Source organism: Phoenix dactylifera, chromosome 8 (genome assembly GCF_009389715.1).
Source record: "Phoenix dactylifera cultivar Barhee BC4 chromosome 8, palm_55x_up_171113_PBpolish2nd_filt_p, whole genome shotgun sequence".
Taxonomy (NCBI): Eukaryota; Viridiplantae; Streptophyta; class Magnoliopsida; order Arecales; family Arecaceae; genus Phoenix; species Phoenix dactylifera.
Window position 1 is genome coordinate 1,998,191 of NC_052399.1, and position 285,852 is coordinate 2,284,042.

The 285,852-nt window shown below is 39.7% G+C and overlaps 22 protein-coding genes and 1 pseudogene across 30 annotated transcripts in view; 14 read left to right on the plus strand and 9 right to left on the minus strand.

Annotated features, from left to right (window-relative positions):
- Window positions 1-7,000: 7,000 nt before the first annotated feature.
- On the minus strand, window positions 7,001-8,284 carry LOC120111767 (protein NEGATIVE REGULATOR OF RESISTANCE-like). The gene has a single exon (XM_039129663.1). The coding sequence runs from the start codon at window positions 7,693-7,695 to the stop codon at window positions 7,243-7,245; it is 453 nt and encodes a 150-aa protein (XP_038985591.1). The 5' UTR covers window positions 7,696-8,284; the 3' UTR covers window positions 7,001-7,242.
- Window positions 8,285-23,801: 15,517 nt separating this feature from the next.
- Window positions 23,802-29,058, plus strand: LOC103712910 (alpha-xylosidase 1). Its single transcript, XM_008799619.4, has 3 exons — window positions 23,802-24,156; window positions 25,109-25,770; window positions 26,935-29,058. Exons 1-3 carry the CDS (start codon window positions 23,933-23,935, stop codon window positions 28,815-28,817), a joined length of 2,769 nt encoding a protein of 922 aa, XP_008797841.2. The 5' UTR covers window positions 23,802-23,932; the 3' UTR covers window positions 28,818-29,058.
- A 9,367-nt stretch (window positions 29,059-38,425) lies between these two features.
- On the plus strand, window positions 38,426-39,580 carry LOC103712912. Its single transcript, XM_008799620.3, has one exon. The coding sequence runs from the start codon at window positions 38,501-38,503 to the stop codon at window positions 38,942-38,944; it is 444 nt and encodes a 147-aa protein (XP_008797842.2). The 5' UTR covers window positions 38,426-38,500; the 3' UTR covers window positions 38,945-39,580.
- Window positions 39,581-58,125: 18,545 nt separating this feature from the next.
- Window positions 58,126-64,034, plus strand: LOC120111457. The gene has a single exon (XM_039128503.1). It carries the CDS (start codon window positions 60,348-60,350, stop codon window positions 64,032-64,034), a length of 3,687 nt encoding a protein of 1,228 aa, XP_038984431.1. The 5' UTR covers window positions 58,126-60,347.
- Window positions 64,035-74,824: 10,790 nt separating this feature from the next.
- On the plus strand, window positions 74,825-75,853 carry LOC103712879. The gene has a single exon (XM_008799568.4). It carries the CDS (start codon window positions 74,978-74,980, stop codon window positions 75,614-75,616), a length of 639 nt encoding a protein of 212 aa, XP_008797790.1. The 5' UTR covers window positions 74,825-74,977; the 3' UTR covers window positions 75,617-75,853.
- A 14,349-nt stretch (window positions 75,854-90,202) lies between these two features.
- LOC103712913 (ethylene-responsive transcription factor CRF2) lies at window positions 90,203-92,136 on the plus strand. Its single transcript, XM_008799621.3, has 2 exons — window positions 90,203-90,550; window positions 90,654-92,136. Exon 2 carries the CDS (start codon window positions 90,823-90,825, stop codon window positions 91,729-91,731), a length of 909 nt encoding a protein of 302 aa, XP_008797843.2. The 5' UTR covers window positions 90,203-90,550; window positions 90,654-90,822; the 3' UTR covers window positions 91,732-92,136.
- Window positions 92,137-99,352: 7,216 nt separating this feature from the next.
- LOC103712914 (carbon catabolite repressor protein 4 homolog 5) lies at window positions 99,353-112,541 on the minus strand. 2 transcript variants are annotated; one of them, XR_005512670.1, is made up of 15 exons: window positions 112,150-112,541; window positions 110,447-110,610; window positions 108,552-108,617; window positions 108,422-108,474; window positions 107,361-107,442; window positions 106,089-106,147; window positions 105,699-105,780; window positions 105,055-105,147; window positions 104,880-104,912; window positions 104,697-104,791; window positions 104,429-104,561; window positions 103,044-103,129; window positions 102,874-102,968; window positions 100,240-100,339; window positions 99,353-99,761 (listed from the first exon to the last, which is right to left on the minus strand). XR_005512670.1 is itself a non-coding variant. In XM_008799625.4 (15 exons), exons 1-14 carry the CDS (start codon window positions 112,403-112,405, stop codon window positions 100,250-100,252), a joined length of 1,377 nt encoding a protein of 458 aa, XP_008797847.2. In that variant the 5' UTR covers window positions 112,406-112,538; the 3' UTR covers window positions 99,353-99,761; window positions 100,240-100,249. The 2 variants fall into 2 exon arrangements, 1 of the variants encoding a protein (XP_008797847.2); XM_008799625.4 differs by having other exon boundaries at window positions 102,874-102,958; window positions 112,150-112,538.
- A 5,147-nt stretch (window positions 112,542-117,688) lies between these two features.
- On the plus strand, window positions 117,689-127,548 carry LOC103712915 (signal peptidase complex subunit 3A-like). Its single transcript, XM_008799626.3, has 6 exons — window positions 117,689-118,027; window positions 119,385-119,432; window positions 124,077-124,139; window positions 125,774-125,827; window positions 126,831-126,917; window positions 127,171-127,548. Exons 1-6 carry the CDS (start codon window positions 117,902-117,904, stop codon window positions 127,294-127,296), a joined length of 504 nt encoding a protein of 167 aa, XP_008797848.2. The 5' UTR covers window positions 117,689-117,901; the 3' UTR covers window positions 127,297-127,548.
- A 1,871-nt stretch (window positions 127,549-129,419) lies between these two features.
- On the minus strand, window positions 129,420-131,544 carry LOC103712916 (tetraketide alpha-pyrone reductase 2). Its single transcript, XM_008799627.4, has 6 exons — window positions 131,329-131,544; window positions 131,074-131,246; window positions 130,569-130,757; window positions 130,132-130,294; window positions 129,807-129,996; window positions 129,420-129,714 (listed from the first exon to the last, which is right to left on the minus strand). Exons 1-6 carry the CDS (start codon window positions 131,432-131,434, stop codon window positions 129,573-129,575), a joined length of 963 nt encoding a protein of 320 aa, XP_008797849.2. The 5' UTR covers window positions 131,435-131,544; the 3' UTR covers window positions 129,420-129,572.
- A 3,050-nt stretch (window positions 131,545-134,594) lies between these two features.
- On the minus strand, window positions 134,595-137,070 carry LOC103712917 (MYB-like transcription factor 4). Its single transcript, XM_008799628.3, has 3 exons — window positions 136,856-137,070; window positions 136,651-136,780; window positions 134,595-135,347 (listed from the first exon to the last, which is right to left on the minus strand). The coding sequence occupies exons 1-3, from the start codon at window positions 136,983-136,985 to the stop codon at window positions 134,921-134,923; spliced, it is 687 nt and encodes a 228-aa protein (XP_008797850.2). The 5' UTR covers window positions 136,986-137,070; the 3' UTR covers window positions 134,595-134,920.
- Window positions 137,071-140,019: 2,949 nt separating this feature from the next.
- Window positions 140,020-147,820, minus strand: LOC103712931 (uncharacterized lipoprotein syc1174_c-like). 2 transcript variants are annotated; one of them, XR_005512671.1, is made up of 9 exons: window positions 147,613-147,820; window positions 147,396-147,530; window positions 146,642-146,758; window positions 146,160-146,288; window positions 145,105-145,281; window positions 144,459-144,599; window positions 140,874-141,062; window positions 140,475-140,569; window positions 140,020-140,397 (listed from the first exon to the last, which is right to left on the minus strand). XR_005512671.1 is itself a non-coding variant. In XM_039128621.1 (9 exons), the coding sequence occupies exons 1-9, from the start codon at window positions 147,748-147,750 to the stop codon at window positions 140,218-140,220; spliced, it is 1,278 nt and encodes a 425-aa protein (XP_038984549.1). In that variant the 5' UTR covers window positions 147,751-147,819; the 3' UTR covers window positions 140,020-140,217. The 2 variants fall into 2 exon arrangements, 1 of the variants encoding a protein (XP_038984549.1); XM_039128621.1 differs by having other exon boundaries at window positions 140,475-140,546; window positions 147,613-147,819.
- A 4,529-nt stretch (window positions 147,821-152,349) lies between these two features.
- On the plus strand, window positions 152,350-173,927 carry LOC103712918 (pyridoxal kinase). 2 transcript variants are annotated; one of them, XM_039128622.1, is made up of 13 exons: window positions 152,350-152,477; window positions 152,582-152,696; window positions 155,865-155,958; window positions 156,115-156,219; window positions 158,018-158,101; window positions 160,055-160,128; window positions 163,858-163,922; window positions 165,679-165,742; window positions 166,191-166,256; window positions 169,738-169,794; window positions 171,037-171,081; window positions 171,157-171,237; window positions 173,519-173,927. In XM_039128622.1, the coding sequence occupies exons 1-13, from the start codon at window positions 152,401-152,403 to the stop codon at window positions 173,657-173,659; spliced, it is 1,068 nt and encodes a 355-aa protein (XP_038984550.1). In that variant the 5' UTR covers window positions 152,350-152,400; the 3' UTR covers window positions 173,660-173,927. The 2 variants fall into 2 exon arrangements, with proteins under 2 accessions (XP_038984550.1, XP_008797851.2); XM_008799629.4 differs by having other exon boundaries at window positions 152,355-152,477; window positions 171,184-171,237.
- A 3,963-nt stretch (window positions 173,928-177,890) lies between these two features.
- LOC120111458 lies at window positions 177,891-178,865 on the plus strand (annotated as a pseudogene).
- Window positions 178,866-180,843: 1,978 nt separating this feature from the next.
- Window positions 180,844-185,773, plus strand: LOC120111768 (multicopper oxidase LPR1 homolog 4-like). Its single transcript, XM_039129664.1, is given in 6 exon segments — window positions 180,844-180,904; window positions 182,045-182,292; window positions 183,155-183,619; window positions 183,621-184,481; window positions 184,483-184,626; window positions 185,379-185,773. Coding segments are annotated over 5 exon segments (1,752 nt in total). The 5' UTR covers window positions 180,844-180,904; window positions 182,045-182,064; the 3' UTR covers window positions 185,433-185,773.
- A 2,523-nt stretch (window positions 185,774-188,296) lies between these two features.
- On the minus strand, window positions 188,297-193,249 carry LOC103696945 (multicopper oxidase LPR1 homolog 1-like). The gene is made up of 4 exons (XM_026801067.2): window positions 193,179-193,249; window positions 192,310-192,547; window positions 190,061-191,515; window positions 188,297-188,604 (listed from the first exon to the last, which is right to left on the minus strand). Exons 2-4 carry the CDS (start codon window positions 192,532-192,534, stop codon window positions 188,551-188,553), a joined length of 1,734 nt encoding a protein of 577 aa, XP_026656868.2. The 5' UTR covers window positions 192,535-192,547; window positions 193,179-193,249; the 3' UTR covers window positions 188,297-188,550.
- A 16,957-nt stretch (window positions 193,250-210,206) lies between these two features.
- LOC103696946 (actin-interacting protein 1-2-like) lies at window positions 210,207-222,136 on the plus strand. The gene is made up of 6 exons (XM_008778675.4): window positions 210,207-210,648; window positions 214,306-214,467; window positions 215,310-215,496; window positions 217,895-218,320; window positions 218,993-219,400; window positions 221,407-222,136. Exons 1-6 carry the CDS (start codon window positions 210,257-210,259, stop codon window positions 221,662-221,664), a joined length of 1,833 nt encoding a protein of 610 aa, XP_008776897.2. The 5' UTR covers window positions 210,207-210,256; the 3' UTR covers window positions 221,665-222,136.
- Window positions 222,137-223,129: 993 nt separating this feature from the next.
- On the plus strand, window positions 223,130-227,095 carry LOC103696947. 3 transcript variants are annotated; one of them, XR_602484.4, is made up of 5 exons: window positions 223,130-223,575; window positions 223,648-223,727; window positions 224,614-225,413; window positions 226,479-226,661; window positions 226,733-227,095. XR_602484.4 is itself a non-coding variant. In XM_008778676.3 (3 exons), the coding sequence occupies exons 1-3, from the start codon at window positions 223,487-223,489 to the stop codon at window positions 225,405-225,407; spliced, it is 963 nt and encodes a 320-aa protein (XP_008776898.1). In that variant the 5' UTR covers window positions 223,130-223,486; the 3' UTR covers window positions 225,408-225,583. The 3 variants fall into 3 exon arrangements, 1 of the variants encoding a protein (XP_008776898.1); XR_003383425.2 differs by having other exon boundaries at window positions 226,757-227,095; XM_008778676.3 differs by lacking the exons at window positions 226,479-226,661; window positions 226,733-227,095 and having other exon boundaries at window positions 224,614-225,583.
- Window positions 227,096-230,824: 3,729 nt separating this feature from the next.
- Window positions 230,825-233,836, minus strand: LOC103696948 (heavy metal-associated isoprenylated plant protein 37-like). Of its 4 annotated transcripts, XM_039128623.1 has the most exons (6): window positions 233,496-233,835; window positions 233,267-233,329; window positions 233,078-233,140; window positions 232,911-232,973; window positions 232,728-232,803; window positions 230,825-232,144 (listed from the first exon to the last, which is right to left on the minus strand). In XM_039128623.1, the coding sequence occupies exons 1-6, from the start codon at window positions 233,523-233,525 to the stop codon at window positions 231,006-231,008; spliced, it is 1,434 nt and encodes a 477-aa protein (XP_038984551.1). In that variant the 5' UTR covers window positions 233,526-233,835; the 3' UTR covers window positions 230,825-231,005. The 4 variants fall into 4 exon arrangements, with proteins under 4 accessions (XP_038984551.1, XP_038984552.1, XP_038984553.1 ...); XM_039128624.1 differs by having other exon boundaries at window positions 233,078-233,176; window positions 233,267-233,833; XM_039128625.1 differs by lacking the exons at window positions 232,911-232,973; window positions 233,078-233,140 and having other exon boundaries at window positions 233,496-233,836.
- Window positions 233,837-239,379: 5,543 nt separating this feature from the next.
- Window positions 239,380-244,816, plus strand: LOC103722979 (beta-glucosidase 1-like). The gene is made up of 11 exons (XM_039129665.1): window positions 239,380-239,648; window positions 239,770-239,828; window positions 240,717-240,792; window positions 240,908-240,979; window positions 241,073-241,160; window positions 241,764-242,001; window positions 242,581-242,696; window positions 242,797-243,014; window positions 243,114-243,145; window positions 244,099-244,201; window positions 244,277-244,816. Exons 1-11 carry the CDS (start codon window positions 239,423-239,425, stop codon window positions 244,561-244,563), a joined length of 1,515 nt encoding a protein of 504 aa, XP_038985593.1. The 5' UTR covers window positions 239,380-239,422; the 3' UTR covers window positions 244,564-244,816.
- An 8,929-nt stretch (window positions 244,817-253,745) lies between these two features.
- Window positions 253,746-254,464, minus strand: LOC120111459 (heavy metal-associated isoprenylated plant protein 21-like). Its single transcript, XM_039128504.1, has 2 exons — window positions 254,401-254,464; window positions 253,746-254,035 (listed from the first exon to the last, which is right to left on the minus strand). The coding sequence occupies exons 1-2, from the start codon at window positions 254,462-254,464 to the stop codon at window positions 253,746-253,748; spliced, it is 354 nt and encodes a 117-aa protein (XP_038984432.1).
- A 3,180-nt stretch (window positions 254,465-257,644) lies between these two features.
- On the plus strand, window positions 257,645-263,185 carry LOC120111507 (beta-glucosidase 1-like). Its single transcript, XM_039128627.1, has 11 exons — window positions 257,645-257,915; window positions 258,037-258,095; window positions 259,077-259,152; window positions 259,268-259,339; window positions 259,433-259,520; window positions 260,128-260,371; window positions 260,948-261,063; window positions 261,164-261,381; window positions 261,481-261,512; window positions 262,463-262,565; window positions 262,641-263,185. Exons 1-11 carry the CDS (start codon window positions 257,690-257,692, stop codon window positions 262,922-262,924), a joined length of 1,518 nt encoding a protein of 505 aa, XP_038984555.1. The 5' UTR covers window positions 257,645-257,689; the 3' UTR covers window positions 262,925-263,185.
- A 12,765-nt stretch (window positions 263,186-275,950) lies between these two features.
- LOC120111769 (beta-glucosidase 1-like) lies at window positions 275,951-281,120 on the plus strand. Its single transcript, XM_039129666.1, has 11 exons — window positions 275,951-276,225; window positions 276,347-276,405; window positions 277,388-277,463; window positions 277,579-277,650; window positions 277,744-277,831; window positions 278,439-278,682; window positions 279,262-279,377; window positions 279,561-279,778; window positions 279,878-279,909; window positions 280,640-280,742; window positions 280,818-281,120. The coding sequence occupies exons 1-11, from the start codon at window positions 276,003-276,005 to the stop codon at window positions 281,099-281,101; spliced, it is 1,515 nt and encodes a 504-aa protein (XP_038985594.1). The 5' UTR covers window positions 275,951-276,002; the 3' UTR covers window positions 281,102-281,120.
- Window positions 281,121-284,322: 3,202 nt separating this feature from the next.
- Window positions 284,323-285,852, minus strand: part of LOC103722977 (heavy metal-associated isoprenylated plant protein 21-like) — a 2,257-nt gene continuing 727 nt past the window's right edge. Inside the window, exon 3 of the mRNA XM_008813742.4 lies at window positions 284,323-284,817. Within this exon, the coding sequence (XP_008811964.2) occupies window positions 284,525-284,817 (293 nt within the window). The 3' untranslated portion in view covers window positions 284,323-284,524. The remainder of the gene's footprint in view (window positions 284,818-285,852) is intronic.

A 285,852-nucleotide genomic window follows, 5' to 3' on the forward strand; every position in this document is an offset into this window, starting at 1 on the left:
AAGTATACTTTCACTAGGTAAAGGTTCAAAGCCGCCAGCTACCTTTATTGAAGTTGCAACATGAAAAGCCCGGTATGACTATTTTTATAAAATTTTGAAAATATTTTAATCAGGTGGAGGATTGTTGTATTTATTAATGATTAAATGTTTTATTTTATCACAATCCTTTGGTGGTACGATTAGTTTGTGTGTGGTTTGTTCTCACAAGGTTGTGAGTTCGAGTCCTTCTTCCCGGACAGTGCAAGCCTTGCACGAACGTAAAAGCAAGTGCTTTTACGACCGTGCAAAAGGGGGGCGTGTTCTTAAGGGACGCGAACTCGCGTCCACGCGAAGGATCGCGACCGCGAGAACGCGTCCACGCAAAGAGTCGCGCCCCACAGGCATAAGTTCCATCGAGGTATATAAATAGACGACCTCTATTAAATTTTAATTTTTAGACAAAAAACAAAGGATTCCTAATTCCTTTTCTTTCTCTACTCTCTTCCTACCAGTTAAAATATTTCTTTCAAAATTGTTTAACGAGCTTGCTGCATATTGATTCTGGGTTCAAAGCCTTCCTTGATCTGTGCAAATCATCGAGGCAGAAGAAACGAGAGGCTGTTGTATCTCAGGAGTAGAACGCCTTCCAAGCCTAGTGCACTGTAAGGCGGCGAAATCTACTTCAAGGAAAGTGACCAACATACCACGCCTCAGCAACTCGGATTCCATTTTTCTACTTTTATTTTTTTTTAATTTTTGTTTTAGCCTATTACTTTCTATTATTTATTGAAGTAGAATAGTTTAGTTTTATTTTTGCTTCAAATTTATTATCAACATTTAAATATATAATTAAATAAAAATATATGAGAGATGTTAGTTGTCGTGATGAAAAATAAGAATTAATTTAAATGAGAGTTTAAGTCAACAAATTAGAAAAGATATTGAGAATAGAGAAGAAGAAAGTTTATATGATTGAAGTTCTTAGATTGGTTCATGTCAAGTTTGCATCAGGTCAGACCTCTTTTTTGATACAATTAGACCTATATAGTATATAAATCGGATTAGATTAGGTCAGATTAAAAAATATAAGATTTAGAGACGATTCAAAATTTAGGTTGGGTTCAATTTTTGAATCAAACCCAACTAACATGTTTTTTGAATGCTGATCAGATCAAGTTTTATCAAATTGGGATTATTGTTAAAATCCTTGCGTAATTGGTGGTTGGCTATCGTTGAAATTGTGGCATACCTTGAATGTTAGAATTAGATGTTGGTGATGGGGGAAATCTTGACATCTTAACCCCGACTTAAATCGACCCTCTTGACTTCGGTCTAAATCGAGGTGCCACTTTGCTTGAGGAAATAAAAATTAGAAGTTACGACAACATTACCGTTAATGCATGATCGATGTGATTGCCGTCGTGCGCTATTCGCGCGGGATGGCAGCTACATTGTTAACGGGTAGCCGACCATTACCATATAGTTAAGGCACATTGTGTCTAATCAGGTAATGGATTCGTATTCTACTCTATACAAAGGGCTAGCCCGGAGGATCCCAAAGTAAGCTCATTTTCGAGATTCCACTCTACAAATTTTCACCCTTTGACATTGTTGCTCTAGTATTCTGAGTTAAGCATCAGAGAGTCCCCTACCAGAAACTTTTTGGCAGACAGACTGCTTACAGATTGGATTCTTGGCGACGAGTTTTTACTCACCTTAGTCTCGCCTGATTTCACCTCTTTTCAATTCTCACCGATCTCAAAGCATGTTAAAAAGCTTTCCGACCTCGGCTCAGAATTTAGTGATAATAGATTAGCGCTAGAGGAAGGGTATTTACACCAACATCTGAAGGAGGGAAAAATCATTATCATGAGGTCACGAAGGAGCCACAAAACTATGCTCCAATTGAGCCGATGAGCTCAAACCAGCTTGAGTCGAGGTAGCTGCCTCAGATGAGGATGAACAAGGGGTCGAAGCAGCGGCTGATGACTAACCAAGGATGATCCCCTCCGGACGAGTTGACCTGACAGGTGATAGAATTTCGACCTTAAGATCAGGCTTCGCTCCTTCTGCCTAAGGTTCCAACACATCAGGTGTAGAAGCCTCGATTTTTGCATTAAGAGGCACTGAGCTGGATCCTCCCTTCATCCTCTTCTTCTAAGGAGCTATAACCCCAAACACTGCTGCAGCTCTCTTGTGCATGACTTCTCGGATCAACGCCAAGACTGTCTTTATGGCTACAATAGCTAAATGATCAAAGTGGATGTTAGAAAATTTAACCTTGTGGCGAGGTAAAAAAATAAAAATTTTAAAGAATTTTATCCTAAAGGTCGGCTAAGCTCGGACCAACATTGATCATTGTCTTCTTGGACAATAGTTTTTGCATCGGAGGAATTTTCAAATTAAGAAAAGTGTCCAAGGATCCTTAATTGTCACCGAACAATCGTAGAGGTCGGTTCAAAGACCTCCAAGGTGTTCTCTATAGGGTCTCAAACTGCCATGGCTTCTTGAAAGAAGCAAAGAAAAATCTTCTCTTCCATTCGTGAGTATAACAGGGAGCATCTCAGATCAATTGGAGGCCTTTCCGAGGAGAAATATACCACCAATTGCTTTTCCGAGGATGCCTTTTTAGAGTACGGCATCCTCAAAAACTGAGGCTCAAAATTGTGAAGAAAGCAAAGGGTAAAAAAACCTACGAGGACCTACCAGAAGTTTGGAATATATTGGGTCGAGATGAGGTTATAAACCCTAATCAACTGGACAAGGAAAGGATGGAGAGGTATTAAAGCCCGTCCCTGAAAGTTTCTTCGTACGGGCCAAGTTGAGAAGGAAAAGGTTTTGTCGCCCAATCCTCGAGATAGGCGAGCTCAAAAGTGACCTCGGTATGGACAAAGTATTGAGCTCAGAGCATGTCCATCTCCTCTTTGGTCAGGACCGACTATTCGTATTCTAGGCTGATGTGAACTTCGGGCCCAACCTCACTTGGAGGTGAGGAGTGTCGAGCTCAAGGACATTGGCTGGACGACCAACTCTCCGATGAGACCTCGATCTCAACCTCGCCCATGGTAGAGAAAATAGAAAAATTGAAGGGGAAAAAGGAAAGAAAAAATCTAACTAGCCAAATAGGGAAACCCATCGGTTATCGTCGAAAGAAAGTGGGGAGGACGTCGGAAGGAGTGCAAAGAAGAACTTTGCCGAAGAAGCGACAAGAAGAAAGCTCAAGTTGATGGAAAGATTTGCAAAAGAAGCAAGAAGTGCGATATAAAGGAAGGAGTTATCCTCATAAAAGGGTACGAACAACTCTGATTAAAGCAATAGTTCGACTTCTCGAGTTAATTCAACCACATGTCACCTCAGGATGTGGTGTGAACAATTTTTCCTACATTGTATTTTTCCTCACCTTCTCTTTTAAGCTCCGCATATTCATTTTTAAAACTAGATTTCTTCAAATATAGCTGATCAGTGACCGGACAAAAATAAGAAAGATTTTTTAAGAACAATTTTTTTCTAATCTTAGGCGGAGGCAAGAATGATCGTGCAAATAGTATTTGAGCAAGTATTCAGGGGGAGCCGTCCGCAGACTGCGACATTTTCATTGATTTCCCCAACTACCACGTGCCGTTCTCACGTGATTTTGTGGGAAAGGTTCGCGCGGAAGAAACCATTCCCACAAAAATTCTGTTTGCTGTTTGAGTCAGAACAGGCAGGTTTCACCTCGATTCGGTGGCTCGCCGGCTAGCGACTCTCGCCGAGAAAACCCATCCGCGACGAGAAGTGTGAACCGGGTGACGTGCGACTGATCCGCGGACGCCGTCACGATGACGCCGATGAGAGACGCCACTCGACAGGTGGGCCCCGCATTAGAACTCACCCGAAACACACCTTGGGCCACGAGGACGGTCGGTCAAGGCCTCATTAAAATAGCCCACCCCACCAAACGCCAATCGTCAAAAAAAAAACAGACATACTCTGTTACAATGACCACCGGGGCCCAACCTGAAGCGGTTGGCCTGTTGGAGTCGGTGGTGTCGGCCCCACGAAATTGCTTGCATCCGTTGTGGTGGGCCCTCAAGACAAATCCACGCGTCGCATCTCGAACGGCTCATGCAGATCTGAGTGCATATCATCGAGTGCACGTACGGTAGATTATCTTCTACACTGTCGGAAAGAATAATGGCATCATACTTCTCTGTTTATTAATTATATGCTTTATTTTCCATTGTAATATTCGGCCGCTAGGCGACGTTACACGCACCATCTCTGGGACCTTTAATTATTCGCCGTACTTACAAATGCTAGTTTTTTTTATTGTACAGCCTCCTTGGACTCTTGGAGGTACTTCCCATTGGCCTCTCCATTATTTTGAATAATAATTTGCAATTAGATATAAAAAATTATTATTCATTTGAGCATTGCAGTTGTGGGACGGGCATGTTCGTTGCTTCGCTATTAGGTAGTACGTCATCGATGAATTGCCCCTCTAATCTATTCAATCAACTGGGTCTCAGATTATGAGCTAAGAGTTATAAGATACTAGGATAATCTATGAGGTTTACCAAAATTTCTGTTAAAACTTGTTAGTGACGCTCCCAATTAATTTCCGTTAAAATCTTTATTTTGTAATGGCCAAACTGTCTTCTGATGTTTGAGAACCCTACCAATTTGCGCTGTCCATGTGTACGACCCCACCAGTACGCACAAAATTCAACGTGATGGTTGCTGCAACAGCACATCTTGACCCTTATCTAAATAAGCTATAGATATTGGAAATTATATAACTCATAGCTCATTTGGATATTTATATTGGTCTGCTTAGCCCCCATCTCTTTAAGATCTGCATAAGCCCAACTTAAATCCTGACTTATGGATCTGTTGGTCTGCAAGAAAAGCAAAAATAAAAGAGCATGGTGGTCCTTTTTTTTTCCCCTTTTTACATGATTTTTGTGGAGAAATTTTGAGTTGATATAAGCCATAGTTATATAGGTGGCCCAATCCATGAGTTTGGTAAGAAATTCAGTCTAATCTTGCCAGATTAGCAAGATAGGCCTCTAATACTCATAATTTTTGGTTCCAGCATTGAATAGTGTCTTCAATTCTAATTTTGTAATATTCTTTCTGATCCATGCTGTTATCACCCAGATTTTTTGCCAATTTTTCTCTGAAGTGATCCTAGTCAAATATCTCTCACCCCCACAAAACTAAATTCTATCTAAATACTCTTCAATTCAACCAGTTCAATAACCCTTGATCCTTTGCTCGGACTATTTTTTATACTTAATATTTAACATATTTTTATTTTATAATTTAGTCAAATTATCCTATATTCAAATTTTATAACAGCCACATGCATTTTCATTTGCATTCTAACTAGTTGTCATGAAATATACATATCCTGATAAGCTATTTACATATCATAATAGTTTTTCAATATTGAAGAAGGGAGCAAGTTTTACATTTATTATTTATGATTATGAGATTTAATCAAAATTTTTAAAAATGGCAATCAAAAATTATTGTTTTCTCACCATAATTGTATGTTAAATTTTAGAAATACATTTATAAAACAAGGTGTCAAAATCAACACGATGTATTGCAGTAGAATCATGAAAGACAACACATAATACATCATATACGAATTATATGTATTGATATCATATTGCTTGTGCCACTGGGGCTGCTTTATCCAAATTAAGGATTATTTAGCAATATTCAGATTAATGATCCAAAGAAAATATTCTAATGATCATCGATGCCTTCCAAAAGCAAAGCAAATGAATACTTGGAGCTATAGTTGTGAATACTTGTAGCTATACATGTTGATTCATCTGCTTCTAACTTCAGAGATAGCTGCAATTTTTATTTATGGATTTATTCTCCTGAGGTGCTGAACAAAACGAGGGAATTTAGATATGAGTATTGAAACTCCCTGCGACCTTTGGGATGGATGAAGAAACAAAAACTGTCGCTTTTGAAGAAGCTAAAGCTCTTACCAAGAAAAGAAAGAAGCTAACATTGACCCGTACGTATAATGCCACAGAGGCGTAACATGGCTCACCACCACGCTGAAAACACCTGTATCTCAAGTAGAACAACGGTGTGCCGGCTGAAACCGGCGAACATATTATATGCTTGAATTAAAAGTAACTTTTTTTAGCAATTCAATGAATGTATCTAATGTGCGCCCCAATCACCACCTCCAGTTTCCACCTCTACTTTGTTTCCACTTGCACAGTGGTCAAAAGGTCAGAAGACTTTTTTGTCACTTTAAGTTCCAATGAAATAAACATCTATAATGAAGACTACGATGCAAAATGTGGTCAAATAATAATGTCAAACTGTCATAAAAATATTATAAAATAAAAAATGGTACGTAGGCTTGTTGTTCATAGAATGCAAGCCAATTATGCTTGTCCAACTGGTCATATCCCTCGATTTAACAATCGAGGATTTTGGAATTTGAATTTTAAAGGGAGCATTCTCAAGTATTTAGATCCAGATAATTATAATCGAGAACATCTTTGCTCTTTTTTTCTCTCTGGAAATAGGAAATACAGGAAGAAGAATGTAAGTGAATCAGAAAAGGTATAATGGAAGCAATTTAAGATTGTAGCTGGTCATAAGTAAAATGTTTGACGGCTTATACCTTATTGCATGTGATCTGACCTCATTAATTATAAATTGAGATATTTTCTAAAGAGAATATGTAAGAGAAATCGAGTAGTTGGAAAAATTGGAATCTATAAATCTAAAAATATCAAGATTTTCAACGAACTTATTCAAACATTTCTTAAATTACTTAAAACATCAGCCATATTCTACTTCATTCGGCACATAAATGTACTCCAACTCTTTTGCTGGTTAATTAAGTCAGATAGAGCTCTATGGTGATTTTAACTCGTCCTACGTTTCGACAGTCCCATGCCATTAAGATGTTGAACGTGAAGAACCTGGAATCAATGTAACATACGTCACTTGAATTAGGTTAAATAAAACGAAATTAAACGTTTACAACTTTATGTAATTCAAAACAACAGCCAATTACCAGCAAAAATGTTAAAAACAAAAGATATCAACAACGGTCCAATTTTTTTCTGCAAACATGCTGCAGACTCCAAGCGCTTCCATCTACCATGAACACTCTTTAAAACAGAGGTGGAAAAAGAAAAAGCGAAAAAATAAAAAACTGATTTTTACGCATCCGCGATGGCGGTCAAAGTACCACCTGTCGCACACCGCATCGAGTCCACACGTCAACGAGATGATCTAAGACGCGACGTGCGCGGTAGCATCACCGGTTGGGCTCGCGAGATCCAGCCCTTCGGGTGCCGGGTCGGCGTTCAGATCGAGGCGCCCCGGGATCGCGTTCTCCGCGACCCTTTCCTCGGCCGTTGCCTCCCCACCGGTTGCCAGCTCCTCCGCTCCCCTCCTCCTCCGGTCATCCCTAAAGTTGCTCCCAACCTCGAAGTCCTCTCTCTCGAACCTTGGCCGCCACCTCGACTGCCCCTCCGCCGCTACCCTCCGCCGGATGCCAGCGCCGCCGCTACCCTCCCTAACGGGGAAGCACCTCGCCGCCTCCCGCACCCGTCGAAGGATGGCGTAGAACTCCTCCACCTCGTCGTCGGTCACCGACCGATCCCTCTCGTCCTCCGCTCGCGCCCGAGTCCTCCTCTTCTCCTCTTCGCCGTCTCCGGGCCGTTTCCTCGTCGCCGTCTCCATTTTAGTCGGTGCCGTTAGTTCACGGCGTACGCTCCTTCTCTCCAATTTCTGGGTCTCCTGCTGCAAGGTTGATCTTCGGCTTCGGGTGGGTCGGGCCAGAAATACCCAACAGCGACGGTGCGGACAACAACAGGCCACCGTGATGACGTCGGCTGCTGGGGGAGGGATGACGTTGTCTCATGACGTCAGGCCCTCAATGATGGCACCCATTGGATTGGGACCCCAGTTTCCTTTCCCGTTGCTTCCTGCTTTTGGTGCTGGATCTGGTTGGCGCGAGATCTCTCCACCGGCGATATAACATCTGGGCCGTTGATTGGTGTTTGTTGAATCAAAATGCTGTCCGTTTGATTGGTGGATCGTGAATCAGTCACCGGGAAGAGATATGACGATATATTCTAATGACATCAAGTGTGCCATCATGGCGTACTGCTTTGCTATCCCCTCCGTCTACACCTGCCACGTGGTCCACCAGCGTAGCATCAATTTCCTGATTATGTCAAAGGATTGGAAGGTGAATAAACGATGTTTGAATTATGAGTTTTGCGTGTTATAATGGGTTACTTTGACAAGGCGTAACATCTTCCGTGCCTCCCTCTGGGAAAGCATGCAGTAGTAAACTGCGTGAAGTTCATAGAAATATCAGGAATCCACGATTATTGATGCAATTCCACCATCCTAATGAATTACATGCGTGCTTCCTGATTTGCATTCAAATGCAAGTCTGAAGGCAAACGTGGTGAAATTTTTGATAGACTTTATACCCTTTTAACACCTCTCTACCATTGGAATCTACCAAGTGTTAGGTTCAGTGAAAGAGAGGGAGAGCATCTCTACCCATTGGAATCTTTTGAATGTTTGAAATCTACCAAATGTTAGGTTTGCATAGAAAAAGAGAGAATGCGCCAAATGTTAGGTTTGCATAGAGAAAGAGAAAGAGAGAGAGAGTAAGAAAGAGATAGATGGGGGGGGGGGGTGGGAGAGAATGCGCCAAATGTCAGATTTGCGCATAGAGAGAGGAGGGGGTGGGAAAGACTGCGCCAGCTTTTTGAATTTAGAACTAGTAATTAGATCTAACCGGATAAGATATGAATACGATCGGATATATGATAGATGAAAAAATATCAAACCGAACATATCATATTTATTAAACGGTCAAAAATCCAAATTCAAAATATACTATCCGATTAAACAATAATCTAACTCGATCTACAATAAATTGAAATAAGTTAAACAATTAAATATTGTCACTCCTATTTTTGGTCCCTCAATCTTAATTTTGATGTGTGAACATTATCCATTTTGGGGGTAAATTACCCATCATCATCATCGTATAAATACACTAGGTGGATGTGGTGCCCCGGGGGGGGGGGTGTGCGGCCATCTTCGGCGCGTCAGCTCAACCATGGGGAGCAGTCTTTGTGTGGGAATTTGGAGGACTTCAATGCGAAGCCTATGGGCTAAAGAACCTAGGATTCCATTGCAAGGTCCCGGATATTTCCCGAAGGATGCTTCTCCCCGAAGCATTATCTTCTCCTGTCCCCCACTATACCTTACCGACTAATTCCATCATTGTCATCAATAAATTTTTCACGTCACAGCAGGTTCCAGACTTCGCCCATTACCAAAGTTGATACATCAGTGCCCCCCGTTTGATGGGTATTGGGTGTCGACTATCAAGTCCACTCACCGTATTTATTTATTGATTTATTTTGTATATCTTGAAGGACTTCAATATATTTGAAGTCAAATCAAGAAGAGTTTTCTAGATTGCTTTGGATATAATTCAATAGATGATCACTCCAAAGGCAAATCAAGATAACTTTGGTTATTGTTTTGCCTAGAAAAGGAGGGAGGTGGACGAAGAGGAGGTTCACTTTGCTACGGATCAAAGTGCGTTACATGCAAGCTAGCCTCGATGATATATATAATTTAGTAGATGACTGTAATGAAGCCAGCTACGTACATGCGTCGTTCGATTTGATGTTATGGAAGTACTTTAGATTGTCTCCTTTGGTGATAAGCGGCTGACAGCATGTGGCCGGCTGTTGGATCGATGTAGACACAATAATATGGCCTCGACTATTTCCCTCCTTCGAGAGAGCGTCTCATGCAGATTTTTCATGAAATTTATAAAAGTATAAAATTTCTAATATGATGATGTGATATTTACGAACCACAAAATGCCTTCAATGCGTGTGACAAGTTAAACTAATTTCTCATTTTATTTTTCTTAAATAAAAGTGAAGTTTTCATGTGGCAATGAACTTAAACCCAATCCAAAGAATATGTGCAACGTACCATAACATCAGAAATCTAACTTAGAGAATCACGCAGCCATTGGAGCCTTCCCGTTGCTCCTTTTGGATTGACACCATGCAATGTGACCAAGAAAGGAAAGTTAAGAAAGTTCAATCACAGCTGCGTGATTTTTGGGTAAGATTATTAGGTTACAAAACTATTGTCATCTGAAAATATGACAAACTCATCACAATATATAGTCCAAAATTACCATTTTAAATGATGATTCATACGTACCTGTATAGTATTTGTGGACCAGAAACTAATCAAGTAAATTGATTTTTTGTCAGGGTGGAGCATACATTCTAACCATCTAAGTACGTAACAAAATGCATTTCTTAGGTTCCTATCTTCTTGGACAAGGTATAGGTACTGGCATACCATACAATGAACTACCCACAATCCCTTCTTTTGATACCTAAATCCTGCTTGACCATGTTTTAATGATTTGGAGGCATGGAGGGCGCCAATCAATCCGCTTGGTCCACAATAGTAAAACATGGAGCTCCAATCTGCTATGGAGAGTTGTGGATATGCACACAAAGAAAAGAGATTGATCCTGGCTCCGGTCGGGCCTTCTTCGATGCTTAAGTCAAACAGGCCTGAGAATTACAATGAAAAATAGTAAGAGAAGAAAAAGCATTAGAGTAGAGTGATCTCTCTAGATTGTTAGGCTTTGAGTGCTTAGCTTGAATTACTCAACCTAAAGTGCTCCGCATGGGAGCTCGGCCTGGAGAGTTTGGTCTAAAATGTTCGGCCTAAAAGCTCGACCTAGAGTGCTCACCCTATAAGCTTAGCTTGGAGTTTTTGACCTAGGAGATCGACATGGAGTGCTCGGCCAGAAAGCTCAGCGTGGAATACTCGGCCAGAAAGCTCGGCCTAGTGCTCATTTTAAGAGCTCAACCTAAGGTGCTCGATTTGGGGGCTCGACCTAAGGTGCTCGGCTTAAGAACTCAGCCTGGAGCGCGGCATGGAAGCTTGGCCTGGAGTGTCTGGCCAGAGTGCTTGGCCTAAGAACTCGACTTGGGAGCTCAATCCAGAGTGCTCAACCTAGGAGCTCGGTCTAGAGTGCTCAATGTGGGAGTTCGATATTGAAGCTTGGCTTGGAATGCTTGGCTTGAAGTGCTCGCTCTGGAGTCCTTGGCATGAGAGCTTGGCCTGGAGTGCTCAACATGAGAGCTCGACCTAAAGTGCTCGGCATTGAAGCTCAGCCTGGAGTGCTCGGCATTGAAGCTCAGTTTGGAGTGCTCAGCTTGAGAGCTTGGCTTGGTGGACGACGGTTGGTATGGAAGGGCGGCTTCCAAGGACTCATGTCCTGATCTCCAAAGACGCGGATCTTGTATACATAGTGCTTGGATCTCGGGTGGCACGGAAAGGCGGCCTCACAAGACATGCATCCTAGTCTCCAAGAATGTGCATTTTGTCTGAAGAGGAGATTGCATGGAAGGATGACCGTGGAAGAGCAGTTGAGCTCAGAGATAGCCATAAGAGCTTGAGAGCCTCTTCTTGGGTGCTTCTGGCCATCTATGATTGGACCTTTTGGTCGTTCCTCCCTCCTTTTGGAGTTTCTTGATGTTGTTGACATAGATAAGGGAGCATGGATCTATTATACTTTAGAGGTAAGAATCAAGGGATTGTCGTAACTACCTTTCTTATCTGTATTCAAATTTATTATAATCTCCTTCCTTGTTTGAACTTCAGCAAGAATTCATTTTTTTTTTTGAATTCAAATCTTTTCAAAATAGTTGCAAAGAGATAAGCGATTAGATTTAGGCCACATCACCTTTCATAGAGATAAGCAACATCCCATAGCACTCATGGGCCAAGCCAGATTGTTAAGCAACAAGGTGACTCCAAAAACTCAAACTTATAGGAAAAATTTTAGGATGATAGAAAAATTAGAGGTAATTAAATAAATAATTAAACTACAAGGATTCAAAACCTCCAACAAATTCTTTGATACTAAAAATTTAAGCTTATAGAAAAATGATCCACTACAGACTTAATAGCTCCATCTAGCCCATGCTACAGTCATGGAGTCTAATTGGCCTTGCAAGCGAACCGGTTCCATTAAAAAAAAGAAGAAGAAAGAGAGCATCCGTAGCAATATTGGTACTTTGAACTTAATATTGAGATTGGAGTTAAGGAGGTTACCCGTGTGCTTGAAATGGATTGCTGCCTGTTGGACTTCTTCCATCACCGGAGACCTGGTCAAGATAGCTCCCTCAGCTAATGAAACAGTCTGAACCCGGCTCATTCCTGTGCCTGGATAACAGCTTGTACGGGCTACATTACAATTCGATGTTTATAAGGTCAAATAGTGGAGAAGTTTCAAGTCCATTCAGGGCCATTATTTCTGCAAGAACTTGGTTTATCCATTAGAAGTATAGTCCAGTCGTTTAGTGTAACAATCTACAACCTCGTCCAAAAATATTAGCCAAAATAATATTATATGAATTCTTTGACCCTATATAAGGTCCAAAATCTACCTAATGCATAGCCAATGTGGAACTAAATACATGCTCATCCTCCATTTAAGCCCAGGCGTCCTCACCAGGTTAAGAGTCTAAAACTGTTCAAATGTTAGCCCTCCAGTTTAAACCTTGGCGTCCTCATTAAGCTAAGAATCTAAATCTATTCAAATCCAATCATAAATAGTATGATCAACATGTAGTTAGTCCTAATGAACCAATGTTGCAGTATTCCCTATCTACATGGCTTTAGGTTGGATGCTCTAATTCTATTTTATATAATTCTGAAGGATCTCATTCAAAAATACTAGTCAAAAAATATTATTTAATTTTTTTTAATTATATATAAATATTTAAAATATATTTCGTGCATAGCTAGTACATCATGACATGCAAAAGCAATCTATACAGAGAAATTTTCGTACGTCAACTAACTCAGATTTTAGAAGCTAAATTTTAGTTCGATAGAGACTCCGTAGCAAACACGATAAGTCACCGTTTGAGCGCAAGACGCCGACGGTTGCAAGCATTGGAAAGCGTCAAGCCCCAATGTTCTCATAAGTACTACTGCTTTGTCTTCTTCTTGGATAATTTTCTGACTCATTCTCATGTAAATAAAATACTAGATATTTCAAGAAAAATAATGTCTTGCAAATATAAATATTTTATGGTATCGTTATGAGAAAATCCTATTTACTGTTCCTGTAGGTGGTGTTTTAACTATTTCTTTCGGTTTCAGCCTTTTACATCTTTATTTGTGTATGAATAAATACCCACATATTAATCACCTTTAATTCCCAATTTTTATTATTTGCATATGAACAAATTTCTCTGTATTTTATATACCAGAATTCCAGATCTTCGTACTTAGTTGAAATTAGTTTGATGGTTGGACTTGTGATTATGGTGTTAGGAATCTTGATGACAACAAGCTACAACCAAATTTTATACCTGATTTTAGTTCTATCTCTTGGCATGGATTTAACTCATCCGGAAAAGTTTTTGGTAATAATTTTGAAAGCGAGATGTTTTTACTTTTGGCAAAAAGCACGATGCGCATCGTGATAAAAAAAACATTTTATCTGCCACGACCAACCTTTGACAAGATTTAGAATATAATAAAATACACTTGACAAATGCCCTGAAGGCTCTAGCTATTTGCTAATAAATATCTTTAGTGGAGGAAAAAAAGAGAGATAAAAATGGATTTGGACTTTTCTCTCCTTCCTTGATTGGACTGGATAGGATGCCTATTAGGCTCAATCACAGCCATTGTGCCATACATAGATGGATGTAATTGATAAATCGGCTCTCTCCAATCCAACCAGGTTTGGGGTGGATCCCAACTCCCAGCACAGGAATACCCTCAGCTTACCAGTCTCATGAACCTTCTCATTGTGGCCTAGTGGTTGCCTTCATAAGGCCAAAACCGCACCATTTAGTCTCGTGGCCAACTTTCCTTGTAGATGCAGGTGGGGAGGTATTAAAAAAGAATTTTCTACAGTAATTGTGGGGAAATGAATTATCAAATTGAATTTCTTTCAAAAAGAAAAATAGAATTGTATTAATAATGAATGGGGAGGTATTCCTGAATATATTTATTATTCACATACCATTTTAGAAGAGCAATAACAAGAAAGTAGAATTAAATTATGTATAGAAGGGCCTATGCCACACCTTCGTCGCGAAGAGAATCATGTCTTTGATGGGGTCCCTTAAATTTATGAGATCTCTCCTTTCTCGTCAAATATCTGAATTCTTTCCTCCTCCTTTGAAATTCAAAAACTTAAAAATTTGTTTCATTCATAGTCTGAGAAGACCGATTATATGGTTCTTTCTTCCTTGGGGCATGGGTTTATGTGCTTTTAGAGACAATTTGTGGATGACGACGAGTGCCAGGAGATAAACTTTGGTAGCTGAGAACCTACGAATGAAATGAAGGCCCATCATAGAGAGAAGACTCCTATTTACAAGCCCATCCCTCAGAATCTGGACTTCGAGCCCATGACAGACAAAAGATTCATAGATGTGAGATGAGAGCAAATTTATCGAAGTCATGAATCCTGATGAAGGTAGGACTTGAATCCACGTCTTCGGTATCTATATCAAAAGTGTTTCATAACATAACCAGCTAGTTATAATTTAAGTCCCTGAATGGCAGATGTCATCAGCTGAACTTATGTATCCTGAATTTGGAGCAAGCAGCGAATGCTTTTTGCCATTTTGGAATGTAATTTCTCGTGGCTGTTCACCAGACTGCTCAAAAAGAAAAAATAATCAACAGTCGGTTCAGAGAAATTTTGATGCTCGTTGGATTGTTTCAATCCAAGATATGGTACTATCTCTTGCCCACATTATTTAATTTCCCCAATTACACGAGCAATAGCAATATAAACATGGATTCCTTTCAGCTAGACTCAAAAAGTTGATCAATTCATAAAGCTGTTTCTGCCATTAATACCTGCCTTGCTACAGTCATGATACTTACTTTGATGGTTTTGCTTGATTTCATGTTAGACCATAAATTCTCAGATTTTAACTCGATTCTCAGGGCTCATAGGGAGTGTTTGCTATGACGGGAGAATATAGCTGACATCTAAACTACTTAAAGATATTTCGCGAAAACTACATCTACACTAGTTGAGTTTCTCCCGTACTCCCATCTATTATGGTTGTTTTATAAATCTAGTTTGCCTTTTTTTTTGTTGTGACGATATTCACCAAGGCAGGCATGTGAAGTCACGGATCTTGATACATGGCCAATAGTTGATCAAAACCAGGTTAGTTTTCAACTTATCATGGGTATTCTACAACCTCTCTCAGTTCATAGAGTTAGAAGAATCGACACATTTACTTCTGTTCTCTGCTGCCGCATATTAAGTGTCTGGAGATGCAGTGATTTCTTTCTAGCTTTGATGAACTTCCTACAACCATAGGCATGCGCTGCAGGTGACCTTAATTTCTCTTGAAAGGCTTTCACCGCTGACACAGGAAACTCATGGCCTCTTTTTTTTTTTCAATAGGTCAAACAGATCGTACACTTTTGAAATGAATGTATCTAATAAACAATAAAAATAAGAGATGGTTCAGGAGTGGAGGAATGGTCTCATAGCTGTTCCAAAAAAAACCGAGCATCAAAGGATACAACCCAATCAGTAGCTCTATTTATCTTCATGTATGCATGAGCTGCCCGAAATATTGTGCAATTCTTTATCAACTTGAAGATGTCCAGTAGTAACGAATGCCTACAGTCCTTCCTGGCTTGACCCTAGATCCATCCAATAACTGTAACAGAATTCCCTTCAAGTCGAATACACCCCGCCCTTGAAATGAGCCTTGCAAAGGTAACGCCTTTTTATTTAGCCCTCAGCTTCGCACCAAGCACGAAAATGTCGAAAATGCAAGTACCTCCTACCGCACCAATCCAGAATTAGGACCTCTGATCGCAAAGCTAACTCCGCCTCCACTACCGCCATCCGATACACTACCATTGAAGTTAACTTTGATAAAATTCGGATGTGGGGGCTCCCAACAGATGAAAATCATCTGAATCGTTGCAAGAGCTGAACGAAGTCTTAGATATCCCTTGCTATCACGGTATCTCCAGTGGTGGGATACTGATTAATCTCGGTAGCATGAAGTAGGGCTCTCTCGGCAATAACCCTCGATTGTTGGCATCTCCTTTTTCAGTGTAACAGCCCTGCAGCTTTTAAGGCATTAGCTTGGCTACAAGTGAATTAGATTAACATAATTTTGGTCCAAAATGAATGTTCTATATTTGATTAAGAACTAACCTTCAAGATTTTCAATTATGCACTTAGACACACGCACCCAAGTTTTTTCAAAAAAAATGGAGGAGGAGGGGGGATTCAGTTTTTATTGTTGATGATATATTATTTACCATTTTTAATAAATCTTCTATGGAATATATCATGGAAAATACATTTTGATTGTTATATTAGAAAGAATAGAAGAATTTGGAGAAAGAATAGAAAATTTTGGAAATAAAAATAGAGGTTGCACATTGCCACCATTGTGTTGTATTGTATTTATAGATGCATGCTTACATACAAATACTGATGGAAATAGATACATACTTACGTAAGAATACAAATGAGAAGTTTGATCCAATAGATTTGGGTTTAAATATAAATTTCAAATTCAAATTTAAAATACAACAGAAATGATAATTTTGCATCACCCAAGATTGAGGGAAGATGATTACATGGCTGATGTTTAAAATTCAAATTTAAATTTGCAATGCACTAGAAATGATAATCATGTTAGCATATCTCGTAATTGCGTGTATCAAGTCTGTTATCAATGGCTAATGTTTGAAATTTAAAATCAAATTTAAAATGTATATTGGTATATCTCATAATTGAGGCTGGCATGAATCAAATCTGCTATCAATATTCTTACATAACATATTTAAATATAATTAGCTTACAATTCATATGTAGTTCTTATAATTTACGTTTGTCCTATTTTTGACATATTTCGATCTAGGAAATCTAATGCATCAATAGAATGAGTTATAAAACTGAAGTAAATCGAGATGAATGAATCCAAAATATTATCCTAATAAAAATACAAAGAGGAAGTGAAAATGCTTAATGAGAATTTTGACAATTCCATTCTTCAAATGGTTATCATTTTATGTTTAGTTGTTACACACTTAGCATTTAATATTTAGTCCAACACACACCTATTATAATGCTTGCATGTATTTATGCATGTTTAACATATATTTTTTATGTGCATCATTTTTTCTGTAAAAAAATGGATTTATTAAACCAATCTAGTAAAAATACATCCACGAAAATCAAAAAATAAAATATACAAAAAATCTAAAAAAAAATTTGACGCAACAGTCCAAAAGGTAATTCCTATATGATTAGCACCTTATAAGACAAAAGAGAAGCAGCCATCCTCTAACAATCGAGTAATAATTAAAGGGCTGAAAATGGTCTCGAGCCAGCCCAACTTCAGGCCGGGCTTCGAGCTAAGCCCGAAAAAAATTCAGGCCGAGTTTGGGCTTAAATATAGAGTCCATTTGTTTCTCTGGCCGGGCTCAAATATGTCACGGCCTGGCCCGAGTCTAAGCCCGAACAAGGCCTGAACTGAAGCCCAAATTTAGGCAAAAATTAATTTTTATATATATTATTATTTAGAGAGAATAATGAAAAAGTAAATGACAAATTAAAATAGATTTAGCTGAAAATTATGTATTATGTATCAGTTACTTGTATTATACGAGAGAGCCTAAAATTTAATTAGCTCATTTAGTTACGAAGCAATATTATGAATATTAAACTTCAATTGGGTTTTGGCCCAAATGGCTAATTCAGGCTAGCCCAATCAGGTTTGGGCCGCGTTTGGGTTGGGCTCGGTCTTAGATTATCCAAAAAAATTTGAGTTTAAACCTAGCTCGACCAACTTCTAGCCCTAAATGATTAATGGGAACTAATTTCAATTGACTGGAAGGCACTCTAATCACAGTCAACGAGTCACCTTCAAATAAAATCACCACAAGCTTTAGTCCTTTCCGCAACTCAGCCATTGGTTCTGCCATCTAAAACAATCGGGCTTCCACAACTGCTCCACCATAATCATCCTTATTCAGAACACTGTCATGCGAGGAAATAGAAAGTGGTGGGCTCCTAAAGGCCTGTTTGGGGGAGCTTTTGAAGGGCCAAAAAGCACTTTCTGGCCCTCCAAATATACTTTTAGGTAAAAAAGAGTGTTTGGTAAAATTTGGAAAAACTGTTTCAGCTTTTGCGGAAAGCTGAAAACAGCTTTTTGGCATGGCTGCTGCCTCTTCGGCAAGGGCGGCCATGGCTGCCGCCTCTCCGGCAGGCGCCGCGGCCCGCCGTCCCGGCCCCTTCCCAAGGCCCCCCCTCCCTCGCGGTCGCCGCGGCCTGCCGTCCCGGCCCCCTCCCCCCGCGGTCGCCGCGGCCCGCCGTCCCAGCCTCCTCCCGAGCCTCCCTCCCCCCGCGGTCGCCGCGGCCTGCCGTCCCGGCCTCCTCCCGAGCCCCCCTCCCCCCGCTGTCATCGGGGCCCGCCGTCCCACTCCCCTCCCGAGCCCCCCTCCTGCGGCCCGGCCCCCTTCCGACGCCACCGGCCTCGCAGGAGAAGAAGGAAAGAGAGGAAGGAATGAGAAGAAGGGAAGAAAAAAAAAGGAAAGAAAAAAGAAGAAAAAGAAAAGAAAAAAAAGGGAAGAAAAAAAAAGGAAAGAAAAAGAAAATAAAGAAAATAAATAAATAAATATGTATATAAATGAACGAATAAATAAATAAATAAATAAATAAATAAAAATATTAGTAATTATTTAACTAATTTTTTCATCTAGCTAGAAAATTTGTTAGAGAAATAAATGGTCATCAAAAGAGTGAAAAAATAATTTATACTAATAATTAAAATATTTTATACATTTATTATTGTATTATACTATAAATATAATATAATATAATATAATGTTATGTTAAATAATTTAATATTATATTAATTATTATCCTATAGTATACAATGTTATAGTACTATATTATAATAATATTATATTATATTATATTACATTAATATTATACTATATCATATATTTATGTATTAATATATATTATATATTATTATGTACTATTGTATAATACTAGTAATGTCCTTTATGATCATTTTGTCATACAAAAGTACTTTCTCAGTTTGTTTACCAAACAAATGTTAAAGCGCCACAGCACTTTAGAAATGTAGTTACCAAACAGTAAACAACTTTTTATAAAAGCTCTACTTCGAACATCTCTACTTCGAACAGCTCTACTTCCAACAGCTTTCCAAACAGAGCCTAAGAAAAATAATCATGCGAGGAGATCCGGAATTTGCGACACTATGTACACTGTTCTAAGCGCAGATCTACATGTACGGGCATACAAGTACAAAGACTAAACAAATAAACATTATAAACAACTATCGAAATCAAGTGGTGAGAATTTAACTTTCGGTCAGGGAAAGATTAATTGTAAAACTGCTGTCAAACAAATGATTTTGTTATCAATCACCCTTTGGCTGTCCAATCTAACCTAACCCATTTGCAGCTGGCTAGTTGCTGCTATTTAGTTTGAGTCGAGCAACCTGGTCTTTTTAAGAATTATCTAGCAAGTACAAGTGCAAGTAGATATTCTTTCATAAAAAAGAAGAAGAGGAAGGTGTTGCCAGATATCAAAATATCTATTTTATAGTTTATTTATAGACTAGCTATCAAAGTCATAGTTCTCGCAGAACATTCTTGCAAGCGTGTATTCCTTATTAAATAGTAGGCTTTCATCCGAATCCTTAGGATAGTGGGTTGAGTGCTGGCGTGGCAATTTATTTCTCCATGGCAAACACCGATGTTCGGATTGTTGCCAACAAAAGCGCCCTTATTTCACATTTTCGGTGTTCAAATTTTTCAAGGAAATTTAGCGCAATCTCGGCACCATGCGGCAGTCACGCAAACTTTATTTGACCAATATAATTGCATCGCTGCCTACCCACACTACTTGCTTAAAGCGACCAAGCAGTGGCATGTACCATGTACTTACGGCGAACGATTTGTCTTGACCTAGAGTTGTATCTTTCTGGCGAAAGAATGGATTCACTATGTACCATTTGATCATCCACCACATACATGTGAAAGCACTCCGAAATCTATCATTGATCTATCTGTACATATCTCAAAGCAAGTAGTGGATAATTTACCGTGAATTCATACTAAAGAAAGGGTAAATCATTCTCTTATGCGAATGGCACAACCCAAGATTGACCAAAAATACTCTTCAGCAGGACCAACACAACTAAATCCTCCTTTACGATTCCAGCACTATAGTTTGCTAAAAAAAAATTTACTGAAATATTTTTCTGCGATGCTGATACATGGATATATGATGTCAAGAAATGTAATTTTTGCATGTTTGCTTGATTAAGAAAAAAATGACATGTTTTAGAGTGGTTTGTATTTAGTTAAGCATTTACTTCTCTAAGAAAGTTGCGTAAAATATTTGTAATATTTTCAATAAATTTTTTTTTATTCTCCTTTATCTAAAAACTTAAAGTTATATTTGGGAAAAAAATAATTTTTAGTCAATAAAAATTAGTTTTTTCATATCGCATATCAATTATTTTTTACAAAATATTAAATTTTTATTTCTATAAAAAATTATTTTTATATTTTTTTTTAAAAAAAAAGTATAAGATTTTTTTTCCCGCTTGCCACACCTTCCACCATTCCCATCCCACGAGCCGAACGGCTCCCAAGTCCTCAGTGGCCTTCAGCTTTTAACTCGGACCCATCCACAGCAAAGCGAAGGGTCCCTTTTCCTTTGCCGTGGTCCTTCTTGTTTGTCCACTAAGTCCCTTTTAAATTTTAATCAGTACAACATCCCCACCGAAAGCGCGCTCTACAGTGTCGACAAACCCCTCGTTGTCCTTCCCTAATCATATCATAATCTTTTAATAATCACCCTCATATAAGCTAAACTGTCCAAACTAATCCACATCGAAATCATCCAGATCCTATGAAAACTAATTAAAAAATAGAAAAGTACACCTCGAGTCGCGCCTTCCCAGGACCAAACGGACGGTCGGGATAAAAAATGTTCGCCGTCTCAGGGTGGGGACACGTACTGAGTGGATCACGTGGCAGGGATTAATAAAGATAAAGCATAGGCTGAGGGATTGGAGCAGGAGATTCCACACGTGTCCCATGAGCAATGGAGAACAACGCCGTCGCTTCCCAATAGAGATGTGCACGGTTCTGATCGGCTCAATTGAAAATTATTCTTAAAGTTGAACCAACCTAAATTAATTTTCTAAAACCTAGAGCGAAACCAAACCGATTTTATACAAAATCTATTTCAAACCGATTCAAAAAATTTAATTCAGTTTAAATTGGTTTATCGAATCTCTTGCAACATCATGATCTACTCAAAAAATGGAGCTTCCCCTCTGACAAGATGAAAAGGGCCGGGGGGAGATAAAGAAAGGATGTCACACTCAAACATCTATCATCAATAAAAATCGAATCTTTTATTAAATAGATGCCATACTCATACAAAATAAAATGAGGATCTACGAAATATCCAATAGAGAACAAAGAATAAAAAGTGGATCCAATGCTATCCTAAAAAAACACTTACATCAAAATAATAACTGAATCTTCAATCAAAGATTCAAAAAAAATAATTCGATATTCACCTTAAAACCAAGGAAGTCAACCTCTGACGTGAGATCACTCGATTGTAAAGAGCATCTACAAAATAGTTTCTTTTCTACTTCTCGTTCCACATCCTTTTCAGCTCTTCTGGATCATACTCTCCGTCACCCTCCTGAGCCAGTGCTGCTCATTTGGTCATGCACTGGATCATGGGATTGAGAGAAAGGCAAGCGCATGGAAAGGGGCGGTTGGGGTTTTTTCCTTTGACGAAAAAGGGGCAGCTAACGTTAAAATGAAGTGGACAACTGGTGGTAGGATATAAAAGAGCTGTTGATGTTTCTTAAGAACTTGTTTGTTCCGTAAAAAAAAATTTTTTTATTGAAATGTTTTTTCTAAGAATATAATTTTTGAAAATATGATGTCTTGAAAAATAATTTTGATATATGTATTTGATTATGAAAAAGTGGTATATTCCAAAGTAGTTTATATTTGATTAAGCATCTACTTTCCAAAGAAAATTATATAAAATATCTATTATGCTCATAATAAAGAGAAAGATCTTACTCATGGATTTTGATGGCTTGAAAAAAAAAAAGAACCCCAATTGCCAGCCATTGAGAAAGTAGCTTTTTTTATGTCCTCTATGGATTAATTTGGTTTGAAGCCGACTTTTTGTAGGAACATGAACTGAAACCGAGCTGATTTTTTTTAGATCTAATAGATTCAAACCCATAACAAATTGAATGTAGAAAAATCTGAACCAAATCAAACTAAAATAATCAGTTTGGAGCGGCTTTGCAGTTTGATTGGTTTTCTTGCACACCCCTGTTTCCAAGAGAGTCGTGGCTTCTTTCTTCTTTAGGTAGTAACAGCTGGGTACGTTCATAACAAGATGCATCTAATAGAAAAGTGCAGCCTAATACGGGCCAAACGTAAAGCTCATAAAGGCTTTTACTAGGTTAGGACCAGTTGAATGATGGACCACTTAGATCCAATATCTTATCTACTAGGTTAGGACCATGCAAGGCTTGCTCGGTTTAGTGTATGGGACAAATCGATTTCTCGTGTCACGTAAAGCTTGTTTCCCAAGAAGAGTGAAACATTTACGCAAGGGACAGATATTGGACTATCACAATACTATGAGAAATTGCCCCAACGCCTGCAATTAGGATGCTGTTCCCTTTTCTCCTGCGCATCATCCGGGCGTTTTTAAGTTTCTCGGCACGATTGATGGTAATTCATGCGAGAGAAAAAGTAGATGACAAGCTCATGTATATAAAATCACAATTTGTTGAGTCATTATTTTCGATTCTATCATTCACAATATATTGCGAAGCAAATTACAACCATGTTTGTCTTTATGGTAAATCTAAAATATTACTAGTTTCCCCAAACGAAACAGAATTATGTGACAAGAAAATGTTATTTTAGACTCTTATCAATAATATGATTGTGTAGATATGCTAGCAAAACAACTTTCTTTTCCTCCTTCTTGCTTGCTATGAAATAAAGTTTTAAGCAAAAAAAATGCTTAATGTGAAGGTCCTGTTTGGGTATCCCTCGAAAGATACTGGGTTGATTGATGGAGTAACGAATTCTTATCTTTTAAAGATAATTAATTACTTTTGAGAAATAATTTACCTAACTGCGGCCGTCGCATCTCCTCCAACGGTCGACCTTCTCCGAAGAATGTGCAGCGTCCAAACAGACTTGCACGCTTTTAGACTTGGAAATTGGTCTACGAAGAACCAGAAACCAACCAAAATCTATCGAAAATCATGCATCTGGAATCACTTCACTATCATAAGAACTCAAAACGAGCCTTGATTGAAGGCATTTCTTTCATTTTATTAATGAAGGTGAGTTGAGGCTATAAAGCCATAATTCAAGGCAGGAATATATAACGCTCCTTTCCTTCTTCCATCAGTCATAAATTCTTGGCTCGATGCATCCCAAAGGCCCTTTAGAAATGGTTTTTTGTTTGCTAGCCTTTTTCTGTCTGCTAATTTGGATGTGATGGACCCTCGATCCTCCAAGATACACTAGGAGGGGTTCCTTCTCTTCAAGCGGGGCCCCATGGAACACCATCACATGCAAAGGCTTCACATGCGACGGATGAGGCGAAGCAGACATCTCAGAGAGCGGCATATGCCCGTTTGAGCCTCTATATCTGCTGCACTTCCCACTGCTCCCTCCCCACCACCTAACACTTATTACAGTGCCCAAACCCCTCTAGTACTCTCGCGCATCCCTCACTACCTCTCTGTACTCAGGAAGGAAGGGGAGGATGCTTCCTTCCTTCGCCGCTCTCCATCACCTCTGGCTATGCTATTTCACCTTCCTCTCCCTTCATCTCTGTGCTAGAGCCCTCCCTCAACAGGTTGGGCATGGCTACCGTTTGGTCTCCATAGAAGAGAACCCCAGCGGAGGAGGGCTGGTAGGATATCTCCAAGTGAAGCAGAGCACCACAACTTATGGCCCTGATATCCCCCATCTGAGGCTCTTTGTCAAGTAAGCAAAAAAAAAGAAGGAAAATGAACTCTATATTCTTGAAAAAGTGAACAAAAGATTGTATTCTTGTTCGGTAGATATGGTATCCCAGTAAGTTTATGTTAAGTATAATATATGAACTTTTTATTATTCTGCTGGCTTTTTTTGGGATAAAAGCTTGTTGGCTTTTTTTTTTTTGGGAGGATGCTCATTTTATAAGAATGCTGCTGGTAATGGATTTTCTTTACATTATCAGTTGTCTACTATATTTTAGAAGAAACCCTTTGTTTCCTATGGGGGCTTTTAATAAACTCCAGGTTTATTTACTGGCATATATTTTAATGGCTACGGTTCTTTTCTCCAGCTATTGATTCTGGCAAGTTTATATGAGGAAGCCATGATTACATTCTTTCTTAAAATACCTAAAATACATTCTATTTTAAATGGGGTTTGAAAAACTCTGAGTCTGCTATTTCTTCAGAAGAGCACGGATGTGTATTTTTTTTTTCTTTTTTGTATGAAATTCGTATTAGATTGCTATTTGGTTTCTTTCTAACAAATGGATTTGCTGTAGCTTCTATTCAATTGCAAAAGCTTTTTTTTCTTTATCTAATGCATGGATTTCGGATACATCTAAAGGTTAGAGCTATTCTGCCTTTATGGGCGTGCTATACTTATGACCTAAAATTTTTATTACTGTCTTTCCCCTTTTCGATTGGAAGACGACCATGATAAATATTTGTGTAATCAAGAAAAGCCCATGGGTTTTGAAAAATTTCAGATATATTACCAATAAAAGTCTAATTTCTCCCCCTGGTTTCATAGAAAAAAGGGGAAAAAAATTAAGAATGCAGAGGGATCTTTGATTTGCTATTTGTTCCAAGTTCCAGGGTATGTTATGTGTTCTGTTCTAAAAAAATTATATGAATTTACACTCATGAAGCTTCTTTGGTCCTTTGTTGATAACTTATAGGCATGAAACCCAAGATCGCTTGAGAGTTCATATAACTGATGCAGAAAAGGAAAGATGGGAAGTCCCATACAACTTGCTCCCAAGGGAGCAACCCCCAGCTTCAGGGAGTTCCTATGGGAAATCTTCAAGCAGTCCCTTCACAGCTTCAGAGTATGCGGGCGATGAATTAGTCTTCTGTTACACAGCTGACCCATTTGTTTTTGCAGTAAGGAGAAAATCCAATGGGCAATCCCTCTTTAATTCAAGCTATGGGACTATGGTATTCAAGGACCAATACCTTGAGATCTCCACTCAATTGCCGAAGACTGCTGCTCTCTATGGTCTTGGTGAAAACACTCAGCCTGGCGGGATCCGGCTGCGGCCGAAAGACCCCTACACCCTATACACGACTGATATATCAGCCATTAATCTTAATACTGACCTCTATGGATCTCACCCTGTCTATATGGACTTGAGGAACGAAGGAGAAGCCTCTGCTCATGCCGTGTTGTTGCTCAACAGCAATGGAATGGATGTTTTCTATCGAGGGGCCTCTCTCACATACAAGGTCATTGGAGGAGTATTTGATTTCTACTTCTTCGCAGGACCGACGCCTTTGGCAGTTGTGGAGCAATACACTTCATTGATCGGTCGCCCTGCTCCCATGCCCTATTGGGCACTAGGTAAATTTCTTTCTTCACCCATTTTTCTTCCATCCTTTGAACCAAGCTTTTCATTTGTGTTGCTACATTATTCTTATTGCTCAAGTAGATACATCTAATGAGATATTAGAAAGCTTGTTGGTAATGGTAATTGGTCGATCCATTCACTATTTCATTTTTTTCAGCTTTACAAGCACAAGGGGTATTATGATTAGTGAGTTGTTGGCACTCACTAAGGTAGCTGTTGGCATTTATTTTTAACAACATATAGGTCACTTCACTACCAATGTAAGTTAGGGGATTGGCATGCTTCCTGTGAAACTAGTGTTTTTTTTTTTTTTGAATTGAAATGGAGGAAGGGAAATGCTTCTCCCAACTTTTGTGTGAAATTAGTGGTGATGATTTTTCTGGTGTTTGAGCTAGTGATGGTTAAGTTCATACCAATGCTTCTTGTAAAATGTTAATGAAGGAATTAATCTTGGGACTGCAGGTTTTTTTAGTAATAATTTTGTTGTTTTTCTTTAAAAAATGTTGAGATACCTTTCTGCTAAACCCTATTCCATTTAACCCATCCTGGAAGTTCCCACTTCTTTATTCCTATTAATTGCAGTTGGTTACTATGGGTAAGATGGAAATAGAAGTATTTTATTCCTAGATCCATAGCCACTGTCTTTTTACCTTGGAACCAAGTTCCTTTCCATTCCCCTTTAAATAGCCACCATTATTTAAAAGAAAAGAAGAAAAAGAGTCCTACCTTATATGCAAATAAGATAGATCCAGTCAATTATACACTCCCATTGGTCTTGTTTTTAGTCTTGTTTTTTTGTCCTGGACTCCTATATATAAACAAAATTAAGGGACCAGGTTACTCATTATATACTTGATGTTTCATTTTATCATTAATCCGTTAAACAATCATTTTTGTAATTAAGAAGCTATCATTTAGTTTCTTTAATGGCTTCTTAGGCTCAGAACAAGCATCATTGGTTGATGCTTGAAAAAGTATACCAAAAGGGATCATGATGTTTAGGGATTACCAAGCAAAGACTATTTAACTAAGTTCGCTCACAACTGAGTGTTGCCCAACTAGCTTTAGTGGAGGTTCATAAATAAGAAAAGGAGCTATAGTGCAGCTAATGATGAGGGTCGGTAATGGTTGGTAATGTTGCTTCCTCTACTTTGCAGGATTCCACCAATGCAGGTGGGGCTATCACAACCTCTCTGTCGTGGAAGCGGTCGTGGAGGGCTACAAAAATGCCCACATACCGCTTGATGTGATCTGGAATGATGATGATCATATGGATGCAGCTAAGGATTTCACACTGGACCCTGTCAACTACCCTCGTCCTAAGCTCCTGGCCTTCCTCGACAAAATCCACTCTCAAGGCATGAAGTACATAGTCCTGATCGACCCTGGAATTGCTGTAAACTCCACTTATGGTGTCTTTCAGAGGGGAATGGCCAAGGATATCTTCATCAAGTATGAAGCCGAGCCCTACCTAGCACAAGTTTGGCCTGGGCCTGTCTACTTCCCTGATTTCCTGTACTCAGGAACAGTCTCCTGGTGGGTTGATGAGATTGCACGGTTCCACAAGCTTGTGCCTGTCGATGGCCTCTGGATCGATATGAATGAAGCTTCAAACTTCTGCACTGGAAAATGTGAGATCCCAAAAGATCATTTGTGCCCTGTTCCAGACTCCACGACACCTTGGGAATGTTGCTTAGACTGTAAGAACATAACAAATACCAGATGGGATGACCCACCTTACAAGATCAATGCATCAGGGATGCAAGCCCCATTGGGCTACAAGACTATAGCAGCAAGTGCAATGCATCATGATGGCATACTGGAGTATAATGCACACAGCATCTATGGTTTCTCCCAAGCCGTTGCTACTCACGAGGCGCTTCAAGGCCTCGAGGGGAAGCGCCCCTTCATACTCTCACGCTCTTCCTTTGTGGGATCGGGAGCCTATGCTGCGCATTGGACAGGTGATAACAAAGGCACATGGGATGATCTCCGATATTCAATATCAACCATGTTAAATTTTGGTATCTTCGGTATGCCGATGGTTGGCTCAGACATTTGCGGGTTCTACCCGCAGCCTACGGAGGAACTCTGCAATCGATGGATCGAGCTGGGTGCATTTTATCCCTTCTCAAGGGACCATGCCAACTTTGCCTCACCCCGGCAAGAGCTCTACCAGTGGGACTCAGTCGCCAAGTCTGCTAGAAATGCCTTGGGACTAAGGTACAAGCTGCTTCCATATCTCTACACATTGAACTACGAAGCTCACGTCAGTGGCGCCCCGATTGCAAGGCCGGTCTTTTTCTCATTCCTTAATTTCACTGCGAGCTATGGCCTGAGCACTCAGTTCTTGCTAGGGAGCAGTGTCATGGTGTCCCCCGTCCTGAAGCAGGGAGCATCGTCAGTTGAAGCGTTGTTCCCCCCTGGTACTTGGTATAGTTTGTTCGACTTCACCAAGGCCGTGGTGTCGCAGGACGAGCGTTACGTAACGCTCGATGCGCCGCTGAACGAGGTTAACGTGCATGTCTACCAGAACACCATACTTCCCATGCAGCGTGGAGGAATGATCTCCAAGGAGGCGAGGACCACCCCATTTACTCTAGTGGTTACCTTCCCTCTTGGAGCCACCCAAGGTGATTCAAAGGGAAATGTCTACGTGGATGACGATGAGCGCCCGGAGATGAAACTTGTGGAGGGCGAGGCAACATATGTCGATTTCTATGCCAGCGTCCGTGAGAAGAGAGTGACAGTGTGGTCTGAGGTGAAGATGGGGAAATTTAGTTTGGAGAAGGGGTTGATGATTGAAAAGGTGAGCGTATTGGGACTACAGGGAGGCACCGGAAAGGGGCTGGCGATTGAGGTGGATGGGCAACCTCTCAATGATATCTCTAATGTTTATTTCAGGGAGTCTCCTGCAGTGCATGTGGAGAAGCTGGAGGTTGGGAATAAGAGGAACAGTATGATGGTTGAGATTGGGGGGCTGGCATTGCCGCTGGGGAAAAAGTTCTCCATGTCCTGGGTAATGGGGATCGAGGGATGAGTTTAGGATTTCACGAGACTTGTTTCATGGTAATTTTTATGCTGCTCTCTTTCCTTTCAATTCTCTTATTTCCTTTTGTTTTCTGAGATTAAGTGAAGGATAATCCACTAAAGAGCCGAGAAAAATCTCTCGTTGCTGCTTTATTCTAAATTTGCTGAAAACAATCCTCCAACTTTCTGATGTTAAACTTTGGGTTTAGTTGCTGCCTTTTCATGTCTACGAAGAGATAGCTTTAATTTTATCAATCCCGACAAATTGCATCTTTTTGAGCCTGATCCGCTGCATGTGTCGGTAATGCAGTTGTTCATTCCACTTTGATGAGGCAGATCCAGTCCTCGTCTAACAAAATAATTTACTTTGTCCTTTTACTAAGATTCTCCTACAGAGAAGCAATTGTAGACACAAACTCTTATGCAGGACAATGAGCAGCCGGGGCGGATGGCATCTATATAATTGTGCACCACTACAGCAAGCTTCCTGTAAATCTGACTTCTTGCTGCGCCCACCCTTACCCTTGCATGGCACTCAGTTAACCATGGGAATGGGTGTTGAAAATTATTGAAAATTGATGACATAGAATCCAACAATATCCGTCCCGAGCTCTACAAGGATCTTTATCCATGATAAAGAGTCCTTCGGACATCTTTTTAGAGTGTATCAGCTTGCACCTAGCGCAGAAGCTTTTATTTAGAAACTGGATCACTTCTGAAGAAAATGCTCCACTTTGCAAAGTAAAGGAAAAATAAAATAGTTTTTTCTGCGCGAAATCATCATAGGTTTTTAATGTTTTAAGCATCCTTCTTGAAATTTCTATCCAGACTTTACTAGAATGTTTAAATGTTCTCTTGATGGTCAGATGATGCATGATGCGTCTAGATGTACGGTTTGTGTTGCTATTCTTATAATTTGGAGAAATACAACTAAGTTTTCAGAAATGGATGGTAACAAATTGATGACAGCAACTTTTTTTTTTCTTTTTAGAGGAATGATCGCAGCAATCTAATTTTTGTACTTGAATGAACAAGATGTGGATATGAAGGTATGTCCTCATTTCAGATATTCCATTATGAACCTTGACACGAATATAAACAGACAACAAAAAAGCCATCTGGATATGCACCTACAAAGAAGAGCAAACGCCCAACAAAGAACCCTCCCAGGTATATCCAAGCTTCTACGTATCCTCCTTTGCCACAGGGCTTGGGCTAAGAGCTCCGTCCTGTAGTAAACAAAGCCTAACTTCTTATGTATAGACCTCCTAGTTCTGTTTATTGCACCACTTGGCCATCAATCATGACACCAAGCACATACTCTTCTTCTTTTTTTACTTGGAGATAAAATTCGCATGCCACCAAACCCAGTCAACTGAACTAAGCCCGGTTTATTAAGACTTCTAAAATACTCACGGGCAAAATCTGGTTATGTAATCATCTATGCCTTCTAATATAGGCTCTATTTGGAGGAGCTGTTGGCAGTAGAGCTTTTGAAAGTAGAACTATTGTAAGTAGAGCTTTCTGAAGTAGAGCTTTTATAAAAAGCTGTTTATTGTTTGGTAATTACATTTCTAAAGTGTTGTGGTACTTTAACGTGTATGTGGTAAACAAACTGAGAAAGTACTTTTGTACGACAAAATTACAATAAAGGACATTATATAGAATTATACAATAGAGCATAATAAAATATAACATATATTATTATATAAATATATGATATAATATAATATTACTGTAATATAATATAATATTATTATAATATAGTAATATAACATTGTATACTATAGCATAATAGTTTAATATAATATTAAATTATTTAGTATAACATATCAATATATTATGATATAATATAATATAATATTATATTTATAGTATAATATAATGTTAAAAACCTTCTTATTGTATTAAAAACATGGGTTTGTAAAACCAAAAAAAATGCAATTTAGTGTAGCAAACCTTTGAGAGATGATGACAAATTTTATCGGCAAAAGAAGAGGGTTTGTCATCATCTCTCAAAGGTTTGCTACACTAAATTGCATTTCCTTTGGTTTTACAAATCCATGTTTCAGTTTCTTGTAAAACATTTCTTGTAAGTCCCCACATACCATGTCTGGAAAAGAAAAATATCTCAAATGACTGTTTCGAACCTTCCTCTTTACAAATCAAATTAACCAAAAAGTTCTTTGAAAAAATATCTTCAACCAACTGAGATTAAGAAAAAATGAATCTTTAACATGACAACAATCTGGATGCACAAAATACTATTTATGAATTTTACGATATTCCTGTTAATGCAATTCATGCCGAGTACTTCATGAGCTAGCTTTCTGCAGTAAATTCCCTGATAGTGATGACCATGAAACGACAAGCAGTAAATATCCCATTCCAGCACTATGTTGTAGTAATTCTCCCCCCTGACCCTCAACTGCAGCATTAAGTCCTCTGCGAATTTATTCCAGCTCTGACAAGTACGCGTGGGTCTTCGGTTGAAGCTCTGGAATTGAGTAAATGCGAAGGGCACGACTCCTTGGTGCCGTGAATCTCGCATCAAAAGTTAGCAGGCTTGTACATTTATGCAAACAGCTACCTTGTGGTACAAAGCTCGTAATTATCTCTTGCATGGTTGGATCACCGGAAACCTGGCATGCAAGATCGTCCTTAAATTGGAGCGGGCCAAATTCGGTGGTTTGGACTTTGGACTGTCTCGTTTTGCAGCTTTATTTTCGATCTTTCCTTGACTAAGGAATATCAAACCACAATGTCTTTGTAAATGCTTCTCTCCAATTTGGAGTTGAATTGGAGAATCCAACCTTCCATCACCATGATCTATGTATGATGTGACAATCACGACTATTTGAGTCATGGAGTCTTATACAGCATGTCCACTCAATTATAACAGCCACACAATAAATGAATAGTCATGGTTAAGGGACTTAATCTTGTCCAATTCAATTCCAAATTGAAAAAGGAGCTTGACTCATTTATAAAACATTTAAGTTTTTGTAATGCATGCCTAATGTTTTCTGAATGTTATGGATAAAGTTTTTCCTTGTGCTATTCACAAACCAAGCCAAATAAAGCTACTTTTATTTGCAAAAACCCTGCATGTTTTTGGTTGCTATGTCTGTTGAACAAAATAACTCTATACACAAATAATCTTCATGGGTTTATAATGTAGGGGCTAGAGTTGGGTTAGGTTGGATCAGGGTATGCTTGTCCCAGACCCAACACGGTTCAATGCTTTAGTCTTGATTTTAGTAGACTTGGACCTAATCTATTGGTTGACTAGTTTTGGACCATGGAACATATTTTAAACCCCATGGGTCTATATTCAAATTCTGGTCGCGACCTAGTTGGGTCCATATTTGAAGTCTAACATTAACCATTATCGTATAGCTAAAGTATATCAATTAATAATAAAATCATTGAAATTTTTAGGTAAAACTAAAAAGCCAACTTAAACATAAATTTTGATTAAAAACTATTTTAATTTGATCCAAACAAACAAACATACCTATGGAACAAGTCTACAAACTATGATGTAATATATAGACACACACCCTTATACTTGAGAAGAACATTGTAAATATGAATCTTCTAAAACAAATAATAAATATTTAAGTATGATTATGTGAAAGTAGGTGAGAGGAGATGGGGTTGTAGACATAAATAATGAAGGATTGATTTAGATAAGGTTCATTGCATGAATTGAAATATAATTAGGGTGAGAAATAAGGGGTCATATATATTTTGAATTTTAGGGTTTGGTTATATCGGGTTTGAATCTAGTCGGGCTTGGTTTTGTTGACCCAAATTAGACTCAGGTATTCTATGAGGCAAATCAAATTACATCAGAAAAATAAAACTCAAACCTAGTCCAATTTCCAAATTAGATCCAACTAGTAATCATGACTCACCCACAAGTCTTCAAAAATGAATGGAGTCTGATCTAATTGCATTAGAACTAGGTCGAGTCATAGGCTGACCTGATCTATTTGCAAACTTGTATTTTTGTGAACTAGAATACCTAACAGATTTTCATGACTCATCCATCAGCATATCTTACTTAGTTGTAAGTAATACAAACTTTGAGAACGTTTTTCACCCAGAGCTCCACTCCATGTCGGAAACAATGAGTGCTCTCCATTCTTGGGCATAGCAACTTTGAGAAATTATATCGAGTAATGCATGCACCATATGGCCGTGCATTATACCAATTAGATCGTCTCATTCTTATAGGCTTCATTCATCGTAGTTGTTGGCCCATAGTGCGACGCCACATTGATGCATCCGGTGCAGGGTAGGATATAATTTTGCCAGCAACTTCACGTTCTATTTTGCGCTTCTCAAGCTCGGGTGGTACGAAGTCCAGCTTCCTACGGTCACATTTTTTATCTTCTCGCGGTAGGCAACGGCCAAGCCCATGTACGCAGCAGCACATTACGTCCAAGCCCAGAAAGAATACGTAGAATAGTTACCAGGCCACAGGGTCCAGTTGAGCTCAACTTGGAGACCCAACTCCAATCTAGTCCGTTCGATGACCCAAACCGGACGAGCTGGATCATAGAATCCACCAATCAAACACATTCGCCTGTGCGAAAATCAAATTTGAGATAATAGTTGAAGCAACGCACGCCAGCTTCCAAGTCGCAATTTCTTTGGGCCCCAACCAGCAAATTTATCTGAAATCAATTATTTTTCTCTTCTGACGTTCTCCACCTTTCTACTTTGTGCTCCAGCTGGAATGACAAGGGGTGATACCATATATTTATTCATAGATGATTATGCAATTATGTGTCAACAACATATGAAGTTAAGCTTATAATAGATAAAGCGAGTGCGTTTATTCGTGATGGTGTTAAAGCTGAAAGATATCCTTTGGATCAGAAAGCATTTCTCAGCCCAGGCTAGGATCAAAGCTCCAAGGTTTGTGAACCGGAATGTCGCCAGCACTCAGCAGCAATGGAATTGATTGAGCTCGAGAACCATGGATCCACAGCTCGCTCTATAAGAACTCCGAAGTTTGAACCGAAAGCCTCATGCTTCTAATAATGTCATCAAGACTCCACAATGTAGCAGCCATAGGTTTTACCACCATCACTCAAATGAAATCAGAGATTAAATTAAGGTTTTGGAGTCAAAGGTACAAGCATACGTTCCACTAGGTTGATCCACCTGCAAATATTCCTTTTTTTTTTCGACAACCCGGATCGCACATGGTTGGTACGGCAACTTGGCTCAGTCCTAGCTGGGTTCCAGCTATTTTTTTATTTTTTTTTTACAGCGCGTCCCGGTGGAAACAATTAACCTGGCCTCCACTGGGTTCCAAATTCCAAAACCCTCGGCGCCAACCATGCCGCAGGCCCCACTTGTACCATCCCGAAACCGCGCAAGCTTTAACTTCCCGGGGGCTCCTCCTCCACGCCTCCAGTGCCGTGCGGGCCACGCCAGTTGGTTTCAATAGCTCGAGGCTCGTGGGCCCCACGTACCCCACGCCTGTCCTCCACGTACCTTTCTTTTCTTGTCAGCTTTGCCAAAGAAAACCAACGCTTAAATGGATGGGTCACGGTTTTTCCGTGAGCCTCCCCCTCTCTCTCTCTCTCTCTCTCTCTCTCTCTCTCTCTCAATCTTTTCCTCGGGTTATGCGTGATCTACTCACCGCCGAGTTGGTTTACCGCCCGCTCGATCCGCGCTCCGCGCACCATTTGTTAATCTTACCTTCTCTCGGTCTGCCAATTTCTGAGAGAGTTTTTTTTTTTTTTCATGAAAACCTCGGAAAAATTTAAGTTTTTATAAATATCTTTTTAAAACTTTTATATTTATTTTTATATTTTTATAAAATATTTTTTTTACAAATATTTTTAATATAACCGTTTTATTAATATTTTTAATAAAAATTATATTTATTTTAATTAAAAATAAAATAAAATTTTAAAATTATTTTTTTATCCTTGATCAATTGCACGATGAAATTGAAGTTATGGAAGTCTTGGTCCTGCAATATTTTAGTTTCGATCAATTGCATGATGAAAATAACGGATAACATTGTCTATTGCTCTCTGAGGAAGAAATGAGAGGTCCAATCGTCGCTTTTCTTTTCCATTTTTTTTTGTTTTAAAAAGAGCACCATAAACTCGGTGCATCCCAGTTATCATTGACGCTAGGAAGGTTGTGATTTCTGACGCCAGCGTCTCTTGAAGCATATATCAAAATCATCATCTAAGGTGATATATATTTACCATGCATTAATGGGAGTAGGAAAAGTATTGTTTGGTTGCTAGCAGCAGCCAAGTTGACGCGACCTAGTTTCTCTCACTTTTTAGCAAATTTGTGGATGTTGATGAGTTTTCCCAATAAATTCTGTCTCTAGAGTCAAATAGATTTATTTACATGACTCATAATCTAAAAAAAACAAAAAAACAAAAAATATCAAGAAAACAAAATAAAAATTTGTTCATACCCATGGAGTAAAAGCCTAATAATGGTATCAGGTAGAATTTTACTAGTTTGTCCCAAGATCATGGGGGAAAAAAATCCTTGCCGGCAGATTTGTTTCCAATCATCAAGACAATGTTTCTTTCAAGTAACTCATAATTTGTTTATAAAATATGGGATCCGATATATTGAAAGGCAAGCTTTCTTTTGATTTGTAATAGCAGAATTTGTTGATAGGATAAATGTAGCAATTTAGCACTTTGACATGAGATGGATGTCAGATCATTGTCAAGCACAAACCATATCTTCCTCAAAGAAGAAAAATACTCTATTGATGATATTTTGAGAACAGTCAATAATCTAGACCTAAGGGAACACAATACCTAGCGCACAATGAAGTCAAGATGTTGTTAGCCCGTATGCTTGTGTGTTTCCACATAATTCATTTCTTGAAATTACATAAACAAACTAATATTATTTTAGATTTAACATAAGAAAAAAATGTTTTTTAGATAAAGAACCTTCAGACCGTACAATGAGAAAATTGTTTTTTTTAAAACAAATATCCTAACAACTTTTGTCCAAGTATCCTAAATTTCTAAATTCAGTCATTTGTTACAGCTACAAAAATTTCAGCAGCTTTGTAGACCGTCACCATCAGGTACCCAATAACTCAATAAACAATATTATTCCGATAATAATATTTGATTTACAAAAATGACTAATGATTTCATAAAATATAACTATATTATGTTGCAAAATTGATTTTGAAGAGTTCAACATATTTAAAAGTAAAATCTTAAAATGACTCGCAAGATTGAGCAGTCTAGTCGACAAGCAAACTAGCTGATCGGCATGAGCAAGTTGGGTAGCAAAAGTTTTAGAAAGGTACCAGCTTGAATCATTTTTTTTTTTTTTGTGCTGAAACAAAAATATCATACATAATATGTGCGGATACGATCAAAAAAATCAAAAAGTAATATATTCCGACTTTTCTATCCATAGGTAATCTTCCAAGTGATTGGCAATAAAAGAAGTCATCCAATCTACATCTTTATTGGTCTTTCCAAACACATGCTTCACTTGAATTATCAACTCATTACAGCCTATGCCTATTGACCTTTCTACCCTTCGCTTTCATAAGGTTATCATCGAGTGGTCTTGCTGTGCTGCAAACAAGGCGGACTCTACAATCACCCATCTGTCACGACGTTCCATGTTGCCCGTTACGTGTATCCAATAGAATTCAACTCCACGAGGAGTCGCCGCAAAACATCCACTCGCGCATCCAACCAAGAAGGCCACCACTACTTCTCATCCACCTTGTCGTGCCGACATATCTTCCTTCTTTTTTTATGGCCCATGAATAATGGACGTATCCACTAATTATAGATGCTCTTTTCTATAGATCAATCATTAAAATGAGTGCTTGATGGATGAAGCACGCATTAACATCATGTTCCGATCTCATCATGAATATATGAAAGACTTATCTTAATAAGGAAAAGAGGGTTTATAGCATCATTATAATAATTAAAAAGACTTTGAAACACCTAAGAACATACTTAACCCACTCAAATGCCTTAGTCTTAGATTAGATCTATCTCATGTCCCTCGCGTCTCGTGCTCCGCTTTTGACGGCATGGATTCGGTAAAAGCCAACGGAGGACAGGAGAGGATCTGCCTGTCTTCGCTAACCGGTTGGGCGAAAAAAACATGAAGGGGGACTAGCTGGCGGCGTGGTGCACGTCCCATGTCGGCAAGAGGTTTCTGGCCGTCAGATGTCTGGTACTGGTCCACGATTGATTTGATTTGATGTTCCCCCTGACCTTGCCGTGGAGGATTGGAATGTTCCTCTGGCCTCGTTGTATGCTCCCCCCATCGTTATCACCAGCCAGCGGTCGATGGACGGCCTTTGATGTGACTTGGAAATATCAGATAAGCATTACTGGTGTTCGTTTTCTCGGCCGGGAGGACTGGAAAAGTATGGCGAGCCCCTCGGGCCAACTTTGATGCTGGTCGCCTACTTGATTGATCTAATTTTCGCATCATCGTCCCTTCGATAGTTGCATCCAATTAACTTCATTTTGTCCCACGGATGGACCACGGCGTTGGACATGATTGGTGTGGTTGCGTGCATCACGGGACTACAAAAAGTTAGGGAAATTTGCATGGTTGGATGCCAGCACATACATTAAATTCGGCCATGCGCCAGGACAAACTTGGACAATGACATGCACAAGTGCGTGTATTATTTACTGGAAGAAAAAGAAGATTGAATAGTGAAGCAAAAAAAAAAAAAAGATTGAATATTACTTGCCAAATGGAGCCGTGGATTTTATTAAATAGTACAAGAATGGAATTAAAATAATACTTTATTCCAAATAATACTTTATTCCAAATAATACTTTTTCGGTAGTTGAAGTAGGGACTCGTCGCTTGTTTTCACGACGGACTTGGAGCAATTAAAGTCTAGGTACCGACACTGGCAGGTTGCGTGCTACTTGCCCGCTAACTAACTGGGACGTCACCTTCTGTCGTTAGCTTACCGATTGATTGCGACATATATCCAATTAACACTGTGCAAATTTTAACTTCTTTACTCCTAATGTATCTTATTTTACATAATCATTCTTAATTTGTCGCTCACATTCCATAACAATCGCATTCGCATATATCACTTGATTACAACAATATATACAAAAGGAAAAACAACTGCACCGGAAAATGTTCAAGATAAAAGAATAAAAAAAATTTATTTTGCTTTGAGATCTATGTAAATAAATATGTAACAGAGTTTTAAGTATTTTAAAATTTGTAGGGTATGTGATCAAATGATTCAAATTTGACTCTACATAATTCGTCGTCAATATATCGTAGAAAAAAAATCATGTTTCTTTCAACAAAATATCTAAGGAAGAATCATCTCATGACCAAAATAAATATAAATCTATGCAACCAAGTTTCACCCCCCCCCCCCCCCCCCCAAAAAAAAAAAAAAAAAAAAAAAGGAATTTATGTAAATGATTTTTTAACTTAAACCATAATATTCCAAAACGCAAGCTTCTACTTTAATTTAACTAGACCCATAAATTAAAATGGCTGGTTCAGCATAAGCAAACATTTGCGGAGATACAACGGAAACATGGTCCTGTAGCTATAAAAGACACCGAACACCTTCCCTCCTCTATCTACTCTGTCCCATTCCAAACTTCTTCCTCCTGGAATCCTCCGCTCCTCCTGTTTTGGAACGGGATGAAACGAAACAGGGCAGAGCTCGCGCCCTCCAAAACCGCCGAAACCCCTGCGAAAACCCAGCGCCGCTCAAAGGATCCGATCCCGAAGGGGATGGGCACAATGAGGGCGAGGGCTGGGGCGGCGCCACCGGAGAAGCCCCGCAAGGGCAGCGGACCAGAGAAGAGGCCGTCCACCCCCGCAGCCACCGCCGTGTACTCCTCTCCCAGCAGCACGGCGATGGCGCAGGAAGGGGAGGAGGAGAGGCCTCTTGGATGGGACGAGTTCGGGGGATGGTGGTGGTGGGGCGTGGAGGAGGAGATGCTCCTGGGATGGTTCCCCTTCGTGGAGGAGGACTTCCTCTGCTCCGAGAACAGGGGAGGATCAGGGCTTTTCTGGGAGGAGGAGGACCACGATATCTGGCAGCTTCAAGACATTCACGAGATCCCCAACCAAGCCAAATGAGACAAGAAAGATGGTGGTTTGGAAGGAAAAAGAGAGAGAAAGAGAGAGAAATACCAAGAATGGCGAAGTTTTAGAGAGTAGGAGAAAGCATAGAAACAAGGGATAAAGGTCGTAGTTTTGTTTATTTTCTTCTTTCATTTGTTTTCTTTGTGCAAAGGCAGAACCTTCTGAGTAGAATACACTGAGAAATGTTTCAAACTTAGTTTAAGTAAGTTAATCTTCATTTTGAAAGGCTTGATGAAGAAGGCAACACATCGAGTTCAGCTCTCTTATCTCTCCCTCTGCGCTGATATGCTGGTATTTCTTGAGCCTTTGTTTATTCTTGGGTTCCAATTTGTGATCTCTGGTTATATGCTTGCTACTGCTTTTCTTATTTCCCTCTTTCTTGGATTGAGCAGCCATTTATTCCAAGGAAAAAGGAGGCCCATATAATTTATTAGATGACGAAATTATGTTCAAGTGGAAAAGAGGTGGGGTACAAAATGTAAGAATGTGGTCAAGAGGAAGAGCAATGCGCAAGAGGCGCAAGGCTATTCCACAGCGTCATATGGTTGGCTTTCAATCGACTTCCTGTCAGATAGTGGCTTGCAAGAGTAAAATTTTGCTAGGTTGAATAGATAGAAGAATTCTTTGGCATTTCTTTCTCGTCATATCTTTCAATATAAGGCTGATCCCCAGCCCTCCCTAACGATTGATGTTATTTTTTCCACCACCTTTGATGGGCTAGCCTCGTAGGATCAGCTGGATTTTGATGGTGCTCCTTAGGCCGCATGCAAAAGGGCATTTAATTAATAGGTTCCATTTAGTTGCCATTTAATCCGAAGGATTATTACAATGTCGCTCGGAAGGAGATGAGTGCTACCATTCTTCGTTTCCTCTCTTGGCTAGGGTTACGTATGGCCGCTATTGATTCCACTTTTTGTTGCGAAAGTTAAACTCTAGTTTGTTAGGAGGGCTCTCAAGCTTTTGAATGGAGGTAATTCTGGATGAATTGCTGTGCGTGATGGTCGTGGTTTGGTAACTATATTTTGTTCCTCTATCCCCACTCCGATCGATAGGCCATATTGTTATGTTACCTTTGCTCATCTTATACCTAGGTTTTCTCAAGTCGCATTCGTCTCTCTTTTGTCGACTCTTCTTATGCCCTTAGAAAAAGGGCCATCTTGGATGATATTAGACACATCCGTGTGGTTGCCTTAGTTGGATTTGGATTGTTATGGCATTGTCTTTCAACTATTTGATCGATATAATTCGTTACTCGACCTACGATCCACATTATCAAAGGATTTTTTCCACTCTTTGTAGGTGTCAAGATGACAATGAGATTAAGCAACCATGTTTTCTCCCTTTGAAGTTTGGACACGTTAGTATAATCTCAAAATTAGGCAATCTTGTCAGATTTAGGGCCTAAAGAATCCTTGTGTGGGATTAGATTAAAGGCCTCTGCCTCATTCGCTACCCAACATTGGTAGAAAAATTTTTCCTGCTTCGAATAGTTGTATGGTTGCATGGAAGTCCATCTGAAGCATGATCTGGTGGTAAGTTGTGTATGACCTTTCTTTCCACGTTTTTGGATGTTCTTTGTGTTTAGACCAACATCATAGCCTTTTGTATAGACAAAATAAAAAATAAAATCCTCTCTCTCTCTCTCTCTCTCTCTCTCTCTCTCTCTCTCTCTCTCTCTCTCTCTCTGTGTGTGAGAAATTGTCAAATGTGAACATTTTGACGACAAAAAATTGTTTTCGTGAGCATAAATTATTGAAGTGTTGAGAGCCAACAGGCAAGAAACTGATCAGTTGTCGTACCTGAGCAATTTTGTTTGAAATCTATTTCGTTTGATTCAAGGGGAAAAGAAAGAACTATTAGTAAGATGTACCAAACATTAATTTTATCATTTAGTACGCAAGGGCTAGTCTCGAAGCTTGATAGCTGCTAGAATTATAAAGTTATCCTGTTTTTGTTGAGAACTACCGAATAAAGCAAAATGAGACCTCGTCGAACACGTATTCTCTAAAAATGCCTAGAGTTGCCCGTTTTTACCTTTTATCCCATGTTATTTAGTGAAGATATCAAAATGTTCCTTTATTAGCAAAAAGTAAGCTCAAAATAAATGTGTTTATCGTTGTCCATTGAAAGGCAAAAGGTTCTGTTGCTAGGATACTCAACTATTACTGGAAACTGAATCTGGGGGTGACCACTGACTGAGAAGCAGGAGCTCCGGCGGGTGGTGCGTCGGCAGGCTACATCCTCCGGAGGACCTGCAAGAAGCCGGTGGCCGGAATTTCCAGCGCCGACCCTTCGATGCTTAAGTTCGAGGAGGCTTTTGTGGAGAAGGAGAAAGTTTGTATGTAAAGTTCAAAGTCAGAAGTCAAAAAAATCTCCTCTTGAGGGGAAGAAGTTCTCCTTTTTATAGGAGAGGTATCAAGGTTACCTACGATGTGACTGGGCGAATTTATGGGTTACCGTCATGATTGGGCGTGATCGTATGAATTAATGAGTTGCCATGGGTGACTGGATGGGATTGAGTGAGTCAACGAGTTGCCGTGGATGGCCTGAGATTTTGGGTTGGTTCGAGGTCCGTAGAGATCGTACGCATTTAATTGTTGACAGTCGCTCAGACGAAGATCGTAGGATTGAACCTCGGATGATGAGGAGAGGAACTTGATTCCCGGTGGAGTGGAGAGGTTTGCTTCATCCTTTGACTAAGTCTTCTTCGGACTTAAGGTCGATCGGGCTCAGCTTAGCCGAGATCAAGGCTGCAAGGTTGTAAGCTCTGAGGTCGGGCGCGCTGAGGTCGGGCGCCTTGAGGGTTGCTGCCGTTGCGCCTGTCATCACGTGCCGGCGATGGATCCACGTGTTTTGGGGCAATCCATTTCCCCCCCCAACACTACCCCCGACTTCCGAGTTCGAGCCGATTACGAGCTCGGGCGAAGGAAGTAAGTGTCTTTATCACGTTGGTGGGACCAGGTAGCTTTAAATTGCTCCGCCGTTCCGCATGCTTCGGGACATCTTTAATGAGGGCACGAGGCAGTTTTGAGCCGCAGGTTCATGATGAGGCTCTGGGATGCGACGGGACGCCGCCTCGATTCTACTTTTAAAGCATCGATCTCGGTTGATACGCCGCTTCAATTTTCTGGGCCGATACGTGGCACGATCTAGATAGAAGGCGGGATCCGGCTCTATTGATCTGGGCCGTCAGGGGGGATCTATATAAACTTTGATCTGGCCCTAAAAATTCTCATTTGGCCGCCGCAGCTGTTGCCTTCCTCCTTTTTCATTTTCTTCCCCCTTTTTCTTCCAGTCGTTGCTCAGTCTTTTCCGGCGGTGCCCCAAGGTGTTTCCTCTGTTGGTGTGAGCTCGGGCTCGGGATCATCAGGCAGAGTGCACTCTACAATAAAGTCAGCGAGCACTTGAACCATGACTGCCAGCCTCGGGTGATATTTCAGGTCGAATTTGCTGAGCTCGACCGCCCACTTTGCGATCCTCCCCGCACGATCCGACCATTGCATGACTTGCTTTATAGGCTAGTCGGTTAATATGGCCATGGTATGGGTCTGGAAACTCCTCGGCTACTGCTCGTTGTCATTCCGGTACGAAACTCCGTTTCTTCTGCCTTACGGGCTTGTAGGTTGGTCTCACCTGGAGTCGGTGGAATATTACCTCGAAATCTATTCCCGACATATCCGTGGGCGATCAGGCGAAGACATCAATGTTGGACTGGAGGAACTAGATCAATCGGCCCCGCTCGCGAGAGCTCGGGCCGGAGCCAATCTGCACGGTTAGCTCTGGGCGGTCTCTTCTCCAGGAGATTTGGGTGAGGAGCTCACCAGGTTCTGCCCGTTCCCTCCGAGGCTTGTCCTGCACTTTCAGGGTTTCAATGGGTAGCGCCTGGTCCGAAGCTTGAGCTGGCATCTCGATTGATTGTTCTGCTCGGCTCGGTGCTTTGGCCGGTTGCTTTGCTTTAAGGATCGCCATGTAACATTGCTTGGCCATCATCTGGTCCGCACGAATCTCGCCTACTCCTTGCTCGGTAGGGAACCGCATGAGCAGATGGTACGTCGAGACCACGGCTCGGAGAGCATTGAGCCCTAGTTGTCTAAGAATGGCGTAGTGAACCGAAGGCAGGCGAACCATAAAAAAGTCCGTCCTCAAGGTGCTCTTCCGAGGGGCGATCCCGATCGTGACAAGCAGGCTGATCACACCTTCAACCGGGACTGAGTCTCCAGTGAATCCAACCAGTGGAGCATTCATTCTCCATAGTTGGTTTTCTGTCATCCCCATTTTTTGGAAGGCAACATAATACAAAATATTTGCCGAGCTTCCATTATCAACCAAAACACGCTTTACATCAAACTTGTTCATGACCATGGAGATAACCACAGTATCATCATGAGGAGTCTCAACTCCTTTTAAATCCTCATCCGAGAACGAGATGGCTTCAGAGGTGCGTTGACGCTTCGAAGGGTTCCTTCTCCCGATCAGTTCTCCAACCGAGCTTTCTTCGGCCGGGCCTCTTACTATAGTGTTGATGGTGCCAGCGATGGGCCTGTTATTATTTGGATCTCCGAGCGGCGCAACATTTTCTACCGGCCTCCTTTCATCATGCCAGTTTTGCACGAATCAGTTGAGCACCTCACGACGAATGAGTGCCTCGATCTCGTCTCGGAGTTGAAAGCCCTCCTCAGTGTCGTGGTCGTGGTCTCGGTGGAAGCGACAGTACTTTCTGGAGTGGCGGGGATCTCGGTCGAGGCTGCGCCCGCTGTTGAGATGAACTCCTCAAACAAGGAAGGTTCTTCTGTTGACGGAGAGACCGACTTCTCGGGCGGCCGCACTCCTCGCGGCGCCTTCTCTGCTTTTTTAAGGCCTGCTCGGCCGCGCCCCACCTGGAGGCGATGGCCTCCTCGGCCTTTGCATACTTCCGAGCTCGGGCCAGCATCTCGGTAAAGTCAGCGGAAAAATTCTTCTCAATGGAGAAGAGGAACCTGTAGGACCGATCTCCTGTCTTCAGCGCGGACATAGCAATCGACTGATCGAGCTCGCGGACCTCCTAGGTTACAGCAGTGAAACGGTTGATGTTGTCTTTAAGGGACTCTCCCTCATTTTTCTTGACGTCGGCTGGCAACAAAGTTGGTGGCGAACTGCCTGCCGAGCTGTTCAAAGGAGGACACAGTGCTAGGCTTCCTTCCGGAGAACCAAAGCTGGGCCGTTCCTTAGAGTGTTGCAGGGAAGGCCTTGCAGAGCACTGCCTCCGAGGACCCTTGCAGTGCCATGAAGGCCCGGTAGCTCTCCAAGTGGTCAAGGAGGTCGCTAGTCCCATTGTAGGGCTCTACTTGGGGCATTTTGAACCTTGGTGGGACCAGTTCATTCTCGATCTGGCGGGAGAAAGGTGACTTGGTGGTGAACTCAAAGCTACACTCGCGTCTTGCCTTTTGGCTGTAGAACGCCTCAATTTGCTGCTCGAGTTTCACGATCTTCCTGTCAAGTTCCCCGCCCTGGAGGACTGCCACGGTGGTCTGCTCCGGTGCTGGTTGACCTGGGGCTGACTCGGCCTTCGAGGGATGTGGCCGTCTGCCCTGATTCCTTCCTACCGGCTCTCTCAGGAAAGACGCCCGGGTTGAATCCTAGTAGCCGCGTCATTCTCCATTGTTGACCCTCGCGGAGTCATGGGGATTTTGGCTTTGGAGAACCAGTTCGTTCTGAGGGAGCACCGATTGGATCTGAACCTGTGGAGGCGGCATAGGAGGGGCCTCCACGCGTTGCAGGCCTTGGACTGCCGCAGCCAAAGCTTGAACTTGCTACACCAGGGTGTTGTGTAGTTCCAGTTGGACTTAAGGGACTGAATCCGCCGGAGGCCTTGGTGGTGAGTTCTAGACTGAGTGTCCAGGACTTGATGCGCGATGCCAGAAGGCGTTAGAGGCTCCTTTGCTCCTTAGTTTCATAGTCACGACTCGGGCCCTTCCTCTAGCACCAACTGTTGCTCGAAACTGGACCCGGAGGCGACCACTAGCTGAGAAGGAGGAGCTCTGGCGGGTGGTGCGTCGGCGGGCTGCGTCCTCCGGGAGACCTGCAAGAAGCCGATGGCCGGAGTTTTCGGCGCCAGCCCTCCAATGCTTAAGTTAGAGGGGGGTTTTGTGGAGAAAGAGAGAGTTTGTATGTAAAGTTCCAAGTCAGAAGTCAAAAAAATCTCCCCTTGAGAGGAAGAAGTTTCCCTTTTTATAGGAGGGGTACCAGGGTTACCTGCGATGTGACTGGGGGAATTTATGGGTTACCGTCATGATTGGGCGTAATCGTATGAATTAATGAGTTGTCGTAGGTGACTGAACGGGATAGAGTGAGTCAACGAGTTGCCGTAGATGGCCTGAGATTTTGGGCTGGCTGGAGGTCCGTGGAAATCGTGCGCATTTAATTATTGACAGTCGCTTAGGCGGAGATCGCGGGATTGGACCCTGGATGAGGGGGAGAGGGGCTTGATTCCCGGTGGAGTGGAGAGGTTTGCTTCATCCTTTGACTGGGTCTTCTTCGGACTTAAGGTCGATCGGGCTCAGCTTAGCTGAGATCAAGGCTGCAAGGCTGTGAGGGGCCTTGTTCAGGTCGGGCGCGCTGAGGTCGAGCGCCTTGAGGGTTGGTGCCATTGCGCCCATCATCACGTGCCGGCAATGCATCCATGTGTTTTGGGGCAATCCATTTTTTCCCCAAGTGATTCCATACCGAGCGAGGAGTAGGCGAGGTTCGTGGGGACCAGATGATGGCCAAGCAATGTTACATGGCGACCCTTAAAGCAAAGCAACCGACTAAAGCACCGAGCCGAGCAGAATAATCAATCGAGATGCCAACTCAAGCTTCGGACCAGGCGCTACCTATTGAAACCCTGGAAGTGCGGGACAAGCCTCGGAAGGAACGGGCAGAACCTGGTCAGCTCCTCATCCAAATCCCCTCGAGTAGAGACCGCCCAGAGCTAACTGTGCAGATTGGCTCCGGCCTGAGCTCTCGTGAGTGGGGCCGATTGATCCAGTTCCTCCAGTCCAACATGGATATCTTCGCCTGGTCGCCCACGGATATGCCGGAAATAGATTCCGAGGTCATGGTTCACCGACTCCATGTGAGATCAACCTACAAGCCCGTAAGGCAGAAGAAACGGAGTTCCGCACCGAAACGACATCGAGCAGCAGCCGAGGAGATCGACAAGCTTTTTGAGGCTGGCTTCATCCGAGAAGTCTCCTACTCAGATTGGCTCGCCAACGTAGTCCTCGTGAAGAAAACTAATGGAAAGTGGCGCATGTGCATCAACTACACCGACCTGAACAAGGCCTGCCCAAAGGACAGTTTTTTCTTTCCCAAGATCGACCAGCTTGTCGACTCCACCTTGAGACACCAGCTGCTGACCCTAATGGACGCCTTCTCGGGGTACAATCAGATCCGAATGACACCTGAGGATGAAGAGAAGACAACCTTCATCACCGACAAGAGCCTCTACTGCTATAAAGTGATGCCGTTCGGGTTGAATAATGCCGGAGCGACATATCAAAGGCTGGTCAGCCTGGTCTTTAAAGACCAAATAGGCCGAAACATGGATGTCTATATAGACGACATGCTGGTGAAGAGCCCGACGGCAGAACACCACATCATCGATCTTGATGAAGCATTCTCCATCCTCAGGAAGTACCAAATGAAGCTCAACCCCACCAAGCATTGAGAGCCAATAGGCAAGAAATGGACCAGCTGTCATACCTGAGCAATTTTGTTTGAAATCTATTTCGTTTGAAATCTATTTCGTTTGATTCAAAGGGAAAAGAAAGAACTATTAGTAAGATGTACCAAACATTAATTTTATCATTTAGTACGCAAGGGCTAGTCTGGAGGCTTGATAGCTGTTAGAATTATAAAGTTATACCGTTTTTGTTAAGAACTACCGAATAAAGCAAAATGAGACATCGTCGATCACGTATTCTCTAAAATGCCTAGAGTTCCCCATTTTTACCTTTTATCCCATGTTATTTAGTGAAGATATCGAAATGTTCCTTTATTAGCAAAAAGTAAGCTTAAAATAAATGTGTTTATCGTTGTCCATGGGAAGGCAAAAGGTTCTGTCGCTAGGATACTCAACAATAATAAAAATATTTATCTCACTTTATCCTATCCTATTCTGAAATTAAATACATATCAGGGATAACAATGATTTATCCTAGGATTGTTCCATCTTATGTTCCAACCAGCCCTACAGCTATCTATATACTTCAATACATGCTGAATACGAAATGTGAACTTTGCGATATTGGACCTCTGAGGTTATTCCTTCTTCAAAGGCACTCAGAGGAAAATATTAAGACTGAGAGTATGTTTGGGTATTTTTATAAAATTAGGCCGAAAATTCTATAAAATTCATGGATTCAGCTGTCCATTTAAATAGAGCCTCGCATTAACTAAAAACCTTCTAACTCAAATCCTGTGAGAAGAAAAGATGTCTTTTTTTTTCTTCATAGAGCCCAAAGGCTAAGGCGTTTGGACAAACTTTTAGACTAATTTCATAGAAATATCTAAATAGGCTCGGATTGCGATATGCTCTCTGAGTCTTTTGAGTAGTATTGTTAATCTCAAGATTTTGCTCTAAATACAGGTAAGATATCGCCCGAGTACTGAAAAATCCTGAGTTTGAGTCTCGCCACAGCTTTCTTTCGGAAAAAAAGGGGGCGAAAAGAAAATCTCGTGCTATTCTAGGTAAGATATAAATGGGCATGACTCGGTCCTAGTCTTGTAAAGGAGGAAGAAGACCGTGCAAGGCTGATTGCGCGGCAGTTTCATCCATCCGGCGCTAGCCAAGGGATGCTTTATACGGATAGACTTTTACGCTGCCGTGCCATGCAGTGAGATCTTTGACGCCAACTCACTAGAAACTTCCAGAAGGCAATAATCACGGCTTGCTCGATCGCTAGGTGGAAATCGGAATGGGCCGGCAGCAAGCTGCAACCCGCGACTGTCTCAGATTCAAGCTTTTGATATGAGAGAGCATTAGATGGGTAACAATTTCAAGGATTCCACTTCTGCAGGGAAAAAGTATTCCATCGAAGTAGAGCCTCGACATCAGCAGCAGCAGCACATAAAGAAGGTTGGAGGCAAACCCTCAAAAGAAGGAAACTCGAACACCATGTGCCACATCTTTTCATGCAGCAACAATTCCTCCCGAGGAACCAGAGAGCTAAACCAGTTAGAATGACGAGCCGTCCCTGCCTCTCCCTACAACAACCAATCATAAATCCTAATCAAACGAAGTATATAGGGCCTTATTATTATTATTTTTTTTTAGAGAGAGATGTTTCAGGCCCTATTTAGAGGGGCTACTGGTGGTAGAGTTTTTGAAAATAGAATCGTTGAAAGTAAAAATTTTATAAAAAGCTGTTTGTTGTTTGGTAACTACATTTTTAAAGTGTTGTGGTACTTTAATATTTATTTGGTAAATAAACTAAGAAATTACTCTTGTATGACAAAATTATCATAAAGAATATTGCATGGTATTATATAACATAGCATAATAAAATATAGCATATATTAATACATAAATATATAATATAGTATAATATTACTATAATGTAATATAATATTATTATAATATAGTAACATAACATTGTATACTATAGTATAATAATTTAATATAATATTAAATTATTTAACATAACATATCAATGTATTATGATATAATGTAATATAATATTATATTTATAGTATAATATAATAATAAATATACAAAATATTTTAATTATTAGCCTATATTAATTTTTTATAATATAATATAATGTTAAATTATTTAACATAATATATTAACAAGAATACCGTTTCTTGCACGTATGGGAGATCTATGGCTAGGATTCTTTGTTAGAGCTCCAGCAGATTTTTAGATTTATAAAGAGACAAAGTATATAATTATTATAATTTATTATGGATATTTTGGTCAGAAAAATAACTTTCCGATAAAGCTCAAAACAGCTTTTCGGAAAGCTCCAAAATAGAGCTTCTTCCAAAAAGTTGTTTTTAGCTTTCTAGAAAAGCTAAAACAACTTTGCGAAATTTTTACCAAACATTATTTTTCATCCAAAAATACTTTTGGAGGATCAGAAAGTACTTTTTAGTCCTTTATAAGCTCCTCCAAATGGGGCCTTAAGCCAGTAAGCTAAGGTGATAGTTTTTGAATCTCACTTTGTTATTTTTTTTTTCCTTCCTCTCATAAGCAGTTTCACTTAAAACCTAAGTATAGAGGGGGCCTTAAGTCAGTAAGCTAAGGTGATGGTTTTTGAATCTCACCATGTTATTTTTTTTTTCCTCCTCTCATAAGCAGTTTCACTCAAAACCTAAGTATAGAGGCGAGGGGGCAGAACGGTGCCTTCAAACTCAGCACTCTGTTTTGGGTTTTTTCGTTTACCCCCTGCATTTCTCCCGCAAGTGCTATAAATATAAAAGAATGGGCTTACAAGTTAAGCAGTTTCACTCGGAGCTTTTGAAGGCAAGGCCGCAAGGACACCCTCGACACAGCACATCAAGTTCACGGTCATCCACGTCGGGTGTTTACATCCATCTTGGCCGTAGTGCTCTTGCTATTCAGGTGCTTGTCTTTATGGTTTGATATGGCAACCTTTCCTAGGTATCTTCATTCTTTGTAAGCCTTGGCTAAACCCATAATGAATTCTGCATTTCTAAAAGCTTCATTCTGACCTACTGCTCATCTGATTCGGCTTTTCCATTCCGAAGCTTGCTTGGTGTCGTCCGTCCCATGCGACAATTTCTTCTGCTTGTGGTTTTCGAGCTTGAGAGCAAAAAATAGGAAATCTATTAATTAGGATCACTTGAGTTAAATATTTGTATATCTGGTGCAACTATTTGACTATGGCCTATACATGTGATTCTCTTTTGTGTAAATTGTTGGTTTGAATAACGAAATGGAAAGATCTTTTCCTTTTTTTCCCTTCGGTGAAGTAGCAGTTTGTGCTATTTCTGTTATAATCCTGTAGATCATTATTAAGAATCCGTCCAAAAGTGGGGGGCCACTGGTTGTGCTGGTCCCGGCTAATGTTGGTTTTCCGGCGCATGTTTCTGAATAACTTAGGAAGAATTATTCGGTGGACCAGATTTATCATAGACTTGGAATGAAATCATCATGATGAGAGTTGCTTTCGATATAAAAATAAGAAAGTGGAGGTAAAAGAAATTAAATTCATCCTAGGTCCATCTAATAATTTCTCATGGGGTATGTTTGATTTCTTGAAAAAGCTCAACAAAAACTGAGAAATTTTAGAAAATTGAGTTTTTTTTTCCTTGCTTCCTACGCTAGTTTGTTGTGTAGCCAAGCATGCCCTTAGCAAGTTGTTCACTAAATAATAATAATAATAATAATAATAAAAGTCTTAACAGGTCTATCCAAGCCCACTTAAGCCTAATCTTACGAGTCCACCCCCAGCCCTCCCCACAAATTGAAGGACCATTCCTAGCCCGATCTTTCTAATGTTGGTGTCCAATAGCGGTTACAGTCAAAAAATTAAAAAAAGTACAGTAACAGCTATATTGCCAAACCAAATAAGATTAAGCATCCTTGTCGCCTGGAAAGAACTCTAACGAGACTGCATGTATATGGCAATGGAGAACCTAAGTTTTCACCCAAAAAAAAAAAATGTTGAAGAACCTAAGCGAAGCAAAATGTTTCAAGGGTTTAAAGTTTGACTCCGAATCCGACCTTTGTGTGGACCGAGCCAAGTGGAAGCCCATCTTAAAGTAGACCTCCCTCCCTGGCCCATTAGGCCGTGATAGTTACTTTGGCAACTGGTGCAATAGATGAACTGCTCTGCTTTATTGAGTTTTTGCGGATTGCTGCACTGTATTTAATTAATCATCCATATCAAACATTTGCTCTAAAGACCGTTCCTAGATGTATCTTAATGTGCGAACGACCATTCATCGTCAATCTTCCATAGAGATTGAACAGACAACCACACTCCGTCCTCAAAGGAAAGCTATCTAATTTGATTGGAAGCATTGGTGCCCAACTTTCTGGGCTCAGACTGGTTGAACGTGTCCACCCTTAAAGCCATGTACTTTGGCCAAACATCAGAAACCATCTTTTCTCCTGGGCACCATTTTCCACTGTCCCATCCTGGAAGGCAGGAACCGTTCTGACACGACAACCTGGGCATATGTCCCAAGCTTGGAGGTCTCTATTCATGGCCCACCAATCTCTCTCCCTCTCTCTAAGTCATGGGCATTGCCATGATGCAGATGGTGTGGAAATTCCAATGGCTGAAACAAAGTATGCACTTCTTCTGAGGCCAAGGAATGGCCACACATATTCTAGCTTGATATGGCTTGGTCGCCCCTCCGGCTGGTGCTGGAGATAAAGCTCCAAAAAAAAAAAGTTCGCGGAGATTTTTTAATCTCTGCACGCAATGTCAGCGGCCAACGGCCAATGCATATGAATCACTCCTTGAAAGTGTACAAGAGAACATTATTATCCAAGGGAAAAGTAGAGGTGCATGATTCCAATTCATATGCATGAAGGAAGGGAGAATTGCCTGCAGATGCCAACATCATGAGATAGATTTTGTTTTTTTTTTTGGATTGTAGGGGAGGCTGCAAGCCACCCAAGATTCTTGGATGGAGGTGTGTTTTCCCCACGAAAAAAATCGCCGTTTTCCTGCCCCGTCTGTGATTTGGAGAGTAATATCGTGAGATAGATGAACGCAAGCAAGAGGCCCACGTAATTGTTGGATATTTTCAAAATAATAAAGGAAATAACGTTTTGTTTAAATCCCAACCAATCATCCGTTGGTTGGCTGGCCCTTCTCCCAGAGGGCATGAGTTCAAGGCTTTTCGGATTTTGAAACAGTTTATGAAAAAAAATCAAATAAAATGATTTAAATTTTGAAACTCAAATTTCTTAGTATTTTTAACATTTTTTAATAAAAAATATCTATGTGCCGTATTCGAGAAGAAAATGTTCATTGGGATGTCATAGATGGAGAAAGGCTGATCTGTAAATAGCTAATTAAATCTCCATATCAGAAGACAACAAATACATCATTATTATCAGATAAACCTTTTTTGTAGATAATGGTGAATGCTCATTAGTTTGACCCATTAGTGCAAAATATGATCAAATATTGGGCTTCATTATATCCTAAAAGATTGTTGCATAGCCATATGCATAAGTGATTGATTGGGACAAATAAAGCCTTAAAAAAAGTAGCAGTGCTATACGCCTTGAAAATATTCATTTCTTAAGCTTTCCATTTTTCTTCCCCCTTTGCCTTGACCAATAGTAATGCATGAAAATTTAATTTTGATATTCCATCAAAAGTTTTCTAGCCAGAGCGTTCTGGTAAGATTCATAATTTCATGAACTTGCTTATCTTAAAATTTTGAATTATATTAAGAAAATAATATAATATTTTTGCCTGGCTCAAAATTATTGAGACCCGAACGTTAGACCAAGTGCAATTTCGTGCACCAACCTCTTTTTTTCTAGTGTCACTCTCAATAATAATGCGAAGCCAACATTATATTTAGCTTCCAAATATATCTCAAATATAATAGAACCAATAAGAATCCAATTTTATCATCCATTAAATGCAACCAATACTAGTTCAGTACATCTAAATCTAAACATAAATACCAAATGCATAATCTTCAATATTCAAAAAGACATTGATAACAAATTCATAATCAATTTAAAATATTAAAATTCTTCTACAAAATCGCTTTACTAATCCTATTCGTCTAGAAAGAGAAAAATAAAAATAGAGGTATATGAGTAACATAGCTCAGTAAGTAAACTTTTCACTACCTTACTAGATCAAGTATTAAATTTTTGCATGTCAATGCATCATTAAAGAAAAAACAAATATTACAAAATAAAGCATTTCATAGTATATTATATTAAAACAAGACATAAGGCCAATCATGCATACATAAATTATTCGTATTTTATAAACATGGTTTCTGGTGTATAGCATAAATAAAATTATAAATTATTTATTATTTAACCATATCATTGATCAAATTACTACTCTTAGACTAAATGCTAAGGTCACTATTATACATGTGACAAGGTTGTAATCGACAAACACTAACTACTATTACCCGCTGGTAGAGTCGTATGCCAACTACTATTATCTGCTGGTAAGGTTGTATGAAACTGAATATCGATCTACCCCACTTTTACCGATCCTACATAGCTATCTGAGAGCCTTTTTACCATAGTTCTTAAGATAATTTTTCTTAAGTTATACTTCATGAATCATATTTTCTTAAATCATATAAATAAAACACTAAATGGTTTTATAGAGTTCATGTCCCAATAAAATAAACATTTAATAGTAGAATAATTATGAAATTATTCTATTCATAACAAAAATACAAATTTCATAAATATAGAGTTCATAGTTCATAAATAGTGCTTGACGGTAAAATAATCATGTAACCATTATTTCGTAATAAATCATGACTTTCACAATGTTGTATGCTTGATCTTTGATTTTAAAAAAACATGATATCATCAATATTTAATATTATTTTTATATTTTCATAATTTCTACTTATCTCTTTTGTCTTAGACCTTCAAACTTTACTAGGCAATTTAGTTAACCTTATTAAAAATAATAAAATAAAATTAATTTTTGTTTGATAATTTTAATCGAATAATAAGAAACAAGGATGATTAGTCGGATGATAACGCTCGACAATTTTGGATGGATCAGGCCTGAGTGATTCGATCAATAAATCATAGGGTATGGACTCAATCAGGGCTAAAATTAGTCAACATGGTTCATAAATAAAGATTTCAAGGACATTCAATAGAGCCGAAGTGACCAATCAAATAGACGGTCCAAGCACCAAGGCAGTTTAGGAACTCTTTCCGGGGGTCAACTTGGGTTTATAAATCAGGTCGACATGACTCTATACTGGGATCCATAGATCTTCTAGAGATAGAAAGTAGAGAGAGGAGAGGGAAAGAGAGAAGACTCTCTTCTTCCTTCTTAAATCAGGGGAGATCCTATTTGTCCCTCTCCTCTTTGGATCAGAGGGTGTGGCAGCCATGGTGGCCAACCCCAATGATGGTGGCCATGGGCGACCCGTTGGCCGCTGCCTCACCGGTAATGGTGGCTGGCTAACATGAGGAAGAAGGGAAGATTCCAAATAAAATGGAAGATGATCTATGGCAACTCGGCTTGAACCATGGCTAGGGGTCCTAGACGGTGGCAAAACCCGGCTGAATCCAGCGGCAGGTGGCGGCGGAACTTGGTAGAAGGACGTCGAAATAGGGAACCCATGTTTCGAAAGGTATTCTGGCGATTTTCTGGGTTAAATCAACGTTAATGAAAGCCAAGACGGCGAAGAAGAAGGAGAAGAGGATGAAAAATTCTTACCTTGGCCCGGTGAAGCATCCGATGGCTCTTTCTGGTGAGGAATCGAGGAAGAAAGCCCGGGAAGAGGGCTCAGAGTCGGAGGCTATTCTTGACGATTCCAGTGGAGGAAATCTAAGGAGGAGAAGAATTATATAGCCAAGTTTTTAGAGTTCGAGTCAAACTCGAATTGTCTTAGATAACTCTGATTGCCGCCAGAATCAGAGAAGGAAGGAGACTCCGATCGGGAGTCTTCTCCTCCATCCATCACAACAAGAGGGCTCGCTCCAATTGGACCTAGCGTCTTCGGGCCGGCCCACAGGTCCAAATCAAGTGCGGGCTGGTCAGTAGATCAAGCCCTCACATCTAGTAAACCGGATTCCTTGAACTAGTCAAGAGTAGATACATCCGTATGAATCAGAAAATAAAATATCTAACAATTGAGAAGCAATATCTATCAGATTTCACGTGATCGGCAATATATATCACCACTCAATCTGCAATATTATTAGCTTCCTTATAGGTTTTCATTCAGCTCCTTTGAGCATTAGAACGGCTTTTGACATCTTGGCCTGCGGCTGCTACCAGCTCATGCATCAACAGACCTACTCTTTTTTTTATTGCTTGGGATAGATATTTTTATCCCAAATGTATAGCAATCGCAGATGGTCTCCCTCTCTCACACACCCACATACGCACAATAGGATGGGGGGAGGGCTACCAAATGCACGAAATACTTTAAACACTGCATGAAGATCCAAGCAATCACAAACACGTCAATTTTTTTTTTTTTTTTTTGCTAAAGCAAAAGGGGTAGAGGGGAGGAAGGGACAAGCCCACCCCCGCGTAGCAGCCCCCACTGGGCCCCCGCCCCGCCAGGAGAATGTTCGATGCGGGCAGAAATGGCCGTGTGTTGGGCACCCCGACCGATTTTACTCATACCCTCCCCACCCGTGGGCCCGGCTCAGCTACTCCTCTGAGCTCTGGCTCGAGTCCTACGTGTGAGTACGTCACACCCGGCACCACCCCGGCTACTAGCGGTTCAAGAGCGGTCCTACACCACAAGTCCAAGCAGTAGCCAAAGTAGTGAGCTCCGGTCCACAATTTAATCGTCGCCGCAGCGATTCGAACTTGAGACCTTGTGGTTAGAATTGCTGCCCAGTACCACTAGGCTACCACCTTGGTGGCACAAACACGTCATTCAGTGTCTAAAAACGAAGCTAAGTTGTGTATCATTCTATGTAGGTAATACATTATTTTTCATATATAAATGACTATAATGACCAAATTTACAATTTATATTAGATTCATATTAGATAGTATCGTACGTGATGACACTACATTAATTTATTAATATCAAATTATTTTTGTATGACACATTTTTTTATCATGCGTTAATTACACATCATATGATTTAACTTTCTGCCTCACTAATGCATGCCTAGAGCAACAGTTTTTTTTTTTTTTTTTTTTTGACCCACACAAGAAGGTGTTATGTCATTTTCATCGTGTCAGGGGATTCCAATAATTTTCATAGCAAAAGAAGGGAGAAGTGGAACGGGTGGCCCACCAGCTGCACCGCCAACCCCCATTTTGCTGAGCTAGATATGATATGATTCTTATAAATTAAGCACCCCACACAAAAGCAGAATTCGGAGGCAATCAGATTGTTTGTTTTCAATTATATAGTTCTCGTGGCGTGTACTTAATTTCTTCCATGATATTGATTTATATCCAATCAGGAAAATATATATCTATTGGTTTGCAGGTCAAGTAAGAAATATTTCATCCCCGGCAAAACATAGACAGGGCATAATTTGAGTTCTCTCGATCGCTAAAAGTTTCCTCAATGCCCCACATACTCTTGCTCTAAGGATTCATATGAGTGTGTGTTTAGTCCTATAACAATTATTCGTTGGATAGATATTGAGTAATTATATAGGATCAAAGAACCACATAATATTTTTCGGCGAGCCATTTTGGCTAAGGTACTGGGTTGTTAAAATGGTATCAGAGCGGATCTGACTCATAACCATATATGGACTATGGGACATTGTACAACAGATCTATTGGGGCTAACTACGGGCTGATCATGGTACTTGCGATTAGATTTGAATGAATTTAAACCTTTAGTCTGACGAGAATATCAGTGCTTAAATGGAAGAGTATGTAAGAACCCGTGCAGATGTGTATTTAATCTCACAATAGTTATTTATTGCATAGATTTTGGATACTTACATAGGATTAAAAAATACAAACAAATATCTTTCGGCTATTGTTTTTAGATGGGCTTCTCGGTTGTTATACTTGCACTGTATTTAATTTGTCCACAAGCTATTCAACTATTGAATTACGAAATGCTTCGTGAACGTTGTTCCTGCTCTTCTATATTGTTGTTCTTTTCTCTCTAATATTTTTTGCCTTTTTCTTTTTTTAATATTCACTTGCATGCAAGTAATTAGGTCAACAACAATATTTATGGGGAAAGATCGAGTACATGAAGCAATTCGATCATTTCTAGGATCATATGCCAAAATATCATGTTTACTTATAATATTTATTTATTTTGTTAAAATATCAAAATTTGTTATATGAAGTTTGCCGAGTTTTTTTTTTTTATGAATGCTTCCTGATGGGAAAAAAAGTGAACCACCCCAAAAAATACAATTAAAGCACATGAATCTTACGGCAGGCATAATCCTGATAAGCACGGCCCCAACAAGCATTACATCGACAAGCATAACCTCGACAGGCAAGACCTCAACAGGAACTACCTCGACAGGAATGATCTCGGCATGCATGGTCTCGACTGAGCAAAGCCTGATTGACCTCGAGCCGACCCCGACTCCACCAACAGTCAAGCTGGTCAGCCTAAAGAAAGGACCACCAAATCCTCTATATTCGAGATCCAATCACGTAATCTCCGCCACAACGGCTGTCAATATTTGATTCTGCACAATCTCAACCGACGCCAGCTAACTCGAAATCTCGGGCCATCTAAGATAATTCATTTAAACCAAGATTTGCGCAATCACGTCCGATTGCGTGTAACCGCTACACCCCCTCCTATAAAAGGGGGGAAGACTCTAGGGAGATTATCTTCTTTCCGGGCCAGAAAACACCACTCCATTAAAAAATATCTCCAAAGTCCCTCTCTGACTTAAGCATCGGAGGGCTTTCGCCAGATCCCCGACCAAAGGCTTTTTGCAGGTCCGCCGGAGACAGCCGTCCGCCACCGCGCCTGCAGCAGAAGCTCCTCCTCCTCGATTTGCGGTCACCCCCGGATCTATTTTCCAACAACACTTCTTTTATTTTAATTTTTTGGATTTTCTTCCTGATGATTATTCTCGATAATGACAGTGAACAGGGAATCATTTTTTTTTATGAAAATTAATGGTGCGGACACGAATACTGGACTGATTATTTTGCGGGATTATGGTCGTCGCAGGAAGACGGTCCAGCCACTTTCATTGTGGCTGGATTGATTGATGTTTTTCTTTTATTATTATTTATTTTGATAGGATTAGTTTGCATATTGTCTTGTGAGGACCTCTTTCGAATTGTTTTTATTATTGGGACTTATTTGTTATTTGGTGGCCCTATATATATATAGGGCATGCATTTGTTATTTTTTTTAATGAATTATTGCATGAAAATTAATCTTCTTCTTCCTCATCTCCTCTCCTCTTCCTCTTCTTCTTCCCCTCTTTCTCTCCTCTTTCTCTCTGCATTCCAATCCCTACATCCGTCCTGCGTCAGCTTTGGTATCAGAGCAGGGCTGACTTTGCTTCTGTTGCTGAAGTCGAAGGATCCAGTTTATGGACGGACCCCCGCCGATTCTTTTTCGGCCTTTTCCTCACCTGTACTTTGCTAGTTCATTTGCACCGCGAACGCCGGAACGCACGGAAGGTCGTCGCACGGCACGTACTCCGAAGAAGAAGGGTCGTTCCCTTTCTTCATTAGTTTCTTCCCTGTTCATCACCTCACCCACCGAGAAGAAAGAGAAAAACAAAACCCCCCGTCGGTCGACTGTCTTCCGGCGTCAATCCACAGATCGCCTTCGCAAGACGCCGTCGCCGCCCTCTCTTCCCACCGCCGCTGCCGCCGACGCTCTCGCCCTTTCTTTCCCTCCTTCTCTCGGATCTCATGCAGTGAAGAAAGCCACTGTCGCCGGAAAACCCCAAGGCAGCCCGGGAGGCAAATAAGCCGGCCTCCTCGTCAATTTCTCCTCCGATAGTCACTGTGCAAGCATCACCCACCGCATCCGCTTCGCCGCGCCGCCGATTCGCCCTCGGTCGCCGCCGTGCTTCAGCTTGCTGCCACCGACCGTGGCCGGACCAAGTGAAGGTCGTCGCCGCCCGTTCACTGCCGCACCAGCACCCCGCTCCACCGGCGCAACGCCTCCCCGCAACCACCGCCGCGAAATCAGGCGCGACCGTCGGAATCGTCGAGCGCGACCGTCGGATTCGTCGAAGGTGGAAGAAGATCCACAGTGCGGGTAAGGTTTCGACCCGTTAACCCGATATCCATTAACCCGAGTTATTTCAAAAAAAAATATATATATATATAAAAAAAAATTTTGCGGGTCGGACTGTCCTAGTGGGTTGGGTCCGTTAACCCGACAACCCGGCAACCCGACTTGATTCAAAAAAAAAAAAAAAAAAAAGAAAAAAAAAAGAAAAGAAAAGAAGCTGCACGTGACGCGTAAGTCACGCACGTGCTCTTCCCTTTCCCCTTTCTTTATTCTCCCGAACTTCTTCTTCATCTCCGATCACCGCCTCTCGCCGCCTCCGCCTCTCGTCCCACCACCAACGTTCCCGCGGCCTTCCACTGCTCTCTGCGCCACCGCCTTGCCCCACCGCCGCCGCCATCTCCGCTGCTTGCACCACCGCGCCGCGCGCCGCTCACGCCTCCTCCGTACCGCCGCTTGCCGCTGCTATTTACTGCCGCACCGCCGCGCCGTCGGGCTGCTCCCACCGCCGCGCCGCCGCGTTGCCGTTGCCGCAGACCGCCGCCGTCGGGTTCTGACAGCCATCACCGCAGACCGCCCCTGTCGCTTCCCCTGCCAACAGTTGCTCCCAGCCGCTGCTATTTACTGCTGCACCGCCGCGCCGTCGGGCTGCTCCCACCGCCGCGCCGCCGCGTTGCCGTTGCCGCAGACCGCCACCGTCGGGTTCTGACAGCCATCGCCGCAGACCGCCACTGTCGCTTCCCCTGCCAACAGTGCTCCCACCTCCACCCCCGTATCCCGCCCTCCCACCACCGCAACTTTCTGCCTCCCACTGCTGACAGCGCTCCCCGCTCGCTCCCCACCGCCGCTGCCTCGCCTGCTGCTGCACCACAGCGCTGCGCGCCGCCCCTGCCCTTCTTTACTGCCGCTCGCCGCTGCTAAGTCGCCGCCGCGCCGCTGCTACAACTTGCCATCGCCGGTCACCGCGCCATCAGCCATCACGAACTGTCCCGACCAAAGCCGCCATCAGTTTCTCTGATCACCTTTCAAGGAGGTCTCAGTGACCCCTTCTCTGCCACCGGTCGTCATCGAGCTTCTGTTCTACATCTCTGTAGACCACGTCTCTTCTGCGCGCACGAGTCTCTCTCCAGACCAGGTCAGCGCTGTTCTCCCATTTCCTGCAGATTCAATTTGCTCAATTAAGTTGGCATTAATTTTCTTAATTTGTGCGTGGTACTGCGTCTACAAATCCAAAATACACGCGTTCACACACGTTCACAAGACAAACAGAAACCCTAGTAGCAGCACTTTTAATATTAACTGTGGAGCTAGATCAATTCGGGGAAACATACGTGGCTCCGTACCATCTTGCATAGTCCGAAAACCTAGTACTACTGGACTGCATTACTTGTTGGCCTGCGCTTCATAGTAATTTACAGTTTGCTATGACTATTTGCTAGGGAGTAGTTTTAGTTTATATTGAGCATCTACTTTGCAATTGTGAATTCATTTCATGCATTAGGTCTACTTAGGAACCTTTATAGTTGGTCGGCTACTACATTTTGTCATTCATTTTATGCATCTACGTAGTGGTCGTGTCGCATCTTATCTTGAGTTTCCCCTAGACATGGATTCCAAAATTGAAGCCCTTTTAAAAGCTATCCATGACACTAATATTCAAGTCCAAAATACGAATGCCCAAGTCCAAGCAAACAACGCCCAAATTCATGACCTAACCACAATGTCCACCCAGGTTAATGCTCGACTCGATTCAATTGAGGCTTCAATTCAAAGGGTTATTGAATCCCAAAAGGTTAGTACTCCCCATTTACCGGGTCTTGATGAGGATGATACCCTAGAACAAATCCTAGAACAACAAGGTTCGGTTCGGCAGGGCAACTTTGATCATAGGTCTGTTCCAGGTCCCCATTATGCCTACCCTCGCCCTAGAGGACCTGGTCCCATTCCTCCTGTTGATAGAGTTCACCGACATACCGTAGACTCTAGAGAGCCTCGTGACCCTGATGAAGATGTAATGCGAGGCATTAGGGTTGAAGCCCCCACTTTCGATGGTCGTCTTGATCCGAAGGTCTTCTCCGATTGGCTACACGAAATGGATCACTTCTTTGAGTGGTACAATCTGTCGGAGGAGAAAAAGGTCCGATTCGCTAGAATGAAACTCCTTGGTCGAGCCAAGTTGTTTTGGCAAAACACCGAACAACTGTTAACCAGGAGACATCAACCCGCTATTACCGATTGGGTAGAGATGAAAGAAAAATTAAAAGAAAAATACCTTCCATTAAGTTATCAATCTGACCTCTTAGATCGATGGAACAATTTAAGACAAGGTAGTCGCACAGCTAATGAATACATCGCCCAATTTGATGAATTTATGATGCGTAGTAATGTAGCTGAAGATGAACGTATGATCTTGAGCCGATTTCGACGAGGCCTAAATGACGAGCTTCGGAAAGAACTTGTCCTTCGTGAAGTGTCCACCTTAGACCAAGCCTATACATTTGTGCAAAATTATGAACAATTCTCCAAATCTATGTTTGCTAGGCGCCCTGACACCAGGCGGGTCCCCACTAGTGCCCAACCATCTGGACCCAGACCCCCAGTCGGTTCTGTCCCTCCTAAACCCTTTTCTTCTCCACCTATCCAAAACCGAGATAATAAAGGCAAAGGAATTTTAGGTGAACCTCCAAAACCAAGCTCACGAATTCAGTGCTTTAAATGCCAAGGGTTTGGTCACGTTGCCTCCCAATGTGCAAATCCGACCCTAGTTATTGACACACATGAACAGCAGGATGACATAGATAATTTGGAGGAACAAATTTATGAGCCTAATTTAGATGATATTCACGATGTCGAAGACGAAACTGAGGAAGAATCACACACTTTAGGTTGTATCCGACCTACTCCCCAGATAATTGCCCACGAACCTGACCGATCCACTGTGAATGTAGTAAGGTGTGCAATTACCCAGCCTAAAGAGACTGATGACTGGAGACGAACCTCAATTTTCCACACTTACATTAAATGCGGCGAAAAAGACTGTAAAGTTATTATTGATAGCGGGAGCTGCATTAATGCGATATCTTCCAGCATTGTCGCCCGCTTGGGTCTGACCCCTGTGTCCCAACCTCACTCTTATAAGGTCTCCTGGATCGACACGTCGTCCATTCACATTAAGGAACGGTGTCTTGTACCTATTCAAATCCTCTCTTATAAAGACACTGTCTGGTGTGACGTACTCCCAATGGACGTAGGTCATCTGATATTAGGTAGGCCTTGGTTGTTCGATCTCGATGTCACCATCTACGGTCGAACTAACTCTTGCTCCTTTGTATTCCAGGGTAAAAAGATTAAGCTTAATCCTTTACGGCCCAAAACGCTCAATAAGAGTACAGACAAGAGTAAATCAAAGGGGAAGGAACTGCATATCCTTAACCCCACGGAATTTGAGAGGAACATCTTTAAGGACTCTCCGGTGTTTGCCCTGCTAGTTAAAGAACTTCAGCCACATCTTAAAAGCACATTATCGGCTGAATCCCTCGCTATTCTCGAGGAGTTCAAAGAAGTTTTTCCGGAAGACCTTCCAGATCATTTACCCCCTTTGCGTGATATTCAGCACGCCATTGACCTAGTCCCGGGAGCTACCCTTCCTAACCTGCCCCATTATCGGATGAACCCTTCTGATCATGCAGAGCTCCTAAAGCAAATTAACGAGCTTTTACAAAAGGGATTTATTCGAGAGAGTCTAAGTCCTTGTGCCGTACCTGCCCTTCTTACTCCAAAAAAAGATGGGACTTGGCGAATGTGTGTAGACAGTCGGGCTATTAATAGAATCACGGTCAAATACCGTTTTCCTATTCCCCGGCTCGACGATATGCTGGATATGATGGCAGGTGCCTCGATTTTCTCCAAGATTGACTTAAAAAGTGGCTACCATCAAATCCGGATTCGTCCGGGAGATGAATGGAAGACAGCCTTCAAGACAAAAGATGGCCTCTATGAGTGGCTGGTAATGCCTTTCGGCCTCTCAAACGCTCCAAGTACATTTATGCGAGTGATGACTCAAGTACTCCGACCTTTTATGGGCAAATTTTTAGTCGTGTACTTTGATGATATCCTTATTTATAGTCACACTAAGGAGCAACATTTAGGCCATTTAAGGCAAGTTTGTACGACTTTACGCAACGAGAGCCTCTATGCTAACCTTAAGAAGTGTTCATTTTTCACTACTCACGTAAACTTCTTAGGGTATATCGTCTCCTCTGAAGGTTTATCTGCTGATCCTGCGAAAATCACCGCAATTGTTGAATGGCCTGAACCTAAGAATATTACTGACATCCGTAGTTTTCACGGCCTGGCCACATTTTACCGTCGTTTCATTAAGGGCTTCAGTACACTTATGTCACCTATCACTGATTGTCTTAAACGAGGTGATTTTCAGTGGACACGCGCAGCCGCTAAAGCATTTAATGACATTAAGACAAAAATGACGGAAGCGCCAGTTATGCGACTCCCTGATTTTAACAAAGTTTTTGAGGTGGAATGTGATGCATCTGGCTTAGGAATAGGTGGTGTGCTTAGTCAAGAACGTCATCCTATAGCCTATTTTAGTGAAAAGCTGAATGAGGCTAGACAACGATATTCCACCTATGACAAGGAATTTTATGCCATAGTCCAGGCCCTACGGTATTGGCGACATTATCTCCTTCCTAATGAATTTGTTCTCTATTCTGACCATGAAGCACTTCGTTTTCTTAATTCCCAGAAAAAACTTAATCATCGACATGCCAAGTGGGTTCAGTTCCTCCAGGATTACACTTTTGTCCTCAAGCATATGTCCGGTGCTGCGAACAAAGCTGCTGATGCGTTAAGTCGTCGAGTAACTCTGTTGTCCGCCATGTCTGTTTCCATCACCGGTTTTGATAGACTTAAGCTCGATTACTTGTCTTGTCCAGATTTTGGCCAACTCTATAATGCCCTTGCTGATGGACAAGGACCTTTGATTGATGGTGTTTATCTACAAGACGGGTACTTGATCAAAGCTTCCAAGCTCTGCATTCCGCGCACTTCCGTGCGCGATTTCTTGATCTGGGAAGTACATGCCGGTGGTCTCTCTGGACATTTTGGCCGTGATAAGACCATAGAAGAAGTTGAACGTCAATTTTTTTGGCCAAGTTTGAAACGGGATGTTGCTAAAATTGTGGGACAGTGTCGCACGTGTCAACTGGCTAAGCACAAAAAATAAAATACTGGCCTATACACCCCGTTACCTGTCCCAGATCGCCCTTGGCTTGATCTTAGTATCGACTTCGTACTCGGCCTTCCTCGCACATTTCGGAAACATGACTCCATTTTTGTGGTTGTGGATCGTTTTTCTAAAATGGCCCACTTCCTTCCTTGTTCCAAAACTTCTGATGCCTCTCGAGTAGCCAAGATATTTTTTGCTGAGATTGTTAAGTTATACGGTTTACCAAAAACCATTGTCTCCGATAGGGATGTCCGTTTCATGAGCTATTTTTGGAAAACCTTGTGGCATCTGGTTGGCACCAAACTTAAATTTTCTACGGCTTATCATCCTCAAACTGATGGCCAAACCGAAGTCGTCAACCGAAGTCTAGGTAACCTTCTGCGTAGTCTAGTTGGGGATCACAATCGTAACTGGGATTCTATTCTGCCTGTCGCCCAATTTGCATATAATTCATCAGTCAATAGATCTATCGGGATGAGTCCATTCGAAGTGGTCCATGGGTATAAAGCTCGCAAACCTGTAGATCTCCTACCTATGTCCCCCCATATTCGCATTTCTGAGTCTGCACATGCATTTGCACAGCACATTCATAATCTGCATCAGGAAATTAGCAAACGCATTCATATGAGTAATGCTCAATATAAGCTACAAGCTGATTCTCATAAGCGAGATAAATCATTTCAAACTGGGGATTATGTGATGATACGTATTCGGCCTGAGCGGTTTCCATCTGGAACCGTCAAGAAACTGCAGGCTCGTAGTGCTGGGCCCTTTCGGGTATTACAACGCGTGGGTACTAATGCTTACGTTCTTGATCTTCCCTCTGATTTTGGTATTAGCTCCACTTTTAATATTGAGGATTTGGTTGCTTACAAGGGCCCCCTTTCTATTCCTACTGATCCTTTCGCTCCGCCATCACTTGAGCTTGATGATACTCCTCTTCTTGATTCCACCCCATCCCCGACCAATCTAGCTTTACCACCAGCACAAAAAGAACATATTGATGCCATTTTAGATGAGCAGACTGTTTCTACCAGTGATGGGGGTGTTCAGCGTTTTCTGGTTCGTTGGCGAGGACGCCCGGAGTCTGATACTACATGGATTACCCGTGCGGAGTTACAGCGCATTGACCCAGATCTTTTGGAGTACTACCAGAGTCATTCGTCGGGGTCGACTTCTTCTTACCCGGGGGGAGTTGGTGCGGACACGAATACTGGACTGATTATTTTGCGGGATTATGGTCGTCGCAGGAAGACGGTCCAGCCACTTTCATTGTGGCTGGATTGATTGATGTTTTTCTTTTATTATTATTTATTTTGATAGGATTAGTTTGCATATTGTCTTGTGAGGACCTCTTTCGAATTGTTTTTATTATTGGGACTTATTTGTTATTTGGTGGCCCTATATATATATAGGGCATGCATTTGTTATTTTTTTTAATGAATTATTGCATGAAAATTAATCTTCTTCTTCCTCATCTCCTCTCCTCTTCCTCTTCTTCTTCCCCTCTTTCTCTCCTCTTTCTCTCTGCATTCCAATCCCTACATCCGTCCTGCGTCAATTAAGCTATGGTCCAAGTAAGCGAGTTGCCCTTCAAAGTGAAGTCCTAGACAAAAAAGCAAGCATATGCTTCATCTCTCAAAGAGAATCCAATCCGATGGTGGACAAGCAAGAGACATGCCATGTAAAGCAAAAACCTAGTCCTCTTTAGTCTCCTTTTCATCCAAAAAAAAAAAAGAAAAACGACAAAACAAAACAAAACTAGGCCCAGGGGAAAAGGCAGCACTAGGGCTTCACGAGAATAAACAGCAGCAAGGAAATGAGAATCCAAGTCATCATAGGTTGTTTCCGGGCTTTTGCTTTTGTCAACAGGCGGGTTATCTTCAAAGATGATCGATGAGCATCCCTTTCTCGTGGAATGCTTTTATATATATATATATATAAAAGTTATATTAGCTTTTGTTTACTATCCTACTGGTTAGGTCAATATCTTCATAGTGGGTAGCACTGTCATCACGTTTATATTGAGAGAAATGGCGAGAGGAGGATTGAAATAAAGAGAGAGAGCTCAATTTGGTCCTTTACTGTGGGGTAATCTCGTCCCATTTCTCCCAAATGCCAGTTTCTTTCTTTGATGCGATTTGCCGGTATGAGTTGATTTATTATTTTTGATTGATGTATATGTGATCTTTTTATTCTTTTCACCTATCATATTAATTGTGGATAAAGAAAGAATAAGTGAATTCGAAACATTATGTACATCTGCGCAGAAAGTAGAATAGAATTTTTAACACATTGTTTCACGTTTGATGGCCTACTTACCATATAATGCTCTTTCAACATATGTCATGATACATAAAAGAGACTTTTGCGTATATATTTAAGCAAACAGGAGTTATTTACCTCTTCAAAATCATTAAGTGTATGCATGCCACTCATACCACTCATGCATTATGAATTCTTCGAGCTATAGGAAATGATTGTCTTGTAGCATTTAATAAAGTTTGAGACATCCTTGGTTTTTATTGGCCAAATGATTCCCGTAATATTATTCTTCGTGACTAAAAAAAAAAACTTATGATGCGATTCATTGCCCTTGTAAATGGCACATGTTCTGCAACAAGTTTATGGTCATGGTCTTTCTCATGCTTATATTTGTGGTCTTGGCCTTTCTCATTAAGTGCATACATACCCCTCATACCACTCATACATTATGAATTCTTTGAGCTAAAGGAAATGATTGTCTTGTAGGATTTAATAAAGTTTTGAGACATCCTTGGTTTTTATTAGCCAAACGATTCCCCGTAATATTATTCTTCGTGACTAAAAGAAAAACTTATGATGCGATTCATTGCTCTTGTAAATGACAATTGTTCTGCAACAAGTTACATAAATACATTGGATAAGTGGTTACATAAGTATATTCTTAACATTATGTTATCTATTGACTCTTATTTATTTTTTTAAGAAAATTATAATTCCTAGTCAAGAACAAATATAAATTGACAGTCAACCCGGGGGTAGACCTTAATCTCCCTGTTTTGACAGCATTTTCCAAGGCAAGAGAACAAATATAAAAAATAAAAAGAAAGGTATGCAATGAGTAGAAGTCAATGCATTCCAGTCTTTGCAAGTGGGGCTAGTTCATGGATAGAATTCCATGAAGAAGAAATGTTTGATATGATTAGATTTGGATTTGTTTCTGTTTCTTTTTCCGATTCGATCCATGGTATGTCCTCAGCCTTTCATGTCAAAACAGGGGTCTGGAATGTGTCCTCTTCTGGTGGGACTTCACACGCACCAAAAGCTACCATTATTGCAACGAAATTGCTCACCCCATGCGTGTTTGTTGCGAAGACTGAAGACCCAACCTAATGCTTGATTCATTGTTTGGAAGGAGCTTGGAAGAAAGCAAAACGACGAAAGATATTTTCCCGGCTTGAACACGACCCAAGCAATCAAGATACATTACCTCCATCATCATCTAACTTGGTAGTTGGTACCTTCGCGTTTACATTAAACCTAGTCTAAGAATCAAATTGACCTACGAGGTCTGCAATGTTTCAACTAATTTTAGAATATTAAATGTAGTAATGCCTGAACGAATTACATTTCTATGGGAGTAAAGGTTGGTGAAAAGTTAATCCAACGTTAACTCGTTAGAAATCAAATAGAATGAGCATTACAAGAAAATTCTCATGAGGATATAGTGTATTTGTGCTCAACATATCGTAAACGTGACATCATTAGCATAGCACAAATCTTACCTATTCATTTGTTTATCTAGAAAGTTTCAAAATTAGAAATTAGCTATACATTAGCAGGTAACCTTTCTCCAAACTTGCAGTGGAGTTTTCCAAATGACCCTTAGCAAAACATCAATATCGTCCAATATTAAAATAGACCAGAAGGTATGACCTCTAGAGTGGAGTTAGGAGTGTATGTTGGCCATTTACATCAAAGGGGCTTGATATCTCAAAGGAGGGTAGAGAATTGTACAAGAAGTGCTCAAGAATCATATAGTTGCCCACAAAGACTTATTTTTTTCTTCTCAAAGAAAAGAGAAGAAAAGAAAGGTGGCACCTACTAATTGTAGAAATGATCATAAGCTAAGTAACTTGGAGAGGTGGAGGTCATGCGCTTGAGCAGCCACCCCTCGGTAAGTAACATCGAAGATGCTAATCGTTTCTTCGAAATTTCTTTTAGCACTAAAATCTTTTTTTTTCTTTTTCTTTTGAATTCCATTAGGAGCTTCGTTTTTGTCAAGAGGATGTACGAAATCTCAACCATTTTGATGGGCTCGGCAAACCTATAACCTTCAAAGCACCAAATATATAAGAAAGAATAAACGAGAAACAGAAAAAGAACACCTAATCATGAATATGGCCAACAAAGCAAAGTTAGGTTTGTATTTGCTAGATTTCATGGCTTCATCCATTTGTAGCCCTAAGAGTAAAATAATGGAAACTTCACTTTGTTAAAAATTCTCTTTGTCCACTTGGATGCATGGTGGACTGCAAGCTTAATAGAAACACCTCAGACAGTATCTTTAGCCGAGATTAGATCATATATAATATGATTTCCGATCAATGCGCCCATTGGTATTAAAGGCTGTTCGTGCTACATCATATTGTTTATTTAAAGAAGATCACATATTTTAAAGTCATAATATGGATGCAAGTCCACTCGACCGTTCAAAAGCACATTGCATTTTTTTATTGATATTTATTTAATAACATATCCTTTATAATTCTAGTTTGAGGATTCTTAAGTAATCTATCTTGCAATCCTACCAAGTGCCTTCGAATTTGTGGTTGAACAATTTCAACCAGTTTTTGGTCTTCTTCTGGAGCCCACATAATGAGGAAAATGAGGTTATTCTACATTGATTAATCAATACGCCATCCATGTTTAACATTAGTTGCGATAGTTGCATATCTATTCCAAACAAGGATTTGGGCCTTTACCAAACCCATTAGCTTGATAATTTCAGATTGAGGGGGATAAACTTTTAGTTGGTTTTGGATTAGTTCTGACTCCAAAAGCCACGCCAGCCAACCTCATGTTTTGATCTGTTTCTACCCTTATGCCGTGGGTCAGGATAGTTGAGCATGAGCTGTCCTATCTTGACATTAAACATGGGACTAATCATAATACCATTCAAATTTTCTATCAAACTACCCTCTTTGCGAGCAATTACTGTATCACTTGATTTTAATCATGCTGATGTTGGATGATCGCAGACTCATGGGTCCTCTTTGTATTCTCACTTGTATACATCGAGGTGCCACCAGAACTCAAAACACTGCATAAAATGTAAATGCTGACGTGGCCCGAATTCGTCGATTGAGTTGCCGATTAGAGTAGCCAATCGGGCCATTGACCAAAACAGTCGACTGAGCTGCTGACCAAAGCAGCTAACTAGGCTGCTGAACAAAGTATCCATCCATACCGACCAACCAGCAGCAGTAAGCTACGTGTCTCCAATTTAAAGCATATTTGAAACGGTTAAAATATCTTAATAGGATGGTTATAACTTCGTATATTTATAAGGCATATTGTGGGACAATTGCAACTCGTCTCACAGCATTTGGCAATTATTACACGACCATGTAGTTACTGCACGTTCGACAATTATGATGTGCCCGACCATTTCGGATAGCCATCCTACGTCTTTATCCCTATATATAAAACCCTGGGGACCTCTAGGTATGCACACGCTATACTGCTATTGCTTACTCCAGTTAATGCTCTCTCAAATCTCTACTATTCCTTAAAATCTGGCCATCGGAGGGTTTCTCGTCGAATATGTTTCTGCAACCCTAATTGTCTTTTTTATTTTTATGCCGGATTCTTCTATCTCCATGTTGGTCCTTAAACTTCAAGCAAGACAATGTGTCCGAGTAGAACCAAACGCTATTCATGTCCCAAGTAAAAATTATCCAATCTTGTCAGGCTAGATTTTGGTGGCAACAAATAGCTTTGCTCAAGTATAGCCTGGTTCCAAGTAAATTACAAGGTCTTCTTTATGTATAAGCCTACTCCTAATATCATCACAATTTATTCCACGAGATTAGGGTGGATTAACCTTTACAATTGGCTACGCAAGCTATATCATATCTTTTTTCTTGAGGGAACAAATCGGGATCCCCATCGTTTCCCATCCGAAAAGCAAGCTCCGCCAACAGTTCGTCGGTCCCTAGAAATGCGTCTGTCCACGTTTCCCAACCGTTTCCCGGAGAATCGTGCGGTCCACAACGTGGACGTCGGCTCCTCGACGAGTGCGGGCCCCGCACCGTCTATCTGCGCCCTTCTCGTTCGGGACCACTTCACGTGATCCGCCCGTTTTCGATCTCGAAATGCCCCTGGTCCTCTTTCCCTTGCTTTCTTTTACCCCCCTAATCGGACGACCCATTAAAGACGCTTCCATGTCCCCCCCCCCCGGTTCACTTCAACGATTCACGTGGAGCGTGCCCACTGTACGGCAAAAGATTTAATAATTATAACACCTATTTTCGAAAAAGAAAATTAGTCTAGTATTCTGCGATATTCTCGGGATACGTTATTTTGTGCCGTCTGATAGATGTTCACGTGATCATATATTTGGAGAAGCGAAACAGGATAAAGCCGTTCGAGAATATCGCCCGATGACAAAAATGTCCTTAAAGTAGGGCCGGACACGTTCACAAATCACATGTGATTATGGGAGTTCTGAGGGATAGTTTCGTCAACAGAAAAAAAAAATTTGAACGTAGTAGGGACCAACGGTTAACTTCGACCTGATTCTAGATTAAAGCGTTTCTCCTCGTGGGTGCTACACCCGGCGGCGATGCAAATGCACAACAGCACAACTTTGAAGAATCCATGGAACTCTATTTTTTTCAGGAAAAAAACGTGCCCTCACTCCGGTTTATATAAGCGAACGATGACCGCAATCTTCCACACGAAGATTTCAGAATTCAAATCTGGAATGGAGGAAGATTGATGCCGTTGTCCGGTGAGGATACTTTCCTTGTAGAACCGTCCAAATTTTTGTGGAGAAAAAAAAAGGGGAAGACAAAAATAGACTTGAGCTCACTGAACGGTGATGGGATTCGAACGAGTCGGAGAGGGAGAGAGATTACGAGAGCCGACAAAGGACTGGAGGGAAGAGGGAAAAAAAAAAAGGGGGGGGGGGGGGGGGGGGGGGGGGGAGGGAAGAGGGAAAAAAAAAAAGGGGGGGGGGGGGGGGGGGGGGTTAAAATAAAAGAAATATTAATATTTAACGGGTACAGCCTGTCCCGTGCGGTGGGGCCCACACTCTATCAATAATTTTGCCGGTCGGTCACGTCTCTAACGAGGGCCCCACGCATCGCGCGCTTCCCCACCAAAGAGAGCGTGATCCCCGCTATCCCACCACCACTGCCCTCACGTGACCTGACTACCGGCCCGCGCCCATTCGGTCGTCCCAACCGCGGGCCAAGCGGTCAAATCCCACCGGTCAGCCGGTGGGAGCCGAGAAGCGGACGAAGCGGGGCGCACTTTCCACGCGTCGCAACGGACGACGGGAACCGCTCGCGGCGCAAGGTTAAAACAGAGGAAGGGCGCTGTGCCCCCAACTTTCGACACGTGTCGTCCGAGTACTTTCGAAAGCGGCTCTGCTTGGCTCGGCGCGGCTTGGACGCCAACGGGTGGTTCGGGTGCGCCTTTGAGCGGGTCGCCATCGCTTAAATTTTTGCTGGTCACGGGTTCGATGCCGCACGCTAGCAGATAAGCATGGATACCTAACCCACGCCCGCTGCCAGCTACGGTTAGCTCTTTTTCCATGCCCAGCGGACAGCGGTTTCCACGTTTCTGGAACTGACGCGTGCAACCGACGGTGTTCTAGATCCTACTGCGTTAGAGGCAGGGAAGGCGCGATGCCACGGAGTGTTACGAAGAAGTTTCCACACACAGCATGAAGCATGGCGTATAACGAGACATACAAAACAATATTATTCTAGATTTTAAAAGGCATCTTTGTCATAGCGTTGCTCTCCTATCGGTGTTCTTGTGTTATTCAGACTAGGTGGGTGCATATGGACCACATCCTATTATGGAGTCATAGTTTCGTGTTGTTTACGTGAGATAATTTTTTGCGTCAAGAGGAGCTTGGAAGTAAATACATTGAGTGATTTTAGTCAAGTTCTTTCTTCGCTAATTTTATGTTTACAAATTTAGCTTTTATTTTGTAAGAGATAAAATAATTCTGAAAACACTTTTGTGCAATAGGGCATCAAGCAGTCATTACCGTTTCTAATGAAAAAAAAATTGTATTAAATTAAATGAAGTACGGCACCATGGGTCCATCTCCAAGACAGACCCATTTATTGTACCAACAACCGATTGGATCGCATCGATTTGCTTGACCTTACAAGGCATTTCCTTCGTTGCTAAGTTTTGGAATTCTTGATATTGATACCAAGATAATCAAATATAGTGTTCTATATATATATAATCCACTAATATGATCATATGTCAAAGTGGTGTGGGATTCAATATGTGTGACAGTACTTGTATTTTAAGGAAATCTGATCTAAAATCATGTGAATGCTTCATGTCTATGCTACTTTTGAGGAAGCAAATGATCTTAAAGCATGCAACTGTGTCAAATTGTCATTCTCTATGCTATAATTCACTTGTTTGAATGAAAAAAAAAAAAAGAACCGTAATAGAAACGGAAGCCAGATTTAGATCCCAATCATAAAGAAATCGACATGATTCTATTATAGATAATCAAAATAATAGGTCAGCTGCCTACCTGATTGCTTATCCTGTAGAAGGGTTGGAAACGTCTTTATAAATGTAGATTGTATCCGAGGACTTGTCATCTTTGCAAGGAGTAGGCTAAGTTTTGATTGTTACAAGTGATGGTGACATAGAGCTATGCATCAGGAATTGGTGATGCACATGTTGTTATGCCTTTTGTTTCATGTAGTAAATTTTTTCCATTCAACAAGAACTCTTTTGTTTCTCCATAAAACAAAAGAGAACTCTTTTAAGCTTAATATGGTTTAGAATTATCGATACCGTTAACATTACTTTGATTTTTAAATTAAGTTTGGGACAATTTTTATGCATTACAAACACATAACATACAGGCACCACACAGAAATAAAAATGGCCATTATATCTGTTGCTGGTGGTCCAAACCGAGAACGATTGGCACAGCGGTGTGAACGGGGTTCCCTTGGAGTTGGGTTGATTGCGCTCCACCTTCCACCGGAAAACCTGCAGGCAAGCCTCGCACCACCACTGGGGTAGTGGGGGCCCTCCGACGATCAAGTTAGGGGAGATTGAAGGAGAAGGAGAGATAGTAGTAACGGATAAGAGAATACTCTGGAAAACCTTTGCTTACCCTCCCCCTTCCCCCCCCAGCCTCATATATATCAGGCTGGGGGGCTTTTTCGGGGATTCGTCATCGTGTGGCACGATGGGGCTGCCACTGACATGGCCGTTACAGGGCGTCGTGGGGCAGCGCTGGGTACGGCCCTGGCAGGGCATAGTGGAGCTCCGCTTTGTACGGCTGTTACAGGGGATCGTGGGGCAGCGCCGGATACGGCCGTTGCAGGGAGTAGTGGAGCAGGGGGCCGCGGCGTGCCTCAGAGGAACAGTTTGTTGTTGTCGAGAGATTGCTGACTCGGGGTCGGATGACTGGATCAGGGGGCAGCCGACTCGGGGTCGGGCTGCGGAGCCGAAGATATCCGACTCGGGGTCGGATTGCTGGATCAAGGGGCAGCCGACTCGGGGTCGGGCTGCGGAGCCGAAGATATCCGACTCGGGGTCGGATTGCTGGATCAAGGGACTGCCGTAGTCTTCCTGGGCGCGCGTGCCGGTCACGTGGGGCATGGTGGCTAAATTCTCCGTAACAATATCTAAAACGTTTTAAAATACATATATAAATTATCGAGTATGCATTTATATTGTTACAATGCCATAACATATAAATTTGGTGTCATCATTGCCATATAGCTTATTGATACATGTCTTACAAACCGGTTTCTAGTCGGTATACTATAGTAACGAATATGTATCTTGATATAATTTTCTAAGAAACAAGATCGTCGAACCGAGATTGTGTCGATTTATGCATACTCTCAATTGTGTTTCGGACCCGAACCTTTTTTTAGGGGGGGGGTAAAATTGAGGTTCGGCATGGGCTCTCACTAGTGATCCAATCCATGTTAAATAGAAACTACTACATTTTGAATCCAGGTCAGAAGGTCGAACGGAATTTACAGCTCAAGATGACATCGAAACGCCATCTTTAGTTTCTCCCCACTTGGAAGGTAACCTTGAAAGAGATATCATCAAAGGACACAGTCAAACTGAGAGGATATTTCGGTAATTCTCGTCTCCCATTGGAAAGTGGGTCAGATCCCCTTCTCCCATCCATCCAGAAGGAAAAAACCGCAAGAAACCCCTCCCACCGTCCGAAGGCAACTCCCCACCCCCACGGGATAAAAAAAAGAGAAGAGGCCAGTTTAGCCGACCGCTAAGCCGAGCCGCTGACGCGGTCGGTGGTCCCGGACTCCAAATCAGGAATTCAAATCCAGTTAATATCGGAGAAAATAAATAAAACCATATTCGTAAAAAAGAGCAACGCGCCCGTGATGGATGTCCCCCAAAATCCCGATCGCCACGCGCCTGCTCTCCGCCTTTCCCGTTACCCTTTTCCTTATTTAATTGAATTATTCGCATTACCTTTTTTTTTCCATCAATAAAAAAATAAAAAAAATCCGCTCCCAAACCCTCCCTCCCTATATAATCCGCAACGCAACCCTCGCCACCTCCCCAAAACGCCCCCGCTCGTTTTCTCTTCCCGCTCTACCCCCACTTCCGTCACTCTGTATACTCTGTATATTTTTTTCCCCTTTCCTTTATACCCAACAAACTGTTCTCTCTCCTCCTTCCCTTTTATCATGGAGGAGTCCGGCACTAAGAGAAGCCGGGAGGAGTCCGAGGAATCACCGGAGGCCAAGCGCCTCCGTGCCGACCTATTTTTTGACATCCTCGACGACGACTCCGATGCGGACGAACGGGATCCGGCCACCCAAGACCTGGCCTCGGTGATGAAAATATTCGAAGAGGAGATCGCCCACCCGCCGCCTCCGCGGCCACCGGTGGCTCCGGACGCTGCGGATCCGTCCTTGCCGGCGGCCGATTTTGAAAATCCCCGCCAGCCTGAACTTGGGTACCTGCTCGAGGCCTCCGATGACGAGCTCGGCCTCCCCCCGACTGTCCCGTCGTCGTCCGACGAAGGCGGTGACGCCGGGGAGCCGGAGGTCCCCAGCAGCAAGGTGGAGGTGGCTGTGGAGGTGGAGGCCGAGGCCGAGGACGTTGGGTTCGGGCAGATCTGGGCGTTCGACGATGAGATTTCTGGTTGCTACGATGGGCTGGAGTTTGTGGCCCGGCAGCAGGATGATAGGGAGGCTGCAGTGGCGGCGGCCGACGAGGCCGTGTTTTTCGATGGTGGGCTCTTTGACTACCCGGACGTTCTCTGCGGGCCGTCCGATTTTGCCGATGTATCGTGGCGGTCGGAATCTCTGCCGGCCATCTGATGACGCTTTCAGGTGGCCCTCTTGTTAGCTACTTCTAAATTTTTTTTTTCTCTTTCTGAACAGGAGTTTGTAGAGTTTAGAAAAATGGAACAAAGGAGAAACGAAAGGCAGAAGAAAAAAATGGTTCAGATGTTAGCATCGTATTCCGCTTGTATTTCTGGATGAACCCTTTTTTTTCTCGCTCTTTGGTCTTATCATTCGTTGGAGATCAGACAGTCGAAGCACTAAACCTCTTTCCTTTGTCTGCCTCTGAAATAGTTATTTCTCTAGCCCTCAGAGTTTAGAAAGTTGAAGAACACATTTAAATCAAAAAAAAAAATCAAAATCAAAACTTAATTGTGAAAGAAATTAACTAAATGAGGATGGTACGATTAATTTTAGACCGACGATATGGGCTGTCGATCTGGTGGTCCATGTTCAATGAGGCTGATCGTTTTGACAGATTTTTCGGCCGTCGTAAGATTCGTGCCAAGAAATCATCTAGTACGTGACGATTGGCTTGCTTCTCTTATTTTTATTCTTTTCTTGGCGAACGGTTCCCTCCGAACTCGCGATACGAAACGAGAAGTTGGGTGAGGAAAATTTGGTGGCGGCCGTCGCGATGGGCACGTGGGTTTGGTGGTGCGTCGACAGAGTTCGGCTGCTCGTCGCGATTAAGGTGGCAGGATATGTGATTTGGTTCAGGGTGGGTTTTTTTTAACTTATTACAATGAGAGGAAAGGGTAAATGGAGACATATACACGTGTGTCGGTTTTGTCTGCACGTGTGGTTCTTTTGTATGGAGCTGGACCACGAAAGAGTTTACTGTTTACGGCTTACGGATGCTAGGGAGGTCTCTCTTGCTGCACGGGTTGCATCTCGACCGTTCAAGACACGTGCGAATCTTATGCTGGCAGAGCTGTGCTTGGCAATCACACGTGATATTGTCTGTTTTTTGCAATAAATCATCCGTGGTTTCATCTTTGTACTATGCTACTTTCTCAAGGGAAAAAAGGGGAAAAAAAAAAATACTAGTATAAGAGGTGATTCTTATAATTAGACATGACCTGCAAACTTTAAAGAGCACCAAGTATTCGGCATGGCTCCCTTAAAACCAAAATGCACGAACAAAGCTAAATTTGGTGGCCAAGTTGATGCTGTCATATTTAAAACTCGATGAAGATGCAATCGCTCCATATCTTATCCTATTTAATTTGGACTTCGACATTAAGAATCTTGCAGGCCTCCTTTATGACCAAAATACATCCACTTGTTTACGTTATTCGACTGAGATCTATAGAATGTTCATAGCCTCATGCGCATGACTTTTACTAGATCCTCGACTTTTACAAGGAAACTCAAATGGTTGCTTAAAGACAGATTGTGATAGACACTAAAATGTTTCTCTTTTTTTTTTTTTTTTGGGGGGGGGGGGGGGGGGGTTGCCCTCTTTTTAACTTAAGCAATAAGTTGGAAATATTAAAAGCAGAATTCAAGGGAGTCTTTATTCCATTATTTCCATGATGTCGAAACCATCGAGGACCGCAGATTGGTTGGGACAGAGAGGCAATAGAGTTGTGGCCACGGAGGATCCACAGTTGGTATCAGTGAATGGATACGTGGTTATAGCGATGCCCAATGGTATTCAATAGAGCTGGCATTTCCTAGCTCAGTGTAGTTTGAGCACTTTTGTTATATATATATATATATATATATATATATATATATATATATATATATATATATATATATAGATAGATAGATTAAGCTCATCCCAGCTTTTCTATCCTTATTCCCGCTTCATTTCTTTGACCCCAGCATGTTTCGTGGAGTTTCCGAAAATCTTCATCGAGCAAGAGATATGACAAAAACAATTCACCTCACATCTGAACAGTCCCTGATTTTTCTTTTTTCCTGCAAGGATTTATTTCTGAATTTTTTTGAGCTAATCAATCTTTTGGGTTATTTATTATGATTTCTGCTATCACTGTTTGCTGTCATCCCGTTTCTCGTCTATAACCGTGCAGATAAGGAATGCAAATATATCTAGGGATCCACCTATACATCAGAGGAGAGAGCATCGACATAAGCTTTCTGTAACAGAACTGAAAATGGGTCAGGATGGGCCGCGCCGCATCTCTACCCAAGCTGGCCCAGAAATTTTTGAGCTTCGGGCTAGGCATAGGCCCGAAAATTTTTGAAAAATACCGGCCCGAGCCCAAGCTCGAGCTCGACCGGAATTAGATTGGCCCAACCCAAATATATGGAGTGCACTGCGGTCCATTGAATCACAAACGGCTTTATCGTTGATAATTTAGATCATTTTAAGATATCTTGAATCGCATCCAACTATTATGCCTTCGGAAGATTTTGCAAAAGCTTGAAAATAATAATATTCAACAGTTGTGAGCCCAAAGATTTAAGGAAGGATTAGGAATGGTTTGAGTCTTGTTTGGGCCTGAATTCGGCCTTCGTTTCAAGCTTTGTCTAAGCTCGAGCTTGGGGTCAAACCCGAGCGAAGCCAATGATATATCCAAGTTTGCCCCAGATAATAAATTGGCTTTATTTTTAAGCTCAAACCTAGCCTAAAATCTTTCAGGCCTAGCCTATAGCTATACCCAAAATTGCCCGGCCTGATGGGCCTCGAGCTGGCCCAAGGTTATTTTTAGCCCTATTTGTGACCATCCAACCACTCGATTGGATAGATATTTTCCTAGAGCTTAGAAGTATGGAGCATTTTGTGGAGCACTGAATAAGTAGTTGATTTTCTTTTGAGGAAGATACAAGAATTTCTCTCACGCCATATCTTCCAGCAGAACGCAATATTTTCAAATTGTAGGCTGAATTTTCTTGATTCCCCATGATGTCTAAAAAGATTCAAGGCTGGTTGGCCATCTCTAAATTTGAGGTAGGCTTTTAGAGAGTACCAAATACCTTCTGCGAAGGGATACTTGAATAAATGAGTTGTATTCTCCATCCGCCCTCCATATAATGGACATTCTGTGCTAGCTACCCAATCCTTTCTTGCTAATACTTCTGTGCATAACTTGGTATTCAAAAGTAGCCACATGAAGATCTTAGCTTTTCCAAATAGAATCGTAGAATGGACAAAGGATGCCTCCATTGCCGATCAATTTATAGTACAATTTGACTATAAAAACTCCATTTTTTTGTTGAGCTTCCAAGCCGGGTTGTCATCGAAGGCCTTGCGGGCATTTTTGCGTAAGGGGACCCCGCTCCTTTATGTTCCACTGCCTGAGAATAAGGATTAATGCTTGGCCTGATCTTAACTGAGTTTAGCTTCAGTCTGAAAGGTATATTTGAAATTGTGATCGAGACAATTTGAGGCTTCCCAATATACTTCAATGCCTGCTTTAGAATAGCATAGTTCATAGAATGGCTCACTGAATCTCGGTTTAGTTACTACTAGCCTGCTAACTTGCAAAATAGCCCATAAATTCGGGAGAAGAGGTGCCTTCTCATGCAAGGGTCTGCAGTGATCAGGCACGGGCTTTACCAAAATCACAGATCTCCGCAAGATGTGGATTCACTGAAGTTGGATATAGACCACTAAGCACAATGCATTCATCCATTTTTTTCACTTGATATGGTGTACCTTGCAAACGCTTTTGGGATCGTTCATCCAAGCAAAGCTAATAGAATCTAACTGTTGCTCTGCCCTAGTTATCTCCAAGTCCACCGTCAAAAGATTGCCCTTTCCTTGCAAAATGGAGGTGTTGGAAGTTGTGCCTAAAGTTGATCATCTCACCCTGGATGTTGGTGAATGGCAGATCGACCTGCTACATTAATGCATCCCGGATGCCATAGCGAAGTTGGAGTCGAGCTAAAGGGATGATTACTAATCTCCACTCGAGTTGATGACACTCATCTAGATGGAATTTTCTTACACTTAAGAGCCAATTTGGAATTTTCTATAAGATCGGATCGAAAATTCTATAAAATTTATAGATTAGACCAGTACAACCAACAAGATCACAAGCTATACATTAAATTAGATAAAATATTCTAAAATAGATTTGGAGTGGACCGGCCAAAATCCTAGCCTACATGATTCCGGCCAGTCTACTCTAAAGTTATTTTTGGATATCTTATAAATATATGTTTGTAACTTGTTTGTTGGGCTAGTTCAATTCGCGAATTCTACAAAATTTATATTTTAATTCTGTAAAAAAATTCAAGCAAGCCCTAGGTCTCGTTGCATATTCAATCGAATCATTATGCTTGGATGCTTTTAAAAAAGAAGTCTACTTTTTAGAAATTGATGCCATTCATGTGGACGACAGTCAAGCCGCATGTATTGCAAGAGCACCCACCAAGAAACTCTTTTACACGTGGAATATTGCTGATGTTTGTTTCTCGAGCATGCTGCACAAGCTAAATTATTTTCAAGTAGCTTTCTGAAAATATAAAAGTAAAACGCTTTATCCTTTCATGCTTAGCTTCTCACACCTCTCAAAACTTTTGTAGGAAATAATCAAATAGCTTTTTTTTTTTTTTTTTTTGATGCAAGGGAGATTGGAAAAACATCCAGTCATCCAAATTTATCAAAGATGAAAAGGTATTAACAAGAGAAATAGAAGATTTTACTGGTTGGTTAGAGAGGAGAGGCTACAACCAGTAAAAAGAGAAGAGGGAGCTTTCTACTAGTATTATAGTTTGCATAGGCCAAGGAATGAATTAGTAAAGGAAATAAGATGCATTTGCTGACCAGAAATGGACTGTTCTAATATTCTATTTTGAAACGAAGAATCTTTTCTAGAACAGAAGTTCAATTTACTTTCGTGTGCGGCTTAGTTTTGTTGTTCAAAGATACTTGAAATCAGATCAAACGATGATTGAGTTTCTTATTTTTCTGTGTGGCCCTGACCTTGTTTCATCTTGTCTTTCTCGCTCGTATATAATAGATATATCGATGTTGCATGAATTTATATTAAACAAAGGTTGATTTTGTTTTGCTCATGCTTTTGGTGTATCTCTTACTTTTTTCATTTCCTTTTACTCCCTTGGCAATACAAAGATCTGAGACATGAAAAAGAACCAAGCAACCTATTTGTTGGTCCAACCCAAGATGGATTATGAGAAAAATATTAAAATATAAAAACAATGGCATGACTTATCTTGTCTTTTATATGTTGGCTGATGGTCTACTCTTTAGTCATGATGGAGTTGGCACATGACATCATACTTCTGGTAGTGTAGAAAACGTCCGGAGTTATGATTATGTTGAGAAAGAGAGAGAGCATAAATTTATTTAAAAATGGAGTTACTAAGAGTAGGCTTGTATTCTCTGGTATTCTATTCTGTACGTGGAGTTCAAGTGAAGGTGGAGATGATTTTCCAGAATTCCCATAGCACTGTGACAGAGATATATTGTTGGGAAAAAAGAAAAAAGAACTTGGATAGCATCTGTTAAAGAACAAATTTCAAAACTATTGTCGCCCTTCCTCGGCCTTAACCAACAAGAGATTCTCAAGCTCCGCCAAAGCTCAATTTTAACGTAAGAAAAGTTAGGCATTTCAACTAATAGCCTGAACGTATACATTTGCAAATTAAACTTTTCCGACCTTAAAAATGTGGTTATGTCACTAATGATTTTTTTTCCTTAAAAAAATGGCCTTAGAATTTGGTAATATCCATGACGGCAGGTATCCTAATTTACCCATGCAATTGTTGTACAAGGTTGCTGAAATAAGTGGACTAGAAGCAAAATATGGTGAGGAGGAACAAGCTACTTAAATTGCTGAATCAGTAATCACGACAAATTGTCTAGTTTATCCCACATATTATCTCAAATATAAGTAAAGTATAAAGATTTTATATAGGTTCGTCTCACGAAAAACTAAAATATTGCATAATCTACGTTATTGTTTTTAATGAACCGAAAATATTTTTATTGGCAAGCCTTATTTGTAAGTTAAAGACTAAATCGAGGTTGGACCTTGTCCATTCGGCCGGCCCACTATAATTGGGCTTGCCTTCCCTGTTACGGGCAAATGCCTACAAAAATGAATCATCCAGCGGGGCAAATCATTAGAAAAAACAGGAGGAAGAGATATATAAGCCAGCATATCCCAGTCTTCCTATTGTTAGATCCATCAGGCATTGAACAACAATTCTCGTCTCAGGTCAATGGAATATGACACGATTTAAATTTCAGCGTAGTAGACCAACTGGGCTTTGACTCAATGGTTGGGCCTCCCATTAGTATCTTTGCATACAATAGACTTTTGGAAATTTCCTTTCTTTCCCTGTTGTGTATGATGTTCCTATTTGGGACCATAGAAATTTTCGAAGTAATCATTTTACGGCTGATTTAAGTCATTTTGATGTTCTATCTTATGGACAGTTTAAAATTTTCTCTACCCTCCCTTTTATTCCTCCCACACCTCCCTGCAAAATAATAATAATAATAATCAATTCTCAAGCAGCCCTTAAGCGTGGCTCAGAATTCAGTTTATTTGGGCTTGGTCAACTATCAAACAAGCCGCATGCTAGAGTTATTGTTGGCTCCTTGGCTCTATTAAGTTGTGTGCGCTGTCTTGTTTCAACTTTGAATTTTAAAACTTATGCATTTTTTTGTTGATTTATAATCTACCAACATAATTTACATGCAAAATGAACATATGTTCCTAAAGCTGAAATACAATCTCAATGCTTGATTTGAAATTAATTTTGAACTTGACTTTCAAGGTTTAGTTTGATTTTTAACCACTATTTAAAGCTTAATGATCCGGATAACAAGTCTAATAGAAAAGATTAATAATTCCAAGGTTAGCTAAAAATAATTCAAATTTTGAATCGGCTCGATTCAAGAATGTATTAATATTTAATTGCTTCGAAGAATAAACTAAATGCACAAGTTAGAACCTTTCAAGCTCCCGCGATTTATTTGCTATGTAATATACAATAATGGTTTTGTGGACATGAACCAACTTAAAATCTTCGTCATTATCAACATCATTATCGTCATTATAGTTGAAGTAGAAATTAATTTTGTATTCCTAATCTACTGATCTATGGCAAATTCAAAGATTCATGACACGTCATGGTAACTTTTTAATGTGCCAATGATAACGATCATATAACATGGTGGTAACTCAGATCTCAGTTGATATCAGATCCATACTGCATCCATATAGCAGAAATAAAAAATGCTAAAGGTCAACACACACACACACACGCGCACACAACTTAAAATTTCTTGTTCTCATTAGGATCGAATGAAATTATGCAATACATGGTAGACTTGGGCGTGGAGATGCTCGAGATCGCCATCTTACAATTTTCATTACAATCAGCCATCAATTTGGCACGTAGAAGGCGCCCATCTTTTATCCGTTGGACAAAAGTCTCTTGAAGCTCCCGTCGGCCAAACAAATTCCCCCGCGTGTCAAACGATAAAAGAACTCGAGGGCACCCATCAGCCTGCGGCGTTGATCCGCTCGACAAGGCAATGATCTCGGTCCAGGATCCGGTCAAAAGATGCTGCTGCGGGATCCATATTCAGAGGTACATCTAGAATGCCAGCCGTCTTGAACCGGTCGTACAGATAGACCGGTTCACATCCTGGTCCTGCGGTCCCGGGATCCAAATTCTTAGGTGGGTCCCGCGGACTAATTCGCACGGGCTGTCGTTTGTCGTGGGGACCACAGCGATGTTGGGTGGAAAACCGTGCAACGTTTCCGGTCGAGGCCATTTCCATCGCGCCGCTTCGAGCGTCCCGCTCCTGAGTCCTGCGGTCGCCAAGGACGGCAGTTTTGGCGGGAGAAGATTTCTCGCCGGCTTTTCTGTTTCGAGATCCGCGCCTTTTGGCGCGGAACGGAGCTTCGCCATCTCCAGCTAGTTTCCATCTTCCGGTACGGGAGAACGGCACCGCAAGGTGAGCATAAAGGGAAGGGAGGGGCAATATGGACACGTGTCCTTTCAAATTTTTCAGTGTTGCTGTTTAATGGCTCTCTCTTCATGGGACTCGTATAAAATAAGGAGCTAAGGATAGGTATCTATTTTTCTTGGAGGAAGGAAGAGTTCGGCTCGCATTTGCTTGACATTTATTGAATTTATGTCTTGTCCATCTCAAATCATGGATATCCGGCAAGTTTGGTCAGGAGTGTGATTTAGATCCGCTGTACAGTGGGAATAATGTCTGGTTGCTATTCTTACATGCTGTGGGTCCCGTATTTATTTCGATATCGTTTTGAAAAGATCCACGTGTCGGAGCCAGAATTTGCCATCTGGCCCATCAGAGCAAGTGCGTTTCATGATATTGCATCCAAGCACTGGCAAAGATGTTTAAAATTAGAGATGTTGATGTTTAAAAGGCACCTTTTTGATTGCTTCTTTACAAGGCAGTGGTAGACTGACATGCACAATACGGTCATACAGAGTTGATAGAAAGCTTGATTGATTAAGGATATACAAAATCCCATTTTTGCAAGATTTATTGGAAAATAAGGATCATGATCTGCCATATTATAAGACTGTCGGATACTATAAGGTATTAACACGGTATTAAGATTCAATTCAGTAAATAAACTTCACCAATTAGTATAGATTTGAACCTACATAGCTGCTCAATTAATATTGGTCGGTACAAACCCATACTGTTTTTTTTAAGACTATACCATAGCTTGAAGGCGAAACAAAAATGTGGAAAACTTACCTTAGCATGAGAGATATATCATGGCACACCAGCGATTTCATATTAAATCAGTAATATATCAATACAAGTTTTTAGTACTAATTTTATATTTTTTATTAAAATATATTAGAATATATACAATATATATAACGGACCTGCCGCACGCAATTCACCTACTTGACGCTAATTAGCTCTGATGCATCACTGTAGGGAGAGAAAGGAAAGAAGGAGAGAGGAGAAATAGGAAAGAAGGAGAGAGGAGCTCTAATTAGCTCTGACGCTAATTAGCTCTGAAGTTTGAATCAAGCTTCTCACCTACTTCCACTTAGGGTTTCACATGCCAGAGCTCAAAGAAAGAGAATCAATTTTTATTCATCATGGCATAATCCTAAACAATGTATAGACTCACATATATATAGGATCACAAAATAACAAAAAAATCTCTACAAATAAAAATAATTCTATAAAATTCCTAAAATGATAATATACAAATAAGCCCAATCGACATAAAAATAAAATAATATAAAAACAATCCAAAATAAAATCAAACTAGTTAGACTAGCTAAACTAGCTGGATCCGTTGAACTGGCTGAACCTTATAGTGCCTATCGATTCGAATGATGACTGATCTGGCACTGGTGTCCACACCAAACTTCTTTTCTTGAGCCAAAAAATGGGTTCGGATTGTGTCTCTCACCCGAAGGAGTGATTAATCTTTTTCCACAACATCAACCTGAATCATTTTTGCACGGACCTGAAAGCACTTCAAATTATTTTCGAAATCCGCTGTTGTGGGGGCATTAGTGGTCCAGTGAGAGGCCTATATTCATTTTAAACACCGCCTCATTTGTTGTTGTCATTCGGGCTCTACTATATTATTTTTTAAATGGTACTGTAGTACGGTATTTTAAATGGACGTTGTTGTCATTCGGGCTCTACTATGTTTTTTTTTTTAATGATTATTTGGACTGTATTTATACGCAAGCTGCATGCGATAAGATGTGCCTCCAAAACGGCACCTACTCTTCGGCATCTTAATAGCACGTCGTCCTTTGCCAAGCCGCGAGACGCTGTGAACTGACGCGGTGGCCGTAAACATTTTTAGCGTGCCCGGCGCTGGATACAGTTGGTCGCTGCACAACCTTTTCATTGCCACAATGACACACTGTAGCTAGCCGTGTGGCCTCACACATCAGTGAGTCCCAAGTTGGGTCCCTTGGGGAGTTGGTGCATCAATTAATGCACCATGGAAGATGGAATAAAAAAAGAACTGGTACGGGAGCTGCTGATTCGTTGAAGACAAGGTCACGAGAAGATGCATGCTCCCTTTAATGAGGTCTTTGGGGTGGCATTAAATAACCCGTACAGGGGACAGATATCTTCTGTTTCTCATTTTCTTGGTCAGGCCGGCAAGTGGTCCGCGTGCGTTCCAAGGACCTCAGCAATGCCGGGATAATAGCCTCCTTTTTCCCAATTGAAATTGTACCTCTCCCTCGACGGTCGTTACCTGATCGGAGATGAAAAGAGAGGCAATGGGAAACATCAACGACTCGTTTGATTCTCGATTTTTTTTAATCTTATTAAAATATATTAAAAAAAGCTTATTACTAAATATATATAATATATAAAAAATAGTTTCTGCATATTTTTTAAAAAATTTATATTTAGTTGTGCGTCTGTATTCAAAAAAAAAAAATCTATTATGTTCTTAATAAAATTATACAAAATACATATAAAATATCATATGCATAATTTTTAATAGCTATTTTTAAATATTTTTAGATGTAAAAAATTTTTAATTTTTAAATATTTAAAAAAATAGGTGTTAAAAATATTTATTGGGTTGGGTTTTAGAGTTTTAATAATTTTTAATAGTTAGATAACTATTTTATGTTGTGATAATTTTTAATAGTTATTAATATATATTTTATTAAAATTGCTATAACTATTTTATATTGTGGTAATTTTTAATAACATATTTTTACTAGTTTAAGTTTAATTATTAAAAATAGTTATTAAAAATATCATTATGGTTTAAGAATATTTTTGGTAAAATAATTACCATAATTCGTAGCCTAGGAAAAAATGGTTTTCTCATTCCCACATGAATTTTTATTTCTCATGAAATACAAAAAAAATATTTTTAAAAAAGGTGAGTTTTTTTTTTTTTTTTAAGCCCTGCCAACGGAAAGCATCGTTAACAAGTGCCCCTTCAGTTTTGCATGTGTAGTCGCGAATAAGCTTAAATCCTCGCTATTGGAGATCAATAGGCAAGTATGAGGACCATACTAAGTAAAAAGAAGTTGAAGACACCTCAGTAAAAGAAAGCATAGTTGCTGATGAAGAAGAAAAAAAAAAAAAAAGGGAAAAAAGAGAGAGCTCGTAGTTGCCTACAAAAGGATCTTCATCTCATATGGACATTTACATGTCACTGTTCACATGTATAGCTATCCAAATTACAAAAATACAAGCACAAACATCAGTAAAACATTAAATGCAGATACTTGCTTCATTTTAAAGGCTAATTTTATAGTAGATTAATCAGGCGAAAAATAAAAGGAAGTGCTAATTTTAGCTACATAAACCAACACAGAGGTCTCAGGGATCATGCGCCTTAGTAAATAATTATTTCCACAGGATCTTTTCATGCTTAATTAAAATATAAAAGGGAAGCACTCTTTTCCTCTCTTTTCATTATTTTCCATTGGTAAAATGAGCAGTGGCCATGCCCCAACACTTTTCTCAGAAACAAAAGACGATACAAAAATTAAGGATTTCAACTACGAGATCTTAATGAGCCTTCAATTATTTATGTTCAATAACCCTAGGCGTTAATTCATACTTAGGGACTAGTAGTTCTATATCTTTTTGTTGATTTGGCCACTTTGGGGCACAGAGATATTGCCGCATGCCATTCATGCATCATATGTAAACTTTTTTTCTTCTCGACAAGAGGCTACTCTAATCTCATTCCATTAGGAAACAAGCTGAACTCAAAGCCTCATTTTAAGGCATAGCTTATAGGCTAGCCATATAAGTCTCAACCTCATGTAAATTAACCAAAGCTCATTCAATCAGCAAACAAACTATTACAAACACCGAATAACCTAAATTTTGACTCAAGCTAGGGTCAGCTCTTTTGTTGTGCTAAATTTTAACCCACAAGACATACTTAATTTCTGAGCATGTTCACGGACCAAGTGAATCTTTTGTCCAACCGAACATGAAATCAATAAGCAGATCAGCCAAGGATTTGCAACTTAGAAGAGAAGCAAGAGGCAGAGAGGTCTATCCCATCCTCGCAACTTCGGGAGAACAGGACAAGGACTTCCCAAGCTTTAAAAAAGCGCCGCCCGCCCGCACCACGGCTCTTCCGCGTCCCTGGTCTTTCTAAACCAAATACCTTCAGGTCATTTGGGGAAGTCTCAAGAATTGGTGAGGGAATATTCATGAACTCAAGCTTAGTAAGGTAATAATGAACACAGGCAACTGAACAAATACACCCCCCTTTTCTCATATGGGTCAAACAAAGCTACAAGGGATCATGGCGAGTGGATCCATCCAAACATTAAGTATGTTTATATTTGTCTTAACTGTTACCTGGCGTTCTTTCTCTGATTCTCTCTAACAAATAAAATACGGTGGAATATCAAACCTAGAGAACTTGCCCGTCCAATTGGGCCAGAGTTGTATCTTGCTCGTGAAAGAAGATTCACCTTGACATGAATCCATATTTGGATCATTCAGCAGTCACTTTGACATCTATGCACGCGGATGAATGGAGTTCTGATCAAGATCTGTGTAGCGAGTAATCGAACGGTGGATTTACGTGGATGAAGGTGAATCGGTCTTTTTATGCAAAACATACAATCTCGATCCTCTTCAATTAGACCGTGTTCAGCCATGTCCCTACCCAAGCCTTGCTCCAAGTTTTTGCTAGCTTTGGGCCATGCTTATGCAAGACGGAGGTAGGGAAGGAGAGACAGAGAGGAAGAGGAGAAGAAGAGGAGGAAGGAGAAGAGAAGGGAGGAGGAGGAAGAAGAAAGAAGGCTGATTTTCATTCTTGGTTTATTAACCCTAAACAAATGCGTGGCCCCATATATATAGGGTCACAACATAACAAATAAGTCCCTACAAAGAAAACAATCCGAAAAGAATCTTCAAATAACAATATGCAAATAAGACCAACCAACATAAAATAAAATAATATAAATCAATCCAGCCACAACGAAAGTGGCTGGACCGTCCTTCTGCGATGACCGTGATCCTGCAAAACAATTAGTCTTGTACTAGTGTCCGCAACACATGCTTAGGTTCAAAATTTTTTAAAAACTATAGACCCAAGAAGGATCCGAGCCTAAGCTCAGGCTCGATCCAAACTCGATCGAGCTAGCCTAAACAACATATTTGGGCCAAAAAAAAATAGGTAACAACCATACCTCCCGACATCAGCATCCATGGCCTATAAGAATGCAATTTGGGCATCCATAGCCCTCTTCCGTATGGGAGCATTCGAATCCACCACCATTTTCTTAAAGAACAATGCTAACCGCAACAACAAAAACTAGAAACTTCTACCTCCGATTCGGTGAGCAGCTAAAACACAAAAAATCTAAGTTAAGATAGACATTCCTATCCTAAAATCGATATTCCTTGGTCCAATCTGAGGATCAAAGGATGGTTTGTCGAGGAAAAGAGGGAAGGAATAGAGTTTGGATTGGATCAGGAGTGTGTAAGTTGCAGAGGTGAGGAACCTTAGGATTAGAGATGGACCTGCATATGACGACAGGGTCAATGTTGGTGTTGTTCCGAACCTTCTAGTTCTTATGAAGGAGCCCCACCTCCCATGGGAGCTTCTTGGCTTCCTTCAACAACTTCTCATCCTCCATCACCATGTTTGCCACTCTCCCCGATGGTGAATGTGGATGGGATCTTGCCTTTGCTTGCTTGAACTGAAGACTGGATTGGTGGAGGCATGGAGCCAGAAAGGTGGATATTCGAAGAAGTTAGGAGAAAAACCTAGCTAATTGAAGATCTTTAAGGGATTGGAATTATTCAGGACTTCGAGAGAATTAGAATAAGAGCCCCGCGAACCCAAAAGCAGGCAAATCCAAACTATATTAATTATGCAAACCATATACCAAACCAGCTCTAGGCTCGAGCTTGGGCCAAGCTTCTGCCGAAGCACAAAACCATTCGTGCTCGGCTCGAAAAATATATCAGCTCTAATTTTTGAGCCCATATACGATCCAAACTAAATCAGGCCTCGCTCGGAACATGACCTAAATTAGTCCAAACCCTAATGGACTGCCGGCAAGCCCGGGCCACTCTCTGCCCTATATTCAATTTTATTTTAACTTGCTATATATTATTAGTTATCGAGGGAATAAACGTAATTGCAGCTAATTAATTACATCCCCCTCGTTGGTTAAAAACCAGCCAACCCCAGCTGGACCAGCTGTAACATAGCAGCAGGGATAAATTACGCCATATATATAAAAAATATTTATTATTTACCTTTTATTGCCATAAAGAGTGCAGCCCGCACCGCTGCACCAAATCCCAAGAATAACAAATTCGCACCGCAACGTACCACGGCACATAAGCAGTGTTGTTGGTGGGTCCCAGCAACCAAAAATCCCAGTCATTTTTGGAGTGCAACTCCGATGTCCCGGTTAAGCTAAAGTAACTGCACAGGCCCATCCGTCCATCTTATCCGTCCATTCTATGCGGCCAAATATCTTCTGATTGCGTCCGGATCGGCGTCTTTTCTGCTCCTTTTCCTTATATATTAATTTAATATTATATTACTTAGATATATTAGAATATTAAATATCCTGTCGTGGTAGAAGAGGGGTCTATTTCACGCCACCGGGGGCACGAACAGGGTGACAGCGATTGGGGCCCGGGGGACTAATCACAGCCATTCGATCACCGTCGCGGCCTCACCTTTCAATCCGGCTCACCGTCGCTTTAAGTATGCTCAACTCTATCTCGAGACTCCTTTTTCGCCTCCGTCTGGGGTTTTAGGAGCCGAGAGGGAAGAGAGAGAGAGCGAGCGAAGGCATCGACGACGAAGACGAGAGGAGACGTCAAGGATTTATGTCGTCTGGTTTTCTCGACTCAGCGTTCCTCTCTTCGTTGTTCTCAGAAAGCCGAGCTCGACCTCTTGGGATCTCTCCTCTCCTTTGTTCGTTGCTTAGCCTCGCTGTTCTTTTCTCCTTCTCCTCCCCCTCCCGTATGCGACGGAGGCCGGAGGGATCGAAGACGGCTTCGATGCGATTTCGATTTCCTCGGTATCGATCAACTCCCAGTTTACCGTTTCCCCCATATTTTCCATCATTGATTAAACCCTACTAAGATTTTATTTTTTTCTTTTTTTTATTCTTGGGCTCGCAGTGTTCGGTTTGGAGTGAAATATCTTGGATTCCAACATATAGAAAATTTTCTCTTCATCTTCTTGAGAGGCTGCCTCACTTGACAAAGTTAATCGTGTTTTGTTTCCAATTTTTCGTTTTTTTTTCGATTTTGTTTCGTTTTCGGAGAGAAAATAGAGAGGAGAAAAAAAATGCCAGGGCCTCAAAGGCATCTCATGAATCAAGAACGAATGGTGAAGAGAAAAGAGGGGAAGAGGAGGACTAGCCAGAGATCCGAGCTCCGTCCTCTCACATATGAACCCAAACCGAAACTGGTGAGAAAAATCCGGATCCATTTTGACGATCCGGAAGCCACCGAGTCCAGCGAAAGCGAGGAGGAGGAGGAGAGAGCGATGAAGTCGAGTAGGAGACGGGTGATCCAGGAGTTCTCCATCCACCCGTTCGGTCCATTTTCGTTCTCTGCCGATGCTTCGTCCCAAGAGAGCGGCAAGCGAAACTTTAGGACTCCTAAATGTTCCCAGAGGAAGGCCAAGGACCCCGGCTCGACGAGCTCGTCATCCACCACCACGTCGTCGAGGCACAAGGGTGTTCGCCAGCGGCCGTGGGGGAAATGGGCGGCCGAGATCCGCGATCCCATCCGAGGGACTCGCGTCTGGCTGGGCACCTACGACACCGCCGAGGAGGCTGCCCTCGCCTATGACGCCGCCGCCAAGCGCCTGCAAGCCGAGAAGAGCGGCCTCTCCGCCGCCTCCGCCACCACAACCACCGCGTCCGCCACCGTCTCCAACTCCTCGTGCCTCTCCGTTGGCTGCTCCGAGGCGGCGTCGCCCTCCTCGGTTCTCGATGTCTCGGTCAGCCAGGCCCCGCCGGCGAAGGAGTCGACGGTGGAGGAGGAGCCGTCCATCGCGGAGCTCTTCGCGGAGCAACCGCTGCTGCTACCGGGCCTGATGGAACTGGACTTGGGTTTCGGATCCGACCCGTTCCTCCCGGTGACCGACTTCGGCTCGGTCGACGACTTTCTGGCGCTCGGGGACCTTCCCCACCAGATCGACGGCGGTGATTTCGCAAGCATAGACGCCTGGATGGACCTGGATCTCTAAGAGCGTGGGAATTTTTGCAGTTCAGTTAATATTTAATAATATCATTATTGTTATAAAATAGGCGTGCTTAGTTTGAGATGTCGCGAGAGGAGGAGGGTCTAAAGTGGTTTGAGGAGAGGTGTTCCTTTTGTTTATTTCGGTGTATTCTGAGGAGAAGAAAAGGTATGATGGGTTTTGTTGTGTTATGGGTGTGGGAGAAAATTTCTTGGGTTTTTCCGAGCTACAAGAGCCGCCCCTAAGGAATTTTTGGTCTGCACTTCCACACCTAAGCATGGCTGTTGTCTTCTCTCTATTTATCTTTTTTTTTCTTCTGTTGTTTTCTTTTTCTCCATGTCTTCTTTGCTTCATTTGCTGTTATGCACTATCTTTCGGACAGTATAATGGAAGAGGCTTGTCTTTATATCATGATGGTTTTGAATTGTGATGCTTTTACGTTTTTTTTTTTTTAATCTTTTGGGAAAGGAAGGAAGAAAGGCTGTTGATGAGCTCGCTTTGTGCTGTTCTTATCCGTTGTTTGGAGTAAGCTTGCGCTCAAAGATGCGTGGGTTTACTGGGTCTTTCTGAGATTAATAAAATGCTAGAGGAAGTGGTTCTTCCCCTAGTGGTGATTGAGGTCTCTTTCCCATGTACGCCAGCAAGTTAATGGGCTGCAGGCTGATGCAGTGAGCTCTTGGCATGGGATGGTGGTGAGCAGCAGGTGGGGTACTGTTCAACTTTGACTATGAACGGCTAGTGAAGTCTACTTTGCTTATTTAAAAAGCCTGTATCTTGTGACATCTAATGGAGTGCCTGATATTTTATTTTTGGATATGCCATGGTTCTCGAGCTTCCATTTGGACTGTATCTATTGTCATAGGTCTACAGTATCTGCAAAGATTCCTCCTTGATGACTGCCCTGCAAATAGGACTGGGATTGGTCGGGCCGGGGTTGGCCTGGCGAAGCTTCAATTTAATGGAAACAATTGCCTCGAGATCTATGAAATTACTTGCAAATGGTGAAGAAGTGCAACGGTGTTTGGGACTCTGGTGACCAAGGTGCAGGCTTTCAATGCCCCCTCTGGGATTTTACAGGCCTTTTCTCGTATGTACAGAGGTAATTCTGCAAAAATATGCCTTAAGCATTTGGATATATGGAATATCAGAGCAATGGTTGATAGGCGAGGTTCCAAGCTAGAGTGACAAAACTGTTCTTCTCATTGACAACAGATTTGAGAGCCTATTAGTTTGAATGGCTCTGATAGAAGAGGTCTATAATTTCAAGGCAGGTCTGAATGGGGTCTTTGATTAAGATGCCGAACATTAAATAAGAAAGAAGCTTGACAAGAACCTGAAATGTTATTTTCCGGCCATTATGTTAACCTAATATTTTTTCCCCTGAAAAGTTAGGTACTCCAATTTGCTGCAATGAAGATAGCAAGTGGTACAGCATCATCTGTGTTAGTATCGAGAATTAAACTATAAGAAGATCAGTATTTCTCATGTTATGCCATGAAATGTTGTCGAGAGTCATCACCACTTGGGAGCATGAGACCCTGGTTTACAAGGGAACAAAGCCTGGCAAGGAGGAATTTAAATTTTTATCAACTCTTCTATGTAAAATGGCGTTCCTTGTCTCCAATTACCAAAGGCTGATCTAACCTTGGTTTGACCCGGACACTGAACAAATATGCCATCATGAGATTCCATTTAACCACCGGGCCTGAAGCTTTTTCGGTGCCAGGTTTGGATAATGGGATAGAAACTGGATCCGTTCATGTCCCTTTCAAACCGCTTAAACTTGCCATCCACCCAGAAGCTAAGATTGAGACGGGCTTTGCAGGAAGGCAACATGGAATAATGGGAGAGCACTGTTTAGCTTTGACCGTATTAAGCTTGTTCTCAAACATAAAGCTTTGGATGTCAGCCAAGGCTACCCGAATTCTTAAAGGCCGTACCCTCCAGCGTTCTTGACTTATTTGTTGACTGCGCATGCTTGTTATGTTGTGGACTTATTTATCTCTATCCGCTGTCTATTGTTTCCAAATATTCTTACAGACAAGGGCCCCTTAAGGGATAACATTAGACAGGATTGGGTACTGATGGGAGGCAAAATGGATCGTCCTACTCCGGCATGGAGTCACCCAATTTCGGCCGAGCAGGCCTCAGAGCCAAGCACGCCAGATCTTGGTCTCGCCAAGAGCCATGCCGACCTTGGACCCTGCCGATGGCCGAGCCGACCTCAGCCAGAGGCTAGGCTGACCTCGGACCCCATTAAAGACCGAACCGACCACGACCCTGTCAACCTTGATCCCATCGAAGATCCTGCGGATCCCATGCCCAAGCGGCCGAGCGGCCAGATCGTGCTATGTAGCAGACCCAGAAGTTCCCTCAGCAGATTTTCCTGGATCGTGGTATTAAAGACCGGTCATTATGATGGCTGCCTCAGGGGGCAGGGCATTGATGACTGGCCCCTCGCATACCACCCGGTAACTCCTCGGAGTGAATGCGCACACAACGCTTTAAAGAGCTCCCTCGACCACTTCCGCTTGGAATAACATGGCAGACCCTCAGAACAAATCCGGAAAGATATCTTCCGAATTCTCTGTCTGCAGGATTGATCTCTGTGCTATACGCTGCCTCCAATTGATGGCCAGCCGATCACGAATCGACTCGAAGTTTTAGGTAACGGCCGAGACCTTCACCCTATAAAAAGGAGGTAGGAAAAGGCCTTCGGTAAGTCATTATAAGATATTACAAGTACTTTTAAATCATAACAGGTCATCTAAGGCATTCAGAAACCTTTCCAAAAGCTCGGCTAATTTAGTCATCAGAGGGCCTTCGCCGGAATCTCCGGCTAAGGCTTTGTGCAGGTATCCAGGAGCGCAGAAGGTGGTCCTCTTTCTCCGTCCCGGCCGGCGTCTTCTCGGCTTCTTCCAGCATGGTCACCCTCAAGCCAAATTTCAACCACAACAGGCACGTTGAGGCAAATTAAGACCATTGCCTCTGGATGAATGAGTTTCCACATGAGGGCTAATTGACATACATACTTATACCATGTGGCCACATAGTGATGCAATATTGCTCAATCTTTGATTCAAGCTCACTGAAGAAGTTTGTTGAGAATTCTGTCTTGCCTGAGCTTGAGCTTGATCCAAGTTCCTTTATGGTTGTTCATGCTTGGCACATTAAACACTCGAAGAGCTGATTCATGAGCCGAACTCTATAAATATACTTGTTGATGTGAAGAAGAGAGCTGTCAGGGTCGGCTTGTTTTCTAATTTAGAAGTCTAGAATGAACTGGTTAGTGAACAGTGCTTTAGCTGTTAATGAAAGGCTCGGTGAATTGGCTGCCTTAAAATAGGAGTACCAAGTGTTTCATTTTTGTGAGAAGGGTGCTGGTGGAATAGAAATTATCGTCAGATAAATGGGTCCGGCCATTCTGATAGTTTTGTCTCAATATTGATGAGAGGAGAATATGTTTCCTCTTTCCTCTCCCAGTAAAGACCTCGTTGCTGACTAAAGCATGACAGTAGTTGCCGTTGATGGGGACATGGCTTTCATGGGTCCAAAATGTGCAACTCGGGAGTTCAGAAATTTTCAGCAGAGTGGTTGGGACGCAGTTTTCATAGCTCGAGCTTGAAGTGGTTTCCGGCTCTATTAGCAGTTGGGCTTAGAAGTTAGAACAAGTTGCGTAGAATAATGTTAGGTTTGGTCTTGTTGAGGTTCTCAGGCTAGGTCCAACAGGCCTATGTCATGTTCAGGAGCCTGGTGGTGACTGGTAGCTCATGGAGATGTTATCCTAATATTTCGAGGGTGTGCTTGGTTTGCGACTGGAATCAAAATCAAAAGCAGTGTCAGAATGGAGATCGGAATGGCTATATTCTCCAACATATTTGGTTCGTGACTCGAATCGAAATTAGAATCATATTTGAATGCTAGGAGAGAGTCTCGAAATTAGATTTTGGAGATTAAGGTATTTTCATTCTCTACTAGAACTGAGATAGAAATAGAATTCCATTCCAGAGCCCAACTTTCCTCAACCAAACATGCCCTAAAAGGATCGGGATGCGAGAAATTAAGTGGGGCAGATGACTTTGGCTCAAAATTGGCCACCTATCTATGCCCTTTTCTTTATAGAAACGCATCACAATTTTTTTCGGAACAAGATAAACATCTAACATGTCAAGACTCTAATTATCATTATTGTGTAAGTAGCAAGCACAGCCAAAACCCACTTATGATGCGCCTTCAACTAATGAAGTGGAATTAACCTGTATATAAAGTGCATGTTTCATGGTAGTTTGATGTAGACTTCTAGCTCATCTGAGTTACTTGTTTTATTTATTTTAGGCTTTCTATGCTAGCAGTTTAAATTTAGCAAAGCCGCTCCCTAAAGTTGGGAGAATTTCTCCATCATCATGGCATCACTGTCAAGCCACATTGCCAAGTCTATAATAGACCATCTTCAACTCAAGGATGCATTGAACCTCCATCAGGAACAAGGATTAAGGCCTGCTGTTTATGTTTTTAATATTAAATTTGTTTTGATTGCTAGCTGACTATTTAACATGACATAAGTGCATTAACTTAGATTATTTTAGTCAAAGAGATGTCGTAAAATATTTACAACTTGATCATTGATCCCTAATTTTTGTTAAAAATCATTATCCCAATTCAAACTACAGGAAAGAAAAGAAACTGAGAAAGACACCTAGTTGCACTCTATTCTATTTCCCTCTTCTGTTATTTACTTTTGGTTTAGACTTTATCTCCTTCATTTTACCCACAAAGAAAACTGAAAGAGACGGGTGACCCACATAGAAGCTAACAAGCCGGCTTATCATAGAAAAGGACGCAAAAGGATAAGATGGAGATAACAACAAGAGAACGAGCGGGTGGGTGTAGCCAAAGCAAAGGCAAGGTTCTCGTGATTGGAAGGGAGGGAGAATAGTTTCAGAAAAGACCGACCCATATACCAAGTACTTTCACATGAAACGCTCTTCCTGCATCGCCATATCAACACTACCTTGTGACCCATGACTAATAATGTCGCTCAATCTGTGAACAGTAGTAAAGAAACAAATGAGTGAATTAATAGATTAAAAGAAAAAGATCGCCATGTAATATGGTAACTTACTTTTAATGAAAATAGAAATTTTAAGTAGCACAAGAAATGAATTGGCATGTATCAAGGACCTTGAAGCTCCTCCTCCATTGCTGCTACCACTGCGACCTTATTCGTTAATTGGATGTTCGTAGCTTCGAAGACCGGTATTTGTTGAGAAGAAGCACCCCTGTAATTGTGAATTCCAATATTAATAAATTTTTGGTTAGAAATTATGATCTTTCCCAATTTAAATTGATCATCTTGCTAATAATACAGGTAAGATAACCAAATGCACCATTTTTTTTTGCATATCTTGACACGAAGCACTAACATATAGAAGGTGAAGTCATGTACTGAGAGACTGGGAATCGCCTCGAGGAAATGATGCCAATGATTTCCCACATGCGCCTCTAGGTGTCTCAGAATCATTGGAGAAAACTAGATATCCATCAGCCGTTATCCCTAAGAACAAGGTAACCCTACCATCTTGGTCCTATCCAATGTATGTGAAATAGGTCAATGGTGCTGCTCCATGAAAACTATATACATAGTTGTTTTTCTCTCATCTCCCGTTATGCTTACGGATGCGATGAAAATGCTGGACGTGGACTTGTCAAAGATGATGAAGGCAAAATTGCCAACAAGGTGTGAGAGGATGTGGTTGGTAGAATAAGGAGCTCAATCCCTTGGAGCTCGATATGCCTCTTCTCCATTGCCAAAGCAACTTCCTTCGTGTTCTTCCCTAGCCGATATTGTCTGTCGCCTTAGGCTCGCGAGGTTCTCTGAAGCCCCCTCAAGATCACATCCTTCACAGCAAATGACCTGTGCCAATTAATTATCATAGGATCTTACCATGAGAGATACATATAATCGATTACACTTGCCTCAGTTGCATGAATGATTCGGTTTCATGCGTGTGTGAAATTCGCGCGCGAGAGGGTCGATGTTAGCTGTAATGGTAGAAGAGAACTTTCAGACAGAGGTGTCGAAGAGTTTGTTCTCCGACTTCTGCAGTGTGGGGGTGCGGTTGCTGTCTTGGACGAGCTCTTCGGGCGCCCTTACGACTGCACCACTGAAAATGGCGAGTATCTTTGCTTAGAGGGGAAGCGAACAAGGATAAATGGCACCTCGCAAAATGTAGAGGAATGACACGACGAACCAGATCCAAAGATGGACATCAAGCTTATATAAGCATTGATGGTCACCATACAATCTCCGATCCCCCTTCTCTTCAAGGTGGAGAAAGCGACAAGGAGATATGGAAAAGGAAGTCATCTAGAGACAATTCTCGGGAGAGATGAGGGGTTCTCGTCGTGGGCGGGGCGGGGGACTCAGTGGGGCCATGTGGCAGGTCTATAACTAACGTTACGTCGGAGGGAGGGGCTTCGTTATATATATATATATTCGTTTTCATTTTTGTTTAGTCCCATATAATTTTCATAAATTTTAAAAGGAATTAACATCATTACATTATCAATTTTCTTTTCGTAAAATGATATGTTTAACTCAATGGTTTGCATTATCAAAAGCTCGTGTGCAGGCAGCGGAGCTCCGTCTTATCATATTTATCAAAGGGACCTTGACAGATCGAAATATCCGGGGTTTCCATTCTGCTTCGGTAGCATTTCATAAAGTATTTTTCATCTGGAAGCCCCCCACCTTCGAGTTTTCTTAAGGTCAACTTCGATAGATCTGTCTTAAACGGAGGTACGAGAGGTGGCGCAAGTTTTGTTATTCGAAACCTATCTGTCAGGGTTGTAGCTGTAGAGACAGTTAACTCTTCGACATATCAATTTCGAGTGCCAAGCTGAGGGCCGCTTGAGCGGACGTTCGTCATGCTAATGTGTTTTATGGGCCAATTCCATCGTCCTAGATAGAAACTCGGCCACGGTCATCAGTAGGATCCGGAGGGACCAAAGAATAATGATTGTATCCACTTTTTACTCTGAAATATCTAGACAATGGTGAAGGTTGGAGAGACCTTTCAAGTCAAGTATGTTTTTCGTGAAGCTAATGAGACTACGGACTAGATAGCTGCTTATATAGTCAGTCACGCTGGTAGTACGGGCGTTGTTTTATGTACAATCATTTATATATTTTAGAAGAATTACACAAAAGTTGATAGATATACTTAATTTAAATTAATAAAAAATGATGAAAGAATATTCTCAGTACAGAATTTATAATCTCACTCACATACACAGATATATATATATATATATATACATATATAATTTGAATATTTGAAGTTGTTGACAATAAATATAGATGCAAGTCTTAGGACTTTGCCCTCTACAGGCTCTGCCTGGATACTTGCCAAAAAAAAAAATGGTCCCGGGTCAACTAGATCTGATGCCCACTTGTTGTAGATGAAATTTATTGTTCTCAGCCAACTGCCATACCCACTTTATTGATATGGTACACGGGCCCAGAACTGTTTGCAGAACTGGTCCGTAAGCCGCTTTTCAGCATAAAACTCTCCCTAGGTACCCAGGAAAACTACTTTTTAATCCCAAAAGAGGAGTGAGAACATGGTGCCATAAATTTCGACCTTGGAATTCACCCTAGGAATCATCATTAGAAACTGTAACATTTATTGTGACCAGAGTAATGATGAGAAAGTCACCCACTTAGCAGGCCATCAATATGGCACTACGGCAGCAGAATGGCAAAAAAAATTCAGATTTCATACAATTTTCACATGGGGTATTTTTGCTGATGAAATAGAAACATGAGGTGGGCCTCTACAATGTAATGTCCGCGAGGTTTCTCAGATCAAGCACTATTGAGGGTTCAAGGTTTAGAGTTTAGGGTTCGAGCCAGACTGTCCATTAAATATCTTCACTCTGGGTTGAGTCCGCGGACTTTGTCCAGATCACTCAGCCTGGGGTGCCCGATGTTCGTCAGTGGTGCTGTAAGCTGGACTTCCCATAGAGCTTGATGGCTGAGCAACAGAGAAACACAGAGAGAGAGAAAAAAAAAAGGATCAAGATAATGAATGAGACATCCCTATGTAGTTGACTTACCTAAAATATCTAGACAACCAGAATCTAAAAATCCTACAACGGCAATTTATCTCAATTAATTTCATCCATAAGATTCAGGATATCCATTAAAGATAACCGACCATGAAACTCCTGATGCTCTTTCACACTAAGCCTACAAAAAATGTAAAAAACCAAGAAAATCATACTCGATGCAAAATATAAAGTTCTGGGAATTCTATAGATCTCGCTGAGATTTCTTTTTTTTTTAAGAAATAAGTTAGAAATATGTTCCATGGGTTCAGAATGTAGACACGATAGAAATGAAATGCCAGAAAGCATGCAAATGCTCCTGCAAATAGTTCATTTTCATTATGATCGCCTAAAATAGCAAGATCATCGCAACAAACCACTCTTTGCAGAAAAGAAAATCTTTACCTGTTCATGCTTATTCCGAATCATGTAGGGTATTACTGCAGTTGGCATCATCAACAAAGGCAAATTTACAAACCAAAGCAAGATGATCACTACCCCACTTCTGCAAAACGACAAATATTCATCTTGAAAATTTGAAGGAAAACAAAAAGGAAAACGAAATGCTAAACATGCATTGATGATTCGAGACAAAGGCATAAGTAAGGAATATCTTTTATTCAAATTAAGGTCATGAGGCACAATCCATTGCACAAATAAGAAAACAAAGAACAGCACAAAGAAAGAAGACAAAATGACATCCAACTCGAGAAATCACTGTTGACATGATGAGCAAGTATGGTACACATCAAATAGCAAGAACTTATCCAATTTTTTGATTGTAAAATATAAATATCGGCGAAGTTGTAGCAATGGAATACTGACATGACTTTTTTTCAGATCCACACAAGCATCAATAGTTTACTAGCAGGGAGATTTAAATTACATTTCAATATTTGAGGTAAGGAATGAAACTATAAAATGATCAGCCAATAATAGGTTAGCACTTAATAAAAATGGAGTACATTGCCAATTTTATATAGAAGACAAGACATCTTAATATATTAAACTTTTAATATTTAAATTCTACAATATTAAAAATTAGTACAAATAGAACAAACTAACCTTAGTTTTTTTTTTTTTTTTACTTTGCTCTCTACATAATGTTCTTATTTGTATTCCATATATCACAACAAAGGTAGGCCCAATATTTAGGCTGGATACTTATGGCTATAATTAGTGATTAATATTAAATATTGTCCTCAACTCCTTGTTTTTTCTATGTAATAATCCAGGGTAGCAACAGTAATGGCTCTAGATGTCTGTTGCTGATCAACATTATGGACTCAATAGCATTCTCATTCCCACCTGACTTGCAATCTATGTTCTCTTTCAATTTAATCATTTTCAGACCCTTATCCTCCAAAATTTAAGAGTCAATGTAAGAATTCAGTCATATCCTCATTTAATACAGAGCATATCGTACCATATCGGTTCGGTACCGATATCTAGTACGGATGACGTACTGATACTCCGTATGCCAAAAAAAACTCCATACCGTACAATACCAACACTGTGCTAGTGTGGCACAGATACGGAATCTAGTATCGAGACGGCGAACCTTACTACAGATCCTCCTACACACTAGAAATCATTTCATTTAAGTTGACCATTGTTTAAGAACTTAAAGTGCTTACTGGAATCACTTACACTAGCTAGTACCCATAAATATTACATGTCCTTGATGTTTATGTTCTTCAACAAACTTCTTCCCACATGCCCACCAAAGTGCCTCTCATAGTACCTTATCTATGCTAGCTCCAAGTCAATAAGAAAAAAATCTTAGTTCTCCTTTCGTGTAATTGGCCATACGTAGTGTTGATTAGCCGATAACAATCATGTACTCAAGTTAAAAAGCCAAGTTAGTTTTCAAAGATACTTGCAACTGTTATGGTGTAAAGGCATTGTCATTTTTTCATGATTTTTATCCCTTAGCTGTACTGCTAATAACCCATGTTACCTGGGCACTTGCGTTGAGCTCCAAAAATATGTGTTAGCTGCATATGGGAGTCGGATACATATGAAGTACTTTGGTAGCCACTTTTTAAGATTAGAAGAGAGTTAAACTCTTCCAACAATCCTCCATTTTAATTTTAGGAGTATTTGTTCTTTTTAGAGAATTGGTCAATGAAGAAACTATTGAAAATACATTTTCCTAAGTTAATTGGAAGGTCTGAAATAGATATATATTAAAATATCTTAACAAACAATATCTCTTTAATATTTTAAACAATGTTTAAAAGGATAAATATATAGCTTAGTTAAAATTATATTTTATGCTACGTATCCCTGTATCTCCCCTTTTTCCTCTTGCTGAGTCACGCACTTGGATACACATCCAAATCCGATTCTTTTATCCATGTCATGCAATCCAAGCATTTGACATTTTTTTCATTTCAAGATCTTATTACTCCTTAAGGAACTAAATCTTTCCCACATATTCCTACTGCTTCATTAGTGTTAATTTAAAACTGAAACCTTATCCTCTTCTTTAGTTGAATAAAACATATAAAGAATAGAATGGTGAAACACGTGCATCCTACCAAAAGGCCATTGTCATTAAGGACATGCTCTACTACTATAGTTCTGTCAAATTTCAGTACTATCTTCTCCCACCATATTCAATGAAAAACCTTAATACCAACACTCTAAATGCATTTAGTACAATTACTCTAACCCTTCTATGCCCCTTTTCTGCAGGATCATAAGACTTCATTGTCCAATTACTGAATTTAGTAAGCATTTTATAGTCAACTACTGTCATCACATTTTGCAAGTGAATATGGAAATGTTATAGTATGAGTACAAATCATACTATCAGTTTGCATAGAAAAACAAGCATAATTTGGAATGTGTTCAAGACATCACATTTATATCTTTTTTTTTCGCAGCGCAGGATGGGGGTGGGGGGGGTGGGGGCACAGAATCTCTTATAACTAAGAATGCAAGAAAAATACAGGGCCTAATACATATACATTACAAAATATTAGATGTCAGAATGAAGATGTGGACTAGACAAAAACAGAAGAGATGATGTACCTCACTAGGTAGACCTCCCAATCTTTTTAAAACATTGATTGGCAAGGTTTCAACAACCCCTACAGGAACAAGTGCAGAAGAATGCCTGAACAAACCTGAAAAAACGTCAGGTAAAAGACATCCTGAAAATGAACAAACAAAAACTTTCACTTAGGACAAAATCGTACTACCAGATATAGTCGACAGTTCCCATAAACTTGGAATGATAGGAAGTTGCCAAAGGCTCACCATTACCATCTCTGGTATTGTCATGTCCCTGGTTCATTATCTCAGAAAAAAAAACATTATGAATAATGAAATGTGAATTGTGTTTCAATGCTGAAATAAAAGAATGATAAATATAGAGTGAGGTTGTTGGAATTGCTATCATGAAGCCATTAAACAAATATAGGAAGTTTTGGTGCGAAATGATTACTGCCTAATGCTTCTAACTCTATATAAATAGATACTCGTGCAAGCAATAAATAGAACCCAGCAAGCAATAAATAGTTTAAGCAGGTCTTGCATGCACAGTTGATACCCGTGCAATTTGCCCATCTTGCACAAAATGTCATAAAGGGTAGCCACTTTAACCATTAGTCAAGAAATTTCAGCATTTCTGAAAATGATCAACAAGAAGTCCAACCACAGGTTGGAGCGATCCATGACAACTTAAGAAAATTTTCCGACTGTCGATCTGGAATTAACCTTACTAAATAATGCCAAATTGTTAAAAAAAATCACTCATTAATACCCCTCACAAACTATTTTTAGGGCATATATCTACAAAGTAAGAAAGCAGGTAATAAAGAAGAATAGGAAAAAAGATTTTTTAAAATAATGACTGTTGAGCTGAACGTTCCCTTCCCCTCCCTGTTAAACATTTTGGTGTATTATTTTGGAGCTTTTAGCTTCTAAAACTAACGGCTTAATTTCAGATTCTTAACTTGTAGACAATTATAGGCCATTATAGATCTAATGGAAATTATCACATTCCCTTTACCAATTCAGAAATCAAAGAACTCATATTTTTTGTTATATTTAGTAAAGAAATTGTATAAGTTTTTTGTTCAAAATTAGAAATCAACAGCAAAAAAAAAAGCATTGCCTTCCTTGGATTTATATGCAAAAGGGCCTTTAATGGCTGACTAAAGCTTCTAGGGTTTCACTTACATGCTTTAGTGGGCAGTGGGCACTTATAAGTTGTCTAACTTCTTTGACAACATTGTTTGCCATTAACTACAAGTTTTACTTATAAATGAATATGCTAACACAACTCTTAGAACACCCTTCAGACTATGTGAGGTGATCATAGCCAACAAGGCTTATCAGAGAGTATTTAAAATAAAAAAAAGGCTCCTTAGTTCTCGTGCAACATAATCAAATATCCTGTCGCTTGAAATAGAAAGCAAATATATACTGCAATAAAAGACCAGAAGCCGTTTAATATAAAATTTTGGGAGTTATCATTAGCGTTCCTAGTCAAATAAGTGCTTCATATAGCACAGAAACAGGTGAAGACAAATATCATAGAATAGAGAAAAAGAAATGAAGAGGCAACATAAAGAAAAATTACAGGAATTCCTTGATATGCACTGCAGAGTTTTAGAGGGTTCTGAAGACGGGTGCATCCTCTGCTTCCAGCTGCAAGATGTATCTCTTCTTCACTCCATTTATATTTCATCCTATATGAGATGCACTTTGGTGTCCTGCAGCTCAAATATGAAGCCTTTGCTCGATTAAGTAAGTTAGATATGCTGCTGTAATGCAATTACATACAAAGAATAATTTCTACAAAAGAATAATTTCTTAAACAATAAAAAAATGACTGCAAGAATAAGGACCTCAAGGCATCATTCCGAGCAATAAAGGGCATCTGTCTTACTGGAAATTCTATCTGACCAGAAATTTTCTTGCGATCATAAGCGAGAATATCTAACTGCAGCAATCACATGCCAACAGATATAAGACTATCGTGGCTAAGGATTTCCATGAGTTGATTTTAATTTAAAAAGCAAAATACTCACCTCGGATGAAGTAAAAAACTGGTAAATTGCACTCTGGGTCATCAAGAGAGATGCATAGCTCTTGTCAGCAAGACATAATGAAAGATTTCCAGTGTATAATTTTCTTTTTTATGTAAGAACCAATGTAAGGTAATTTGGAAAATATATTAACGTTAGAAGATATCAAGATAACCACCTGAGGCATGCTATTTAAATCACCAGAAATCACAACTGGAGTGTTGCCATACTCTTGTGATAATGTATTTGCTCTCTGTAGTAGCACGCGGACCTAGAAAAGCAAGAAAAAGAATAGAACTATAAACCATGTCATTTAAACATAAATAGAACAAGTCAAGGAGATAATATAAAATTATAAATAATATGTCAATAATCTGTGATATCCATCATGTCTTGTCCATCTATTTGGGGTCAGATGGCATGTTAATCAAATCAATTCAAAGAAATCAGAATGCCAATATCAGAATAAAAGAAATGGTTACAGCTAGAGGCTGTGAGACAGAAGACAACTACTGTAGTCCCCCTCAGGAATCACCATGTATGTGATGATTTAAAGAATTCCATCATATATATCTGAAATGTCAACTGGATAATGTTAACATGTTCTTAATCATGTGGGGCACACACATGGCATAAGAGTGCACACCCCTGTAATGTGCTGGTAACTTGCCAGCATGGTATATAATGCATGATATAGATGGTTACTTTATTAGCACTGACAAAAACATTCAGGAGATCCATAACCAGAATTCTTGCATAGCATAAGCAACTATCCAATATTTGAGGAATGAGAATTGTAAGGCGGAAATAGAATCAGTGTACCTGCCCCAACTTGATATCTCCTCGCTTAGGGTTGAACAACACGTGGATGTTGCCAATAAGTAAAGTCTGACAGGGCCTAGGCCTATAGACATTCAACTATGTTAGCCTCCAAATTTAGGAGCGTAGCTAAATTGCAATAACTGCTTTAAGGCATTCAAGAGAATTAATTTCAACTGCTCAGTCAAATATCAGCCACAACCCCAAATCCAAAACAATTGAAATTAGAAGTCGTGTAGTACAATGTGCATAAATAAATAGCAGATTAACTCTAGTACAATGTGCATAAATTAATAGCAGATTGACTCTACATTTGCATTCTATAGATCATAAGCAAGTCTTGCTCCAACATAAACACCGCATTCACAATACAACAGGTGTGGAAAATCTTACGCAGCTATCTGACAACTTGCATCTTTATTTTTCGACATGTTTGAATGGTTATGAGAGACCTGCACAAAGTAATTTGTAAAAAAGGATCTTAGAGAATATTAACTAGGCAGAAGCATTTTTTCCAATCAGCGGAGGAAGCTGCAAACATTTTCTTTAATCTTTGGCATAGGATAAGACCTTGCAGGATGCTACCTTGCCATTCTGAATAAATTATGTACAGCTCAAACAAAACTCAATTAATACATGAAAATCTTGGGCATAAGTGTCAAAGAGGCCAAATTATTTAACTACTGCAGAGCCATACAATGTTTAATATTGAACCCCAAAAATAAATCCTAATCCAAAGAAAACTCCATAAGTATTTAGCTTTGATTTGGATTTGGATCCAAGTAAGGATCTCTTATCCTTTATTAGATTGGAGATATTGGATCCAGCATGAAACTCTCCTAAGTCCCCTCATTCAAAACTGCTGTTTCAGCATAGCACAAATTACCTAGAAGAATTATTGCAAATTTGATGCTGCTATTTGATGTAACTTAGAAAAATTGAATTCCCCAAAACTCTATTAGACATGTAAGATATAGATTCTAGTCTTGGGAGACAGCTCCAATAAACAGGACTTATTAATTTAACTCTTGAAAGAGCCGCATGCATGGACCAAACGAATGATGTCAGATGTGCAATACAGACACTTTCCACCAAGGTTCGCCGTCTTGATACCGGACGCTATACTGGTGCCACACTAGCACAGTATTGGTACGGTACGGTATGAAATTTTTTTGGTATACTAAGTGTCGGTACGCCACCCATACTGGGTACCGGTACCGAATCAATATGGTACGGTACGTTCTGTACCGCCTGATTTGGACCAGTACTGCATACCATGCTTTGCACTAAAGCCACCAGATATCAGTCCAAGTAGGAGAGTTCGCACCTAAACAGATAATATGAGAATATCACATGCTATGGCATCCAGTGTATAAATAACAATATATAAGAACATAAGAACTGTAAATACAACAAACAAGCGAAGATAAACAATATAGCAACTCAGAATAAAGGAACTAAACAAGTCAGCTTCACTTTGAAGCATGTGTAGTAATAGTTTTTCTTTGTGGCAAACACAAGCATCCCTTTTCAATTCATATTAGGAGCTTGATAAGACTTTATGCCTTCCAAGAAGTCCAAAAAAGAACTCAATCCAAAGTCCAAAAGCATTAAAATTAAAATCAAGATTAAATCCACATAAGTATGGTCAAGTATCTTCTCTACCTTGAAAAGGCAAAGTTGGGCAACATTGTCTCGAAGACCAAACTTCCGAAATTCTATATCTTCATGATGTAAAAGAGTAAATCTGCTTTAAGAAAAAGAAGAAATAGAGAGAAAAAGAGAGAGGTTATTAAGTTCCAATTTACAGAGTAATACATGAATATTGTCACAACAAAATCTAGAAAAATTAACAAAATTAAATCTAGTGATCATATATTAGAAAAGAAAAAATTGTCAACTATCTATGCCTCTGCATGCTTGCATGTATGCATGTGTAACCATTCAATTATTTCAAAGGAAAGAATTCAAAGTAGAAAATCAAAAGAAAGGTAGTTTGTAGCTAACAGTCAGATTATCCACGAATCATCTTTGCCCAATTTCAAAATAGCGACTCAAAAGAAGCATGAGACATTCCCTTGCGTTATTCTGTAGATTGCCTCAGTAATTAGACAGTCATAGCAGTAGGCCAGAGCATGAAGGTTCACTCTCCTTTCTGGAGATTGTAAAAAAAAAATTCTTTGGGGTTAGGTTAACAAGTATTTCTCATCAGAAGGTTCACTTCTTGCTGTTGATGATTACATGATTCAAGAGGGATAGGAAACAATGTGTATTTTAGGCATCATATTTTGTTCACTTTTCACAACCATTCACATGATTGCATACTGTCCTAATTCATAAAAAGATATTGCATCACCAATAAAAGATTAAGAGGATCATATCATGTCAAAACTAGCATTTTTGTTAAAAGTAAGATTGGAAACATAACTACATGGTCAAAATCTATGGTCATGTCACCACCTCCTCAAAGTTACACAAAGTCACTAGCTGATCCTGTATGACGCACATCTCCTCAAAGTTACACAAAGTTACTAATTGATCCTAGTTATGAGGCACATTGATACTTTAAGAAACCCATGGACAAGCAGATTAACCAGAATAGGTGTTTTTCTCATGCACACAGGTCTTTGTCATAGAACGTCTTAACTGTAACTTCCAAGTGAAGTTCTAAAATTATCATACTCCTTTTATTACATAATTTTCTTGTAGAGTTACAAAAAACTTACTCTTCCTCTTTCCAGAATATAGCACATCCATCACTTGCTTGTCCTGTGCGTCCCTAAAACACCAAAACAGAAGTTTTACTGAAAACCATACAAATACCTTAAAATTGACCGTTAAAAGCCAAAATAATACCTTATAAACACCAACAAAACCATCTTTTTGAAGAAGATTGGCCAAATCGTTAAATCTGTCAACTTCCTGCTAACAAATGATAGTTGTCAAATACAAGAGTTATTCAATACCAGCTGTAATTAGGTTGTTTCCAAGCCTGTCCAGTAGCTGGCTAAATAAATGAATGGTTAAAATTAAGTAATATATGGTGTCACTTGTACAGGTATGATGGAATAAATTAATGGCAATGCACGAGCAGATCCCAGTAAAGTTGTCAAGTGAATGTAAATGGTGCCCAATTTGGCATGGTGAGGCTGGTCCTCATATGAACAAAAATATCATCGCGTAGATTGAAAAGCAAAATGGAAGTGTTACTTGATTTGCAGAACTCACCAAGATCATATGAAGAACTTCTTAACTAGGAGGCAAACTCTAGCTGTTGGCTCACAAACAACTTTATTTATGAGATAAGAACCAAAATTTAAGGTACTCTCCAAACTGGAGAAGTATGGCTTAGTACATACTATGCTAGCCAAGGAACAGGACATGGCACCCCGAAGGGACAGTTCCACAGACGAACTGATCCACACCTCTTTTCTTTTGCTCATTTGAATTGACCCCATATCAGCCTGTGCTGATCTCTTATTGTGGCACATACTGTACCAACAATAAGCTACACAGGTTCATATCTTGATTTTTAAATCCTCGAACGTTGGTAAGAACTTTAATTTTCTTTCTGTCATTAGGAAAAAATAATGCAACAAAACTGAATATATGAAATATAAATCACATATAATTATTTTTACACGTTAGCAAAACATTATTGTCATTCACATACTACAGATGCTGTAAGGCAATCCACCTCCAGGTACTATCTCATGCACTCTGCATTATCATGATGGTTATAAACAATTAAACACAAGTGTAAATAGGGTTGCAGGTGGATTGGATTGACCCACCCACTTAAAAATAACCCAGTCCAATCTGTACAACATATATTTGGATCAGGCTTGGATTAGAAAAGACAACCTGTCACGATTGTAATATTAGCTATGTATTAGCTATATGAAACATAACATGCCTGCACTGCAACTCTAACTTTTCATATATTTAGTCTTCACAGATAGCCAAACCATCCATGTTCAAAGTAAAAATGACATTGTGATCTCAAGCCATCAAAATCAGTATGACTTCCTTTTTTTATCATTTAAAAACCCAAGAATGAAGCTTCAGTAATCAGTCTTCAGAAATGTCTTAACCTCAATTGATCCATGGCCATGCCACCTTAATCAGAACTCATGATCAGATAGCTTATATTGTCAGCAACTATACTGTTTTGGATGTCCTTTATATTTCAGAAGTTAAATCTGTATGACATGATGACCTCAAAATACACTAAGCTGGGCCAATAACATGACAATCCAAAACCATGACCCTACTCATCCACCTTATACTAGTTATACTAGACATAGAAATCCATCTTCTGCATCTGCTATAAAATAGAGATGAGGTAAAGTTTATTGTTCAACATAGCCTTGGTCACCTAAGTCTCACTTCCATGTATAAATATCTGCATAAATTCATACAATACACAAGAGGGTATTTCTTGAGCACATCTACATAAACATTATCTACGCTAACCTAAGCCTGAATGAGGAGAAAAAGTTTAAATTGTATGATAGCCAACTTTGAAAAGACAAAGAAGAGGCAAAACAGCATATATACTTCGCAAGCACATATAACCACATTGAAATGCATGTTAGCAAGATAAAAAAGAAGTTATCAGCACATTGAAATAGGCATGACTAACAAACAATAAAACAATTAAACCTCTATGTGCATACATGTGCATCAATATCAAAATGAACATATATTTGGTCAGCAAAAAAGAAGTTATCAGGTAATGCTTCACTTACCTGGAAGCATAAAATGCTTGGATTATAGCAACTTAACTCCTTGTGTATCTGCCTCTTCCGTGTGTCCCAACTTAGATGTTGTGGATTAATTTTGTCATATAGATCTACATGTTCTGAAGCATTTTCAACACCCAATATGTTATATGAGACGATTACGAAGCTATCTGCAAAATTCAAGGCTTTCTTTAGCTTGACTGACAAATCAGAAAGGACTATTCAGTAAAATAGCATGAGACAAATCCACCTATTTATATAAGTCACATTGGAAAACATATAGAAATATTGGTATGTCTACCATAGTATTAAAAACATCACTCTAAGAGCCATCAGTGGGCATCCTCTCCAAAACAAATAAATATGATGTCATAAAATGAAAATAAGTAATAGCAATTTAACCGTATGCTTGATTAAGTAACTACCACGACTTATAACCATAATCATAACCATATAGCCTTTTCCAAACCATTTGGGGTTGGCTTTATGGATCCTCATTGCAAATTCAATCCACTAAATAGTCATTGACATACTATAGTTGGGTGTCAACCTTATATCAACCCTCCACCTTTCTCATCGGGGCTAGGGACTAGCCACCATGGTGTCTCCTGTGACAAAGGTCAAAATGGCTAGTAAAAGGATGTAAAAATAAATCTCATATTCATGTTCTAAAAAACTTCAACCTTAAGTTATTCTAACTAGATGGATTTTGTAATATACCCATTAGTTTTTACGCATTTAAATCCGGTAGATTTTTGATGGGTAAATCTCCACAAAGAAAGGATACATCATGTAACAAATATTTGCCATTTACGTAGCTTAAGAGAAATTTTGGTAAATGTCCAAAACAATCATGACCAAAATTGTGGATGTGAAAAGGTAGTTTAGTAATTTCTTCGATGTACAAAATAAAACTGTGTAATATCCACAAAACAAGGGATTCAGAATGGCAGTATTATTTCTTTCAAATTCAAGTGTCTGAATGCGACAAGACATTGACAATAACGCAAATTTTAGCACCAGTCTTAATAGTAAAACTGTAGTGTAAGTAAAGTTTAGAAAAAAATAGTAAATGACTATGAAAATTGAATGCTTGTTTATCAAGCTTGTGCTTTTTTGTCATGACATAATTAACTGAGAACCTATAATAGGAATTACTATTTCACATGTTTATATGGGGTGAGTTTTACAGTAACAACAGATACATGGTAAAATTACAGAATTTGTGGCACAATTAATTCAAATATATAATAATCTTTAGAATCTACAATTTCCAGCATGTTCGGAAGCACAGAATTACATGTTATACCTCGTGTGATACCACAACCATAACAAAAATCATCAAGCCTCGTCTACTTCATCAATCCTCATTCAACAATCATTCCTATTAAGTGTTGCCTCTAGCATCATTGCAAACATTTCCCAATCCTCCGACGAAGCTCTCCTTGCTGGAGTTTCCTTATATTTAGTTGGATGTTTCTTTTCAATGGAATTCTATTTCTCAACGATTTTTTCTAAAGGATTCCAAGGCTTAAAGATTCCAGATATTATCAGTGAGAAAACCAAAAGGAAAATACTGCCGAATAATTAACCTAAAAAACTCAGGTATAAAATCAGAAATATTTTCACAAAATTCATATTTCTGTGAATGCTAGAGAGGGTAGTGGAGGAAGAGAACAACAAACCCTAGAATAAGGGTAACCTCTTACCCCTAAAAGAAGAAAGATCGCGAGGAGAGAAGACCCATTGGCGACTCCCATAAACGTCTCTCCCTCCTTCGCCTCGGGTTCTCCTCCGCTTGGCTCTGCGAGGCGGGTCCTCGCGGCTGCCGGCAGCAGGAAGACGGGAGTCCGGTTCGCGCTTCCACTTCCGGTGATCGGAATTAGAGCGCTTGGAGACGAGAGAGCAATCGCGCTTCCGCTTGTGGGTCAAGCGCGAGGACTCTTCGGAGCCCGCCGTTCTCATGGCGACGAGAAGTTTCGAACGCCGGCGAGCCACCGTGACGTGACTTCGATGAACCAGAGGCGCGATGTTGCGCTTCACAGTTTGGTGTCTGTTCACTTTTCGGAAATCGGGCGGAGTGTTCGAGCCGTGAAATTTTGGCCGGGCACGGCCTTGTCAGGCCCAAGTGCTGCTTTTTTTTTTCCAGAAAGTCTTTTTTAAAAATCATAGTTATTTATTTTTTAAAAAAAATAATAGATTCTCTAAAAAAATATTTTTTTAAACATTATAACAAAATTTTTTAAGCAACGCCAAATGCATCCAATATATGAAAATTGCTATAGCATATAGTTATGCAACAAACTTTTTCTCATAAAGAATATTGCTTTTTGTTCCAAGAAATAATGTTTAATATAAACTATCTAATTTTTGACTATTTGATGCTTAAGTGATGTATAGGGTAGGAATGTTCTGATCAGATGGTAAATAGTTTAAAGATGGTAGATTATTTTCTTTAGCTTGGTTTACCGATATCGATCTACCATTCGTTAGTCGGTATTAATCTTATTTGGATTATTATATAGATGCTCATATATTAGCTCCACTATATTTCATTGCAGATTTTCTATCTAAGTTGATGGAGAAGATAAAACAATCACCTCTCTACCATACTCCAAAGAGGAAAAAATACTTGAATATAAAGAGTTAGGCAATCTTGGATTAGGGACAAATGAAGTGCAACCCTGTTCAACCTAAGATTAACACTAAAATGCATTAGGCTACCGGTCAAGATAAGTTAGATCAACCATCTGTTTAACGCAGCTCTAGACCGTAAATTAGTAAAACTTTATACCTAAGAGACCATAAATAAAGAAAATAACCAATTTAGATCTCCAATAATATAACACAATAAATAATATTTGTAATATAACATTATATTATTGTATTATATGGAAAATAATATTATAATATTAAACATTGCGTAATAATTAAAATAATTAAAATAATACTATAATTTTATTATAACATTATATTGTATAATCTAATATTATATTTAAAAAAATAAAGCTTTAAGGTTAAATTGATATAATTTCATAACAATTACACTTTTCATCCACTTGTTTCGGAGTAACATCCAAACATTCCAAACACAGCTTTAGAGTTAACTTGATTAAATACAAGCAGGAAAGGGATCCAAGAGTGGAAGGGATCTATGGACTATAAAGGTTTGGCTTGTTCTATATATAAAAGCAGTATGGAATCAGATTAGATATTCTCGGTGAATCAATTTTTTTTTTGTAAAATAGATAAATTAAATCAATCGAGCATAACTATTTAACAATGAACTAGAAAGATTTGTCATATAATCCCGTAATATAATTATAGTTTAATTAGTCATATAAGACATCATTCAATCAGCGGCACTAATATCCGATGTTCGTTCGCATGCTGGACAGTTGGATCTCACCCTCCTTTTATTTTGAGATAGGTGCAAATGAAGAAGCAGAGAGGAGTCTTTCTCTATACCAAATTCTTAATAAATATTAATTTTATTGGACACCCTAGAAGCCCTCTCCTCTTCTTTGTTTTTTTTTCTACCATCGCTGATTATGGGCGCATCAAATTTTAGATAGGTCCGGCCGGAAGCCCAACTAGTAATGAATCTAATTTTAAGCTTCGAGGCTTGGAACATCAGCTTGGACTCTCCGTCACCCGTACCACCTGAAATTCTGTACAAACTCCAAATCTACAACGTGCGTCGGCCACCCACATTTGTACCACTGCTGCAGCCTTGTTGATGTAGTTGTAGCTCCCGGTAGCGAGCTCGCCGGAGATCAGCAATCATGCCTTGTAGATCTCGGTACTGTACCTCGCCCTCCTCAATCACACCATCACCATCCATTGGAACGCCAACCCATTTTTGAACACCTCCGCCATCCTGACCATGTCCACAGGGATTTGAACGAGAGGTGGGAGGGCAGTGAGGGACTAGAGATCGGATCCAACATGATGGGAGAGAGAAGGGACGTGGTTGAATTACGGATGGAGAGGAGGGATTTCTCAAACGTCGAAGAATTTTGTTAATGGTTGGGTATGGGTCTAAGCTAGTAGTACTCATTTGATTCGCGAAAAGTATTTTTTATCATAGAAATATAATTTCTACAAAGCAGATTCCTGAAAAAATAATGCCTGAGAAAGTACTTTTGGTATATTTGGTTGACCATAAGAAGTGATAGATTTCCAGAGTGCTTATGTTTGGTTGACCATCCATTTTTCTAGGAAAGTTATGTGTAATTCATATTATACTAGGTCTTTAATGCTTTTGATCAAATGAGGATAACTAAAGGACTTTTTTGAAAAAAAATAAAAATATTTTGATTTACGGCTCATAGAAAAATAACTTTCTAAAGTTTCCGATGGAAAAGACTTTTTCATGAAATGTGGAAATCATATTCCCACGGAAATATAACTTTTATGTCTCTCTCCTTTCAGGGCCCGTTTGGTTCGCGGGAAAAGAATGAGAAAAATGTGGTCAATAGGAAAGTAAAGAGATGCCTCTTGTTTGGTTGGAGTTTTCAAATGAGAGAGATAGAAAAGTTGTATTCCCGTGGAAATATAATTCTCACGTTTCATGAGAAAGTCTTTTCCATGAGAAACATAGGGCTTGTTTGGTTCGCGGAAAAAGAAGGGAGGAAAATGTGGTCAACAGGAAAGTAATAAGATGTCTCTTGTTTGGTTGGAGTTTTCATAGGAGAGAGACGGGAAAGTTGTATTTCCATGGAAATATGATTCTCATGTTTCATGGAAAAATCTTTTCTATGAGAAACATGGAAAAATTACTTTTCTGTGAGCCGGAAATCACTACATTTTTATTATTTTCTAAAAAAGCCCTTCAGCATTAAAGAGGCATTAAAAATCTAATTTTTATTAAGGGTATAATAGGAATTACTCATAACTTTTTCAGAAAAGTGGATGGTCAACCAAGCATAAGCACTTTGAAAATCTATCACTTTTCTATTGTCAACCAAATATGTCAAAAGTACTTTTTTAGATATCATTTTTCCAGAAATTTACTTTCCAAGAATCATATTTATAGAAGGAAAAATGTTTTCCGCCAACCAAACGAGTCCTGAAAACTCCAACCAAACAAGAGACATCTCTTTATTTTCCTGTTGATCACACTTTTTTCCTTTTTTTTCGCGAACCAAACGAGCTCGTAAGGAAAGACTCCTTCTGCACATTCTCACGTCTCTTAAAGCAAGAGAGGGGGTGAGATCCCATGGCCAACCACATGGATTTTTTTTTTTTGCTCGAAAGACCTAACTTAGGTGAAATTTTTAGTTGGACGGGATCCACCGCCAACGCCAAGTCAGTGGATCAATTTTTCCTTTTTCCTTTTCTTTCTTTTTTTTTTTTTTTGCTAAAACGGGGTATCATACCCGACGGGAACAGATACACCCAATAAGGTCAAAAAATAGGATACCTCGAAGTGCCAAAGGCAACTCCCCATCATCAATCCATAAGGTGCCTCCGGAATGACAAGCTACATATGCAGCTACCCAATCTGCGGCACCGTTACCTTCACGGTAAATATGCCTGGCCTGAAAGGCCCATCCATCCCTCGCCATAGCCCAAATGTCACGAAGCAAAGGATGATCACTGCCGCCACCCCTTGGACCCCTCTGGATCCAACTGATGACAGTGGCTGAGTCACTCTCCAGTATGATGGACCTAGCCTGTAAGACACACCGAGCATGGCGAATACCCGCCCAGGCTGCTCTCAGCTCCGCACACGGAACCGAAGTGTCAAATAACTGACTGCCACCGGCAGCCACAACCCTGGCAGACGGGTCCCGAATAACAAAACCCGCGCCACCCCGTGTGCCACTATCCAGAACAGACCCATCAAAGTTGACCTTGAGGAAACTCGGGGGTGGGGGCTCCCAGGTGAAAACCACCGTACGGAAAACTGCCGAAGCAGAATGGGAACCCCAGATGTCCCGAGCTATCAAGGTCCCTTCAATAGGGATGGTGTAACACAGCTCTGCCGCCTGAACGCGTGCCTTTTCGACCACAAATCGCTGCGACATACGTCGTTCGCCGAAAGTGCGAGCATTCCTAGCCAGCCAGATCTGGTAGGCAGTGCAGCTCGCTCGAACAATCTCCTGACGAAGCACCGGGGACTCCGAGCCCTGACGCATGGCCTGTAAGAACAGGTCCCTACAGTGCCATACCTCCTGTGGGACCCCTGCCAGACACCAAGTACTCCTAGCCCATGAGCACCGAAACAGGGCATGGTCCACCGTCTCGGCCACGCCACAATCCTCACACACCAATGGGATCCTCATACCTCGACCTCCAAGTACAGCTCTCGTAGGAAGACGGTCCCAGACCACCTTCCAAAGGAACAACGCTACCCTCGGGTGAAGCTTCAATCGCCAGATTCAGACAAAATCTGGGCCAGGCTCATACTCCCGTCTAATGATGCGGGAGAGGTCGCCCATCCTGACCCTGGATCTGGACGAGGACCTCCACACACATACGTCAGGTCCACCACTCTGTGGGAAAGAGAGTGAGCGGACCCGCTCCGCCAAATGCTGCCCGAAGTGACGGGCCAACCGAATCTCATCCCAGCCAACCGCCCCGGGAGTCATGAGATCACAGACCAGTAGACCCTCCCTAGCCTCGACACTAACCATAGTCGGCCAAAGCCGCAGAGGAAGGCCATCGACCCATGGGTCCCCGGCCACGTCGATGCTACGCCCGTCACCTATCAGCCATCGGGGGTGACTTGACACCAATGGCAAGTACATCGCTATCTCACGCCATAGAAAGGAGCATCTCCGCCCTCCTCGGGCCCAGCCCTCAGGACCTGCCCCCCATAACGGATAGTCATGATCCGGCTCCAAAACCCCTGCGACTCCAGGATGAAACGGGAGGCATGCCGGGCAAGGAGCTGCTCTCGTCTCTCCAGGAGAGACACCACCCCAGGACCTTTTCTTTCTTCTCAACCCGTGTTTGGCCATCTCCATCAGCTCAATGATGGATCTGTAGCCCGAAACTACGGAGGAGCATTTGAGTACGTGCGTCGCTTGACGACTTCGAAGCTCGGTCCATACGACCATTCAAGATCTGGGCCGGGGATAGTCCGCCAACAGTTTATGGTAACCGCAGGCTGTAGATTCCCCAAACCGGGTTCGGATCCTCTTCAGTGCTTAATCGCACTGGAGAGCCCAATACATGGTTGGATGGTTGCCACGTAAAAAGGTCTTGAATCGGATGGTTCTTCTTACCCCAACTTGATGGAGCGGCCAAGAAATTGAACCAGTGGGTCTCTCCCGTTTCCGTTACCCCGTCCCGTTCTTCCTTCCGTTCCTCCCCGGGGCGCGCAAATCGTGGCTCGAAGAGAGGATCCGACGAATCCCGTGCGGGTTGGATATCAAGTACCACAGTCGGGTCGAAAGCTTGTTTTCCGACTTCTTCCGATTTGCCGCAAAGGGGAAGGGGCGAGGGAGACCGATGCATTCGTACGTGTACCGGTTAAACACCCTGGTCACCTTTGCCGCCGTCCTCCTCGCGGTGCTGTGCTGCGCCGCCTCCTTCCTCGACGCGTTCAACTCCCCCTCCGTCCGCGCCCATGCCGAGGTCACCATCTAATCCTTTCTCTATGCCCGTTTCAGTTTTTCTTTTCTTAGCTACAACCCTAGAGTTTGATTCCAACTCCAAGGTGAAATACTTTCTTACGTTTTTTTTGTACGAGTGGAAAGAGGAGTGCTATATATTTGCTGCCTCTCGTGTTTTTCTATGGCAAGGATTTTTTAGTCTATGATGGGTTGTGAAATTTCTGGTTTGGTTGTTCATGTAGATTCCCTTCATACGTGTTGGAATATCATAATATCTTGTTATTTTATATATTTTTTTTAAAAATGAAACACATGCTTTTTCTCTCTGCAACTAGGCGTTTTTTATTAGATAGCAAAAATTTTCAAAATCCAAGAAGTCATGGGATTGGAACTCTAATATATCATGCTCTTTTCCCTGTCATTTCCGCCCCTTTTTTTGGGTATCTTTGAACTTTCTTAAGTTAACAAGAACACAAAGCGTGAAGTGGAAACTAAAATCATTCAAAAATAGCCACTAATAGTTTTAAAGACTTGTATTTTTTTTTTGTCGCACTAGTGCGATGTAGGTTTGCTCTACTTTGAAGCAGAAAGGAGAGTTACCCCATAAATCTTAACAGAATACTCTTAGACTTCAGGATTAAGGGCATCAATTCAATACAGATAGGAGGGAACTATTGAAGAAGTCCCACTGAACTCATGGTGCTATCATAGATCCTCATAAATGGGTGTGTTGCATCCATTCCCATAGAAAATTACCTATTTCACCGGCCTATTTTAGCTTACATGAATTATTGCAAGGATGATTAATTTGGTTCCTTGGAAGTTGTTTAGATTATGGGTGTAATTTTGGATGCCTAACAACACCATATGTTGTTTCTTGCTCATGGGTGCAAGCCATGGTCCTTTGGTTTAATTGAGGGGTGGTTGCAGAGGAAATAAATAGCATGGAGGATGGGGGACGCCACTGATTCTGCAGTCTCAAGATTTTTGGTATACTGCACGTCGTCACCTTGTTTGAATGGATTGTCATATCCCGTGAGTGGAGAAGAGAGGGCATGACTGAGAGGAGATAAATGAGAGTGAAAGAGTGGATCTATCATGGCCTGAATGGATTTGTGCAGTCCGCATATTTAAGTGCACCAATCATTGCCCAATCACAGTAATCCCTGATATCGTCGATCCTTAATCGCATTTAGCAAGTGTATTCTTGAATCTGCCAAACCTTTGGTAATTCTTTTATGGTTCTTGTATGCAGTGTTTTGTCATTTTTCTCTTTGAACAATTACTTCTCTGGAGGACAAGTGCTCTTCAGTTTAGATTACAAAGATCCTAAATCCTACCATTCATGAGTATATAATCATCTCTTGTTTCTCTTTCAGGTCATCAAGGTTAATCGATTTCGAAAACAGTTGAGTGGAAATGATGAGGTTAGGCTGTTTTTTCATTTGATGTGCTATTGCTATCTCTTTCATTGAATAAACCAGAAAACATATCTTTCATCTGAAATTACATTCTCTTTAACTGAATAACAAGCTAATTGCATATTTTATCTGCATTTTTTGTCATTGGAAGGGTACAGAAGATCGTAGCATCTATTACCTATTTATCTAGTATATTCTGTTCTCTGTCTTTATTTGTCTAATATGCTCTCACAAGAATATGCTTGCTCATCTGGAACCTTTTGATGATCATATTGCTCATACATGCATGCATGCGTACATACATACATAGGTCCAAGTTGATATTGTTGACGATACTTAGTACTTCAGAACACGGTTTCCTGTATTTTCTGAAAGTAATTTGCGATAAATATGCATTAAATAATTTTTTTTTCATGGTTGTGTGTAGTCTGATGATCCATTTGCCTACTTTGACTGCAAGATTCTCATCTTTCTTCTGTCATAGACACTCCTTTCATTTCCCTTGTATTGGTCTATTTAACTTAACATTTAAAATTTACTCTTGGCAAAGTGAAAATTTCACACTTCTTTTGCTTAATATATCCTTGGCCTGTAATACTTTCAGCCAACTCCTCTGATGTTCTGCATGCACTCTTGTTTTCTCTTAAATAATGTTGAACTTCATTTTCTCCAAGAAAACTTTAGGCATACATCATGATGCGTATTCTTTTGTACCTCTGCTGTCCTAATTCTTCTTTGCTTGAAAATAACACTGCAAAAGAAAGAAGTAAAAGTGAAGAAGTAATAGACAATAAATAATAAATGAATGCATAAACGAATAAGTAAATAAATGATTTCAAGTTTTCAACCATGATATTGATAGAGAGGCTGGGGAAAAGAATCCTATCAAACTTGTCTTGCCCATTGTTTTAAAATATGTTGCACGAGGCTGCATATTTATACTCAGTCTCCTAACCACACTGGATTCGATATATGTAGCTGATATATGTTATTGAGCTGCATAAGGGTCAAAAAGATGGTTCACTTATGGAAGCATATGTAGTACGATTAAGTGTTATGCGGTTGCATATGTAGCCTGCTAATTATTGCATGGTCAATGTATGTGGCCCTTTTATCATTGTGCAACACATAGTTGGCCATCTCTTATACTGGCCCATGCAAAACAGGGCATGTTGATGATTGGGTTAGATGTGGGTTTCAAATAGATCAAGTATGTCTATAATAATAGTGTCAATATGTTAATTATGCCACAAATATAACTTAACTAATAAGCACTAAATTCTAGATGTTAGTGTTACCTAGCATTGCTATTATTTATACACAATATTGATGCAAATGTTTTTAATTTAATATAGTTTTTATTTTTAAATATTTCAAATACTAGTCTCGTGCACTTGGATATGAAGCCTGTGTAATGCATATGCGCTATGCAGTCTCTTGACTGCTCATATATTGTAGCCACCTTGTGAAACATTGGATTTGCCAAGGAAATAGTGGTTTACCTCCAAAAATAACTCTTAAATGATGCAAGTATAGATGTGAACAAGCCAAGCTCAAGTTAGCCCCACCATGCCTAACCTCCACTTGTATTATAACTAAGTCAAGATTAAGCTTTGCTCATCTAATTTTTTGATGTGAACTTGGGTATTCACTGGCGGCTTCTTTTGGTGATTTTTGAAAGCTCAAAGTTTCATATTTGTTCGTTATATTTGACTAGAGGATACATATTCTTACATAAGATAAGTTTGTATCTAATAAGTAAATTTAGAAATTAGATTTTTATTTATAAATAACTAAAATATATAAATATTTGTTTGGTGTTTGAATTGTATTGCAAGGTTAAACATGAACATGCTAGTTGAGATTGACTGACTTGTTTGATGATAGTCGATGCAGGATCAAGGTTTTGTAAAGAAAAGAGGCACAAGGTGGGCAGCTAGGGGCTCAGTGCCTAGGTCCTAGATGGGCGCCTATGTGGCTGCCCGACCATAGAACTTATTACAACCAATGGTCATAGTAGCAGCCAAGTAGTGATAATGTCTGCTAGTGCTTCTAGTAGTCCTAGAAGCAACAGAGTGCAACAACCCCTCCATAACTAGTCTACTGGTAGGCTAGTGACCAAGAGAGAAAGAAAAAGAGTGAAAGAAGAAGAAGACAGAAAGAAGAACCAAAAAAAAAAAAATCACCCCAGTTGGCTTCCCCATCGCTGCTGCCTGTCATCAACCAATGGCCACCACCAACTAGACCACCATTAGCCCTAGGGCTTAGGGGAGGAGCTAAGGGACAACTTTCTCCATCTTCGTTTGCCACCTACATCTCCAAGAGTGGCTCCTCTGACCAGGTAAGCACTAGCCCTAATATTTAGTGAAGGAGATAATTGATGGGTGGGTGGAAGTAATTGACAGAGGGAAGGGGCAAAAGTTGAAAGAGGTGAGGGAAAGTAATTGGATCAATTTACAAATAGGGGCATATCACCCATTTTCCACCCAAACCCACTTCACCTGCTCCCAATCGCTCGCCTAAAGCTCACAGTTTAGCGTGAACGTGTGCCCAAGGGCCTGCCTATCACCAACCGCTTTCTTGGGCGGACTGGGCTCAGTTGGAGCATGAGGAGTCCAACCTGCTTGAAGCGGGTGCCTAGATGGCTGCCTAGCTTGCTTTCTAAAACATTGCATGGGTAAACAATTTTTTTATGCTTTGGCCTTCTTACCACTGGCTCCTTAACTTGCTTTTGTTTCTTGTACCTATTTCAGTAACCACTATAAGAATAAAACCTAAATCCTTCACCATGATGCATATCGTTTAAGTCCTTTTTTTTGGCCATCTCTTTTAAAAACCACTCCGAGAATAGAACCTAAATTCTTCAGAATGATGTATATTTGTTCTTGTCCTTCTGCAAACTCTCTTGAGGCTAACTTTGGAAATGTGAGTTCAATAGTATTCATATTTAGTTTTGAACTAATTGAAAAATGCTGATTGAGATTGAAGGATCATTTAAATCAATACAAAATGATCAACAATCTAGCCAATGTTCACCAAATAATTGACGGGTTGTCACCTTGGAGAAATTTTGGCTTGCTATATCTTCCTTAAAATCTACTCTTTTTTCACCAAATATCTTACAAAGACTTGCCACAATCCAGGAGCCATCTATTGGTACTATCCCACCTAGTTGTTTGTTTTAGTTTAGCGGGAGGGACATCCTTAGGCATATTGTCACAAAATGAAACATGCTCAAACATGGATATATGTCTAGCTTACCTTTCTAGTCCATATTTTTGGAGCTTTCAGTCTGCGTCTTCCAAAAATTTTAGCCAGAAAGTTCCTGACAATTTAACTGCCATCAACATTAAAATACATGCATAGATCACATTATTAGGATGTCTAAATGCAAAGATAACGTACAAGATCAAGAAGATATAAAATTTTAATTGTCAACAAAGTAGTCTCTTTGTTCATCAAGGAATGGACTTCAAATCATGAATTTCTTTTCCAAAGAAAAAAAGGAAAACATCTTTACTTTGTGATGGAAAAAATAGAAAACAATTAATTGCGTTATGCCTCCTTGTGTTTAGACTGTATCTAGCGAGTTTGGATGTCATCTCTTGGGCTTTGGGGGGATTATCCAGATGCATCCCATCTCATGTTTTCTACAATAAGTGCCCACCTACCTATATATTTCATCACGGAAACATCTAATACGTTGGGAACATGTCCTTTGGGAACATATTGCCGTTTTGCTGATTTCCTAATGCTTACATGTATCATGAGAACAAGTGAATTACCTACCATTTCCAAGGTGGTCTATAACAAGTTTCTCCCTGATCTTTAGGTGAAGCGCTGCACCCATGGGCATTAGATGATGGTGAAGCTTGATGGATATGTTTTTCATAATGGGCCAAGGAACAGCATTATACATTAACAAGATATCAAATACCTAACAAAAGTAAAGAATGTTATAATCAAAAAATAAAAAGTGATATTGTCACTATCTTATTCTAACAAGTAGAGGGAGGGCCTTGGCATAACGGTAAGGCTGCTCTACTATGACCTAAGTGTCACGGGTCTAAAACATAGGAAAAAGCCTCTCCATACATGGAGGTAAGGTTGGTATATCTGACCCTCTCCAGCCCCTGCAACGGTGGGAGCCTCGTGCATGGGATGCACTTTTTTATCTTATTCTAACCAGTACAATGTTTTCATAGTGTGCATTCTATTTTTCTATATGATTTAAATGTCTATGCGTGTTGGTTGCATATGGTTAGTGTCTAGTTGTGCCCCTTCTGAATTGTATGCGGTCATGTAGTAGTTTATCTACTAAAATTAAAGGCCATGATTGGCCCAATATGTGAATCCATGACTTCTTTGCATGATTGGCCTTATTGTATTCTGTCATGGAAATGCTGAGATTATTTAATAAATCAGGCTTGACCTTGAACATACATTTTGGAAGTTTCTTTCTCTCTCTCTCTCTCTCTCTCTCTCTCTCTCTCTCTCTCTCTCTCTCTCTCTCTCTGTGCGCGCGCGCGTAATTCTAATATTGTGTTGCCTTATCTTGTGCCTTATCTTCGCTATTATTCATTCAGATACTATAGATATGAATATGAGATGCACAGGAAGCAGTATACTGATAAGGTTACTATCTGGCAGGTCAGCTTGACCTTGAACATTTCTATGGACTTGAGATCATTGTTTACATGGAATACAAAGCAGGTATCTTGCAAGTTGTTCTTACAGTTTCACTGTTTCTGTATAATATAGATTCAAGACTCATCATCTAATACTGAATTTAATATTTATAGATATTGGTATAGATACGTTTTATAATGTTCTTCTGCTGGTCCACACCATTGTTGTGTATAAACAGATATGACTTAAAAGTTCTGGCTGCTTGGCTACTGCATGTGTTATTTTCCATGGCCATAAGCATTGTGTGTCCCTTCATTCCTGTAATAGTAGGATGACTTTGCTCTCTTATCTTTATGCCTTTACTTGATGGTAGTACTTAGTCCATTGTTAGCTCTGAAATCAATTTTGCTATGCTGAAATTTGCTTTTGTTAAAAGCTATAAATTGCTATATATGTGCCATCATCATTGCTTAATCTTCTTCTTGAGGCTCCAAGGTTTGAATCTCCTTCAATTTGAGAACAGTGTTTGGATTTTTATGCATTTTTCCTTTAAAGATCTGCCTCACTTTAAAAAGCTACATGTAGATAACTTCAACGTCACAATTAGCTAATGGGTTATCATTTTTTTTGGAGGGCTGTAGCTTGAAGAGTAAGTATTAGAAAGACATAATGATGCAGTTTTCTACTGACTATAGCCACAATATACAACTACAATTGTCAATCTGGTCATACCCATATCTCAATGTTTGGGTCTGGTGGCGTACATACAATACAGTTGTTTCATGCTGTTCGTGTTTGTCAAATGGAAGTTGTAGTAGACATTAGAATTATGAGGTAGTATGGCTGTTCATGATAAAGGGTACAAGCAATAGTTTGTGTATAAAGAAAGCAATCAAGTATTTGATTGTTATATTGAAGCAGTACCAGCTGATCATTCTGTGCTTTGCTCTCAAAAATCTTAGTTATTTGCCATTTGTATGACATTCCAATAAGCAAACAGGAGAATGATGGGAGTAGCATATGCGATAGACTTGAAGATAGAGAGGCTTATGGTATGAGAAGAAAGGGTGTGTTGCAATACATATTCCATTGACAGGGAGAGTAATGCAGCTTTCTAGAGCAAAGGTGCATTCTATAGTGAGAGTGCCAATTAAGTTATGCAGCTTGAACAGTTGATTAGATGATATGTCGAGACTATTGATGTTAACAATATTCAATCCTATATAATCATGATTTAACCATGTTTAGTTTCTTAGCTGATTTTTGTTAGGCTTCATACAATGACACCGATCTTTTAGACTAATTTTACGTGGCGAACATATTATCGTGGCTGGAAAAACTGTAGGTATTGTGGTCATTTCAGCCATCTGTTAGTGTTTGCCCTGATAAGACATGAATAGGACACAAGAGCTGCATGACTGAAGACATCAGAGCACCAGACATCTGCTTTTCTTCTTTGCCATTTCCTCTTCATTCTTCTATTACATAACTGTTCTTACTTTCTTTCTGTTTTGTTCTTTCAGTCTTTTGAGTTTTGAGAATGATGTTCTTGCTTATTACTTCATGGTTGTCCATGCTGTGATCAAAGCCTTCTTGAACATTTAACCTCATTCTAGTTTAAGCTATACCAAGTTGTTAACCATATGGTTCTTATAGAGTTCTGCAGTAGGCTGGTTCTACAGTAGTTTGATCACCTATTGATTTTGATTTATATGCAGGTTTTTGTCTTTCTGGCTGCTGAGTATGAAACTTCAAAAAATTCCCTGAATCAGGTAGACTGTTAATTACTGCTCTTGCAGCAATTGCTGTCCACATTAATATTGTTGTCGAGTTCACTTTATGGTTTGCTTGTCAATCTTTAATATGCCAGAAAATTTATAATGTCAATGTACTTAGAGGAGCGTATGGCCATACCAGATATTGATAATTATACATGAGGACCATAGTTTGAAAATATTTCTCTTTTATAAGGAGTTTTTTGGACTCTGTACGTACATATTAGTTTGCTTCTGTCCCCAATTGGACTGCTACCTCCCCTCCATTTGCAAAAAGCATGGCACAAGGGCTTTTAGAGTTGTGATTGGAATTCTAGAATTGTTCCTGGCTTGATTACTAGAATCCATGGAGCAGTAATTGTATTGTCAACTTGGCATGTTTTATTGAACCAGCCAGTGTTTTCTGTTTGTTCTTTACTGATTAATAACAGGCATTTGGTCATGATCAACCTTGCCAAAAATCCAAAACTTGCATGGCTCCTCTCTCTTCCGAGTCCAGTACTAGAATAGTAATATTCAGTGTTCTAAGGTATGTTTGGTAAATAGTACCAAAATATTACCATTTTCCTTGAATTTCAGCTACCAAAGCAGGGATCTGAATTGGTGTTTGTTTCTAATTTTTGTTCAATATCCTTGCTCTTTGTGAAACCTAAATAATGGACCAGTCGATATTCTTTGTGAGAGGTCATTGCTGACATATGTGCTAGTAGTTTAATCAATGTGACCCCTCAGGGTCCTTCTCATAGTTCAGCAAGTTGAACATGGTTTAAGCTGGAAAAATCTAATAATTTCCAAAGTTGGGAATGATACCTGCTTTTAAATAGTATTATGATGTGGAGATTGCAGATTTGTGGATTCAGTTGTCTAGGCCAATACTTTGCTTACATAATTAAAGCATTCTATCTACCATCATTTTATGCTGTTGTCTGCACCATGATTTTCACTAAGGTGGTTTGCTGAAGGGCATTTCATATTGATTTCTCCTTTGTCCTTTGTTTAGATTTCGCTATGGGATTATATAATCCGTGATAAGGATCATGCAAAGTTCCAAGCACAGGTTGCCAGCAAATATCCCTTGATCGATCAGGCAAGTTTTTTCAGAATCGATACCTCCTTCAGTACTCATAGTGCGAAATATAATCAAGAATGTACATTACAATCTTAATACACAGTATGTTACCCGACTGTTTTGACATGACAATTGAGATTTTTTTTAAGAAAGGGAGCTCTCTCTTGATCTAAAAGAAAGATGTCAAAAAGATTTCTTAGACTAATTCATAATACTTAAATCCATGAGATTGGCTATCAAGAAACTAATGGTTTACATTTATTTCGTCCAGGGAAGCAACCTTCGTGGTAAGAAAGTTGAATTTGTTCTCCACTGGCATGTTATGCCCAGTACAGGTAGAATGATTGTAGATAAGATGGCCTTGTCCAAATTCTATCTACCTGAGGCTTATACATAGTTTACAGCATGTCCCATTCCTCACTGATTGTCTGTGATAATTCATGGGTACTATAGTCCGATCTTAGGTGAACTTCTGATTAAGTGTATTCTTTCTGGATGCCTATTGTTCTCTTTCTCAAAATCAATTTTGTTAAGTGTATTCTTTCTGGATGCCTATTGTTTTCTTTCTCAAAATCAATTATGTTGCATCCCTTGAGTAGAGACATTAATAATTATCAGTGGGCTCTCGTACTACATCAAAGTTAGCGTATGCTCATGCCATAGCCATTTCACTTGATGCTCGTAACTCCCAGAGGCTTTATCGAGTGTGTAGTGTCAGTAGATTGCATGTGGTGCTCAGCAATCTAAATAAACTGATACACTATTACAAGTTTGTTTAATATACTGCAAGTACGTATTTATTTGTGATGGTACTAGAGTTAAAGCAGCTCTCCAGCTGAAAGAGGCGATGGCTTTCTCCCGCTGATTGTCTCACAGGGCCAATCACCTCTTTAGAGAGAAAAAAAAAGCAGGAAAAAAAAGCTTGATGCCTTCTAATTATGATGGTGCTTGATAAACCCAATCTAACTTGCACGTCGTGAATCAGATCTCTCTCTTTTTTTTAGCATGGGTTGAGTCCTGTGGACTGCATTATAAAATTTACTATCTTAATATTAAGATGATCTGAAAACTTTCATATTTATTTTAATTTTCCCTAAGTTATTCGAGATGACTTGAGTCAAGCTAAAATAGCCAATAACATATATCTATTTATTAACCAATTGGCTTTTTAAATTTGACTCATTTATCTTATAGCCAGTAATCGTAGCATCTGGAGGTGCCTACAAGGCTAACCATATCTTTCATGGTCTATCTTAGTTTTGCATAATCCTACTATTGATTGAAAACTCCCAGGCAAATCTATAAAAGTTTTTCTTTTCTTTTTGAGAAAGTACAGATTTATTATGGACTGACATTAGATTGGGAGTTGTGGAGTTACTAGTATATGGCTATCTTTATCACGCAAATGTTTTATTGGCGAGATGTTGTCTGTTACAATAGCCTATTCTGTAAATGTTTATTGATTATTTATTTTTGCTTTTTAAGCAATTTCTATATTTATCATATTTTCTTTTTAAATTTTTGATTGTTCAACCTCTAAATTTATCTGAGTTACGAAATGAACTAAAATTCATCTCCCGTGACTACTGCCGAAGCCACCCACCCAAGTACCTAGATGGGTCCCAGGAATTGCGTTGAAATATTCCAGAATAAAACATTTAAATAATCCAACCCCTAATCTTTTACTTGGTATGTCTAACCAGAGTTCTAATATCTGCTACAAAACCAATTCCCCCAACACCAATTACCGGTGCTCTAATTCTCCCTCCCCATCACATTAAATCCACCATATTATTCAGGAAAACACGAAAACAAATTAGCTTATACTCCACTTCTAGTTTCCGAGTTCCAACATATGTGGAAGCCAGTAGATTAGGAACATGGGCCAACGGTCGCGTGGAAATTTCGAGTCAGACCTCGTTTTGGTGTTGGTCGCAATCTCATACGGAATCATATAGACTGGTGGTTAAGCAGCAGCATCAGCCACCAAGGGACTAATAAACGCACCTGGAAGGCAAGGTTTTCAAAGATGGCCGATGTCTCCGGCCATCCCCAAGACCTGGCTTCCTAGGTTCACCCAAGCAGTAGTTGACTGAATTAAAGTGTGATCCCATTGTTGTGTCACAACATTAGAATTTCCGGAGCATGTCATTGTCACTAGTTAACTTTCATGTAATTTGAAAACAAGCATTTGGAAATTTTCTTTGGGAAGTTGGTGTAGAGATTACACTGACTTAAACCTACCAGTCTTCTTGGTCTTTGTAAACTATACACCAATTACTATAGAGATAACACCGACCCAAACTTACCAGTCTTCTCTCCCACTTTCTATCTTTCCTCAATTTCTAGAGTCTTTGGTCCAAAGCTCACCGTGGAATTACCTATTTTAACATGGGATTTAGCAGAGAGCTCAAACTTTGGCTTCACAAAGGAAGTCAATCAAGGTTCCTAGAATGATGGGATCACAGGTTAAAAAAAAAAATTATGTTCTCAAACCTTTCTAGTCCGAACTCCGGGAGATCATCAATAATGGATATTAATATTAAGCGAACAACTTCATCTGCAAATCAAACCAAACTCATAATGATAATGCTACTGGAGAAGTATCTTAAAATTGACATGCATTGCTGTTCTTAGGTGCAAGATGGCCATGATAGGCGGCTTTCGATAACCTCACAGAAATTTCTTCTCTTGGAAACTCTTAATGCAGTCATCAAACATCTGGGGAAGAGTTTTGAATCGCGGAAACCCCAGTTCTCTTATCTTGGTGGTGTCCATGCTGTGTGGGTTGCTATTTCCTTTCTGATCGCCACATCTAGTATACACCAACATCAAATTAGGAAGAGAATCTCATAATTATAGAACAAGAAAGGACTCAAAATGAAGAAAACCAAAGGGGAGTCTCACTTATTTGGGATTGGATAGTATGGATATTTGGCCCTGAGCATCTCAACTATCTCAGACCAGTGAGCGACGCTGCTCGAACAAACAAGCCTTCCTGAGGCTCTGCTATCCTCCATTGCCAGAATGTGGCCGAGGACCACATCATCAATGTGAACAAATCCTACTGCCATGTTTGGATAATCAGGGCAATCTCCTGGATGTCGATGACCAAATTGGATTATAAATAAGATAAACAAGTGTATCATATGTTTATGATATCACGAAACCAGTAAGAACGTGATATCTGAACATATATATACATGCTTTGAGCTAGGATTACATGTTCAACCTTTTAACAACGAGAGTATCATAAGGAGGGTGCTTGTGGGCTGTGGCGCAAGCAATGGTCCGACAACAAAAGATGGGTTCACGACCACAAGATCGAGTTGAAAATCCTTGGATAGTCTCCAGGCCTCTTTCTCAGCGAGCGTCTTCGCATAAGCATACCACAGCTGCCATTCAAATAAATACGTATCTAATAATCCAATTCGAATGATGAATTGATGCTGTTTAATCTAAGCGATAGCACAGTGCGGGCAACTAAAGTCCCAATTAAAGTCATCCTACTCGAGCAATAACACAGGATACTGAATGGTATTTCCATTCTATTCCACCATTCAAACTCCAATCTGTGCATGAAGTGTGGAGTAGAGGGCGAAGCATTTCACATCAGATACTAGTAGAGACTATTTAGACCAAAATACTAAAAGGAAGATGAAGCATTACGCTGTATCTCTTGCAGTAGTCTAAGTCACTCCAGATCGACTCATCGAGCGGGGAAGCCTGAGTAGCATCGTCTCGATACCTGATGGAAGAGCATGAAGAGGTGAGCACAACACGGCGCACGGAACTCGCTTTAGAGCAGGATTTGAGCACATTTGCTGTGCCTTTCACGGCTGGATTAATTAACTTTTCCTGCGAACAATTTTGACATGATGAATTATAACAAAGCAATCAAATTAAAGAAAGGTCTCATATAAAGGAATATTAGATATAGGGGATATATAGCAGCGTTATATCTACCGTTGAGTGCTGGATATAGTCAGTATAGCTTATGAGTTTTTCTCCTATAATTAACAATGCTCAGCCACAGAGCAGAGGAAGCGCTCAAAAAAGGATCAGAAAGACTTTCAAAAACCACTTAGGTGCCAATATTTCTAGCTGAGGACAAGGGATCTACCTTTTTAGATTTATAAGAAGAACTTAGATACGACCATTAATTTGGATCTACCTCGATGTTTGGGTCATTGGAAACAAAAACAGGGCACGCCGTGTGGAAGACTCCATCAACCCCGTTCACGGCCTCGTCAAAACTTCCCTCCACCAGTAGATCAGCCTTCACCAACCTGAGCCTCTCCTCGGCTCCATCCAAGCTCCGCAGAAACCCGACCCTGGACTCATCCCCTAATAAGACAACTCTTGAGAGCCTCAGTATGAGGAGGAGGGGAAAAAATTCCGAGTGGGAGGCATCTAAGAGCTCAAGTACCTGGATCTCTGACGGTGGCCCGAACGGTGTAGCCCCTGGCCAGCAGCTCTTTGACGAGGTAAGCGGCTATGAAGCCAGTCCCCCCGGTCACACAGTATTCCGGCATCCTCTCGCCGATCCTCGATGCTTTCTTCTCCAATTTCTCGCACGCTCTGCCTCTCTTTCTCTGCAGACCCCTCTGTTTGCTGATTGGAACCCGTGGTTGCCTTGGTCCGAGCCTTTATGTATATTATTATGCTTTTGTCGTTTGGCATGAGTTGGGTTCTGATGCAGGTGAGTCACGAGAGGGGTGGTGGTGTCGTAGTTTGGCTCGCGCGTCGTGCATGGATACTATATCATGGCTATCGCGTAATATCTATGCTGATAGCCGTGATTGTGGAATCCAATTGCCCAGTTCGGGACCTGAACTTAAGAAGGATATATCGAGGCTCTTGTCAATTGGTATGCATCACTGAGCCAGTTAAGTGTGGCTGATTTAGCTCAGCTTAGTATTTCTTTTTTCTTTTTATGTAACGTGAATGTGGAAAAAATTGATTACATTCAATTTAGCTCAGATTAGTGAGGTCTCCCCATTTACTGAATGGTTTTTAGGTTTCATAGTTAGTCCTATAAAATCAAGGTTGCAAAGCTTGTATACAACTAAGATGGCTTATTATTATCTAAGATTATTTATAAGGCGATTGTACTTGTTTATATTTCATTCGCATCCGCCTGCCTCTATCACTTGTCATTAGATTCTAGCAAGCAGCGCTTTAGATACCAGAAAGGAGATCCAAAGAGTCGCCCTTCTGTCTAACACTGAAGCGATATGTTCAGATCATGTTCCAGACAGTGACAGGGATAGGTGCCAAAATTTCTCGAAAGTTGCGCAAGAGGATATGGCTTTAAAAAGGGAAGATTCGGAGAGGAGCCGAGAAAACAGGTAAAAGGTCATGCCCCTTTAGAAAAACCTTATTGACTGACCTCATCAGCGACCAAATTAAGGCAATAAACGAGCACCCAATGGGGACTGAGGGGCGAGAACCAAAAGTCAAAAAGAAATATATGAGGTGCCTGTATATCGCCCTCCATCTACATAATACTATATTTGAGCTGACGTAGTGATCCATATAATATATGCTTTTATCTGTCAGAGCCATGCAATTAAATAAATATTGACTTTTTAAGGAAGGTTTCAATAAACATATTAACATATTAACAATAGTAATGATTATCTTTAAGCTAATTTTAACATATTAACAATATTACCTTTCTTTACTATAAATGTTTTAAGCTTAAAGTATATCCCATAAACATAATTCAAGCTTTCAATAAATCTCTTAAATGAGATGTTTGTGAACAACTCCAGCTTGGCTTGAGTATAAATCAAGTTGATCTTGTGCTAGGCCTAGCTTGCTTAAGCTTGACTTGTTTATTCTCTTAATTAAATGCAACGTCCGTGGCTTTGTATATGTTTTCAAGAATAAATTTTGTAGAAATGAAAGATATATATACTCATATTGAATGCTAAGAAGAAATCTTTCAGAGAGTGGTCAAGAGTAGCGGCTAGAAGCTAGGTTGTATCCTTGTATGTATATTTGGACCTGATCTTTTCATCAGCCATGGTTTAGAATTTTATGAAACATTAAATGTCTGTGTTTCTAGTGCTAAAGCATTTCCTTGTCATAGAAAATACACATCAAGGCTTTTGAAGCTTAATATCTGGGACATCTCTATGGGTGGCAGATGCCAAAATGAATGGAGATTCCAGTTAATTTCAACTAAGATGAAAAGCTAGAAAATTTGAAAAGAACATAATCTGTGACGTTGACTGATAGATTAGACATTTAAGTGCTAGCTGCTGTATTAAAATAAAGATACATTATAATTTAATAATTAAAAAAACCAGATCGTAAAAGAAAGGTTGGAAACAACATATTAACATACGGCTGATATCTTGAGGTCATATTAGACGATAGCGGTCGAGGTAAAGGCCAATATATTATATACCAATTGCCGGGTGTCTATATAAATATAAATTCATATCTTGGCTAAAATGGAAATTTTGATACACATAATAGAGTTCTGGTAGATGAGGATGCTAGCTTTATCCATTAGAAATTTAAATATCCTACTCTTTTCAGAAAAAAAAGAAAAGGAAAAGAAAAATTCATGGCACTGAAGCTGAGTAAGTGGTGTGACTGTCATAGGCAGTAGAGAAACTCAACGCCCAGTCCTCTTTTTTGACTGCCAATTTGCACTACTTCGAACACAATTAGCATTTTATGTTTCATCTTTTATGCATTTCCGATCGGAAAAAAAAGAAGATAATTGCTTGAAAAACTTGTGAAATTCATCTGATGGGCTTTTCTTTCCATTGAATAGGAATCGCCAGGTCTACAATAATAGCTGCTTGCCTCCTTCGATGAAGACAGATTGATTGCTAGCTTTAGTATAGTTAGGCTCGTTTTGGCATGCGTAAATACTAGTTTCATTATATATATATATATATATAAAGATAGAGTTTTACTTTTAAAAAAAACATAAAATGGCAGTTAACATATGCTCACAACCGATAAGGTTTAGTAGCTACGCGTAACTGTAAGGAAGTTGCCATTGCAGGGCAAATCCTTGGAGCTCGGTCATTTAATGCTTTGCATGTACTGCAGCATTGTCCCAGATGCTGTGAGTAATCATTTTGGATATTTCCATGGAGCTATGGCCGTCACGTTCGGGCATCAAATAGAATGGTAGTTTTGTATCAACATTCCAGTACTCCAACTAGCAGCAAGGAACCTAGAAACGAACCAACGGGCAAATGTTTTGAAGGATCGGTCAGTAGGGAGACCCAACCACTTGCTTGCACCCTGTAGGACGAGACCATGCACCAAAACCTCAATATTGCATGCCAACTGCTACCCTGTATTCATGTCCTCAGTACGTACGTACGTCTTTCTGTCCTTTAAATAGTCGGTACGGTAGTGGTAAAGGTATGTACTCACAAATGATTACCTCGAAAAGCTCAAAAAAATCTACACAAGTATCATGCACAGTGGATGAGATGTACTCCAATTATGACACCATCCATCAAATTTTGCTATTTAAATGCCCTAGATCATGCCTGAAATACTTCCATTTACAAGCATCTGCATGGTTTTATTTCGTTCTTTTCCTATTTGATGTGAGTTAAGTAACTAATGATATATAAGTGGTTTGCCAACACAACTGCAAAACAAACGTTCTACCATCGGCCATCCATGTCAAGTTGATTCGTGCATCTATTCTTCTTCTTCTTTTTTTTTTGGAATAATTCGAGCATGTATTCAAAGTGATAATTGTATCATAGGATACAAAGAGTTCTTCTATTAGAACTCAGTGATAGCCAAAAAAATATAATTGTGTCATGGGAACAAACTGGCTGCACTGCCATCCACCTTGTTTCCCTCACTTGGCCTTCCTAAATCCTAGCTAATACAAGTACATTGCTAACCTTAGGAAAAGACCACAATCTACCTTTCATTTAAGGCTTCAAACTAATATTGAGAGAGGCTTCAAACTAATATTAAGAATCTCTCACTTAATATTCACTACTTCAATATTAAGCAATATCAGGTTAGCTAAAGAGGAGGAGTGTCGGTTTGGTTGCATTCCCTAGTTCCGATGGTGCCTTCAACTCTTCGGATTCTTGCCTCCACTCCATAACTGTAGTAGGCGGAGAAGGAGCGGACTTAGTGAGATCAAGGTTCAAGTCAGGCAACATGTAGGCATCGTCCTCCAGGCAGCTCGCAGTATCAGACACCCGATCATTCTCCGTCGCCGAGTTCAGTTGCTGGCATTCCCTGCGTTCGTGGCTCGCAGGACCGCCTAATAACGTTACATTCCTCGAGCTTTGAGGCTGGCGGAGAGGGACGCTCTGGCTGACGCGATGGTTGTTGGGATCGATCCCCATACTTATGAGCTTCCTCCTAAGATGAGAGTTCCAATAATTCTTCACCTCGTTGTCTGTTCGTCCAGGCAGCCTTCCAGCTATCAGCGACCACCTAAAGCCAAAAGATCATAAGATGAAATAAAATCAGTAAATCAGTATATGCTTACTTCTGGTATCTTTTGAACAAGGTTGTATACATCACTGGAGCATATGGTGTGCTTCATTTGCATCACTGAGGTCCTATATATGTCATATTTCATGCAAGGATGTGAATAAAAAAAATATGCATGCACTACGTGATGTCCTCACTATGAGAATATAATTGATTTTTTTTTTTTTTGTAGGAATTATGTGACACGACGACACCACCGGAGTGCAATGCCTCCACCTCTGCCTCGAGCAACGGCAATTTCCTCGTCTACATAAAACCAGATGAAGAAGGGATCCTTGGTGCAGCGGTGCTAGGCTCCCTCTCCTCTTCTCATAGGCTAATCTGCAAAGGGCCAAATGATCCTACCTTTATATAGGAACACACTCAAAAATGAGTGCCAATATCCTGTTCTTCCAATGAAAATTTGCCTTCAAAGGTTAGACACTCCATTATCGATCCTCTTTGCCTGATAACCCAAATCAATGTTACTAAATGTATCCAATTTCATTACTCATTTTGATTTAACGAACAACAATTTCAGTCTTGCACCTTACAAAGATAATAATAAAGCCAAAAAAAATTAATATGTAGGTTATAGCAAAAATCTGCACCTATTAATCGCATTTTCCATGAACAGTAATTTGAAGTGAGGCTCCTAACTGTATGTATGTGCGCTCATGGTGATCCTACTACACATCCTAGTATATCTCTAGAACTACAAATGAAGAGATCCCAACAGCTATACACCTCAAAACCATCTATGTCGAATATTCACCTTGCAGGAAGAAAAATAAAGGACCTCATGAAACCCTATGAGACTACAGGCCAGGTCGCAAATAAATATAAACTTGGAAAAAAAAGCTTCAGGCAGCTTAATCTATTCACCAGAGAACATTGCCCTTATCAGCATGCTATATAGCTATCACACTGGACAAGATCCAATTAGAAAGAAACCTCCACAAGCTACCTCAAGGTAGTTGGTTGCTTAAAAATTAATGTTCTTACGGATACCTAGCTCGACAGGTAAATTCAAGGTGCTGCACTAATACGTTGTGTCCATGCATGTTCAGAAGTCTTATAAGTAGCAATATGATTTACCATTTACATCATGATTCTGATGTTATGTTCTGATCATTAGGAATGGAAGCCCTAAGCCATACAATGTAAATAAAAAAAAAAATACGACTGAGTATGATGAAACTCTTAATTTCTACAAATCCTTTAGTATTAATATTACTGCTTCTTCATTGAAAGCTGAGCATACCGATTGCCAAGAAGAGCGTGGAGCTTAATGATGAGGTCCTCTTCATCCTCCTCAAAGTTCCCTCTCTTAACGTTGGGCCGTAGGTAGTTTATCCATCGCAGCCTACAACTCTTACCGCACCGAAGCAGTCCTAAGAAGAGTAGGAACAATTAGCCAAGGAACCCATGAAATCATTCATAACACTCGGACTTGAGGTGTGCAACACCTGCAGCCTTGGGGAGTGATCCCCAAGAACCTTCTCCATGGGCGCGGATGTAGTTAATGAGTTTCTCGTCCTCCTGCTTCGTCCATGCTCCCTTGTTGGTGTCTTGCTTATCACAACAAGGCTTCCTCATTGTTCTCCCTCTATTTGCGTGTCTGAGAGAGAGATGAGGAGGGAGAGAAAGATAAAGGGCCGAGGGTATGGAGCAGACGGCAAGGGCGAAGGATATATAATAAAGATTTTTGGGCTGTACAAAGATATGGAATGACTGAGACGAAGTTGACCATCGACCAGAAGAATGGTTGTTTGGGAGTGGGGGGTGAGGGGGAAGTGTGGTCTGTTAGTTGCGGTTAGAAGCCTTTGTTTTGTTTCAGGCTGCTAACAAAAACGATCCAAGATTTCTCCTTGGAGAGTGATGGAAGCCGGTTGGTCACACGTTCCGCGCTGACTGATAGCTTTCCCCATGTATCCGTACCCGTCTTATTTGTGCCCGTAGATGGGTTTGAGATCGGCTTTAATTAGGGTCTCGCTTTTGGAAGATTGAGGCTCGGAAGGCTTCATCTTTGGTACATGGTGTGCTTCATATCCATGATGATTAATTTAAGTGATCGGTATAAATATAGCGTCATGAGATAATTGTCAAGCTATTGCATGGTTCAAGCATCCGCAAGGCCCTATATAGCTTAGATAAGGCACCACAAGAACTGCAGCAGGAACAAAGGTTGAGATGGGTTACCCTAAGCCCCAGGAGAAATTGTTGGTCGGACTAGGTCGACCAACTCAACAGTGGACCACTCTAACACTAACGGACATTTGTAATCATGGACAGAAAAAGGAGGAGGAGAGAACGGAGCAATACAGATGTTCGTTTGTAGTTAGATTGGTCCGAGCAATACAGGTGTTCTTGACCTAGTATAAAACTTAGAGCCACCTAAGTTGACAAGTTGATCTATTGGATCAGACTCAAGCATTGCTAACCATGCAAGAATTGGATGCTGATCCCTAATTATGATGGTTGGCTGTCGGTTGGCGGTCGGTCGCTGCAAAATTTTGTACGTATTGCGAGGCTAGCACGTTGCAAACCAACCGTCCACCTCCCACAAAATATGAAGCTTTAACCATTCAAAGATAAGATAGGTTCGCATATCACTACTTTTAGAAGAACAAATAGATAGAATACGATAGTTGCCAAATTTGGTTAGTTCATTACTTTTTTAAAAAAATCGATTTTCTCTTATTCTCGAAAAACTCACCTCTTAATATTATTGTAATGAGAATTGTATAATCTCCGGAGATATTCCAAGCCCCGAGCTCTTGCTCATCCTTGGATTGATTAATAAGTTTCTTGATTCTATGGCATACAAATGAAGTACTAACATAGTTCAACACTTCAACCACAATTTTTTGCTCATAGACATTTTTTTTTCTTTTTTGGTTTTTATGTACCCTCTACCTTCCAGTCTTCATACCAGACCAGTTTAAAAAAAGATCTCAGAACATGGACAAACGGGAGGATTTTACTTTCTTGCTGAACATGGATATCATGTGGAAGTGCAATCAAGCTAGCACCAAGGTGGTCAATCAATTTCACGTCCGACGAATAAAGGATTATGGACTGGTTGGTTGGACATAGCAAACCACCTTGGAAACTCCTGTTCTCCGCGCTACTAGATTGCAGAATATGGTGAAACTAGAATTCCAGCCGACCACGAAGACAAGCGACCGATAAAGAGGTTATGCATCGTTCTCATTCATGGCATGAAATGACCCTTCGCTTCTGTTACTGGGTCAGCAATTGTGGATAGGCTGGGCCGATTGGATATGGAGTAGTTTGGAATCCTCATCAAAGATATCCATCAAACAATAGCCTCTGATTGGATGGCTTTCTATTCGGTGGAGCATTTTTCTAACACTCTGCAGATTCATTTGACATCTGTTTCTTCACTATTTTATAATATTTTGTTTTTAATTTTATAAGATATATTCATACTCCGTACGATGATGCAATTTTGTCTTCAACATGATGTTAAAAACAAAAAAAACAAAGCAACATGATATGTAAATATATTTTTATATTGTTTAATAGTTTAAGATAAAGAAACAAACTATATATAACAGCCAAAACTGAAATTTTGTATACCATATTAATAAATAATAATAACTTCTATTTATACGACTCAGAAGCAGTGCTATCTTCTATATGCATAATACATTGGGCTACAATTTATTTCAACTTAATGGAGGTTGCAGCTGAGAGCTTTCAACATGCATCTTGAATGTTAATTCTAGTATCAAATACTTAATAACAAGATACCTTTAAAATACTTAAATATCATCGAACAATATTTTATCTAATTTATCAGTTTCGTTATCTTTGATTGATACTATCAAATTTATTAAATTTACACAATAGTTAATCTCAAAATTCGTATATCGGCTGAGATATCAATATCTCTATTCCCGTTGACGAGGTTTTGAACCATGTTGATTTCTTTTAAAATTCTTCCATTTCTGTCGCAACTAAGATTAATCATAGAGATGCCTGTTCCCGCGGTCGGAGACCTTGGCGGGCCTGAACTGCGTCCTTCCAAGTGGCTAGTCCGTCTCCAGACCTGGCAGATCTCCATTGGATTAGATGGTGGAACCCACAGGTCTTATCCGTTGGGTCCCATGCTGCTATAACTTCTATTTCCACAGCTCGTCATTGTATTCTTTTTCCCGGGTACAGACATGAGCACAAGCTTACTCCAACTCATCGTATTTGAGCAAGCAGAGGTTCGTCATCAGTCATGCATGAAAGCTGCTTCCTGTTTTTGACTGGTACAAGTAAGCTCCATCTCTGCAACATCTGTTCTTGTTTTCTTCGAAAAAAGCCCAAAGACGAATATATCGCATGCAGAACTTAGCATCTGTGGGATCCAACTTGGTCGGTAGATGGGGCTTCCACACAGTAACACAGGAGCCAGATCTTGCGTCTATAAGTTTTGTTCTTAATGTAATAATGGTGGCATGATCATTTTAAACCCTCAACAGAGGCCTGAGTGGAAGCCGTATTGGTGTCTGTATGTCTCTGGAATCTTGAATTGCTAAACACATATATGAATGTAACAGTTTCATGTCAGATAAGCATTTCTCCCTTCATATGGCATCCTGAATGCATGTAAATATATTTCTAGGTTATTCCAGTTCTTTTATATCAAAAATCTGGGAAGCATTTCAACCAGAAATGTTTTACACTATTGACTTTTGTAAAGCTTGGACTCATCAAGAGTATCTAATTTCAACAGAACTTGATATGTATGGAACCGCATTATTTCCTTTTTCGCTGATAAATGAATATATTCAGAATGAACTGTCAAAAAAAATTACAATGAATAAACTCGATCGTGCAATGAAGAGGGCAAAGAAGCTTTATGATCATTAGAGGACGGCATTGAAAGGCGTCTGATATTATCAATCCCTTCTCTTCTGAGGGCTTTTAGTTCTACACCTGCCCTGTGAGCTGCAATAATCCCTATAGCTTCCCAGTAATTTAGGACCTTCACCTGAAGAATGAGAATCAATGAAGTTCATATATATTTGAGCGCGGCAGCAAGGAAGGTTTCAAGTGAGTGATGCATACCACTTCAATCCCAAACTTCTCAGGTGTATCGTCGAGCACTGTCTCATTCTCCTCAACAGCAATTATCAGAGGCTGCAAAAGGATTATACTCGCACCTTTATATAGAAAAGCATATCCATTTAAGACATCACAGGCTAAAATTAAGCCATCGGCATTTATGTGAAAAATGGTCAAAACTGCTAACCAGCAAAAATGATAATATAGCAATTAAGTATTCAGGAAATAGGCATATTTGAGACAGTTCTACTGCACAGGCAATGCTCCTATGAGCCTAATCAGGGCAAAGATATAATGGAACCTTCTTCAAGTTGGTTAAGTCAAAGAGGACTCAAGAAAGGATGCTTTTGTAAGCCTTAAAAGATATGTACACAGCAAAACCAATAAACTCTTATCGTGTACCTTATTGTTTGTCATGCTCCTTGCAAAAGCAAGAGCACCATCTCCTCCACAAGCATCAGCAGGAAGAATTACACTGTCAACATTACTAGCGACTATACAATCACTATTCAAGGATCCATGCTTCTTGGTCACATATTGGGGTGCATAACTTAAACCAGCAAGCACACAAGGAAGAAAGGTATACCCAAGCTGCAGCAAAGATAAAGAGAAGATCATGTCAATACAAGTATTGCTTGCTAAAGAAATCAGTCTCCAGGTAGCAAACACAACTTCGTAGCTGATATTTTTGTATTTTTAAGCAGAAAAAAATAAAAAAAGAAGTTCTAAAAACTAGGGTATATTTCATTATTTTGAAAACCTTCTTCCAGTTATTTGAGGTATAAAATTAACTATGCACTCACTAAGACACCAATACACACAATGCATGGTTTTGAGCAAGACTGCCTGAAGGGTACAAAATGGGATGATCATTCAGCCTACGCCCATTTGAAAACCGTGTAGATACCAAGATGCAGAAGAGGATGTCAGTTCGGTAAAATATGAAAAACACCAACAAATTATCTTCATTCCAATAATGACTTCAAGGGTGAACCAGTAGTCCGGAGTTTTGATGTGTATTTAACATGCAGCTCTCTTACATTAGTGAGTAAAAAGAAAAGGTTAGATTTGTATATGCTTTTGGTAGTGTTCGAAACATTAAGCAGAAATGCTAACTTCTATGCCATAATTGAAAAGAATTGAAGGCTTAATGGGAATAATGACATTAACTTTTCTTTTATTATTTGGTAAGAAGTTGATGATTTTGTAATGCATTCCTTTCTTGTCTTTTAATATATTTATGATTCTTTTCTTATTGCTGAATATTTCCGGACTCTTAGGTACCAATCGTATGTGTAATTCTGGGTGTCAAAACTAAATTCACACTCCAAAGATAAAGAATTGAAGTGGAGAAAAATGACATGGTCACTTTACTCTTCATTAGAGTTAAGGGATTCGTCAACTTCAAATTCTTTTCTCACTTTAACCTCTCTAAAGCAGTATGTAGACACAGCTGGAGTGTAACAATAAAAAGATGAGTCTACATCAATCGCCGTTTTATATGGTGAGCCATTGATAAGAAATGCTTAGGCAGACCAACTTTTCACAATACACGCCCTTAAATAGTTGAGATGCAAATCCTGAAGCAGCAGGGAAAATATGAATATATTAATTTAACCAATACACTCTTCAAAGAGTTCTCTTTCAAAAAGAAACAATATCACCCTCGTTTACCATATCTAGCCTTGTCATCTAGGCATCACACAGAAACATCTCAAGAAGCCTTAATCAGCTCTTGAACTCTCAAATCTCCAGTCTCTATGTGTTAGGATTTAAAATCTTGCTACTGTTGGAAGTCTGAAGTCTGGATCGAGCATTTGCATGGTCTGAGTTTTGTAGGTTTGTCAGAACCAGAAAGAACTTGGGATAAATATGAGACTAGAAACCCCAACCATTGAAATGCTAGGAAAAGAGGGCAGGGCAATCTCTACCTTTCTAATTAGTTATATTTCTTTATTCCCCACAAGTGCTACCTGATTTTAGGATTGGATCACAAGTCAGATGACATCATTAGGATAATCAAATATGATACTCTAAGCATAATTTTCAAATAATATGTATGTTCAAGGCCCTATGGCAAGTGTGTGTGATATTGGGTATTGTGAAGGTGCGTTTGTCCAAGCAATTCTCATTGACTATTTCATATATGAAGCAAAATGAATGTAGTACTACAAATAGTGTGAAAGGCTTTGCATCCAACCACAAGACAGGCAAGCCTTTTGTGCAACGTTCCCCCTCCCATCCACTCACATCTCCCCTCTCCTTATAGACACTGATAGTTAATGGATTGACTCCTTTAAATAGAGTTTTGCTATCCTTGGCCTCAAGAACTAAAGGAGTGCACCATCCAAAAGTGGGTGACTGTTTATCAAATCACACAAACAATAAAACAATTTTGCAATTGCTGGAGAGATCATAGCCATCCATGCTTCTTCCTGAATGCATCACATGTGCCGAATACTAGTATACATTTATCCCTTTTTTATTGATGCACTCCATTGTTTCCATTATAGAGAGAGAGAGAACAAAAAGAAACTTGAAATTTGAGAACCCTACCAAATGATGAAGAGAAAATACAGCTCACTATTTTAATTTATTTTTAATTTTAATGTATCGAAATATTTTTCTGCCCTTCCAATTACAAGACAGAGTATTTAACAAGCATATGACAGACAAAATGAAGGGCAACCCTTTTACTTAACAGACACATGCTTTGTATGTCTAATATTTCACAGAGACATGGGCAAAATGGATTAATGATATTAAAAAAAGAAAAAACCTGTCAAAAAAAATGAAAAAATGATGCCATTTTACTTTGTCTATTATTCATGGAATAAAAATTTACTTTTCTAACCTTAAAGTACGAATAGTAGCACTTAAAATAATTTTCCTTTTGCTTCCACTTGCAAATGGTAAGAAAGCAATATGTTGAAGCAAATTCTAAAACCCCATAGAAATCTATTGCTTCAACGTAGAACGCATGACTGAAAGAACGATATTCCTCAATGACATTTACATTTTAACTAAGCCAACTATTTCATTGAAAAGGAGTATATATTTTTGGTTTTTGCTGCGAGCAATAATGACATAACCAACTAATCCCTCTATCAAATTTATGTCCTAGATTAAACATCTATTGAGCTAAGCTTTTTATACACTACTGTTGCCTTAATATTCCTACCATTCTTTGTCCAGTTGTGGAGCATGCATGTCCAAAATTTTTGGTCTAACCCTGTTTGCCAATATCACCAAATTTGATTTTTATCCTCATATGTTTCTTGATGTGAGTTGATCTCATAGCCTTTCCTAACTTCCAGATTTCACTTTCTAAATGAGCATTCTAGACAAATGAAATACCTGCTCTTCCACAATTCACAGCTCACATGGATTCTTGATATACTTGGTTGCTCCATGAGTGGTGATTTAATGCCTGCTTGTAATACAGAATTGATATTATATCAGTTGTTTACCAAACTATTATTCTAGTGATAAGAATTTCTCTAGCTAGTCAATCTAGTGTTATTCTGCCAATGAAATCCATATTCTGGTTGACAAGATCTTATTTCAAGATTTCATATCAAATCCACCTAATCCAAAGAAATAGAGAGAGCTTATGGTGTCTTCAACACAGTGCATGAGGTTGAGAGCATAGCAACCAAAATTCTTCGAGTGCAGACAAACTATTAGGTCCAATTCAGAACCAACTTCTAAAAGCCTGTGAAATCCCTCGTTGAGAACCTCTAATAATTAAAACTTAGAGATGACCTGTTTATGCTTGTGGATGAAATTCTTTTAATTAATAAAAATTTTCATATCCTTGGTGCTCAAGGGAAAAAATTTGCATCCTTGGAGGTCTCTCTGTAACTGTTATACAACAGAAATGTATCTATAGCAGGAGTAATGCATTCACCATTGGACGCTTAAAAAGAATGTTATCAAGACTTTCAGAAGCTTATGTTAACTTTAGCATGGAAAGATTGTACACACCTCTTCAGCAGCGGATCTCGGAGACAGTGACGTGCTAAGAGGGATAGGTGATACTGCAGGTGCATGAGCACAGGGGATCTGGAACTCCTTCGCAACAAGATGGCTGATAATTGCCTCGACTCCTGCCAATGAATCTACTCCCTGCAAAGGATACAGGACGTCAAAATAGTTTTGATGTAGCATCCAGGGCAACAATATGCTCACCTCTCACACAATCCCATGCCCAAAGCAAAGCACTGCTCTTTCATTTTCTTACATATTGTTCAAGCCTTATTTTACATACAGCATGCAGGAGAGTGCTGCCTAGCTATATCTGCATTCACTAATCTCCTAAAATATAATTCCATATGACAGACGCATAAATTAAAAGTAAAATGATTAAAAGCTCCATGAGCCAGCAAACATACTGATGACAAGAGAAGTTAAATGCATTCAGAATAAATAAGCAGACACTGGCATGCATGTTCCGGTCATGAACACAATCAAGTCATTATATAAATTTGCAATACACACATCATATATTAAATATTAAATTAAAAAACTATGTCCATAAATAGAATGTTTCGAGAGAGACACCATCCAGCTGGAAAAAGAGAATGGCAAGCTATGGAACATCACCTAACAGATCATGAATAATAAAAATTACCTTCCCTTGTCTGTAGTCTTCCATGTCTTCTATATCGTCATCTGGAAAGCGCCCCACAACTGCAACTGCACTGACTTGTGAATGGTTAACTAAAGTTTGTACGGCTCTTAATAATGAATCAGGGTGTTTGATCCTTCCTGTTGATTTCCCGCATTTTGGATCGATCCATGTCTCAACCTATAAAATAAGATAAAGCTCTCAGCTGATAAATTAGCACTCTGGTTTTACTTTGCTTTTAAGATGTTCGACGATAGATTAAATCCGTCATATACAAGATGCATATAACATGATAAATCAATCACATGCTCAGGAAAGGAAGAGATTGAACATAAAGTTTATAGTGTTGTTTCAGTGTCCAAAAGTTCCCAGTTTCAAGGGATCTGGGTACCAATAACAATCTGAGCATCTTACTGAAAGTCTAATAATGTCAACAATTTATAATCAATACCGTATCAAATGGAAATATGCAACCAAGAACGATATTTTGACATTGGAACTAATAAGAAGTATCAAGATCTTGATGGTAGGCAAAAAAATTAAGAACTGGACTTCTATTGACTGAAGGTGTTCCTTAGAGCCAAAGTCATAGCATTTTCAGAACTTGAACGATTAACCTGATCAAATAGTTGATCAACTGAAAGCCTTTTGATTGCAAAGATTGGCTTAAATATGGCAAGAAGTTATTATATGTAAATTTTAAAGCATTGGTCTTTTCACTGAAATGTTTATAATTTGTCATGTTCCTTCTCTTGTCACCACTCATCAATGGCCTCTCTTTCAGCTAGATGTATAGAACTCCATAATGCATGGTGAATGTATGCACCAACTTTTTATCAAATGATCGGCAAGCTCTGAAGAAGCAAATGGAACATATTTGTACAATACTTTAGCAAACTTTTTGGCCTTGTACCAATTATATTAGAACCTGTTAAGTTTCATTGGCCTGCTTCCATATGCTCTCACCCTTAAAACTCCAACACTACAATCTTTTTTGCTCGATTACTCTATTCTACAAAAATAGCCTTTCGTTATGTTCATCTTTCCCCAGAGTGCACCTTCAAAGGAGTATCTGTAACAATATACTCCACGATAGGCAAGCCTAAGGAAGCCCTTGTAGCATCTGCAACCTGCAAATGGCGAATTCGGAGCTCTTCCTCCATTCCAGCATCGAGTACCAAACCTACCTGGGTTCCAAGAATAGAATTTTGTTAGGCTAATGTAAGAACCAACAAAATCCGTAGGAAGTCGCTGTTGTGATATCGGGAGGTTATGTATCCATGCATGCTTGTGTGATTGTGTAACTATATACAACCATGTATGTTTGTGACCAATTTCTGCTTCTATGACAATGCATGAACTCTAATTTACATTATCAATTATAAAAGTTTTGGTCTAAAATAAACTAAAAGTTCCAAAATGGGGAATGGTGTTAATGATTGTTTCGCACTACATTGATCTTACTCTTTTTGATTCTTTTACAAAATAAGGAATTAATCAACAAGCTAACTTATTTTCTTCAGAATGCAGATAAATGTACCTTATTTTGGTGGACAGGTTGTAGAGCCCAAGATCCTTCTGCAAACCTGTCAAGCGCATATCCCTCAACGTAAAGAACATTTGGCATTGGCCAATAAAGCATTGCCGCATTTAACACCTGCCATGTTAGAAAATGCAGGGATAAATGGGATATTCATAATTGTTGTATGACAAGTCCTATAGACATCCCGCCACAACAGAGATTGCAAGCAACAAAAATAGTCGAAATAAACTGATGGGGTTGATTGAGACACATTTCACAGGGCGGTAACTTCGATCAAGATGTGTCACCTTTTTTAAGTTCCACAGGAACCAAACATCAAACATTATGAAGTCAATTAACTGCGTCTACACAACTACACAAAACCGCGATCCTAGGCAGATTTAAATTTAAGATTCCAGTACAGGGGATCAGAGTCCTCCTGCCTGACACCCAGGCTATTGGCGGTGGAACGAGAAACAACCAAAGAGGTGAGGCACATAAAATGGATTGAGTCCAACAGTTGGGCAAACCCCAACGAATTTGGTCTCTACCACACATGTTCCGGTTGTTCATGCCCATGTTTCTTGAACCAATCCTACGTCTTGCTGTACTCAAATGGATCCCGAGCCTAGTCGAACATGTTCCATGCTTCAGAGATCTACCCAGACCCCTTTTTTGCGTTACTAAATAAAGGTTCCAAAACAAGAAGCTAGTAGTCTAAGACCGAAAAATGACAACAGATAAGGATGAAAGAAGAGAGGAAGAGGGATACGTTGGGATGGGAGATGACGCAGTCGGCGACGGAGGCGAGGGTGCGGGCGACGGGCAGCGCGTCGCCTGCGAAACCGCCGATGGACGCGCCCACGCCCGTCGGGACAATCAGCACCGTCGTGTATGGCCTCCGGAACTGCAGGATTTACCGGCAAACAACGAGCAAACACTTGGTTAGAAGCCCAAATAGAGGAGGAGTTAAGAGGTGACACGCATACCTTGGGATGGGGAAAGGCGGCCGAGCAAGTGACGCGAAGGTTAGACGGAGAACGGGCTCCGGAGATGGGCAGGGAAGGAAGGGATGGACGGATGGAGGCTCTCCCCCAATGGACCGGACGGCAGTGAGGGAGCGCCATTTGGAACGCGAGTGGAAAGAAGCTGGCCGAGCACGAAACTTGAGGATTGTCTGCCACAGAGCGCCTGTATTGGTTTTTAGATTTTGTGGCCTTCTAAATATCAAATTGTATATAAATATTTTTTTAAATTAATATATATATATATATATTTGAAAAATATTTATTTTTGTTATTCTATTTTTTTATTTTTATTTTTATACATATCCATGCTATTTAACACTATTAAAAAATTAACAATTTTAAATTAAAATAATTAAAATATTCTTAATAAGTAGATGTGCAAAAAAAATCCGTAATTGAAAAAAAAAATAATTTTAAAGTTTTATTTTATTTTTAATTAATATAAATATAATTTTTATTAATGATGTCAGAAGAACCGTTGTATTAGAAATATTTATGTAAAAATAGTATTTTATGAAGATTAAAAAAAATTATTAATATTAAAATAAAATTTATATAAATTTAAATTTTTAGAAAAATATTTATGTAAAAAATTATTGATTTTTAATGATAGACCCAAAAGTCCACTGCCCCATCAGGGTCGTGGGTGTATCTTTTGCGTGAAAAAAGCCTTCATCCAAATGCACCATTGGATCATCCATGGATGGCTTTTAGAGCGGCACAGGAGGATGAATAGATCGTTCAAAAAGCTTTGGGCTCCCAGCGGAGAATGACCCAATGGTGGGTCCGTGCGAAAGATACAACCCCAACCCTGCAAATTTATCTCAATGGTGCCTGTCGAGTGTCTAATCAAATATATTTTTATATGGTTACTTAAAAATGGACTGCATATTTTTTTAGTGTTAGGTTTGTAAAGGTGCTAACTTGGTAAGATTATAATAGTATACCAGATATTCTGGGGTCAAACCCTTAAGAATATTAGAGAAGGGCTACCTTCGTTACATGGTCCATTACCATATTATATATATACATATACGTACATATGCAGTGCGCAAAGCAAGTTGTACGGAATTGGAAACCGAGAAGAAGTACAAAAGGATGAGTAATATAATCCAATCCAATCAGCAAACTTGTTGCTTTCGTCATAGACCGCACCCAAGAGAGCACAAAGGTCAATAAGGTGCAACCCTAGCATCGTTAATCCAAGAAACCATCATGGAGGAAGCTAGTCGCTTGAGACTGCTCTCCAAACCTATTCCATTATATGTTGTAAAAAAAATAAAAGATAAACCAGGTAGCTAGCATTTTATTTGTTATACTTACCTATACGCTTGTTCTACCTTTCCCTGGCCCTCGCTGCTGCTCGATATCCTCTACTCGAACACCCGACTCAGAAGCTCCAAGGTGACCCATTATTGTCCCCGGAGAGTTTCATGATTTATTTTCCTTTTGAAGCCATGGTTGTGTTTACAAGTTTTTGTATTTAGTTAACCCCAATTATCTAAAATATTATGTTGCAATGGTTGTATAAGCCATTGTTACCCGGATATCACCCCTTCGAAATATGAAAATAACTTTTTCATATGATGGATAAGTTTATGGCCCTATTTGGCAAATTTATTGGCAGTAGAGCTTTCGGAAGTAAAACTTTTATAAAAAGTCATTTGTTGTTTGTAACTATATTTTTAAAGTGTTGTGGAACTTTAATATGTATTTCGTAAACAAATTGCGAAAGTACTTTTGGTATAACAAAATGACCATAAAAGATATTGCATAGTATTATACAATAGAGCATAATAAAATATAATATATATTAATACATAAATATATAATATAATATAATATTACTATAATACAGTATAATATTATTATAATATAGTATATTGTATACTATAACATAATAATATAACATAAGTTGATATTATATAACATAACTTATCAATGTATTATGATATAATATAATATAATATTATATTATAGTATAGTACAATAATAAACATATAAAATATTATAATTATTGGTGTAAATTAATTCTTGTAATTATAAAGGGACATTCCTGTAATTATAATATTTTATCATGGGTATTTTAGTTAGAAAATAAAAAAATTTATAAATCAAAACAGCTTTTGGATGCATGCTAAAGGTTCTTTTAAGCTCTATTTTAAAAAGCTGTTTTAGCTTTCTAGCAAAACTAAAATAACTTTCTGATTTTTTTACTAGACACTCATATTCCATCCAAAAGTATTTTTGGAGGGTCAGCAAAAGCTCTGCCAGACAGGGCCTATGTATATTTGAGCCTCTCTAGATCTCGAAACTCTATATCTCAAGATGACAAAAGCTTCATAATTGGGACATCTTTTTTGGTTTAGCTATTACTATAAGGCCAATTTGCATTGGGACGTTGCTTTGTTAAAAAATGTTCAAACAAATACTCAAAAAATATTAAGCTCTCTCCTTAGAAATCAGCATAAGATCAACTTGTGGCAGCAACTTTTTGGGACATATGGAAGGAAAACACAACATGATCATTTTTTCAAAAAACAGCTAGAACACTTGATCAAGCCTCATGTTGCTTCCTCTATTGTGTTATCCTACCAAAGGTGATGAAGTTTTTCTCCTTTTTATCAAGGAAAAAGAAGGATATTGTTGCGATTAAAATTCAGCCTGACCTCGATGCTGAGCTATTGGATGGCTGTGAGAGATCCACAGGTTATCCATTCAGATCGGCAAGGGTAGCCCAAGCCTGCTATTGGTCTCCGAGATAAGGTAGAATTGCTTGACGTCAGTGGTTGCACTCGGATGGAGGCTTCTACGTCAGATTCGATATGAAATGGAAAAAACGTAAAAATTCAATTATTAGAAACTGTCCAAGAGGAGATCCTCCAAATGCCTAAGTTATGTGCTAATCTCAGAGACAACGGAGGTTCAGAGATGACATAATGGCAGTATAGTAATGGAGTCGAGAAAACTCATCCGAGGGTCATTAGGGGTGTGCTTTATATGGGCGAGGGTCAGCATTCATCATCGAGCAAATCAAGCATGTGTGTTGACCTTTTTGGTAACAACCCATGTATCTCGCTAGAGTATCATGTGTGCGCATTTCAGCCGTGCAAATTGCTCTCATATCATGCATGTAAGAAAACCGCATGTGATCGTGGGCCGAGATATCGCCACCTGGAGATTAGTTTAAAATTGAATCGCTTTGCATGCGCTTTTATGGTCAGCCACAAGACGAGCTTTCGTTGATCAGTAAACCACATTAATCATGGTCGACTCTTCACTGGTGATTTAATGAAAGACAGTATTCAATGACTTTAATATCTTCCAAAGTTGCCTTTGAGTTGATTTTAAAAAAAACATTAATTGTTGGCCATATCTGATTGAAGAAAAGAATTTAGCCAGGAAAGCTCCTAAGGTCCCAATTTCCTAGGAAGCTAACAGCTATATAGATCCTGTTTTTATAACCTTTCAACAGCTATACATATCCTGTTTTTATAACCTTTCTTTTCATGATTTCAGCAGATGTTCCCTTATGAATACATTGTACTCAATTTCTATCGCATAGATCACATAAAACTAAGAAGTTCTTTTTGTGTGTGTGTGTGTGTGTGTTGGGAAACAAGGGATATATCAATGTTCTACTGTATAATACCAATTTCTCTATTATGTTCCTGCCTAAGATGTGTCCAACTATTTGCATTCCCCCCCTCCTATCTTCAGTTATCCTGCATTTTGTCTTATATTTTCCCCATCCCATAAAAACTAGGAAATCAGGCTGCCTAGACCATTGTGGCTTTTAGGTACAAGCTTGAAGGTCATGTCCTACCTCTAATATTTATCAACATTTTATCTTTGTTGATGAATCTTTTTGTTATTTTAATAAAATAACACAAAATCTTCTCATGTCCCACATCCTGTTCAAATATTTTCTTCAGCATTTATTAATTCTAAATAAAAATACTTCCATTGCAGCTCCCACACTCTAATCCTATTAATCATAACCCAAAAGAAAACATTAAAATAATCAATCTTGATAAGATCCAGATGTGCATGCTTGGAGGGGTTTACAATTACATGGAAATATGGGCATCAGCAAAACAAACGGTACGCGGAAACCCACCACCTCTTCGCTCTAAGCCAAACTCCCACTCACAAGGAATGGTCCAAGGCCTCCGTGACATTTGTGTACCTCTTTGAGTCGCACATTTACTACAACGTCAACTGCCACACTGGACAAGGAACTATAAATAATTAGGAAAGAAACATGGTACATCTAGGACAAACTATGACCGATTTTTTTTTTTTTTACTCTCAAATTTCTGCCCTAACTTGCCTAATTCATTGATCTACATGTTATAGATTTGATTATATAAGGAATCATATTCGGGTTTTTTTAAAAAGAAATTATACCCTGCACTTTGTGCATCGTGCAACGCCTTGTTTTGAATGGGTATAATTTTTCTATTTATAGGTTCCATTGCTTGCCCTCCGCATCGATTGACCGCCGCCGGCGGCCTTTCCTGAAAAACTCCCAGGACTTTTTTATAAATTTTAAGTTTCTGACTTTACTGAGACCGTTGGATGCAACAGCTGTGTGATTCATGATGCGCCAAAATGCTCGGCAAGGGCGTATACGTAAATTAGTAAGTAACTCAACCAGGAAACATCGTTGCGCAACGGGTGCACGCTAGCGCTTTAAAATTGCGCCCATCCCGGTCCTCGCTTCTCTCCTCTCCCCCCGAAAGTCGTATGAGAGGCGTGCTCCTCCCCAGACCCAGCCGCCCCGACCTCCGACCAAGAACCCCCCGTCTCTCCATCGTCTCCAGGTAAGAAAGAAACCACCCCCTTCTCCCCCTCTCGCTTCTCCAAGAGCGAGAAAGATTGCGCCTTTTTTTCGAGTCTCAGAGGAGTTCTTCTTCCTCGCTGGCAGGTCGTCGAAGCGCTCCTTCTCGAGGAGATTGGCAATGGCGCCCCCTCCGATCCTCTCCTTGGCCCTCCCATCCGAGACCGGCCGCGTCCTCAGCATCCAGTCCCACACCGTTCAGGTTTCATCGGAATTCTTGATTCTTTTCTTCCTTGATTACCTTTTCTTCCCTCTTATTTTCCTCTTCTTGGTTGTGGAATTATATACCTAATTTTATGTTGTCTTTGATCTAATCGTGTTTCTTGATATGAGTTAACGTGTAAACATTGCACCCCAACCCCTAGATTTTACCGTGGAAAATGATGGAAGTTGGGGTTAACGACGAAAAAAGTGAAGAGAGGTTTGCCTTTTTATTATTTTTCTCCTTTGTTTCTTCGTTTTCTTTGGGGAAAGATAGACGGGGTTCAAGAGAGAGGGGAAATACCTCCAGAACCAAGCTTTTGAAAGGCCAAAATGTGCCCTTTTCCGCCCACCGACCGAACTCTGCAGTGTTTAATGCTGGAAGATATGGAAAAGAAATATAACATATAACCTTGATGCACCATGAGATCGGCAACATGAATTGAGTGCAGCCTTAAATTCTCGAAAGATTCCTGAATGACTCCCTTGACTCAAAAAGAGTTTCTTTTTGAAATCACAGGAGTTTTCCAAGCAAAAGAGGATAAAAAAAAGAAAACACACGATTTCCTCCTCAAGAAATATGCGGCACATTGACTGAGATGGTTTCTTTAATTTTGTGCTCATAGAGTCAAACTCCAAAAAATATAGTCAAGAAAACCTGTTATATATGTGTGTGTGTATATATATATATAGATAGATAGATAGATAGATAGATAGATAGATAGATAGATAGAGAGAGAGAGAGAGAGAGAGAGAGAGAGAGAGAGAGAGAGAGAGAGAGAGAGATGGTGCGAGTCACTTTTTCTGGAGCGTGGGGTTTCTACCGTACCAAGTGCAATGACAAGCTCGAGGATGAGCTTTCACAATGGATACATATTTTGTAAATCAGTGGGCAAGAGGCATGAGTAGTGCAGAGTTTTTAAGTAGTTGAAGTCCATAAAGATGTAAACTCAGGGACTGATTCTGTTCAACTAAGAGTCTAAGAGGGATGGAGGAAGCCAACCCTAAAAAATGTATATTAGGAAAGGCCTTCATGTGGAAGTGGTAGGACTTGGGTCCATATTGGCATGTTGTTAGTTAGGACTATGCATTTTAGTCAAATTCAGTCAAGTGCTTTTCATTTTTAGATTGGAGGCCTTATATTGGTGTTATTTGAAAAGTTTAGTTAGATTTTTCAGCCATGGAAGGTTTACTAGTGGCTTGACATTTCTGCTGGTTATTTTAGTGGATTAGAAAATAACTTTATGAGTCTCTTTTGACCGGAAATAATGGTAGAAGGTCTTAAGTTAGTAAGGTTTGAATTAAATGAATCCTGAAGTTATTAGGATTGTTTATGCAGAGTAGGCATTTACATTGCTGTTAGTTTGCGAGGAAGTGTTAGAAGATTTACTTGTACCACATGTATAAGTATGTAGATTAATAATAAACTGTATTCTCATGTAGTTTGATCTTTAAGCAGATTTTAATTCATTACAGTTTTTCCAACACTCGCTCCTTATTCTGGATGTATATTAGACAAAGATTTACTATGGCATCAATGCAAAGTAAGCACACAAAAATGTAGTTAAGATAATTCATTATGTTGAAGCTAGGAAGCATCTCTATCTAAAGTGCATTACCTGATTTGAAATCTTGCATTGCACTTTCTCTAACTATTTGTTTGGCATGATCCATTCAGTATCTTTTGCAAAGCCATGTGTGATCGAAAACCAAACTTTGATAATATAGTTTATGGTAGTTTTTGATACACTACACTTGTTAATTTTTTTCCTACAATCTAATATGTCTTGTATTTTTCATATGAACACCTTTTATCATTATTTTATACTATTCACATAAATAGGTCTGCTGACAAGAATTGATCTTGACGGTCAGGTTCGAAAGGGTTAGAGATAATTTTGTATCAGATCTTACAAATTTGTGGATGGGAGGATTCTGATTGAGTTCTTGAAAGAACAAGCGCAAGTACATGACTCCTAATGCCAAATCTACCATATGGAAGGAACAGAAAACATAAAAAGAAAAATGTTGTTACTTTTTTCTTCAATCTCTTGGGGATGGTATTACCAAAATGACTTAAAACTTGGAAACATAGCCTGGTATTGGGCCTTTTAATTTAGTTAAACTAATCTTAACCTTTAAAGCAAGGACTAGGGAAAAGGATCTCAAGATGACACCTTCAAGCCATAAATGAGCCCTTCTGCAGCTTCTACTACTCTCAAAGGTCTGCCTTAATGAGGGTTCCTTTATCATAAATTATTAAGCTGAAATGGATGCACATGTCTTAAGCTGTGCCCACTATTTTAAAATGTGGTGTAGGCCACATATTTGGCCGCACATGCTTTTGCGGTTCCTCGATTGCACCACATACCCTATATTTGGCTGCTATGTGTGATCTAGCTGCATATGAGCTGAAAAGATGGTTTGCTTAGCACTTCATGGACTCATATCTAGTAGAATAGCATTATTCAACAGCACATGTAACCAATTTAGCATCGCTCGGCCGCATATATGGCCTCTCTTATGCAAGCCTATGTGTAATGAGGTAGGTTCAATCTAATTATTGAGTTGGATGTGGGTTTCAAGTGGCCTAGATACGTGTATAATATCAATGTTGGTATGTTAATTATGCTATAATTATTGCTTCTATGAATGAAGTACTAAGTAGTAAGCATTAATTACTAGATATCGTTGTTATTAATATTGCTATTATTTATAAAAGTGCTGCTATTATTATTTAAACATCCAAATATCAAGTGCATAAATTATATCAAAAATAGAATTTTTATTAATCTAAAGCTAAGGGTTTTTCTATCACTAGACTAGATCATTAATTGCCACTTCTTTGTCATCACTACTACGAACTTCTACTTTAGGACCCTTAATGTGTAAGAAGATTGAACCAGTCAGAATAAGGGTTTGAACTTGCAAAACTTGGAAAGATTCAATTACTAAAGAGTACAGAAATTCTGAGATAAAATAGAAGTTTTGGATAAATTCTTGACAGTCATAGTGCAAATAAAGTATTTATAAAAGTCGCCATTTATGGATTTCATGTTTTGGTTGCACTGCATTGCAAAATGCCTTTTATTTTGTTTGTGGCTTCACTTCTTGGTAGTTTTGCCATTTTTATATAATGATAATGACACCTTCTGGTAATTATTCTTAGGGATATGTTGGCAATAAATCGGCTGTCTTTCCTCTTCAACTTCTTGGCTATGATGTGGATCCAATCAACTCCGTGCAGTTCTCTAATCATACAGGCAAGCTGCTTTATATAACTTCCTTCAAACAGTCTCAGAAATCAGAAGCTCGATATATGGTGCGACTTTATCTGTTGCTGTGTACAAGTGAATGGCTGAATGATACATGGTTTGATACGTGGTGAATCATGGGCTCATTAATAAAAGATTATGCAGGATACCCGACGTTTAGAGGGCAGGTTCTCAATGGTCAACAGCTCTGGGATCTCATTGAAGGCCTAGGAGCAAACGAACTATTATACTACACTCATTTGTTAACAGGTAACTTATTCCATTTTGTGCCTTGCTGCTATAAGTTTGTTTCAATTACTGCCCTGTTTATCATTGTTGCCATGCCATTTTCCAATCGACTACCACTTGAAGGTTCTTAGAAGTATAAGATGGCATTTTATCTTAGTTAATCTTGATTTAAAATGCTCATTTTCCCTGCTCGTCATTTTAACTTCTTTTATTGCTCTTGTCAAGGATTGTCATGCACCTATATGCAGCAAATTGCCTTCAAGCAGGCAAGCCAATGTTCAGTGTAGCTGAATAGTTAAGATTTAGTATATTATATGAAGTATTGCAAACTATTGACTATGAATATAGAAACATGACTAAGGGATTTAATAGGCAAGTATCATAGCGAGAGCCTGTGTTGGTGTGTGTTTTGTCCTACATAGGTTGTGCATTGGGAAGATCTTGGGTACCAAGGAACTTAAATAACACCTTTTGACTAGCCTCTTTAGGTGAAGTCTCGGGTTGTTACAAACAATATCAGAGCGGGCTCGGCCTATAGCCCATGTAGATTAGGGAATATTGTAGCATGGGCTTTTTTGGGGTTGACCATGATCATGGTGTTTGTGATTGGATTTGGATTCTTAGCCTAGTAAGATGCCGAGGCTTAAATGAGGGTTGTATGTGAGAGGCTATGTTGGTATGTGTTTACTTTCACATCGATTATGCGTTGGGGAGGTCTTGCTTGCTTATACGTAAACCCAAATATCACCTTTCAGAAAGCCTTTTTTGGGTGAGCTCTTGGGTCGTTACAATCGCACTTGTTAATTCACTATTTGGGTTCACATGCACCAGTGCAAGAACATATTTTGGAGATATATCTTTTGAATTTATTTATTAGAGAAATTTGAGAGTGAGATTAAATTTATAGTTCAGAGTAAAAGGAATTTTATCCGGGTCAACTTTGTTATGCGTAAGATTTTTTTAAGGAATCCTAATTTAAACTGCAAATCAAGATGTTGGAGTTGACGGATTAACACTGAAGACGGAACCTTAAAGAAGTTTTCAGTGAGATAGAATGAGTAAATCAGGAATAGGCTTGAAGGGATTGAAGATTAGGGTAACAATGTTAAATTAAGAGATAAATATAGAAAAATATAAAGCCGATACAGGGATAAGGGATTTTCGACTTGCTTGACTAAGGATCAAAATAGATAGTTTAGGGAGTAAAATATGCAAAGGATAAATAGGGAAGCTGTATGTAAAGATTATGCTATTGTTAGCAAGAAAACATTTGGAAGGGATTTTTACGGCAATAACATGCACTTTCTCCTAGTGTAAAATGAAGCCAGTATGAGCAATAACATTCTCCTAGCGTCTCATCCACTTTCTGGTACTACATAGCTCAGAATTGTTTGCCATAGGCAACAATAATCATAAACATATATAAGTTTTTTTTTTCTTCTTTTTCTATATGCATTATAAACATGTGCTTGTACAACCATGCACAAATATGCTATTGATGCTTTCAGTATACAGCATTATTAATTTTCTGGTGCTTGAGCACAATTGTGACAGATAGCATGCTAGCAACGTTTAGCCTTTTTACATCTTTTTTTTTTAAAGTTTGTCATGAACTCATGATGTTTGACTGGACTTAATAGCATTCATGAACCAGATATTAGATATTATATCTTAGTATTTGCCAAGCCATGTTTGTATGTGGAAACCATGTAGTAGCTCCATGATCTTGTATCATTCTGTAGCTATCATTCTTTCTGTCTAATTGTTAAGATTTTTTTCTTCATGTGGTGTCTTTCTCTGTTTTTGGTGCATTTTTCAGGTTATATTGGTTCAGTTTCATTTTTGGATACTGTGTTACAAGTGGTAGAGCGATTACGCTCAATCAATCCTGGACTTATTTATGGTAAATCTATTTGACTGCTTACCTCTATTTCCTTTATCTGGCAACTAATATGTTTGTGCCTCATTTTCTAATTACCATTTTTTACTTCCTATTAATGTAACAAAAGACCTATGGTTAGTTATATCTTTTATAAGGTTGGTCATGTTAGGTTGATCATCAAATTCTTTTAGAAGCCTTGGCATTTCTATTTCTATGGTTCACTTTTTTTTTTTCTGGGTGTATCATAATGATGCACTTTATTTATCAAAAGTGGGATGAGTTGAGCAATAATATCCAGGGTTTTTTCTGTGTAACATTTTGATGCATTTATCTGCTAAATGTTAGAGCCGTTTTTCTATTTTATTTTACAGGTAAGAATTTTTGATTTGTGTACTCTGACTGAAGGGAATGGAAATGATTCCTGAAACTTTAGTTGGAGATGAATTAGTTGCATCAGTTAGATTGAGAGATCCTCAAAGGATAGGACATCATTCAAAGTCTCAAGTTGCAAGGCCTATAAAAGCAAACCAAGTGCTTCTTATTGATTGTGATTATCTGAACATTGGCAGATGACTTAGTAAGATTTTGTGTAGCTATCCACATTTGGCATTTTCTCTAAGGAGTTTAGTCCAGCTGCAATTGAGAGATGTCCTTTTTTTTTTAAAAGTAGATAGCAGCTACTATTTCCATAAACAGTGCATATATGTGATATCTATCCATATCTATTAAATTTTATTGAGTTCATTTCAGGTGGCCTGATATGTAAAAAATTAGATCTTTAACTATCTAAGGCCAAAAATGGTATCACAAAATCTTTTATCTGGCTGAGTTGCTGCTGTGGACATGTATCAGTATACCTGAATGGATATTGATTCTTGCTAGATTATTCTTGATTATTCTAAATAAAGAATTTAGATTTTTAAAAAACAATCTTATGATCCTACAAATTATTTCCCTAATGTTCCATAATACTCATATTTTTTGGTTATATATAACCCATCAATTACTCTAAAAAACCTAGATTAATAAACATAACTTATTTAAGAAACCCTAGGAATGTTACTATGACAAACAGAGAGCCTTAGCATAGGGTTCATGAGGATGTATTATGCCATGTTTGGATTGCATCTATGATAAATTCTTCTTTTATGGGCAAATTGTTTCATCTATTTGCATAAACAAGATAATTGTTTGATAAATGACATGAAACTTGTACATCGTCCAATAATATTAACTCAAAATGCGCACTAGCACCCATTTTGTCTAACAATTGCCTATTATTATGCTTGATATTTCATCTATCCTCGTGTATCTTCTGCAGCCTTTTAATAGCTTGCTCGAATTCAATCATTCTGATTGAATGAGACACATTTTCCCTGCCCATTCCTTCTAGATTTGTTTCTCTACATGGTCAATTAATATAGTCACTCATCTTCATTTTCCATTATTTTTCCATCTTTAGCCAAATATGTATTACCCTTATGTTAAGTGGACCTATTGGCTATTGTAATTGATATTCTGGTTTGTTCCCTTGCACTTGCTTTGTCACATTATCTGGAGCTTAATTAATGTATTTACGAATCAACATGCAAAAGTCTTTAGAATCTTGCTTTGGCCAAATTGTTCGATACTTGTTTTCAATCTTCTTTTGTTATGCACTTCACTATCATGACAGTTTGTATCAGTGCTACCTGTACATAATTCTTGTGAGAAATTCTGCATTTTCAGCCATCAGATCAAGTCTGAGACTTTTCTAGATTAAAGGACCCTTCTTTCCAGTGAAAACAACTCGCTAATCTGAGATTTTCTGTGAGAAATTTTCCTCTGGGCTCTGTTTTCCCTTTAACAGGACTGAAGAAAAATACTTTCTCTTTTAACTTGATGACTGGCTTTGGCATAAAAATTTTGGAAGTCAAAATATAATGCTCTCAGAAAATTTCTTTTGTTGGCATTAATTGAGTTTATTCTCCCTAGTCTGTGATCCAGTCATGGGAGATGAAGGAAAGCTTTATGTTCCAGAGGACCTGGTTGCTGTATATCGTGAAAAGGTGATTTATTTTTGACAGCTTGACCTATATTTAAGATATGACGATGTGTATCTCATGTTCTACTTGATACTAAGCAAAGGTTAGGTTCTGTAGTCACTTGTTCTGTTCTTGTTCTATTATTAGACACACTATGTATTGCTGATTTTTGATGAGCTTGCTGTCATACAGTAACTGAGAAATATCATAAATTCTCTTTGCTGTCAAGTTGGATGAAAATAGTTGGAACAGTTTGGTATAAAAATACTTAAATATAATGCTTAAAAATTTTCCCTGCCATATAATTTACTCTTCAGGTCAGCTCCTAACATGAGGTTGTGCTGCTTAATTTTAACAAGTTAAGCGCATGTGCTTATGCACGTGAAATACTATTACTCATGTGTTGAGAAGATTGTCTAGAAACAAATTCGAAGTAAATTTCGATATTTTTATTAGTGATTATGCTTTCACATTAATATTCAAAACATATGTTATTGATTATCCAATTTTTCATAGAAATGTGGACGATCATAGTAATTTAAAGAAGGTATGTGAGTTTCTTAACTTGATCATTATGCACAGGTTTGTCAAGAATAGAAACCTAATATTCCATGTTAATGTGGGTCAATTTTTTTATTCATGAAATCTTGAAAAGTACTACTTACATCTTATAGAGGACGTTTATAATATGTTACATGGTGCAGCTGCATGATCCCCCCTCCCCCTCTTTGTTTTGCCTTTGGAGCCTTATAAAGATTGATGATTTTTTAATTTAACAATAGGTTGAGTACCATTCAAATCAAAATATTAAGAACTACATAACATATCGTTCAAATCAAAATATTGAGAACTATATAACGAACACAAAGGCTGAAACATGAATTGAACAAATGAAAATGCTAAAAGAATTGGAGCAAAACAATCAAATTGGCATGATAACTTTTTTCCCTGTTATACTAAACGACCATCATCTAAAGGCTATGTCACTTGCTTATATCTAAGTCACTACTGTAACTTGGGCATTTTTTATCCCATGAAACCGAGACAGTCGATCGCCAATGTCTACACCAAAGTTATCTAAAAAAGGCTTCCTTTCTTTGTTTATTTGAGAAAGTGAGGGTGACACTTTAACAAGACTATGATTATTGAAACCTTGGTAAAACGATCAATTCATTGAGAGGATTTGTGAATTTTGCAAGAAAAGTTCGGATTTATATATTTTTTTTGCATAATAGTACATATTTAGAGACTTTTGGATGATTTTTCCCTGGATCTATATATAATACAAATGATTCAGATTCACTAAATGCCCGATACTTATAGTTTGAATATCTCAGATACACTTGTTTAAATTGCTGCCTATCTTGTACTAAGATCCAGGGGCAAAATAATTAGGGGATCCTAATTGTGCATCATTCTGGAAAAAAAGGTCAATATGACCAATTATTGCAAAATCAGTAATCAATTGGGTTTTTTGTGCAAAATTCACATAGGATTTGGATTGTGCTTTGAGAAATTTGGTTGTGAGAGAGTATGATGGAATAGTGAGGACCTGAGTTGTGATGGTAAGCATCATAAATAAGTACTCGAGAGTTATTTTAAGCACTGCTAGAATCACTCTGATTCCATGATGTCTACCTTAAAATCTTGTTTCCAATCAGGATCAAGATAATGGGAAAAAGGATGGAGCCTATAAGGTTCTGTTCTTTTTTTTATGGTGATTAACTTAAAGACAGTGAGAGGGATGGTCTTTTGCATGAAAGACCTAACCTGGATGCCCATTCATTTAATATCTATATTAATGATTTTTCTTCAAACATAAAACACTCATTTTCTTTGAAGAAAAAAAAATAGGCACTCATTAAGATCTGCCCTTTCCAATTACCTGAAGTTGCAAGATTATACAGTTGGCTAGTGAACCGGACCTCTTCAGTTCAACCGTGGATTGGAGAGGTTTCCAACTCTTCCTTTTCTAGTTTCACAGTCAACAAAAACTACTATACCTCGGGACATCAGTTTATACACTATTCACGTTTTAGCTAAAATGTTCAAAACTTCCTTTGACTACTATACATTGGATTTTCTTTTAGCAACATAATAATTGATTCGTTAGTTACTAAATACTACACCTTGGCCCAAAAATCGAGATGGCTATGTCATGCAAGACCACGATAATAATGATGTTAATTGAATGCCAGTGGGGAGTGGAGTAGGCAATACCAAAGGCAAATGAGATTTTGGTGGAGTAAGCATGGATCTTGTTGTGGATATGTCCAAAATACAATGCATATGGCCTGAATTATCCTGTTAAAAGACTGACCTCAGTCTCAGTTAGAGGGTCATCCAATTAAGATGTGTGTTCAACCCAATTTAGTCAAACAGTTTTTAGGACAGACCTGGCTGTGACCCTTTACATATACTGATTTAGACTTTGGACAAACTTATCCATAGGCCCTAGATCTTGCATGGTTCCCAATTGAGATCCCAACTCCTTGTATGTAGGGTTTGAATACGGTGAAATCAATTGTGAAACAACTTAAAAAGGACTCTTGGAAAAACATAATTCGTGTGTCGGTCAACACGATGGGAGACCGAGTATAGCCATTCTAGTTTACCAAGCCTATAGGCTTGCAAGGTAGATCCACCTCAATCCAAGGATGATAGGGAGAAAGGGGCAAAAGATATTTAGAGTATTTGAAGACTTTGGTATGGACTTGAGAATCTATTAAGCTATGGTGGAGGTATGGTGTGGAAGGACCTTTGCCTTGTCCAAAGGCTCAAGGTGTGGTGCTTGGAGAACATCTTGAAGGAATAGACTGGTGCCCGATCCAGAATATTTCAGTATTTGATGTATAAATTATTTTACTACTAAGCGATAGTTCGGATGAAGTATCTTTAGAAAATTTAAAATATTTAAAACATCAATAGGAACATTATAGGATAGGAGTAGTTTCAGAATATGAAAGTATGGGTATCATAAGAATAGTTAAAAAAATTTTTAATAGTTAAAAATTTCGCAGATCATCAGTATTATGAGATAGGGGCATTCTAAGAACAATAAAAGTTTTTACATGGTTATTCCCACACTTATATAGTTATTCAGATTATCATCTCCTAAACATAAAATGTGTTGGTTTAGCCTATGGCTCGTTTTTTAGTGAACTTTCATTCTAATTTGTGGATAATTTTTACCCTCTTCCCAATTTCTAAGAAGTTTCAATTTTTTTTTAAAAGATTATTTTGTTTATTGACATGATTATATGAGGTGTCCTAGGTTGGGTGAAAGCTTTGTCCATCGGCTCTGAGATTGTTTATATAATTACTAGACATCTTGACAAGTAAGTTTGTAGATTGAAGGTTGCTCTCTACAGTTGGTAGAATTTACTTTTCTCCATCCTACCGAGGTCCAATTAGGATAATCATGGCACCTTATGCTGACTATGGACCTACTAATGTTGTATTAAGCCTAACCCCAGCTTGTTCATTGATCAGTCACATGCCTGTAGCCTGAAATTGGCTTATAGTGCCTCAAAGATCCGTGAAGATAGCTTAAGCCTGTGTGGCCTTCTGGCCTTAGTTGAGCATGTTCAAAATTTCATGTTTCATTAAAGAATTCAGATAACAATACATTAGACTCACATTAGTTGTTTTTATATTTTTATTCCCTGTTTGTTACTACAGATTTCAAATAATTATCTCGTTAAGCTACTTTATGACGATTTACCTGAATGTTAATAATTGTTTCACTGTCAGGTTGTTCCAGTTGCTTCAATGCTTACCCCTAATCAGTTTGAAGTCGAACTATTGACAGGTTTGAGGTACTTGTGCATCCTATTTTTTGTGTGAAAGATAAAAATTTATTTCCCTCCTATAAGTCTTTTAAATCATCAAACATAAACTTATGTTAGGACTGGTAAATTTTCCTCCTATATCTTTCTTAAATCATCAGATAAAAGATTACGATACGAAGACTGTTGGAATTTCTCAAGCTTGGGTCTAAGTGTTACAGAGAAGTAATGTTGGGAAGGCCTCGGGCTTTCCCAACTACTTTTTTTAACAAAAGAAGGAAAGGGGGAGGGGCCTCGGTTCCGAACCGGACCGACTTAGTGCGAACTGGACGCTTCGCATTGAGTTTGAACGGAATCGGCTGGTTTCAAACGGTTTCAGCCGGCTCGTGACCGGTCTTGACCAGTTCGGTCCGGTTAAGGCCAGTTTAGGGCCAAACCCGATTTTATTAGGCGAACCAACTCGGTCCCTGACGGGGTTGGCTCGGTACAGACTGAACCGGGGAGTTCAGCCCGGATTGGCCCAGTTCGGCCGACCTTGATTTTCACTATTTGTTTGATCCTATACCCCATAAATTGGCTTACCGGGCCTCTGACATGATTGATTGTGATCTATACCAAATAATCTGGGCATAATCAAATTCTAATTCCAACTTAAAGGAGCTTCGGTATGTTTATGAGTTGATGGTTCAGATTTTGTATCAGAGCAGACCCTTCATATGGTTGATAATGCCCCTGGTCTCATGTTGTAAATTGTTTTTTGAGTGTGGGGTATTTTGCACTATCTTCTTCTGCTTTTTTTGTTCTTATCATCATGACTAAGCTAGTGTGCCTTTTCATTGACACATTTATTGATCTCAGCAGTGCTCATTGCACTGTATGATTATCCAAAGGTTGTAAAAAGAAAGAGAGATTTATGGAAACCCTTTTCCAGACTTCTATTTAAGCTGAAGGGTGGTTGGAAATACTCATCGTAAATCTGGTGACTCCATGTTGTTGTCTTCTGTCCTGTGATTTCATGCTTTCATTGAGCATCTTGTAATTTTTTTCCTTTTCCATCTTCCACAACACTCCAGTCATCATTTAGAAGAATTAGATGCATGACTTGGACAATATGTTTTAAGAATGGAGAGAGGAACAAGGCAGCCACATCATTCAACTGCTTTGTGAAGCTTCCTAGGTAATGATCTTATGGGCTTACCAATACCATTATAACTATGCATTTCAATTGAAACCAGAGTCCTATGTCATTAGAAGTTATGATATTGGAAAATAGTAATTTGATCCTTCTTTTTACTTTAACTGAGCCAAACAGTTAACTATGGTGGGCTAGATTTTGATTGCTATGATTTAAATCAATCTCAAAACAATTAATAGGAGCAACCTTAATGTTAAATAGTTATTAACCAAGGTAACAGAATATGAATAAACAATAAAAAAATCTAGAATATTCTTTTTGTGTTGCAAGCATATGTTCAAGTCTCACTGTCATCTGGTGATCACACTACAAATTTCTGCTTTCTGCATTTCATAAGAATATATTATTTCATTATGTATATATTATTTGAACTAGTATTACATATGTGATGGATTTAGTAAATAATTATGTAAACTTTTGGATCTGGATATAACTTTATGCCATGGTACTCCCTTTTCATTGATTTTCAGGAGTTTTGCTTCACATATCATAATCTGTTTTCCATACAATCATATTTTCTATGAATAAAATTTTCGTCTATAGAAAGATTTTATTTTCCATTTTGGTCATCTAATTGATGGTTAATTGCAGGGTTACTTGCGAAAGAGATGGACTGGAAGCTTGCAATATCCTTCATGCTGCTGGACCTACAAAGGTTTGTTATGTTCATATACAGCTTTATAATAAAAGCTGCCTATGAATTGCCTTTTAAGCGCGAAGTGCATGATTGATTTATCTAGGACTAAGTAAAGGATTATTTTGGTGTCGCATGCTATAAGCTTACCTTCCTGATTAACATACATAGATTCTTGATTTGCAACGTAGAATTCATTTTTATTTAGTAAAGATATTACTATGATTATCAGAATTACAAAATGTGTTCTTTTGGGCCATTTTGCAATGTATTTGTACACAGTTAAAGATATCTTCACTGAACATGGAGTTTAGAGAAGCAAAAATATTTTAAAAACTGGTAATTATTTATGTTTTCTTTTTTATTCATCTGCTATATCTTCAGAATAATGTTTATATTCATCAAAATTTGATTATGCAATTAGGAATAAAATAAGCAGTATAAAGTTTGTTTTGTTTTCATACTGCAGGTTGTGATAACTAGCTTGCGCATAGAAGACAATCTTCTTCTTATTGGTAGTCATCAGAAAGTAAAGGTACCACAAATCTTATTGCTATGCATGCTATCGAAAGATTGATAAAAAATATGTTGCAGAAGTGGACTCAAATATGTGAGATATGGGTTGTTTTATATGTTGTTTATTTTATGCTTGAAATTATGCAGCTAAAATACTTTCCTGTTGAAGTTTGCATTGACTGGTTCCGCTTTGTTAGCAAACTAGAAAAACCAGGCTTGATGAGATATCTCACTAAGTCATTACTAATCATTATAGCAGGTCCTTATATCAGATGTTGCCCTTGGTTTTGCTGAATGAACTCTTGCTACTTGTTTAAATTTGGATCCTTTTGATATGATAATTTGGGTGTCGTTAGGTCTGGAAGTGGGTCTGGGCCAGCTTGAAGCCTGTTGGGCCAGGCCGACTTCGTGTTGGGCTATGGGCTTCGGATCGGGTTTGGGTTTAAATTGAGAGCCCGTAGATATTTCGGGTTGGGCTCGAGTATATATTCATCCTAGCCTAAGCTTGGCTTGAGCTTGAGCCTAAACCAAGCCCGAGTTTGAACTGAGCTCGAGATCAAGTTTGGAGCCAGCTTGGTATCTGGCTTGGTGAACTTTGAGAAGTGGTCGGATTTTGGCCATTGAGTTGAGGGAGAGAGAAGGGGATGCCTAACGGTGCCGACCGTCGGATCAACATCAGGCGTCGACCGTAGGGCCAACAGAGGTAGCAGCTCCACCAAGGAAAGGAACCTGGAAGCGGTGGTGCCAGTGTCTTGGTTGTCGAGGGAGAAGTCCTTGGGCATGCGAAGAGCCCGTGGATGGCAACGATGGCGGCGTTGACCATGAGAGCGGAGATGAGGAGGGATCTAACGAACATGAGGAAGATGACGAGGATGGTGAGGAGGATGTGGGAGCTGAGGGTCTCAAGGTTGCCTTCGGGGCCGATAGAGGCACTAGCTTCGCCGGAGAAGGAAAGGAACTCGAAGGCGGTACCATCGGTGTCCTAGTTGTCGAGGAAGAGATAATAGAGGTGCGACATCGATGAGAAGTCGGACAAGAGAAGGCGGAGTAGTCGATGAGCTCTGACCAGGGGTGGTGGTTGGTGAGGGAGTGATGGATGGTGTTGGAGAGATGAGAGAGAGGAAGCAATTGAAGGTTGGGTTGGCCTGGTTGGGCTTTGGTTTGGGCTTGGGCCTAGGCCTGGGCATGGGTATGGGTTAGGCTTAGGCCTAGATTTTCTAAAAGTTTTCAAGTCTAAGCTCGGCCTGAAGCCCAAGTAAAAAATTCAGGTGGGCCTGGTTTGGTGCATGGCCTGGCCCATTTCCAGCCTTAGGTGTAGTAAATACATACACATACATGATAGAGATAGACTTGACTTTTCTCAAGCTGATCTATACTTAGATCTAGTTAGGTCTAAATCAGACGATTGCCTCTTGGAAGTCATGGATGCACTTTTTTTTGAGTTCATTTTATATCCTATCTGATTTCCAAAATTGATATTTATTTAGTCATCAATGGTTTTAATAGTAGACTTAGCTAAACGCAAATGGATCTTCACTCAAATCCAGTCATGTCTAGATTGGTTGATTGCCTCTTGAAAGTCACAAATGCATATTTATCGAGGTCATTTTGTATCCTAACCGATTGCTACAATTAAATTTATTTACTCGTCGATGATTTTCAATTTATAAGTGGAAATTTGCTTGCATATGTTGTTTTTTTATGTTTTTGATATTGCGCTATTTTTACAGAATATTATATCAATAATTTGCTTCTTTTGCTTTTTATTGAATTTGGAGTGCTTTGTAACAAAGTTTTGTCAATTCTTATTCTAGGTTTTTGTTCTACTACTTGTGATTAGGGGTACAAATGAGCCGAGCAGCTCGCGAATTGCTCAAGCTCGACTCAGGTCAAAGCTCGACTTGACTTGACTGTTATCGAGCTCGAGTAGCTCGAATAGTTTTTCAAGTTGAGCTTGAGTAGCAAAATACTTGGCTTGAAGGCTTTCGAGCCTAGTCAAGTATATATTTTTAATAATATTATATTTTATTTATAGTATATATTATTAATTTCATATTTAAAAATATAATATTATGCTATACTTTGTTTTTACCATATTTTTTAATTATAACCGAGGCTTGAATTCGAGCTTGAACTCGAACTCGAGTATGGCTCGGTTGATATTCGAGTCGAGTCGATCTCGAGTATTGCTTTTTTTGATCAAGTTGAGCTCGAGCTTGGATATTAAGGCTTGATCGATCTAGAGTCAAGTTTTGAGCTTGAGTATTTTGAATGGAGTCGAGCTTGAGCCTCTGGCTACTCGACTCGGCTCAATTGCACCCCTATAGGTGGTGATCCTCCTGCAAATTATGCTCTCATAATTCTCTTCTTTCATCACCTATTTAAAGATATTATTTTGCAGACCACTATAGGATGAAATGCTAAGAAATATATTTGCTTAGTGAAAAGAGGGAAGCTTAATGGGCTTTACATGCTGTGTGGTTACACACAGAAGAATTAGAAGATAATCTTTGGTATATGGCTTCGAGCATAAAAGCTAAAAGTTCAGAATTCTGAAGGTGAAGGTTATTGACTAAGGTCATAGGACTTTGAGATAGACATTAAACATCTGACCTGATACTACAGAATCATTTTTAGGAGTGAACTTGGGAAGGAGAAATTAGAAAGCTAGAAGAAAGTTATTCTAAATTTATAGAAAAACCTACACTATGTCTTTTCTCGTTTTTCTTTTCCTTGGTGGGAGGTTTCATATATTGATATTTATGTCCTGGAATTGGTAAGTGATGATCATAAGAATCTTGGAAGTAGGATCACTTAGGAAACACAATGTACACTATAAAATGTTGCATAACTATAAATATCTCAAATGGTAGTTGTTTTTTCTTTTTTAACTAGTCATTTGGTCCATCATATTTTGATTGGCTCGATGAAGTCCATTCCTTTCAGTGATATAACTTGGATGTTTAAAGAAGTATATTGCAGGAAAGAACTTTTGTAGGCATTTCAGTATAACCTCATGCATCTTTTTCTCGGGAAAGTTGCACCCAGTGGTAAACCTTTTATTTGACAAAACTTCTGTTCTTTGAGATAATAAAGACACAACCTGTTCGCTCTGCCATCCATGTGTATTGTGCAAACTTCTGACAGAAATTAGATATAGTGTCAGTAGGGTTTAATAGTTGGTTAATGAGAACAAAAGGCATAGTGAAATGGTGCATTGACAATGTGGATTCATGTCCAATGCCAAACTAATGAAATGAGTCTTTCTATGTCTGTTTACTTATATCTTGATTACAGAGTGATTTCAAATTAGTTGAGCGGGGTATGGTACATTAACAGGTTGTATTTTGTTTGTTCTAGTCAACAATCATCACTTAATTGGAACATGTGCCAACATTTTTCTGCTGTTATAATTAATATCTGATCCAATGTTTAATTGTAGATCTCCCTTTAAAGCCATTTTAGAATAGTATAATGCTTTTTACGTGCTTGATTTGCAGGGTCAGCCTCCTGAACAATTTAAGATAGTGATACCCAATATTCCTGCATATTTTACGGTACGTATCATCTAAGTGACACATTGTTGTTTATTGATGTACTTACAAATATATGTGGTTCTCTAGATTATATTATTCTATATATTTTTGCTTTATTTGTCTAGGGATACAAAGTTGAATTCCTCAATAAGCTTTTTGGTGCAATATTTTGCCAATTTTTAATTTGCGATCCTTTTCAAACCATAAATGTGCATTTTTTTCAAATTTAGTTAAATGAATCTCTTCTGATCTGGGTTTTTATATGGTAGATTTGCAAAGCTTTTGTTCTCGTTATCCTTCAAGTATGAGTGTAATTTCATGATCTAGGTTTCATATATTAGATTCATAAATATTTTATTATCCTTTCCCGAGTATCTTGAGTGTAATGTCACGATGATGGTCATATCCTTTATCTTACTGCTTTTTTGTGGGCTATACAGAATTCCACTTGGGATGTTTTTATTATTAATAGTTCCATCTGGTTCTTTTGGTCAAGGTATTTTTCTGTAAGTGGGTCATATCCTATATTCTTCTAGGTAGAAGGTTGACCAGTTAGATATAAGCTTTTTTAAGAAATTGCTTGTATAGCCAAGGTATGAAAATTGGTACTGAGAACAGTACTGGTATATTACCGGTTCGGTACGGTACGGTTGGTATGGTACGGTATGCATCTCATATTGAGATAGGCATCCAACACTTTCTCACTTTCAGCCAAGTACCGTTGGAAACCAGATACTAATAAGTTTGGCTCATATACTAAATTAAACCTTGGTACCATATAGGTATCTTACCGGCATGGTACGGTCAGTATGGGGTGGTACAAATCAGTATGACAGACCTTATGTATAACAATGGCCAGAGTAAAATTCTCGAGTTTCTTCAACCATGGTAGCTGGAAAGTTTCTATTGAGGGTGCTTCGCACAAGTAATCATCCTCAATTTTTATAACCCCTATCACTTTAGTGTGAACTTAGTGTCCATTCAACACATGCTTTCTGAATGATTGGATGCCCATGACTTTTATTTATGGTTCCATCTAGGATGCTGTTTGTTCTGTCACTCCACATCTTTGTTTACTGCACTGAATCATTGTTCCAAGTAACCACATTTCTTGCAATATTTTTGTGTTGCATGCACTTCAGCTGGCAGAAATAGTTATTGTGTCCTGGTTTTTGCTAGTGGTTTCTCCTGTTGTTATTGTTTGCTTATCAATCATGCTATTTAATCTGGCTTCTATTAAATTTACTGGTATATAACTTGCAGGGCACTGGGGATTTGATGACTGCACTTTTGCTGGGATGGAGCAATGTAAGGGTTTTACTTACCATTTTCAGCTCAATAGCGCCATATTGTGACATCTATTCATATTTTAGAAAGTAGCAGGGATTTATTTTGCATTATGCTGTTCAGAAATATCCAGACAATCTGGACAAAGCCTCAGAGCTTGCAGTATCAAGTTTGCAGGTAATTATTTTTTTTTGCCTCCTAGCATTTTTCCTATGATTCACCTTATAAGCTTCTTATGACCAATCCTGTCGGATGAATTTTTTGCTCTTGTGGAACTGGTTGATTGTTATCTACTTATATGCTATGCTTAATATTTAATTAATATTTTCCCTTTCATCTTATGCTATAAAAACTAAAGGAAGAGCATTAACCAATACAAATACACTATAATCAATGATTCATGAATGATTGGTTAATTATAAGGTTATTATAATTAGTTTTGAACTAGGTGGTCAAACTGAATTTTCCTAGAAATATACATCACTATAATAACCTTATAGGTTATTATGATACTTTATGGTCAATATGATATGTTTGAATTTTGGTATATAAAGCTTACATGAGAGTTTAAGCCTCAAGTGCCAGAATCATAGCTGCTGCTTAAAACTCTTCTTCCGCTCCTGTTCCTGCTCCCTAGTATTTCCACCTCCTGCTTATAGTAAACTTGTTCTAGTGCTGTCATCTTTAATGCATTCTAAACCTGTTTTTGTATTAAATTGTAACTGGAAGAGCTATTACTTCTTATAATCTATTAGTTATTGGTTCAATTACAGCAACAAAAAATAGGTTTAGTTTTATTATTTATACAGCTACTATCATATTTGAATGTCTTGTTAATAGATGCTTCCACATCCGTAAATTATTGAGTGTTTCACTTCCCTACTCCAAGATTTGCATCTGATTCAAGCAACAACATTAAGAAAAATAGAGAAAATGTGTTTAACCCTTGCTGATGAATTATTTGTTTAACAGCAGTTTGGATAAGAGTTACCTAAACAAGAATTTAATGGCAGAAGTTGAAATTTGATTGTATTACAAGTTTAGTGGAAATTGTAAGTATGTTTCTTTTTTTTTTTCAAAATGCATTAAAAATTTGATCATAAATTCGTTCTCACAAAAAAAAAGAACATAAATTATTGTGTCATCTCTTTCAAAGAATGGGAAACTAAATGAATGAATTGTAAATTTCCAGAATCTTAGATAATTCACTTTGTAAAAGAGACAATGCTTTATTCAAATAAAAATATTCTGAACTAGTAGTTTCTTGGAGAGTGGATTTGAGTGTGAATTTGGAAGTGGTGCTTTCAAAGGGTTATCACTCTCATCAAGGATGGGATAGTATAAGAAATAAAAAAGAAAAGGAAGTTATTTAACTATTATATTGTTGATGATGCCATAGTATGGTTTATATTGGATAACAATGTAGCACGGGCAATACTTGCAACCATGTCCCTTGTCAAGCAATTATGCCCTTGGCTATATTAGTATGGCTACTATTTCCTCATTAGCATTCTATCTATTTACTAATGTAGAGCAACTTGAATTTTAGCTGACTTGTAGTAAACTGGGAGCACATAATTTTATACTGTATATGCATGTTGAGACTTTAAAGGGTGAGACTTGGTGTAATGGTAAGGTTTCTCCATTGTGACATGGAGGTCACGTATTCGAAACATGGAAACAACTTTTTCAGTCACGGAGGTAAGGCTGTGTACATCTGACCCGCTTTAGATGCTTGAATGGCAGTAGCCTGGTGCATTGTGTTTCCCTATATGCATATTGAGTCTTTGATTTTTTTTGGTCTTTGACTACTATACGTTGACTACAGACTTAATAGGCTATCTAACTCCAAGGGTATACATTATCCTTTATTTTTCTTGGATAACACATTGTAGTAAATGATTTTAGTGATATGCTGTAGCAAAATTCATGGGATGGGTGAACATGCTATAGCAACATTTGTGATCTTCTGGCCTTGACGATATAAAAGGTTTCAGATTTAGTTTTGGTACAAACTTTATCCGTATTCAGTCTGTAGAAGCTGTTTCAACAGTTTTAACTCCACTTTAATGGAAGTTATCCCAAAGCTAATAAATGGATATTAAAAATTTATCTGACAATGCAAAAAAGATAAAAAAGAAATGTAAAAACACATTAGATATCATTCTACATCATAATATATTGCTCGTCTATAAGATCAGTAGTTGAATCCAGAATGATTAAAATATATGTCAAATTTAATTTGTTTCCGTAAAGTGGCATGCAGGTACCAGTTCTGTTGCATATTGAACAGATGAAACCCAAAACCAGGATATATATATATATATGGATACGGGCTGATTCTAGCAAATCTTTCCCCCAACTAATGATCATATATGTCCTAGAATGTTGTCCATTGCAAGACTTCTCTGGATATATGCTTGGCGGCTATATAAGAGGTCTCTTTCAATTTGTGCAGGCTGTGCTACAAAGAACAGTGGCTGACTATGAAAAAGCAGGTTTTGATCCACAGTCAAGCAGTTTAGAGATCCGATTAATTCAGAGCCAAGATGACATCCGAAGCCCACAGATTAAATATAAGGCTCTAAAATATACCTGAAGATAAAATGATCATGGCAAGATGCTTCTCTTGCCTGAGGGATAGAGAATAGAGCTGCTACATTTGCATAGGTATATTGGTGCCATTTTGTACGTCATTTGCCTATCGAGGATTTTTAACCATATGGGTTGAAGATTTTAAAATCAAAGGGCCATCTTTCATTGATATTGTAAAGATATTATAGAACTATATTGCTCTAATTACAGAGGTACTGATTATTGACTATAAAATAAAATGGGAATTTCTATGATGCCTCATTATATTTTTTTATTGAAAAGTGGAGATTAATTCTGACTATTGATCATTAGTGGGTATCCGGGGAAATTTACGTCACCTGGAAATCTGGATTGGTCGCTTCTCAACTACTAGTATATTTGTCTCTAAAATCAACACAAGGGTATTTGCATTTTGTCTGCATCAGGATTCAGGATTAAATGATCTTATCAGTTGAATTATGGAGAATTATGAATCTTCAGCTAAGTTTAATGTGTTTTGACATCCAATATAAAGTTTGCTTCCGTGAGTACCACAATCTGCAATTGCCGAGGGGTTGCCACCGCTGAGGGGATGATGGGATGGGTTTGATGAGAAGTGGCCGGGGAAACGGCAAGTATGGTGGCCCTAAAGTGAATGCAAGGAAATCGAATGGAACCTTGAATCTGAGCAGTCTGGGGGGCCTCTAGGCATGATTTTTTAACAACTTAAACATGGCGAAGGCGAACTTTTTCGTGTTCTTCCAGGACCTCTCATATGATACACCCCGCATTATTGGGGAATATAAGTAGGAGATTTTGATTCATGGCAGTTTAGACAATTACTTGTCAATCTTGTTATGATCGATCAGAATTTCCTCATTTTCCATTGCTTTCCCGGTATCCTTGTGCATACGACATCATGTACGCCGTTGGGAAATACTAGAGAATTCGATTCAGCAGAGACAGATAATTGCAGGGGCTTCAATAAACTACAGAAGCATGGAGGCCATCCAATTCCAAATCCTTATAAATCTACAAATTTTTGGCGTGCTCTAACATCCTGAATTAGGGTACCATATCAAAGCATCTACTCTGTAAAGAGAGGAACATGGGAAATGGCTTATCAAGAAAAACAAGTAGCTGGATGACATGCCCAGGGGTCACTTTTTTTTTTTTTCTTGGGTGATATTTCATGTTGACCATATATTGTTTCAAGCAAAATGCTTCGACGTGCCTCCCGCACACGTCAAAAATTCATAAATACTGGTGTGGCAAAACAATAGTTAGCCAACCTCATGTGCAATAATAAGTGGACGACTCGCACCGACTTCCTCATGTTATATGGCAAGCGAACCGATCATGCGAATGTAATTAATGGGAGCCGTAGCACTACGCTTATATGTAGGATAGCTATGGTGGCATGTCAGACCTGAAGCACGCACAGAAATTTTTATTCACATGCACCACGCTATCAAAGGTGCCTATTGCATTACAATTTCTCCAACTTCCCAGTTGTTTGCCTTTTTTTATTTTTATTTTTAGTAGAGGATCTCCAACTTCTTTTGATCTTTTCACAAGCATATGGAGGCTATAATTTCTCCCAGTCCAAGCTAATTTTTTTCCCCGTCTCGGTAGAATTGGAAACGTGGGAGATGGACGACGATTTCCAATTGGTGGTTGGGTGAGTCCTCCACGACCTAAATTATATATATATATATATATATATATATATATATATATATATATATATATATATTCCGTTCTGGCTATAAGATTAATCCTATTTATTTTTGATCCAATCATGTGCGATGACTTAACCACGGCATCCTCTGTCGAAGGCATGGACATGCTTACGCAAAACTAATCAATTAGTACAGCTGCCACGGTCGCAGGAAGTTGGCGATGAGTCGGCAGGAGTCGCCAACTTCCTGCGTGTCTTCCAAGTCCAAAACTAATCAATTAGTACAGCTGCCAGGGTGGAGGCGTGGAGCCACCTTCTAGATCACCAGGTCGCCCAAATGAAGAGATGTATCAAGTCAAAGACTTCGGAATTTTGTTAGCTGACTTTTTTTTTTGGACGGAAATCGGTTAGCCGACTTTTGAGACCAGTTAGAAGACAAGGCATGAGCATGGTCTTCTTCGGTGCCTTGGACAAGCAAGGAAGAAAAGTAATATCCAAGGATTTCTTCCTTGGTTTCAAGAAAAATATTTTTGTATGATCTGAGATGTCTGAGGTCCGACTCCCAGTGGTTCCCTTCCTACCCTGGGAGCATGCATGATGCCGGTTGGTGCACCGTACGTCCTCCCCATGCAAACGATTTTGTGTGCTGGAAATAATTTCCACGAGAAGCAACTACCCAATCACTGAATCTGGGCTATGGATTATTTTGGTTTGTCTGTAAAAAATCATTGTCGATGAGCCCATCGATTGAATCAGGCGCCGATGCAGGACCGCAAGAGTATATCGTGGCTAATATGAATTAACAAGTGCAGAACCTCCGTGGGCTTTAGGCTGTTTACTCTCAGCTTGATCGTAAAAACAAAGCTCGAGTTTGAGGTCAAATCTTGAATCGGGGCTGATTTCTTATCCTTTTCGCATTCCAGTAATGTTTTGATCTCGCGTCATTTACAAGCGAAGTAGTGAAAGGATGAAAGTTGGAGCTTGAATTTGCCCACTTTACCAAATGAACAGGCTTCAGCTGACTATTAATTACTGAGCCGGTTCAGCTGCTCATGAACTGCTTGGTTCTTCTCAGCCATAGCAGAAAAAATTACTGTAGCGGAGAGTTTACATATATCTTTGTAGAAAGAATGGTCATTCATGTGGATAAGTATATTTTAGTTCTTTGTTTTGTTAATTATGGTGATATTTTGGGTGTTTTAATACCTTTTCTCTAACAAGGTACCAATGGCCGAGTTGATAAAGTCTCTGAACATGTCAAAAAGATCTGGTTTTGTTTACTACTTTCACTTAAATATGGGGTGGGGCTCCGTGTCTGCCGCTCCTACCTATCAAGGAAAAAATATTGATTTATTGATCTCGTGATAATTGTAATTTATTTCTAATTCCTATTCATAGAAATTAAATAGATGAGCTCTTTTTCATATGCAATATGCATTGTCCTTTTCCAAATGTCTTTGTCTTTTAGACTCCCGGATAAATATAATTGTGTGATAAGAGTCACATTCGGCCGTATATATTGATGTACTTCGAAGAGAAGCAAAGTTGTTGAATTAGAATACGTGTTAACAAGAAAAGAATTTTTAACAAATCTTACTTCATATACTTCTCAACAGCAGATACGTTCATCCTTTCTTACCTTCATCCGCATGTTCTTACAGTGCCGCTCCTTTTGGATGCCATTATCCAAAGAAGATATTGTAGGATATGATCAGTATATATATATACATACATACGTGTGCATATATTGTACTCAAATCAACTTCTAATAGCCAGTGTCGAGCAAAATTCATATATTATAAAAAGAACCAAAATATACTTATTATTTGGGTGGGTCGGATGGGAAAAATCATAGCCCAACCTTGCACTGCTTCATCCTTCAGGATCAAGCAACTACAATAGAAGGGTCCAAATGACTATCCAATGATTAGTCTAGTTAACTTAAACTGAAAGTATAATGCTTCGTTATGTTTTGGCCTCTTATATTTAATTTCTAGTTATTTTAGATGTCACATCTTTTGGACTATGTTATATTTATAATTGTGAGGATCTTTATGCAATAGATAGATGGATCTCAGATACTTATACAATACTAAATAATTCAGATACTATTTTCATGCTAGTTTTTTTAGGTAAGATTCTCAATTGTTGCAATAATGGCCTATAGACTTGCTACTTTTTTATCATATAACGTAAGGTAGGCATAAAACCATATATGTGGCTGGGATTTATTACTTGGTTTGTATGTAAGAACTATTGAGATGAAAGTGAATGGCAAAACAGGCACTACAGGGAAAGTCGGTTTTACCGATGCTTTTTACAAGCGTCGGCAATTTTCGGTCTAATGTCTAAATATGGCGACGCTTGTAAAAAGCGTCGGCAAAAAACGACGCTAATACGTGTTGGTGTAATCGCAGACCTAAGACGACGCTAAAAAGCGTCGTCGGAAGCCAACGACCCAAAATTTATTGCGTGTCCAACGAGCCCCACCTCCCCCTTCGTCCTTTCCGTCTATAATATCTTCTCCGAGAAGCTATAGTCCACAGAGAGAAAGAGAGAGAGAGAGAGAGAGAGAATGGAGCTCCAAAACCTTCGCAATGGCGACCCTCCGAGCTCCGAGCTCGCAGAACCCAACCATGGCGAACACTACCTCGACCCTCCCCTCTCCCCCCTGCGCTTCCCCTCGGACGATGTCGACAGCTCCTGCTCCACTCCCTACGCCAGCGCTCCCTCCAGCCCCGGCCGCGGCGGCGTCGCCGGTGGTTACTTCTTTAGCGCCCCCACCAGCCCCATGCACTTCATCCTCTCCTCCGCCGGCGGCGGCGGAGGCCGCTTCCCTTCCGACTCCCCCGACGCCTCCGTCGCCGGCTCCTTCGAGTTCGAATTCTCCGCCCGATTCCCCTCTGCCGCCGCCTTCGCCACCGGATCCATGACCTCCGCCGACGAGCTCTTCCTTAACGGCCAGATCCGCCCCATGAAGCTCTGCTCCCACCTCCAGCGGCCCCAGGTCCTCGCCCCCCTCCTCGATCTCAACGAAGAAGAAGACGACGACGATGAATCCGAGCGTCACCCGCCGAAAATGGCCGCGAGGGGGCGGGATCTGAAGCTCCGGAGCCGATCGATTCGCCGGAGGGCCAGATCCCATTCCCCACTTCGGAACGCGCCACTCCATTGGCAAATGGAGGTCGAAGAACGAGAAGATAGAGCGAAAGATGTAGAGCCGGTTCCAGATCCGAAGTAGATCGAGGCGGAGGCGGCCACTCTATCCGTCTCGGCTTCGTCCTCCCGGTCCTCCTCCACATCCTCCTCCTCCTCCTCCTCCTCCTCCTCCTCCTGAAGAACCTCCAAGAAGTGGGTCTTCCTCAAAGATCTCCTCTATATAAGCAAGAGCGAGGGAAGAGAGAGAGGAAACACCAAAGAGAAGTTCTGGCACTCGATCTCTTTCTTGCCTTACCGTCGGGGCCTGCTCGGCTGCCTGGGCTTCACTTCCCGCAGCTATGGCGCCATTAACGGCATCGCCTGTACCCTTCACCCCGTCTCTTCCAAGTAAGCCACGCCGTCTCGCTTCAGTGGCAACGAGAGGGCATCTGTGGGATCTGAGGGATGCGATGAAGGAGGCGGAGAGGAAATTGGGGAGGAATCGAGGCTCTGATTCAAAATATTTTTTAAAATATTTTTTTTAAAAAAAAAATGTTTATAACGACGCTTTAAAGCGTCGGCGAAAACCCAAAACTGGTTTAGGCTTTCCTGACACTTTAAAGCGTCGGCGAATGTTGTTTTTGCCGACGCGTTTATTAGCGTCGGGAAATCCCTGTTTTTACCGACGCTTTCTCTTAGCGTCGGCAAAAACCGGACCCACGCCCACCTGCCCGACGTCTGACCCACGCTTCGGGGTGCGTGGGCTGGAAATTCGCCGACGCTTAAAAGCGTCGGTAGAGACTAAAAAACCGTCGGGAGATATTCTTTCTTTTGTAGTGAGGGAAGCTGGTTATGAGGTTCTAGTACGCCAGCGCCAATATTTAGAATCAAAACTAATAGCTAAGAATAATTGGCCAGTCTCCCTTTTTTTTAATTTTGGCTTCAATAGATGACTCCTACGATTCTAGCGCAAATATATATATTAAAAAAAAAAAAGTATTGCAGCACTACAGGCAACTCCCTAGTAATCCACAGGTCCTAAAATAGACCCTATTGCAATAAATCCTATTCACTTATTGTTCTCATCCCGTATTAGGTTCACATTGGAAAGAAAAGTCTCTCTCTCATACCCAACAGTAAATAATTGGAGAGTTGTACTTTTATCAACCATCTTTTGTCATGTTAGTTTTTTTTTATTTAATTTTTTTGCCCGTCTTTTTTTTTTTTTTTTTTTTTTTTTTGCTGAAAACAAGTTTTCATACGAAACGTGTACAAATACATCCAATAAAATCAAAAAACACTAACTCATGGAGAGCTAGTGGCAGCTCCCCCTCCCCCGCCCAAAGAGTGTACCCTGAATGCTGAGCCGCGAAGGCAGCCACCCAGTCGGCTGCCCCATTGGCTTCTCTGAATACATGTTTGGCCTGGACGGCCACCCCAACTCCACACATCATCCCTATATCCCGAACCAAGGGGTGGTTCGTGCCCTCACCCCTCAGTCCCTCCTGGATCCAACTGATAACTGATAACTGTTTCTCCAAGACAATCGAGCCAGCCTGCAATACCTGCCTCGCATATCGAAGATCCGTCCAGGCAGCTCGTAGCTCTGCCCCGAAAACCGATGTGCCGAACAACTGACAGCCACCTGCTGCCATCACTCTAAAGTACGGGTCTTGTATCACAAAATCTGCACCATTTCGCGCGCCTCCATCCAGAACGGCGGTTCCTTGCGATATGGCAGCCAGCCAAACTTACATACATGCTAATCTTAGGAAAAAGTAAGGACTCAAGGACTGCAAGACAAACATTGTGGGGTCTCTCTTGCACTGCCCACAGGTTTCCATGCATTTAACTATTATAACTGCTTTCATAGACTCTAATAGCCCAACGTGGAGCTCGTAGATTCTCTTTAATTCTAAAATATGGGACCATGGTTGGTTTGATGCACTCCACCAACCAAAACCAAAAAAGCAAACAACGAAGTGGAAGGAACAAGAGATGATCGGCGCAATTAAGTACGTTATGCCAACCACAACCATCGATCCCATTTCCTCCGGTGGATCTTTTTAGTTTTAGGCGTTGACGTTGAGCCCAGAAATTGATATAACGACAGAAGGCAAAGAAAGGAGCCGTCTCTTTACGATCATGTACCTTTTTTTAATCACGTAATTGGTTTCTTGTCACAAAGTGGAAGGCCAGCTGGGGTTGATATCTCTCTTATGGCAGAATATGTATAGAGATGGATTCCAACTATGCACTCCTTTTAATATGAATCCTTAAGATGAGGCCAGGTTGCATCTGGCGGGGTGGCTTTTGGATATGTCCTTCGCTTTCAGGCTATAAAAAGGGGCCATTACTCTATGGCCAAAGCAACGGACTTGTGCCCGGCACACGTCCCTCTTAATTTTTTCCTTTGGTCGTGGCATCTCTGTGTGTGCGCACAATATTTAGGTCGTGGCATCTCTCTCTCTCTCTCTGCGTGCAAAATATTTTATTTTCTATCATCTTCAGCTTCAAAAAGTTCCTAGTGATAGCTCTTTGTTCCCACAATTAAGTAAATTCCATGCATACGCATGCATTAGTAAGTTTACGTCTTTTGTAAAGCACTATGAAGGTTAATATTTTGATGAAATCTAGGTGCCTTTTTTTTCTTTTCAGATTTGGAATGTAGCTAGCCATTAATTATTTTGGCATTTATTCTTCATTTCCAATGTTATTTATTGCTTCAATGATTTGTGCGTAAATATTAATTTGGGAAACTTCAATATTCCAAGATTTTCCTTGGAACCAAATATAGGATTTTGATACCACGCTAGTTGCATATGTTTCAATATAATTTAAGGTGAATATAATATTTTATCTTGATTGGAGGGAAATTCTTACTCAAAAAATAATATCAATGATTCTAATATTCATTGTTCATGATCTATCTCAACACTATAGAAATAGTTGATCGGCTAAGCTGAGAGGTTTTATGAAATTACATAGTGCTATCCACATATTTAAGTACCACTTTTATCAATCTCTTATAAGCATTGCAAAAACGAAACCCCTACTTACCAACCAGCAATTGGTCTAGAGGTTGGTGCCTTGGCTTGTATCTCAAGGAAAGTGGCGACTTTGGTCATGCGATTTAATGGTTATATAAGGTGTGATAATTCAGCTGCCTGCTGGTGCATATATAGGTGAAGTTAGGTTGCTGTAATTGTTTGGTGGATATATGAAACAACCATTGGGCCTACTTAAGGGAGGACCAACCTTGTTGTGCTTATGTAGCTAAGTACTAGATTATGGGCTGATCTTTAGTTTTATATGGAGTTGAGAATCTTCAACATATCACAAACAATTCTACCCTTGTCCACAACTAATGCAAATATCCAAATCAAGTTGAAACTGAAATCGGTGTCATCAGTTTAATACCTAATGCCACACCAAAATCAATTCAGGTCTAGCTTTGGAGTTCAACTCCACTCTGGCGATTTAATTTATTTGGAAACATGACGAGAAACTACTCATAATCAACTACATATATTCAGGACCTTAATTTGAACTGCTGCTAAACATTGGTGATTCATGCGTAAATTTTGACAGGTAAATCACATCGCTCGAGAATGAAGAGCAAAATGGAGCTAGTTCTTATGCTACTCTTAATGATGTCCCTCGCTGGTGCACAAAACCCATCTCCTCCCGTGACACAGCAAACTCTTCAACAGGTGGCTGGCTCGTTGCAGATGTATGTTGATCCGCTTCCCAACATGCCCAAGATTTATGGCTACTCCATGCAAAATGGCTCCCCAAAACCTGTTACTCTTACTATAGGCATGTACCAGAAGACATGGGTACGCTCCTAGTCTTAATTTGTATCCTTAGCCCTAAACAATGTGCTTCAACTGGATAATGGTAGAAATGACTACTCTACAGCATGCTCATTTTTTTTATAACCGAGCTAGCTAACTTCAAAAAAATTTCATCTGTAGAATCTAAATTGATATAGTAACAGTAATAAGAAGAATATTATTTTTTGAAATCACTAACAATATAAAAGTTATCTTTTTTATATCAATGAAAACTTGGAGCCTAGCTATCTGTTTGCTTGCGTTCTCGGCGAAGATCTTTTCATAACTTAACAGAATCTTCAAGATTTTACGAGCATATCTCCATGCATATATATATATATATATATATATATATATATATATATATATATATATATATATATATATATGTATGTATGTATATGACAGTGGTCCAATGAGAAAGAAAGACGAGGGGGTAGGATTCATCGTGGTCGGGCGAATTAATTCCATGAAAGAAAAAAAGAACGGAGTCACCTGAACAGTCAGTTGAGGAACGATACCCGAGGATGGGATGGGGTTAGAGCTAGCTTCCCAGTCTAATGGTTGGGAAGAAGAAGTTTTTCCTACATGGATGACAAGGGGAGGTCCAGTCCACGGGTGTTTCACGACCGCAGAGGAATTCATTCTTATAAAAGGAATATAGAATTTTGCCTTGCTTTGCTACCGGAAAATACTCTCTTTCTCCTCCTATTATATATACATGTATATGTATATGTATATATGTATATGTATATGTTCTTGGTTGCCACAAGGGTCGTGTGGGGCTCAAACAAAAGAGTAATCAAGTACGTTCTCGCATATGTAGCTCCATTTATTTATTATTATTGGTATGTTTTTTCTGCAGAAATTTCACCGTGACCTCCCTCCCACGCCGGTCTTCGCCTTCGGCACCAGCGCGAAGGCCGCCACCTTTCCGGGCCCCACCATCATCGCCCGCCAAGGCGTCCCCCTCTCCGTCACCTGGCAGAACCACCTCCCGTCGTCCCACATCCTCCCTTGGGACCCCACCGTCCCCACCGCCATCCCCAAGAACGGCGGCGTCCCCACCGTCGTCCACCTCCACGGCAGCGTCCACCCCCCGGTCTCCGACGGCAGCGCCCTCGCCTGGTTCACCGCCAACTTCCAAGAAACCGGCCCAAAATGGACCCAGGCCACCTACACCTACCCCAACGTCCAGCCCCCCGGCAACCTCTGGTACCACGACCACGCCCTCGGCCTCACCCGCGCCAACCTCCTCGCCGGCCTCCTCGGCGCCTACGTCATCCAAAACCCCTCCCTCGACGAGCCCTTCAACCTCCCCTGCGGCGACACAATTTGACCGCCACCTCATCATCGCCGACCGGAGCTTCAACGTCGACGGCACCCTCTTCATGAACGCCACCGGCGTCAACCCCTCCATCCACCCCCAGTGGCAGCCCGAGTACTTTGGCGAGGCCATCACCGTCAACGGCAAGGCCTGGCCGTTTCTCGCCGTCCACCGTCGCAAGTACCGCTTCCGTATCATCAACTCGAGCAACGCGCGTTACATCCGGCTAGCATTATCCAACGGCCTTGCATTCTGCGTCATCGGCTCCGACGCATCGTACCTGGCGGCGCCGGTCACGTCGCAAAACATCCTCTTAGCCCCTGCGGAGACCGCCGACGTCATCGTCGACTTCTCGTTATCGACAACCAATGAGGCCGTGCTGACCAACGATGCACCGTACCCATATCCGACAGGCTCGCCGGTGGGGCCTCTTAACGGTAAAGTGATGAAGTTCGTGATACTACCAAAGGGAACGCCGCCGGAGGATCCCGATAACTCGACGGTGCCGACGAAGGAGGGGAATTTTACATCAGTGGTGCCGACCGACGTGGCGTTAACGAGGTACATAACGATGTACGAGTACACCAGCGCGACGGGCAGCCCGACGCACCTTTATATCAACGGCAAGAGGTTCGAGGATCCGGTGACTGAGACGCCGACGTCCGGGACGACGGAGCTGTGGAACGTGATCAATTTAACGGGGGATAACCATCCGTTACATATACACCTGGGGGTGTTTCAGGCGATTAAAGTGCAGGAGTTGGTGGACTTGACGACGTTCAAGAATTGTATGACGGCCATCAATGACGCTGTCAAGTGTAACGTGGCGGGGCACGCGGTGGGGAAGGTGGTGCCGGTGCCGGCCGGAGCACGAGAAGACCTGGAAGAATGTGGTGAAGATCGATCCCGGGTACATGACGTCCGTGGTGGTGGCGTTCAAGTTGGTGGAAACCAATCAGAAGTATCCGTTCGATGCCACAGGGGAGCCTGGTTACGTCTACCACTGCCACGTGAGTTCCTAATCTGGCTTCAGTTGATGACTTAGTTGGTCCAACCCATTAGTATCCATGACACCATTAAACTTTAAACCGAAGTAGCGTCAAGGAGATTGCAGGATCCATGAACCAATTTTAAATTTATGGCTTGGGTACGGGTCTGACAAGGAAATTGCTGAACCAAAACCTGATCCGGTTATGTCCAACCAGACAAAGAAAGGGGTAACGATGGTTGACTTAAAAATAATCTTCTTATGCCAAATTTACCAAAAAAAAAAAAAACAATCTTCAAGAAATAGATCGAGGCCTGCAAGACCGCAACTGGCTAGCGAGTGCTCTTAGCCTTAGAGTTCGAGTTGTATCTTTCATGCAAAGAAAAAGTTTACCTTTCTTATGTAGGCCCGGTTTATATGGCAAAAAAAGAAAAATAATAATAAAAAAATCAATCATTCTTCGGCACTAAAGATACAACCCGGAACCTTCGGTCTTTCGGCCCGCAATGGATACTAATCAAGGTGGATGCGGTCCTGCGGATATGGCCACAAGGGTTAATTTAGCATGCAACAAGAATAAAGGTCCCCATAACTGGGTCTTGAATCTTGATCTCAGCCCGGTCTATTTGACCCTCTAGCCACGGATTAATAATTTGGCCGGCTTGGCGGGCCGGGCTATGTGATTACTAACAGGCCTGTTTTAAGTCCACCTTAGTTCTTTAATGCTTAAGATCGATAGATTTACTCGCTCTCTCTCTCATTTCTACTTTGCAGATATTGGATCATGAGGACAAGGCTATGATTCGGCCAATGAAGATGCTTCCTTGAAGAATGACGCTGGTGATACAAGCAAAACCTTGACTAGTTTTTGTTCGCCACCCAGCATTGGATGAAGCATGTGTCCGATTGTGATCTAATTGGCGTACAATGTTATTATTTTGGTTGCAGTTAGAAAGTTCTAAGTATTGTACCTAGGTATTTATGGGGTTTTAATTAGTGGTCCGTGTGAGAGAAGCTTTATGAGATACTGTAACTTATTAAAGCATCCACATGCAGCTTTGTGTCATTTTTAGTTTACATGTTCCATAGTATCTGCATGTATAATGTAATCGGTTCATCTATAGTATTATACTCATTTTAATAAATATTCAGCTTTGTTTTTGAATTCACACCAAATTTCACAATTGCGAGCATCATTTTAGAAATTGATAACTACAATCATGCCAATACCTACTGCAAACTGTCCAGTTTAACCCACGCTTAAACAAACGACTTGCAATTTTGAATTGCAAGGAGCAACCGATGGAGCAGAAAAACGACTACTTTCTTTTCTGCAATTTTGACTTACAAGAAGCAACCGATGGAGCAGAAAAACCACTACTCTCTTTCTTTTAAAGAAGTAAGACTCAATATCCGATGTAACAACTCAGGACCTCACCTACAATGGCTAGCTAAAAAATATTTTTTTAGATTTCTTAGTCCTGTATAAATACTCAAGATCTGCCTAGTGAATAACTGATGTGGAACTAAACACACTCCTGCACGTCTCCTCATATTTGATTTGAACCTTGAACTTCTCCAAAAGGTCAAAAGTTAGAATTAGCTGAGCCAAGACGGGTGGAAAGAAGGCTACTTATAAGATATTTCTTCGGTGTCGCATTTTCTTTAAAATAGTGCGAACCTCCATAATCCTAAGTCCTTGAGATATACACATCGTCGTGACCAAATATTAATTTCAGCACAGTTATTGGAACATTCTAGTGTGTATATTATATGATTGGCATCGTTTGTAAATTTTTTAAATGTAGTGTCGAAGGGCTCTTTATGCAAACCAACTACTCATTCTGCACTCGGTATATGAACATGTCTTGCTGATTGAGTGATTGGTAACATTTTGCACCGAACTTCCACTCAAAATGTTTGTATTAGTAGTCATTTTTACTAGCTCTATAAAAGTTTATCACATTTGATATTACGGTTGCAACCTGGAAAATACAACCTTTGGATACTTTACCATCATAAATAGCATGATTGCTTCTCTCCTTTATCAATTGAATATCTCTTTAAATATTACTCGGCCTTTCGATCCATCAATAGATCCTGATGTCACAAGGTATGAGCTTTAAAGGCCTCGTCATCTTGCTATCTTCATGATCTGAAATCTGCATTGCAATTTGAACAAAAAAGATAGTCAGCTCAAGTTCTTTTAACAAACTATAAATACAAGCAAGAAATTAATTAGAAGACTAGCATTTTTTTCTCCAGTTTCTCCAAAACTAAAAAAGAGAGAGAGAGACTCCTAGCTTTCCACTCCGACAAAAAAGTCGGAAACATACATGGCCACTCTGACTAGAAACACATCACCAGAATCAGATTGGATTTGGTTATAATGGTGGTGATTTTTCAGTGACGCAAATGTTTGCGATCTTGGCTTAGTGGTGGACAAAATGGAGGTAGTGGTGGTGCACAAATTAGGTGGCAAATGATCAAGATAAAGGTTGAAGGCAGTGGAGGATTTAAAAATGATCAGTGGTGGGTGCCAACACAGAAGTCAAGAGGGAGGAGTAGAAGACTTTAGAACAATTAAACAATGAAAAGAAAAAAAAATCCTAAGAAAATAGAAAGTATTATCAATTTGAGAAGCTTACGACATTACTGTGTTACATGGATGGCGCCCAGAAAACATCCAACTGCTCCCATTTTAGACTTTGAATTACCGGGTAGGGGGCAGGTAGCATTGCTCCTGACTAAATATAACAGGCCAATAAGAACTAAGAAGGGAAGAACAAATGACACCTCATGTAAGAACGAGATCGATGACAACTTTTCTCATCATGTCATTTGGATACATCTTGCACTAAACATCTTGTTGCGACGGATAGAAAGAATAATGAAACAAGAAGGAAAAAGAAAAAAAAAAGTGCACACAATATTTATATGATTCGGTATATTGACCTATATCCACAGGTAAAGATAATGTAAAAAAATTTATTATAGAAAATCAGAGTGTATAGAGTGCAAAGTTTTCTCACAAACCTTTGCCATCAATATACCTAATCTCTAGAACTCTCAATTACTGACTTCAATATTGATTACGAGATATATATATATATATATATATATATATATATATATATATATATATATATATATATATATATATATGCGGAGGTGGAGCACCCGCACCTTTGGCTAACTAATCGTGCAATCCAAATAAAACAAGTATGGCTGTCAAAGGGAAGAGGCAAGAACCTTTTTTTCCCTCTGCGCCACTTTTTGCGCTATATTTCACTTGCTTCACTCCGGGAAAAGAAAGGTTTTACTTTGCTTGTGTAGAGCTTGTAAACTCAAGATATACCCAACACATCTTATAAACTAACCATTCATTTAATGCATGGCATCTATCCTTGACTCTACATTTCATTCGGTAATGGGAGGGCACGTCTTAGTTAAAATGTAGTCCACGAGCCTCTTCAGGCAATTGAACCAAGTCAGAGTGGTTGCTTGCAAAGACTCGGTATGGTTGTAGCAAATCAAGGACACTGGCAAAGGAGAAAGTATTTGAATTCAATGGGACGAATGAAGGCACAATTTCCCATACCACATGCAATAATCAGCAGATGCTGGAGATTAATTCCCATCCGAAAGATAAGCATTTCTCAACACATTTTTCAAAACAAATGACATATATATTGTAGAAAAGAAAAACATACTGGAGTATAGATTATTTATGGGAAAGCAACTAATGCAAACAAAGTGCTTGAGCCCCTCGTAAAGCAGCTATTAGAATGCAATAAACTTCTAGTTACATTTTTTTGATAAAATGAACTTTTACATGCACGAAAACAGATCATCATGATATTCAATCCATACTAGACTTTTTTCTACTTAAGCACGAAGCTTGGTCCACCAAGAAATGCTTGTCTTTTTTCGGTTTGGCATGGCATCAAGAAATTAGCTTCATAGGTCGGATCATTGCATTGTCTTCGTGATCTAGAATCTGCGCATATAAAATGTCAAACGATCAGTACACAAGTGACAAGAAAATAGACCTCAAAATTTCTACATGGATATGGGGGTTTGCTATCTTCTTGGTTAGTTGACATTCTTGTGATGCTTCTAAATGCATGCATGCACATGATGGATGCGTAGGATCATACGCTGCATCTTGACTTTATCTCATGGCCTGTCTTACCTTACCTCACCCACTGAATCGTACTAGCCTTTGACTTTAGTTTAGAAGGTTGGATTTATTTTTCCTCTCATTGAATAAAGTAATCATCTAAAATGATAGTTTTGCAACCAGAGAAAAAGGATTGATTTTAAATGAAAATTTTGAAAGAAAATAGAGAATAGTTAAGCCATCAACTTATTCTCCTCCCAATTTTCCAAAAAATTATTAGTTGGGTCAGATGAACCAAGAACCACTAATAAATTTATTCTAGTGTGTGTTGCTATTACATATAAAAAGAAGAAAGAGGAGAGAAAAAGGATTGCTACCACACGTGTTGCCTTTTTGTTGGACTAGTTTATGGTGGATTTGATCTTAACTGATACTTTCTCAACTCTATGAAGCTTGGGCTCATATTTTTTTCAATTAATATTCACTTGTCTCTGGTTTCCGTCTCTATCCTCTCCCTCTCTTCCACTCACCTTATTAGTAAGATAGGGGATCCATGGATTTGAATTTATGACCACATGCATAGCTAAAGAAAATCAACAATTAAAATAAAATTTGAAGAACACAAATATATTCAATTAAATAGATATATTGTTTTATGAATTTAGTCATTTTAAGCAAATTATGGTATTTCAATAATCAGTTATTTTCATTAAAAGAAATCAATATTTTCTAGAAAATGAATGAAAAAATAAATATATTTTATATTCTTCATCTAATATTCTAAATCTTTACCGTGTAACATACTTAAAAATGTCAATACTCAAGCATATTATTTTCTTATATTATATTTAATTTCTCATTCTTCTTTATTTTAGATATTTTTTCTTTTTCTTTTATTTTCTTAAAAATAATTTGGTCCAATTAATTTGTATAATCATTGCAACAGTGATATGTTAAGCCAAACCCTTGGCCAAATTAACACAAGTCCGAGTTTACAAGTATGATAATTGGGGTAAGTCCTCCTCAAAAAGATAATTGGAGCAGGTCTGCAAACGGGACCAAAAATAATAATTAGAAAATATCATTTAATTTAAATCATGTACAAAAAAATATTATTTAATTTGATTTTTAGAACTCTTTAGGTTCTCGGAGTTCAATTTTGGAAAACACTGCCAATATTTACATATATCTGCCTACAATAGGATCGTAGAACATAAGCAAATCTAGCACTAGCTTCTCTCATGTAGTTAAATCCATTGGGATTATCCTATTAATTAGGTTTATTAAAATAAAGATCCAGTCCGGTAATAAAAAGGATGAGATAAGAGCTTACGTGGCAATGGTAGACGTAACCCGGCTCCGCCGTTGCATCAAACGGAAACGGCGCATTCGTATCAATAAGCCTAAACTTCACCACCACCGTCGTCATGTATCCAGGCTCAATCTTCACCATATTTTTCCACGTCTTCTCGTACTCCGGCACCGGCAGCAACTTCCCCACCGCATGGCCCGTGACGTTACACTTAACGGCGTCATTGTTCGCCGTCATGCAATTGCTAAACGTCGTCAAGTCCACCAGCTCCGTCACTCTCACGGCCTGGAACGTCGCTAGGTGGAGATGCAACGGATGGTTATCCTCCGTTAGATTGATCACCTCCCACACCTCGGTGCTCCCCGGCCGCGGCGTCTCCGTCACCGGGTCCTCGAATCTCTTCCCGTTGATATAAACGTGCGTCGGGTTCCCGGTCGAGCTCTGGTACTCATACATCGTAATGAATCTCCTCACCGTCGCCTCCCCCTCGTTGGCCGCCGGATAATTCACTAGGCTTGCCGGGATCCTCGAATTGTCGGTCGGCGTATCGGCCGATATGACGAACCTCATTACCTTGCCGTTGAGCTGGCCGGCAGCGGTACCATTGGGGTACGGGTAAGGTGCACTGTTGGTTAGCTCAGCAGTTGAGGTAGTTGATTTCGAGAAATCGATCACCACATCGAAGGTCTCCGCCGGCGAGAGGAGGATCGTCGGGCTGGCAACTGGCTTCGGCAGGTACGACGAGTCGGAGCCGACGACGTAGAACATTAACCCGTTGGACAGTGCAAGCTTGAAGTAACGCGCATTGCTAGCGTTGATGATACGAAAGCGGTACTTGCGGCGCTGGACGGCGAGGAACGGCCAGGCCTTGCCGTTGACTGTGATGGCCTCGCCGAAGTACTCGGGCTGCCACTGAGGGTGGATGGAGGGGTTGTCGCCGGTGTTGTTCATATAGAGGGAGCCGTCGGTGGCGAAGCTCCGGTCGGCGAGGATGAGGTGGCGGTCGAAGTTGTCGCCGCTGGGGAGGCCGAAGGGGGCCTCGACGTGGGGGTTTCGGATGACGTAGGCGCCGATAAGGCCGGCGAGGAGGTTGGCGCGGGTGAGGCCGAGGGTGTGATCGTGGTACCAGAGGTTGCCCGGGTGCTGGACGTTGGGATAGGTATAGGTGGGCTGGGTCCATTTTGGGCCGGTGTCGCGATAGCCGGCGGTGAACCAGGCGAGGGGGCTGCCGTCAGACTGGGGCTCGTGGACGCCGCCGTGGAGGTGGACGACGGCTGGGACGCCGCCGTGCTTCGGTTTGGCTACCGGGATTGTGGGGTCCCATGGGAGGATGTGGCTCTGAGGAAGATGGTTCTGCCACGTCACACGTAGTGGGACCCCCTGGAGGGCCTCGATGGTGGGGCCGGGGAACGTGGCGGTGTCCGGGCTGGTGCCAAAAGCAAAAACGGTCGTCGCCGGCAAGTCTCGGTGGAATTTCTGCATGCGAAAAAGAGTTGTTATCAGATAATTTGATCATTTCCATTACCTGAAGACCATTTTAAAATAGCCTATTAGACACACCATGTTTTTGCCTTCTTCTGCACGTTCTTTCTTCTAGGTATGACATCTTTGACAACTTAAGACTGATAAGCACATATAAAACTCTAACGGAACCTTGCTGTTCTGAAAGGTGGATCCCTTTAGCGAGCATCAGTTGGGATAAATAAGAAGTCCAGAATATTATTGGCTTGTTCTAGCTACCAGAACAGCATGTAATTCTTTTAGACTTTTTTCTCTTAAATATAACCCTTTTTTTCTGAGAAATGTTGTTTAACCAATATTGATGTTGTAACAGTGTTTTGATGAGAATATGCGACTAACTGCAGGCTAACGAGTCATGCATGTTTGAATCCAACAGACTTGTGTATTATATTAAATTGATTCCTAGAGCTAGGTCTAGCTATTTACGCATCTCTGGGGGCAAGATTTGTCATTCATGCATGGTAATGCCTGAAATTTTGTCATGGCCGAAAAGTCCATGTAGTTGGCCATGGATGATCTTCTCTCTCTCTCTCTCTCTCTCTCACACACACACACACACACACACACACAAAAAAAAAAACTCTTAAATTGGTCCAGCTGCATGTCAGGAAAATTCAGGGTTTCAAGAATCCATCATATCGCCAAGATATTGTTGATAATAAGCAGACTAATATACGAATTAATCAGTAAACATTTAAGATTTCTATATATGTTTGTGGAACGCAAGGCAAAAGGATATCGGTCCTTACCCATTTCTTTTCGAACATGCCAATGGTGAGTGTAATGGGCTTCGGATATCCCTTTACGATTGAATAGCCATAGAGCTTAGGCATCTGTGGGAGGGGTTCAACGTACATTTGAAGAGAGCCGGCGACTTCCTGAAGGATTTGCTCGGTAATTGGAGATGGTGGGCTGGTCCCGGCCGCCAGACCGATGATTAGATAAAACATGCTCAACAGCAGCTGAGACCCCATTTCTGTATCTTTCCTGAGAAAAAAATAAAGAAATAAATCATGCAAAAGGTGTTTATAGATATAGAAACAGATACTAAATTGGAGCACCATAAGAGATACACTAATTGTGCTAGTGTCTGAACATGTGGCAAGCACAACTACATGATTGTAATGATGATGATGGTCGTAGTGATGCTATGGTGCTTGCCACATATTTTGATAAACATTGACAAAATAAAATATAATAAAGAAAGTACTGATGATACTGGTGGTCGTGTTAATGTAGTGGAGATGCTTTAAAAACTTGGGTCACACTATATGGTTAAATTTGTAATAATAAGTAGGCAACATGGATTCTGGAGCATGAGTACATCTTGCGAAGGCAATGAACAGCTAGCCAATCTTCTGAAACAAAGATTAACAGTGTTTGTAGCGGCCACCAAAGCTAATCAACTGTTTGTCTATCATAAGATAGTAATCATTTGTATTTGATAACAAAAGAACCTTCTTCTCAAGAAAGTTAGAGAACGCAAGTAGTCTTTGTACATGCGGTGATTGAAAATAATTGTGATAAGAAAAGGCAGCTAAACAAGAGAAAATAACCCGTAATTGTGACAAGAAAAGGTAGCTAAAGAAGAGAAAATAAAAGAAAGTTTGCTAAAAACCTTGCAGATAAAGAAGAAGTATAATGCTAGAGACGGAACGCAGAAACTAGTTTATGAAGGGGTAAAGCCCGATATGCATGGATGATGGATATAGGAGGCCACAAGCCCCTCCTTATATATACGCGCAAAGAAGGCTACCCTGGACCCACATTGCATGATTGTTTACAGGTGTATAAATTGACATAGTGACCGATTGCGTGCAAGTCAAAGGGGAAGACAAGCCAGCGATAACGATTTGGTCCAAGAGGACCTAGCAGAGTTCCCAATAATTGAAGCAACGAAGGGCCTCCAAAAACAACCGGCAACTATCGATGACATCCCGTGGTATTAGAATAGGAAGAACACAAAGAACTCGTTTGCTCCGCAGAAATTTATTTATTAAATTATTTTTTGAAAAATTATGACATTTGATATATAGTATATAAAAAGTGATTCTTTCATATTTGGTTAGCCATGAGAAAGTAGTATATTACAGAATGGCTTATATTTGGTTTAATATTTACTTTTCTGAAAAAATTATGCAAAATATTTGTTATACTTTATAAATTAAAAGAAAAGATCTTGCCCCATTTTATTTAAAAATTGAAAATAATTTTGCAAAAAATATTATTCGAATTTTTAGCTGATGAAAATTAGACTTTCATACTCTGTGTTTTTTTTTCATGAAATATAAAAATCTTATTCTATAAAAAAACTACTTTTCTATTTCTTTTCTTTTGAAAACTCTAACTAAATATGAAATATTTTTTATTTTTTCGTTAATCATGCTTTTCTTCACCTTTTTCCATGAACCATATCAGTTCATATAGTTTAACACGGTATCATGATTCTTGCGATATAAAAAAAAAAAAGAAAAAAGGCTGTCCGTTCGGCTGCTCAACAAAACAATGAACGAGTGGAGATGGACGAAAAGGAGAGATGGAGAGGCATGCGGTCCAGCCAGGCGTTCCAACAAGTCTTCTTGAAGTGGTTAGAACATAATTTTTTTTCTCTTGAGAAAAATGGTCGGAATACAGTATCACGTACCTTCCTTGTTGAAACGTAGTCCCCATCATCATCGTCCGCGCAAGGCTTTACCCAATTTCAGTACTGCAGGGAGATTTTGGTACGTTAGCAATATATCATCTAAATAAACAAATAAATCTAAACTTATAATTAATAAATTTTTTAAAAATAATATATATATATATATATATGTATGTATGTATATCATTCGGCATCCAAATAATTTTATTTTAACATAAAATAAACCTATTCTAGCACAAAATAAATTTATTCAGTTAATAAATTTATATCATAAAATTTCAAATCCTACATATCTATTAATATTAAATTAAAAATAAAAGTAGAACAAAATAGCATGATTTAAGGTAGGTCGAAGCGCGTAAACGCTATCCCAAATAAGTATTTGTCCCCCACGTACGGGTCTCCTAGCAATCCTCCGTTGAGATACGACGACCCTACAACTTCTTCTTCGGCACGTCTCAGAAGAAGTTAAAGCGAACCCGATCGGACTTGCAAATCTAGAGAAGAAAGAAAGAAAATGATAAAATAATATATAAAAGAGCAAGAATAAAAATCACAAGAGGCTAGGAGGAGGAAGAACTTTTCTCCAGAATTTCTCCAATATTTTTCTCTAATTTTTCGTGTTTCGAATAGGATGAAATGGGGGGTATTTATAGGGGTGTTACCGGGGGCAAAAGGTGCGGACGCATCCGCGGTAAATAGGTGGGTGCTGGCTCATTTAATTCCCAGCAAAACGCTCGTTGGGGGTTTCCATTTTCAAATGCGCACACGGCTCGAGACTTGGCTGCGTGCGCATTTAAATTTTTCCATCAATCCTATACAAAAAATTAAATAATTTTAAAATCCAAATAAAATGCTGGATATCTTATATTATTTGGATTTCTAAGACACATCAGCACCTCCTAGGAGAAAGATATATCTTGTGGTGGATTTAACATCTAAGGTTTCGTTGATCCAGTTGACATCACTATAGCCTTCTAAAACAGTAGGAAACCCACTAAAGTGCAAACTATAGGATTTGATACCCTTAAGATATCTAAGGATCATCTCCAATGCTGTCTAGTAATCTCTATTTGGATTAATAGTATATCTGCTAAGTCTATTCACAGCATATGCTATATTTGGCCTGGTGTAGTTTGCTAGGAATCCTAGTGAGCCAATGATTTAAGCATATATGCTTTGAATGATAGAAATTCCTAAGTTCTTCTTAAGGTGTGTAGAGGGATCAAAGGAAGTAGAGACATGCTGACAATCGGAATAATTAAATTTATTGAGTATCTCGTCAACATAATGACTTTGGGATAACTCAATTCTATTTGCACTTCTAATTATTTTGGTATTTAAAATTAAGTCAGCTTGTCCCAAGTTTTTCATATCAAACTTATGACTTAAAGAATTATTTTACTTCATCAACTATCTGAAGATCTGTCCCAAAGATTAGTATATCATGTACATAGAGGCACAAGATCGTAAGTTTATTTCCAACTCTCTTATAGTATACACATTTTTTGGCACTCTTGGTTGTGTAATAGATATCATATAGCCTCTCAGAAAGGGCACCTAGGATTCTATGGATGCAATGATAGTCTATCTCATCATGTGTCCAAGAGGGTGTGCTGGTGGAGGCAGAAGGTTCAATGTTGAAGAAGGTTGACTTTTGGCGAGTAGCATATCGTGAAGTAGTTGGGTTGGACCCGTTATCCACTTCAGTAGTGCTTTCACCTATGGCTGAGATCAACCCTAATGTGGTGAGCCAGAACCACATTTGGTTCTGCCACCTCCTAAAGTTATTACCATCAAATTTTTTAGGTTTGACACTAAGGTGGTCACTAGTGTTTGAGGCTATAGGTTTAAGGTTATAGAGAAGGGACAAAAACCTGAATGAAGGCAAAAAGTCTATGTCAAAAGATTGCACTAATATTTATATTGAACTTTGGATATCTAATTGATATATCCAAAAAAGTAATAGCAGATCAACTCCAGATCGGTGGTGGAGCACTGGGCTCACTTAAGTATCAGCCTTTCTTAGGCACATATGCCTTTTTGACAAGCTTTTCTTTGACACTATTATTTAGTAGATATAGTCACTAGAAATCACACAAATTCAATTTTTAGAAAAACCTAAGTGCAAACTTAAATTTATTATTATGGATCAACTAATTTTCGAATTTTTTGTTTGAATTTTCCGAATTAGTAACAATGGATTACTAAATTTAATGATAGCAAAATAATTATTGTAATTGAAATCTAATTTATCAATTCAATAAATTATATATATTAGAATTGATTTATTGCCTTATTAGAATAATTGATTACTAATTTAGTGCAGCAAATCAATTATTGTAATTGAGATCTAAAATGTCAATTCAATGAATTATAAGATTTATTACCTTAATTGATTGAGATCTAATAAGTCAATTCAATGAATTAAATTATTATGTATTAACCAATTTCCGAATTTTTCATTTGAATGGGATCTGGAAATTACTCCTTGAGGAGTGCAAATGGAGCTATAATAAACCTTTTGGAGGTTAAGCAAATTATTTTTTTATAGAATAATTGATTATTAATTTTTAATTAAAATATAATATGTCACAATTGTAATAAAGGATTTAATGAATTATATATTACTAACAAAAAATGAACAAACACTTCTTTGGATTGTTAGCAACATATCATATAAATAAACAAATGAATCTAAAATTATAATTAATGGAAAATATTAAAAAGAATAATATATATATATATATATATATATATATGTATATCATTCGACATTCAAATAATTCTATTTTAACGCAAAATAAATATATTCTAGTACAAATTAAATCTATTCAATTAATAAATTTATATTATAAAATTTCAAATCCTACAGATCTATTAATATTAAATTAAAAATAAAGGTAGAAGAAAGTAGCCTGATTTAAGGTAGGTCGAAGCGCGTATACGCTGTCCCAAAGAAGTTTTTATCCTCACGTACGGGTCTTCCGGCAATCCTCCTCTAAGATACGACGACCCTACAACTTCTTCTTCGGCATGTCTCGGAAGAAGTCAAAGCGAATCCGATTGGACTTGCAGATCTAGCGAAGAACGAAAGAAAAGGATAAAATAAAATATAAAAGAGCAAGAATAAAAATCACAAGAGACTAGGAGGAGGAAGAACTTTTCTCCAGAATTTCTCCAATATTTTTCTCTAATTTTTCGTGTTTCGAATAGGATGAAATGTGGGATATTTATAGGAGTGTTACCAGGGGCAAAATAGTCTTTTTTGCGGACGCGTCCGCAGTAAATACGCTGGTGCTAGCGCATTTAATTTCCAGCAAAATGCCCGTTGGCGTTTCCATTTTCAAACGCGCTCACGGCCCGGCCGCGTGCGCATTTAAATTTTTCCATCCGGGTGCACGCACATTTAAATTTTTCCATCAATGAGTTAGTGTTAGGATGAGGATGGATATTTGGAAAACTAATTGGTTGAACCAGGTCATCGTCCGTGGATTGCTCCTCCTCTCCTAGCTAGGAACTTTCCGCAGAGTCTCCCATCCACACGCTCCACCTCCCTCCCTTTCTCCATTGCTCCCCTCACCATCTGACACAGCACAACCACATCATCTTCCATGAACTCAACTACAGGTCTTTTTCCTGCCATGATCTCCAACACCAGCACCCCGAATGCACACACATCACGCTACTCATGTTATTTTCACGATCCTGCATGCAAATTCTGGTGCCATGCATGTACCCAAGAGCACTCCCTATTTCGCTAAAACTATAACGGTCCAACTTTGGTATAGCAGCTTAGAATAAGAATAAGCTCGGCCTGTTTGGTAAACATGCAGGTTCTTCTGGGCTAGGCTCATTTAAATCGAGGTAAGCAAGGCATGATCTAATCCACTTCTAACCGAGAAGAGAGAGCAAGCAAGGAACTGTTATTGGTTGTATATAGTGTAATTGTTGCTTTTAAACACTGTTTGGTTGTCTATAACTTTTTTCCCCCTAAAATAGTTAGCTACTAACACATGATTTCTGTGAAATACGTTCTATGGAAAAATGGAAGAAGTTGTCTTTTTATAAAGTTTGTGTAGATTTTGTAACGTGCCAATTTTGATAAAAACAAATTTTATAAAAACAACCAAATAATTATTATTGCAAACTCAATCATTTTAATATTTTTATGAAGTTATTTTAGTAAAAATTATCAACCAAACGGTCCTTAAAGAGCATTTGTGTAGTTGTGGTTTTTCTAAGAGGGGATTCCTTTATAAAACTTGGGACTTGTAATATATTTTTGTGGTGTTTGACATGCAAATTATTTATTACATGGGTAGGCAAGTCTTCCTTTCATTTTCATTTCAAAGTAGTGGAGCAATGGTTGTGAAATGGATGGTGCAAGGTCAATTTTGGCAGGCCCATTAGGTATATGTAGGACCGTCAATGGGCAAGCATTGATTGCAACGACAAAATTTTCAACAAGCACTATGTGGTATTTTGTGAAATAAGACCCTCAGACTCGAGGTTCCATTTTAAGCAGCCCCAAACTATAAAATGTTGAGAGCTAATTGAGGAATTCATTAAATAGATTGGATAAAGATTGATATATATTTTTTTTGGTTCAAAAGTAGAACGTATTGAGAAAATCATATGACGATTGATGCAAAAGCCATTGAACTTTGGAGAGCATTCATATACAGGTTGCCCTAGCAAGCTTTTAAGTGGACACACAAAATGCCTGTTTCATACCCACGAACTTGCCATATGGCTTGAAAGGACTCACCATAATTAACACAATATTGGCGAGTCAATTATATGTTAAGTTGCCAAATCAGCATAAATGTGCCTTAAATAGAAATATGGAATCCAATACAAAAAAACATATTTGGTTATCCTTTTTTTTTCTTAAATAACTTTTATTATTTTTGAAAAAAATGAAAGTTAAAAATTTGTACTTTCAGTTTCTTTAAAGGTAGGTTTCCATCCTCCTCCTCCTTGAGCATTGACGGCCATCTTTTTGCCCGATGCCAAGCTATCCCTCATCCTCGGCTGCGTTGCTGGTTCTATTCCCACTTTCATTTTCTTGGCCACTCCCTCGACTGCCTCCCTATCTAATATCGAGTTCTTCCTTATTCTCGACCACGTCATCAGCCCTATCACCTCCCTCTCATCGCCAGCTCTCATTGTGCAAAAAAAAAAGAGAAAAAGATCACATATATTTTCTATTATCAGATATCTGAAAAAATAGAAATAACAATTTTATTTTCATATTTAAAAACAATGACAACGTTCCCAAACGCGGCCTAATGCATTTATTTTTTTCAGGCGATCTTTTGCTATCTCACCCATTTCAAATATATGAAGCAAATGAATATTTCAGAAATAAATGCAGCCTAATTTTCTTTCTCCGTTGCACATCACTCATTCAGGATCACCAATTCCTTTCTTTCTAAACGATTCTTTTATGCGCATTCTTCCATTCGTAACCAACTAATAACATCCAATGTAACGATACCCATATCCTTACCTCTGAATCAACGGCCTAATGTCCTTGGTGATTGGTCTCTTAAAAGAAGGGCGCGTATCACGATCTCATTTGGATTGGATGGAAGCTTTGATACCGAGGCAATTTGAGTCAACCTTTACAAAAAAAAGTCAGCCTTCAAACTCGTGTCCCCTGTCCAAATAGCTTGTCAAAAATGAATCCTCTTTCCATTCCAGATCTCAGCCCTCAATCTGTATTTGAAGAGATTTCTCGTCCTCAGTGATCCCTTCCAAAACCAAGGTACCATATCCGTTGTCTGCATCTTAAATCCACAGGCTCTTACTCTCGGGTAATATCTTTTACGTAACATTGATGTAAGCATGCTATGATGTATATTTTATTCTTTATATATTGTATTAGAGAATATCAAAATGTATGTTAACTGGAAAAAGTTGCGATAAACTTTCATCAAATTTAGATTATAGAGCACTGCTATTGAACTCCTCCTTAATTCCTTGTGCTACGTGGCAACTATTGGTAGATGAGCGTGGCAAGGTGGCTGGGCTGCTTGCTAGGGCAATGCACCTTACAATGTCCTTAAATGTAAGATGGATTTGGACAATAAAAAGACATGTTTCTGGTTGCTATCAGGAGTCTCATTTGATCGAAGCAAGACAAGCATGGCCCAAGAGAAAAGAGGAAGATATGCACAAGGACAAAATTAAGCTACAAAACCTATATAAACTGATCTTAATCTATGTCCACCAAAATAAAACTAGAAGAGCTTCTGGAAGTTTGGCTGGTGTCAAGTTGACGGTCCACGTTGCGGGCAGAACGTATTTGGGCTGGCCCAACAAGCCCAAGGTGAACCTCCAGCTGCGCATTATTGATGATTATCCATTTTTTTCACATCCACCTAATTTCAGAACCTAATTTCAAATGATATGTATTAATTTCAAAGCAACCTCTCGTGACAACAAAATTCTAAGGACGTTATGTGAGGGGTTACCCATCAATATTTATATGTATTAATCTTATAGCTGCAAGCTTACGAAACCAGTTTTTGGCAGTACCATGTTTCTACAAACAAGAAAGAAAGAAAATAAAACATTGTTTTAGTATATAGTTTTTAAGGGAAATTTTTTAAGGTTCACTTATGCTGACTTGGCACCTTAGCATTCAACCAACTCTTAAATATTGTATTAATTATCACAATCTACATCAGTCCCCATATGGCAAGTTCGTGTTTATGAAACAGACATTACCTAGCATAAGTTATTTCTAATGGATGGTTTTACGGATGATAGAAGACAAGAGTCTCAATTTTTGACAATCTATTTGGATGCGAGAGACCATGTTTTTTGGTGGAATCAGGATCCCACGGCCGTGCTCCATTGAGGGCGCGTGTGAGCTCCACCATTCTTCGGCGATCGATGAGAGGGAGGAGGATATATAGGATTAAGTGTTAAATACCCGGCATCAAGTGCTCATCACAAAGGCAGCTGGTTGTATTCTTCTACAACCAACATGCAGACTCAAGTAGCTAATTAGCTGAGTATAATTTTACTTCCAATTGGTTCAATCATAATCCACCTAGATCTTGTTCCCCTAGTTGGAGGGGTATATGTTTTTGTTGGTGTTATTACTCAAGATAGCTTTATATGGGTTCAAGGGATAGTGTAAGCATCCTGAATGACCAAATGGTTCCTACATCTGCTTCAACAGCTAACATGAACGTGAAGTTTTTGAGCAAGCGAAGGTTTCTATTCAATATGATGGCCAATAGAATATTGATTTGTTGAAATGATGTTTCCATGAGGGGATGGTCAAGAAAATCCTTCAGCTACCTAGATGGCATTTTGGAAGTCGCGACCAACTCCCATGGGTAATCTACCAGTCCGAGATCTGCACAGAGGAAATATAAACGGGGAAGACTAGAAGAATAGGGCTGCATGCATGCTGATCACGTATCTTGGTTTTTCCTTCTTGCCCCCACTCGTCAGTCATGGTCTTAGACAACCCACGTACAATCACGGCATGTATCATCGGGAGAATAGCTTTCAAACAGCGTATATGAATGTCGAAAGCCAAAGCAGTACGGCAAGAGTATATGAACGCCTCAAAAACAAGTTGTTAAGGCATGAGTATTCCTTGTTAAAAGGATGGCCATCAAGTTGGATTACTCTAGCTCGCTCTAGCTGATCCTTCGATGTTTGACTTAGAGAGAGTTTGATGATATGGGAGAAAGAGAAGGAATCTGACAGTAAAATTTGAGGGGTGAGAGTCTCGTACTTTTCATGCAGAGGTTGAATTTAGAGTCTCCTTGGGGATCGTGCTCCGATTGTCGCATGCTGCAACTGATTGAGGTCATGCAATAATCGTTGAGAGTCGTTCCATAATTATTCAGGGTTTGTGCTATAATTTTCTGAGGTCGTGTTGTAACCGTTTTAGGAACATGCTTTACGTAATTGGCTTCAAGGCTATTATTATTGGCTTTAACTCTTAGCATAATGGAAGGAACATGCTTCCATAAGAAGCGGTAGGGTCATTGCTCGAGATAAGAGAGCTTTGGGTGGTCTGGGATGGCTGCTGAGCTGAATGACTGGTTGGCTAAGTTGCGAAACTTCATTTGGTGTATTGGGCAATGTGTGACCTTGGAGGTTAGCTACTTTTGGACCTCTCGGTTTTACTTTTAGATTGGTCAAAGTTGATGTAGCTTGATTATATCAAAGAGTGTATCTCGGCTACCACGTCAGTTGTGAGCTGGACGAATTTGTTCATACTATATCATTGGGTTTATTTTTTGCCACATCATCTGTAAATTATATTTTTTCTCTATATCCCCATTGCTAACTCATATATCATTCTTTTCTTAGTTACATGTGCAGAAGCATGTGCAATCTAACTAGTTTGCAGTAACATTCGTACAATTGATGTCGATTGTTGGAATGGAAATCCAATAAAATAAACTGATCAGCCATTACAAAACTAAGATTGAAGAATGATAGAGAAAGATATAGCTCTAATTCCATGGTTATCAAGAAACGAGGAGATTTGATTGTGACTGGTTATTGGTCCCATGGCTATTATTTTGATGCAGAACCAGAATGAAGTCAATTTGAAGCCATGTAGGAGACTTTGTTTTAGATTTGGTTGAGTCTTGCTTAGAGTCCTTGTTTAGTTTAAATTGGGTCCTAAATTATGTTTGTTTCAGTTTTAAATTTGGACTTAATTAGGAGTTCATTTGATTAGAGTTTGATTAGGGATTAGGGTGAGTCATGGCCATAGTTTGGGTGCCGTATATAGGAGTTGTAGAGGGGGCGCCGTCCTCATTCTTTGATCAATTGTTTTCCCGTGAAAGAAAGAAAACCCTTGCAAAGCTCTGTTAAGAGCCCAAATCCCCTGTTCTTTCTTTGTTTGGGTGATTCAAGCCAGCAGTGGAACAGAGGGCCATCATCTTCTCCACGCTTCCCCGCATCATTTGGTATCAGAGCGAGGATTTTCCTGGCTCGATGGCAGATGACGGTGTGGCGGGTGCCCCTCCCGGTGATGATGATCAAGGGATGCCGGCGTTGTGGGCGGCCGTCCGCGGCTTGGAAGGAGCCGTCCGTGACATCCAACAAGCCCTTCAAGGCATGCGCGTCGACATCAACCGGGAGCGATTGCAAGATCGTGAGGATCTCCCTCACGGTCCACCGGTGCCGGTACGGGATCCACCCCACCGGCGTCGGCGACAAGTTCTTCCAGAATCGTCCGACGAGGAAGAAGAGGAAGCGGTCTACGGGGCGTTTGGTGGACCGCGACTGCACCCCGGTGATTACAACTTTGATAGGGGCGAACGGGCCGGAGGAGCCTTCGGGCGGCGCTTTCCCGACGGAGGAGCGGCTGACGACGGCAGCGGGGGGCAACGTCCACGGAGGAACCGGCCTGGGGTGTTCGACCGCGGGTTGCACGTTGGAGGCACGGCCTTTGGTCGGCGAGTCCCTGCGGGAGACGGGGTGTACGTGGAAGCCGATGAAGTCGGTGGGCAGCGGCCATGGAGAAACCAAGATCCCGCGGGCCGAAGGCACAATGAACTCGACCGAAGACCTCGTGTTGGGGGCTTGGGTTTTGACGGCTGGCTCCCTGATGAAAACGTAGTTGTCGACCAAGCCACTGAGCCACGACCACGGGTGAACAGGGTCCCTGCAGGAGAAAGGAATGCAGAACCCATGGGGAACAGGCTCCCTTGGGGTGTTCGGGACAGAGGCTCCCCTGATTTCAGATTGAAGGTGGATCTTCCTGCCTTCAGTGGTAATCTTCACATTGAAGGATTTTTGGATTGGTTGGCCGAGGTAGAAAAATTTTTCGACTATATGGAGATCCCAGATCAGAAGAAGGTGAAGCTGGTCGCGTATAAATTGAAGGGAGGAGCATCTGCATGGTGGGATCAACTGCAACATAACCGTCTACGGCAAGGGAAGATGCAGATCACCACTTGGCGCAAGATGAAGCAACATCTGCGTGGCCGTTTTCTCCCGCCTGACTACGAGCAGGCGCTCTACCATCAGTACCAGAACTGCCGACAGGGCCCCCGGACGGTGACCGAATACACTGATGAATTCAATCGCCTCAATGCCCGCAACAACTTGTCAGAAACAGAAAATCAGCAAGTGGCAAGGTACATTGGTGGGTTGAAGCCAGCCATCCGAGATCAGGTGGATTTATATCCGATGTGGAGTCTGACGGAAGCTACAAGTTTGGCCTTAAAACTTGAGGCCCAGGCGACACGGAAGGCACACCAATTTCAGCCCATGAATCGTGCATCGTCCTTGCGCCCCACCATAGCAAAGCAGAAGACTGTTGAAGGTTCGGCCACCACAAGTCAACCACCACCGACGTCCGCGTCAAGAGGAGCCGGAAATTTCAGCAAGCAACAGGCAGCTCCAAAAGGTAGTGGCAACCCCTACGAGAGACCCATGCCTATAAAATGTTACAGATGTCAGGAGGTTGGGCATCGGTCTAACGAGTGTCCGAGGCGACGGCCAGTCCATGTAGTCGAAGCTGAGGATGAAGAAGAAATGCCGCATGAGGAGGAGGATCATGAAGAGGGGCAGACCGACGATGAAGACGTCGAGGTGACGGCGCCGGATCAGGGTGTTCCGGCCTCCTTTGTAGTTCAGCGAATTTTATTTGTCCCGAAGAATGAAGAAGAATCGCAACGCCACAGCATCTTCAAAACTTGCTGCACTATCAACAAAACTGTGTGCAACGTGATTATTGACAGCGGCAGCAGCGAAAACATTGTTTCCTCCGCGTTGGTTCGTGCGATGGGATTGAAGACAGAAAAGCACCCGTCTCCTTATAAGATTGGATGGATTAAAAAAGGAGCTGAAACGAGAGTAGAGGATGTATGCCGAGTGCCATTGTCCATCGAAAGGTACTACAAGGATGAAGTGGTGTGCGATGTGGTGGATATGGATGCATGTCATGTTCTACTCGGGCGTCCATGGCAGCATGACACAGATGTCACATTCAGGGGCCGAGACAACACATACTTGTTCCGATGGCAGGGTAGGAAAATTTTGTTGGTGCCTATGAAAGAGAAGCTTACCCCCAAAACTTCTCAAGTGGAGGAGAAGTCTTTCCTTGCAGTTTCTGGTGCGCAGTTCATGGCGGAACTCAAGGGGGCTGAAGAGGTTATGGTGTTGATTGTTAAGGGGACGAAGATGCCTATCCTGCAGCAGGTGCCCGAGGAGTTCAAAGAATTGTTGACAGAGTTCAAAGACATCACTCCTGCAGAATTACCAAATGGACTGCCTCCCATGCGAGATATTCAGCATCATATTGATTTGGTGCCTGGTGCAAGTCTCCCCAATCTGCCTCATTACCGCCTGAATCCTAAGGAGAGCAAAATTCTGCAGCAACAAGTTGAAGATTTGATCAAGAAGGGGCTGATCCGGGAGAGCATGAGTCCGTGCACGGTGCCTGCACTTTTGATGCCGAAGAAGGATGGGAGTTGGCGTATGTGTGTGGACAGCCGTGCGATCAACAGGATAACAGTAAAATACCGGTTTCCCATACCCCGTTTGAATGATATGCTCGACATGTTAGAAGGAGCCAAGGTCTTCTCCAAAATTGACTTACGAAGCGGCTACCATCAAATCCGGATTCGCCCTGGTGATGAGTGGAAGACGGCATTCAAGACGAAGGATGGGTTATATAGTGGATGGTCATGCCTTTTGGCCTATCCAATGCACCGAGCACCTTTATGAGAATAATGAATCAGGTACTAAAATCATTTATTGGAAAGTTCGTCGTCGTCTACTTTGATGATATTTTGATCTATAGTCGCAATGAAATTGAGCATAAGAAGCACTTGAGAGCAGTTTTGCTTGCTTTGCGGGAGAATCAGTTGTTTGTTAATCTTAAGAAGTGTCATTTCGTTACAAGACGCTTGGTGCTCCTGGGATTTGTTGTTGGGGCTGATGGCATACAGGTTGATGAAGAGAAGGTAAAGGCAATACGGGAGTGGCCGATTCCTACAAATGTTAGCCAAGTCCGCAGCTTTCATGGGTTAGCGACATTCTATCGGCGTTTCATTCGGAACTTCAGTACCATCGTCGCTCCCATCACCGAATGCATGAAGAAGGGCCAATTTCAATGGAAGGAGCAGCAACAAGCAAGTTTCGAACTGATAAAAGAAAAGCTAACTTCTGCACCAGTACTCGCATTACCGAGTTTTGAGAAGCTATTTGAAGTGGAGTGTGATGCTTCTGTGGTCGGCATAGGGGCTGTTTTGACCCAAGAAGGACGGCCCGTGGAGTACTTCAGTGAAAAACTTAGTGAAGCACGGCAAAAATGGACAACCTACGAGCTAGAGTTCTATGCCATCATCCGGGCGTTGAAGCATTGGGAGCATTACCTTATTCAAAAAGAATTTGTTCTGTACAGCGACCATCAAGCCTTGAAGTACATCAATAATCAGAACAATTTGAACCGAATGCATATTCGGTGGATAAGCTTCTTGCAGAAATTTTCCTTTGTGTTGAAGCATCGGTCCGGGCAACAGAATCGGGTGGCAGATGCCCTGAGTCGACGCAGTGCTTTAATGACTACCATGCAGGCAGAGGTTGTGGGGTTTGAATACTTGAAAGAGTTGTATGCAGGGGATGAGGATTTCAAGGATGTATGGGCAAAGTGTACAAGTCATCAAGCAACTGGAGACTTCAACATTCAAGATGGCTATCTATTTCGGGGCAATTCCTTATGTATACCTAGATCCTCATTGCGAGAGAAGCTGATTAGAGACCTTCATAGTGGCGGTCTTTGTGGACATATGGGTCGGGACAAGACCATTGCCAGTCTCACGGAAAGGTATCATTGGCCGCAGCTGAGAAGAGATGTTGGAAAATTTATTCAAAGGAGCTATACTTGCCAAACAGCGAAGGGGCAGTCGCAAAGCACTTGATTATATATGCCTCTACCTGTGCCAAATGCTATTTGGAAGGATCTATCGATGGATTTTGTGTTGGGACTTTCCCGAACACAAAGAGGAGCCGACTCAGTCTTCGTGGTGGTAGATAGGTTCTCCAAGATGGCACATTTCATTCCTTGCAAGAAGACATCAGATGCATCCCACATTGCAAGGCTGTTCTTTCGGGAGATTGTTCGTTTGCATGGGGTACCACAATCTATAACGTCAGATCGGGATTCCAAATTTTTGAGTCACTTCTGGCTTACTCTATGGAGGATGTTTGACACTTCATTAAATTTCAGCAGCACTGCGCATCCTCAGACTGATGGACAGACGGAAGTGGTTAACAGGACACTGGGTAATTTGATCCGTTGTATTTGTGGGAGCACCCCGAAACATTGGGATTATGCCTTAGCTCAAGCAGAGTTTGCTTACAACAATGCTGTCCATAGTGGAATTGGAAGATCACCTTTCTCCGTTGTTTATTCAAAGGCACCTAAGCATGCAGTGGATCTGGCGCGCCTGCCAAGCGGAACATTTGGCAGAGGAGGTTCAAACTATACAGTTGGAGGTGAAGAAGCGCCTAGAGGACACAAATGCTAAGTACAAGTCAACAGCAGATAGACATCGAAGGCACAAAGAATTTCAAGAAGGTGACATGGTGATGGTTTTCCTACGCAAAGAACGGTTTTCTATGGGAACTTACAGCAAATGGAAGCCAAGAAAGTATGGCCCATACAGAATCTTGAAAAAGATCAATAACAATGCTTACGTTGTGGACCTGCCAGATGATATGGAAATTTCAAAGACTTTTAATGTCGCTGATATCTATGAATACCATAACCCGGAAGAGCGGTTATATTCAGATGCGAACTCGAGGACAAGTTGTGTTCAAGTGGAGGGGACTGATGCAGAACCAGAATGAAGTCAATTTGAAGCCATGTAGGAGACTTTGTTTTAGATTTGGTTGAGTCTTGCTTAGAGTCCTTGTTTAGTTTAAATTGGGTCCTAAATTATGTTTGTTTCAGTTTTAAATTTGGACTTAATTAGGAGTTCATTTGATTAGAGTTTGATTAGGAATTAGGGTGAGTCATGGCCATAGTTTGGGTGCCGTATATAGGAGTTGTAGAGGGGGCGCCGTCCTCATTCTTTGATCAATTGTTTTCCCGTGAAAGAAAGAAAACCCTTGCAAAGCTCTGTTAAGAGCCCAAATCCCCTGTTCTTTCTTTGTTTGGGTGATTCAAGCCAGCAGTGGAACAGAGGGCCATCATCTTCTCCACGCTTCCCCGCATCATATTTCCTTTTATTTTGAAGTACATATATCTTCAAAAGATGCGAGAGGGCACATGGGGATAATTATGCTATGGGCCAATATGTAAAAGTATGGAAGCTGCTAGGTATATCATGTGAGAGACTCTTAACTCTTTCAGTGGTGAAATTAGGTAAGGACATTTTCTTTTATTTTTGAAGTACATATATTTTTTCAAGATGAGAGGGGCTCATGTGGATGGTTATGATATAGAAGGTATGAAGCTGCTAAATACATCATGCGAGAAAGTCTAGATTTTCCAACGGTGAAATTAGATAAAGATATTTTTTTAAAAATTTTTAAGCACAAATATTTTTAAAAGAATGAGAAGGGCACAAGTGGATGGTTGCAATATGGGCCAGCACAGTAATTTTTAGTTCCCATGCTTTGGGGATTCTGGTGGAGACACATTCCAGCTTCACGTCAGATCTGCGATCGATAAGATTACGACCATCTGTAAATGCTCTTCCACAAACCAACATCCAGCTTAAGCTTTACCGAATGCTAGAATTCGGGACAAGCCCGGCATGCGAGATAAAAAGTGGCATCATTTTGAGTCGCGGGTTGAGACAGCGTTGGAGTTATGTTTGTTATTAGAGGCCAGAACTACAGATTGATTGCCGCGGAACATACGTCCCTTTGAGACTCTAGTTTTTGAGTGGAGCTCGGTGCGGTGTCGGAAAAACTCTTCCATGCGAGACGTGTATTGAAGGTTGGGTATAGAGACTCAGCCGCATACTGGAAGAGGGGTGAGGGGAGCAAAGCATCTATTACTAGGTGACATCCAACCACTGCTGAGAAAATGTAGTGCTTTTCAGGCCGTACATGTGTACTATGGAGCGAACAAAGCTTCTGAAGAGATTTTTTGGACCCGGCACGATTCTATTTTTGTGCCATTATGTCTTTTTTTTTTCCGTTGATTTGGCTTGCTGTGTTCACGCGAGCCTGCGTCGCCCGTGCGAACCGGCTACCTAACCAGGGTTCGGGTTGTATCTTTCGCGCGGCAGAATGGCTGATCTTTCGCGACGTCGGCCGTGAGATCGGACATGACGCCTGGTTTCATCGTCTTTATTTGGTTTTTCTGCGTCTGATCTCAGAGGACAAACACAGAGAGGAGGGAGACGGCCCTCGCCTCCATCCTGGCCTGTCGTCCCCGAGCCCTCGTCCTGCCCCTTAACGGGTTCACCGCCAGTGCCATGAAGCTGGAGGTGCCGATAGAGGACGGAGAATAAGATGGACAACTCGGGGAAGAAGATCGACATTCTCTTTCCCTTCCTTTCTCTCTTTCTTCGTCCAACCTGGGGAAGAAGATGGACAAACGAGAACAATAAAGAGGTTCACCCTCCGATCTATGGAGCGGATGGAGGAGACCTCAGGGATGGGATCTCTCCCTCCCTTTCTCTCTCCCTCTCTCTCTCCATCTTGCTCGGGGAGAAGATGAACAAACTTGAAAAAGGGTTTCCACTACGGTGAAAAAATGCTTTGCTTTTTTCGTGATTGGGCAAGATGCACTTAAGTTAGAGTTATATAAATTGCCGCATTTAGCAAAAAAAAAAAAAAAAACCTCGAGTCCGAAAAATACGGAGCTTCCCCGTCTTGGTGTCGTCATGGAGCACGTCCTGATCTCAAAGACTATTTCGCAATCCGACGGTCCAGCGCGCCAAAGAACATCAATCATTCTTTCGCGCGAAAGATGCAACCGGACCCCACCTAGCCAGGGCAACCGCGTTCGGTTTCTAGAATAAGCCTCAAACTGCAACGCCCTCACTCTACTCTCTTCTTCTGTTGTTCAATCTCCCCTCTCCCTCCAAAGAATGGCGGAGCTCTCGGAGACGTACGCGTGCGCGCCCTCGACGGAGCGCGGCCGCGGGATCCTGATCTCCGGCGATCCCAAGACCAACTCCATCGTCTACACCAACGGCCGGTCGGTGATCATCCGCCGGCTAGACGCCCCCCTCGAGTCGTCCATCTACGGGGAGCATGCCTACCAGGCAACAGTCGCCCGCTTCTCCCCCAACGGCGAGTGGGTTGCCTCCGCCGACGTCTCCGGCACCGTCCGGATCTGGGGCCGCCATGGCGACCGCGCCCTCAAGAACGAGTTCCGCGTCCTCTCCGGGCGCATCGATGACCTCCAGTGGTCCCCCGACGGCCTCCGGGTCGTTGCCTCCGGGGATGGCAAGGGCAAGTCCTTCGTCCGCGCTTTCATGTGAACTCCCCTTACCTTCCCCCTTTGAGAGATGATCCCTTTCTTCATTTATGCATTCTGGGTCGATTTCTACGTCCTGGCTCTTTTCTCGATAGTTGGATCTAGGGTTTCTTGATTTATGTTTTCTGACTCGATGTTTACGTCTTGGTCATTTTCTTGATTGTTAGGTCTAGTGTTTCTTTTGATCTTGAAACGGAATAATGATGGATTTAAGAAGGAAAAAGTAGTTCTAATTCGAGGGCAAGTCCTTGGCCCGTGCTTTAACGAGATATCCCTTTTTCCTTGTGATCGATCCTTCTTTATGATTTCTGATTCAATTCTTGATCGTTGGCCGGTTGCCATTGTTTTGCTTGATCTGATTCCTCGGAATAGAATTATTGTAGGTTTAAAAGAAAATGATAATTTTATTTGGATTATTTCTCATTACAGAGCTTAGGTACTAATGCTCATTTGGAAGAACTTATTAATCTAAATTTTTATGCCCTTCAGATGAGTGTTCCTCATTTCTTCTGCTCGAAATTTAGAAAAAGGAAAAATATATTTCTTCAGATAAATTGGAATTTTTTTTATTCTTCGAGTCTTGATTGTATCTTCCAATAAGTCGGCACCAGACATAAGGAGACTAAATGGGTGGCTGCAATGAACTTTAGGCATTCTAAATGTAGATCTAGGGGTACAATCACATGAAATCTTGAAATGCTTCCTTAGATATTTGATGAATAACTCCTAGACTTTGCGAGTCTTTATGGCAAAACTTTGGAATGGATATCTTGCAGCTTCTGTTGGGCTGCCAATCAAAGCCATATGATTCAGTTTGACTTCTCAGTTTCGTGTGGGTAACAAATACCTGTTTTGTTAGTTAATTTTAATAATGAAGAAATTAATTTTAGATGAAAGTGAATCATTTGCTATTGTTTAAGAACTATCACATACAAAAGCTGGAGTAATGATATGTTAAATCGAGTCTGTTTAAGGTTTATAAAATAACACTTGGTGTTAGGCACTTGTCATGTGCCTCTGTTAGATGTTTATGATAAAATTTCTGGGTAATGAAAGGAAGATGTGCGCTTGTGATGACCCAAGCAGGACAAGGTTGTTGCAGTGCATGTAGTGTAAATCCATGAGCAGTTTTGTTAGAAATAAGTGCATTGGATGACGGTCAAGAATGAGCACTTGGGACTGACACAACCTATTTTGAGGGGTGTATCTTTTATTGAGGTTTATGATTTTCTTTTAAAGAGGAGGGCATGACTAAGAAACACTTAGGTGGAAGTGGTGAATATTAATGGAAGGCACTTTTGTACAACAAGAAGCAATATATAATAGAAGCCAATGAAGAAGTAGGAGTTAATAAAGTTTATTCTGAACAAATGAAATTAAGTGTACTGTTATTTTATTTAAGTTAGTCGTTTAAGCCCAAATTCACCATCTTTATATGTAATTCAAAAAAATCAAAAAGTTGAGTTTTTTTGTGTCACCATCTTGCAATTGGAGGCCGTATCATAATTTTGAATATCTTCATATCCATGTCAATCTCTTTTTTGAAAGTTTCTTTATATTTTCTTTGTCAGCACCCTTGTGCACTTGAACGTTGCATGACTTTTTACAATGACCATGCTTCATGTTTTTGTTATGCACTCCTAGCTGACAAGCGTGCCTTGTATTATTCTATTTGAAATATTTTCTAGAATTTAAGCAAAAAGAAAGATAACTAAGCTATAGTTCAGCTAAAAAGCAACATGTCTTATCTCATCTATATAGGGCTAAATATATTCAATATGATTTATCAAATTTTGTGAGTAGTTCAAAGTTGGATTTGATCTGGGGCCATTTTATGGATAGGGCATGTGTCCTGGCATGCTTGAAATTATGGGGACAAGTCAAGAGGAGCAGGAAGAGAGGAGGGAGAGGAGAGGAAGGGAGAGTTGAGGGGGATGAGGAGAAAATGAGGAAAGCAATGTGATACAACAAGGATAAGCAGCAGAGGAATTTAAAAAACAGGAAATAAACCCACCAATGGTAAAATTTGTGTTTTGAGTGGGGCTTCAAGCAGGCTAAGGGCAGCCAATACCAAACCCAAATATGACTTGTGCTTTGGAAGTTGAACCTAGCTTGACGAGATGCCAAATTCTCTTAGATGATTATAGGCCCAAATGAGGTCTAGCTTGAGGATCCATGGGCTAAACCGAGCTCCTGGTCAATCTGTATCTGTAAGTTCAGTTTTTCTTAAAAAAAATAAATTAGTACATAGGTTGTTAGTATCGTATTGTACTCGAATGTTTTTTGAGTTTTATATAATCAAAGGGAAAACACATTAGTGGTACTAGCATATGCTTTTTTAAATTCTTTGAATAGAAAAACTATATATGATCTTTTTTGAGATATTTGATCTCCAGGCTGCATGAATACATCTTTGACATTTTGGCGTGTGTTTAAATTTCTGCAATGATGCACTTATCTTGCCAATTTCATTCTACCCTGAACTTATTTTTTTTAAACTTTGTTTTTTTTGCTACTTAATTAGCTGTAAGGCTTTTGCATAATGGCTTACAATTATAGAATCAAGGACATGTTCGTATAAAGGTTTCATTTTTTGCTGAAATTATCCTGCCCAAAATTTCAATAGCCATTCATAGGGTTCTTGATTGAGGCTAAGAGTTAGTTGTCACACTTCTCCAATTTTGTGAAATCGTACCTGAACCAATAGGCAGTGATACTAATTCTATAGAGATCGGATATGGCATAATTTCTAATGTTATAATCCAAATCATCTTATGTGGGCATCTAGTGTTAATACATGCATTTGGTTGTGTACTGGGGCTTGCCCTTATGGTCACACCCCTCTGTTTAGCAACTTGTGGTTCTCGGTTCAGTCCTCAAAATATGGACTTGGATAATTATAGTGTAGGTCTCCCTCTATCTCTCTCTCACACAAAAGAAAGGTTAAAAAAACTCCAGTCTCGCCACAATCCTTAATGTGCTGTTAACTTTGACCTATGTTGATGCATCTTTGTTTAAAATCATTGGTTCCCACTTGCTTTAATGTGCATTAGTGGTTTAATAATCTATTAGCTTAAATTGAGCCAGGTGCAAAATGCCATGCCTTTCATGCCTTCCAAGGGGGAATGGACATGTAATATCGGATTGACTGCCATGTAATGTTTTGGCCCTGTTGATTGGGCATTTTATTCTTGGTCCTTGATTTTGATGGCCGTTTTTTAACCTTGTCCCATGCGTAAGCATGTATATCATAGGGCCTTGCAGAAAATGCATAACTTTGTTTAAGAACAGGCCTAACTTTGTGCAAGGCACTAAACAAAATATGTAACCCGGTAAGGACTAATCATAAAATGTCGGTCATACAAAGGACTGCGTATTGAGTTGTCTTTTTTTTTATTGAATATTTCTTTTTTTTCTTTGATGATAAAGCTTAGATGGTTGGTTCACTTGGCAAACTTCTGATGTTTTCTTTTATTTTTTCCATTAATATTCTTTTTCTTCTTTGTGCATCAACTTTTCTATCTCAATGGAGGGCATATACTACTTAATGAGCTCTAACCTTTGCTAATATTCCATATTTGATGTATTATTTCCAGTTATGCTGACTTCTGAGTATAAGCTAATTGCATAGGCTTGAGAACTTTTTACATTGTTTAGGTGGGATTCAGGCACTAATGTTGGGGAATTTGATGGGCACTCGAGAAGGGTATTGAGTTGTGCATTTAAGCCAACCAGACCATTCCGCATTGTCACATGTGGAGAAGATTTCTTGGTTAATTTCTATGAAGGACCGCCATTTAAATTCAAGCTCTCCCAAAGGTCCGTGACAGTGATTTTTATTATGATCATCAGATGCTTTATCTTTTTTTTCTTGTTTGAGGTACAACTAGCTAAATCTTGCCCTATACATGTGTAATGTTGGTGTCCGAGTACTAAATTGTAAACGGTCGTAATTTCTTATTTGGGAATAAACATCTCATCTCTTGCATGATTGTGAAGCATAAACCCATGGCACCTTCGCTATAGATCTGTTATACAAAGGTCCATGCCAATATGTAGCAATTCATGAGCTGCTTCTCCTTGAATTCTCTTTGTTAAGTCACTCTGCGACTACTATCATTAGCTTGAAATTTTAAGCATGTATCAATTAACATAGTAGGCAGTGGAATCAAAGAAAAAAGAAAACAAATAAACAACCTTAACAAAATCAAGGTGCAAACACATGCATAAGGAAGAAACTCTGTACACAAAAGGAACACTTGGTGTGATCCTCTAAATGAATGTATCATCTTCACATGTTCACCCCTGTATGAACTTTTTTAATAAAACCCTCACCTTCCTAGCTTAAACATATATAGACATACATACATTACTATCTTTATATGTTTATATTGTATTATCACAGATATACGTATCCATATATAAATATGTATACATATATAGACATATATTCACATAGAGATACATACGTCTGTATAAAAGGATGAAATTTCCCCTACGAGATGGTCATTTACACATCTTCTTGGTGATCAAAGTGACCAAAGAGCACCGCCAATAACTACTGTTGCGAGGCTTAACATTTTTCTGGAGGTTGTATAAGACTTAGTGGAGTTGTCACAGAATTGCACATTTGGGACATTTTCATTTTCTTTGAATTGCAGGGAGCACTCAAACTTTGTCAATTGCGTACGGTTTTCTCCTGATGGAACAAAGTTCATCAGTGTCAGCTCAGATAAGAAGGGTATAATATATGATGGTAAGACAGGAGAAAAGATTGGAGAGTTGTCCATGGAGGATGGTCACAGAGGAAGCATATATGCTGTTAGCTGGAGCTCTGATAGTAAACAAGTAATCTTTTGTTCCCTTCACTTATTATCTTGGTTTTTATTTTATTAAATTTTACTTGTAAAGTTAAATTTTCTATACAAACAATTTACTTTGATGTTCCATCCTTTTGGTTAATTATGTCTATCTCTTATTTAGCCTGATCAAGTGGATCTTCTATGAGTAAGTTCTTATGTGCCTTTTTGTGGTGATTACTGCAAATAACACACAAATTTGTTGGCATTATGATTATTTCACAAACTTATTATTATGAGACATATATGTAAGATATGAAGCAATCACCAAGAGTTTATACTACAATATTTTTATGTAAAACAAATGCAATTCATTAATATTATTTGGTCTATTTTTGTGGATATATCATTCATTCCATGGTTTACTTGTTGGCTCGAATTTTAAAATTTTGAAAGAATATTATTTCCGTGAACAATTGAAAGCAAGGCAACAATTGGTCTCAAGATTTGGTAAACAAGCATGCGTACAGGTGATGTGATTGACATGCACTTTCCCAAGTGAAATATGCTTCAAAATTTCAGTAAACACAAAATGTAGGAATCAATTTGAAAATTGTGATGCTATATTATCAACTTACAGTTTCACTTCAAATCTTGTTTGTTCGAATTAGGTAATGTTTTTTCAAGTATGATGCTATTATCTATTGATGATGGATGTCATTATTAATTTAACCTGGAATAGTAGAGGCCATACGTGCTTCATATAACACGCGAAACACTAGACACCATTAAAACAATATGATTGTTGCAACTTGCACTAGTTTTGGGCACTTAAGCCATCTAGGAAGGTTTTGATTATGTAGACACTCAGCCTTTGACACCCTAAAGGGCAACCAAGTATCAACACACAATGCCCTGAGCGGCCCAAGAATTAGGGCCTAGCCACATCGCATGGCCCAAGACATGCATTGCATCCATTGATTTTACAATGGAATGGACCTGATTAAATAAAACATTATTGACGGTGAACTACATGCCTCAGTAGGTACTGACGGTGAGACTCCCCAGTCTCCACCATCAGAAATTAACCGATGGTGTATTGTCACCGTCCATTGCTGGATTTACTGACGATGGACTGCTCACCGCCAATATGTTATGGGTTTTTGATCGCATGGTATATCAAGTTACTATATTTTCTTAAGTTATGGATGGTTTTGATATCGAGCGTAGGAAGGAAATTCTGTCAGTCAACAAAAGGAGAGTTATATTTCCTTTCGAGTCCGATTAGATGCAGGGGTATTATGGCATTTCTGGTTTCTTGTTGTCTTTGTTAAGAAAGCATTAGCAAAGATATTGAACATTCAGTGATGTGATTGCTTTCTTTGAACGACCAACTCACAATATGCTGATTCTGAGCTGATGTAAGATAACATTTTTCAAGCTTATCTTCCATAGATTTAACTCAAAAAAGCAAGAGGTTATTCGACAGCATATATAACTTTTTTAAAACTTTTTTGGTGATTTCTCGTTGGCCTTTTGCCTGATGAATTGGGTTTAATTGGTTTGTAGCTTGGAAGAATTACTCCTTTGTTAGACCTAATGTGCTGGAAATCAAATTCAGCTTTCTGAAATCGATACTTTTGTTTGGAGAGCAAAATTTCAAGAAATTTGAAAAGTGATTGCTTATTCTCTATTGAATCGGATTTATTTCTAAGAAGTGATTGTCTTGCTTCACAATGTGTTCAAATTATTGGAATTAATTTGTTGAAATTATTGGAGATTGAATATAATTGGTTTGTTATCAAACCAAAAGTGATTGCGTTCAAATTATTGGAATTATATTCAATCTCCAAACGTTTTGTCCAGGCTAGACATGAAACCAAACCAAAGAATTAGAATAATGTTGGCCTTGACAAACATAAATCCTGATTATATGGCTTTGAACTAAGTAGGTTTACTATAGATTTCTACATCCTAATAAATTTAAATTACGAGTTTTGATGCTAGTTCATTGAGGGTGTGCCTAGTTCCACCGCTGGCTACAATTGTGCTTTATCAGTCCGAGTATCTCTTTGTGAGCTCAAATAAATGACCATATTTGGGGAAATTTATCAGATTGACAAGTTTTGTAATTTCCGGTGCTTTTATTTTGCAATCTCTTCTTGAGCCAAGCCATCATGAGGAATTTCTATTAGCTTGAGGTTTCTGGCTTCCACTGAACAGTTCCTGTTCCTACGCACTGGGTTATGTCAAGACTTTTGCTCCTTTTGTAATATTGTATCTGCTACTGCCTACTAGTTTTGTCAAGCATGTCCATTCTATGTTTTTCTCTTTGTTTTTCGCATATCTGTATATACATAAGCTATTGATATAGTTCCTTCTTAAATCTTAATATAATAGTATCTGTCAATAGAAATTGCCTAATAAGCATAATTACAAAATGATAGGTTCTAACAGTTTCTGCTGACAAAACTGCCAAAATATGGGAGATCATGGAGGATGGAAATGGGAAAGTGAAAAGAACATTGGCTTGTCCTGGCTCAGGAGGACTGGGTGATATGCTTGTTGGTTGCCTGTGGCAGAATGACCAGCTTGTCACAGTTTCTCTTGGTGGTATGATAAACATATATTCAGCAAGTGATCCAGATAGAACACCAGTATCATTTTCTGGACATATGAAGAGCATCACTGCTTTAGCTTGTTCTCTTCAAAGTGGCCAGAAAGTAATTTTGTCCAGCAGCTATGATGGTGTTATTATACGGTGGATACAGGGCATTGGATATCATGGTAGGATGGCGAGAAAGGATAATACTCAAATTAAATGTTTTGCTGCAGCTGAAGAAGAACTTGTTACATCAGGGTTTGACAATAAGGTAAGTAATAAAACACATTTTTTTAAAAAAGAAATCTGTCTTTTCAGAGTTATCGTCCCAATAAAAGAAATATTCTTGTGATAGGTCCTGACCGTTCTGTTCTCTTTGAACTGGCCGATCCCTTCATGATTGCATCTGACCCCGTCTCTCATCCATTCTTTGCTAATTTTGGAATGGGTATTAGCATTATTGCTATCCGCTGGTAGAATTTGTTCACTTAATATGCACAATTATAATTGGTGTCCTATAAAATTTTGATTTCAAAATTTCCGAGACAATCTGAAAAGTTCAAAATCTTTAAAGTATTTCAGTTCTCCATGCTTATCTTTGTTGATAAAACCTGAGAAACAAGATTATTACACGGTTGAGGTAGAAGCATGTCCTGTTTTCTTTTGGTCAGATCATAGGGGAGCATGAAACTATTGAAGTATTTTCGATAAATGGCTCCAGCACTCTTTTTCTAGATGAGAAAAGCAATGTTTCCCACCATGTGTGCAGCATATCATATGGCTTTGGGGTTAATCTCCCCATCTCCCCCCTCCCTCTTCCTTCCTTTTAAATCGTAACATCACTGCTATGCAATCAGCTAATGGACCATTTACTTGCATTCTACACTAAATATTATCTTTTTTTGGCCCCTTTTCTCCACTGATGTTTCTTTCTGGAGTACAGGTTTGTAGGATTCCTCTAAATGGAGATCAATGTGGCAATGCAGAATCAGTTGACATTGGCTCTCAGCCAAAGGATTTAAATCTTGCAGTTCAGACCCCTGAACTCGCTTTGGTTTCAACTGATTCAGAAGTTATTATGCTGAGGAGTTTACAAGTAGTGTCATCCATTAAACTTGGGTATACTGCAACAGCATCAACAATTTCCCCAGATGGAAGTGAGGCCATTGTTGGTGGTCAAGATGGAAAACTGCGTATTTATAGCATCAACAGAGACACTCTTAAGGAAGAAGCAATCCTTGAGAAGCACCGAGGTACTATTACGGTAATACGTTACTCTCCAGATGCTTCCATGTTTGCTTCAGCCGATGCTAACCGAGAAGCTGTGGTATGGGATCGTGTATCTCGAGAGGTAGTGCTAATACTCTCTCTTCTAAACATCATAGCTTGCTCCTAGCGTAATACCTATAGTTTTGCAGGTTATTGTCATTAACAATTTGCAATCCATCATAATTAGATTATTGTTTCCTTAATTATGATTGTCTTTTGTCCATTATCATGTGATTTTGCGCCTAAAATTGGACATTGATTGCTTCAATATGTGATGCTTTGCGCATTTCATGATTATGCTCATTGTTAAATTGTGTGCCCTATAATTTCGGAAATATGGTTGTATCTTTTATAGAACCTGCCAACTACTTGGTTTTTAAGATGGTTGTCACTTTTGCTTCTGGCACTTTCATATTTGGATCGTTGAGAACTGAGTGAAACAACAGTTCATATTTGTACCTTGTAGAATGTTTAAAAGCTTCACAATATACCTCCAACAATTTCTGACACTGGCACCCTTAGTAATGTCAAAGTGGTTAAGAGTTTGAGCCTTAAGCATATCAAGGAATTAAAATTGCACAATCCTAAAAATACTCATACGGACCCTTGAATTGTTACTTTATAGTAGTTTTCTCATTAGCATAAAGAAAAAAGAGGGGAAATGAAAGAGAGAGTTGAGGCCTTGTTTGGCATCATGTCCCAGCACAAAAATGAAGGCAAAAATTATTTTAAATAGAATCAAAATTCTGTTTTCTATTTTCGGATACAAGAAAAGTGACAATAGCTTATTTATCAGATATCATGCTTGAGCTTGTTTAGCATGTATGTGACCTGTACTTTAATGGGCCAACACTTGATATGCAACAGTCGAGAAAATACATGACTTAACTATAAGATAAACCTCTGACACTACAGGTACATTTCTTAAATTTCTTTTCTTAGTTCTTGGGCACTTTCATGATGTCAATGGGTTTGGCCAAGCCCAAGCTTGATGTCAGCATTTATTGAAACCTCAGGCCCCAAATACCTCCCATCCTGATGCTGATCCGTAGATACTAGCCCTGAAATTGGCTCAGATATATTTTTTTTTCACTGGGTTTGGCTTTGGATCTGGTCATTTTGGCTGTAATCTAGGCCCATTGCCAATGCCAAACTTGTGAGGACTTTACATTGTTTTTAACACGAGGACATAAAAATTCAGCTTGTGCCTGGATCCTCTCTCTCTCTCTCAAACGCAAGCCAGGCCTTTGAACTACTAGGGTAAGCCGCTATGCATTGATCTCTTCCATGGTGCATACAAGCCAATACATACAAATGCAAAAACATACTCAAACATGATACATCTTGCATTGCCTTGTATTCTGACAGCTAGTTAGCATTATGGTACATTAGATTTAGACATGTGCCACACATGAGTTCCAGTTCATTACTTGTTTAATTCTGGCTGTATCTTCTCCTTACTTTATTTGTTTCTTTCCACACATGCATTTTTTCGTTTCCTTTGTGTTTCTTCGCATGCATGGTTCCCATCTCACGTGGTTGCATGTGAAATAGATTGAACATTCAAGAACTCTGGGTGACAGCTGATCGCCCAGAGTTCTATTCATATATGGTAGAACATGAGAACATCGCTAGTAGTGCACTGGTACTTCAATCCTTGAGTTGTTTGCTTTTTGGTGCTCTTGTTTGACATTTACAACCGACATGAATGGACTGGCATGCTTTAAATGTCTAGAGTTATTGTTAATCTTGGTTGCATCATTTGTTTCTCAACACCCATGATCTTATGATTCACACAAGGGTATTGTAAAATTTATTTTTTAATCAACAAAAGTTGAGTTTTAGATTTTTGCAAGCAGGACGATTGAGTGAGTGAAATTTCATTCATTATGAACCTTGTCAGGTTTTTTTATTAAAAAGAAAATAGACAGCTTAGATTATCTCCTCTTCTTTATTTTGAAATCATCAAACTTAAGATGGCATGATATTGTTGCTGTATTTACTGTCTGAAGTTCTGCTGTTCTACACGTGCAAACATGGCATATTGGATAAATAAAATGGCAAGAGATTTTGACAAATTTTAAACAGGTGAGGCTAAAGAACATGTTGTACCACAGTGCCCGCATAAACTGCCTGGCATGGTCTCCTGATAGTTGTTTGATTGCCACTGGCTCGCTGGACACTTGTGTGATCATCTATGAAGTGGATAAGCCTGCATCAAGCCGAATCACGATCAAAGGAGCCCACCTAGGAGGGGTGTACGGATTAGCTTTCAGTGATGAAAACACCGTGGTGAGTGCAGGGGAGGATGCATGTGTCCGTGTATGGAGACTCGTGCAGCAGTGACATTTCAGCATGACCTGGTTTGGCTTTATGAATGAATAAGCTAGTTTGCGGGAGCAGTTATCAGTTTTACTTGACACGATGTCTAATTACTTGCAAGATGAAGCGGGTGGAAAGAGGTGTCCACAGTTTTAGCTCTGGATATGGATATGTCACAGAGCTACATCTCATGGGAATGTTCATTGATGATTGGATGGAGCTAGGGTCTCTTTAATGCCTGGACTACTAGTGTGCTAGTGGCGTCGTCGTTACTGAGAGACTGGCTTGTGGCTTGTTTATATGAAGGCCATTATTGTTCTGTTGAAACCCGCATGAGTTTGAACATTGGAGGCAAAGGATGTCATATTGTTGAGCATCTTGAAAACCCAGTTTGAGATTTGTTCATGGTGTTGTTGCTGCCTCTTTTTTGTTTCGGCCTTTTTTGACTGTCAGCTGTTTTAAACATTGGTTCTTTGCATCTAAATTTTTCTACCTACGCTCTCAAATTGTCTGGATTGTACGGAAATATAGGTGCTAGGCCCACCTTGTGACCACGTGCTCCCTTGTATATAGATCGCATGCATTACATTGCGGCCAGCATATTGCATGTCCATTATAAATTTTTGTAACAGCTCTCAAATCATCATATAATATTGCTAAAAATCATAGCTCCCGTTTCCCAATATAGATGTGTTGGAAAAAGATTAGATTGGGGAACTAACCAAGGAAAGGAGCTGGGATCGGCGTTGGTGCGCTAATTTTACGGCTTTGGGTTGTATCTTTCATGTGAAAGAATGGTTTACCATTCTTTTACAATGTCAATCGTCAAATTGAGTAATAGCCGCTTTAAGATCTGTATAGATAGATAAAAGAAAGAAAGAAAGAGAAAGAGTTTAGAATGCTTGAGAGCAGTGTGGAATGCAGCTGACATAATAAAAAAAATCATTTTTTCCACCCAATCCCTTATTTTACACAATGCGGCACGTAGAGTTAGCGGTCCGGACTTTCAAGTCAACTTGAGAACCAAAGCAAACCCACGGAATATTTGGACATCACCAAGAGTCGGATGCAGCTAGGTAATGCTCTCGGTTCTGAAATTGTTTTCGAAGAACACAAATTGCATTGGTTCAATTTTAGGTCATAAGGTGAAACACAATAAGATTTATACTAATTTTCATTTTGTTGAATGGAATTAGAGTTCGGGTGTTGTTTGACGTTGTTGAATGGACACTATTTTGATCTATATCATTCATCACTAATTAATTTCCATAGTTTCCTAATAAATTAGATAGGTAGGTAGGTAGATAGATAGATCAATTTTATTGTCATTTATTTCTAGAACCAACCATTTGGTTAGCATAAACTGTCACGCCCTGTCCTGTTAATCCAGTAAGATTGGATCAAGTGAATAACTGCGATTCGGCCATGGGTCCTTCGAGCCGGTGTTTCTGCCCCTCGCGAGAGGTGATGAGACTAAGCTGGTTGAGCTCGAAGGGTTCAACCCTTTCGGGCGCCGCATCTCTGCGGTGGGCTTTGGAGGAAACCCGGGGAACCCTACGGTAACTTCGTCAATCTTGCTCCCATCGCTTACCGATCCAGCTGGGAGTCGAAGAATTGTAATCCCATCAAACCTGCCTGCGTTCCGAGCCGGCCCTGATCCAAACCAGACCATGTGCCGTCCCTGAGATCGATTCACTCCCTCCTCCCCTCCTTTTTTTCTCAAACCCACCTTCGTCTCTCTCCCCTCGCCAACCTCTTCTCTTCCTCCGCTGTTTCTCGAACCCCAAGCTCGCATCTTTCTGGACCAGAGGCTGATTGCCTGCCAAATATATATATATGTAGAGAGATGGCTCGACTGTTGAGTCGCCGCCTAAACTTGTTTTCGTTCCTCCAGACCATTCGACCCCGTTTTCCTCTATCTCCAGCTTCCAAAAGGTTAGAACTACTCCTTTTGCCTCCTTCCTCCTCCTCTCTTTCCTTATTTAACGGGCTTGCGATTGGTTCCAGATTGGAAGTTTCATTTTATTTGGAGATGGAGCACGGTAGAGGAAGAGCCATTGGCGGACATTCGGTTCCCACCATGCAAGGTCTGGTACATGTTTTCTGGGTTTTTTTTTCCCGTTGTTGTTGTTGTTGTTGTTTAAGGGATAAAGATCGTAACTTTATTTGGCGGACAACAAAACCCTCTCCAAAGACCTCAGGGAATGATAATTTTGAACTCGGTTTTAACCTTAAGTAGAAAACCTAATCGCTTCTGTTTAGAGACTGCTTAATGTTAAAAAGCACGATTGGAATGAATTTAGTTCTGGACCCTCAGCCTAATGTGAGTCCTCTATCCATTGATGCCTGATTTGTTGCAATATAGGGCTTTCGGTGAATCCTGGAAGAAATTTGGTGGTAGGGGAAACCTGCTTTGATAGGGACACAATTTTAAGTTCATATATTTGAAATGGGCAACTCTCTAATGCAATCGCCTGAATTCACCCCGAAAAAGAAAAGAGAGAGAGAGAGGGGGAGTCTTGACGAAGAGATAATGCTTGATATAGAGAACTGCCCTTGTCTTTAGGGCATGGCCTTATTGGATTAAGAGCCAAACAGCCCAAATGATTGTTGGAGATTGTAGAACTCTAATAATTGAACTATAAGCATAAGATTAAGAGAGCTTGTCTCTTGGGGGGAAAAAGAATCGTTATGATTCTTTTGAGTTTGCAATGGGGATTACAGTATAGGTTTGGGCAATAGGTGTTTTCTGTTTGAAAATGTTTCATGTATCCTGCTTGGTCTTTTCTGCTCCTTTATTTGTAAATCGATGAGTTATGAAATGCTCAAGTGTCAATCTATCCTTCACAATATTGGAAAGAAATTTAATAATTTGAGAATTCATTGTGCAATTGAATTAAAGTATTGAGCCTTTTGAGTTTGAGTTTCAGTATTTATGACGTCTGTTTAAATGTTTTCTTCATCATTTTTCAGTATCCCGATCCTATGCTCGTGAACGCACACGTTATAATTTGTTTGGTAGTGGAGGACCGGGCAATCAAGAGTTCAGAAAAGCCTGGGCAAAGGAGATGGATGAGGATGACTGCCTGTGGACGGCAAGTGAGGATGAAGATGAAGAAGATAATGAAAAAAATAAGAGCAATTTGGAGAAGGAAATTAAGAAATTGAGAAAGACGGCTAAGGAAAATGCAGACCTTATTGATGCCGATGAGAGTGATGAGCTGAGAAGTATATGCTCTGAAAGTGACGAGGAGATGACTTTGTGGAGTGGTAGTGAATGGGATGATGATGATGACATTCCTACTGATGCCCACCCAAATGAGCGCAGTGATCCACATATAGACAAATTGTTTGAGTTTGAGGAAACACCTAAATATCGATCCATCTCAGAGTTGCTGAAAGCTGAAAAGGAGCCTCCAGAGCTGTCTCCAGGAAAGCAAGCTAGAAAGCTTGCTGTAGAAAATGCACTGAAGAAGTTGAAGAAAGGGCCAGATGGCCGCTATATAAACGTGTTGGAGGTCATGAGTGATATAGATATACTGATTGGAGCTTTTGAAAACATTGTTTCAGGACCAGAGTATGCAGAGCTGCGAGAGGGAGGGCCTAAAAGGCTAAACATACAGTTCTTTAAGGACATACAAGCACGTATGAGAGATCCAAATTTTAAATTTTCTCCTGAGTTAAAGCTAAAACCAAAGAAGAAATTAGTTCCAAGAAAAAAGTGGCAAAAAGCTCAGTCTAGACGGAGGAAAAATGAGAGGCGATAAGAAGAGGTCATTTGTTGTATTTATCTTTAATTTGAGCAACTCGTAACTACAACTTTGATGCTTGAATATTACTTATGATGGCAGAAGAATCTCTATTAATGCAGTTTTAAACCATATAGCATCAGGTTGATGGTACATACTCTATTTGTACGAAGCTTCAGAACCTCATTTTTGCAGACTTTGTCATCATTGCTTTTCAAATTACTAACAAAATTCTCCAACTCATCATGCATATTTCGTTAGCCGAATATTTGAATACATTCTTCCGAAATATTTACACTGTCCATTAATACAGAAGAAAATCACAGATGCTACAATCTATTTCACAACTTATTCGTAAATTATCACAAATTATTTACCAAATAATTTGTTGTTTATTTATTTCTGGGTTAGTGTCTCGTGTATGATTTCTACTTCCACATGCACCTTTTTTCATTTCTCCTTTCAATAAAAGAAATGTAATGGAACTTGTAGATAGATGTATTGATGATGTCACATTCTTCTTATTTATATAAAAAATGAATTCCCATCTTTCTTCAATTGTCTTGTGACTGTTCTCAAATAGTTGTAGAAACTTGAATAGTTTTTCTTAATTTCAGATTCCCAAATCAAATTACTTATGACTACTACTGTTTGTATTTGTGGAAGCAATGTTGCAGCTCTGATAAACTTTCATGAATTTGAATTTGTTGTATGCCTCATAGGCCATGTATAAAAGTTAGTCTATGTGGAATAAAACCCAAAACTAGTGTGTGCTCACTAGCCTACATGTAGACACCCATTAATCCATAGTTTGATGGGCTTATGTTAAATTTTATTATGATATTCCATTCTCTGTTGGTAGAGTTATTAAACTAATAATTTTTTATGAAAGAAGATTTATGTTGTTGGTGAACTTCATTTGAGAGTTCTTCATCTGGTTGCACTTAGTAAACAGATTGATTTTTTCCTTTCCATTGGCTTATAATGGTGGTTTATGCAAGACAGTTTCTTTTTGCACTATACTCTCAAAAATTTAAATATGCTTCCAATTTTCTTAGGCATTTAACATTTTGTTTTTGAATGTATCAGTTTATTGGGATTTTTGACATCATGATTGCTGGTGGGGATACTGGTGTTGCGTGCATGTATAATGTGCGTGTAACAACTAACAACATCCATCCAGCCAGCCAGCCATCGGTCTTTATGTACATGTACTTGTTTCTTCCATCAACTGGGAGTTTTAATTAATTGTATGTGATGTTGCCACACCTGGTAAGTGTTGGAGTTTTTCGTCCTTCTATGCTAATATTCTTTGTAGCCCTAATATCATGATATTGCATCAGGTTCTGATTCAAGACCCTCTGCAGGTGAGTACTCTTTGAAGCATTATGAGCGGTAAGATTAGGGTGTCTAGAGTACAAAGGATAAAGGGCACATGGATATGGGCTTTAGATTGAGGCCATTTTCAATTTGTAGGAATTTGAAGGTTAAAATAGGTAATGGTTTCCAATGCGACCTATTTCCGTGTTTTGTAACTAATTTGGACATGGGAATGTTGATCCTCTAGGTATCAAATTCCCATATAAAGAAGAAACAATTCCTAAGAGGGGGGGCTTGGGTATTTTTTTCCCAATGTTGGATATGTATTTAAATGATACAAAAAAGATTCTTTTTTGCATTATAATTATTAAAATTAATTATGCATACAATTATATTATAACAATATGTTACCTATTAAATGATAAAAATTACGTATTTATTAATATCATATTCCATGTTATATTTTTTTATTCAATATATTATGTCAATATTATTCTATAATGTAACATTTTATATTGTTTATTACTAAAATATATTTAATAGGAATATTATTATTGATCATTATTCATATATTAGTAATATTAATAATATATATTTTATTATTATATTCATAATTTATTAATATGATATGGTAATCATGTTATATATTAATAATAGGACATAATATATTATTCAAATATAATAATATGAAAGGTATATTTATTGTATGAGTATACTGATAAAATATTAATATATCATAATTGCATGGATATATTATATTAATATATTCCTGATATAATTAGTACAATAAACTACTAAATATTACATTTAATCAAATATTTTGTTAATATATTATGAATTTTATACATTAATATTAATATTAAATATGAATATATGACAAAATACATCAATCATATATTAAAACTAGATTTTTAATAATTAATATCAATTTATCTTATATAATATTATATTAATATAATATTAAAATACTATATTATATAATATTAAGATGATATCCATTATTAATATATTAATATATTGATAATAGATTAATATAAATTTATGGCTAATATAATAGCATTGATATTATAATATTTATAGAGTCAATATTAAATAATTAGTACATTAATAATATTTTATATTGTATACTATAAGATGGTGAGCTTTAGCACAAAGTTGTGGTTGCTCCATTATGACCTGAAGGTCACGAGTTAGAAACATGAAAATGACCTCGACATATGTGGGAGTAAGCTGCATATATTTGACCCTTCATAGACTACACAGTTGCTAAAACCTTGTGCACTGGGCCGCTTTATTTTTTATTGTACACTACAAGGTTTGCTTTATTTTCTTGAGATTACCTAAGATTTATCCAAACATAGAATGGGAATTGGTCACTTCTGATGATTTCTTGGAATGGATTTCTTGTAATGGGAAAACCGTCACTAATTCCCATTCATGACAGCCAAACATGGCCTGAAGAAGTAATGAATTGCCTAGAACTTGGATCACTCTACATATTTTGTACGACTAAAAAAGAAAAGAAGGGGAATTCTAGCCATTGCTCTCTGTTCCAGTCTGTATCCTCTGATGCCGTATGAATATGGGTATGATATGACCCCTGCCCTTCTAATGGTTAGCTCTCCTGGAGGATTTAGATTTTAGAGACCACATAAAAGTACACATTAGCAGTGTAATATGAAGAAATGTGGATCCGGAAAAATTTCCAAATTTCTGACTCTGAGGCAGAAGATTCTTTAAGTGGTCTGAAATTTTTAGACTTCCAATTTGGATAAAGTATGATGGATGTAAGATTTATTCATTTATTGTTTATTTTTAAGCTCAATACCATTTGACAAGAATGGTCAAGATCTCATTCCAGATGACTGCATCGATGTTTTATCACGTCCGTACTTGGAGAGCACCTAGTTCACTAATGCATCTATAGGCAGTTGTGCTGTTTCTAGCTGACAGGATTTATTGAAAACAGACCGAGCTAATTAACCACTGTGGCCTCTATAATTAGCAACGAAAAGTAAGAACCTGCATGATTAATGTTAGATTTGATATGGGACAGATATGGTATCAGGAGTAAAATATTAGAATTTAATATCATGTGTTGGGTGGTATAAAATATTTATCGCTTTGTTTTGAGGCTGAGGGAAGCAAGAAGGAAGCTTCCTGCAAGTCATGTAAGGAGGTATTCCCTCTTACAGTGGCCTAGTTACGTAACCATGTGGCATTCTTAAAAGATGTATTATTTTTATGTTCACTCATTAGTACTCTGTGGTTCTCTAGCTTAGGATTCTTATCTGGACTACTAGTATGGCAAATAGAGTTTCTGAGTTTTGATGTCTAAGTTAATAGAGAAGCACCATTAGCATAACCCAGTTTGCTTTCTACTGTAGAATATCCTGATCGCTGATAGGCCACAAAATCAAACCTTTTGGTATTTTTGATATTATTAGCGTGTGATTCTTCCATATAAATTTAGCCAGGATTGGAGTCAGCTTTAAATAGCTGGCCAATGTTTGATCAGTATAATAATGGCCGATGCTGTTGGGTTGATCCAATTCGGTCTGAGCATTATTCATGCTCGAACCCTTCTTGGTGTTGGATCCAGTCTAATATTATTTGTCTGATCTGTTCTTTGGACCCGGCTGAGTGAAAAACAGATGCATGTGGATCAAAGTTCAGAGTGGGATAGGGAATGAAAGCATTTAAAAATTTTATAAATCATAGTTATGGTTCACGAACTGCTTCTAATGGTTGGTCTAGTTTGGTTTCAACGGATCTAGTTTGTCTCTACGACTTGAATTAATGAGTTTTGTCTTTCAAATTGAGTTCGGTAATGCATTCAGTTTCAAGCCAGGACAACATTTGAACCCAGACCTGACCAACCAGTCCAGGTCTTGGTCTGTCTGCCCTTCTACAGTTTCTGCCGGTCATCATCTACCAGGCTGAAGGTAGAAAGTGGTAAGCAACTGTGCTTCATGCCTGAAAGTCAAAAAGGCAATAGCTCTGCTGCTTCCACCGGCCAGTCTCAGTATCTAAACCCTTCATAGATCCTCAGCCTTTATGTCAGATATCCCTTGTCCTAAAAGCAAGTGACAACATTCTTCAACGATACTAAAGCTATCTATTATAGTCTAAAGAAGATTTATTGTGTTTAGTTTGCAGTGCTTTAGCTTTACTCGTTACAAGGTGTTCCCAGCTTTTGTCCTCTGCCCCTCTGTTTCTGGTCTCCATGTCTCCTACCAGCCAAAGTGACAGGACTGGTATGTGGGTGTCCCATGGATGCGGGTAACTACTATTCCTACCCTTGGGCGACGTTCATGGAATGGCTGCTGTTTGGAGGAAAGAAAAAAAAAATTCATCTTTGGATCACAGAATCAAATTTAATCTAAATGACATCTTAGTTTTATCATCCCTAATTGCCTTCCCAACCCCAAGAATTCTTTTCCACCCACTTGTGGACTTTGGATCTCACCCGTGCTTCTGAGCTGACCATCTTTATAACGGTGGAGAAACGAACATTATGATATCGTAAGCGTGCGTGTTATCAGCTTTTTCTTTTTATTTTCGTGGATATTGTTATTGTGGCGTTCGTAGTTCATTGCCCTCGCATTTGTATTTAAGCATAGTTGATTTATTAACTGCCTTTATCTTGCTCCATGCACTCCTCTCGAGCCACTTTATCCAGGACATTGTCTTGGGGAGTGTGAATCTTTGGGAAGAGTGAATACGCCGATACTCTTTACGTAACTAGTTAATTATCTCTCAAGAGACATTGACTAGCCGTACCGACTCATCCGTTCAAAGCTTCTTCTTCTATTCAGTTTTTTTTTTCTTTCTTTCTTTTTTTTAATGCAACGCCCCTCTCGCAAAACGATCAGTATAGCAAACAAAATTAGAAAAAAAATAAAATAAATGTTTAGTTTTCTTTAAAAAAAATCAGAATGATGCGATTTAGTCGATAGCACTATTCGTCTTTCGATAAATATAGATAATCTGAAAGGACTAAAGGAGCCACACTATTTTTGCATTGTATATATCGTGGAGCAGCAATTGCCCGTCAATATTGCTATACCGGCTTCGAATCCATTCGATCATTATAGCCAGCCCAGTCAGCGAAGCACTAAATGGTATATCGCACTACTATGTTCCATAGCTTCTTGAAATAATTATCCATGAAGCCGTCAGCTTTAACTCTTAAGCACCAAACTAATGCACTAACAACAGGAATAGGTAGCGGCATTATAACAACAAAGAAATAAAAGAAGAAAAGACTTGCCTAACTCAACCTACGAAACCATTCTACATCACAACACAGCCCCAGCTGGTGTTCTCATCACTGAAAAGATGAATGCCATAATCACTATTTTCTGACAGGTTGCTGGGATGGTAGGGATTTGGATAGCAGGGGTAGTAGCCAGTGTAAGGAGATATCTGAGGGGACCTACGGTACATCATCTGAGGTTGCATGGATCTGCTGTCGTGCATGATCATGTTATTGCTGCGCCCCATCAAGTTGTTCATCATGGATGATGGATGGGCCTGATACCCTTGCATGTTCTCCATCATGGGGGACTGACGACGCTCTCCAAATCCCTCACCATTCGATGGGAACCTTGCGTAGCCAGAGAATCCATTTCCACTGTTTCGACCAAGGCCATGAAGACCCGTCGTCATGCCGTTTATGTCATTCACCCTTCTTATCGCCCCTGCGTTAGGATTGCCGCCACCCAAGTGGACACCATTGATGATCCCTGCGTTAGGATTGCTGCCACCCAAGCGGACACCATCGATGACCCCAGCGTTAGGATTGCTGCCACCCAAGCGGACGCCATTGATGACCCCTGCGTTAGGATTGCCGCCACCCAAGTAGACACCATTTATGATCTTGCTATTAGCCGAAATGTCCATGCCCTTTTTCTGGGATCCATTTTTGTTCTCTACCTGACTCGGGTTGGTATTTCCTCCACTCTTCTTTCCAGCTCCGCCATTATCATGCCCACCAGCATTGCCGTTGCAATTTTCCTTTGCACCGGCTGCTGCATTGCTTGTCTGCCTCAGGAAATTGATTGGGTTCATATCAAGGAAAGGCAGCACATCCAGGCCTTCGACTTCGTCATCATCATCATACTCTTCCTCGTCAGAGCTCAATGAGGGAAGCTTATTGTGCTGATTCTTGAAGGCTCTGAGGCCTTGGATGAGGCGTTGCTTGCCTTGGTCTTTGTTGTTGTTCTTGCCGCCATCCATCCTTGGATGGGCAGCAGCAGCTTGCCTCTGTTGCTTCTGTTGGTTGGGCTTGGGGTTTTGGCTGCTGGTTTTCTGAGACCAGAGCTCTGCATGTTTGCCTGATCTGGCCAGCTTTTTTATCAGAGTTTCGGAATCCACATTTCCTGAGACAGCGACCCTCTGATTCTCCAAATCTATGCTTACTGAGTAGACTCCTGAATCAGATACAAATGAGGACACATTAGTTAATAACAAACAAATGTATAAAATTGGTGGTCACAGCTTCATTTTTGTGCCCCTTACACTGCTTGACGGCAGTTATCGTAGTGATATTCCAAGAGTTGAAAGGCAATGAGGCCAGTTTGGAAAGAAAATAAAGGTTTAACCTCCTTTCATTTCTCCATATTATCATTTCAATCAGTTCCCAAGAAAAAAAAAAGAGTGGGAAAGGCTAAACAGATTGAAGAACAAGAGGGATATATTGCAACAAAATACATTTTACTGCTGATCACATTATATGTCCATAAAAACTCCTCTTGGTAGAGCAGAGATATTCCAATATCCTCCATTTCATCACCAGTTAAAAAATTCACCTAGAAACTGTTTAACTTAAGAAGTAGCAAGAAGATCTTGCATGAAACTGACAAAAATATATGTGAAAAGGAGGGATCTCTTGCTTAAGTCCACAGGAAACCGCAAAAAAAAAAAGAAGAAAAAACACAAAAAAAGAAAGAGAAAAAAAAAAACATCAAGCAAGATCAGAAGAAACCTGGGAAAAAAATCGAGGAGGATGAGTACCTTCAATTTTTTGGAGGAGCTTCTTAACTTTCTGCTTGCATCCATCACAATGTATGCTCACCTTGAGTATGCACGTCTGCAAGAAACAAACTATTTCCTTCAAATACTTCCCCTTTCCTTAGAAGACACACAAGGAGAGAGCAACAGCGAGAGAGAGAGAGTAGACAAGGGAGCACGAGATACCTGGATTTTGAGGACCTTGAAGCCATCATCCTTAGTCATTTCAGCTCCTGTTCGTTGCCGTTGCTTGAGATCAAAATAGAAGAAAACTCAGTCTTCTCTCTGCACAGTGGGTGGGTGTGTGTGTGTGTGAGAGAGAGAGAGAGAGTAGACAAGGGAGCACGAGATACCTGGATTTTGAGGACCTTGAAGCCATCATCCTTAGTCATTTCAGCTCCTGTTCGTTGCCGTTGCTTGAGATCAAAATAGAAGAAAACTCAGTCTTCTCTCTGCACAGTGGGTGTGTGTGTGTGTGTGAGAGAGAGAGAGAGAGAGAGAGAGAGAGAGAGAGAGAGAGTAGACAACGGAGCACGAGATACCTGGATTTTGAGGACCTTGAAGCCATCATCCTTAGTCATTTCAGCTCCTGTTCGTTGCCGTTGCTTGAGATCAAAATAGAAGAAAACTCAGTCTTCTCTCTGCAGTGTGTTTGTGTGTGTGTGTGTGTGTGTGAGAGAGAGAGAGAGAGAGACAGAGAGAGAGAGAGAGAGAAGAAAACTCAGTCTTCTCTCTGCAGAATGTGTGTGAGAGAGGGGCTGCGCTACTCACAGCTAAGTAAGGATTGCATGGAAATCTCATTCTACAGCATTAGAAGCTCGCTCCCAGCTCCCACCCACTTGCCGCTATTTATTCCACTGAACCCGCCCACAGTGGTGTCTGTTCTCTAGTCCTAGCAGGGCGAAGTTGGCAAATGCGCTCTTTTTCTTTGAAAGAAAATAAGCTCCTGTTTTAACTCTCTCTCTCTCTCTCGCTCGCTCGCTCGCTCTCTCTGGAAGCCTGTCTAAAGAGAGAGGGGAACAGAAGGGTAGAGTACTTTTCGAATCCCCAGTAAAAACATATAGTTTAACTCCGTCAAACCTTTGCCTGTAAAAAGGCCATCCAATGGCCGAAGCAGAACCATAGATGCGGGACGGTGGGGAGAGAGAGAGCAAGCGAGGGAGGTAAGACGGGCAGGATGCTGACGAGAACAAATTAATATTGTGGAGGAGCAAAGCAACAGCGACTGGACATGACCTTGTCCTTACTTCAGCACAGGGTTTCAGTAAAGCCTTCCTCTCCGACTGGATCTGAAGCCTCTGCGACCGTTGTTGGCTACGTTAACGATTAATTATAATGGCAGTTCTTTGTCCGCATGCGTCCAATCGAGATTATTCGAAATATAGCAATCAGTAACTGAAAATTAGCAGCTTTATGTTTGCAATCGCAGTTTATTTTGAATATTTTATCGAGATACTATAAGTGTATAAATTTAAAAATATTATTTTATTTATCTAAATATATAATGCCAATGGTATAAATCAGCCACTAGATAATGCTGCCATGGTTAGATAATGGCCAGATTTTGAATCATTAATTCGTTTCAGTTTGAGCCGTTGCAGGGGGTTCAAAATAGATCTCCTTTCTATTTTGCTATCAAAATGGAAATTGATAGATCATAACAACATTCTAATTATCACACTTGGAGGAGGCAAATTGATTGACTAATTATTTTTCTCATGTCAATCATTGCCCCTGGCTCAACCCTTCGGGGATTCATGGAAAGACAATAACAACAGTGATCAAGCTCTCACTTGCATTACTGTAAAGCTTAATGTTGATTCTTCATAAACTGAAACTTATTAGTAGTTTAATAACAACAGCCATGGTTCTAGTAAGAATTTTATGTCCTCACAGTTGAGGTACTAAAAGAGAAGTTTAAATGGTTTCAGATATTTGATGGAAGTTGCAGAGTACATATTATATGAAGTAGATGATCTTATTTGGGATTCACTTATCATCACTTTAACCTAGAATTTCTTCCGTTGATGGCAAACTTCTAAGAAAACCTTTAACCTTGTAGCCATCCATCCTTCCAAAATTATATTGAGAAGTGGAGTAAGTTCTTCAAAGTTCAATCTGGGAATTATAGTGGGAGAAACTACACATGTTCCTTCCAAAATTAAATAGCACCCCTGCACAGACACATCACATGTATGTATAACAGCTGTCAATCAGATAGCTTCGCATGCAGAGCATCACTGAAGTATCCAAAATTGTCACTTCGGGCTCGTTTGGTTTGCGGGAAAAGAAGGGGGGAAAGTGTGGTCAACGGAAAAGTAATGAAATGCTTCTTGTTTGGTTGGAGTTAATAATATGCTCTTCCCTCACCTGATAATGTGTGGTATTTAATTCATACAAAAATACAAGTTCGACAAGAAGACCGAGTTAATAATTCTTCAAACTTTGCTTACCATAGTAGAACCGGTTGCATGCTTACTTCGTTGGTCATCCGACAAGAGACCCTTATCTTGGAGAACCTTCTCGACTTTGGACAACCTCTTCTCTATCAGGACCAACCGGCGATCGTCCCCCCTTCGTCATCCCCAATGGTTTCAGGGTCTTGTAAACTAAAGCCATGTGTTATTAAACACCTCTCAACCAATCTCATGCGTTTCTCTATGCTTTCTATTGGATGAGGTTCGCTATGGCTGGATGAAGGTAACTAAAACAAAAGAATTATCCAACTAAGTGTATGTATTTAACTAAATGCGAAATGAAATTATATGTGCGCCAGGTGTTTGTAAGCATGTGCTAGCAACAATTAATGATGTGCATAGAGAAGATAGGTGTGCGCCAAATGGAGCTAAGTGTATGCCGGCAAGTGAAAAGTGCATACCGAATGGAAGTAAATGGGTGCCAAATGGTTTTAAGTTAGTGCTACTGTGAAATAATAATGGTTAGAGACATGATAGATTGAGTGCCATATAGAAATAACAATTTTCCATCAATTGAAAGGTGTGTGCCAAGTCAAGAAAGATGTGTGCCAAGTAGTTGTAAGTGTGTGCTGCCAAGAATTAATGATGTGTAGAGACATGAGAGGTGTGTGCCATATGTACATTAGTGTGTGCCGCCAATTGAAAGGTACGTGCGAAAGTCTAGAATGCTTGTAAGTTTTTTGTACACACATTGTAACTTTTTTGTACACCCTTTTGCAATGCATCATCTCTTCACGTCTCTATCGGAGCAACATCTCGTGGCCTTCCTTGCGAGAGAATGTGCAACTCCTCCTCTCTAGGCTCTAGCTTCTCGATCATCTGATGCAAGCGAAAACTTAAGTTTGGCATCAAATTAAATTATTTTCGATGTAAGAAATAAAAATTCAAACCTGATATCGTTTTAACTTCTTTATGATTTCAACAATCACGTCCACCTTACGAGGGAATGGGGCATTGCTCCAATGCAGGAGACGTGGATACATGAACGGGGGTCGTTGGCTTCCAACAAGGCTGTTTGCATGCTCAACAGCTCATGCCTGCAAAAAATCACTGTAAATATCAAATTAGAAGTAAATACATATCTTAACAATGAAATTTAAAACAAACATTAAGATGCTTACCACCAAAGCGACCGTGCAGCCATCCATATATCTAGCTGATCCTTTGTCGGTGATATTCCTTGACCTCACACTATCGGCTAGACTAGGTATCTGTTGGCGAAGAAAAGCAAAAATAGCAAGACCCCAACTATATGAACCTAAGCGGTCTAAATCATCAAGATATGAACATAATGCCTTAGGAATATAATAATGTATAGTTAGAAAGAGGATAGTCACAAAGAGATATAGAACCTATAATTTTGTGAAATTCTCTACATCTTGTTGTCCGCTCTTTCCAACAAGAAATTGTAATCTATTTTTAACTGCATTTCTATTAGCTTTTTTATGGTCCCCCTCAAAAAAAGGATAATGAGGTCAGACGTAAGACTCCCCTTTCTATGCAGTTCTACCTCATCGCTCATCGCACTTAAACCAAGAATTAGTGCAAAATCACTCCCTACAAAAGGAATTAGAACCTTACCAAACCAAAAACCCTCATCGTCATCATCCCAAAAGGAGAACAGAGTGTCCAGGACAGGCTTACACTGTTTAATATATGGAAGACCTAGCATATGCCCAAAAGGTGTGCCAGTGATCCTAACCTTCTACTCATGAGACATAAATGAGACTAGGGTGACAATCAAATTGACAAAATGGCTGAAGTAACACCTACTGTTGACCATATTGTTTAGGCCAACAGCAGGTGCTTTGCGTCTAGTCTGAATTGGAGCCATCTAAAATGTCTGCAACACAAATATATTCAAACACTAATTGTGAATAAAATCAACTCAAATATAGAAACATATAATTGAGTAAAACATAGACGGGATAATAAATAATTTTAAAAAACTATAACAACAAACAGAAATGGAACCAAATAATCAGACTTTTTGAAGACAAAAATCTCTATTTTGCTATCACAGCGTCTCTGTCTGATAATTTCTCAAATCCTAAGCACTCGCACATTTTTTTAAAAAAATGCCCTATTAGGAAAAACAAATTGAGAAAGTATGATGCAGGGTTTACAAACCGTTGAAGGACTGGAAATACGCCTCAGAGAGGGTTTAGGAAGCAATGTCGAGCGAAGCATCGGCTACCAACTATCAAGGCGAATCGCGAGCGTCAAAGATAGCTTATGGAGTGGGACTCGACAAAATGTCATCGACTCAGAACTCTCAGTCGAAGACCTGTCGGAAATTAGAGTCAAGAGAGGAACGAATTAACAAGACAAGGGAGCAAGAGCGATTTGCCGGTGGGAACTTGTTTACGGTCTTAGGGTTTGAAATAGGGGACTAAAAATCAACCGGAATCGGTGAGGAAGATGGAAAATTTCGTGGGGAGATAGGATTACAAAAAAGGAAAAATATGAAACCTTAACGATGAGAGCTATATCCATGTGAAGATAAGAGTGAAAAATGGAAAGAGATGAAGCCGAATCGATGAGAAGAAGAGGGCTATTTTCATCTCAAATGGAAAGCCAGAAACGGGATGGACCGGCTATTACAAAAAGAGTCAATAGGGACTAAAACTTATAGTCCGGTCTAACACTGGACCGGCCATTAATTACCCCTCTATAAAATTACAAAGCCGTTCAAAGGAACAAGGAATTTACATAGCTTGTTTGTTAGCCTGGTCGTCTTTACGTAATCTCAAAGTCTCTCTTTCCCCCCATTACTTGTCAACACATGCAAGAGTAAGTGTAAACGATGATGATCTGTACGTAATAAATGCATATTTCCAAAAGGTTTTCGTCTTATCTAAGATCTTGGCAGAAATATCGATTTATATATTTTTGCATCAGCATTTATCAATACAATACAAGAAGCTTATGGTGACCACAATCGAGGATGGGACGGAGATTGGGAAAGCTCCGATTTTATCTAGGTATACGTACGTGCCATAGGGACCGCACGGGATTAGATCTCAAGCAACCCAAATCATCGTTAAATTCTTTATCACTGTCGCTAGTCATGATGCTTGCAATGTTTCCTGCTGTACAGCTAATGATTTGATCCAACTAATTTCTTGAAATGATAAAAATTTACATAATTTATCAAGATTTTTATATCAGCGTCGTTGTCCTACCGATGAGAGTACACTCTCCTCTTTACTTTTTTTTGCTCAAGCTTCCAACTCAATTGATATAATCTGGTATCAGCCACCCACCAAGTTGACCAAAATCTCTGTATTTATAAGCCTTGTTCCCACTTTAGCAAATCTGAACATTTTTTTTTCTTCTTTTTTCTGAAGAAAGAGGAGGGGGACTCGACCACCTCATTTCATTAAGGAGACGAAGCGAAAAAAAAATGGAGGACACGTGTTGAAGACAGAGGGGGTGAAAAGAACAAGTAGGGACTAGGGATAGAAGAAACTACAAGCCCAATGGTAGTTGGACTTGGAGTCGCTGACGAAGAGGCTAGTTCGATCTTATCCAAAAGCTTGGAAATAGGTGATAGTGTTTATCGAAAGGTAAAAGGCTTTAAGGATCAAGAGTCAAGAACAACATTCTCCGAGAATGTTGTTCGCATAACAAGAAGTCAACCGAAAATATACTTGGTTAAACAAGTTGTACTTGAAATACGACACAAAGCGTTGCATGACCATGCGATGCCTTGCATGTTCCAGCCACGTCAAGGAGGTCTCTCCATGCATATCTTATCTCTCAAGGAACTCACTTCACATGAAATCCCTTTGCTTGCTTGAACTTCCTAGCGATCAGAACCATCGAGACTTCCTTTCACATAAAAAATTTTGTGTGCCATCAAGACTCTTTTCCTAACTTCACTTTACGTCATACATGGTTACGAGAATATCACGAGGAATTTCCATCCCACTCGAATTCACCCATCACGTACCCCAGCAGACGTGGAGAGAATTTTAAGGAAACCAACAGCTAAAGCGTTGTCGCAGTGAAACAAGATTTCTTCTCCGATTTCTTCTCCGGTAGCTAAGGTGGCTCTCCCGATTTTTGTGCGGTCTTCCGTAGTTGGACTACTGGTCCAACTCTAAGATGATGGGACCAACTCTAACTCTATAAAAACCCACCCCACCCCCATCCCCCACCTCAACCCCCACCCCTCCATACCTAGTATTCCTTTCCTCCTCTCCTCAAGCTCTCGCCATGATGAGGTCTCTAGTGCTCCCTTTCTTCTTCTTCTTCTTGTTTGCCTTTGGTTGTTCGGCCTCCATCCCGCAGCCCGCTCTGAAGCATGCCCACCCTCTAAGCCGCTCGAGCTTCCCGGAGGGCTTCGTGTTCGGGACGGCAGCGTCGGCGTACCAGGTGGAGGGTATGGCGCTGAAGGAAGGGCGTGGCCCATGCATCTGGGATACCTTCGTCAAGATCCCGGGTAATATATAAATATATATAACCATCACACCCTCCGTCAAGCCATTACATTGCCTTCCCTTATAGTTTTAGCCCTTTTTTTTTCTGAAGTTCTCTGACGTTTATATATGTACTCGTATCAGGTAATATTGCAGGCAACGCCACCGCCGACGTGACGGTGGACGAGTACCACCGCTACAAGGTAAGAATATTAGCTTTCTTGATCTGATGTTAGCTATAGAGTACTAGCTTTGCTTGTTCTTTGTTCGGTGATAAGATGCAGACCGGTTAGTTCAACTAAAGACCGGTGGAGATGCATTCCCTTTTCTCATCTTCTTTTCCTTTTTGTTTTTCTTCTTTTTTAATGATACTTTTCTCATCTTTTTTCATACAAAAATGTTTGCATATAATTACACAGCAACCTTTTTAATCTAATGAATCAAAACCATTTTTAATCTATGAATGCATATTAGAGATATGTTGACAAACATTATGATTTGTGTGGATAAGGTCTATCTTAATAGCTGGATTGGGATATTATTGCCAGTTGTTATATTATTATAAATATCGAGATTAACTGGGAATTGGATGGCCAGAAACCTAACTAATAATTAATTTTATGGAGCTATCACCTGGGGATCAAAGAGCCAGGTCAAGCCCAACCCAAAATCTGCCCAGGTTACATGCTCGGGTTGGGTCAGATCAGGCCAGTTGGATCCAGCTTCTTTTACCTAAATAATAAGCTTAGCTAGTCGTTAGGCTTACAGTTTTCCAGGCCCGGGTGGCACCCAACAGACTCATGTCTGAGCCAAGCTCGTCTTGTCAGCGGCAGAAGAAGCTTTCTGTGGATTGAGATTCTAGAAGTTCTGAAATTTGAAGAGATATATAAGATGTCGATCTAACACAACAAATTTGTGTATAACCCTCATTCTTCATGCGACCTTGCCATATATATGGAGTCACATTTTTTTTAAGAGGGATAAAAGTCGAGTCATATAGACTGCTGAGTACATGACAATTATCCTGGAAGAGCTAGCGATTTAGGCTTGTTTTATATTTCAAATTCAAACAACTTGATTGTATGGTGCAGGAAGATGTGGACATCATGAAGAAGATGAATTTTGATGCTTACCGATTCTCAATCTCTTGGTCCCGAATTTTTCCAAGTTTGTGACACAATAATTTCTCATTATTTTCATACATAACTTCATTTTTCAAATAAAAAATAATGCTGCTGTTTCTAAAGAAATTCATCTGATGTATATGGTTCTACTTTTGTAGAGGGAACTGGAAAAGTTAACTGGAGAGGTGTATTCTATTACAACAGACTGATCAATTACGTGTTAAAGCAAGGTAAACTCCTGCCTCAATCTAGAAGCCCACATTGAATCAATTCGTTAATTATCTTGAAAGCTGTTTTGAGCTAATAAATTCTTTGCATATCAGGCATTACTCCGTATGCAAATCTCTACCACTATGATCTCCCACAAGCACTTCAAGATGAGTATCTTGGCTGGTTAAGCCCTAAGATAGTGTAAGTCTCCAGTGTTTCATCGTCGGATTTATTGGTGGTTCCACTGAACCATATATGCAACTCGCATGCATGCACGCATATATGAAGAGATGCCTGTACCAAGTTATTATGTATGAGTAAGTAGTATACTGTTATACATATAAAAGATATGCCTATGGTAAACCCCAATCCAGTAACTAGTTCAAAAGTAACCATAAAAACATAATACATCGGAATCTTCAAATCATTGCCTGTTGTTAGTTTTTGCACAGATCTAGATATTATTAACAATGCTGCAAGATTTTGACCGTTATGGTAGTCTTTGAATTCTAATAAAAGTCTGTTTGGATAATTGAGCTGAAAATTTTATTATATTCATAAATTGTGCCGTCAGTACAATGGATCATAAGTTTTGAGATTTTTTTTCTACTGATGGGACTCAGGCCGGCCTATTAAGTGATTTCTGGATGCTTAGAATATAGGCCTAGCCCAGCCTTTATTCTTATGATTTTGCTGATTATGCTCATTCTATGAGTCTAATAGAATTTTTAGCCTGATCATTCAAGAAGCCCCAAATCTGTTGAGATTGGTTTATAATTCTGATCGATCATTTATATCATGCAGGGAGGCATATGCGAACTTTGCTGATTTCTGTTTCAAGATTGGGAGAGTGAAAAACTGGTTCACGTTCAATGAGCCCAGGGTGGTGGCAGCTCTTGGGTACGATGATGGCACTCATGCCCCTGGAAGGTGCACCAACTGTTCAGCCGGAGGGAACTCCGCTACGGAGCCTTATATTGTGGCCCATCATCTAATATTATCTCATGCCGCTGCAGTGAAGAGATATCGTGAGAAATATGAGGTAAATGGTCCAAATATCATATATGCTATCGGAGTGAAAACATTTTTTTCTATGCACATAGAATCATAAATAATGCATGCCCATTGATGTAAGCAATATCATTAAAAAAAAATAATAAAATCGATGTCTTTCAAACGCTACCTAAGCATGCCTGGATCTCTTAGTTCAGAGTTATTTATGTTTGCTAGTTCTAATTTAATCATTTTAAATGAATTAGAATTGGTAGGACTACCATTGAGACTTTGGAGAATCCCCCTTCTTATTTCATAATATAATCATACTGAAAGTTTGTTTGACAAGAATAAGATTTATCAGGGACACATTGCTTGAATTTGTCATCAGATACAGAAACATCTTAGGATCAAGAGAAAGATGAAATTTTACAATTCGAACAAAATTTTGTTCGATAAAAAAAATCAGCATGTAATTCTGCTTTCAGAAAATTCATATGTGATTTTTATTTCAGTAAATTTATCATATTAGTTCTTTTATGCTGACTGGTAAACTACTGGTCACTTGGCATGTTGGCTACAATTGATTACTTACTGATACATTTTTTTATTATATTAATATTTACAGGCCCATCAGAAAGGCAAGATAGGAATACTTTGTGACTTTGTTTGGTATGAACCTCTTACCGACTCGATCAGGGACCAGGAGGCAGCTCAGAGAGCTCGAGACTTCCATATTGGATGGTAACACCAAGGCTGAGTTTAGATAGTGAGAAGAAAAAGTAAAAGATACAAGACTTATGAGCTAATAAATTTTAATGAAATCTGATCATTCTGGTGACAGGTTCCTGCACCCTATAATATATGGCGAGTATCCGAAAACGATGCAAGAGATTGTCAAAGAGAGGCTTCCTAAGTTCACCCGCGAAGAAGTTGAGATGGTAAAAGGTTCGATAGACTACGTTGGGATTAACCAATATACATCGTACTACATGGAGGACCAGCCAACGTACTCGCAGACACCAGTTAGCTACTCTGCAGACTGGCATACTCAATTTGCTTGTGAGATCCTTTAAACTCTTCATATTGTAATAAAAAATTACGTAGTGAAATTTTATCTGTTTCTAAATAACAATTTTTCTTGCTCTCCGATAAATGCAGACGATCGTGATGGTGTGCCAATTGGACCGCGAGTAAGTGTTTATTTAATTTATTTATTGTAGGATTAGAATAATCAGTAAGTTGTTATTTCAGCAAAAGTTGTTATAACCTTATCACATTTATAGTATATTAAATAAATAAAATTAATAAAAAGAATTTTAAGTAAGGTACATTAGCTAATATACATTTATGATTGAAATATGTTTTCAATTGCTTGCACGCGTTGCTTATATTGTACTTATCTAGAAATAGAATTTATGTTCGCCATCAAGGTTCTAATTTTGGGTTTAGGATAGAAATTAAGGAAATGTTTCGTATTGTTGTTAAACCTAATTTCGTCCCATCACTCCATTTGTTTGTTGTATTTAGAAAATATCAATCATTTTAATGTGGATTTTTTTATATAAAAAACAAGGTTAGAGTTTAGTATCTTGGTCCTTGGATGTTAGTTTAATGGGCCACCCTCGTCATCCACCACGTCATTTTTTCCTGCATCTTAATTAAAGCACCACTCTCCCCATTTTCATTATTTGCTTTTTGTTATTGATATTTAAAAAGAAATAAAAGAAAAGAAATTAATTAGAGAGAGCCTCTTCTCTCTCAAGCAGAAGTGAATTAACCATAGAAGAATGTCACATGGGCCCATTAGCTTGATCACTGCGTCTCATGATAGTTTAAGCTTTTGGACTATAAGCCAATAATACATGGCACCCTTGAATTTAACCGAGATCTATCCTCGGCTTGCATGAACTCCCTCGTGTAGTTTCATAGCTTTTGCAAATCTTTGGGCTAATATAAATGGATTATATCCAAATTAACCTTAGTTTTGTCAGACCATACTATCTCAATTTAATGGTGTAAGGACTGAAGCTTAAATCTTTGCTTTGATAATATTGTCTTAAAATGGTTCTCCACTGAGCATTACTTTGAATTGATATGGCCCAGTCGTGGAGAGTTGATTTTGGACTGTTTTTCATGCATGCAGGCGCACTCTGAATGGCTTTACATCGTACCATGGGGAATGTACAAGGCTGTGACTTATGTTAAGGAGACTTACGGCAATCCAACCGTCATACTAGCCGAAAATGGTATGAGAGATACATCAGACCATCCTCTTCGATCCATAATTACAAGTTCTAATACCGTCATGATACTGATCGCAGGAATGGACCAGCCCGGCAACGTAACTCTTCCTGGGGCCTTGCGCGACACTCAGAGGGTCAATTATTACAAGAGCTACATAACCGAGCTCAAGAAGGCGATCGACGATGGGGCCAATGTGATGGGCTATTTTGCTTGGTCTCTGCTCGATAATTTTGAGTGGAAGTTGGGATACACGTCGAGGTTTGGCCTTGTCTATGTGGACTACAGCACGCTTAAGCGGTACCCCAAGAATTCAGCATATTGGTTCAGGAACATGCTCAAGGGAAAGGAGGAACTGATCTTATAGTCAGCGTCAGGACCTGCAGGATTTATAGTTTGCAACTTAGTATAGCAATAGGGAAAGGAATAACTGATCTTATAGTCAGCGTTAGGGCCTGCAGGATTTATAGTTTGCAACTCAGTATAGCAATAGCAAGCTGTTCAAAAAGCTAATGCTATTTAGTGTTTTAGCAGAGAGAGCTTGAATGTCTTTAATTACTTGTGCAATCTTGATTGCAGTATGTTTTAGACACTACTATTAGTTTGCTGTGGCTGCTATACGTTGTTACTGCTTTTATATGTCCTTTTCTCTCTCTTAAGCGCGCACACACCAAACAGCTGGCCCAGGCCCGCAAGACTCATTTTCTTAACCAGGCCCGGGAATTATAGGTTGGGCCGATTAATCTGGCTCCCCTACGTGCCAAAGAGGAGCTGCCCATAGCACTTCAAAACTTGTTATATTTTGATTTTTTTTTGATATATTCAGACTAGAAATATATGAGTCATCCGTTGTTGCAAAAATTTTAATCTAAAGATCGTTGATCCAACTCTCAGATGGTGAATAAACTCTGGTTCGGGCCAGGCTCACCCAACTCAAAATCTATTTTGAGCTGTGAGATGAGCTGCGTCAACAAAATATTTGTTGTTTAATTGATAGTAATTCCAGCTTTGATGTCATGAAAATAAAGGAAACTGGATTAAAAATAAGGACATTATCACCAAAAAGTACCTTACACCTAGGTTGGCAATGGAACTAGATTGGGCTTGCTTTTCTTATTTATTGTTTTGCCTAGAGAAATAGAGACTCTTGCGTTTTGATCTATAGTCATTAGCCATAGGCAGAGTTGTGGCATGTGGCCTTTTTTTCCTCATCTCTTTCTCCCGCTCTCACATTCGAGCTTCATTTTTCTTTTTATTTTTCATTCTTTCCTTCTCTATCAAAAAAATAGTCTGCAAATATTGATATCTCCCTTTTGTCATATCTCTCTCTCTCTCTCTCTCTCTCTCTCATCAACAAAAAAAGAAAAAAAGAAGGAAAGAAATAAAGCAAAGGCAAGATAATTTCCATGAGAATTTGGAAATGAACTACAAGTTCAAAATTTAATCTTGGAACACAAATGACATTTTTGTCATCAGGGCTTAAGACCATATACCGTAATTAAACTTGCATATTGCATTGGCATCGCCAATAGGCACCATACATCCAAAATTGTTATCAATCATAGTTATATAACCGGAATGCTCCGCACTTAGAATAGGATTTTGCTGCAAATCTTTTTCTTCCGAAGAAAAGTTTGAACGCCACTAATCCAACGCTCTCTAAAGACTGATCATCTATTTGCAATCGGACAGCAATCTTACTTTCATCAGAATCTTATTTAGTTATCAATCCCGCCTTCACCTAAAAGTTGCCTGCTGGATGTCAGTGATTCCTGACACGATCGACCTTTCCTCTACGAGTCTAAGTGAAAAAGGCAATCAAACCTATCCGTCCTTCCCAACTCAATACATAGCTTAATATTTTATCTCACCCATAGTGCTACAAGTCTATTATTTCGTTATATTATTAAATAAGAAAGAAATATATCGTTTCAAATTCTGCATATCATACTTTATGATTAAAATATTCTTAGTATCTCTCTTAATAATCATCTACGAAAATTTGTTGAAGACGTTATATATATAATCACCTAAATTTATTTCTGTCTTCATCCTTATTTGCATGATTATCATAGAAATCCCATATTATTTAGATTTTATTTTTTAAAATAAAAATCTATGTCTTATCTGCGTCTCCAATCTTTTAATGTTTTTTCAACGGACCTATGCAGGCTTATATATAGTTTCGAATAACATTTTTGATGGGGACATCAGAGCCCTTCATCCAGATGATCCTGAGCCCCCGGATTGAGCCAGACTCGTTTATTTGCATATTTATTTTATTATTTTATTTTTTGGCTTATTTGCATTCTAGGGTTTATTTGTGGTTTATTTTATTTCTGGGCTTATTTGCATTTTAGGGCTTATTTGTGTTATTTGTGGGTTCATTAGGATTTATTTCTGTGTAAGGGGGGTTTATGCAAGTTGTGTATTTAGGCCCTATATATAGGGAACTATTTTCATGATTAGGGTTTAATGAATGATTAAGAATTTCTTTTCCCTACGTTCTTTCTTCTCTTCTTCTCCTCTCCTTCTCTATTCTTCCTGTGTCTCTACAACCTCTTCTTCCTTCTCCTTCTCTTGTTCTTCCTTCTTCTCCTCTTCCCCCGCACTGGTGCTACATCAACTTGGTATCAGAGCAACCGGTTTTGCTTCTATTGCCAAAGCCCCGATCCGTCAACAGTTTTTCTTTCCCTCGGTTACCATCAACAACAAGAACAGACCCCTTCCCTCTGTCAGTCCGCTCACCAAAGAAAAAAAAAAAAAAAGGATCACTGCCGAGTCTGTGAAGGCCCAGATCGACAGCCATCCGCATCCGACCCCCCCTCTCTCTCGGTCTGTGTCTTCACCAGAGCAAAAAAAAAAAAAAAAAAAAAGTTCTGCAGCCGAGAGAGAAGAAAGAGCCACAGCCCCTGCACCAGACTCTCCTTCGCGTCTCTCTGACTTGATCCATCAGTCGCCGCCGCTGCCCAGTGAAGGCCCGAGCCCACCGTCGGAGGAGCCAAATCCCACCACCCGTCGCGCCCACGGCCGCCTTCACCCCGCGCACAACGTCAGCAGCGCCACCAGCTCGCCCGCGCCGCCCACGGCTGACCCGTGGCAAACCCGGGAACGCCAGCCATCCCCCGCTGCAGGTCACGGAGCCGCAGCCGTGACTGCCGACGCGTCACCGGAAGCGCCGCCGGCCGGAGCCCGTGACCGGCCCCGCCCGCCGCCATAGGTCCCAGAGCCCCGGCCACCGCCATCGCCGTGAAGATCGGAGCCTTCTCCTGAAACCATCGGGAGGTTGAAGAAAACAAACCTAACGGGTAAGATCCAAACCCGTTACCCGTTTCTCTGCTAGCCCGGATCCATTCCAAAAAAAAAAAAATACACGTGCCTTGCACGTGAGGAACTAACGGGTTATCGGAGCGGTTCACGCCCGACAACCCGAATCCGACCGGATCCAAGGTTATAACAACACACGTGATCTCACGTGTCTCAAAAAAAAAAAAAAAAAAGAAGTCGGATCACGTGACCTGCACGTGTTTCCCCTCAAAAAAAAAAAAAAAAAAAACCAACCTCTGTTCTGCCGAAAAGGAAACCCTAGGGTTTCCACCGTCCCCTTCGCCGCCGTCGCCGAGCTCCGCCTGCAGCGCTGCCTCTGGCCGCTCCGCCTTTCCTCCTCGCCGCCGTCGTGCCACCCCTTCGCCGCCGTCGCCGAGCTCCGCCTGAAGCGCCACCACCAGCCGCTCCGCCTTTCCTCCTCGCCGCCGTCGTGCCAACCCCATTTCCGCCGCCTCGCCGAGTCTGCCGCCGCTCATCTTTCGCGGCAGCCTTCTCTCTGCCGCTCCATCTCTGTTGCGCCACCTCCGCCGGGCTCCGTCTCCACCGAGCCTCGTCCGCCGCCGCCGCCGTGTCCGCCTTCACTGCGACCCGAGGACGTCTCCCGTGAACGACACCGGACCCACGCCATCCTCGCCACCACCACCCCGAGCACCACCACAGCACCTCCCCGACTTCGGCCGCCATCCCAACCGTCGCCTCCCTCATCTGCTCTCCCCCTTGGCCATCACCGTCGCCTCCCTCATCTGCTCTCCCCCTTGGCCATCCATCTTTCCCGCACGAACCAAGGCCCCAGCCGCTCTTGCTTCTGTACTGGCCCAAGCCCGTGCGCCATCAATTGAGCGCGGCCCAAGCCCAAGCGGCTGCAGGTCCGATCTCAGGCCCAAACCAGATTGTTCTTCAGCCCATTTCAACAGCCCCGGAAGCCTTGTGCTGTAGATGCAGGTCCATAACTCCAGCTAGCTCTGCCCGGCGCCAACTTCGTGTCCGAGACTCCACGAGCAGACGATTCTGGTTGACTGCATCCGCCACAGGTGATAGGTTTCTACTTTTTCTGGCTTGTTCATTTAATTATGTTCTAGTTCTCTTGCATGATAGCCACATTTTGAAAACTTATATTGCTGTTATAATTCAGAACATTGAACCTCTCACTTCCGAACCCGTCCTATTACCCTTTAAATCTTGACATTAAATTAGCACACCCTAGTAACAGGACGTTTCTCAACATTATTCGATCATATTGATTTAGGATCAGAACAACTGTACTACTTGATTGCAATCTAATTTCTTAAATTGAATAATCTTAATCCTTAATTCTGAATAACCGAAGTAAAAATCAGCAACATTTAAATTTAAGCTATTATTGTGAAGACTTGCTGATTTCTGAAATCATAATAGATTGCATTAGTAGGTTGTCCTGCATCAAATTTGGTCCTACATCATAGTTATTAGGGTTTCATTAGTGACACTGCATTTCACATCATCACCCAGTGTCATCATTGCATGCCAACCTGTAGTGATATGGAGTACTATCTCAATCAACCTAAAACCCCTGTAGCTACCATGAATTCCGACATTTTGAGGTCTATCTTAGAACAGATCGTTGCCATACGGGCTGGATACAAAGAATTCAGACAAGAGATCCGTGAGCTCGTGCAACATTCTAGGACCCCTAAATCGCCAACCCCTGTTACAGCCCAACCTAAAATCGGTTTGGTCGCACCACCTGTAGTCCTTCCCTACTCTCCTAGGCACCAAACCCAATACTCTAGGTGTCAACAATTCGGCTATATAGCGCCCCAATGTTCCACTAAGACCTACCCGATTACTGAACCAGAAGTTAGGAACCAAGAGGCCGAATATGTCGAAGAAGTCTATGAACCAAATATAGAAGACTATGAAGAAGACTTTGAAGACGAACCTACAGAATTAGACTTTGTCCAAAATGATTCCCAAAGGGAGACTAGTGATCTAAGTACAACCAAGCCACTTCACATCACAACTGTGGAAGAGGTAGTGACAGATATTGAGAGCCAATCATCTGAATTGGCACTTGTAGCTAAAGTTACCCATGCGGAGTCCAACCTTGAACATTCCCCGGTAGTAGTTTCCCTTCTAGAGGAGTTTCATGATGCACTCCCTGATGATCTTCCGGATGCACTTTCTCCAATGCATGATATCCAACGCGCAATCGATCTAGTTCCCGGAGCATCTCTGCCCAACCTTCTACATCATAGGCTCAGACCGAATGCATATGCTAGGACCTGGAATTTAATGTTACCGACAGTTGAGTTTGCATGTAATAGTTCGGTTAACAAGTCCATAGGTATGAGTCCATTCGAAGTAGTGCATGATTACAAACTTAGGCAACCCATAGACCTGTTTTTCATGTCTCATCAGTATAGAGTCTTTGAGTCTGCACAATCAATTGTATCACATCCACATTCATTGCATCGAGAAATCAGCAATTGTAGTCACTTTAATAACTTAAAATATAAATCCTTTGCTGATTTACACAGACGTTATAATGAGTTAAGTGAAAGAGATTACATCATGATAAGAATTAGGTTTGAACGACTTTCTTCGGAAACGTTTAAGAAATTGCAAATTTGTAGTGCAGAACAGTTCAAAATCTTAAAGAAAACCAGTTCGAATGCATATGTTGTGGATCTTCCTGATGACTATGGGATTAGTGCGACATTTAATATTGAAGATTTAGTCCCATACAAAAAGATAATATTCCTGCCTTCTGACCCCTTTATTGATATACCTGCCTATGTTGGATACCCTGCCCTATTACCTGCTGTTGAGCCACCACCTCCCAAATTTCATGCACGCAGAGAACAAATAGAACATATATTGGATGAGCAGGTTATTTCAAGCAGGAACGGTGGTTACCAACGTTACCTTGTTCGGTGGAAAGGTCGACCAAAGTCTGATGTGACGTGGATTTCCAAAGCACAGTTGCAGCGCATTGACCCCGATCTTTTGGAGCAGTACGACAGCCGGCCAGACCTGTACTCGACGGGGTCGAGTTTTTCTCACCCGGGAGGAGTTGATGGGGACATCAGAGCCCTTCATCCAGATGATCCTGAGCCCCCGGATTGAGCCAGACTCGTTTATTTGCATATTTATTTTATTATTTTATTTTTTGGCTTATTTGCATTCTAGGGTTTATTTGTGGTTTATTTTATTTCTGGGCTTATTTGCATTTTAGGGCTTATTTGTGTTATTTGTGGGTTCATTAGGATTTATTTCTGTGTAAGGGGGGTTTATGCAAGTTGTGTATTTGGGCCCTATATATAGGGAACTATTTTAATGATTAGGGTTTAATGAATGATTAAGAATTTCTTTTCCCTACGTTCTTTCTTCTCTTCTTCTCCTCTCATTCTCTATTCTTCCTGCGTCTCTACAACCTCTTCTTCCTTCTCCTTCTCTTGTTCTTCCTTCTTCTCCTCTTCCCCCGCACTGGTGCTACATCAATTTTTTAACTAATTATTCAATATACAACGTATATAAACTAGAGGATACTGTAACATGAGCCGATTCGGAAACTATGGACCGGTGGTTGTTACGGCACCAATCCCCAGCTCCGAAGGTTAAGTGGTGTTTGGAAGCAGCACTGCATATATTATCTCCAAAATCTGGCAAGAAACTCAAATAGAGCTATATCTTTCTGATTGGTGGGGTTCTTGTTTCAGCACTAAAATCCAGCAGGAAGACTTCTAAGTCTCCTCAATCCATGACCAAAGCTGCTACAATTATCATCCACCTCATTACACAACCAATAATTGATCCAACTTTTTTTCTGCTTTATCAAATCTTTCATCATTACGGCGGCACTCTAAACAATCTTTCATTATTTTTAGTAGCGCTGCTGGCGAGCAGAAAGCAGTGGAAGGCCAGCAAACATCTTTTTTTTTTTTTTCTTTTGAGGGACACAGGAGGTAACAAATGCTACCCTCTGTTTATTGAAGGCTGAAAGGGTTACAGAAGAAGGTTGAAAGAATACAAGAGTGGGAAGAAAGCAAAAGAACATAGTATAGACGGAGAGTGGAGAAGAGAAGGGCAGGAAACTTCATCTTGATCTTTCTGCTGCTGACAAAGTTTGAGCACTTGATGCTGCTTCAGGTGTTCGAGTCCCGAGTCGATCACTTTTAAGGTCCATATCCTATTCATCTGCACTCTGTTATCCCCCTTTAGCGGCGCTGCCTGACATAAATGGCTTAGACCCTGTTTGGAGGAGCTGTTAGTAGTAGAGCTTTTAGAAGTAGAGCGGTTGGAAGTAGAGCTGTCTAAACAGAGCGTTTATAAAAAGATGTTTGCTGCTTGATAACTACATTTTTAAATTGCTGTGGCACTTTAACATGTATTTGGCAAACAAACTTAGAAAGTACTTTTATGTGACAAAATGATCATAAAGGATATTACCAGTATTATACCACAGAGCATAATAAAATATAATACGTATTAATACATAAATATATAATATGATATAATATTAATGTAATGTAATATATTATTATTATAATATAGTACTATAACATTATGTATTATAGAATAATGATTGAATATAATATTAAATTATTTAACATAACATATCAATGTATTATGATATAATGTAATATAATATTATATTTATAGTATAATACAATAATAAATATATAAAATATTATAATTATTAGTGTAAATTAATTTTTCATCCTTCTAATTACCATTTATCTCTCTAACAAATTTTCTAGCTAGATAATAAAATTGGTTAAATAATTACTAATATTTTTATTTATTTATTTATTTAGATCAGATTTTTTGTCATTATTTTATTTATTTTATTTATTTATTTATTTATTATTTTATTTCATTGAAATATAGAAGGGTCGCCGGCCATTGGTGGTGGCCAGCATGATGGCTGCCACCGTGGGCAGCCACGAGCTCCCAAAACAAAAAAAAAAAAGAAGAGAAAGAAGGAACAGAGGCGGCGACGTTGAGAGGAAGAAGAAGATAGAGAGGAAGAGGGAGAGGATGGGTGAGAGAAGAAGAGGTGGGATGAGGGTTTTGGAGAAAAAAGTGAGATTTAAATGGGGGTAATTTGGTCCAAAAAACAGCTCCCGGTAAAGCTGAAAACAGCATTTTCAAAAAGCTCCAAATTAGAGCTTGTCCCCAGAAGCTGTTTTCAGCTTTCCGTAAAAACTAAAACAGCTTTCAAAAATTTTTACCAAACACAATTTTTATTTAAAAATACTTTTGAATACTTTTTGGCCCTCTAAAAGTTTTCCCAAACAGGACCTTAAGCATTGCCAAAATTATTGAACTTCTAGTAGGCTTTTGCGAAGGTTTCACGGCGTGTTGGCATCTTATCAGTACGTGGAGCTAAATTGAGCGGCAATTTGCGGCAATATTTTTATATTTGTTTACTTTTCATCATGCTGGGTGCTTTAGGTACGGCCATTGAGACAATAGATCAGAATAATTAGGCTTTAGATACAACCATTTCGAAAATCCACACACACAAAAAAGTTTCCACTACAGAATTTAGCTACACAAGTAGTTTGTTCTTGCTATGCAAATCCAGTGGAGAAATAACAATGACGACCAAAAATTAATCTTATTTTAGGGCCATCATTGCGCTTTTCCTTTCATTCTTACTATAGATTTTATATCCCTTCGTTCAAGCCCCGGTGTTCTCGTTGGGTTAAGAATTCAAATTCATTTTAAATTTAATCACAAACACCAGGATCAGTCCTAATGGACTCGTGCTACAGTGTTCCATAGTCTACATAGATTATGGCCCGGATCCGCTCTGATACCATTTATAACAATCCAGAACTTTATCCAAAATGGCTAACCGGAAGATATTATTTAAGTTTCTTGATCCTATAAAAGTATACAAGATCTACCTAGCGAAGAACCGATGTGGGACTACATATACGCTCGTAGAGGTCCTCATAATGATCATCTTAAAGACTATAGCAAAACATCCAATTATCAACACTTCAAATCATTCACATGCCTATCCATGCAAGAAACAAATGAACCCCACTCCGGCAGCGAATAAAAGCTTTTCACATCCAAGAAAAGAGCAAAATAGACACCGAAAATCCCTACATTAAGAACTAATAGCTTCTTACTTTCCACCATAAAACGCACCATTCATCACAAAACCTCTCCATCACCCCAGATGACCTAAAATACAAGTTCATAAAAGACCACGCCCACTACTTTCCCTCACATGATAGAGCAGGCGTTTGGGTTGTCATCGCTGAAGAGTGATGTAAACTGCTCCTCAGGTGCACCGGGGCTCGGCACGGCTTGGTCCACATTGCGGACAAACCCGGAGGGGGCCCTCTTGTCGTACGCCTGAGCTGCGTAAGGGTAGTAGACCAGATTGTAAGGGACGTAAGGCCAGAACTCCACCCTCTTCCCGGGGCTCTTCACCTTGTTCAGGAACTTCTTTGGCTCCGCATGGCCGGTCACGGTCACCCTGCTCTGCTTTCGGTTCAGAATGCATGAGACCACTACCCATCCATCCACAAGTAATGAATTATCCAGATTAAAAGAAAATCCAGTGGAATTCAACCCAAAAAAAATATAAAACAAAAGACAGATATTATGACATCCATCAAAAAATTAGAACCTAAACTAGTTCATTCTATTACTATCTCCACATAAAATGGTGGTCTAGAACTTATAATATTGTGAAACATTTCCTTCAAGAATCATTAGATTCAAAGTGTAAGAGACCTGTATGTATCCACAAGGGTGAAATACCTTATGGTTTGAGAGGATGTGAGATTTGATTAGAGATTTCTTCGACCTGCATATCCCACAAAATTCGCAGTAATAGCGCTTGATATCCCTAAAAACGGCCCTCCTCTCTGACCTCTGACCTCTTCAGCCTCGCTTGCCACCTCGCCAGCCGAAGCTTGAGATTCTACAGTGACCATCTAGACTCCAAAAACCAGGGAACCAGTCAGGCGCATTCAATTCCATCAAATGATTGCTCATCACGTAACATGAAATAATTTAGTTCATACAATTGTAATTTGAAATACAAATTTTTATGAAACAGGATTCTTAGCCTGGAAAAGTAAATCAGTTGAATCTATAAAGAGGTTTGCAATTCTTTCGCCAGAGGAAGATCAAGCGATAAACAATAGATTAAATATGAGCAATTATCGGATTTATGGAATAATTCTCAAACAAAAAAGACAAGCAACAACTTCATACACCCCTAACAACAAAACAGCATTAAATCTCATTCAAAGTGGTTGACAATTCTATGATATCGGGTAAGGAATTTATAAAAACCTACAAATTGCATAAAAATTCAACAAAAAACAAGATAATCGAGAAAACACCGAAAGAAGTCAACATGGGTAAGCTAAAAAAATAACTAAATTTTGCATCTTCGATTGAGAGAAGATGAGATAACAATTAGGATCTCTAGCTTACCCTTTCCGCCGTGGAGAAGAAGGCCAAGATGAGATTAGGGCTTCGAGGCCGGGCGAAGACAACGGTGGGAGATCGAGCGCACGCGCCCGCGATGGGAGAGAGAAGATCCCAAGTCCCTGCCAGAAGACAATACGAACCCCTTCCCCTAGGGTTTGGTTTGCCTTCGATGACAAAGGGGAGGACAAGAGCAACGCAACGCATCAAGCAGAGGCAAGTTTTACCGGGTCCAGAACCGGCCCAACTTAAGTAGCCTAATATAGAGAGTTTTTTTTTTTTTACATGAATACCCGTCTAAAAATTTAAATTTACATGAATATCTTCTTAAAATTTATATTTATTTTTGTATCCTTATAAACACTGTTTTTGTACAAATGCTTCTAATATAACAATTCTTCTAACACCATTAATAAAGACCATAATTATTTTAATTAAAAATAAAATAAAATGTTGAAATGATTTTTTTTTTGTCTCCCATCGCGATTGCCTTATAAATGTTTTTTTTTTTAACATCCATCCATTAAAGATATTTTAGTCATTTTAATTTGAAACTTTAATTTTTTAACGGCATTAGATGGCGTGGGTATATATATATGCATAAATAAGGATAAAAAAAGATAGAGTAGAAAAACAAGTGTTTTACAAGGGTATATGTGCAAATATAAATTTTGGAAGGGTATTTATACAAAATTTAATATTTAGGAGGGTATTCATGCAAATTTTTTTTTTTTTTTTTTAAGACTTAGACCGGACCTAAACAGAAGATAGTGGTTGGAAGAGATGAGAGGGGCCACCATTTCAAACCCGAAAACCACACCGAGTAATCATGTTGGATTATTTTTCTTTAAAAAGTTAAATAATTTAGATTCTTGCAATATAAACTAATGGCATCAGTCACACTTTTAACGGTCGAATAATCGAGATTCGTGCAAGATAAACCAATAGGCAACAATGATAAATTTAATAGCTTTGTGGTTAAGTGACGAAAAATGCGTGCATGGTAGTACCTTGAGCATACTGCATACATAATAAGGGCTTGGTAACTTGGCAATTCAACTAGCTCTCACTGAATCCTCTTATACCTTATGGCACAGGAAACTCTTCAGCATGAATCGAGCGCTCCGTAGCATGAGTCTTGAATAATTAGTTTACTCCTTGATTTATAAAATTACAAAGCCGTTCAAAGGAACAAGGAATTTACATCGCTTGTTTGTTAGCCTGGTCGTCTTTATGTAATCTCAAGTCTCTCTTTCCCCCCATTACTTGTAAACACATGCAAGAGTAAGTGTAAACGATGATGATCTGTACGTAATAAATGCATATTTCCAAAAGGTTTTCGTCTTATCTAAGATCTTAGCAGAAATATCGATTTATATATTTTTGCATCAGCATTTAATAATACAATACAAGAAGCTTATGGTGACCACAATCGAGGATGGGACGGAGATTGGGAAAGCTCCGATTTTATCTAGGTATACGTACGTGCCATAGCGACCGCATGGGATTAGATCTCAAGCAACCCAAATCATCGTTAAATTCTTTATCACTGTCGCTAGTTACGATGCTTGCAATGTTTCCTGCTGTACAGCTAATGATTTGATCCAACTAATTTCTTGAAATGATAAAAATTTACATAATTTATCAAGATTTTTATATCAGCGTCGTTGTCCTACCGATAATGAGAGTAATCTCTCCTCTTTACTTTTTTTTGCTCAAGCTTCCAACTCAATTGATATAATCTGGTATCAGCCACCCACCAAGTTGACCAAAATCTCTGTATTTTATAAGCCTTGTTCCCACTTTAGCAAATCTGAACATTTTTTTTTTCTTCTTAATTTTTTCTGAAGAAAGAGGAGGGGGACTCGACCACCTCATTTCATTAAGGAGACGAAGCGAAAGAAAAATGGAGGACACGTGTTGAAGACAGAGGGGGTGAAAAGAACAAGTAGGGACTAGGGATAGAAGAAACTACCAGCCCAATGGTAGTTGGAGAGGGAGTCGCTGACGAAGAGGCTAGTTCGATCTTATCCAAAAGCTTGGAAATAGGTGATAGTGTTTATCGAAAGGCAAAAGGCTTTAAGGATCAAGAGTCCAGGATGACATTCTCCGAGAATGTTGTTCGCATAACAAGAAGTCAACCGAAAATATACTTGGTTAAACAAGTTGTACTTGAAATACGACACAAAGCGTTGCATGACCATGCGATGCCTTGCATGTTCCAGCCACGTCAAGGAGGTCTCTCCATGCATATCTTATCTCTCAAAAAACTCACTTCACATGAAATCCCTTTGCTTGCTTGAACTTCCTAGTGATCAGAACCATCGAGACTTCCTTTCACATAAAAAATTTTGTGCGCCATCGAGACTCTTTTCCTAACTTCACTTTGCGTCATACATGGTTACGAGAATATCACGAGGAATTTCCATCCCACTCGAATTCACCCATCACGTACCCCAGCAGACGTGGAGAGAATTTTAAGGAAACCAATAGCTAAAGCGTTGTCGCAGTGAAACAAGATTTCTTCTCCGATTTCTTCTCCGGTAGCTAAGGTGGCTCTACCGATTTTTGTGCGATCTTCCGTAGTTGGACTACTGGTCCAACTCTAAGATGATGGGACCAACTATCTAACTCTATAAAAACCCACCCCACCCCCATCCCCCACCTCAACCCCCACCCCTCCATACCTAGTATTCCTTTCCTCCTCTCCTCAAGCTCTCGCCATGATGAGGTCTCTAGTGCTCCCTTTCTTCTTCTTCTTCTTGTTTGCCTTTGGTTGTTCGGCCTACATCCCGCAGCCCGCTCTGAAGCATGCCCGCCCTCTAAGCCGCTCGAGCTTCCCGGAGGGCTTCGTGTTCGGGACGGCAGCGTCGGCGTACCAGGTGGAGGGTATGGCGCTGAAGGAAGGGCGTGGCCCATGCATCTGGGACACCTTCGTCAAGATCCCGGGTAATATATAAATAGATATAATCATCACACACTCCTTCAAGCCATTACATTGCCTTCCCTTATAGTTTTAGCCCTTTTTTTTTCTGAAGTTCTCTGACGTTTATCGATGTACTCGTATCAGGTAATATTGCAGGCAACGCCACCGCCGACGTGACGGTGGACGAGTACCACCGCTACAAGGTAAGAATATTAGCTTTCTTGATCTGATGTTAGCTATAGAGTACTAGCTTTGCTTGTTCTTTGTTCGGTGATAAGATGCAGACCGGTTAGTTCAACTAAAGACCGGTGGAGATGCATTCCCTTTTCTCATCTTCTTTTCCTTTTTGTTTTTCTTCTTTTTTAATGATACTTTTCTCATCTTTTTTCATACAAAAATGTTTGCATATAATTACACAGCAACCTTTTTAATCTAATGAATCAAAACCATTTTTAATCTATGAATGCATATTAGAGATATGTTGACAAACATTATGATTTGTGTGGATAAGGACTATCTTAATAGCTGGATTGGGATATTATTGCCGGTTGTTATATTATTATAAATATCGAGATTAACTGGTAATTGGATGGCCAGAAACCTAACTAATAATTAATTTTATGGAGCTATCACCTGGGGATCAAAGAGCCAGGTCAAGCCCAACCCAAAATCCGCCCAGGTTACATGCTCGGGTCGGGTCAGATCAGGGCCGGTTGGATCCAGCTTCTTTTACCTAAATAATAAGCTTAGCCAGTCGTTAGGCTTACAGTTTTCCAGGCCCGGGTGGCACCCAACAGACTCATGTCTGAGCCAAGCTCGTCTTGTCAGCAGCAGAAGAAGCTTTATGTGGATTGAGATTCTAGAAGTTCTGAAATTTGAAGAGATATATAGGATGTCGATCTAACATAACAAATTTGTGTATGTACAACCATCATTCTTCATGTGACCTTGTTATATGGAGTCACAATTTTGTTAAGAGGGATAGAAGTCGAGTCACATAGGCTGCTGAGTACATGACAATTATCCTGGAAGAGCGATTTAGGCTGGTTTTATAATTCACACAGGGAATCAATTTTGTTTGATTTCTTCGGCATTGTCTTTTATTCTTCTTCTTCTTCTTCCTTTTTCTGTTTTCAATTCCCAAGTAATATTTCAAATTCAAACAACTTGATTGTATGGTGCAGGAAGATGTGGACATCATGAAGAAGATGAATTTTGATGCTTACCGATTCTCAATCTCTTGGTCCCGAATTTTCCCAAGTTTGTGACACAATAATTTCTCATTATTTTCATACATAACTTCATTTTTCAAATAAAAAATAATGCTGCTGTTTCTAAAGAATTTCATCTGATGTATATGGTTCTACTTTTGTAGAGGGAACTGGAAAAGTTAACTGGAGAGGTGTATTCTATTACAACAGACTGATCAATTACATGTTAAAGCAAGGTAAACTCCTGCCTCAATCTAGAAGCCCACATTGAATCAATTCGTTAATTGTCTTGAAAGCTGTTTTAAGCTAATAAATACTTTGCATATCAGGCATTACTCCGTATGCAAATCTCTACCACTATGATCTCCCACAAGCACTTCAAGATGAGTATCTTGGCTGGTTGAGCCCTAAGATAGTGTAAGTCTCCAGTGTGTCAGCGTCGGATTTATTTGTGGTTCCACTGAACTATATATGCAACTGGCATGCATGCACGCATATATGAAGAGATGCCTGTACCAAGTTATTATGTATGAGTAAGTAGTATACTGTTATACATATAAAAGATATGCCTATGGTAAACCCCAATCCAGTAACTAGTTCAAAAGTAACCATAAAAACAGAATACATCGGAATCTTCAAATCATTGCCTGTTGTTAGTTTTTGCACAGATCCAGATATTATTAACAATGCTGCAAGATTTTGACCGTTATGGTAGTCTCTGAATTCTAATAAAGGCCTGTTTGGATAATTGAGCTGAAAATTTTATTATATTCATAAATTGCACCGTCAGTACAATAGATCATAAGTTTTGAGATTTTTTTTCTACTGATGGGACTCAGGCCGGCCCATTAAGTGATTTCTGGATGCTTAGAATATAGGCCTAGCCCAGCCTGTAATCTTATGATTTTGCTGATTATGCTCATACAATCTATGAGTCTAATAGAATTTTTAGCCTGATCATTCAAGAAGCCCCAAATCTGTTGAGATTGGTTTAAAATTCTGATCGATCATTTATATCATGCAGGGAGGCATATGCGAACTTTGCTGATTTCTGTTTCAAGATGTTTGGGGATAGAGTGAAAAACTGGTTCACGTTCAATGAGCCCAGGGTGGTGGCAGCTCTTGGGTACGATGATGGCACTCATGCCCCTGGAAGGTGCACCAACTGTTCAGCCGGAGGGAACTCCGCTACGGAGCCTTATATTGTGGCCCATCATCTAATATTATCTCATGCCGCTGCAGTGAAGAGATATCGTGAGAAATATCAGGTAAATGGTCCAAATATCATATATGCTATCAGAGTGAAAACATTTTTTTCTATGCACAGAATCATAAATAATGCATGCCCATTGATGTAAGCAATATCATTAAAAAAAATAATAAAATCGATGTCTTTCAAACGCTACCTAAGCATGCCTGGATCTCTTAGTTCAGAGTTATTTATGTTTGCTAGTTCTAATTTAATCATTTTAAATGAATTAGAATTGGTAGGACTACCATTGAGACTTTGGAGAATCCCCCTTCTTATTTCATAATATAATCATACTGAAAGTTTGTTTGACAAGAATAAGATTTATCAGGGACACATTGCTTGAATTTGTCATCAGATACAGAAACATCTTAGGATCAAGAGAAAGATGAAATTTTACAATTCGAACAAAATTTTGTTCGATAAAAAAAATCAGCATGTAATTCTGCTTTCAGAAAATTCATATGTGATTTTTATTTCAGTAAATTTATCATATTAGTTCTTTTATGCTGACTGGTAAACTACTGGTCACTTGGCATGTTGGCTACAATTGATTACTTACTGATACATTTTTTTATTATATTAATATTTACAGGCCCATCAGAAAGGCAAGATAGGAATACTTTGTGACTTTGTTTGGTATGAACCTCTTACCGACTCGATCAGGGACCAGGAGGCAGCTCAGAGAGCTCGAGACTTCCATATTGGATGGTAACACCAAGGCTGAGTTTAGATAGTGAGAAGAAAAAGTAAAAGATACAAGACTTATGAGCTAATAAATTTTAATGAAATCTGATCATTCTGGTGACAGGTTCCTGCACCCTATAATATATGGCGAGTATCCGAAAACGATGCAAGAGATTGTCAAAGAGAGGCTTCCTAAGTTCACCCGCGAAGAAGTTGAGATGGTAAAAGGTTCGATAGACTACGTTGGGATTAACCAATATACATCGTACTACATGGAGGACCAGCCAACGTACTCGCAGACACCAGTTAGCTACTCTGCAGACTGGCATACTCAATTTGCTTGTGAGATCCTTTAAACTCTTCATATTGTAATAAAAAATTACGTAGTGAAATTTTATCTGTTTCTAAATAACAATTTTTCTTGCTCTCCGATAAATGCAGACGATCGTGATGGTGTGCCAATTGGACCGCGAGTAAGTGTTTATTTAATTTATTTATTGTAGGATTAGAATAATCAGTAAGTTGTTATTTCAGCAAAAGTTGTTATAACCTTATCACATTTATAGTATATTAAATAAATAAAATTAATAAAAAGAATTTTAAGTAAGGTACATTAGCTAATATACATTTATGATTGAAATATGTTTTCAATTGCTTGCACGCGTTGCTTATATTGTACTTATCTAGAAATAGAATTTTATGTTCGCCATCAAGGTTCTAATTTTGGGTTTAGGATAGAAATTAAGGAAATGTTTCGTATTGTTGTTAAACCTAATTTCGTCCCATCACTCCATTTGTTTGTTGTATTTAGAAAATATCAATCATTTTAATGTGGATTTTTTTATATAAAAAACAAGGTTAGAGTTTAGTATCTTGGTCCTTGGATGTTAGTTTAACGGGCCACCCTCGTCATCCACCACGTCATTTTTTCCTGCATCTTAAAGCACCACTCTCCCCATTTTCATTATTTGCTTTTTGTTATTGATATTTAAAAAGAAATAAAAGAAAAGAAATTAATTAGAGAGAGCCTCTTCTCTCTCAAGCAGAAGTGAATTAACCATAGAAGAATGTCACATGGGCCCATTAGCTTGATCACTGCGTCTCATGATAGTTTAAGCTTTTGGACTATAAGCCAATAATACATGGCACCCTTGAATTTAACCGAGATCTATCCTCGGCTTGCATGAACTCCCTCGTGTAGTTTCATAGCTTTTGCAAATCTTTGGGCTAATATAAATGGATTATATCCAAATTAACCTTAGTTTTGTCAGACCATACTATCTCAATTTAATGGTGTAAGGACTGAAGCTTAAATCTTTGCTTTGATAATATTGTCTTAAAATGGTTCTCCACTGAGCATTACTTTGAATTGATATGGCCCAGTCGTAGAGAGTTGATTTTGGACTGTTTTTCATGCATGCAGGCGCACTCTGAATGGCTTTACATCGTACCATGGGGAATGTACAAGGCTGTGACTTATGTTAAGGAGACTTACGGCAATCCAACCGTCATACTAGCCGAAAATGGTATGAGAGATACATCAGACCATCCTCTTCGATCCATAATTACAAGTTCTAATACCGTCATGATACTGATCGCAGGAATGGACCAGCCCGGCAACGTAACTCTTCCTGGGGCCTTGCGCGACACTCAGAGGGTCAATTATTACAAGAGCTACATAACCGAGCTCAAGAAGGCGATCGACGATGGGGCCAATGTGATGGGCTATTTTGCTTGGTCTCTGCTCGATAATTTTGAGTGGAAGTTGGGATACACGTCGAGGTTTGGCCTCGTCTATGTGGACTACAGCACGCTTAAGCGGTACCCCAAGAATTCAGCATATTGGTTCAGGAACATGCTCAAGTTAAGGGAAAGGAGGAACTGATCTTATAGTCAGCGTCAGGACCTGCAGGATTTATAGTTTGCAACTTAGTATAGCAATAGGGAAAGGAATAACTGATCTTATAGTCAGCGTTAGGGCCTGCAGGATTTATAGTTTGCAACTCAGTATAGCAATAGCAAGCTGTTCAAAAAGCTAATGCTATTTAGTGTTTTAGCAGAGAGAGCTTGAATGTCTTTAATTACTTGTGCAATCTTGATTGCAGTATGTTTTAGACACTACTATTAGTTTGCTGTGGCTGCTATACGTTGTTACTGCTTTTATATGTTCTTTTCTCTCTCTTAAGCGCGCACACACCAAACAGCTGGCCCAGGCCCGCAAGACTCATTTTCTTAACCAGGCCCGGGAATTATAGGTTGGGCCGATTAATCTGGCTCCCCTACGTGCCAAAGAGGAGCTGCCCAGAGCACTTCAAAACTTGTTATATTTTGATTTTTTTTTTTGATATATTCAGACTAGAAATATATGAGTCATCCGTTGTTGCAAAAATTTTAATCTAAAGATCGTTGATCCAACTCTCAGATGGTGAATAAACTCTGGTTCGGGCCAGGCTCACCCAACTCAAAATCTATTTTGAGCTGTGAGATGAGCTGCGTCAACAAAATATTTGTTGTTTAATTGATAGTAATTCCAGCTTTGATGTCATGAAAATAAAGGAAACTGGATTAAAAATAAGGACATTATCACCAAAAAGTACCTTACACCTAGGTTGGCAATGGAACTAGATTGGGCTTGCTTTTCTTATTTATTGTTTTGCCTAGAGAAATAGAGACTCTTGCGTTTTGATCTATAGTCATTAGCCATAGGCAGAGTTGTGGCATGTGGCCTTTTTTTCCTCATCTCTTTCTCCCGCTCTCACATTCGAGCTTCATTTTTCTTTTTATTTTTCATTCTTTCCTTCTCTATCAAAAAAATAGTCTGCAAATATTGATATCTCCCTTTTGTCATCTCTCTCTCTCTCTCTCTCTCATCAACAAAAAAAGAAAAAAAGAAGGAAAGAAATAAAGCAAAGGCAAGATAATTTCCATGAGAATTTGGAAATGAACTACAAGTTCAAAATTTAATCTTGGAACACAAATGACATTTTTGTCATCAGGGCTTAAGACCATATACCGTAATTAAACTTGCATATTGCATTGGCATCGCCAATAGGCACCATACATCCAAAATTGTTATCAATCATAGTTATATAACCTAAATGCTCCGCACTTAGAATAGGATTTTGCTGCAAATCTTTTTCTTCCGAAGAAAAGTTTGAACGCCACTAATCCAACGCTCTCTAAAGACTGATCATCTATTTGCAATCGGACAGCAATCTTACTTTCATCAGAATCTTATTTAGTTATCAATCCCGCCTTCACCTAAAAGTTGCCTGCTGGATGTCAGTGATTCCTGACACGATCGACCTTTCCTCTACGAGTCTAAGTGAAAAAGGCAATCAAACCTATCCGTCCTTCCCAACTCAATACATAGCTTAATATTTTATCTCACCCATAGTGCTACAAGTCTATTATTTCGTTATATTATTAAATAAGAAAGAAATATATCGTTTCAAATTCTGCATATCATACTTTATGATTAAAATATTCTTAGTATCTCTCTTAATAATCATCTACGAAAATTTGTTGAAGACGTTATATATATAATCACCTAAATTTATTTCTGTCTTCATCCTTATTTGCATGATTATCATAGAAATCCCATATTATTTAGATTTTATTTTTTAAAATAAAAATCTATGTCTTATCTGCGTCTCCAATCTTTTAATGTTTTTTCAACGGACCTATGCAGGCTTATATATAGTTTCGAATAACATTTTTGATGGGGACATCAGAGCCCTTCATCCAGATGATCCTGAGCCCCCGGATTGAGCCATACTCGTTTATTTGCATATTTATTTTATTATTTTATTTTTTGGCTTATTTGCATTCTAGGGTTTATTTGTGGTTTATTTTATTTCTGGGCTTATTTGCATTTTAGGGCTTATTTGTGTTATTTGTGGGTTCATTAGGATTTATTTCTGTGTAAGGGGGGTTTATGCAAGTTGTGTATTTGGGCCCTATATATAGGGAACTATTTTCATGATTAGGGTTTAATGAATGATTAAGAATTTTTTTTCCCTACGTTCTTTCTTCTCTTCTTCTCCTCTCCTTCTCTATTCTTCCTGCGTCTCCACAACCTCTTCTTCCTTCTCCTTCTCTTGTTCTTCCTTCTTCTCCTCTTCCCCCGCACTGGTGCTACATCAACTTGGTATCAGAGCAACCGGTTTTGCTTCTATTGCCAAAGCCCCGATCCGTCAACAGTTTTTCTTTCCCTCGGTTACCATCAACAACAAGAACAGACCCCTTCCCTCTGTCAGTCCGCTCACCAAAGAAAAAAAAAAAAAAGGATCACTGCCGAGTCTGTGAAGGCCCAGATCGACAGCCATCCGCATCCGACCCCCCCTCTCTCTCGGTCTGTGTCTTCACCAGAGCAAAAAAAAAAAAAAAAAAGTTCTGCAGCCGAGAGAGAAGAAAGAGCCACAGCCCCTGCACCAGACTCTCCTTCGCGTCTCTCTGACTTGATCCATCAGTCGCCGCCGCTGCCCAGTGAAGGCCCGAGCCCACCGTCGGAGGAGCCAAATCCCACCACCCGTCGCGCCCACGGCCGCCTTCACCCCGCGCACAACGTCAGCAGCGCCACCAGCTCGCCCGCGCCGCCCACGGCTGACCTGTGGCAAACCCGGGAACGCCAGCCATCCCCCGCTGCAGGTCACGGAGCCGCAGCCGTGACTGCCGACGCGTCACCGGAAGCGCCGCCGGCCGGAGCCCGTGACCGGCCCCGCCCGCCGCCATAGGTCCCAGAGCCCCGGCCACCGCCATCGCCGTGAAGATCGGAGCCTTCTCCCGAAACCATCGGGAGGTTGAAGAAAACAAACCTAACGGGTAAGATCCAAACCCGTTACCCATTTCTCTGCTAGCCCGGATCCATTCCAAAAAAAAATACACGTGCCTTGCACGTGAGGAACTAACGGGTTATCGGAGCGGTTCACGCCCGACAACCCGAATCCGACCGGATCCAAGGTTATAACAACACACGTGATCTCACGTGTCTCAAAAAAAAAAAAAAAAAAAGAAGTCGGATCACGTGACCTGCACGTGTTTCCCCTCAAAAAAAAAAAAAAAAAAAAACAACCACTGTTCTGCCGAAAAGGAAACCCTAGGGTTTCCACCGTCCCCTTCGCCGCCGTCGCCGAGCTCCGCCTGCAGCGCTGCCTCTGGCCGCTCCGCCTTTCCTCCTCGCCGCCGTCGTGCCACCCCTTCGCCGCCGTCGCCGAGCTCCGCCTGAAGCGCCACCACCAGCCGCTCCGCCTTTCCTCCTCGCCGCCGTCGTGCCAACCCCATTTCCGCCGCCTCGCCGAGTCTGCCGCCGCTCATCTTTCGCGGCAGCCTTCTCTCTGCCGCTCCATCTCTGTTGCGCCACCTCCGCCGGGCTCCGTCTCCACCGAGCCTCGTCCGCCGCCGCCGCCGTGTCCGCCTTCACTGCGACCCGAGGACGTCTCCCGTGAACAACACCGGACCCACGCCATCCTCGCCACCGCCACCCCGAGCACCACCACAGCACCTCCCCGACTTCGGCCGCCATCCCAACCGTCGCCTCCCTCATCTGCTCTCCCCCTTGGCCATCCATCTTTCCCGCACGAACCAAGGCCCCAGCCGCTCTTGCTTCTGTACTGGCCCAAGCCCGTGCGCCATCAATTGAGCGCGACCCAAGCCCAAGCGGCTGCAGGTCCGATCTCAGGCCCAAACCAGATTGTTCTTCAGCCCATTTCAACAGCCCCGGAAGCCTTGTGCTGTAGATGCAGGTCCATAACTCCAGCTAGCTCTGCCCGGCGCCAACTTCGTGTCCGAGACTCCACGAGCAGACGATTCTGGTTGACTGCATCCGCCACAGGTGATAGGTTTCTACTTTTTCTGGCTTGTTCATTTAATTATGTTCTAGTTCTCTTGCATGATAGCCACATTTTGAAAACTTATATTGCTGTTATAATTCAGAACATTGAACCTCTCACTTCCGAACCCGTCCTATTACCCTTTAAATCTTGACATTAAATTAGCACACCCTAGTAACAGGACGTTTCTCAACATTATTCGATCATATTGATTTAGGATCAGAACAACTGTACTACTTGATTGCAATCTAATTTCTTAAATTGAATAATCTTAATCCTTAATTCTGAATAACCGAAGTAAAAATCAGCAACATTTAAATTTAAGCTATTATTGTGAAGACTTGCTGATTTCTGAAATCATAATAGATTGCATTAGTAGGTTGTCCTGCATCAAATTTGGTCCTACATCATAGTTATTAGGGTTTCATTAGTGACACTGCATTTCACATCATCACCCAGTGTCATCATTGCATGCCAACCTGTAGTGATATGGAGTACTATTTCAATCAACCTAAAACCCCTGTAGCTACCATGAATTCCGATATTTTGAGGTCTATCTTAGAACAGATCGTTGCCATACGGGCTGGATACAAAGAATTCAGACAAGAGATCCGTGAGCTCGTGCAACATTCTAGGACCCCTAAATCGCCAACCCCTGTTACAGCCCAACCTAAAATCGGTTTGGTCGCACCACCTGTAGTCCTTCCCTACTCTCCTAGGCACCAAACCCAATACTCTAGGTGTCAACAATTCGGCTATATAGCGCCCCAATGTTCCACTAAGACCTACCCGATTACTGAACCAGAAGTTAGGAACCAAGAGGCCGAATATGTCGAAGAAGTCTATGAACCAAATATAGAAGACTATGAAGAAGACTTTGAAGACGAACCTACAGAATTAGACTTTGTCCAAAATGATTCCCAAAGGGAGACTAGTGATCTAAGTACAACCAAGCCACTTCACATCACAACTGTGGAAGAGGTAGTGACAGATATTGAGAGCCAATCATCTGAATTGGCACTTGTAGCTAAAGTTACCCATACGGAGTCCAACCTTGAACATTCCCCGGTAGTAGTTTCCCTTCTAGAGGAGTTTCATGATGCACTCCCTGATGATCTTCCGGATGCACTTTCTCCAATGCATGATATCCAACGCGCAATCGATCTAGTTCCCGGAGCATCTCTGCCCAACCTTCTACATCATAGGCTCAGACCGAATGCATATGCTAGGACCTGAAATTTAATGTTACCGACAGTTGAGTTTGCATGTAATAGTTCGGTTAACAAGTCCATAGGTATGAGTCCATTCGAAGTAGTGCATGATTACAAACTTAGGCAACCCATAGACTTGTTTTTCATGTCTCATCAGTATAGAGTCTTTGAGTCTGCACAATCAATTGTATCACATCCACATTCATTGCATCGAGAAATCAGCAATTGTAGTCACTTTAATAACTTAAAATATAAATCCTTTGCTGATTTACACAGACGTTATAATGAGTTAAGTGAAAGAGATTACATCATGATAAGAATTAGGTTTGAACGACTTTCTTCGGAAACGTTTAAGAAATTGCAAATTTGTAGTGCAGAACAGTTCAAAATCTTAAAGAAAACCAGTTCGAATGCATATGTTGTGGATCTTCCTGATGACTATGGGATTAGTGCGACATTTAATATTGAAGATTTAGTCCCATACAAAAAGATAATATTCCTGCCTTCTGACCCCTTTATTGATATACCTGCCTATGTTGGATACCCTGCCCTATTACCTGCTGTTGAGCCACCACCTCCCAAATTTCATGCACGCAGAGAACAAATAGAACATATATTGGATGAGCAGGTTATTTCAAGCAGGAACGGTGGTTACCAACGTTACCTTGTTCGGTGGAAAGGTCGACCAAAGTCTGATGTGACGTGAATTTCCAAAGCACAGTTGCAGCGCATTGACCCCAATCTTCTGGAGCAGTACGACAGCCGGCCAGACCTGTACTCGACGGGGTCGAGTTTTTCTCACCCGGGAGGAGTTGATGGGGACATCAGAGCCCTTCATCCAGATGATCCTGAGCCCCCGGATTGAGCCAGACTCGTTTATTTGCATATTTATTTTATTATTTTATTTTTTGGCTTATTTGCATTCTAGGGTTTATTTGTGGTTTATTTTATTTCTGGGCTTATTTGCATTTTAGGGCTTATTTGTGTTATTTGTGGGTTCATTAGGATTTATTTCTGTGTAAGGGGGGTTTATGCAAGTTGTGTATTTGGGCCCTATATATAGGGAACTATTTTCATGATTAGGGTTTAATGAATGATTAAGAATTTCTTTTCCCTACGTTCTTTCTTCTCTTCTTCTCCTCTCCTTCTCTATTCTTCCTGCGTCTCTACAACCTCTTCTTCCTTCTCCTTCTCTTGTTCTTCCTTCTTCTCCTCTTCCCCCGCACTGGTGCTACATCAATTTTTTAACTAATTATTCAATATACAACGTATATAAACTAGAGGATACTGTAACATGAGCCGATTCGGAAACTATGGACCGGTGGTTGTTACGGCACCAATCCCCAGCTCCGAAGGTTAAGTGGTGTTTGGAAGCAGCACTGCATATATTATCTCCAAAATCTGGCAAGAAACTCAAATAGAGCTATATCTTTCTGATTGGTGGGGTTCTTGTTTCAGCACTAAAATCCAGCAGGAAGACTTCTAAGTCTCCTCAATCCATGACCAAAGCTGCTACAATTATCATCCACCTCATTACACAACCAATAATTGATCCAACTTTTTTTCTGCTTTATCAAATCTTTCATCATTACGGCGGCACTCTAAACAATCTTTCATTATTTTTAGTAGCGCTGCTGGCGAGCAGAAAGCAGTGGAAGGCCAGCAAACATCTTTTTTTTTTTTTTCTTTTGAGGGACACAGGAGGTAACAAATGCTACCCTCTGTTTATTGAAGGCTGAAAGGGTTACAGAAGAAGGTTGAAAGAATACAAGAGTGGGAAGAAAGCAAAAGAACATAGTATAGACGGAGAGTGGAGAAGAGAAGGGCAGGAAACTTCATCTTGATCTTTCTGCTGCTGACAAAGTTTGAGCACTTGATGCTGCTTCAGGTGTTCGAGTCCCGAGTCGATCACTTTTAAGGTCCATATCCTATTCATCTGCACTCTGTTATCCCCCTTTAGCGGCGCTGCCTGACATAAATGGCTTAGACCCTGTTTGGAGGAGCTGTTAGTAGTAGAGCTTTTAGAAGTAGAGCGGTTGGAAGTAGAGCTGTCTAAACAGAGCGTTTATAAAAAGATGTTTGCTGCTTGATAACTACATTTTTAAATTGCTGTGGCACTTTAACATGTATTTGGTAAACAAACTTAGAAAGTACTTTTATGTGACAAAATGACCATAAAGGATATTACCAGTATTATACAACAGAGCATAATAAAATATAATACGTATTAATACATAAATATATAATATGATATAATATTAATGTAATGTAATATATTATTATTATAATATAGTACTATAACATTATGTATTATAGAATAATGATTGAATATAATATTAAATTATTTAACATAACATATCAATGTATTATGATATAATGTAATATAATATTATATTTATAGTATAATACAATAATAAATATATAAAATATTATAATTATTAGTGTAAATTAATTTTTCATCCTTCTAATTACCATTTATCTCTCTAACAAATTTTCTAGCTAGATAATAAAATTGGTTAAATAATTACTAATATTTTTATTTATTTATTTATTTAGATCAGATTTTTTGTCATTCCCTCATTATTTTATTTATTTTATTTATTTATTTATTTATTATTTTATTTCATTGAAATATAGAAGGGTCGTCGGCCATTGGTGGTGGCCGGCATGATGGCTGCCACCGTGGGCAGCCACGAGCTCCCAAAACAAAAAAAAAAAAGAAGAGAAAGAAGGAACAGAGGCGGCGACGTTGAGAGGAAGAAGAAGATAGAGAGGAAGAGGGAGAGGATGGGTGAGAGAAGAAGAGGTGGGATGAGGGTTTTGGAGAAAAAAGTGAGATTTAAATGGAGATAATTTGGTCCAAAAAACAGCTCCCGGTAAAGCTGAAAACAGCATTTTCAAAAAGCTCCAAATTAGAGCTTGTCCCCAAAAGCTGTTTTCAGCTTTCCGTAAAAACTAAAACAGCTTTCAAAAATTTTTACCAAACACAATTTTTATTTAAAAATACTTTTGAATACTTTTTGGCCCTCTAAAAGTTTTCCCAAACAGGACCTTAAGCATTGCCAAAATTATTGAACTTCTAGTAGGCTTTTGCGAAGGTTTCACGGCGTGTTGGCATCTTATCAGTACGTGGAGCTAAATTGAGCGGCAATTTGCGGCAATATTTTTATATTTGTTTACTTTTCATCATGCTGGGTGCTTTAGGTACGGCCATTGAGACAATAGATCAGAATAATTAGGCTTTAGATACAACCATTTCGAAAATCCACGCACCCAAAAAAGTTTCCACTACAGAATTTAGCTACACAAGTAGTTTGTTCTTGCTATGCAAATCCAGTGAAGAAATAACAATGACGACCAAAAATTAATCTTATTTTAGGGCCATCATTGCGCTTTTCCTTTCATTCTTACTATAGATTTTATATCCCTTCGTTCAAGCCCCGGTGTTCTCGTTGGGTTAAGAATTCAAATTCATTTTAAATTTAATCACAAACACCAGGATCAGTCCTAATGGACTCGTGCTACAGTGTTCCATAGTCTACATAGATTATGGCCCGGATCCGCTCTGATACCATTTATAACAATCCAGAACTTTATCCAAAATGGCTAACCGGAAGATATTATTTAAGTTTCTTGATCCTATAAAAGTATACAAGATCTACCTAGCGAAGAACCGATGTGGGACTACATATACGCTCGTAGAGGTCCTCATAATGATCATCTTAAAGACTATAGCAAAACATCCAATTATCAACACTTCAAATCATTCACATGCCTATCCATGCAAGAAACAAATGAACCCCACTCCGGCAGCGAATAAAAGCTTTTCACATCCAAGAAAAGAGCAAAATAGACACCGAAAATCCCTACATTAAGAACTAATAGCTTCTTACTTTCTACCATAAAACGCACCATTCATCACAAAACCTCTCCATCACCCCAGATGACCTAAAATACAAGTTCATAAAAGACCACGCCCACTACTTTCCCTCACATGATAGAGCAGGCGTTTGGGTTGTCATCGCTGAAGAGTGATGTAAACTGCTCCTCAGGTGCACCGGGGCTCGGCACGGCTTGGTCCACTTTGCGGACAAACCCGGAGGTGGCCCTCTTGTCGTACGCCTGAGCTGCGTAAGGGTAGTAGACCAGATTGTAAGGGACGTAAGGCCAGAACTCCACCCTCTTCCCGGGGCTCTTCACCTTGTTCAGGACCTTCTTTGGCTCCGCATGGCCGGTCACGGTCACCCTGCTCTGCTTTCGGTTCAGAATGCATGAGACTACTACCCATCCATCCACAAGTAATGAATTATCCAGATTAAAAGAAAATCCAGTGGAATTCAACCCAAAAAAAATATAGAACATAAGACAGATATTATGACATCCATCAAAAAATTAGAACCTAAACTAGTTCATTCTATTACTATCTCCACATAAAATGGTGGTCTAGAACTTATAATATTGTGAAACATTTCCTTCAAGAATCATTAGATTCAAAGTGTAAGAGACCTGTATGTATCCACAAGGGTGAAATACCTTATGGTTTGAGAGGATGTGAGATTTGATTAGAGATTTCTTCGACCTGCATATCCCACAAAATTCGCAGTAATAGCGCTTGATATCCCTAAAAACGGCCCTCCTCTCTGACCTCTGACCTCTTCAGCCTCGCTTGCCACCTCGCCAGCCGAAGCTTGAGATTCTACAGTGACCATCTAGACTCCAAAAACCAGGGAACCAGTCAGGCGCATTCAATTCCATCAAATGATTGCTCATCACGTAACATGAAATAATTTAGTTCATTCAATTGTAATTTGAAATACAAATTTTTATGAAACAGGATTCTTAGCCTGGAAAAGTAAATCAGTTGAATCTATAAAGAGGTTTGCAATTCTTTCGCCAGAGGAAGATCAAGCGATAAACAATAGATTAAAATATGAGCAATTATCGGATTTATGGAATAATTCTCAAACAAAAAAGACAAGCAACAACTTCATACACCCCTAACAACAAAACAGCATTAAATCTCATTCAAAGTGGTTGACAATTCTATGATATCGGGTAAGGAATTTATAAAAACCTACAAATTGCATAAACATTCAACAAAAAACAAGATAATCGAGAAAACACCCAAAGAAGTCAACATGGGTAAGCTAAAAAAATTACTAAATTTTGCATCTTCGATTGAGAGAAGATGAGATAACAATTAGGATCTCTAGCTTACCCTCTCCACCGTGGAGAAGAAGGCCAAGATGAGATTAGGGCTTCGAGGCTGGGCGAAGACAACGGTGGGAGATCGAGCGCACGCGCCCGCGATGGGAGAGAGAAGATCCCAAGTCCCTGCCAGAAGACAATACGAACCCCTTCCCCTAGGGTTTAGTTTGCCCTCGGTGACAAAGGGGAGGACAAGAGCAACGCAACGCATCAAGCAGAGGCAAGTTTTACCGGGTCCAGAACTGGCCCGACTTAAGTAGCCTAATATAGAGAGTTTTTTTTTTACATGAATACCCGTCTAAAAATTTAAATTCACGCGAATATCTTCTTAAAATTTATATTTATTTTTGTATCCTTATAAACACTGTTTTTGTACAAATGCTTCTAATATAACAATTCTTCTAACACCATTAATAAAGACCATAATTATTTTAATTAAAAATAAAATAAAATGTTGAAATGATTTTTTTTTGTCTCCCATCGTGATTGCCTTATAAATGTTTTTTTTTAACATCTATCCAATAAAGATATTTTAGTCATTTTAATTTGAAACTTTAATTTTTTAATGGCGTTAGATGGCGTGGGTATATATATATATGCACAAATAAGGATAAAAAAGGTAGAGTAGAAAAACAAGTGTTTTACAAGGGTATATGTGCAAATATAAATTTTGGAAGGGTATTTATACAAAATTTAATATTTAGGAGGGTATTCATGCAAAAAAAATCTTTATTTTTTAAGACTTAGACCGGATCTAAACAGAAGATATTGGTTGGAAGAGATGAGAGGGGACACCATTTCAAACCCGAAAACCACACCGAGTAATCATGTTGGATTATTTTTCTTTAAAAAGATAAATAATTTAGATTCTTGCAATATAAACTAATGGCATCGATGACACTTTTAACAGTCGAATAATCGAGATTCGTGCAAGATAAACCAATAGGCAACAATGATAAATTTAATAGCTTTGTGGTTAAGTGACGAAAAATGCGTGCATGGTAGTACCTTGAGCATACATAATAAGGGCTTGGTAACTTGGCAATTCAACTAGCTCTCACTGAATCCTCTTATACCTTGTGGCACAGGAAACTCTTCAGCATTAATCGAGCGCTCCGTAGCATGAGTCTTCAATAATTAGTTTACTCCTTGATTTATAAAATTACAAAGCCGTTCAAAGGAACAAGGAATTTACATAGCTTGTTTGTTAGCCTGGTCGTCTTTACGTAATCTCAAGTCTCTCTTTCCCCCCATTACTTGTAAACACATGCAAGAGTAAGTGTAAACGATGATGATCTGTACGTAATAAATGCATATTTCCAAAAGGTTTTCGTCTTATCTAAGATCTTGGCAGAAATATCGATTTATATATTTTTGCATCAGCATTTAATACTACAATACAAGAAGCTTATGGCGACCACAATCGAGGATGGGACGGAGATTGGGAAAGCTCCGATTTTATCTAGGTATACGTACGTGCCATAGGGACAGCACGGGATTAGATCTCAAGCAACCCAAATCATCGTTAAATTCTTTATCACTGTCGCTAGTCACAATGCTTGCAATGTTTCCTGCTGTACAGCTAATGATTTGATCCAACTAATTTCTTGAAATGATAAAAATTTACATAATTTATCAAGATTTTTATATCAGCGTCGTTGTCCTACCGATAATGAGAGTAATCTCTCCTCTTTACTTTTTTTTGCTCAAGCTTCCAACTCAATTGATATAATCTGGTATCAGCCACCCACCAAGTTGACCAAAATCTCTGTATTTTATAAGCCTTGTTCCCACTTTAGCAAATCTGAACATTTTTTTTTCTTCTTTTTTCTGAAGAAAGAGGAGGGGGACTCGACCACCTCATTTCATATAGGAGACGAAGTGAAAGAAAAGTGGAGGATACGTGCTGAAGACAGAGGGGGTGAAAAGAACAAGTAGGGACTAGGGATAGAAGAAACTACAAGCCCAATGGTAGTTGGACATGGAGTCGCTGACGAAGAGGTTAGTTCGATCTTATCCAAAAGCTTGGAAATAGGTGATAGTGTTTATCGCAAGGCAAAAGGCTTTAAGGATCAAGAGTCAAGGATGACATTCTCCGAGAATGTTGTTCGCATAACAAGAAGTCAACCGAAAATATACTTGGTTAAACAAGTTGTACTTGAAATACGACACAAAGCGTTGCATGACCATGCGATGCCTTGCTTGTTCCAGCCACGTCAAGGAGGTCTCTCCATGCATATCTCATCTCTCAAGGAACTCACTTCACATGAAATCCCTTTGCTTGCTTGAACTTCCTAGTGATCAGAACCATCGAGACTTCCTTTCACATAAAAAATTTTGTGTGCCATCGAGACTCTTTTCCTAACTTCACTTTACGTCATACATGGTTACGAGAATATCACGAGGAATTTCCATCCCACTCGAATTCACCCATCACGTACCCCAGCAGACGTGGAGAGAATTTTAAGGAAACCAATAGCTAAAGCGTTGTCGCAGTGAAACACGATTTCTTCTCCGATTTCTTCTCCGGTCGCTAAGGTGGCTCTCCCGATTTTTGTGCGATCTTCCGTAGTTGGACTACTGGTCCAACTCTAAGTTGATGGGACCAACTCTAACTCTATAAAAACCCACCCCACCCCCATCCCCATCCCCCACCTCAACCCCCACCCCTCCATACCTAGTATTCCTTTCCTCCTCTCCTCAAGCTCTCGCCATGATGAGGTCTCTAGTGCTCCCTTTCTTCTTCTTCTTGTTTGCCTTTGGTTGTTCGGCCTACATCCCGCAGCCCGCTCTGAAGCATGCCCGCCCTCTAAGCCGCTCGAGCTTCCCGGAGGGCTTCGTGTTCGGGACGGCAGCGTCGGCGTACCAGGTGGAGGGTATGGCGCTGAAGGAAGGGCGTGGCCCATGCATCTGGGACACCTTCGTCAAGATCCCGGGTAATATATAAATAGATATAATCATCACACACTCCTTCAAGCCATTACATTGCCTTCCCTTATAGTTTTAGCCCTTTTTTTTTCTGAAGTTCTCTGACGTTTATATATGTACTCGTATCAGGTAATATTGCAGGCAACGCCACCGCCGACGTGACGGTGGACGAGTACCACCGCTACAAGGTAAGAATATTAGCTTTCTTGATCTGATGTTAGCTATATAGTACTAGCTTTGCTTGTTCTTTGTTCGGTGATAAGATGCAGACCGGTTAGTTCAACTAAAGACCGGTGGAGATGCATTCCCTTTTCTCATCTTCTTTTCCTTTTTGTTTTTCTTCTTTTTTAATGATACTTTTCTCATCTTTTTTCATACAAAAATGTTTGCATATAATTACACAGCAACCTTTTTAATCTAATGAATCAAAACCATTTTTAATCTATGAATGCATATTAGAGATATGTTGACAAACATTATGATTTGTGTGGATAAGGTCTATCTTAATAGCTGGATTGGGATATTATCGCCGGTTGTTATATTATTATAAATATCGAGATTAACTGGGAATTGGATGGCCAGAAACCTAACTAATAATTAATTTTATGGAGCTATCACCTGGGGATCAAAGAGCCAGGTCAAGCCCAACCCAAAATCCGCCCAGGTTACATGCTCGGGTCGGGTCAGATCAGGGCCGGTTGGATCCAGCTTCTTTTTACCTAAATAATAAGCTTAGCCAGTCGTTAGGCTTACAGTTTTCCAGGCCCGGGTGGCACCCAACAGACTCATGTCTGAGCCAAGCTCGTCTTGTCAGCGGCAGAAGAAGCTTTCTGTGGATTGAGATTCTAGAAGTTCTGAAATTTGAAGAGATATATAGGATGTCGATCTAACATAACAAATTTGTGTACGTACAACCATCATTCTTCATGTGACCTTGTTATATGGAGTCACAATTTTGTTAAGAGGGATAAAAGTCGAGTCACATAGACTGCTAAGTACATGACAATTATCCTGGAAGAGCGATTTAGGCTTGTTTTATAATTCACACAGGGAATCAATTTTGTTTGATTTCTTCGGCATTGTCTTTTATTCTTCTTCTTCTTCTTCTTCTTTCTGTTTTCAATTCCCAAGTAATATTTCAAATTCAAACAACTTGATTGTATGGTGCAGGAAGATGTGGACATCATGAAGAAGATGAATTTTGATGCTTACCGATTCTCAATCTCTTGGTCCCGAATTTTCCCAAGTTTGTGACACAATAATTTCTCATTATTTTCATACATAACTTCATTTTTCAAATAAAAAATAATGCTGCTGTTTCTAAAGAATTTCATCTGATGTATATGGTTCTACTTTTGTAGAGGGAACTGGAAAAGTTAACTGGAGAGGTGTATTCTATTACAACAGACTGATCAATTACATGTTAAAGCAAGGTAAACTCCTGCCTCAATCTAGAAGCCCACATTGAATCAATTCGTTAATTGTCTTGAAAGCTGTTTTAAGCTAATAAATTCTTTGCATATCAGGCATTACTCCGTATGCAAATCTCTACCACTATGATCTCCCACAAGCACTTCAAGATGAGTATCTTGGCTGGTTGAGCCCTAAGATAGTGTAAGTCTCCAGTGTTTCGTCGTCGGATTTATTTGTGGTTCCACTGAACCATATATGCAACTCGCATGCATGCACGCATATATGAAGAGATGCCTGTACCAAGTTATCATGTATGAGTAAGTAGTATACTGTTATACATATAAAAGATATGCCTATGGTAAACCCCAATCCAGTAACTAGTTCAAAAGTAACCATAAAAACAGAATACATCGGAATCTTCAAATCATTGCCTGTTGTTAGTTTTTGCACAGATCTAGATATTATTAACAATGCTGCAAGATTTTGACCGTTATGGTAGTCTTTGAATTCTAATAAAGGCATGTTTGGATAATTGAGCTGAAAATTTTATTATATTCATAAATTGCGCCGCTAGTACAATGGATCATAAGTTTTGAGATTTTTTTTCTACTGATGGGACTCAGGCCGGCCCATTAAGTGATTTCTGGATGCTTAGAATATAGGCCTAGCTCAGCCTGTAATCTTATGATTTTGCTGATTATGCTCATGCAATCTATGAGTCTAATAGAATTTTTAGCCTGATCATTCAAGAAGCCCCAAATCTGTTGAGATTGGTTTATAATTCTGATCGATCATTTATATCATGCAGGGAGGCATATGCGAACTTTGCTGATTTCTGTTTCAAGATGTTTGGGGATAGAGTGAAAAACTGGTTCACGTTCAATGAGCCCAGGGTGGTGGCAGCTCTTGGGTACGATGATGGCACTCATGCCCCTGGAAGGTGCACCAACTGTTCAGCCGGAGGGAACTCCGCTACGGAGCCTTACATTGTGGCCCATCATCTAATATTATCTCATGCCGCTGCAGTGAAGAGATATCGTGAGAAATATCAGGTAAATGGTCCAAATATCATATATGCTATCGGAGTGAAAACATTTTTTTCTGTGCACATAGAATCATAAATAATGCATGCCCATTGATGTAAGCAATATCATTAAAAAAAATAATAAAATCGATGTCTTTCAAACGCTACCTAAGCATGCCTGGATCTCTTAGTTCAGAGTTATTTATGTTTGCTAGTTCTAATTTAATCATTTTAAATGAATTAGAATTGGTAGGACTACCATTGAGACTTTGGAGAATCCCCCTTTCTTATTTCATAATATAATCATACTGAAAGTTTGTTTGACAAGAATAAGATTTATCAGGGACACATTGCTTGAATTTGTCAGCAGATACAGAAACATCTTAGGATCAAGAGAAAGATGAAATTTTACAATTCGAACAAAATTTAGTTCGATAAAAAAAATCAGCATGTAATTCTGCATTCAGAAAATTCATATGTGATTTTTATTTCAGTAAATTTATCTTATTAGTTCTTTTATGCTGACTGGTAAACTACTGGTCACTTGGCATGTTAGCTACAATTGATTACTTACTGATACATTTTTTTATTATATTAATATTTACAGGCCCATCAGAAAGGCAAGATAGGAATACTCTGTGACTTTGTTTGGTATGAACCTCTTACCAACTCGATCAGGGACCAGGAGGCAGCTCAGAGAGCTCGAGACTTCCATATTGGATGGTAACACCAAGGCTGAGTTTAGATAGTGAGAAGAAAAAGTAAAAGATATAAGACTTATGAGCTAATAAATTTTAATGAAATCTGATCATTCTGGTGACAGGTTCCTGCACCCTATAAAAAAGTAAAAGATACAAGACTTATGAGCTAATAAATTTTAATGAAATCTGATCATTCTGGTGACAGGTTCCTGCACCCTATAATATATGGCGAGTATCCGAAAACGATGCAAGAGATTGTCAAAGAGAGGCTTCCTAAGTTCACCCGCGAAGAAGTTGAGATGGTAAAAGGTTCGATAGACTACGTTGGGATTAACCAATATACATCGTACTACATGGAGGACCAGCCAACGTACTCGCAGACACCAGTTAGCTACTCTGCAGACTGGCATACTCAATTTGCTTGTGAGATCCTTTAAACTCTTCATATTGTAATAAAAAATTACGTAGTGAAATTTTATCTGTTTCTAAATAACAATTTTTCTTGCTCTCCGATAAATGCAGACGATCGTGATGGTGTGCCAATTGGACCGCGAGTAAGTGTTTATTTAATTTATTTATTGTAGGATTAGAATAATCAGTAAGTTGTTATTTCAGCAAAAGTTGTTATAACTTTATCACATTTATAGTATATTAAATAAATAAAATTAATAAAAAGAATTTTAAGTAATATGTACTTATCTAGTAATACATTTATGATTGAAATATGTTTTCAATTGCTTGCACGCGTTGCTTATATTGTACTTATCTAGAAATAGAATTTTATGTTCGCCATCGAGGTTCTAATTTTGGGTTTAGGATAGAAATTAAGGAAATGTTTCGTATCGTTGTTCAACCTAATTTCGTCCCATCACTCCATTTGTTTGTTGTATCTAGAAAATATCAATCATTTTAATGTGGATTTTTTTGTATAAAAAACAAGGTTAGAGTTTAGGATCTTGGTCCTTGGATGTTAGTTTAATGGGCCACCCTCGTCATCCACCACCTCTTTTTTTTCCTGCATCTTAAAGCACCACTCTCCCCATTTTCATTATTTGCTTTTTGTTATTGATTTTTTCCTGATCTTTGGGCTAATATAACTGGATTATATCCAAATTAACCTTGGTTTTATCAGACCATACTATCTCAATTTAATGGTGTAAGGACACAAGCTTAAATCTTTGCTTTGATAATATTGTCTTAAAATGGTTCTCCACTGAGCATTACTTTGAATTGATATGGCCCAGTCGTAGAGAGTTGATTTTGGACTGTTTTTCATGCATGCAGGCACACTCTGAATGGCTTTACATCGCACCATGGGGAATGTACAAGGCTGTGACTTATGTTAAGGAGACTTACGGCAATCCAACCGTCATACTAGCCGAAAATGGTATGAGAGATACATCAGACCATCCTCTTCGATCCATAATTACAAGTTCTAATACCGTCATGATACTGATCGCAGGAATGGACCAGCCCGGCAACGTAACTCTTCCTGGGGCCTTGCGCGACACTCAGAGGGTCAATTATTACAAGAGCTACATAACCGAGCTCAAGAAGGCGATCGACGATGGGGCCAATGTGATGGGCTATTTTGCTTGGTCTCTGCTCGATAATTTTGAGTGGAAGTTGGGATACACGTCGAGGTTTGGCCTCGTCTATGTGGACTACAGCACGCTTAAGCGGTACCCGAAGAATTCAGCATATTGGTTCAGGAACATGCTCGAGTTAAGGGAAAGGAGGAACTGATCTTATAGTCAGCGTCAGGACCTGCAGGATTTATATAGTTTGCAACTTGGTATAGCAATAGGGAAAGGAATACTTAAACTAATAGCAAGCTGCTCAAAAAGCTAATGCTATTTAGTGTTTTAGCAGAGAGAGTTTGAATGTCTTTAATTACTTGTGCAATCTTGATTGCAGTATGTTTTAGACACGACTATTAGTTTGCTGTGGCTGCTATACGTTGTTACTGCTTTTATATGTCCTTTTCTCTCTCTTAAGCGCGCGCACACCAAACAGCTGGCCCAGGCCCGCAAGACTCATTTCTTAACCAGGCCCGGGAATTATAGGTTGGGCCGATTAATCTGGCTCCTCTACAACACCACTAGTGCCAAAGAGGAGCTGCCCATAGCACTTCAAAACTTGTTATATTTTGACTTTTTTTGATATATTTATGCTAGAAATATATGAGTCATTATTGTAAAAATTTTAACCTAAAGATCGTTGATCCAACTCCCAGATGGTGAATAAACTCTGGTTCGGGCCAGGCTCACCCAACTCAAAATCTATTTTGAGCTGTGAGATGAGTTGCGTCAACAAAATATTTAATTGATGGTAATTCCAACTTTGATGTCATGAAAATAAAGCAAACTGGATTAAAAATAAAGACATTATCACCTAAAACTACCTTACACCTAGGTTGGCAATGGAACTAGATTGGGCTTGCTTTTTCTTATTTATTGTTTTGCCTAGAGAAATAGAGACTCTTGCGTTTTGATCTATGGTCATTAGCCGTATGTAGAGTTGTGGCATGTGGTCTTTTTTTCCTCGTCTCTTGCTGTCACTCTCACAATCGAGCTTCATTTTTCTTTTTATTTTTCATTCTTTCCTTCTCTATCAAAAAACAGTCTGCAAATATAGATATCTCCCTTTTATCCTCTCTCTCTCTCTCATCAAAAAAAAAAAGAAAAGAAAAAAAGAAGGAAAGAAAGAAAGCAAAGGCAAGATAATTTCCATGAGAATTTGCAAATGCACTACAAATTCAAAATTTAATCTTGGAACATATTGCATTGGCATCGCCAATAGGCACCATACATCCAAAATTGTTATCAATCATAGTTATATAACCTAAATGCCCCGCACTTAGAAAAGGATTTTGCTGCAAATCTTTTTCTTCCGAAGAAAAGTTTGAATGCTACTAATCCAACGCTCTCTAAAGACTGATCATCTATTTGCAATCGGACATCAATCTTACTTTCATCAGAATCTTATTTAGTTATCAATCCCGCCTTCACCTAAAAGTTGTCTGCTGGATGTCAGTGATTCCTGACACGATCGACCTTTCCTCTACGAGTCTAAGTGAAGAAGGCAATCAAACCTATCCGTCCTTCCCAACTCAATACATAGCTTAATATTTTTTCTCACCCATCTTCACCTAATAGTGCTACAAGTCTATTATTTAGATTATATTATTAAATAAGAAAGAAATATATCGTTTCAAATTCCGCATATCATACTTTATGATTAAAATATTCTTAGTACCTCTCTTAATAATCATCTACGAAAATTTGTTGAAGAAGTTATATATATAATCACCTAAATTTATTTCTCTGTCTTCATCCTTATTTGCATGATTATCGTAGAAATCCCATATTATTTAGATTTTATTTTTTAAAATAAAAATCCATGTCTTATCTACGTCTCCAATCTTTTAATGTTTTTCAACAGACCTATGCAGGCTTATATATAGTTCCGAATAACATCTTTTAACTAATTATTCAGTATACAACGTATATAAACTAAAGGATACTGTAACATGAGCCTATTCGGAAACTATGGACCGGTGGTTGTTACGGCACCAATCCCCAGCTCCGAAGGTTAAGTGGTGTTTGGAAGCAGCACAGCATATATTATCTCCAAAATCTGGCAAGAAACTCAAATAGAGCTATATCTTTCTGATTGGTGGGGTTCTTGTTTCAGCACTAAAATCCAGCAGGAAGACTTCTAAATCTCCTCAATCCATGACCAAAGCTGCTACAATTATCATCCACCTCATTACACAACCAATAATTGATCCAACTTTTTTTCTGCTTTATCAAATCTTCCATCATTACGGCGGCACTCTTAACAATCTTTCATTATTTTTAGTAGCGCTGCTGGTGAGCAGAAAGCCGTGGAAGGGCAGCAAGCATCTTTTTTTTTCTTTCTTTTGAGTGACACAGGAGGTAACAAATACTACCCTCTGTTTATTGAAGGCTGAAAGAGTTACAGAAGAAGGTTGAAAGAAAAAAAGAGTGGGAAGAAAGCAAAAGAACATAGTATAGACGGAGAGTGGAGAAGAGAAGGGCAGGAAACTTCATCTTGATCTTTCTGCTGCTGACAAAGTTTGAGCACTTGATGCTGCTGCAGGTGTTCAGGTCCAAAGTCGATCGCTTTTAAGGTCCATCTCCTATTCATCTGCACTCTGTTATCCCCCCCTAGCGGCGCTGCCTGACATAAATGGCTTAAGCATTGCCAAAATTATTGAACTTCTAGTAGGCTTCTGCGAAGGTTTCACGGCGTGTTGGCGTCTTATCAGTACCTGGAGCTAAATTGAGCTACAATTTGTGGCAATATTTTTATATTTCTTTACTTTTCATCATGCTGGGTGCTGTAGGTAGGACCATTGAGACAATAGATTAGAATAATTAGGCTTTAGATACAACCATTTGGAAATATCCACACACACACACACACACACAAAAAAAAGTTTAAATTACAGGATTTAGCTACACAAGTAGTTTGGTCTTGCTATGCAAATCCAGTAGCCTGAAACAACAATGACGACTAAAAATTAATCCTCTTTTAGGGCCATCATTGCTCTTTTCCTTTCATTCTTAATATGGGTTTTATATAATCTGTAAGGTAATGGTTGGTTTTAGATAATCGGTAAGGTAATGATTGTAACAACCCAAGACCACATGGGCTCTCATGTAATCCCCTTATTTAAGCCTTGACCTTCCATATAGGTTATACGCCAAATCTGTTCTGATACCATTTGTAACAATCTAGAACTTCAACCAAAATGTCTAACCGAAAGATATTATTTGAGTTTCTTGATCCTGTATAAATACCTAATATCTACCTAACGAAGAACCGATATGGGACTACATATACGCTCGCAGAGGTCCTCATAATGATCATCTTAAAGACTACAGCAAAACATCCAATTAGCAACACTTCAAATCATTCACATGCCTATCCATGCAAGAAACAAATGAACCACACTCCGGCAGCGAATAAAAGCTTTTCACTTCGAAGAAACGAGCAAAATATACACCGAAAATCCCTGCATTAAGAACTAATAGCTTCTCCCTTTCTACCATAACACGCACCATTCATCACAAAACCTCTCCATCACCCCCAGATGACCTAAAAAACAAGTTCAAAAAAGACCACGCCTACTATTTTCCCTCACATAATAGAGCAGGCGTTTGGGTTGTCATCGCTGAAGAGTGATGAGAACTGCTCCTCAGGTGCACCGGGGCTCGGCACGGCTTGGTCCACATTGCGGACAAACCCGGAGGGGGCCCTCTTGTCGTACGCCTGAGCTGCGTAAGGGTAGTAGACCAGATTGTAAGGGACGTAAGGCCAGAATTCCACCCTCTTCCCGGTGCTCTTCACCTTGTTCAGGACCTTCTTTGGCTCCACATGGCCGGTCACGGTCACCCTGCTCTGCTTTCGGTTCACATCAACCATTGTCACACCTGAGACGATGCCAGATTCAGAAGATGAACTCAAAGCATTTGGACCACCGAGCGTGTTGCTCGGGTGGTGGATAATCTCGCCTTTTGTAGGCGAGAGGTTGAGGTTCGATTCTATAAGGTGTCCTTCCTCCTTTTGACCCCGTTAGCTCCGTGTCCTCCCGGACCAACCAGCTTGGTTTGCATGAGAGCCCGAGCTTCGGCCATATAGAGTAGGATAAGGTTAGAGCCCCTTTTTTTGGGGAAAAAACAAAGAAAAAAAAGGCCTTTGGCCTTGAGCATCTCCATATCTTGAACTGGAAGGAGCTACGTCAAATTGGACCGACACAATCAAAATCTGGGTGTGGTTTCTAGCTGGGGCATGTGGGTCTACAAAAACTTTGGACCTGGTATGAATAAAATGCAACTTATGGATTTGATCCGATTAAAAGTAGCCTTAAAGGAGGAAAAAAAATAAAGAAAGAAAGGAAAAAGGACAATTAATCTGATAATTAAACGGTTTGAAGATAGATTGAATTATTTTTGCAACTGGTAATGCCCATAATCTTTTTTTTTTAATATATCATGGAAAAGGAACAATTCAATGTTTGTAATAGATAGGCGGGCCTTCTTTTGAAAAGCTTCCTTCTGATTCCTAAGCATAAAGAATCACAATCTTTTGTCCTTGAAAAGAAAAGTAAAATTTTCTATTAATATAATTTAATCAGAAACTCTTGAGTCAATCCGGTTGGTTTCAGTTGACAACTCAAAAACAAAAGGAAGAAGACAGATAAATAACGACAGATAGGCCCAAAAAACCGTAAAGGGAAGAAATTATGAGCAAGTTTTTGACTTTCTCGCGTTATGTGGAAAGAAAATAATAAAAGCTCGAACAATATATATATATATATATATATATATATATATATATATATATATATATATATTTTGAACAACCTGTTCTAATAGGAAATAGGAAAGTCCTATATCCTAAAATTAATTCATCAAGTTGATGATAAAATCCAATATATATAATCTTTGTTTACTCGAAAGGAAAGC

Bases quoted from the DNA above. Each gene is read 5' to 3' on its own strand.
- LOC103696947 (XM_008778676.3), top strand. From the start codon at position 223,487: ATGGCTCGACTGTTGAGTCGCCGCCTAAACTTGTTTTCGTTCCTCCAG. The intron at 223,576-223,647 runs GTTAGAACTACT...GATTGGTTCCAG, and splicing joins CTATCTCCAGCTTCCAAAAG to ATTGGAAGTTTCATTTTATT. The intron at 223,728-224,613 runs GTCTGGTACATG...ATCATTTTTCAG, and splicing joins TTCGGTTCCCACCATGCAAG to TATCCCGATCCTATGCTCGT.
- LOC103712931 (XM_039128621.1), bottom strand. From the start codon at position 147,750: ATGGCGCTCCCTCACTGCCGTCCGGTCCATTGGGGGAGAGCCTCCATC. The intron at 146,289-146,641 runs GTACATTTATCT...CTTGGAACCCAG, and splicing joins AACCTGTCCACCAAAATAAG to GTAGGTTTGGTACTCGATGC. The intron at 140,398-140,474 runs GTATGCATCACT...CTCATTCTTCAG, and splicing joins AGAAGTTTGGGATTGAAGTG to GTGAAGGTCCTAAATTACTG.
- LOC103712917 (XM_008799628.3), bottom strand. From the start codon at position 136,985: ATGAGGAAGCCTTGTTGTGATAAGCAAGACACCAACAAGGGAGCATGG. The intron at 136,781-136,855 runs GTGTTGCACACC...TACTCTTCTTAG, and splicing joins ATCACTCCCCAAGGCTGCAG to GACTGCTTCGGTGCGGTAAG. The intron at 135,348-136,650 runs GTATGCTCAGCT...TTTTGGCTTTAG, and splicing joins CACGCTCTTCTTGGCAATCG to GTGGTCGCTGATAGCTGGAA.
- LOC120111457 (XM_039128503.1), top strand. From the start codon at position 60,348: ATGCATCTACGTAGTGGTCGTGTCGCATCTTATCTTGAGTTTCCCCTA.
- LOC103712914 (XM_008799625.4), bottom strand. From the start codon at position 112,405: ATGAGAACGGCGGGCTCCGAAGAGTCCTCGCGCTTGACCCACAAGCGG. The intron at 106,148-107,360 runs GTAGAGAAGATA...TACTTTGTGCAG, and splicing joins CCCAACTTTGCCTTTTCAAG to GTCTCTCATAACCATTCAAA. The intron at 104,792-104,879 runs GTGAGTATTTTG...TGATTGCTGCAG, and splicing joins AGTTTTTTACTTCATCCGAG to TTAGATATTCTCGCTTATGA.
- LOC120111459 (XM_039128504.1), bottom strand. From the start codon at position 254,464: ATGGTCACTGTAGAATCTCAAGCTTCGGCTGGCGAGGTGGCAAGCGAG. The intron at 254,036-254,400 runs GTCAGAGAGGAG...ATGGATGGGTAG, and splicing joins CGAGGCTGAAGAGGTCAGAG to TGGTCTCATGCATTCTGAAC.
- LOC103696945 (XM_026801067.2), bottom strand. From the start codon at position 192,534: ATGGGGTCTCAGCTGCTGTTGAGCATGTTTTATCTAATCATCGGTCTG. The intron at 191,516-192,309 runs GTAAGGACCGAT...TTTCGCATGCAG, and splicing joins GCATGTTCGAAAAGAAATGG to AAATTCCACCGAGACTTGCC. The intron at 188,605-190,060 runs GTAAGCTCTTAT...TTATATGCGCAG, and splicing joins GTTACGTCTACCATTGCCAC to ATTCTAGATCACGAAGACAA.
- LOC103712916 (XM_008799627.4), bottom strand. From the start codon at position 131,434: ATGCCGGAATACTGTGTGACCGGGGGGACTGGCTTCATAGCCGCTTAC. The intron at 130,758-131,073 runs GTAGATCCAAAT...AATTGTTCGCAG, and splicing joins CCAATGACCCAAACATCGAG to GAAAAGTTAATTAATCCAGC. The intron at 130,295-130,568 runs GTAATGCTTCAT...TTTGAATGGCAG, and splicing joins ACTACTGCAAGAGATACAGC to CTGTGGTATGCTTATGCGAA.
- LOC103712910 (XM_008799619.4), top strand. From the start codon at position 23,933: ATGCTTCCTTCCTTCGCCGCTCTCCATCACCTCTGGCTATGCTATTTC. The intron at 24,157-25,108 runs GTAAGCAAAAAA...GATAACTTATAG, and splicing joins CATCTGAGGCTCTTTGTCAA to GCATGAAACCCAAGATCGCT. The intron at 25,771-26,934 runs GTAAATTTCTTT...TCTACTTTGCAG, and splicing joins CATGCCCTATTGGGCACTAG to GATTCCACCAATGCAGGTGG.
- LOC103696946 (XM_008778675.4), top strand. From the start codon at position 210,257: ATGGCGGAGCTCTCGGAGACGTACGCGTGCGCGCCCTCGACGGAGCGC. The intron at 210,649-214,305 runs GTGAACTCCCCT...TACATTGTTTAG, and splicing joins TCCTTCGTCCGCGCTTTCAT to GTGGGATTCAGGCACTAATG. The intron at 215,497-217,894 runs GTAATCTTTTGT...ACAAAATGATAG, and splicing joins GGAGCTCTGATAGTAAACAA to GTTCTAACAGTTTCTGCTGA.
- LOC103712915 (XM_008799626.3), top strand. From the start codon at position 117,902: ATGCATTCGTACGTGTACCGGTTAAACACCCTGGTCACCTTTGCCGCC. The intron at 118,028-119,384 runs GTCACCATCTAA...TTTCTCTTTCAG, and splicing joins CCGTCCGCGCCCATGCCGAG to GTCATCAAGGTTAATCGATT. The intron at 124,140-125,773 runs GTATCTTGCAAG...ATTTATATGCAG, and splicing joins TTACATGGAATACAAAGCAG to GTTTTTGTCTTTCTGGCTGC.
- LOC120111767 (XM_039129663.1), bottom strand. From the start codon at position 7,695: ATGGAGACGGCGACGAGGAAACGGCCCGGAGACGGCGAAGAGGAGAAG.
- LOC120111507 (XM_039128627.1), top strand. From the start codon at position 257,690: ATGATGAGGTCTCTAGTGCTCCCTTTCTTCTTCTTCTTCTTGTTTGCC. The intron at 261,064-261,163 runs GTAACACCAAGG...TTCTGGTGACAG, and splicing joins CGAGACTTCCATATTGGATG to GTTCCTGCACCCTATAATAT. The intron at 261,382-261,480 runs GTGAGATCCTTT...CGATAAATGCAG, and splicing joins CTGGCATACTCAATTTGCTT to ACGATCGTGATGGTGTGCCA.
- LOC103696948 (XM_039128623.1), bottom strand. From the start codon at position 233,525: ATGAGATTTCCATGCAATCCTTACTTAGCT. The intron at 233,330-233,495 runs GTGAGTAGCGCA...TTTGATCTCAAG, and splicing joins CATGCAATCCTTACTTAGCT to CAACGGCAACGAACAGGAGC. The intron at 232,804-232,910 runs GTATCTCGTGCT...TGTTTCTTGCAG, and splicing joins TCAAGGTCCTCAAAATCCAG to ACGTGCATACTCAAGGTGAG.
- LOC103712918 (XM_039128622.1), top strand. From the start codon at position 152,401: ATGAGAGGCGTGCTCCTCCCCAGACCCAGCCGCCCCGACCTCCGACCA. The intron at 155,959-156,114 runs GCAAGCTGCTTT...AAGATTATGCAG, and splicing joins GCAGTTCTCTAATCATACAG to GATACCCGACGTTTAGAGGG. The intron at 165,743-166,190 runs GTTTGTTATGTT...TTCATACTGCAG, and splicing joins ATGCTGCTGGACCTACAAAG to GTTGTGATAACTAGCTTGCG.
- LOC103712912 (XM_008799620.3), top strand. From the start codon at position 38,501: ATGAAACGAAACAGGGCAGAGCTCGCGCCCTCCAAAACCGCCGAAACC.
- LOC103722979 (XM_039129665.1), top strand. From the start codon at position 239,423: ATGATGAGGTCTCTAGTGCTCCCTTTCTTCTTCTTCTTCTTGTTTGCC. The intron at 239,649-239,769 runs GTAATATATAAA...TACTCGTATCAG, and splicing joins TACCTTCGTCAAGATCCCGG to GTAATATTGCAGGCAACGCC. The intron at 244,202-244,276 runs GTATGAGAGATA...TACTGATCGCAG, and splicing joins CGTCATACTAGCCGAAAATG to GAATGGACCAGCCCGGCAAC.
- LOC120111769 (XM_039129666.1), top strand. From the start codon at position 276,003: ATGATGAGGTCTCTAGTGCTCCCTTTCTTCTTCTTCTTGTTTGCCTTT. The intron at 276,226-276,346 runs GTAATATATAAA...TACTCGTATCAG, and splicing joins CACCTTCGTCAAGATCCCGG to GTAATATTGCAGGCAACGCC. The intron at 279,378-279,560 runs GTAACACCAAGG...TTCTGGTGACAG, and splicing joins CGAGACTTCCATATTGGATG to GTTCCTGCACCCTATAATAT.
- LOC103712913 (XM_008799621.3), top strand. From the start codon at position 90,823: ATGCCAGGGCCTCAAAGGCATCTCATGAATCAAGAACGAATGGTGAAG.
- LOC103712879 (XM_008799568.4), top strand. From the start codon at position 74,978: ATGGAGGAGTCCGGCACTAAGAGAAGCCGGGAGGAGTCCGAGGAATCA.